The sequence below is a fragment of the Vidua chalybeata genome, chromosome 1 (genome assembly GCF_026979565.1).
Source record: "Vidua chalybeata isolate OUT-0048 chromosome 1, bVidCha1 merged haplotype, whole genome shotgun sequence".
Taxonomy (NCBI): domain Eukaryota; kingdom Metazoa; phylum Chordata; class Aves; order Passeriformes; family Viduidae; genus Vidua; species Vidua chalybeata.
This window is the reverse complement of record NC_071530.1, coordinates 115,596,689-115,885,046: the sequence shown is the minus strand read 5'-3', so window position 1 is coordinate 115,885,046 and position 288,358 is coordinate 115,596,689. Positions and strand designations below refer to the sequence as shown.

The window sequence follows — 288,358 nt, the reverse complement described above, 5'->3', positions numbered from 1 at the left end:
TATTTTTAGTGCTTTCAGAAGTGGCGTGAAATGCCTTCCCTGGTTAATATCCCTGCTCTGACTATATGAGCAGTCAGTTAATATGTTAACATATTACACTTGCCAAAATAAAACTCCTAAACCACACCCACTGACATTAATGATAGGCTGTGGAAAGGTTATTAATAATCTGAGTTCAAGTTTTGCTACCAACTGTCATATAAAGTGTTATGCTACTGAATTCATAATACAACACTGGAGTAAGGGAATTCTCTAAATTTAAAAGATTTATTATTGTAACTATATTAGTTTTCCTTTGTGTATTTTATGTCAAACAGCAAAAAGTTCTATTTTCATTTGTACTATTATTTACTGTTCTATCTATTATCCCTGGAAGAAAAAAAAAAAAAGGACTATGAACAACATCTAGTTAATCTTTTGGCTTTAACACTTCATTATGTAAGGAATTTTTTTTTTCCTAGTGTCCTCAATTGACATGACCATTTTTCAAGCAGTAGCATGTTTAGACATGTTTTCTTTTTTCTTGTGTGTCTTCATAACAAAGTTTGCCCCTTTACTCCCAAATAAAACTGGCTGCAATTTGGCTTGGTGTTTTTTTGTTTGTTTGTTTTGTTTCGTTCATGGTGGTGGTGGTGGTGTTTTTTTAATGAATGGTATCTAGCTGGAAAATGTGCTTTTATGCAAAATGAAGCACTAGTGGTGAAATGCACCAGTTACCAAACATTTAGTTGGGAACTTCTGCAATGGAATGCTTGGCTTCTTAGCTTGGTCACTGATACATGAATTTGAATTTTCCATCTGCACCACCAGTCATCAGATATTAGCTTGTTTTTAAGCTGATACTTAATTCTTGCCCAGTACTCCTCCACTCTGGAGGCCACAGACCAAAGTGATTGTCATTACAATTCAGGAGTCACTATGGCACTAAAAGTTGGACTTCATAGTTTGGTTTTCAACACACCAACTCTTCCATCTTTGGGTTTAAGCACACAACCACTATCCTGTTTGGAACTGTTTATCCTTTTGACTATCTGACAGGGTCAGTAAATGGTTTTATTTCTAGTTAGCAAAAGGGCTTAAGTATTCTTATGATTTTCTATACTCCTCTGGGAATAAAGCATGAGGTTTAGAGAAAGAACGAGCCATTTTTCAAGTTAGAGGAAGAGTACAGAAAGTATTTAAGACTCTTTCTGTTGCATCAAAAACTTGCTTACTGTATTTTTTCTTGTTTTATGGAAGTTGCAGTTAATTAATTGAGTAAAAGCGTCCTCTTTGTTTTTCTCTGCAATTTACAGCTTTTGACTCTGAGAAACTCCTTTGAGGAAATGACAGTAGACCCTTGTTGCAACTGTAGATACTGAGGTAATTCCAAAACATTTTTCTTATAAATACTAATGGAAAATCCACCACTACATGATTCCAACACTGTCTTGGGTTTATTTCTTACACAAAACAAAACCAAGCTCCCTACCCCATCTCCACAGCACCTGGGGGCCTGTCAGCTAAAAGAAGTCTGTGGAGATATTTGTAAATCAGAAAAAAAAATTAACAGAACATTAGCTAGAACAATGAGGATTCAAAGTATTTCAATTTTACAAAATTTGTCACTACTAAGTCACCTTCAGTAGTGCAGGAGAAATTTCTGCAGGGAAATGTCAAGGTTGGAATTGCAGAGGACGACCATCATTTAAAAATCTGCCACAGCATTCCTCACCTACTGCACTATAGACGTGGTTAGTACTTGTGGATATTGGCAATTGTTATATGCAATTACTCATATTACTTTATAAAGTGCTCTGTAACTGCACTGTAGTGATTCTGACAGTGTTTTTGTGTCCTTTGGCTGTTTCAGTGTCTTATTGTATAACCTCATGCTGTTGTTTTTGGACCAAGCTGTATAACTGCAAAATGCAGAAATGTTCATGTACTTAAGGTGACTCTGATGAATTTGTTTAACTTTCAACACATCCCTTTGAATACAAAACTCAGGTCTCAGTGCTGAATACTCATCCACAGCTGTAATAAATTTATTTACTCTCCTGATGATGGTCAAGGCTGCAAATTAAAACATCAGAGAAACAAGTTATTTAATAATTTTTAAGCTGCATTTAACCCCTCATTGTCATTTTAGTTTGATAATTATAAAAACATGGGATAGAACATATACAACTTTGTAACATTCGAGAGCAGAGCATTGGCATTAAAAGGCCAAAAATTATACCATTGGTAATAAATAAACATATTGTTAATATAGAACAAGTACTGCTTTCACACCTTTGAAAGGTTATAAACATAAAATGTGGATTTAAACAAATGGGCAATAAAACACTTCTGGAAAAATGCATTTATAGGCTACATTTATTGCATATGATGAAGAGATGAGAGCACTTTGGCGGATGAAAATGTCCAGGTGTTTCCTAATTCTCCAAGTGGGCATTTTCTGAGCTTAAGAATTTCACACTTGACAGATGCAACTTCCTGAACCTTCTGGTAACACTGTAGATATACTAGGGAACCCCAAGAGGCAGCGCTGGCTTTTTTTTTCTCTGCACTCCATGCAGGGTCCTTCAGGTCAGCTGCCTGCTAAGTGCCTCCTCCAGACAGCCTACCAGGTCCGATGTTGTGTACACACAAAATGCAAAAGCTATCTGGGGGTGGAAAACACTGTGTAAAATCGTAAAAGATTATTATAGTTTCATAGACACCAACTATGAGTGCCAGGCTTTTGGTACAAAATACTGATTAGCTTCATGTCAGCGGCTGCTGACAATTGGTACCTAATTAAAACAGCATTATCATAATTTTTTGCTGTGCTATGAACATGCACTTTTCTGGAGATTTGATGTTCCAAGAATGGGTCTCTTTGTAAACCTTAGTAAGTGAAAATAAGGATCATCACTGATATACAGTCCACCTAGTAGAAGCTCTTGTAAGCTCTTCTTTACTCCACCAAGGCTGCTATTCTTTCCTCCTAATAGAAATAGATCATTTATAGAAAATAAATCTCTTAATTTTTTTGGACTTCAGTTGTACTGGTACAGCAAAAAGACATACATCTTTATGCTTATATTAAGATTTATTTTGCTCGCAAATTTGCCCCTCAGGGGCACAGACATCAGGAAATCAACAGGAGAGTAATTTTTCTGTACTCTTAGCTTAGACAGTTTATGGTCCCTAATAACACATAAGCAGAGCCCCTACTCTCCTACTCTCCTTGGCCTGTGAAGCCAAGATGAGCATGCATTCCAGATTTGTCACTTTGGAACATTATTTCACCTATTTTTTTCCAACTTTGTCATCTTCTCCTTTGCTTGTATGGATCCATGTCCTCTCCTCCAGTCAGTCATTTCCCTTGGTTGGTTTGCTTTTTTTCTGGGGGGTGGGTTGTTGGTCAGAATTAACTTAGTTTTTTCAGCCATAAAGACATAATGTTGCCAAATCTGTGCTTGGGGATATTGAATTTGCTCAGATTCTGTAGGAGCTATAGCAAGCAGAGGGCAGCATTTTTGTGATTGTCACCCTAATTTCATCCTAGCAATAGCTCAAACCCAGAAAACTGCTGCCTGAGTACACCAAAAATAAAACTCCCTTATACTACCGCACACTGTTAATAATTTAAATAGAAACAGTGGCAGAATAATAAAACTTGATGGCATACCCTCTTCATGTCTGAAAGTTTTACACATGGCAGCTGCATTAGAAAATCAGGGAGTATGCAGTAAGATATCTACCCTTTTTAATGTATATATCTTTTTAAAGAAAGGTGTGATTACATTCTGAATAGGTCAGTCTCTGCATCTGGCATTTCTTCTCTTTTTCCTATGACCTTTTACTAAACAAGTGGGATATTTGCAATCTTTTTGGAACTGTCCATCCATTTGAGGCAGTGAATACAAGAGGCACAGTTTGACTATATCAGAATTATTGCAGTGGGTTATTACAAGGGCAGAAACCACCTACTGAGGGTGGAAATGTTTCTTCCATAACAGCATGTTTCCAATTCAGGTTTAACTTTACTTTGTCTTCTGTTTCTTCATCCACATTTCTAAAGATTTAAATAAATGTGCAGTCACATTTGTTCATGGAAAGTAGCAAATGAATAAAACTGCACTGGACAGATTTGAGTTTCACAATGTATGCTGAAACAGATGTCTTCTTTTCAATGGCTCTGGAAAGAATTATTAATATGGACCTTCCTTGGTTATGAAAGAGACAATTAGGAGCTTTAATCCAATCTCTAATAGTTCAAAAATGTTATTTTTTATTAGATTTCAGCAGCAAAGAATATCATTTAGATAGATCACCAGAGTAATAAGCAACATGATGCTGGGTTCCACCCCATCTGTGATATTTTAAAAATACAGTCTACTGGTGCCAAACTTCAGATTTCCCATGGGAACATCTATAAGAATACAAAGCTCAATAGGCAGCACTGATGTTGTATTAAGGATTTGTGTCGTTTCCACTACAGAATAAACATGTGCTATAAAGGGGCATGTAGGATTTTATTAGTAGAGAACTGAAGTTTGATTTACATGAAGGATTTGATTCTGTTCAGTGCAGCACAGAGCTATCACATTTTCAGAATTTTTTCTGCTGTACCAAAACAAGGGCATGGCGAACATTTAAATCTTTTGTTAATGAACCCGATTTTAACCCATTGAGAAATAGTTTTAAATATGGTTTATAATCTGTTCAATGAATATGTTAGCTTGAGCTTGGTCCCTACTGGATACTTTTCCTTATTTCAAAACCCACTCTGCTTCCCAAATTTGGCACAGTAGCAATTTTTGGTGATACAAAGCCAAGAACTGAAATTCTAGGGTGTTGGAGATTGGGTTTACGGACTATTGGAGAAGCTGTGAAGAGGAGAATATACAAGGTCTGTCACAGCCATCTGTCCCCACCCAAACAATTTAAGGAACAGAAATGCTAAGTGATTTGCTCAAAATGAGCAGGCCTATTCAGGTTGCCATAGGGGGATTCCAGAACTAATCCTGATCTGAGAATGTGCACTCATATAATCCAGTGTAGGACCACACTTAAAGCATCATTATTCCAGATACACAAGGTTTAATGCTCATTCTTTCATCAATAAGGCCAAATGCTTAAACAGTCAGTTCTTCATGGACATGTATCAAACAGCTACAGTTAAGCCAAGGTTAGGGAGAGTTGGGCTCTTCAAGAGTTAGATTGAAATTGTAATCCTCAAAGCCACAACTCTAACTGCCAGCAGAGTGAAACACTTAAATTCTGTGTCTCCTTTGGATCAACGAGTATTAAAAAATCCTACAGCTCGGTCTATGGTGAAGAGAGTGCCAAATACAATGTGGTGTGTGGACAAATCCTAAGAAATCTTCATTTCTAGAATAAGTGCTGCTCCTGATGGGAAATATCAGTACCTATCAATACCTTTGGCTTGCTCATGGGACTAGGATGCAATGACAAGGGTTTGACAGAGCAGAGATTACAGCCACTTGGTTGAATCACAGTGACAAAAATGGGCCTTAACTAAATTCTAGCTCTTAACAGCTGGCTCCAGCTCTCATCCTAGTTTCTTGTCTCCTGAATGCAAGGAAATAAATCTCTTGTTTTCTTGAAAGGTGAACCTAGCACAACTACAGACAATGATCCATACATAACTCTCATTTGGCCACAGGTCATGAGCAAGGGCCCCCTATCAGTCGGGTTTCATGTTCAGAATATCAGACATCAGTAACTTTGGATGACTTGTGGATGGATGGTCTGAGACTGGGGCCATGGTTAGTTTTCCGACGACAAGAGATGAAAGATCTGGATCTGCCATTAGGTTTTTAAAATACCAAAAGCTTGAATGCAGACAAGAATCACTTGACAAAAAGGTTTCTTGATGAGAGCTTTGAGAGATGTGGCTTTGCCCAGTTAAGTAGTTACATTAAGTGAGGGATTTTGGCAATTTGGATAGAAAAATTGACTTTATAGTTTGACTCTTTTAATAGAGCTACAAATATTTTTGATGAGGACTGAGGAAATTATATTCCTGCAATACCTGCAGCAGGGAGGATTGTTGAGATCAAAGTAGAATTTGATTAGGACACCCAAAAAATTGAAATTCTTTGTTTTTCTAGGTTTTTCTAGATTGCTTGTTGACTAGGAAGCAGGCTGAGCTTAGTAAGGCTGAATAGCATCTAAAACAGAGCAAGTGTCATGCAGTATAAGACTAGGAGTAGGCTGGGGGTCAGGCAGGTGCCAAATAGTTTTGAAATATGTCACTGGATCTTGAAAACAAGCTATATTTAAGGTGGTTATTCTTAACAGACAATAAAGATCATTAATTCTAAGAGGCATTTAGATCACAGGGCTACACTTTTACTTAGGACAAGTTGATATCAGGATGTGTGTTTGGGATACCATGTGAGAAGAACTATATTTATTGATAGAAATGGATGTGAAATATGTAAAAATTCACTCAGAAGGAAATGCTTACAAAGAGGTATAAAATATAATTTTCCTAGATCACTGATAATGCACCTTTGTCTTAACTACCCAATTTGGTATCACAAGTGCTCTAAACTTGCCACAGCTGGTCAGAACTGCCCTTCTCCTTTGCTACTTGTATTGATTGGTCACTGCTACCTCCATATATGTAGACAAAGAAATTTGCCAGTATTGACAGTACCTTCCTGGAACAGAAACAATAGCATATTACACCATATAATCTAGAAAAATATCCCCATGGGTTAGATTGGGTCTGTCCTTCCCTCCTCAAATGACATAAGGTTATACCTTTCACCCTTAAAAGCTTTACCTCATTAAGGTTGCAACAAAATTATATAAGGTTAAGAAAAGTAATCTGCCACCATGCACCATTATGTAGATAAAAACTTCTCACATGTATCTGACCTGCTATATTAGACAAGTTTCCATTGCCAGAAATCCCATATCTGCAAGCTTTTTTTCTCAATGCACAGTAGAAAACTGGCTGTATGTGCTGGGCTCATAAAGCAATTTTCTGTGTATTTAGGACAACTGTATTTTAAGTCTGACTGCCTGTTGCTTCTCTTCTTGTTTCTATTTAGTCTACAGCCAGATTTACTGTTTTTCTTCACATGAAAATTACAGTGCTTTCTGTGCACTGCTGAATGTGTAATGTCCTACAGGTTGGCAGGCACAGTAAAAGCATTTCCCTGGAACAGGTCTGACAAAACAGCTGGGGATATTTGTAATGGGGAAGGGTTTAAAGGCCATGGCCAGAACCATGGTGGGTTTGGCTCTCTGCAACTGTACCGTATCCCACACTGAACACAAAGGGAGCCAAACTCTCTTTCCTAAAGTCCATTTAAGTATTTGTGGAAAATATTAGACACAGGAGAATTAGTAGAGTTGAAAAACCTCCAAAATGTGAATTTTTGTCAGGACTGATCTGTGGCAATGTTCATCAGTCCTCTTGACCCTACCAGTCACTTGCCAAAGCTCACAAATGTACTAGAGTCATGTGATGTATTTAAAATATCTCAAAAGTCAAGAGAAGAGCGGGAACTAGTACCAGCCTCAGGCTGCCCTGTGCAGGGGAAAATTTTGCTGCACAGACACCTCTACACAAGGAGGTCTGCATCATGTGCATAATACACAGTTTAAGTCTGGGAAATGCACTTGGACTGGGTCACATGCACTTCACAAAAAGTGACCACAGCTACTAGGGCAGAACAGTGTACAACAGTGCTTGCTAGGAAAAAGAAACTAGAGGTTAGAATGAAACTATTTCTCTTTTAAATCTCATTTTACCAAGGGTCTGGCTCCCCTGAGCATGGTGAACTATGTGTGACTGTGTGCACTGATGAACAAAAAACACATTGAGAAACACACAAGAATCACTTGTAACTGCCAAGACGCACTTAAAATTAAACACATGCAGTGGATCAGTAACATTAGATTAAGGTTTTTCTCTGTCCTCCATTTCAAACCATATACACAGTATATGGTTTAGGAATACAGAGTATAAGCAGTTTCTTTTATGTATTTTGCAGGTACTAAATGGTTCCAAGAACAAAATTGATTTATATTGGAATACTAGATGCAGCTCCTGCTGAAGCTTATACATATAATCTGCTAGTGAAATATTAATTTTATATATATATATATAATTAATCTTTATATATGTGTATATATTAAACTTCTTGGATTTGTGTCTAAAAGTTTTGCAGAAGAGTACATTATACCCAAGACTTTACACCAAACCTTTAATGTGAAAACAAATTCATTGCTTTCAAAAGTAAAGTAGGCCTCATGAACATCTTTTTAACAGTTGAAAGTTGCTTCTTGAAAAATTCTGGACTATGTAACTAATTTTTCTCCTAATCATCATTTACCCTTCACTGATGCTTGACTCAGAAGGGATTTGTGAATGTTTGGTGTTCCAGGAAAGAGCAACTGACAGGCTCTTGACTTTCGTAGCAAGAAAATAAATTGAATGAACTATTTTGAAGTACCTGAATGCTTTTAAAGTGCCAATCTGTAGGAAAAAATCCCAGATATATTACAGAATGAGTGTTGTGTTTATTTCAATGCTATGTATACATTTTGGATGACCTTAATAATCTACCAGCAATGTAAGTTCTTCGGAGTGACTCTCTTTTTCAGAGTCAGGCTACTCAAACTTTTCAAAGCAGGCCCAGTAAAGCAAACAAAGCAGAAGAATTAAGTATTAAAGTATTAAAGGATATCATTCAAACTTATGTTGAAGCGATTTCCTGAATAGAGTTAACCTGAAGACATGCTCGAGGTCTTTCTTGAAAAAGGGCTTACATAACACTATGCAATCATGGAATCATAGTAAAAGGATAGAGATACGCAAAGAGAGACAGATAAATTTCTACATTATTTATATTAATGTAATAGCCATATCGGTGCTTTAGAAGTATTGAACATCTCACCAAGTTTCAGACTTTCAGTCCATGAGTTTCATTTCTAAGCATATAATTGCATTTCTTACTGAATGCCCATCACCTTATAAAAATTCAATGCCTTTATGAATTTAAAAAAGAAAGTAATGCACTGAAAGGAAGAAGAAATATGCTAAATTCCATACTGAACCTTATGTATTTTCTACAATAAAACAAAAGCTTTATGGTAAACTGAAAGGAAAAGAAAGTGAATATAGTGGGGAACATATAGGTGTTCCCAATGTGAAGAGTGGAGCAAACCAGGGATGATAAGGAGATCACCAGACAGATCCACAGGGCTGAGGCAGGTCCACAGTGGAGCCAGGAAGTCATTGGCAGTAGATTCTGGGTTCAGAGATCTGTGGCCAGGCAGAGGCATGGCCACAGCACAGCTCAGGTGAGTACCATGGTCTGGGACCCGAGCTAAAATGCAGTTGAAATGCAGTTCCTGAGCAAAGCAGGGGAGGGCCTGAGGAGGTTTTTGAAGGCTGCTTCACAGCAGGCTGATGCCAGTCACAAGTCCAGGAGTGGGAGGTGGTCCTCACACTGGCAAGCCAGAACTCCTGCCTGCAGAACAGGCTGCTGAGCTTGTGGTGAATTCAAGTTGCTTCCTGGATAGATAAGGATGGTTTAGTGCCAAGGGATGGGATTCACCTCCTTACCCCAGATGCCTCATGTCATCAAAAGGAAATGCCAGTGACTAGATGAGTGAGTCTGAAATCTTGCAGAGTAGGCATCTCTCAGAAATTCTGAACTAAGCCTCATGTATAAAATTGAAACTCATAGTGAGCCCCACACCTTATTTTCCTGGAAGGACTCACTTATGTAACTTCATAGCATGGTGGCAATGGTGCAGTCTCTCTCATATCAAATTCTGCAGCACATGCTGATATTTCTTACTTCATCTGCTTAAAATGTACACTATATCCCAATGATGCCTTTACTGCTGGTTTAGCAGCACATTCCCACTGCAGTCTAACTGGATTCTCAGATCTTGAAATTCCTCACAAAACTCCTCAATTTTGGTTGTAAAGTCTTCCATTTGGACTGAAGACGGATAGTAAACCATTTTTTCACCTCTACTGCCTTCTTGATGGCCCAGGAAATAGCGTAAGTTTTGAATTCTGCAGGACAACTTTCCAAGGGAGGGGCAAGGATAAATAAACTCCATCATCTCCCTTTCTAAAGCAAGGACTGGAAGCACAAAGCAGCTGTGTAAAAGGTAGTCACCACTGACCCAGTGGCTTCCCTTCAAGCACAAATCTGTCACATAACTTTTAGACTTTATTTCTTTGTAAGAAGAGTGAAAAAGAAAACTCTTCATGTTACAAACTCCTAGGACAAAAAAAAAAAAAAACACACCAAAAAGTGTTTGATAATAAATGATTCATGACAAAGCCAATCTAATAAATGTGTGAGTGCATGGAAAAGAAACTAGGACACTGACAGAAAGGCTTTGGTAGACCATGTAAAATGAAAGACAATACATTTCTGAATGCAGGAGTTCACTGGAGACCATCTGAGATGGGCAAAACTACTGCTTGTCAAAAAAAGCAGAACGAAAGGAGTCAGGCACAGCTGGTGGAAATACACAGTAAAATTTCTTGAGGATAATTTTTAATTATATTATGACTGTCACAAGAGAGAGGCTGAACTCCTGTCCTGATGGAAATTGATTACCCTCCAAAAGGTGTCCCTAAGAGAGCCTCCAAACAGAGCCAATGTTTCAAAAGACAGTCTGGCTTCTAGTCATAGCAGGTTAGCAATGTCCTGTCCTTCTAGCAGTGTAAAAGCCAATCTAATCAGGTGTGAAGCATTTGATGTATGGAAAAATTAACCAGCATCTAGAGAGAGAATCTGGCACAAGATGAAGAAACCTGGCAGCTGAGACAATAGACCTGGCAAAATCTACAGGAGTTTCATTCCAGTTTTGTTGAAGTTAATTCTTTTCTGCTTTCTATTCTATGTAGATTTTCTTTCATTTTCATTCTAGGCTGTAAATCCAAATAAGTAAGCAAGCTATTCTGCTGTGTGCCAAGACACCATTCTGCAGAAAAGCACAAAAAGAACTTTCCATTTATTTATCTCTAAACTCTTTGTTTCAAAACATGGCTCTAAAATGAATTTTACAAGCATCTTTTTATGGAGTGCAAATAATATGAGTTAGAATATCTGAAGATATATTAATAATAAAGTAAAAGCAAAGTAAAGTCTTACTGAATTCAGTAAATGTTCTCACAAGCCAATGTAAAATAGTGTTAATTTTTAATAAGCACTTAGCTAAAATCAGTGTCTTGCATATTGGAGAATTGCTAAGGAAGTCAGGCAGCTCTTTCATATAATTATTTGTCTACCCAAAGAATATGTGCAATATTTTGTTTCAAACAAAACCAAAACCAAGTGCCCACACTTCAGATTATCTAGTGTTTTACCCAAAGATTCTCTCTTTAGTTCTTTTTGAAGATCACCTCTTTCTGTCTGTCCTTGGATTTCTTCCACCTTCTTCTTTGAAATGTCTGGGGTTTTTTGTTGTTCGTTTTTTTTTTTTTTTTTTTCCCTCTATGCACAATACTCCTTCAGAAAAAAGAAAAGAAATTACACCCATATCTTTCATCCCAAACTCTCCTCATATATTTCACCTTCCTGAGCATAGCCAGAGTTTTGGGAAAGGGTTTCCATTGTATTGTCTACTTCCCACTCCCAAAAAAAATTAATTGCATTTTTCCTGACTGACAAGTCGCTCTACCATAGCTTGGCCTTACTGGGATATTCATATAAATAAGAAGATATATTTATATACTTATTTATATTTATTCATATAAATAAGAAGACATATTTAGAAAAAATAACACTTTCTTCATTGCAAAGCTTACCTCGACCAAAGTGCTCAGTGAAAAGTAGTTTAGTTTTAGTGTTTTCCTCCTAAAACAATGACCAACTTGCACTGGTAATTAACATCTTTAACAGGATGATTAGAGCATCATTTTTCACACTCTGCTCTAGAAGAAGCTGATGTCCTTTCTACAAAAGCAATAATATAAACTCCAAACTTACTTTTCTCAGATACTGCTCTCACCAAAAGATAACTGTGTTGTACTGTATTGATCCTACACTAGCAGTAATTACAGGAGCTGGCACAGCTGGTCCTGCACATGGTAGATGTGCATCCACGTGTGCACCTCATCATCTTCTGTTACAGAGGAAGTGTGCTGCGGTATTTACTTACATCTATTGAGGATACAGAGTCAGGGGCTTCTCCCTGGGGGTGTTCCTGAGTATTCCACTATCATTGGACACCTGTATAAGAATGCCACAGCCTGGATCCATCTTGGAGCAAAAGTGCATGGGAGCAGACAAATAGGTGGAAAATGCTGAGAAATCTGAGTATATTGCAATCTTTGCTTTTTCTCTATTCATATGCTAAGAGAAGGTTGTGGCAGGACAATTAAAAGCATGATGATATCATAATATCATTTTGACTAATAAACAGTAATAGGAAATGCTTCCAAAACTGCTGTGAGACAATTTTAATGAAGTTGTGTGAACAGCTGCCTCTGACCCTCTGCCATACAGGCACATGAATACTCGAGAATATGTCCACCTACTCACAAGCTAGGGACTGCTGATACCTGAAAGCAAGCTCTTCCAAATCACTACAAGGCGGCAGCTGACAAATTCTATACTGACAATGAAACTGTCAATACTGAGATAACAGAAGCTAGAAGATAGAAGACAATTGTTGATGTGATTTAATTTTGAATGCTGACTTTAGCTTACTTTCTCCAAATTAAAAAAAAAAAATAAATAAAAAGAAAGCAACCATCCCATTTCTGCCTGAGGCCCTCCCACCATTGCTCACGGTAGGTTCAAGGCAGAAAATAAGAATTATGTACATTTCCTTTAATTATGTACATTTCCTTTAATGAATCCAGTCATAGGCATGAAGATGTGTGATGTTACAAAGGGGCAAAATGATGCTTTGCTGTTTTACCATTAGACTATGTGTCTGAAATTATTTGCAGAAGAAGCTCTTTTAAATGTACAGGTTTTCAATGACATCATGGAATTATAGACTGGTTTGGATAGATTATTTAGTTCCAACCCCCCTGTCGTGGACAAGGAGACTTTTCACCAGACCAGGTTGCTCAAAGCCCCTTCCAATCTGGCCTTGAAAACTTCAAAGCATTTCTTCTTAATATCTAACCTAAACTTGCCCTCTGTCACTTTAAAGCCATTGTCCCTTGTCCTGTCATTACATGTCCTTGTAAAAATTCCCTCTCCAGCTTTCCTGTAGCCCCTTTAGGTACTGGAAAATTCTCAAAAGTCTCCCTAGAGACTTCTCTTTTCCAGGCTAAATAACCCAAATCCTCTCATCCTGTCTTCATAGGAGAGGTGCTCCATCCCTTTGTGTCCTCCTCTGGACTTTGTCCAACAGACTCATGTCCTCCTTATGTTGGGGAATCGTAGATGTGATTGCAGTACTCTGGCTGGAGACCCAAGAGGAATAGAGGGGGGACAAGCCTTTTCTTCTGTTTTTTCTGCTGCTCACTCTGGTACATAGATCTATGGTGGGAACTTCATTCAAGTCACAGAATATTTTTGTGACTCTTTCATTTCTTTCTGTGTGGATTGCTATTGCTTTACATTATAGGCTGGGACAGAATGTCCTACTAAAGGTACAGTCATTTCTTCCACAGAAGAAAAAATTCCCTCCCTGACATCTTGACAAAGGCTGACGTTGATACTTTTTGCATTTCGTGTGCCTCTATTTCATCCCTTACAACTTCTCAGATACTACTCTTACAAGCATGGTAGATGCAATTAATTTAAAAGAGGCTGGGACCTGCTGCATTTGGGGGCAATGGATATCAGGACAATGAGCCTCACTGTGTTCCACTGGTTATATTTAGTTATTTCAGGCTTGAGATGCTCCTTGAAATGTTACATAAGCTGGAGAACCTTGGGCAGGTCAGGCAGCAGTTTCCAAGGCCTTCAATTATACAGACACTCTGTGAATGAACAACTGGAAAAAAACAGCTCTAGGAACAGTGGTAGGGAGTCAGCAAGAATCTCTGAAATCTAGAATCTAACCTGTAGAAAAATCCTGAGATTTGACAGCCAGGAGAACAGATATTTTGTGGTGAAAAGAAATACGGTATCGAACCAGCACAGGGAAGTTGTGGATAATAATGCCTTCTCTGTTGCTTGGGCTCCATATCCTGGACAATGTCATGAAATACAGTTATTGTGCTACCAACAGAAAGTGCCAAGAGGCCCTAGAGGGGCCTTTTCACTTGATACTACCACTGGGATTTATAAGTCAAACCCTTATCCCACCTGCACAGGCAAACCCAAATTCCAAGCACAGATAACCCCAGTTTTAGGAGCTTGTGGCTGACAGGTACAATCTAAGGAAGATTCCAAAAGACACATGAAAGTAAGTTATAACTGAACAAAACTTCCTTTCTTTCAAATTTCAACTTGGAATACACTTTTTAAACTTGTATTTTCCTTGCTTAACCGTTTCTCTGCTTGTATTGTCCTTTCTGTTCCTTCTTCTCCTAAGACTAGCTGGGAAACCAGAGCACAGCTCAACAAAAGACAGTAAAATTAGATCATACTTAAGCTTGGTATGAAAGTTTTAAAACTCTATGCACATCTATGGGAATACTTAATTAAAATAAATTATACTTTATTGCTTATTACAATATCTATAAAAATGTCGTAACAATAAGGTTGTGATATCTTCACAACTGCATTTATGTGAAGATTATTATTAGGTATACTACACACAGTGAAGCTTACCAACAAGGGAGAGAAGTATCAGAAGGGAGAGAAGTATCAGTCAATATCTTTCATGTAAGAAGTAAAAAGAAGCAAATTCAAAGATAAAGGATTATGTTTTGTTTTATTTTACTTAATTTTTCTGGGAAGTCAGTTTCAGGGTGAAAACTGGCATTCAAAGATTCACTTTCAGAACATTGGAAGTGTTATTGAGGTAAAATGAAATTTTACAGCTCCATGAAGGCCTAAATGTGTCTGTCTGTAAACTGAGCATTGCTATGTCCTTGATGGGGAGGACTGCTGAATAGCACATCCACTCCCCAGTGCTTTGGGTGCTGTGTACAGCTATGTGGGCAGGGCATGGAAAGAAGAATGTGCTGTTCCCTTTCTTTGTTTTTCACCCAGATTGTTTAGATTTGAAGATGTCCTTTGAGCATATGACATGCTCAATCTTTTTTCAGACAGACACAGTTCTTTCAGACACTTGCAGAGGCCCAGAATAGACCTGGATCAATTCAGAGCCCCCATATTTGCCACACTCCTTCAACAAGGGTACACCAGGGTGGGCCAAAGAGAAGCATGCAGCCCCACAGAGCTGAAGAATTATGTGTAAGGAAGCTTGGGCTTGCATTGGGTTTATGTTCTTCAGTCTCCTGCTGTGTGAGCTCCAGAGTGATTTTTAAGGGCTGCTTCATGGGAATTGTGTTGTCATGGCTGGAGTCAAGGTATGCAGCACTCATCCGTTTGAAGAAACAATGAGGGAGAAATCTCTAGTAGATGAAGCCCTTGAGAGAGTTTCTTTTGACACTTTCTAGGCTTTTTAGAACTGAGAAATCAACCTTAATTGGAATTTAAAGACATGATATGCTAGGAATGACCGATGACACTTGATAGTTGAACCAGAATCAAACAAATATTTATAGGAAATATTTCAAAACAGGGTACTTCAATATGTTTAAATATTTTCTCTTAACCCCTCAGCTTTTTAGATCATTATTCATAGTTCATAAATAATAGTTTTATGCCCACTAAAATACATATCACAAAATGTGCTTTCCCATGGGGCTGCAAAACCTAATGTATTTTTACATCTAGGTATATTGCTAGAGTAAATCAAATGTTGTAAAATGCCATTTAGTTTAATTGCACGTATAAACATACAGATCAAAAGAGAAAACAACTGAGTTTACTCATTATCTTTATCATGACAGCTATGGGCAAAAAGTTCATACTAGTCTAAGGGTAGTCTTTCTTGATCCTTACTAGTTTAATTTTACATGTCAAAACTAACTTTTAAACTACAAAAAAGTAACTTAGTAATAATAACTATACTCTTTTTAAAAAAAATCTATTTTTGTTTTAAGCCAGCTAGTCAATTTCTGACAGGTGGTATAAACAGAGAAAACTGTTTTGTAAACTGAGAAATAGCCACCCTAATAGAGTACAGTCATCATCTACAACTTGTATCAGACTACATCTGGCAAAACTCACTTTCAAAAGACTTAAGCAATCATTATAACCTCGATGAGGTACTGACAACAAGGTAAATAAAAACACAAAAAAATACTTCCACTGCGGATTACTTTATAAATTCTGTCAGTCCACTATGTATTGTATGTTCTTCAGAGATTATGACTGATCCATGACATTTCTGAGACAGCCCATTGCAGTTGCAGTATTATGGCTTTAAATGTAATATCGGACATCACCATGAGAAAAGAATACCCCCAGGAGTCGAGGACAGAAGGTAATACAGTGGCTCTTTCAGTGGTGTGGGAGACATGGCAAACTGCTGCATAGCTGAACAGTTCCCCTTTGTTCTCTGTTCAGCTATGGATCCAATTTCTCTGAATTGGGCTTATTACAATAAATATAGATGCACAACATGATTATTTATGGGAAGAAAACAGACAAAAGAGGTTGAGTTGCTGGTACCTAAAACCTCATTTTCTGAGCTTCTCCCCTTGAGGCCCTTTTCATTTGTTGCACCATTGTATTCTCGTTGTTGCTCAATGATACAAGCCTAAGCTGTTCATCAATTTACCCACTCCCCCAGTCTCTTTCTCTCTCATGTGTGCTTCCTCTCTCTTCCCATGTTAATAGTTCCCCTGAAATCCTATCACTTTGCTGGAGGATTGATGTAAGTCTCCAGCAATTAACATAATTACAAGCCTGATTATCTTCTAATTGCATTATGAGTATTTGGTTATTCACTACACAAATTAGAGAAAATTAAAGAGGAGCAAGATCCTGTGGTGTGGGCGGTATGCTTTCCAAACTGTTGTGATCATCTGAATGCTGTGAGATAAGAAGAAGGTGAACACGTCTTATATTCCTATTGGCTCACAGTTCTTGTCATTGTGTAATTTCTTCTTCTTCTTTCAACTGTATTTCCTGGCACTGAAAGATGCAGTCCTACTTCATTTGTTCGGGAGAGTTTACTGACAACATACAGTAAACTACAGTAAATGCCATGGTTTTTTTCTATATATATTTGGCAGAATAAAATGATAGAAATTCAAATAAAAGGCACTCAGATGATATGGCTCTCTGCAACTGAGAAGCATCAATAATTCAGATACATAATTAAGGGATACTCTTTGTGGTGACAGGGGAATATAAAAATAAAAACCATCAAGAATTGCACATTCTTGTGTGTCTCTTCTTGAGTTTTTGAGGTTATGGACTTATTAGTTAAATAATCAGGGATAAATTCAAATAGTGAGTAATTGCTAGAGGGCAGTTTTAAGCCTGAATTAGAATTTGATGCAGCATAACCAATATAGGACAAAAGTCACTTTACTGTCAGCAAGGCCAGCAATGAAAAGTGTTCTTGAAATAAACAGAATGGAATTTCATGGAGGGAAGATTAAGTAACTGGATATATTTTAAAAAGAAAATAATTGGAGTTTGACCAAAATACAGAGACAAAAACTTATGACAGGGAAAGGGAGCAGACTTCCAGAAAACATTGTCACTTTTGCTGTTGTTTGGGTTGAAGTCTGTGAATGCTGCTGGAAAAACAGCCATTTCATGTCTCATGCAGGACTAACCACCCTGTTGCACACAAAAAACCCAGTGATGTAGGATCTAAACCAGCTGAACTCCCCTGAGCAGTGCTTTGAGCATCATGTGCTGACTTCCACCCTAAGTAACTGCCAACTCTTCTTGTGTTTTGGGATAACTCGGTACCTGTCTGGTTATGAGCCAAATCCTGCTAATGTTCTTCATTTACAGATGTGTTGTCAATATAAATTAACTTGGCAGTGATCAAAACTGGTGTCCCTGAATGAATTTACAGGATAATTTACATATTAGTGATCTAATATCAGGGAATATAACTTTGTCTTCTGTATCAAGGTGACGTGGACCAAGGGACCTGTAGTTCACAACAATCCCAGATGCAAATGGCAGCCAGACACAAGAGAATAAATTGATGGCATTTGCTTATTTCAAAAGGGTCAGCACACAGTCTTTGGTCAGTAATTTTGCCTTCTCATCTGAGAACCACATAGCGTGGAATTCAAATGTATGACCTAAGGCTTTGTAGCTGTGAAGTGTTCACTATGAAAACATATTTCTATTCACATATTTTCCTTGAATGTACCTAGTGCATTCAACTGCATTCCCCTCTGGGTTTGGCTGGAGAGTTAGGACCTAATGAACATAACTTTCTCAGCCAAGCAAAATGTATACTGCAAAACTCACTCCTATTTGCATGCAAACGGGGAATTTTAGCTTTGATCTCTTCCCTGTATCTCCTTACATATCACCATGTGATTTGCTGTCCAGACTATTCACAAAGACCTTCCATCAAAAAAATTACTAATAACACTCCCTGTCTGCAAACATCACCTATTGCTTAGACAGAAGTTGCAAAACTAGAAGTGTGGATCCGCACACTAAATAGGGCCGCAACCCTGCAAGCAGGTCTCACTGACTTATTTGATCTGTCTTATTCTAACTTCTCCATTCATACCTCCTTAGGATGGGCAGGAAAAGAATGCCATTTTTCCACATCCTTTAGGACATAAAAATATGTCTTTCTTTGTAGTCCTTAATATGTCTTTCTTAAAGTCCTTAACTTTTGGACATTTACTGATGAAAGAAGCTCGCCATTATTATAACATCAATCTAAGACAAATTTAAAGGAGAAAAGAGAACAATCTTAATTATCTATAACTCTATGATGGTCATTAAAAAATCTCACAACAACAGAAGAATTTTTGTATAAACAGATGTATGCATATTGTCATGTGATGCTGCCAAGTGTATACAGACAACTCTGGCAACCAATCACCATGTGTTTCATCTGATCCATCCAGACAGAAAATAAAGAGAGAAGCCACACACCATATGAATCCTTAACAGGATAATTTAAAAGTATTTTTCAAGTTGGTTTAAAATAGATTCAACATTATACTGAATTTTTTCAAGTACATTAAATTTCATGTAACTTTTTAAATCTCTATAACTTTAATAGCTGTAGACAGTGGGCCAAATTCAGCTTTAATGTAAAACACGCTGAATTTAATGAAAAGCTTCATTGAATTTACTGGCAATTTGCCCAGTTGCCACAGAATTCAGTTTTGCACAGTCTTTCACATTCCTCCCACTGCTTCTCAAAGCTGTCATATGTATGTAGTCTAGAAGTTTTCAGAAGTCCAGGACTGGTAGTGAAAGTGGATTTAATAGTCTAATATCAAAGGGCCCATGGAGAAAAGCCACCCTGCAATTTTGCCAGGGAAAGTAAACAACAGATCACCATTTTCACTGTTACCTTTATAAAAGGCCATTTTAAAAATTCTACAAATACTTTGCTCTGAATGGCATCCCTGAAATTTAAACTGAAGCCTGGACTCCCAAGTGAAACAATGAATTAGAAGGAAATAAATGAGGATTTTTTTTTTCCTTTTGCACTTGACAGTCCCACTTTTACAAGAAGTTCTGAGCATCTGATTATGGACAGAAGACACAAGCATTTCCTTGAAGAAATCCTGACTAGTACATATAAAAAATTTCCACAACAGAGTGAAACTGAGACCCTAATAAATTGTCCATATGTGTTTTTTACATATGATGCAAGCACTTTCTAGGAGGCAATACTCATGACAGGATAGTCTACAGCCATTTCAGATTTTTTTAAAACAGAAAGCAAGACTTAGAAGGCAGATGGTAATACCACGCCACAGCTATCCTCAAATTTGAAGTGTTATCTTCCTTTTTGATGTAAAACTCCTCAACCACAGTGAAAAGAAAACAAAATATTGTTTCCTTGCTTCATTACTTTAGTAAGAAGAATTGACGACATGCTTAGCTGGCAGGAAAAAATAATTTATTTCACTGTCACCTTATTTGTTCACCTGCTGAAAGGTAAATAAAAGCTAAGTCACTTTTTATTTATTTAGCTTTTGCAAGACACCCATACTGAAATAGCTGGCATTATCTATTATATACAACCATTCTATTATACTGATCACAGAAAATAAAAACAGTGTGAGACCATCTGTAACTCTTAACTTCACTCTTAATACTTGGTGAATGCCTTTTTTTTTTTCACTCACCACTTTTCCAATTTATAACGTGTTTTAAAAATAACAGCAATTTCACTTTATTTCATGTTTAAAATGTTCCAGGAAAGTAAATGGTCCACATGTAGCACTTTCCAGTGTCTGGCTTTTATCTGTTATCACAGACCTATTGGTATTTAGTAAAATCTCTTTGTCATAACACTACAAAAAAAATTTACCAATAAATATATTTGAAAATGCATTAAGAGCCAATTCCCATGTTAATTTCTCAGAGAAATTTCCCACTAGGGCGTGGCTGAAAGCAGAGAAAGTGAGTTGGGATTGTACAGAGATTACTATGCATTAGCGTAAAGAGTATCTTTTCCTGTGAAGTGAAGAATGGTATAAGCTTCGCACTCAAAATGAGAGTATAAATTTGACTCAACAAAGCAGCCTGCTTGCTGGAACTTGCTTCACTCTCTCATTTCATAGCACAAATAAAATGCTTTTTTATCCTGCCTTTGCAAATAGAGTCAAACATTTTAAATAAAGTAAAATATTCTATCAAGGGGACAAGCAAATAAATTGTTTCAGGAGATTGCCTGATACTGAAAAAAAAGCAGAGCAAAAAGGTAATATGGCAAATTCATACAAGGCCACAGAAGTAAATACATTTTTTTCTCTTTCATATTGTCTTCAGACCATGCAGCCCTGAACTTTTCATTGTCACTTTGGTGGATTAGCAATTGGCTTCGACCTTGCAATTGGCATGGGTGGACCTGCCAGAGCTGGCATAGTGGTGTGTGCTTTTCCAGAAGTTTGTAGAAAGAATTTCATTCATACACTTCTTAGCCATAACAAGAAGTTATCACTGTCTCCAAAGATTACAAACATGGGCAACATTTCTCCCTCTGCCATGCAAATTCTGGTATGCACTGCTACTTCCTTTACAGTAAATAACAAGGTTGCTTACTGTTGCAGTGTTTACCTATTGAAATACTGCTATTTCAAGAATGCATGAATGTCTTTCAAATTTCCTTTTTTTTTTTTTTTTTTTTTTACTTTCAAATCCTTGTTACTTTCGAATTTGTCAGAACTCAGATTTTGGAAATATGCAAAAGTTTTCTGAGAACATGAACATCATTTCCTCCCCTTGAGTTCCCCTGTTGCTATGCTAGAACAGGTCTGAGGCTCCACCTTTCAAATGGTCACATATTTAAAATTATGGGAGCACATTTGGTGGGGGAAACTGAAACTACCAGCAAGAGGGAGGGCATTCACCTAAGTGGAAAATCCAGGTTCAATCCTCTTACATAAAAAAGACAGAAGAACAAACTGACCTTTATTCCCTCTTGGTTCACAGACATCTATTGGCTGGTTGTCTGTGTTAGGTTTTATTCAAGCTTAACCAGAAAATCCTTTTTGAAACTGAAGTTTTGCTGCAATTGGTATATTTCTGGTAAAAGAAAAAAGCATTCTCATTTCAGCTAAGCAACATTTTCACTGAGAGAGTCTGACACAGTTCTCATGCTAAAAAGGTATTTTTAAATTTTTATTATGATTCAGTAGTGCTATATTTATGTACAGTACATTACATTCTGTGTTTACTTAATCTCAGAAGATATAACAGTAATATATGGAACAGTTATGCACACTGGGAAGACTTGATGTATACATTTGATACATTAATCTGCTATTGTTGTGTGTTTATGGAACAGCAGTGTAAAAATATAAACTACTATAACACTTGATCTTTGATGGCATTATTATGCTTATAGATCACATTTTTTGTCTTCTGAAGAGATTTTTCCTTTCCACTGTAAAAAATCACCACCTCCCATTATTTTTTCAATATTGTTTTATACGCATTTACCAATAGCAAATTCTTCATTTTCCATAAAATTCTGGGGCCAAAAAGGCAAGATATGTTCTGTGGCAGACTTGACATCATCCTAGACTAGTGTGCACTGTGAAAAAATATAAGCATCCTCAGCTTCTACCAGCCATTTTTGAATGCTGGTTTTGCTATATTTTGCAGCTCTGGACCAGCAACCATGACTTTGGTCTATGCTCTCAAGCTAAACCAAAAACATAGAAAGCTGTCTCCAATGTTTCTATTGGATAATTATGTAAGCTTGTTTTCAATAGTTTTTAAGAAACATTGGATTTTATTATACCATAGTTCTGGACTTGCTGTGGTCTTTCGGGCTAACAGTAAAGGACAAAAATAGACAAATTAAAGAGCTAGTTGAAAATAATTTGGCAGGAGTTCCTTGCACAGGAGACCAGGGACTAAAAGCGAGAATTTGATGTTTTTCATACATTCATAATGTCTTTTTTTGTCAACAGCTGAAAATCTGGTTAGTTGTCTCCAGAGCAGCTCTCTTGGAGCACATTTACAGAAACCACCAATGAGCTAATAACAGCTGGGAAATAATATCCTGGCACCCACATTTTATCTCAGGACTGCAGCAGGTGGCAGTCACTGTTGTGCCATAATTTTCTTCTGTTTTCTAGAAAGGTTGTTTCTCCAGCAATCTGTAAAGAATTCAACTTTAGCATCAGTAGTTCTGAGTTGAAATTAATTTTTCTCTGTTCACTGCTATTACCAAGAAATTTCCTATAGACTCAAAAATGCGTCTTGTATTAATGTTTATTCTAACCACTTCAGGCTTCTTATTTGTCTGCATTTTCCTCATCTCCAGCATCTGGTTGAAGTGCAAGAGAAAGCCTGGGCAAAGAACTAAGAACACCTCTATTTTTTTTTTTTTTTTAATTTTAGTTATTTTAACATAAAGGATGGCTGCAACTTTTTTTCATAAGTTTATTTTTTCTGCCTTTGTTTGTTTTCATGCTGCTTACAGTCTCTTTTTGGGTACTTTTGTTGATTTTTGTCACCTTAGTTGAGGATGTTTAGAGCTGGTGAAACCCTGCAGGAAAGGCTTATGTAACCATGGTTGACTCTTTACAGCTTGGTGAAGGAAGCATAAATATTTCTCACTTGTGAGAATGTGTGTTTCCATTCCACCACTTCAGTGGACAAACTTTCTTGCTGTGACACACTTATACATGTTGCAAGAGATTAGATGAGGCTCATGGAGACTAGGTCTACGAGAAGCAACTGCCAAACGTATGTGGGCATATCAAATGAAAGACCATGCTGTACTCACACTGTTTGCTGGAATCTACCTCTACCCTCCATGGGTTATTTTCAGAGACAAGGGGAAGTGTGCTTCAGTACAGGAATTCTTAAAAACTAAATTTAATATCCAGAAATTTCTTTTCTGTATTTTGAAATTAGCCATCAAACTTTCTGTCTTAGTAACTAGACCAGTATTTTTCTAAATGGCATCAGTTTGCTTCACTTTCAAATTTACTTATGGAGAATTACCTAGTGCAACTGCTCCAGTACATTTAGGTCCCTGTTCACTATATTTTCTTTCAAGTTATTTTGATAAATGGACATACTGGTGTTTCCCAATCACAGTAGATGATTTTACAGAACATCTTTGAGGTACAGACCAACAATTTTCACATATGCTAAAGTTCAAGTGAAAAACACTGCATATAATTCATTTATCCTTTGGAGAACACAATTTAGTGGAACTCTGGGCTATAAAAATACAATTTTATTTGGAAAAACAAGTCACTAGCCCAACTTTACTCCACTGTGGTAAAACAAATCCTTCTAACAAGAACAAAAACATCATGCATTTAGGATTACTGACAAAAGCCAGTGATAATGACTTCCATGTATTTCTTTTTTTTTTCCCTCTAAATCTCAAGACAATTTTAAAACTGTATTGCTGCTTTCTTCTAGATACTGAGTCCTAAGGGAAACTTTAATAATATAATTGAAAAAAAAAAATAGAAAGGTGAAATGTACCCTCCACCATCATTTTTTATGTCTTTCCTCCTGCTTTAAGTCAATTTTCATCATACTGACGAAATTCACTTGAGTCCATATTTCACTCAGATATCTTTAGAGCATCTCTCTTTTCTCCTCTCCCCCAAAATTCAGTTTGTCACTATAATGTTTGTCACAGGTCTTTATTTTTAAACCCCATCATTTACCATAGTAATATGCCTGAAAAGAATCACACTAATATTTTAATAATTATCAATAAATTAATCATATTATTATACTATCACTGCTGATCATCCACTTTAACTTGTCTGAAAAAGAACTGCTGTAATGAAATAGTGACTAAGAACAAAGCTTTATGACATGGCATAGTCACTAATTTGTCCAGAATAAGTGGCATTGGACGGCATCTTGTGTCTTTCCCATTTCATTTGAAATAACCATGATGATTTTGTTAACACAAGACCTTAGAGTCCTTAAATGGCTGCTGGTCCATTACATTTGGAAGCACTTCCCTAAATATTATATATTCTTTTTTTACAGAGACATTAATGGGGAGCAAACAATGACAGCTGAACTTAATGCTACATTTAAATTTAGCTGAGGAATTTCTGTCCTAAATTCAGAAAATATCTTCTTAAAGATAAACACTGAAATATATTGAAGATGCATATTATACATGAACTATTTTATTATTAACTTTGTCTGACATCTAGTAAATACTTCAGGAAAGCTCTTTTGGTCCCTACTTCATTGATTTTAATGGAAACCAGAGACCTATTCTATAAAGTACATATAGAAGGCCATATACCACAATGCAAGTAATTTGGCATACATCCATAAGTCTTGAAAGGAGAGGCACTTAGAAGTGTGAATGTGAATTGCTTTGCAATCTGCAGTGTGGTAATATAGCTGTCAACCATATTTCATGTTGTGCAGGACTATGGATAGAAAGCATCTCTGAAAGACATGATTTTTAACTAGCAGAGACTCAATGACTGACATCCAAATGCTTTTTTTTTTTCCTACTGGTGTCTAAAAAGCTCTGTGAAGAAGTGCCATAAAGAAGACTACCTTTCACAGAATGTGAGGAACTTACCTAAAATTTGGTTGAAATATGAAAAAATTCTTCTATGGAGTGTGCATACAATATTAAAGAAAAAGAAGATCAATGTACTTGCATACAGCCAGAAATGTGAAAGTTGGTGGTTTTGGAATGGGGGGTCTGTGACTCCCTAAAAGGTTTCAATTCCTTCTGAGTTTGCACACTTGATTTTTACTTTGGGTTATGCGGTGAAAAAAATTATACTCAAAACAATACCTATCAAGCTACTAAGATGCTCCTTTCTTCAAGATGAAATCATTAACAACCACCAAGTCTTGGCACCATTTCTACCTGAAATTATCTGTTCTATAAGATTCTCTTGCTATTTGGCTTCACTGAAAAGTCTACACATTTTGGCACATCTCATCTGAGTTCTACATTTTTACCAGATCATGAACACATGAAAATCTCTACTTGCTTCTGCTTTCATTATGAAAGTTTCCCCACTATTTATACATGACCATCTACATCAGACTGTAGTGCTGAATTAATGCATTACAGTAATCTGTAATGTGTTAATTCATTTGTAATGTACCTACATTCATCTAAAAAAGACAAATTTGACTTCTGTAGCAAAATAACATGATTTATGTTAAAACCTTTATTCTCTTGTACAACTGGTTATCTCACTTTCAAGTACTCTTTGATGTGTTACATGTTCTGAGCAAGCCATCAGATTTCTCTACGGTGCAGTTTCTTCCTATTCTGGAATATCAGGATAGCATTTACTTACCTCTGTAAAGATGCACAGACAATTTAGAACAAATTACTTAAATACAATTATAACTTTGTTCTAACCACTGTATAAACCATATATAGGAAAAAGGGTACAGCATTCACAAACAGGCATTTTAAAATGAAACAGGTTTTAAGCATTCAAATTCTGAAATGAGGGGAGGTTTTGAGTTATATACACAGTAATATTGCACTGTATGCAATATTGCTGCATAGATGGAAGTAATCTTTCAAAGACCTCTTCACCTCTAGAAGCCTTAGAATTTCATAACCAGTTCAAATTAGACAAATTTAGGATGTAATCCAAATAATTTTCCTGAAGAAATGATAAAGAACATACTCCTGCATGTTTGGTGTCCTGTAGCTTCTACCACACACTCAGTATATGTTTCATTTTATACCTCCCCGCTTTTCAGAACTCAATTATAATTAAAAAAAAAAAAAGTTTCAAATTGCTCAGAAGAACCCAATGCATTTGATAGTGGATAAATCCAGGGTCAGTGTCTGATTCACTGGCGCTTTCCCAGGCACGAGACATGTTTTCCCCTGGGGTCATCAGGTCCAGGCAAGCTGCATTCTTTCTGCCAGGCACTTTGTAATGTGCAATGAACAGTGTCATTTATTTTCATTTCCTCATACTTAATTGCATGCTTCTTGCTTCCAATATTAAGTCAGAAGGCAGGTGGTTGAAGCAGTAAACTAAACTACTACTAGCTGTCAGAGTTACAGACCATGCTACTCTCCTTTTGAAACAACCTGATTGTTTACAATTCAGCAGAAACTGCTGAACTGGAAAAAAATTTGCTTCCATTGCACATTCAATAGAGATTTTTTCTTTTATTCTGAAAAAATGAAACAAAAAAAATGCTCAGAAAACACACACTACTTAAATTTATCAACACTTTATCACAGTAGTAGGAAAAATATATAAAGTTAGTGTTTTTTGTAAATGTATCAAAAATATTTTTAAGGTGTAGATGGATGCCTGCTTTAGCCAAGTAACATGTCAGTAATGACACTTCTGGAATTAATCAATTCAGTAGTAAGCTAGTAAAAAATTTAATGATCATGTCTGAATATAGAAAGAAGACATTAATTAGGTATGCAAAATTTACAGCTATTGTATTTGGAATTAAATTATTTAATTCATTGCAGAAGCTAGCATTTATTTAATTTTCACTTCTTAAAATTAACAAAATAAAGTTTTATCAAAGACCTCACTACAGTACTTAACTTCACCTTCATGATGCACCTGGACTTTATTTCTGATGTATTTTACAGATTTCACCTAAATTTAGGGTGATTTAGATCAAGTCAGATATATGGGCATATTTATGTCACTTATTGCATTCATAAGTAGCACTATATAAGGTACAAGAACTTTCTCAAGTAGTAACTTCTGCAATAGATTTGTGTTATTGTTGAAATATTCTGCTGAAACAGATACTGAAATCACTCCATATTGCTGTTAAAAATGACATAGGGGAAAAACTAGAGTAACAATAAATATATGTATGAGCCTTAAAAATTATATTATTATTTTTATTTGTTATTATTTATATTTATTTTATTTATTAATTATATTATTTATTATACTCAAAATCCTTTTAAAAATGTATCACTCCAGTGACTACACTAGTGTTTTATAAGAAAGGAGGTGCCAGCTACTCCTTCAGAAATTTTCTAATAATGCTAAATCATAAATACAAGATTTCCACAAATATTTGCTTATTTGCATAATAATCCAAGTGGTAGTAACATAACCAGAAAAAATGCACTATATCAGAACATGCTCTCCATTTTAGTTTATAAGTTTTTTATTTACATGTCCTTCTATGTTAATTAATAACTCCAACAGTATACCATTTCCTGTTTATCATAAACATAATGCTGTTCACTTTCTGTAATACCCTACTAAGATATTACTGATGCTGTTATCACAGGATAGCATATTTCAGCTGCAACAAATACAAATACAGCCAAGTTCAGGCTCAACCCTGCTAAATTTTTCATGCAAGGTTCTACATGGAAGAGTTTACACCTTGGCATTATACCCTCTTGAAGTCAGCGGAGCTCTGAACTAATGAAGGATTGCCTTGCTTGGCCAATAAAATGGAATTGTGGAGCTTCATATCACGAAGAATGAGATATCCCATTTAGAAATAGCAGCAACATCACAGCAGGCACACTTTATTAAAGCAAAATCAATTCCTAATCTCTCGCATCTGAAAAAAAAGATATAAGCAGGTGAGCAAAAATTAAGTTACATTTTTAACTTTTCCCACTACCAACAAATCTTGACTGAATTTGTTTATTTTTATAAAAAATCTTTTTCTTCATAGAATCTTAGGTGCATCCAGACCATCCTAAACAAACTGAAGATCCAATTAACTAGGAAATGAGTGGGCAAAAGTTTAATATTTTGAAAGCTACTGAACTGTCTAAAACATCAAATTTTGATTTTCTTGTATGATGTAGCTTTTAATATATTTAATTTTATTTCTTTTCAGTGAAACTCAGGTTTGAAGACATAGTTTCTCAAGGTACTCAGGAACCTCATTAGGTTCCAAAGTATCCATATAGTCCCATTTGAAATCAGTGGAAGTTAAATGTCTTCTGAAAATCCTAATCAGACTTTTTTCTTTCCAGTCTTTAGCATTAAAACCTCATAGGAAATATGATCTTTAAGGACCAAGTTTTAACCTTATTAAAATACCTATTTCCTAAGTGGCAAGTTAATTTGTTCTGCCTTACAATCAGTGGTGAAGGACAGAGAAAACTTGTGGTGGGGTGAGCAATTTGGAGTTGACCACCACTTTCCATATCCAATTGGAAAAATTCAGGGTGACCCCCTTTTTGCCCCTTACCAGAGGCACCTGAAATTAGGTGAAATTAATCAGACCTTACAGACCAAAAATAATTTCTTTTGGATGCACCTTAAAAAAATGGAAGATCTTTTCCCCATCACTCTGGCCAATGTTTTTTGCTCTACCTCCCAGCTCCTCTCTTGTGATCCACACTTTAAGACAAATTAAAGACAAAACCAGAAAAAAAAAAAAAAAAAAAAGGGGGAATCCCAACTGAATATAAGGAAAGCTTTTAAATTCTGAAGAAAAAGGGTTTAAGATGTTTCTCTGCCGTCAGGATTCTCTATTGCCAAGTTCTTGATAACAGTAGTTTTGAACAATTTTGCATTACCAAAGTCCACCCACATATTGAAGAATGAGCATAAGTAGCAATTTCAGTCTTTCCCTACTCCAGTAATGCACTATATAATAATAACTTTTAGAATATAAAACCATTCCTTTTTTTAGTGGGGGGTGGGGTGGGCAGGGAGCGAGGGAAAGGGGAGGAGAAGGGACAGGACAATTTACCACTTAATAGAATTCCAGTCATCCAGTTTAGCTAGCAAAATTTCTTAACAAGTCCTGGGGAGACCTAGGAATGGCACACGACAGAAATGACCTAGGAAAGTCTGTGCACTCAGGAGAAACTGGAAATATCAAAGGGAAGGGACTATTAAAAGTCTTTAATCTACACAGTTATGTTGCATTTAGCATGCATAGGGGAACAGACCTCTGTCCACTAGAGGATCACAACATATGGTCTTATTATAAGCACTGTTTTCATAATCCAAAGGGGAATGAGTCTTTCCTCACACCTCACACTTCACACAGTCTTTCCTCCCAAAGACAGCCAGATGCAGAAGTATTTTCCAGCTCTTGTCCTGCCAAAAAATTTCATTAGGAAAGATGGAGAATGTAAGATGGTAGCAAGATGAGTAATGTGGATTACAACCTGCAGCAGGAGAGACCCGGGAGTGATTTTTTTAATCACTCGATTAAAAAAATAAAAAAGTAAATTTTCAAAATTTGCATTATACCCAAAAGACAACTAAGCCTCCCTTTCTTTAAGAGAAGGCCATAGTTACTAAGCCCTTAGTAGTCCCTTATCCCTGCATACTCAGGAAACCATTAGTTTCTGAAGTGGGAATGCTGGAGAGCAAAATTTCCACACATATAATTGATAGACCACTAACAGCTACCAGTTAAGTTATATAGGTTAGTTGGGGAAAAGAATGCTTACTTTGAGAATTCCAGTAGGGCTTGAATGTAAAAGACTATGCTGCTCTGCATGGTTAATGCATGGTTAATGCATTTGCATTTCTCCTGGTACTATCCAAAAAAGACATGTCTCTGTACTGCAGACATTGATAACTCAGGATGAAAATGCTCCTGGCCTTATCCTGCAGCTGATCTAGGGTATTTTGAAATTAAGCAAGATAAGTACTCACAGTACTAAGCATAAAAGTCTGTCTTTTTTGACATGTTTTTGGAAATTAAGGGTCTTTCCCAAAAGACTACACTGTTTGTATTTTTAAAGTCAATCAAAAGCATTGATTTTTGCAGACTCAAGACCAAAGTCCTCACTGAAAAAATCATACCATTTAGAAAAATTATGATCCTCCAAAGATATACGTATTGGACTTCAGCCATGAAGACTGCTGAACATAACTACGACACTAGCAGTGACAAGTTGGCCTGCCTGCAACACAGATTATTAGGGCTAATAGAACCAAACAATTAAAAAAAAATCAAAAGTGCAAAATCCACTTCCTATACTTTTGTGGACTCACTCCACATTTTTTGACTGCCATTGCAATACTGCATTTGGAAGCATCCAGAAGCGTTTGAGGGCTGGCTGTAACTAAAAGTATCTCAAACTTTAAAAGAGACATTAATGCACAGAAATACCTTTCATGTTTCCATTTAAAGAACATTCAGTTTGTAATCTTGCAGATCACTCATTCACAGGTCATGTATATGTATCTACAAATTTCCAAACTGCAGTGTTTGTTTTTCGTCTATCCAGATGAATACCCCAAAAAATACCACTTACCCTTTGACATGATAAATGACTCTGTGGGGATTTTATTGCTGAGATGCAAAACTCTGGAGAGTCATGCAATCATGCAATCTAATTAGTCTTTTAAATGGTGAAACATCATTCAGGGAAGAGATACTTTACAAATAATATTATCAGGATTGTCTTTTCCCTACCTCTTCTCTAAATTGTCTCCACAGACCTAGATGTACACAAATACACTATCCAAATGACTGTCCTGGATAAGATCATTTCTGCTTAGACAGACCATTGTTTTTTGCTGAATTTCATTTAGAAAGGCTTTTTGAATTGCAGACAGAATCTTCACATAGTACATTGATGAGTACATGTTGAAAATGCAGTGAAAAATATTTTTAAGTTCTGTCATTCCCTATACTCCATTTCAATTTCATTTTTTATGAAGACATTTGAAAGCAGTGGAGAATCTAATTTGAACCTTTATTTTTATTTTAGTTTTCTCATGTCTAAATTAGAAAAGGCAGATCCCAATTCTTTGGGTACCGCAATTTAATTTACCTCCAAAGATGCATTTTTTTTCTACATTTTGCTGTATAGCTGCTCACGGCTGAAATTGTTAAGTCATAATGAAAACACACTTACTGCATCCCAAATGCTCACACAAGTATGCATTTGGGGAATAGTTTCCTTTTATTTAAAGTTATCTGCAAGGTAAAATATTGGTAAAATATACCATTCTTGAGAGAGTTTTCAGAAAAAGTTAAGCAGAGTTTAAGAAAATATATTCCAGGTGACTATTCTATTGAACTCAAATTTGTGTAACTCCAGTGTAATGCTGATGTCTAATTTTTCTATCATTTCTGCTCAGGATGTCCCCCTCCTCTCTTATGGAAGCTTACAAGAGTACCATGAAGCTTCATAAGAGGGCTGGATATGTTAACTCATCCCTAAATTTCTTACCCTTGCCCCTAGCAAAAGGATTGCAAATTAGATAAAGTAACTACTTTTTTCAGACTGTGATACAGAATATGTTTCAAGCCATTCACTTATTAGAAAAGAGTACAACTTTCTTGAGCTGCATTATCAGAGCCAAATGTTTCATAAACTACAAAATAACATGTTTATTCTGTTTGGGTACTTAATTCTTAAATTTGCTCATTCATTCATGCCTAGCAGAAAAACTAGGTTATTGCCTGCTCAGAAGAAAAATAATTACACTATAGCAAAGGCACAAAATTCTTAAACCTTGATGCACCTTCCAAAAAGTTACCATGAATTTCTCAATTTTATTTTTTCTTTATCCCCTCTAAACCCTTTTCTCAGTATTGAAAGTTCATTTACTAGCAAAATATGTGTGCTGAATAGAAGCAACCACTTATTCTTTATCAACACCTTTGCAGCTAAATTATACTGAGGATAAGTATACTTATTAAAACACATCTATTGAATGTGGTAAGTACATTTCTGAACAAAATTTGGATTAAGTACTTTTCTGTAATCTTTAAAGTTATATAACTACAAAAGATAATGTTAGCAAATGAAACATATACTTGGCTAATTAATGCATGCAATTAAAAGTATATAATTGTCTTTTCATTCCTATTTAGGTTCCTATTCAAAAAAGCACTTAAGAATATACTGCTCTTTAATGTGCCTACCATACTCCTTTAGGCATATGACAAACCAAAAATTTAAGGATGCACTTAGGCATGTGTTTAAGAGGTCTGCTGCAACCAGATGTTAGTGCAGAAGAGCATGCAAAAGAGAGCACTCATCCCCCTTGGATTGAAGAAACTATTAAAAATGCTTCTGAATAAAAAAGAAGCACAGTAAAACACAGTAAATGTTCATCCCAACTGAAAGGAAAAGCAGGAAATGCTCTCAGAGGCTGACAAAACATGCTGTTTCTATCACCAAGTCCAAAGAAGTAAATCAAAGTAAGGAGCAAATACAGAAATTCACAGCATTTGCTGTACAACCCTCTTCAGAGTTTTTTGAAATCAGTGATTAAGATCTTCCTAAGTGAAGAGGACAGAAAAAGCTGTCATTACACTAGCTGGTATCACAACTAACCTCTACATAATTAAAGCCTTTTTTCATATTCACTTTGTTACTTATAAGACTGTCTGCTTAGTAAACTCATAATGTAGCATAGACTGTTTGTTCATAGTTTTGCTTTTATCACTACCACAACACCATAGCAACCCAAACACCAAATATTTATTTTCTTTCTCAAACACTGCAAGTTATTTTATGAAAAATTTTATGTAAATTGGGCAATACTTGACGCATTCTGTTTGTCTCTCTTGCATGTAGCTCTAAGGCATCTATCACCATGGTGCCTAAATGCTGTGGCACCATAGTATTTGCCAGCCTTCTTCTATCTTGTATCATAAGTGGCATCATCATTTTTGTCCACTTTCATATAGCCTTTTTATATAAACTCTAAGAAAGTATAATCTAGGACAGAACAGTCATGGATTAAATGCAAAGAGATGCTTTCTGTAGCAATAAACAGAAATCAGTAGTAAAATTAATCATCCTATTTCCTTCAGTCTTCATTTACCCTGAAAATACAGTCACTACTAGTAGGAGGTGCTCTTTTAATAAAAGCTTCTCTGATTTCAAAAATCCTGGACTCTACTTAATATCACTTGCATTCCACCTCCAAACCAGCTCTTATAACCCACTGCTGCCCACACAACACTACACTGTCCTAACAATTTTTGTAGTATTTATTTCCCTCCTTAGAACTCATTCAGAGTGCATCATCCCCTAAAAACATACTGTAATAATTTTAGCTCCAGACCAATGTCATCCTATAAACAAGTTATGCTATTGTGAGACCCAGGCTGTGTAGACAACCCTGCAGAGCTTCCATGCTACTGCAAAACAGATGAGGGATGAGAAATAGTGACAGTTGAAAAGATACACCTTCTGCTGATGGCAAAAGTTAAGACTTTTTTCCCCTCCTCCTCCTTTAATAGCAATGAAATGGAGAGCACAGGAAACTGCAAATAAACTTTATATTTGAAAAAAAACTAACATGGACCAAAACATTGTGATGGTGTATTTGGCTCAACTTAAAATAGAATGATTTTTCTCCCAAAATATTAAATGGAAAAAGTATAACAAGAAATAAGTGAAATGGAAAATTGCTAAAGCTGAAGAACATTACGCAGAAAAAAAAAGCAGCATTTTTTCTAACAGCTCTGAGATTATATGAGAAAGAGAGAAAGGATGCAGAGGAGGGGGAGAGGGATGGAGAGGTAAGACAAGGGAACATGAAGCAGACTGAAAACAGAATAGAAATAACTGTTATGGAAACTGTTATGGAACTGTTATTAAGAGAGAGCACAAAATCAACAGAGGCACATTCGAGACTTTAAATATTCTGTCGAGTAGGTTTTCCATAAAAAACTTAAATGTAATTGGACTGTTTGTCATTTATAAAACTGGATTTTTTGTAGTTCATCTTGCCACAGGCAAGACTGCTTCCACTTCTCTTACCTACAGCATGTTTTACTCTGCTGAGTTTATCTTATTCTCTGCAATTCTACATCATAAGATATAATTTTTTAGCCAATGTTTTAATTTAAAACCTTTTTTTTTTAAACTATTGATAAGATAGGGTTATTACTGGAAGGCAAGCCTTCCAAACAGAAAAATGCCTCACTTTTTATTTGTTCTCAAGGATGGCAACAAAGTTTGACAGCTGACATTTGGGGAAGCAAAAAGAGCTTGAAATACTACACTAATAAAGCATATTTTGTCTTTCTTAATGGAATATATACAGGGACATTGTAAAAATAAAATACTCTTCTCTAACTTTAATATTCAGATTCTTCATTGATCATGATGCTTTATCACCAATGAAATGTACTGCATTTTTAGCACATCCAAACTCATATGAAAGTGATGATTTATAGATATATACAGCACCTTACATCTTCAAAGAGTTTGTAAATAGCAACACCTTCATTCTCATCCTATTTAACTAATACAAAATGTAAGACTTGACATCAGAAATATGTAAAACAAGAAAATTTAGATTTTTTCAAAGTCCAACTGATATTAGAGAGATCTAAAATTTCCACTGATATATGAGAAACTCTGCCTAGATAAAAACTAGGTCTCTGTGAATTTCCACTCTGTGGAGGTGGGCTCAGGCATGAAACCTCTTCCTTTGCAGAAAACAAATGAACACCACCATTTCTTTTTAGTATTACAAAATTTTTTGTTGACTGAATGTTCACAACCTCTGCCTTCCAAGGTATCAAATAATATCACTGATGAGATTTAAATGAATCAGTCAAACCTGTTCAGCTTATAACCAACCCTTTTCCTATGTTCTAGAAAAAGTGGTTTTATTTCTGTATAGCCCATGGCTGTACATATTGCCATATTGCTAAGGCATTGCTTAAAATCCTGCCACATCATATAGTTTTATATGACTGCATATGCTATATTTCAATACATTTTTGATATTACTTAAATTTATGTATCTTCTTGCAGTTGGCGTTCTGAATTTCAAGATTAGCTAGCACAGCCAGTTGCTATCAGAGTTCAACCTTTTTTTACAAATGACTGATAACTCTGTGACTGCTGTTAAATTCCTGGACAGATTAAACGAAGCTCACCTCCCCCTAGATCTGAAATCTCTTCAAGTTGCTTTTTTAAAGCCACATAACAAATGTTTTGTCCTTACATTACCGTTCTACTTTTTCTTCCCTGTCTTAAAGGAACTTTTTTTCTTCTATTGCTCATGGGAAATTGTGTTAAAATTCAGAAACCTGACCTTAGGTTGCATTGAATATTCCCATTGACTTCAGACCATAAAAAAGGAAAACTGTGAAAAAGAGTTATATTCTGTCAGGAAGAATATGGCTTCAAATGTTGGAATCATCCTGACAGCTCTATTTCAGAAGTTAGCCAAGGAGAAAGAAGAGGCCAGATATCTTGAAAATTACATACACATACCTCACACACGTGTATACACATACAAAGCATAAAGAAGAATAGAAAAGAGAACCTGGGAAGAAACCCTGCCAATTTATCAAGTGGCAGATGAATTATCCCCAAGACTTTCATAGAAGCAACAGCCACCCTGTTTTAAGGTGAAATTTTATTTCAATCTTAGCTGAAGGATAATCTCAGATCCATCCATCCATCCATCCATGTTTCCCCCACTCCCCCTCCTTTCCCCTCACAGTCCTCCTGCTCCTTTCCCAACTCACATGTTGAGTAACTTTGAGGCATCATTTCCTCTCCAGTACCACAGTTTTCATGGGCCTGTCTAGGTAGGAATTGCAGGAAGAAGAATTGGATTGATTAAAGAAAAAAACAATTTAGTAACAAATTTACTTCAATAAGTAAGGTGCTTATGAATTGTGTGTACCTTTTTGATAATTTTTGGTGTGTTTCAGAGTATTTTCAACATTCTCCCCACAAAAGAACATTCCAGGGAAAACTAGTGGAGTTATATGGAAAAAAATTGGAAAACTGGATCTATGTGAAGTGTCTAGCTCTTACTATTGTTTCCACTCAATATCTACTATTTATTTTTCCTGCATGATGGCTCTGCTTCAAGCTCTCTGGAAATTACACTACACAGAAAGTTAAAGAAAAAAAAGCATTGGAATTTTCCAGTGTTTGGTCTTCCCTAATACCAGAAGCACATTTCACCTCTGAATTTAGCAAGTAGACTCTTAGGTGCTGTTTCATTATTGGCTTAAGCCACCCTAAGTATGGAGTGTACCAAGAGGCAGGCCCACTCACCACCCTCCTCCCCCTCCTCTCCTCAGACCTAGGTAAATACTCTTCTCCTTTCATCATCAGTTCTCATGCTGCCTCAGAGTCAGCCAGATCAAAAATACCAAAATTATCCACCTGAGATCTCAGCCACACACTAATTTTCAGATGGTTCCTGACACAGCTGACCTTGAAGCCAGAAGTATGCTCATTCTCCCTAGGGAGACAGCAGAATATACATCTGGAGCAGGAAGGAAAAGAGAGCTGTACCACCATCTTCAGCAGCAGCATAGATTTAAACTTGCTGAAGCCTACTGCAAAACCACAGCTTTGTTATGTTAGGAACAACTCCCAGATGAACCAAACTGTACAAAAGAAAAAAGCAGACCTTGACCCTTGATTTTAGTCTTCAAGGAAGACAAAAAAATACAGATATTCTCCTGAATCAGAAATGCCAGATGGCAGAGAGGCACACGAGTATGTTTCCAAAGCAGAGCCTGTAATAACACCCTACACCTGGATGCTGTGCCTGCACTAACTCCTGACTTACAAGCAGTGCTAGTAACTGTGGGAGCACATCCCTTAAGCTGTGTGTGAAAACCTGTGTACCTCAACAAATTTCTTTCCAATAGGTTAAGGGAGAAATTGCCTGGCCTTTTCGGGTATACATGGAGAGCACTTTGAGAAGCTGCTGGAAGACACATGGGCTGTAGTCCCAGTTTACAGCTGTAGTGATCCCATGAGACTGATTGTATTAACACTGCTGGTTTATACTTTTTGATGCCCAGTCAGCTTAAGTTTACTGCACTCCAGTGTTTGAGTTGGAATGTTAGGAAACTGCCTCTATTAACAATTTGAATAACCACCGCAGCACATTGAAATGTAAGAAATGCCTTTATACCAGCTAAGACAGGCAAAAGGCTAGGGAAGCAGGGCAAACACAAGTCTGGTCCAGCCTGATTTTGTTGCCTTAAATGGTGCCAGTGGGCTGTTTTGCTTCTGGGGCAGGACAAAAGCAGTTAACTGCCCTTGTGCAATTCAATGCCACAAGAATACCTTAGTTTGATGCACAACTATCCAGAGAACCTGAAATGCTGCAGAAATACTTCCATTTTTAACAGCTGACAGCAGCAACTCTAAGTATTCCATTTATATTTCTGCTATGATACTTCAGAAGATCTTATTCTGGAACACTTGTGTCGGGTGACTAATTACATAAAAATTGTTCATTTTTGTCCTTTCTACCACAGGAGTATGTTCACAAAGTTAGTCCTTTCTCTGTGACGCACTTCTGAAAGAGAAAAACAAAAAAAGACAGAGAGGTCTGGGGATTTGATTAGTTTCTTCCAAGATATTTAGTAGCTATTAGAGCCAGAAATATGTAATACACTATAATACAATTTTCTTTTTGAGAGTAAAACTTGGGTTAAATACTAGCACAAATTCCACATGATAGCAAAGTAATCTCAGGAGTTTTAAAAAACAGAACATGGCAAGCTAGACTTCCACTGGTTATTTGTGGTTCGCATTATAAATTTTGGGCACAGAATCAAACTTTAACATTCTACATAGAAAGCCAGAATCTTTCTAAAAAATCTTTTACAAATCAGCAAGACTGGAAACAATTTGATAGAAGACTTACTGTGCATGCTCTTTCAGCCATTTCACTAAAAACTTATTTTAGCTTTCTCTGAGGTAGAGATAAACCACAGCTAAGAGACAGTTATTAAATCTACTTTATACATTCTGTATGAAATGCATTAAACTACAAAAATACTATATTCAAATAAGGTTAAGGGTCTGACTTAAGCCCACAAAGACATGGAAATTCAGAAATATTGTGTCTTCCTACCCTTTACTCTCTTCAGTGTGGTTATACATTGTAGCAAAAATGACTTGTGCTCAGGTTCCTTAAACCTCTTCTTTATGGTACATTTCTCCTTAAAGGTACTTTCTATTTTAAGGTTATTTTAAGGTTCTATTTTAAGGTTATTTCAGTTTGCATACTCTTTGTGGGTTGAATTCTGCCCTGGACAGTCTGAGGGGTTTTATTGTTTGTTTGTTTTATTTTTTTTAATATTTTCATTTTTTAAAATGATTATAGAAACATGGAAGTGAAAAATGAAGCAAAAGTATGTATGTATTAGTCTTGGCAACAAGATATTCTTACTTTTATTTTTCAACGCTTATAAGAGACAAGCAGGCAGATGTAGGACATGCATGACTCTCAGCAAGTGCAAGCACATGCTTCAGCTCTCTCCCTGCCCCCTGTGCAGCTCCACTTAAACATATGTAAATACCTATTACATATTTCTCCAGTGAACAAAATAGGAACTTTGCGTTGACACTGCAGGACTTTGTGCCACAAAATACCTTGGGGCCTTCTTCCATGATGGACTTTTTCCCCCTTTTCCTGAATACAACAACGACCAGTGGAGGTCACACTTTATTCAAAAGAAAGTAAGATGCTTGCAGATCCTCCTTCCAGGGGGCTGTCAGCCTTGAAACCACTTCCTACATTGTGGCACAGTAGTTTGGACCTGCTAACCTCTTGGGCAAATTGCAAATTGTGTCTTCTCAAGATAACTTCAAAGCAGGGAAATTCCACTGCGAGAAGGGGAAGGGTATGTTAGGAGGATGGTGGGGTTTTTTTTCCTAGATTCTACAACTGTAAATGAGTCTGAGTGTCTTTTCATTCTCTTTTATTTCAAATTATTCTTTGTTTTTACTTAATTGTTATCAGTGTATTATGCAATCAGGCAACTGTGTCCACACAGATATTATAAACCTATATGCATTCAACAAATTGCTAGAAACTTCATAATTTCAAATGTGGCCTGGGAGTTCCCCTCCATGTGTTTCATAGCATCTGATAAAAATGTATATTTAATTCTGTTATACTTACACATGCTATTGAAGAGTCCATTTTTAAAGACGAACAGCTAACACAGACTATTCATTCCCTCCAACTGGTACTTCTGCCAACTGCTAAAAAAATAGGACAATGGCCATTCCAACAAGAAAACAGTGTTGATTACTCTGGGTGCCAGAGTAAAGGGAGATGATTTGGAGGACATCCACAAACATTAATCTTTGCAGCTTGACTGTGATAAAAGTAAACCATTCAAAATCCTCAAACAAATAATCCTCAACAAAATAGTGTAAGACTGTAAAATAATACCAGTGATGTAGATTTATCTTAAGATACTGTAGAACAAGACAGAGGGGATTGAGAGAAATTCCTTAAACAGATAATACTTGACAGTAGTAGACAATCTCTGTTAAAGAGTAAGAGAAACAGAAAGCAGTAGCCTTGACCCAGAAAAGGTATTTCTGCTTTATACAGCACAAAAGACAGACATTCAAGAAAAGCTCATCCATGAGAAATGGTGATCTCCTGTTGCTGCCAAGGTCAGTCAGACCTGTTGTGATATGTTCTGTAAATGCTGACTCTATCACTTACAGTTTTCCAAGGACTTCCTTAACACCCAGAGCTTTTTTATTTTTATTGTGGAACAAAGTTATGACATGAAACTGTCAAAGTAGAAAGCCCAGAAAAGGAAGACAGAGAGTTTTTTATTAGACTTGAAAGTGACAGCTCTATTGAGAAAAAAAAAAAAACAAAACAAAACCCATAACAGTTATAAGGAAGGGGATCTGAAGTTCCTAGAGTTCCACCAGAAAAATGCCAAAATCTCAGCAAGGAAGGAAATTTTGCTCTTAAGTCAGCAGTCCCAACAGTTTATCATGCCCCTTAAAAACTGTGTATCTATTTCAGCCTATCAGGTGTGAATGGGATGGGATTTATTTGCTACCACAGGAAGCTCTAATGGAAACTCCTAACATACTTTTACTATACCTCAGTCACAACCTTTTGCACTTGAAATGACAACTGTGCCCATTGTGTGGTGCTTTTCTGACAGCAATCATAAATCCCAAAGGGATTTTACTTTCATTTTACTTTCTCTAGTTAAAAAATAAAATGAGATAATAGATAAACTGTAATACCTTCTAGCCCTAAAAATATTTTTTTTACTCTGTGAACTTTACTACACTTAAATGTATTCAGAGAGAATAGAGTTTGGACCTCTCTCTCTATTAACATTTATAATTCTGACCTTGAAGTACTCATTAAACTCATGTAAAAGAATGTACTTAGACTACATTTTTACCCCACTGCTTTGGGGTGGGAGCCTCCTGTTGAAACACCTACCTTGCTTGGAGATTTAAGGAACATCCCTCTCTTCACAGAGACCTTGTGAATATAAACGAAAATGAAAATTTTCTCTAACAAAAGACATCTGAAACAGAAAAGAAGAGGTTTTAAGTAAGCTTGTAATGATCCCCTCATGTCAGGAGAGCTCATGCAGGGGCAATTCAGCTCTGTTTGGGGGTTTATCAAATAGGACAATAATGACATCATTGTTCTGAATTGAAAACTGATTGATCACCTGCTTGGCATCTGTCTTGCAGATGAGAATTCCCTGTTGAATGCTATGCATAAACTGGTGATACAGACTATTCCTTCCTCTGCTTGTGACCAGTCCTCTGTTCAGTCTTTTCTTTCTCCTGACTATTCAGCTGACATATTCATATGTACATTTGCAAAATACCTGCAAATACAGATGGGTATTTTTAATGGTATCAACTATTAATACAGATTTGTTCTCAAGACATCTGTATATGATGCAGTCTCCAGATAACATTTATACAACTTATATGAATCCTCAATTGGAGAAGAAATCAAAATGCCTTTAGACAGCTTTTTAAACTGTAAAATAAATTGTTGAAAACATAAGTTTCCTTTAAAAAAATCTAAGTTTCTGAAGTCCCAGTAGAGGCCTCCAGTACACTTCAGAAAAAAACAGCATGAAACCAAAAATTCCTGATTCCTTATACTTCTGGATGTTTCATGATTGATTTAACAAGATAAGTGGAAGAGTGGAAAATTGGCAACCTTAGCAGTTGAGTATATCTTGCAATTGAGAACTAGCATACATCACACTGTGATGTATTTTTGAGCCTTTCTTCATACCATGTGGACAGTGTAGCTCACATAAAAACCTTGATAGGATAGAAAATTCAGGAAGAGAATAAAAGGAACTTCATGTTTCCCTCTGTTTCTCTGACCATGAGAAATAATCTAAAGCCCAGTAAAATGTTTTCTTTTGAGACTGGCCTACCTTCCCCATGTCTGCAAGGCCACATTTAATTTGGTAACTTGAACTGAACCAGCTGGCAGTGTCTTTGAAACATATGGGAATGGATCAAAGCTGCAAATATGCAAGGTGAATTTTACATTTTTATATTTCTTTCATGGTAATTTAAGTTCTTGATTCTCTGAGATATTTTGTGCTTAATTCCTACTGTGGGCAATGGCAGATGAGTTGTAAGAATCTTTTCTGAGATGCAAAACACAGTTCAGCTTCAATCCATGTGTCAATTCCTCTGCTAGTGTTAAATTGGCTGTGTATCATTTTTTTTTTGTCTACGAAGATATGGCAATACTCAGGTTTTCTCTCTGCTTTGTAGCAAAGGGAAGTCAGGGGCTTTCTTTAACTTTTAGAAGTGATTTGTACTTCCTTATAGAGAACAATTTATTTTCATACAAGCATCATAATTTTAGGCCCATCATTTTCACCACAAACAAATTAAATAGGACAGGAGCAATAGTTAAAATAATAAAATAGCTTGCTCTTTCATTACACATTTGATAACACTTTGTTTGACATACTATCAGGTAGCCTTACAAATGGTTTAAATACTATGAAATATATATTACACCTATTAAGTTTTTATACTGTATTGAGGATCTCTTTTTTTCACATTGATTTATGCTCACTTATAAATTCACACACAGAATGTTGACACTTAAAATGAATCAATTTCTTAAAGGATTTGAAATCATTCTGATGAAACAACCAGATTAATTACATTGTTTAAAATATTCTGCAATCTTAATATCATTATCATTTGCATCTTCCCAAATCCAAGTGTATATTCAGTTTAAGAACATGAAACAGGACATTCACACAAAAGCAACAGACCCTTCGTCCTGTTATTATTTAATTAACTGCTATCTAGAAATGGATGAGCTCTGACCTTTGTTATGAAAGGCAAAGAGTCCTGTGAGTTAGTTAGTAAATCAAAAATTTCAACAGGAGAGATTTTCCTAGCAAAATCTCATTGGCTCCCTTTTAGCTTATCTCTTCCTCCTGGCTACCAAAGTACAGCACACAAAGCAAGAAGCAAAATGATTTTCCAACCAAACTCTTTTTAGAGATATGAAGGAGAAAACTTTTCTTTAAAGAAGAGCTAGCCTCATGAAGAGATTCTTGTGGTGCCTAGCCTATGTATAATAAATACTAAGCCATCATCACAGTCTCAAATTTCCTACTTTCTAGGAAAATCAGGAAGTCTGCTCCTTGTAATAGAGGATCAGATATCTAGTGCTCCCAAATAAAACTGTGTATATATGTGTGAGATTTAAACAAAAAGATGTTGGACTATTCTTTTGTAAACTAAAATAATTTATTTCTCTTTGACTGAGAACATGAGTTAAGTCTGCTGATGGTCCCCTGACATACTAGACAGACCAGCTCAGTCAGACAATAGGATACACAAGAAAATAACCTGTCATATCAGACACAGTTACTTGTTCCATTTAATTCTGTTTACCTGACCACTGCAGAGAGAATGAGAATGTGCCAATGGCCGGACTGGTTCAGAACCACGGTGTGCCCTACCAGTACTCTGCCTCCAATGATGGCTCTCGACGTGACAGCCCGAACTGAGGGCAAACGTGTCCAATACTTACATGCTGCCATTCCCTACTCCCATGTCTCTACCTCCAGCTATTTTCAGCCCAGAGGAGCTACTGATCCATTTATGGTTTGTCTATCTAATGACCTTCTTAGGTCTCCAGTCTGCTGTGTAAACCTCTTGCATCACAGTGCTGTTTGGCAAGGAATGCCATAAGAGTTCTCTGTTGCATGGAGAGTATTTACACAGTCTAACTCCAGCAGACAGCATTTAAAAGAATAACTTTTTTACTATTGGCAGATAAAGATCATGTTCCTCAAGGCATTTGTTCCTATTTATACGAGAAAGGCAATAACACTCTTCTCATATGCTAGTATAGCAACCTCTTTCAAGACTATTTTGGAGACATTCACTTGAATGTTGAATGGCTTTAAAAACTCAGTGCCCTTCTGAACAAATGTTCCTTCCTTTTGAGCTTCTAAAAATTGATTCATTCTTTTAAATCCGTTTCAACTTTGTGAACTTGTGTGGCCAAGTTTGATATGAATTATCCTGCAAAGGCCCTTGCTTTCTCAGTCCATAGAGGCAAAACCTACAATATTATTAACAATTTCAGTTCTGGTCTCCACAAACACATTATTCTGAAAACCCCAGAGACCATGTTCCCTATAAAACAAAAGAATGTTTAGCAGATTAATATATATAGCTCTTTAATTTTTACCAACTGTACAGATAACTGCTACAAATCTCAGGTGTTTTAACATCTTGGTGATTAAATCATCTCTGTAAGTAGCAGCAAAAATTTTATAACTCTCAGGGCCTGCATCATTAAGTACTGAAAATAACTTGAAGTGCTGTGCAAAGCAAACGGTACAGTTGTAAACTCTTACAGACTCTGAGGAACCCAAAGCCCTTCCTAAGGCAGTAGTCAGTAATATTTCACATAAATAAAAAGCCAATTCTCTGCTTTTTATTATTAGACATTCCAGTCATTCTGGTATTGACATCTCTAGCTCTGCATTAGCATTTCTGTACCTGCATACACTTGTATGCACCTGCACACACTGGTTGCCTAGAACGGCTCATCTCGAATTGCTGCATCTCTACCACCTCTCTCCACAACAGGCTGAAAACTAATCCACTGTCCATGAATAACAAGTTTCTCAACAGCAGCTTTTCAATACGGAGCTTGCAATCTGTCTCCCATTCACTTTGTCAAATTATGGTCCACATATCAGCCATTTGCAGCAGTGATATATCTGTCAGGCGTCAAGTACATCTTTTGCAAAGGAAAATCTTTTTTAGGATTTTTTAACTTTCAAAATGTCTAATCCCAAACATGTAAAATAATGAGTCAGATGCCAAAAAAATCATGAGGATTTGGGTTTTTTTGTGTTTTTTTTTTTTTTTTTTAATATGTTAATGTTTTTTCCTTTGCTTTCTGGAGCTTTTTCTAGGTCATGCTTTCAAGCTTTTCTCCAATGCCAGAAGGGTTTTAAACATTATTAAAAAGAAAGCAACTGAGATCCTTTTGTAATTGCATGTTTAAGAAAAACATTTATTGCCATCAAACTTAAATTCTGTTGAACTGACAACCAAGTATCTTCAGAGATGTTTTTGATCAAATAATCCTGAAATAGGAATATTGCTTCAAACCTGTTTTCTCTAGAGTTTCATTTGCATTACTTACGTATTTTTTTCAGATAATTAAGCTTTAATGAAAACAAGTTGTTAGACATAGAAGAAAGTCATAACAACACTATCTTGAAGGACTCTATAATATCAAAATATCTGAGGTGCAGATTATATATCTCTGTGTATATATATATATATATATATATATATCCTCACACAAACTGATTTCTTCACCTGAAATTTGTGATTTGCTCCCCCTCAATACTGAGTCCCATTGAAATCTTTATAGTGGATTTTTTTTCTGTGATGAGAAAACAGTTTTGTGTGACAACATGCATTACAAATCTTCTTAGATTCTAACTGGTTTGTGATGGAAATGTTCATGAGTATTGATAAATGCAACCACTCCTGTTAACCATCATCATCTCAGCTTGTGTGTGTGGCACTCAGTAATTTGTTTTTATTTAAAGAGGGAAAAGCATTAATTTCTTTTTATAACACAATTCCTCTGTTGGGCATTATCTAAGCTCAGCATATAGTGTCCTTCCTGTATTCTTTCTCTTCCATCCTTTCTGCCTTGATTAAGACTACTGGAGACTCAGCAGGAAACCCAGTGGGATTGCTTATGGTATCTTGAAGTCACCTTTTCTTTCATTGTTTTTGCCTGTTAAACCCTGTTATGCTCATCAATCCCTCTCCTCCATCTCCTCCACTGGATTCCAAACTTTCCTTTGTCAGCACCCTTGCTTGCTCCTAATTGAGCTCCTCTTAATTTCCCCTACCCATTCGCTTGTCCTTCCTTCCTTCCTTCCTTCCTTCCTTCCTTCCTTCCTTCCTTCCTTCCTCCGCTCACAGTTAGGCCATCTCCTCAAGTGTCCCTCCTGTGCCTGTGCGGCCAGGCCAGAGCATCACGGTTAATGGGGTAGACCGCAGATGACGAGGGATTTCAGGGGTGCGCTTTACTTTCAACTTGTTTCCTGTTTTCTGGGACATGCGCATGGATCACAGCGTATGTGTGCCACCACCAAACTCTGGGCGATAGCTTCCACTCTGCCGGGACTGGAGACGACGGGCTCTGCTGACAGCTCGACCCACACCAGCCTCAGAGGGCTGCCAGGGCAGAGGGGTCGCCCGACCCTAACTTTGCCAAAGGTCCACGGAAATGGGTCCGAGGGTCTCACAGAATCATCTCAAGAGACCAGCCCGCGGCCACACCGGCAGCCGGAGCCCGACCCACCCCAGCCAGCGGACCGAGCCTCCCTCTCTGCCGCCCCTGCCACCTCTCCCGGCGGCCCGCCCCGGCCCCGCGGCGCGGAGGGGGTGCCATAGTAACGGGCGGGGGCCGGGCGGCGCCGGGGGCCGGGCGGAGGGCGCTGCGAGAGGGCGGAGACAGCGGCGGGATGGCGGGCGCGGGAGCGCCCCCTTTCCGCGGCTCCCGGCCCCGGCGGCCGCAAATGGCTCTTCCCTCGCCGGCCCCTTTGTGTGAGGCACACTCGGAGCCGCGGCTCCGCGGAGGAGCGTGGTGCGTCCCCTACCGCCGCCAGCCCAACCCAGCCCGGCCGGGCCGGGCCGAGCCGAGCCGAACAGAGCCGAGGCCAGAGAGCCGAGTGACTCGGGGCAGCCATTCCAGCGCCTGGGCGCCCCGCTCCCCCCGGGGGTGCGCGGGGGGCCCGGCTGCTGTCGCCACCTCCCCCTCAGCCCCCCCCAAGGCCCTCGCTGTGGTGGGCGACCAAAATACAACTCCACCAAACCAAAGCAAATAAGTAATAACAATATTAATAATAAAAAAAAAAAAAAAAAGAGAGAAGAAAAAAAGAAAAGGAAAGAAAGAAAGAACGGGAAAAGAACAGAGAGAGCGAGCGAGAGGGAGGGAGGGAGAAGCGAACCAACTCTGAGACTCCCATAAAGAGCGGCACGCACGGAGCGAGCGCCCCGGTGCCGATGCGTGGGGGAAACAATAAGTACTCGAAGTTACCTGCCCTGCCGTAGAAGAAGGAGGGTTCGTGGGTTCTCTTGCAGACATCTGCAGACCGGTGCTTTTTTGGAAGAGATTTTTTTTTTTCCTCTCCTCTCTCTCTCTTTACAAACCACAAACGGATGTGAGGCAGGGAAGGTGTTTGACTACTGAAGTCAGGCACCTCTTTTTTTATTCTTCTCGGTCTTGTGTGTCCCCCCCCCTTCCCTCTCTCACACACACACACACGCACACACACACACACACACACACACTCTCACCCCCCTTTTTTGCACCTACATTAACGACCAAAAGAAAAGGAAAGGAGTTTGCTTGATGTTTTAGTGAAATGGACGTAAGATTTTATTCACCACCTCCTCAGCCTGCAGCCGCTCCTGATACGCCTTGTTTGGGACCTTCCCCCTGCCTGGACCCCTACTATTGCAACAAGGTGACTCGTGTTTTGTGTCGTCCGAGGTGTTTTATCTGTGCTGTCGGTGTGTGCTGTTGTCGCGGCGCGTTGCATGAGCGGGCGCTGCGCTCTGGCGAGCCGCGCACCAAGTTCCCCGGCGAGGCGGAGGGAGGGCAGCGGCACTTGCCGGGGTTTGGGGTTTGGGGAGCGCAGTGCCGCCCGCCGCGGAGCGGTGCCGCCGGGACACACACCGGCTCCCCCTCAGGCACCCCAAATTAAACCCCCGGAGTAGTCTGGGGGCGGGCGGCTGGAGCGGGGGGGGGTGGGTGGGGGAGGCATTTTCCATAACATCTTTTCGGAGAAACGGCGTGGTCGGGGATGTTGGTGCGGGGGACTTGAATTTCCAGGGCTCTTGTTAATGAGAAAGATCGCGTCCGCCACAAACCGGCAGAAACTCTGCCCCGCAGTTCATGTGTCAAAGAGCTGAAAAGCACGTTTGTGTGTGTGTATGACATGTGTGTGTGTATATATACACACACACACAGACATACACACAGACACACGCATACACATCTCTCTGTGTGCATAATAAGTCTGCATAGTGTTTACAAGTCGGTTCAGAACATCGGCTCCACTTTGTCCCGGCTGTGCAACTGCCTTACCAATTTCTCTGTAACTTGATTAAACCTCTGCAAATAGGGTCAGTACCTGAGGACAGCTAAGTTTTAGGTCCCCGAGCCTTAGGGAAGGAGGAACCGCAGAGGATACATGCGCTAGCCCAAATCCTGAGTCCGGTTCCGAGAGTTTGATGATGCCATCCCGGAGCACTTTGCATGACTTTTGCTGCCGAGGAAGGGGGCTGGGGTTCCTGCATTGTTACTGCCGCTGTAGCCTGAGCCAGCTGGTGCTTTATGTATGAGCTGCACTTTCTCTGCTGTTACGGAATGGGCTTTGCACGTGAATAAAACGCTGGCCGTAGGAAATGATCGGGAAATGCCAGTTACCCAGAGCACAGCCCGGCCAAGGGGAGCAAGCCGGGAGAGAGCGATGTGTTCAAAGCTGCGCGCTCGGGCGCTTGTTTAGAAGCCCGCCGTGGCAGCCCGTGGCGGGCTGCAGCAGCAGATGGCTTTTCGCAGCGCAAACCCCGCCGTGCGCAGGCTCCGCAGGGCCGGCGGCGGGTGCGGAGGGCGGCGGCGGGGCGCGGTGGCCGGTGGGGCTCTGCCGCGGAGGAGCAGCCCCTGGCCCGGCCCGGCCCGGCCCGGCTATTGTCGTGACGGTCTCACGTGTCAGAGAGACGTTCCGAGCCGTCCCTTTCATCCCGGGCAGCTGCCTCGATTCAGAGATAAACAGCAAAATAGAGTGTGCTTGTGCTGAGGTGCGGAGGCTGCGGCGCCCGGGTGAAGCCCTCTCAGTTTTCAGGAAAGGTTTCCCACATGGTCGCATCTACCAATCACAACAGAAAGGACCAAATTCATCCTGGCTGCATTTCACATATACTCAATGGAGTTATAGAATCCAGGGATAAATCGGGCCCTTTGTGGTGGATGCCCCAGGATATTTCAAGAGAGATCCCAGAGGTATGACTGTTAGCGTTGTTTTAAGTAACTATTTTGCAGCATCTGGCAAACGTGCGCTATATCTTGGAAGTTTGTGCCAGGAGTGAACTTGGTTCAGCAGGAAGAGTTCAAATGCAAAGGAGCATTTATGTGTCCATTAATTTTCTCTTAGTGCTCTGAGTAATCATGAGGCTAGTGCTACTTTTCATCTGTGGTTTGCTGTTATTTTCTCTATTGTCAGTTTTGTAAATTGTAACAGTGAAATGTTGCCACGTGAAAAGCTTGGGCTGATATTAATGCCATAAGAACCAAAGTGTTTGAAGTCCTGTTTGGCAGTGAAACTGGACAAACGTTATTAAACCTATCAATGATTTAAAGCTTCAGAAAGAAGGTAATGACTTGAATACACATTTCACTCATCATTCTTGAGATAGTGGCCAGATTTAATTTAAAAGTTAAATGCTTTGGAAAATCAGGAATTACTTTAATATATTAAATCATTTTCCAATTAAGTTCCTTAAATAATTTTTGGTGTGTTGCACTCCAAATCGAATAAATTAATTTAGAAAGTCGTTTTCAGAATTTCTTTACTAGCTGGTTGAAGCTTCTTTCAAGTCATGCCATGTATGAGGGAGCAAACTGTTCTTTTCAAATGCAAATGAGACACTCATTCTGTAGACAAGTTGCAACTTTTCTATTTCACTTTGCCTGAACTGATAATGTGCTTAAAAGTGCACAGTCATAAGACATATGTTTTATGCTTGGAAAAGACTTACCAGGAATGTTTCAATATAAGATATTGAGTACAGAACAATTGTCTTTCTCAGATGTCTTTACCACTGACCATTGATAACATTAAATGGACAGAGTAGATTTGCCAGGCCCCTTGGAGGCATACATTTAGTGAACATTTCATTTTTCACCCCTTCACTCTCTCCCTTTGCCCAGCATGATTAACATTGCTGTGAAAACTTATCTGACTTGTTCTAAACATGTCATCATGTTACAGTATTGCTCTGTCACTCATTTTCAGGCTGTGTGTATTTAGGGAGTTTGAAGGGCAGGAGGCCTGCAGAATTTTCTGTTCAGTATGTTTGTTGAGTGTTTGCTTTTAAACTCTCCCAGGAAAGGAGATGATGGCTGGAGTGTGATGGATCCTTGTTCTGGGCCAAAATGATGGTCTTCATTAGGAGTTTACCTGCAAAACTCATTCAAGATCCTCTGGGTTCTTGTTTCTTGTAAAGTTAGTTAAAACTTGCGTTTGGCACTTACTAGTGGATTTGGCCCTATTTTTCATATCTAGGTTTTGGTGGTGGTTTTCCTTTTACAAATTTGCCAGACTTTGATTCTTTACATTTGAAGTCTGCTTGAGCTGCTGGTAATTTAGAATGTATTCCACAAATACTTAGGCTTTTAAGTTTTCTAATTGTTCTGTTAATATTAGTTGTTTTCCCTGATCAGATGGTTGTTTGTAGCATGCAAGTTCCCAGGCACATGCATGGGAGGTATTGACTGTGCATTTTTCTGTAGCCAGAGGAAAATAATGTAGATTCAATCACCTCTTATCTTACAATTTTCAGTTGGCAGGCTTTGTTTCAGAAGACTGCTTAGATCTTTATTTTATAAATCTAAAATAGCATTCTAAGCATCTTAGCCAAATATTTCTCTATCTGCTGTGAAAGCTCATTATGCTCTGCATATATTGTTATGCAGGCTTTTCCTTGTTTCTCTTGCATTACCCATAGAGAGAGAAAAGTGAAGGAACAATGCAAACAATGTTGGTTATGACAACTGTGAGAGGTATCTCTTATACAAACAGACAGAATGGATGGTATGCTTTGGTATATAGGTCAGCTTTTGAAATAACATAGTGGAGCTCTCATGCTGGACAGATTTAGGGTTGGAGTTGTACTGTTCGCCCCTTGTAACTTGAAGCATAATTGCAGTTCAGATATGTTCAGGCTAATGTGAGTAGTCTGTTCAGTTGAAGTTTATTTTAGGAAATGTCATGTTCTGTAATCGAGTTGAATTATATAAAAGAAATAACTTTGATAATCCAAGTGTCTTAATTTGATAGGATATGGCCAGTGATTTCAAGCTGCCCGAAGAAGTCGGATGATAAGTTTAAATGTTTTAGTAGAGAGAAATAAATAACAGCTTTGTGGCTTTCCCTGTTGAAGTGTCACCTGCAAAGACTACTTTGATCAGTACTGTAAGAAGGATAGGTATATTTTAATTTTCATATTTGCAACTTTACAGTGTTTTCTGATATCTGCTCACATAAAGTGCAGTTATATAATTGTAGTTTGACACAGCTAATGACAGGGATGCTGACCTCTGCCATCAGTAGGCAGAAAATAATGGTCTTTACTGCTCCCAATGGTTAGCCTTGCAGAATTATACACTGCATTCTTCTATGGTTTGCTACCTTGTTCAAAAATACAGGAGCCTACAACTCATCTTTCTTGTATTCACTGGTAGTTGTCAGTGCAGTGGAAAAATACAGCCAGACAGCAGAGGTAAAATGATAGACTGTAGTTGTTTTTAAAAAGAGGAATAAGGAGGAGAAAGGAGGGAGAGGGAAGCAAAACCTTTCAAATGAAAAAAAGCAGAGTGACATTGGGTAGAAGTGGATAAGGTGATATAATACAATGCTTTGTAAGCAGGTAACAATCCCGCTTGTAATCAGAATTCCATGGAGCAAAAGTGCATTTATTTATACTCAGCATTTAGAGTAATTTATTGTGTAAACTTAACCCTACCATAGAGACTATTCTAAATAAAACATTCCATGGCTGTTTACAAAGTGTACATTATTTCCAGGGGTTTGTTTCCATGCAGTCTCTATCTCAAACTCAGAACTGTGGCAAGCAGGCTCTCTGAAGGACAGCTCTAAAGCTGAAATACTATGTTACTGTTTTGACAGTGTTTTAGATTATGCTCATATTGTTTATCCTAAACATATCCCCCCCCCTCTTAAAAGCTACCTTGTCCTCTACTGCATTAGAATCATACTTGAAATTTGTTACTGTTTCATAAGGGAAAGATTAAACAGTTGCATTAGGATGACTATTGATTTTCAAGCGTTAAGTCTCTTCGTTTCAAAAATACTACATATGAAGAACGGAAATGGTCTTTTCTTTCATACCTTAATATGTAGACTCAGATTTGTGGGCAAGTCTCAAGTGTGCCTCCTTAAATTCCAGTGTTTCAGAAAAGAAGTGGTCCCAATTTTAGTGGAACATAGAAAATGATTTATGTATGTGCTTTTGAGAAATCTTTCTCAAAGATTTCTATAAACCAAAGCATTTGCAGTAATTTATTTTTTTCTTTCTGCCAAATATCAGTACCTTGAGAGGAATTATGTTTTATTCTCATACCAGAACGATGTGTTTCATCTCTAGAGCATTACCCTCAATCAGCCTATCATGAGGTCTTACGAAAGAGAAGTGAAACCAGTAAATTATTAAGAATGCTGAATTAACTAAACACTACAGCACATGCAGTACCTTTGGTGTTTACATTAAACCAAAGAGGAGCTGGAGCTGATTTTGAGGAGCTGATACTGTGAAAGACTGGGCAGTTCCAGCTTCTGTTGAGTTTGTGATGTGTTGGGCATGATCACACTTTACCGTGAAGAACTGAACACCCTTTGGCCCTCAGATTTCACATTAGCAGGACTTTCATGTCTTGCTAAAAATGTACAGTAGCATTCAAAAAATAGACTCTGTCTAAAACACAATTTATATATAAGCAGAGAATTGTCCTAATCATGGTAGGATTTAGATTAATGTGCTTGGATATTTAAATCCCATATTGATGGTAGATATAAAAAAGCTTAGATGTTGGAAGTAAAAAGCTTCCTTTGACTGCACTCTCAGCACTGCTCAAGAATGACCTGAAAGCACCACTTCGCGTGGTGAGAGGGTAGTCTCTGGATCAGTGCAGACCTTGGCTTCTGGTACTGACAGCAGAGGCAATTAGTGGCAGCTTTGTTTATCTTTTTGAAGAGGACACATGCTCTTTGAATGTCTAGCATGGACTGCATACAATAAAGTACTTATTTTAAATATAACCTAAATTTAAATGTTTTGTTGTTGCTGTTGGACTGTGTGATTGTTGTAGATCCCTTCCAATTAAAATAGTCTATTCTGCTGTTTTAGCTACGCAACTACATACCAATTTTCTGCCCAAAGAATGATTTCTCATTAAAAACGTTGAGTTATAAACTGCTTCAAAACATGGTTCATAGCAGATTCACCAAATGACTCTTAATTATAGCAATGCTTCCAAAATACTTTCAGGCATGGAATTCACATCAGCCCAAATGAGATTTTCTTGATCATAATGCTTTTTCCTACAGCGTTCAGTTGGAATATGGCAGCGTTACATTATTCTATGGTTAGGCACAGATCATGTAGCCGTAGCAGCAGCAGCAACAAATTCTGCCCATCCAAAGTGGTGAGTGCACGTAAGGAACTCTTGTCCCTGCTTCTAATGGAGTATCTGCCATTTATGTTCATTGGTAGCAATCAGTTTTCAGTTAGCAAGTCATCAAATAAAACATTTAGCTCTTAATCTAGACCTTCAAACTTAAAATTGTTTTTCAGCAGGCATCTTGGTGCAACCCACATTTGTAATGTCTGTGGTTTTGTTTTGCTTCTTATGTTTGCAGCAATTTATTTTTAGCATTTGAATTTCATATGGCTCTAATAATATTTATATCTTATCTTTCAATTGCACATATGCTAACACTGTTCTTGAACTGTTCATTTAGTATTTCTCACTGGGCTGCAATTTGATTTGCTACAGACCCTTGTTGAATGGTTTCCTCCCAAGGAACATGCTGCTTTCTAAGTTGCAAAACACACTTGAATTACATGAGCATCTGACAAATCCAGGTTAGTGGAAATGTCAGAATGTTTTAGCATTCACATTCTTGACTGTTAAACCACTCTCTACCAATCAAAAGTGGCACGAGTGGGTTTTTTCAAAGGTACTGCTGGCTAAGCATGGAAATTGAGCTGCTGTGGTAGTACTTTTGTCTCCTGCTATTGTTGTTGATGATTATATGGTCTTAAATGTTAAATAGAAGTTACTGTAGCTGGTATGTATTTTTGTTATATTAAGAAAATCTGCAGTGAGTTCCAGTTCTTATTCTATATGCAAGAATTCAGAACTCTGAAATCAGACAGTGATAACCTGTACTTAGGGAAATGGGTCAGTAAAGGAAGTATGAAGCCTGCAGTGTGAAGTAAGAGATTTATCTAGACAGTTCCTGCTAGAAGAGAAGATTATGTGAACATATTAATTTCTGTTGTATCTATGCTCTTCTGTAGGTATATACACACACATGTAGATTTCTGCTTCATTATATATATTGCTGACTTTGAAAGAAGTGAACTTACTCTGAGAATGCATAATTTCTATCCTGTACTATAAGTAATTGGCTTTGAAGTCATATTCTGGTCACAGTTGCCAAAAGTGGGTAGATTTGTGTTCACGAATAAGAGAAAACATTTGTTTCTCATATGATCATCATGTTTGCATCAATCTGAAATAATAATAAATAGTAAAAGGAAAAATAGTGGTGAAAAGGGATGATAACCTTTCAAAAACATATAATTGATCATTTGACAGACAAAGTTGTGAACATTAGTCATAGAAACCTGCAGAAAGTAGAGGCTTAATATCAAAGCTAATGATTTATTTTATGTTAATGACTTTCTGCTAGGGCATAAAAGACTGCTCATAATGGACTCTCAGTGCTGTGTTCAGTTGTGAAGGCTAATGGGATAATCTTACCCAAAACTAAGCTTTTTGAAGTAAATCATGGTGTTATTTTTTTCAAGTTAACTTTTAAAATTGTATTATCAACTGATTCTTTGAGAACTGCTTGTAGTCGTTATAGGAAAATATACGGCAAGTTCTTTTTTCTTCACCAGCAGTTTTCTTAATTGTGTTGGAAATGTCTGTGGTTTTTTTACAGTTCTGAAAAATAATATTCAAGATATGGAAGTCATTCAGTCACTTCAGTGTTTTTATCATAGGGCAATAGGTTTTTGTGAGGCACAGTTGCTTTTACAGGTTGAACAAAGGAAAAGAAGTATTATTTTTTAGGTGGCTTAGCCACTTATTAGCTAAATGGCAGTAAAACTCTTAGTTTTGCATTGAGAAGTTTTTTAAATCATGTTTACAATTAGTTATAACCAACATTATATTTCAATAAGAGATAATTTGCCTACTAAAGTTCACATAATGTGCTAATCATGTGTAGTGGTTAATAAAGGCCTCCTATCTCACTCCCCTGATGGCTATAAAAGGCTATTATGTTCATGGCAGCAGTTCAGGTACAGCTGCTGTGTGTTAATAATGCATCATTGTCCCACTAATAAACACAGCAAAGGTCAGCAACCCTGAGCACCTAAAACACCCATTCTCTTTCCAAAATATTTATTAACACCTTAATGGTGTATCTATTCATTTTGGTTAGGATTATATCAGTTAATGACCCTCACAGAATACTGTGTGCTCAGGTTTTGCAAACTACATGCTGTTGTGGGCTGCTGCACTCATCTTTCCTCCTAAACACTTTTCATCACAACTATGTGTTGCTTTTTGAAGACTAGCGTGAAGACTAACACTTCATGCTCACCTTATGATTAACTTGCTTTGTTACTTAGTTTGGCAGTTATCATTTTTTTTCCTCAGCTAATTTAAGATTCTGTATAGAGGCAGAATTTTCACGACTTAAGACACTTTGTAGAAATTCTGTGTGCTAAAAAACTATGTGACTTTGTAACAGACATTGACGCATGCACAGAGACATGCATGTATACATGTGTGTACATGAGCACTAGTTCCTCTAGGTTCCATGCATAATTTTATACTAGTTACTTATGTTTTCCTTTTTAGCATAGATTGCTGTATTCATAAAGGTTTTAAAAATGCATTTTCTACAGACAAAGAACATACTCACATGGGATTTCCATTTTGCCAGGGAAACATGCAAATCAATAGGCCAGCACTTATCTACATTAAAATTAGGTACACTGTAATTTATGGGTGTAGTGATATTGTATTTGTCTTGCATAGCCTCAGATATTCTTTAATGTAGCCTGATTCTGTGTCTGTAGAGAAAAGCAAAAGTGTTAATTGAACAAAATCTCATTTTCTCATCTTGTAGTATTGTCTTTTGTTATCTGTTACTCATTTTGAAAACCGAATTTTTTTTTTTCTTGTGCTGTGTGATTTACAAACAAATGTTTACAGGGCAGAAAATACTAATACATTTCCATCAAGAGCAATGAAAAAGCTTAACTAGCTGAAGGGTTTCTTTTTGGTGTAGCACATAGCTTCAATGACACATTTGTCATGCTTTAAATATATAATACATACAATAAAATATGTACAGGCACAGTTGTGATATATGTAGTGTCTGGCTCCATTGCTATTGTTTGTAGTCTCCACGGTTGTCATACATTGTTCTTTGCACATCATACCATTACAGCAGAATTTGACACAATTTCTAGCTTTCAGTCCTGCACCATTTTCATTGCACAATATACATGAGTTTGACAGGGTGTGTTGAGGACAACTCTGGCAAGCAATTGATATTTTGAAGTGGCAAGCGTTTCAGCAGCTGCCTGCTTGTGAAAAAGGAATGATAAGGTATACTGTATTGTTAGTTTCAGGCAAAGCATTAAGGTTTAAGCTCTGTAAAAATGTACACATTATTCGTCAGTGGTGAAGCAAGCCTTTTATGTTTTTTAGAGCTTAGCTCTCTGGCTGATGTGAACTAGAATGACATTGGTTTAATGGTCAGTAAATGAATAGGAGTACTTTGAATTTGAACCGCTGCCAATTTTGCACCGACAAAGAGACTGACAAAAGAAAGATTTTATGTGAAAGCAAAGCACAAGCAATGTTTGGGAAGGTGGGGAGAGGGGCAGAGGAACCCAACAGAAATATTCTCTAACGCGGCCTTGTAATGATTCTAAAATTGTTAAAACACATCCATTTTGCATGGCTCATCGGCTACGAACCTAAGCTGTTTCATCTAATGTTCTTTAAAACCTGTTGTATACACATAGTCTTTTAGAATATATTCATATGGAATTTACAGTGTATTTTTCTAAATACCACACTGTGCCCTGAAGGCCTGCTGGCAGAACATCAGAGTTGTCCACTGCTGGAGTTCCCAAGTCTCTCTCTATCTGGTAGTGGGAAATTGTAGTTTAATCAGTTATGGCACTTTCAGTGTGTAACATTCATTAGTAAGGCAATTTGTCATGACTGTTAATAGTCAGGATGCATCTGCTCTCTCTTCAGTTATGGAGTGTGATAAGCAAGAGGGCAAATATTTCAGTATTTAATAATATTAGCATGTTTGAAAACTGTAATTCAAGGTTAGTACTCAAAACAGAAACATCAGATTATTGACAATCTACGTATTTTTACTGGTTTTACCTTTACAGATTGGATTTGAAAGTACCCTAATGCTCTTATGAGTTGTGCGTTACGTGACTGGGTATTAGAAAGTAAATGTTAGCATCTTCAATGTTTATCAAAGACTTTTCCTTTGTTTTCCTCTGTAAATTGAAAGGTGGGATATTTTCACGGAGTTGCAAATACCTATAATTATTTTGCAGTGTATCAGTAGTAAATAGTTCACAGTATCATTTTTGGCAGTAGCAAACCTTTTCCAGTGTTAGTTTTGTGTCTGGACAGCTTATAATGTCATGTTATAACAGATATTCGAAGCCTACCAAATAGGCAACATGCAATTAGAATAATGTTCTCTTCTCACTAAAAAACAGCTTGTAATCATTGTTCATTGTTCTAAATATGAAAGGATAAATTGTTTCCTACAGCCAAGAAAGGCTAGAGAGGGTTTTTTTTTCACATATATCTGATAACCCTCGTGTATTACATAATATGATAGCTTCACACACAATAGCTTTGTGACACATTTTAATTTTTAATGAAAAGCCCCCAAAATTTTAACATAATTATTTCTTTAGAAACCGAGCCCAATCTTGGTAAAATCCGTTCTTGCTAGTAACAAAAGCTGTTACTGTTTAAGTTCCTGTTCAGCAGTTAGTTGGTACGCTTCACTGGATGTTGTCAAAAAGGCTTTTCTCTTGATTGACAACCCTGTAGGAATGTGAATGGAGATTTTAATTGCATATCATGTGTGCATATCAGAGTGAGTGGATTCACTGACTCTGCTTAGCTCTGTATCTCTACAGGTCAGCCATGCCAAAACACTTCTTTTTTTAATAAGCAATTGATATATTTTCCAATGGGAGAGAAAAAGGGCATGCAAGTGAAGAAGGCACTGTAAAACAAAAGGTTCCTGTAAATTTTGGAAGACAGATGTATGCAATAATTTTTTAACACAATTAAGAGGTGTTTTGATGATGTAAATTCATTTCAAGTCTACACTGACCTAGGACTGCTGGAAGTATGTTTATCTTTTTCTCTTTTTTTTTTTTTTTTTAATTTTCAAGAGTATTTTGAACAAAATCAGTTAAAAAAAAAAAAAGTAAAGTGAGTGGAAAAATTTACTGAGGCAAGCTGCCCTTGAATCTTGCCCCCTTATAGAGACAAGGGGAAATGATGGAAGTTTTTCTGTATATTGAGAGCTAGTGGGGTTTCTTTTCCATACTGTATTTGATGCACACTTTTTGGGGCAACACTGTTAATTTAGGGGGAGAGTTATCTCAATAAGGACCTCAGTTTTAAGTCTGATACTAAAATCAAGTTCTGATATCAACTGTAATGCAACTTTAATATTTTTTTCCTTAAGAACAGTAAATGATACATCACTACAAAATAACTCTGATTATTAAACAGACCCCATTATTTTCCATAACCAAGAACATAAAAATATCAAAGCCAAATATTTGTTATTAAGAATAATAATTATATGTCGATATCTTAAATTAGATTCCAAGTTTCATTTTGCATCAAAAAACACAGCATTGATTGTATTCTTTTTAAAGCTCATAAAGCATCAGCAACTGAAATCATAGCTACAAGAAAGTTGTGAGGAACATTCAGCTGAGTTTGTGTTTTGTTCCGGTACAGGGACATTAAAATCTAAAGGAGGATGACAGTTGCATTTTTCTGTGAGGACCCCTGGGAAGGAATGGTTACTTAGTAGCAAAGTTTCTTTCCTCTTTTCTCCTGGTTTGTTTTGAATGAAAAGCAATTTTTGCTCTTTCACCCTTTGTGTTAGGCTAACTCTGACTTTCAGGTTATATTTGTGTAAAAAGTGTAGGAGGAAAGGATGCTCACCACTTGTTGAAGGCACATCAAATGGTCTGACAACATGCTGGCACCTTTATGGAGCCTGTTTGTTCCTGTGCTGGATTAAAGTGTATCTCACCCAACTGCATCTTGAACATCAGTAAACCCTCAAGAGTACTTAAAGAAGTGAATACCTTAAGAAGAAAACCAATGAGATTTACTTTTATGAAGCAGATCACTTCTGACTTAATGTATGACATGGATGTATGGTTGATCTACTAGAATCTGACACTGCTATGGGTTGTCAAGATTTGTGAGTAAAAAATAGAGCACCAGGTCCACAAGACTCAAGGGACAATTCCAGATTTTGAAATTTTAAACATGTATGAAATGAAGAATTTTAATTTTTTTTATCAATGTTGAGGAAAAATCTACTTAGATTTTGCAACATGAAATACCAGAGCCATTTTTGTAAATCACCATAGTAGCTTTTGAAATAAAGTTGAAAATTTGCAGCATTGATGTCATGAAGACTTCATTTTTCAGGACTTGGTTAGGTTACAAAGTCAGACACTTTAAGCTGGGAATGGCAGATTTAAGGATGTCTTGATTTTGCTTTTTAGTATGTTATTATCAGCAGGAATTCGAGTGAAACAGAGGATGTGGAATGAATGATCATGCCATTGCAACCTTATCATTAATGCTGTTGCAAATTGCACCAGAGTAACACTTTTGGGCAGCCTCAGATTTTTTACATTTTTAACCTAAATTATATTGTTTCAAAAATAATTTTTTTGTGTGTGTTTTGCTGATTCATTTGATCGTATCCATGTCATTCATTGCTGTTGTCTCTTAGGAGTGTCTGAGTTTTTCATCATTGCCACACAGATTTTTATGTTGCGGAGTTAACTCCTTTTTAGTAGCAGGGAGAATTTTGTCATGGTGAGTCAAGTGAGAGCCAAGTCTTGGTGTGGCTAGGAAGATCTTGGGCTCCCACTTACCAATCTTTTCCTTCTTATGCTTTGGTGCAGGCTGTCATGACTCATGCATTACATTCTATGGGTTTTGGACTGAACATGAGAATAATTGTTTTATTATTTTGTCAGGATGCCCCCATTTTGGGCTGAGGAACTCGAACATAAGTTAAGGCCTTAGTATTTTCTAAACTTTATCTCTGAACAAAAGGCACTTCTCTATCTCCATATCTTTTCTTCTCCTGAATTTGAAAGATGTCCTGCAGATAATGGAGCTGGTTGAGTTTCTTTAAGGCTAAAAATTCTCCAACTCTAAATACAGATATTGTGACCAAAATTGCAGTCATTTACTGTAGTTAAACCTACAATTGTAAGTAAGACTAAGCCTATTGTGAATGTATTTATTATCATATATAGTTACTGTGCTTATAGAACTAATTAAAGAGGTATCTGTTAAATATATGCTTATACTAAACTTTCTAAATTTGTATAAATTATTTCAGTTCTAGTAAAACCAGGGGATTTAGTTTAAAAATCCTTAGGGCTCATCCTATAACATTCTTCTTTGGAGCTAGAGAGGAGTTCATGTATGTAATAATAAAAGCTCAGAGAAAAAATATTTTTGAAAGGAAAAACATGTTACTCAGCAGAATCCATTGCCCTTTTAAGAATGCTTCCTCAGACAGAGGACTTTCTCAAGCAGAACACTACAGTAGAAATACTAAAGTAGCATTCTCAAACTTGGCTGTGGTTTTATTAACTCTTTTCAGAAATTCAAAATTTAAATGTTAATATTTACTGCAGAGTAAAATAGTTCTGAATTTAGGAGGAATTTGAAGGTTTTGGTTAGAGCAGAGGACTGCAGACTTTCTAGGAGCAAGTTTATTACAACTGAGCTCTTAACCTGCTGCTTCCTACATGGTTGCCTGGGATTCTAGCAATGCTGGAAGCTCTTTGTTAGAGGTGTAAGTATATACTGGAGCAATGGGGCACACTGATGTACCAGCCCTGGAAGTTAATTTTGTACCATATTCCACTCATCAGAATCTTTCCTTATTACTACTACTGAGCTTTTAATGGACCTGTACAAAGCTTAGTAGTTAAAAAAAAAAAAAAAAAAAAAAAAAAAAAAAAAAAAAAAACAAAACAGAATCACAGGATATTCTGAATTGCAGAGTGTCATAATCTTCAGATCCTACTATCCTGGGTAAGGATGAAATGTTTTGAGGAAATATGAGCTTTTCACACACATTGGTAGTGAGTGTTCAGTCATGTGTGGGAGAGAAAAGCAGGGAAGGGGAGCACTGAGTGTTTAAGGAACTCATGTAAGCAAAAGAGATGGGTCTGTGGTCCTTCATGCTGGTTCAAGAATGTGTTTGTATTTCGCCATCACTGAATACCAGTTTCTGTTCTGCCAGGACCCTCCTTTCTCCCTTTATGTTTCAAGTATTCACCCTACAGAGAGGCTGAACCTTGAAAAGACAGGCAAATTGCAACTTTAGCTTATCTGTCACTCAGAGATTTAGGAATTTATACTAAAACAGAAGAAAATATGGAGATATTCTGTAGAAAGAAGATTTTCTGACTGGTCTTGGATAAAGCTGGATACCATTTCCACCAGTATGGACACCTAAACTATCTCCAGGGCAAAGCTGACCAGCTGACTCTTAGATGAGTAGAGACATCACCAGAAGGTCCTGAAGTACCTATACTGGCAGTGGAGAAGGGGTGTGTGGAGTGTGCCCCACTCAGACTAATTTTCACTCTGAGTTCTTTGGGGTGAATCAAAAATCTCAGGTTCGCAGACCTAGTGTGACAACATGCCTGCTTTAAGGAAAACAGCCAAATTCAGATTTAAATGACAGCAGAGCTATTAGGATCAGGACAGATCAACTGAAGTAGTGCTGTATGATGTTAAAAGTCATGTGAATGTGGGTTTGCAGAAGCCTTTGTGGTACGGATATTGCTTTTTCTGTGAACTTGCATGACTCTAGGCAATGTTTGCTGCCTCATGGGATAAACTCCCCATGCTGTAGGAGTTTCTTTGTGAAGTGCTTTTTGTCTTCGTCCATGAAACATCATGTTAGCTATTCCATTCCTGCATTCATCTGCTACTTTCCTCACTCATGTTTTGTAGAAAGTCCTGAAGTCCTGCAATAGAGATTGATTTACCATTTCCTACCCAGAACTTTCTTTTAAGAAGATAAAATCCAAAAAATCAGGAAATCCTTTTTTTTGACCATTATATAGATGAGATCTCGTAAGAGAAATGGGGAAATGTAGTATAACCAAAAATAGATCATGGTGAGAGAAAGTGCAGAAAGAGCAGCCTCCAAAAATGGATGTAGAGATTCTTCAACAGAAATTAAATTGTGGAGTAGAGCTAGAGAAACACTGTGAGATGCTATGTCATCTCCTTTCCCAGTCCCCGCACCCCTTCCTCCTCCATTTCTGAAAAAAATCACTCTTCTCCACATCACAATTTGTTATCTCGTAACTTGGATGAGAACCTTGTTCTTCCTCCACAGCAGATCTTATTTCAGTCCTTATCTGGTGGTTCAATAACTTATGCCTCTAGCCCTTAAAAAAAAAAAAAAAAAAATTCTGATGAGTTTGAAGTACAAGGAGCAGACTACTCAGATATGTGAATTCTTTTTCCTTCAAGGCCACTCCAAAGAACTCCATAAAGATAATTATAATATTTGGGTTTTAGTTTTACCTCTTCTTGGGGTTGACTGTTTATCTGAGAAACTGGCAAAAAAATTCCGCTACACAGAAATAGTTAAAAAGAATTAGCCTAAAATTATTAACCACACAAGTGCTGAAGGGCTTGAAAGGACTTGCTTATACCCATAAAAGTAGGGGAGAGAAAGGTAAAAATTAGAGCTGGAATTCCATATTTAGTTTGAAATTTCTAGTGATGGCAAAATAATTTGTATATAGGATTATTACTTTTTGGCAAGCCCTGCTACATTTAAACACTTTTGGGTGGGCTAAGGATGAAGTTTCATTTTTACTCTTAACGTAAAGAATTTCCTTGCTTTGTGGTTTTAGACTTAGATTATATTAACATTTCATGCGCATCAATTTTTATGGTGCAGTTCCTTTGTAGAAGATACTGTTTTTACACAGAAGTAGTGCTAAGTCTGTTGCAGTAGATTTTACAAGGTAAACTTCATTATATTTGTCCTGGCAAAGATTTGTATCATCTAGGATACAGAACTGTGACAAGATGTTTGTGAAAGAATTAAACAAATTGTATTTTCTTACCATTTTTTTCCTATTATCCTAGGAAGTGATGCCACCACGTGAAAAACTTTACCCTCTTGGTGCTTTATTATATGGGCTGAAATACACTCATGCATATCTCATTACATTCTGTGTGCACCACTTATATGGGACTGCCAGTGTCTGTCACCAGTCCTGCCTTAATACAGTTTCCCATTCTTAGTATCTTATGTTTAGACTCAGTGCAGCACAAGTACAAAGCTGCTGTCTTTTTAGTGTTGAATTTTTAATATGTTTCAGACTTTTTAATGATTTTGTTACTGAACAGAATTGGACTTTATTTTTGCAGATACCGCTGTATTTGAAAAGTCCCTATTCTTTCCTCCCTTGAAGTGTTTATAGTACATTGTGTACTTCTCTATATATCCAAGTCTCCAAATTAGTTCTCTGTGTATCTGAGTCTCCAAATTAGTTTGCATCACCTCTGTTATAAAACTCCTTTTCTTCCACCACTACTCTGAAATTGCCTTTCATACTCAGTGTAACCTATGAATTGGTCCTGCAAGGGAGTCATTCCAAGGTTGTTATTCTTCCCTTATAACTATATTTAATAGAAAATACTGTGCTCTATGTTATGTCCATCTTGTTCAGATAGAACACTCTGCTGAGCTGGAAAAGGAGAATGCAATATCAGAATACATTTAAATGTAATAACATCTCTGGAAAATTTCTTTTTATGGTACAGAAATAACAGCTCTTCTGTCATTATCACTGTTTTGGCTTTTAGAGCTTTGTGGTACCAGAGTATTACAGTGACTGGCTTGGCCTTGCAGCTTTTAACCTAGGAAAAATGCCACTGATGTCCAGAGGAGTTATGCATTTTCCAAGGACTGTGATTTGGCCTCTGGTGGGCTATATAACCCTGTCTTAGGAACCTTTTTTCCCTGCATAAAACATTAAATAAAATTTAGTGGTTTATCTATCCTGCACATTTCTTCTATTAACAAAATAATACACCTGGGGTTAATTTTCAAGATTATTGCATTTTATACTTATTGACCCTAAAGAAATCTTACTGAGAACATTAAATTCATTTTCTACTGAATGTTGTTTTTACTATAGGTATGTTAACCCAGTATTAGCTATCACGCTTACAACATCACATTTTATCTGGCCCTCCTACAGTTGCAAAATTGTGAATGAAGTTCATCTGAGTTACTCTTTCCTCAAAAAGTAATCAGTTGTTTTCCCTGTGTAGTGGGTCAATTCAAAGGGAATTTCATTAGTAAGACAGAGGCCCACACAAGCTGTGCATCTGGGGTAAGAAGCAAATGCACAAACCCACAAATCTGCTGCCTCTCTGCAATGGTCTCTATAGGATTTCCTCCAGGTCCTTTTCCTGTTAAGTAGGATAAAGAGTGTTGGTAGTTTTAAGGGAACTTGCACTTAACTTCAGCTGCAGAAAACTCATGCCAGAAATCTTGTTTTTGTTGTAAAATAATTACACATCTTTCCATCCACATGTTCTCACCGGATCTTTTGGAAACATGTGACTCACACGAAGCTCTCACAGCGTGATTCAGGCTGCTGCCTGCCTGGGACATCTCGAAGACCAACTGTTACTACTTGTAAAAATTTCCTTTTAATGTTTCCTTTAAATCCCTATTTCAAAATACAAAATCCTTGCATAAGTAGATACATGTAATTAAAGAATCAGTGTATTTTCCTGATACTGGGAATTTGTTCACTGCTCCTTTGATCTCTTTCTTGACCTAGTTCTATGTTACAGTTTTGTTGGTGTGGTCTACAACAGACTGTGGGTATGGTTGAGTGCTGGGTAATGTGAATTTATGCTACTCTGCCTGTTGTAGAGTAGCATTCCATGCAGATACTTCCATGCCCACACAGGATGCCTTTGTGGAATGATACTCTGCTTTGAAAACAAACGGACATTACAGCTTTCTAATCTTTCTTACTAAGTTCTTGTTGTAACTGGTGATCTGCTCTGGTTTGTCATGTGTCTGCAGGAAAAGTACCAAGCAAAGAGGGGACAGAATTCACATTTAGTTACAATTTTAAATGGATTTTAGCCAGTTCTGAAACTGCACCCTAAAGTTACATGGGGATTTTTCAAAATGGAGGATGTGCTTCAAATTCATATGGGTGCTAATATGTTTGTGTGTACAAATCCCATGTATATGCGTACCTTAGGTATATTTTGAAAATAACCTATAAATGCACTATTAATGCAAATAATTAAAGAATGAAACATCCTAAAATTCACCAGTGGATGTGATTCCAATGACAAGCAGTTCTACTTAAAAAGTGAGATTGAATATGGTTCAGCGTTGGCAGGCTTGGCTAACTGGCGTGTAAAGCAACCATTCTAGTTTGCAGTAGTTCTAAGTCTGGCTTTAAAAGTGTTTCAGGAATCATTTTGAAGTAGGTATCTGAGAATATGAGATACACAGAAGGAAATGTTTCTGTCTGTCATGAAAAATCTGTATCTAGCTAGAGGCTGCAATGATTGTGAAGAATGATAGTATCTAAGATATGCAGTATGCATTTTTGACTGTCAAAATTTGCATGTATTTAATGCATTGAACTGTTTTAAAAACACTATTCTTAGAATAGTTGTCAAAATATTTTCTATAATGGATGAATTTAAATCTAATTAACATATTCATGTTTTAAACTTATTGGCATTTTTTGTCCAAAGAAATGCATAATTTATACTCATATATAAATAACTTATACATACTATATTCAGAGGTAGTATATAGCTCAGGTTTAAATTGAACTTGGATGATGTTCAGTCATAATACATCTTACTCATCGATACAACTTTCTATAGTTGTTCATCAATGTTCTCTGAAAGAAGAGGATAAATGTTTTATACCTACAACCTATCTCTTATAGTTGGGGTTTTTAATGGCGGAATAAAAAAATTGAGGTAAAGCTGCCTCAGATACTTGTTTTGTGCAAAACTTGTTTTGTGTGTGCAACACTTAAAGGTGCAAGAGCAAATAGTTTAGATGTCAGGTAAGATGACATCTGTATAAGTTCTCTGCTGAGTTCTGAGTAATCTTTTGTTAGTTTCCCCAATAACTCAATCTAATCTAATACAGGGATGTAAGCGATATCATGTAATAGGTTTTTGGAATCAATAAATATGCCAAGGTTTTGAATTACTAGCAGTGTAGATGTGGCTGATAAGCTCAATTGTTGGAAAAGTGATCCCATAAAAGTGAAAAGTGAGATCTTTAAAAGAAAAAAAATCAGATGAAAGCCAAATCTTTATGAAAGAGAAATAAAATGTGGCCAAATTTTACTTTGCACAAATTTGGGCAAATAACTGATGATATGATATAAAGAAATAGGCAAGTTTATCAGTGATATTGTTCAGGATCCAGGTTGTTAACAATGGATAAGCAAGAATTCTGGGTAAAAGACATGAGATATCAGTTTTCTCAATCTTCGGAACATCTTCAAAAAACTGCCTTGGTGTTAATATTTGAATTAGAGACTTAGATGTGATTGTGCCAAAGGTCTGTTTTCTAAAGCTTAAATACAGGCAAAGCTTTGGGATAGGAATCTTCCATAAAACTGGCATGGATGGTTTAGCAGTAGAGATAAGTAACATATGTTTCCTCAAAGTATCCTTTTCTTTGTTCATCTAGCTTGCCAGTGTGCCTTTAGTTTGTGACTGCCAAGCATCTAAAATTAATGTAATATCTTATTAAAAAGAGGTCAAGTTTATGCATGGTATGCTAAGCTTGTGCATAACCACTGGTACATAAATTCCATGTTGAAGGCACCTATGTGTAGCAAAGATTTTTCTAATGTTGAACACCTGGGATTTCTGGTGTGTGCTACTGGTCTTCCTTGGCTGAGGTTCCTGGTTGTAACATCCCGTTCTTTACTGGATATGGATTGAACTGTGGGGCTTTTGCCCCACTGTTCACAAATGAATTCACCATGTGTTCCATGGGTGCTGGTATTTCTGTGTTGGTGATTTTATTTGTACCAGTGCATGATGTGGAGGCTGACTGAGAGGGGAGCTGTTGGGATTGAGTGTGTTGTCAGTCCATTTGTTGTGGAGAATGGGTAACAGTTCCTCCATGGTATATATTTTACTGGAAATTCTGTGTATAGTGGCATTTGTAGCACTGAGACATATTTAATGAAGATAATATATTTTGTAACTTTGGCCATTTTGGTTCGGTACTCATAATTTATTTATATGCTGGTAGCGTCCATATTTAGTGTTGTATAAATTAATAACATTATATTTAGTAAATATGAACTATAATCATTGTGCTATTTAATTTGGGTCTAATAAGTACTTGCCAGAATAATGTGTAGTCATGTAGTTGGGCAGATGTACAAAAATGTCATTAACTTGTTTTGATTTGCGGACAGTGATGTATGTGGCAATGTCTGTGAATACTCCTGCTTTTCTTACACCACAGCTACCTCATTTGCCAAATATGGCTATGATCCTTTGTCCATGTTAATTGAGAATGGCATCCTTATTCATCATGTGCAGGGTTTTTTTCAGCCATTAAAATGCTGTCCAAAGACTACTCAACTGAGGAAAACTACAGAATAATACAGAGTGCTTGTTTATCTGTTGTTGTAAGCCTTCTGTTTTATCCCATTGTAATGAATGAGAAAAGGAACTCTCACATGTGAATTCAATGCTGTTGCTAAAGAGCACAAATTCCTTTTGGAACATCAGCATTAATAATTGGACTGGGACTTGCCTGAAATATTTTCATCAGCCATGTGTCTGTTCAGTGTTTCTTCTTCTTTTCTTTGACCTTCTGAAAAATAAGTGAAAAATGGATTAAGAAAATTTACATTAGTTGTCAAAAACTGTGTTTATTTCTTTGATAACAAAGGTTTCCGTTCCTTGATTAAATTTATGTTTATATTTGACATTTTCCAGGGATGCATAAATTCATATGACAGTTGAAGTCTGCATACTCACAGTACCTAGTGCCAGGTTGAGTTGAATTTGGACACTTCACATAAATAAAAGTGGTTTTATGTTTCACCTTCATCTGGTAGGTGAGCACTCCACCTTTTCTTGTGAAACATAATCGGTTTTGACATGGCAAAATTAGATCCTGGCTATTTATTATCTGCTGAAATCAAAAACCATAACTGGGAAAGCATGTGGTAAGTCCATTGGAACAGCTTGCATGCAGAGAAGAAAAGAGGAGGCATTCCAATTTTATAAGCTCAAGGTGATTTTCTCTAACACCTAAACCGTTTTAATTAATTACCCTGAAAGATTGAGTAAATTATTATTTGAATACTTTATGGCATTACATGTTAACATTTCAAGGACAAAGTGCTGTACTTTGCTTTTCAACAATGCTTCATCTGTCAGAATATATCTTCTGAATTTATGTAGTATACTGCAGTGTAAAGGGTAGTCAGAATTTGAGTACTATGAAATATTACAAGGAAATGAAATGGGAACCCTAATATTTATGGAGACCTGATAGGGACCTACAAATTGAGAAAACCAAGACTTAAGATTTTAAAAAATATTTTCCCTACTTTTTTTTTTAATGTGAAAGTAATAACGGAACACTATTAAAATGTTGATAGTATTGTGGGTGTAGGCTTTGCTGCTAAGGGCATGTCCATGAAGTACAGCCCTGCATATTTGCTGTACTTGTCCTGCTTACACAATATGCAGAGCATCTATGTTTTCTCTTCCTTTATGACTTCCACTTTTGACACTTTTGCTTTAGAAAGAAGGTTTATCATATGAAACCAGTACCTTTGTGGTGGATATACCTACATGTTTGATACAACCTTTTTGAATCAGTGGAGTGTGTGAAATGTGATAGGTTGTTTAAATGGTGTTTGTAACCAAAACATCAGCTGTACTCCACAAATATAATCCTTCTTCCACTGTAAGAGCATACAACCTTTTAGTAACTTCAGCCTAGCATCAGTAGATTAGATCAAATCCCCATTTACTGCATTATATTAATATTTTCAATGGCACACTAATCCAAGAAATAAATGTGTCAGTTTCTATGGCTACCCTGTAATGGCCATGGCCATAAGACTGTGCCTTAAGGCCACATAAAAGACTTAATGTACAGATTGAATAGAAGCACATTATTTATTACTAAGCTATCAAGCTGAGAAAATTTAGTGATCTCATTTTTTAGATTTGCTCATTTGACCTGGGCCAATTTGCTTGGATGATAATACTGAGTATTTAAAACCACAATGTTTTCTCAGTTTTAAGGATAAAGTGATTCATACTAATCTTTCAGAACAATTTTGTGGAATTAATGATTTTTATGTTCCTATGATACTTACTGATCAAATCCTTGCATTTTTTGTGGTTTGAAAATTAGGCAAGACTCTTTCAGACTTTGAATGAATGCATTGGAATTCAAGTGTACTGCTATACAAAGTAAGGCAGATGCTTCTCCTCTCACATCTTCCCCCCAGTGCCATGATATGTTGACACATTTGAGCTTTAAATAACTTGAAGTAAGATGGGGTGACCAGCAAGAGTCACAGGGCTTCCCCTGACCCTAGAGAGTCTTTGCTCCTTCAAAGATGGAGCACTGGAACTGCAATGTGCCAGTGTATTTCCCTGCTTGGGGACCCACACATGCAGTTTAACTCCCTGAGATGTGTGATGCAAATCTTATCCCCCTCTGCCTGGGATGACTTTAATACATTGCTCATACAGTAAAAAAACCCAGTCACCTTTGGTGTACATTAATTCCCACCACAACTTGGCTTCCAGAAGCAGTGATGGTGTGCACAAGTGAAGAGTGAAGGTGCAGTCCAGGGCATTTCTGTGCTCATTCATACTAGTAGGATCAGAGTCCTTAGAGATGGATTACAGGACTAAAACACTCAGGAGACTCTTTGGCTGCAAATGAATATAAAATGGCCGGAGGGACTGTTATTAGAGAAGGTCTGGGGTCAGAACCCTCAAATACTTACCTAGCAGATGGGAGATGGTGGGAGAAAGGAGGCAGAGTATTGTGATAACAGTTTCCTTCTCAGAGTGTTACTCCCCCTAGCAATACTTTGGGAAGTGGTGATTGTATCTACTTGAATGCAGACTACTGAGTCACCAAATAATATAACTTTGCTAAAAAATTGTTTCTTAAATATGATTTGAGGAATCTACAGTTTATTTTCTTTCCTGTGCAGAATTTGTGGTTATCACATCATTTCCAAAAGGTTTGTTGAAAGACAAAATTGTTCTTATAAAATACTCTTTTACACTTCCTAAGAGAACTACTAATAACACTTTTAGACTGTGACACTTGCCAAGACCTGACATTTTCAGAATTTCAAATGTCAATAAAACTGCTTAAGACCTTGTAAGGAGGCTGAGTGAAGACAAGAGAGACTTAGCAGATCATATTAGTGGTTTTAGCACGTGTCTGCTTAAGCCTTAAAATTTATGTTCTGAAAAGGCCCATTTCTAGCAAGTCACAATAACCTTCACGACAGGTTTCATCAATATAAATGCTAAAGATGAGTGACAGATATGTATAGCATATAGTTTACAAGGAATGTAAATAAAAGCTTTAACCCATTGCAAAAAAACCAATAATATGTTCATGAAGTAATATAGACCTAGAAAAGCAGAAGGTAACATTTTTGCCACCTCATAATGACTAGCATTTACAAGGGCTTTTTGGTGCATGTTTGCCATTACAAACACTACATTTTCTCTAAGGTATGTTTGTCCATTCAGGCACACCTAGCATAACTAACAAATGGTTATTACAAAGTCTCACTTGAGGTTAGAATATCTGATAGGAAAATATGTGGATCTATTTACACTGTAAATGTTAGAGGAGAGAAGAGATTCTGGGCCTGTATGCGTTGAGCAAAAACCTAGTAATGTTGGTAGTTTGTGTTATAAAACAGCCCCTGCACTGTGTGAGATGTAGTGCTTCCAAACACTAAATTTACTAGAGACAAATGTTTTGTCCCTTCCATGCAGCACCTTTATGCAGTGTCTTCTCCACATGAAAAGCACCTGGTGTGCTGAGTAGGTCATTATGTTAGGGACAAAGGCTTATGCAGCAATGCAGTTTAAACTGCTGTCGTTTCTCAAATTTTGTTTGTTGTCTCAAGAGAAAAAAATATTCAAGATTTCATCAGCTGCCTGTAAAGAACTAGCCTTTACATTCAGTCCCAGTAAAGTGCTATTATCAGGGCAGCCTTTCTAAAAGAGTTCAGGGTACAGTACCAATCTTTGGTCACAGCCATTTTGGCAGTGCTTTTCACAATTAGTTCAAATGCTGTCTTGTACTTTCTAGTTTAGCAATGTTGGTAGAGAAATGAATGGCAAAGGAAACAATTCCAGTTTGAAATAAATGTAATGCTGCTAGGAACAAAATTATTTACCATGTGGACTAAGTCATCTTGTATTAGTGTATTCTGTAAAATACTGTGTATAGCATTATTGTAAGCAAACGAGTCTTTCCAAGTAACAAGTGCCCTCTGATTAAACAAACAATTTTCTATGCAAAGGTTAAACCCTGAGATATTTTTCTTGTTCGAGTCATGCTCATGACTTTGGAAAGTCACCAAGCAAGTATGCTTAAAAAAGAAAATGTGAATGGAAAATTCTGAAGCATTTTGCCCTTTTGGTTCCTAAGAGTGAGCTATCATTTCTCTCCATGGTGGTCATTAATAATGACAGATGTATGTGGTGCAGAGTTCACCTACATTATTGTCAGTAACAGGGATAGAGTGGGAATATTTATTACAGCAGAAGGAGGGAGGGGAAAGACATGATGTTGAACCAGAAGACAAGAGCAGAGTTCAGTGTTTTTCGTTTGGGTGGGGAAGAGGGTTACCAGAGAGCATGCGCAAAGGTTTCTTACAGACTGACACAGCTCTTATTAAAATCAGCTGAAATACTGCTACAGGCTGCTGTGAGAGGTGGATTGATTGAATCTTTAACATGTTGTGCTTTACAGTACTTCAGTAATACAGATTTATTTCACCTCAGCAAAAGCTGAGGTGAAATAAAATTGCTTTGGGTTTACAAACAAGTATGGCAGCAACATATTATTTATTTATTTATTTATTTCTGTTAAACTGGTCAAGCATTAAATTGTGATCATAAACTGATAAAAGGACACTCTCAGCTTGACATCTATTAATTTTGAAAATATAAGGAAGTATAGTTTTGGGTTGTGCACCTGTTTTGTAGCACAACTTGCAAATTTTTTTTGATTGTTATTACATTAACCTTTAAAGGAGGAAAAAAAAAAAAAAAGATAATTTCTCTCTTATTTTGCTATGTGAAAAACAAACATGGCATCACCCAGACTGGTGGGGAGACTCATGAGCTGACAATATGTGTGCATCATTATATGCCCATTGGCCTACGTTTCATGCCACCTGTCTTTTGTCATTCTTGTGTCTTCAAGAATACTTGGAAGTCAAGGAAGAGAGGTTGCATCTCCAAAGTGATAATTTAAATATTAGGAGCTTGAGTTGGTAACTGAACTTGGCTTGCAGGTTGGCATACAGTTTAAAAATGCATTGAGGAGACAGGCAATAAGTCCAAAAGTTCATTTGGTAGCAAATGATGTCTGGATAGAAAGTTTGAGAATATGAAAGCATGGTGTAATTTATTTATCACCTGAAAAATTATGTTCTACTTTAATTAAGCACAGATGAACTTAATGTAGCATGAAAGACAAATAGATGAAACTGGGATGTCTGACTTCTTGTAGAAGATTGGACCATTGTATCTCACCCTTTAAGGGATTTATAAATTGCCACTTTAAATACAGCCTTCAACTAGTCACTGTATCACAGAATTTTCTTATAGTAAGTAGTAATATTAAGTTACATCAGGTCTGGTATTGTTTTAATATGCAGAAATAGAGTTTTGGACCCATGAAGGGGAAAAAAAATCCTTAGGACCCATTTTCCTGATGGTAAGCTGTTACTCAATGTGTGAAAGTTTGAAGAGACCCACAGGGATGATGGAAGGCCAACTCCTGGGCCTTCATGAGACTACTCCAAGAATCACACCATGTGCATGAGAGCATTGTCCAAACACTTCCTGAGCTCTGGCAGGATGGTTCTGTGACCACTTCCCTGGGAGGCTTTCTAGATGAAAAATCTTTAACAAATGCTGAATCTAGATTACCCCAGCACAGCTTCATGCCATTCGCTCAGGTCCTGTCAATGGTCACCAGAGAGATGAGGTCAGTGCCTGCCCCTCTTTTCCTCTTATGAGGAAGTTGTAGATTGCAGTGAGTTCTCCCCTCAGTGTCTTCTTCTCCAGGCTGAACAAGCCGAGGGATCTCAGCCACTTTTGATATGGCTTCCTGTCTGTGCCCTTCACCATCTTCAAATCCCTCCTTTGGATGTTTTCTAATACCTTTACATCCTTCTTGTATTGTAGCATCCAAAACTGCACACAGGACTCAAGGGGAAGTCTCACCAGTGCAGAGTTAAGCAGGACAATCACCTCCCTCAACCAGTGGGCAGTGAGGTGCTTCAAGCACCCCAAGACATGTCTGACCCTCTTCTTAAACAACTTGTATTCAGGACTGGAAGGGATACTATGCAAGTTTGCAGAGGATACAAAACTGGAAGGAGCTGCTGATTCCCTCAGATCTTGAGAAACCCTACAGAAAGACCTTGACAAATTAGAGGGCTGGACAATCACCAGCTGTATGAAATTTAATAAGGACAAGTGTCAGAGACTGCACTGGAAATGGGACAACTCTTGATGTATGCACAGACTGAGAATAAGAGGCTGGAAAGCAGCACTGGGGGATTGGACCTGAGGGTCCTGGTCGATGGCAAGTTGAATGAGTCAGCAGTGCCCTGGCAGTCAGGAGGCCAGGTATTTAAACTATAACTTCTCAATCTTGTAAACAGGAGTCTGAGATCTACTTCAGACTACTTTTTCACTTTCTCTAGGAAAATAACTTCTATCCTAATGGCACTTTCCAATGCGAGACTGATGGTTGAGGTGAATTCTATGAATCAGTTCTCATTAATACAAGTACTTCACTTTGAGTATTTTTCAGACTATAGTAATACATAATTCCTGACAAAATGAATGAGTTTTGAATTTTCTAGTGACTATTTAATAGAGAATAACACAAGAAAAGAAAATGAAATAATTATAGTGCTTCATCTTTTATTAATGACAGTGTAAACAACATTATAATTGAAAACATTCAGAATAAATACTAGAAAGAGGCTGCATGAAAAAAAAAAGTAGGTCTGTTATGTAAGAATTCTCTAAAAGAATTTTGAACAATCATGAAATATTTCGTATACTTCATGCATTTGAAAGAACTGTGAGTAGTTCTAGAAGTTGAAGAAGAGCAAGAATCGAGACATGCACTTCAAAAATTGAATTGTACTCTGGTTTGTAAGGAAGCAGTAAGAGTAGATCTTGCCTATAATACAGATGACAATAGTTGGAGAGCTTGCATTAACCAGGGTAGATAGTTGAACACATCCTAAAACCTGGCCCTGACACTGCTGTAGACCTTCTCGTGAATATTCTTACTAAAAACAAGACTGGTGAGTGTGTGGGCTGGCAGACGGATTTGTCTTTTCATATCCTAACAGGGCCCCCATCAGGTCTGAGTAGTAAATGTGGCTCTGCTTCTCTCTGTTTCTATTTGACCTATGGCTCAAGAAGGGACTTCTGAATTCAGTTCTCAACTTGGTGCCATATCAGCTCTATCTTCAGGTACCAGGGCAGCAATGGATCCCTGTCTCCTTTTATCCCTTTTAGCTTGTGTTCAATGTGTGGTTGAGTCCACTTACTTTCATTTATCTCAGTCATGTTTTGCAGTTCAAAATGTTTGCTTTTCTCTGCTGATGCTTGACAATCAAAGATTATTTCCTAAGCTGACTGAATTATGAAATACTGAGTTGAGAGTTATGGTGATGATACGAAAAAAGTTAGCAGATCTACAGTCATTACAGAATCAGCTTTGATATACTAAGCTTTTCATTTACATAGTTCTGATAAATCTGGAAACACATGAATCGTAATTTATTTTAATTTTGGAGAAAGATCTAATGTAAAGATGTTATCTTCTTTATATTAAAAAGGCAGTACAGAGGTCAAAGTAATTCTTCATCTCCATGGAGTGCGTACACGTTCTCACATTTTTCTGAAGTAAAAAGGCATTGTTTTCTTTCACTGTTAAGTGAAAACCTTCTCTAAGTTGTCCTGCTACGCTGTACTAACTTTGCTGGTAGTTCTAAAAGCCTATCATCACAGGGTTTTGCCAAGAATGGGCATAGTATGCATAGGGCAGAGCCAAATGACTAAGCAGATCTTGTTTTCAGGAATTTAGAAGATCAGAATAGATACAGAAGAGAAGGGAAGAGTTATCTGACCTTTTTTATGGTTTCTTGGTTAAATTTGTGTACTGACATATATTTACACTGCATTCAATGGGAAGCATCTCCAAAGTAATTTAATATACAGAAACTCATATAAACTGTAACCAAACAGTGTGTTACATTATGTCTAGAAGGGAAAGGTAGTGAGTTCCAATTCTGGAGGAGTCACCTTCTATTAGGGTTTCTTTCTATCCTTATTCTGTATGTCAGATGGATCGCTACATTTAATTAAGCAGTAACAATTGAGGTGCAGATTATTTCCTGGGGATTAATGACCAGCTGGACAGAGTTGATAGCCCAAGGTATTGGATAGATTATGCTGCATAGCCTCATGGATTAAGTATGAGCTCTGTATTGTAGATGTAGTCATTTTGAACAGTGTAGGAGAAAGCATCACATTGAAGATAAAGTCTATATTTTTTAACTTTTATTCTTTCAGCACCAAGTAGACATATCCAGTTCTTGATTGTGCTTTTTTTTCTGAAATAACCTGTGTTTAAAATGACTCTTTTCAGCAATATAAACTACTGTTTTAGTTTCACATTGTCCTGTTGTGGCTAGAAGTGACTAAGGAAGTGACATAGAGGCTTGAAGAGAGAGATTCCATCCTTTTTCAAAACATCCGACAAGCTTTTTGGTGCAGAAGTGATTTTCCAAGTTTATTCCAGTTTGCAGGTGGTTTAGGAATAATTTTATCCTTGTTTTGCACTACAGAATAAATTTAAATTAAGTTTTGTAGATGTTATTTCAATAATTTTTTCTGTACATTTTGACATGGCTGTTATTTTCGTAAGAATGTTGCAACTTGACTGAAACTATACACATCTAGATGTCCTTTAATGGCCACCAGTGTTTGAGGGTGAAAATTTACACTGCGTCCTTCCATTTTTGTTTGTGTTTTTAGTTTGCCTGGAGTTTGCGAGAGGGGTCATTCCGATCATATAAGCTGGAGAGCCAGTGGTAAAATCACTACAAGCTGTTTTGTGCCTCCACATGCTAAAGAAAAGAGAGCACATCTAAAGATGGCCCACAAAGACCTGGTTCATACTTTAGGGACCTGATGGAAGATCCACTCCACTCTTTTCTGTAGATTTCCCTATGGGTTCATTCCATGAGCTCAGAGTTGGAGACACTCATCTGACTTTCTATCTTGAAGTCAGGACACGTTTGAGAGCCTGCGCTGAGATGCACACTGGAACACACTTTTGGATTTTGTTGTACCCAGCAAAAATTGGCCTTCTGCTATTTGCAGTCGTACCCCAGATTAAACTGATCAGATCTGGGAGTTTCTTCTGGACTGTTTGTTCTCCATGATGGGCTCATTCATCATCACTTCTCTTGAACCATACTTTCTTACTTATGTCCATAGTTAGGTATTTATTGTTGCTGTAGAGAGGTAGTTGAGTTGACAGGGTCACACATACCATAGTGCATGTAATTTTGTGTCTGCTTCCTTGGTACAATTAACAGAAATGGGCGATATAATAAAATGTCAGAATGTTGATAAAAGCAATTTTTCCATGAATACTTCCCTCTCATTCCTTTCATATTGCCATTGTACTGTCAGTATGATGTCTAGGCTCAAAATGCAATATGTAAGAGAACCACATCAGCTGCTGTCTGTAAATTAATGATTTTCTTCACTCATTCCTTGATAGAAAATGAAAAATTAATAATGTCCTAAATATGCCATAAAATATTCGCAGCACTTTTTCTGACTTGAAAAAAGGAATATGGTTATGTAGTAGTTCTTGTCAGCTGGTGTCTGTCCTGATATCATTTATGTTATAGTGGTAGCAACGGTGTAGAGGCCTTAGATGGTCCAAGGCAGGATCAGTGGCTCCAGATCTGCCTCTTGCAATATGCCTGGGACACTTCACATCCAGGGGGCTCTGGAGTCACTGCTGTGGCCTTCTGCCAGCACATTGCCATGGAACAGGGAGTGCCTCATGCCCCATGATTCTCAGTCTCTGAGCACCCAAGAGCAGTTGAGACTACCCATTCTCAGGGCATAAGGCCGTTTATCTTTTATTGTGCTTTCTGTAAAAAAGCACACTTGAGCCTATGTTATATCTGAGTAATTGGCTGCAAAGTGCAGGCTTCTGAATTGGGCAAACAGGAGAGCCTCCATCTTGCCAGGGATTGAATTGCAGACTGCCAGACCTGAAAACAAAATACTGCTGGAGTGAATCAGTCAGGATCTGAGGATCTGATACCAAATACAGGCCAATGTTCAGAAAAAAAAAGTTCATTAAAGAAAATACTTAAAAAAATGAAAGGAAAAGGTTTTATGTGCTTTAATGATTTTCCCCTGTGCTGTTTTTTTTTTTTTTTCACATACAGTATATGAGCCACTTACTTTTTTCTTTAATACATGGTAATTTAATTAGCCAAAGTCTTCATTTTAGTTTGCTAAGTGCACACCTGTTAGGGAAAACCACATTTTAAAAATTATTTCTGGTTGCTATATTAAATAAACATTGGACATTGCATTATTTACTTTAATATAGTGATAATTCAAATAAATAAATTAAGTGATTGAGTGCATTATTTCTCTGGATAGAAATGGAAGACAACTTGCTGTACAGAGAATCTGAAGTATGCTCATTCAGGCATTAAGAGACCTTATGTAATCATATTTCATTCTCTATGTGAATATGTGTAATTTGATTTTCTTTGTAGTTTATATGTACATTTTAATATCCAAAACACATCAGACAAATATCAGATGGATATATTGGCTAATTAAAACATTCCTCTGTCTGAACATTTGAATTTTCAGGCATGTTATAGTTTAGCAGTGAATAAATTAAACATAGCATTCTGAAAAGTAAGGTCCAAAGGAATGAAAACTCCTAATTGTAAAACCTGTGAAAGAAAAGAGATGAGGAATGAAAGTGCATGGCAGTTCAGATGAGGATGTGAAGGTGTGATGAAAAAGAAAAAGGGAGAGAGTTAAGTTGCATGAGCATCCCCAGGTCTGCACATGTCTAATGGGCAAAAGTATCTGGAGGGACCCGATTTTCTGTCTGCAAAGAATGACCCCCCTAGCAAAGCAGAGGAAGAAATCTAATAATGGGGAAGAAATAAAACTAAGATAGGGACTTGGTGTACTGGAAATAAAGAAGAGAAATGAACAGTCAAAAGATAGCTGCTCTGCAGCAATTTTTTGATATACTATCTCTAGAAAGCAAGACTGAGATAATAGAGGGGCTGGGAGCCAGAAACAGCTAGAAATTGCACAAGATAGGAAACTGTAAGCTACAGACTGCTAGATGATCTCCACCAGCATCTGAGAAAGGCATAACATGCAGTCGGATGTTCCTTCTTGAAAAGAATCAATGATTTTGGCACCAGAGGAGCTAAAAACAATCTACAGACTAGGGTTCATTTTGAGACAGGTAATGCTGTCGTCTGCCATAGATCCGTGCCATGGTCTATGGAAAAAACTCAGAGAAGACAACATTTCAGTGGAACAGCAGTACTGACTGGATGATCATGGAGAGTCAAATTTAATTGAGAGATCAGAGAAAGAACACTTTTTTTCTTAAAGAAACTTTGGAAAACCCAGTGAACTAATGAAATTTTGCTGCAGAATGAGATTAACTACAAAGAAATGGCCTATTTTTGTGTATAAATAGTCTTCTGTATGTACACATGCATACACCTTATGTACTTCTGTACACTTATTTTCAATTCTTATTCCTGGATTTACTTTTTCCAATTTGGAAATGGGAAGATTGATAAGAAAAGAAATCAAACCATGGTTAGAGAACAATTGCAGCCAGGAGTAATAAGGAAAATCCAGAGAAGCAGAAAGCAAAGCTGTATGTTGAACAGTTATAAGCTGGTAAATTGGATTGCTTGGCTTTTTTTTCCTAAAGAAATAAATACTGTGTTGTTACAAGGATGTATTTGAATAAGAGAAGTATGTGTAGACAGGAGTTCTCATTTCCCATTTTGATAGGAGAAAGATAATATTTTGTAGTGTCTTTAAAACACATCTCAAAATAAAGAGCTGTGAATTGAAAAATTAAATTAAACAGAAACTGGGACATTTTTGCAGTCAAAGATGCAGACATTGAGCTTTATTTCTAAAGCAGAATCTAAAAAAAAACAGTTTTTAAATTCTGAGAAGTCTGGGCCTGATGGAGGAATCATAGAATCACAGAATATCCTGAGTTGGAAGGCACCTATAGGGATTGTCAAGTCCAACTCCTGGACCTGCACAGAACCATCCCCAAGATGGCACCATGTGTCTGAGAGCATTGTCCAAATGCTTCTTGAACTCTGTCAGGCTTGGGGTTGCAACCACTTCCCTGGGGAACCTGTTCTCGTGCCCAGCCACCCTCTGGATAAAGAACCTTTTCCTGATGTACAGCCTAAACCTTCCCTGACACAATTTCAGGCCCTGTCACTGGCCATCACAGAGGAGAGATCAGTGTCTGCCCCTCCTCTTCCCCTCACAAGGAAGCTGTAGACTGCTATGAGGTCTCGCCTCAGTCTTCTCCAGACTGAACAGGACAAGTGACCTCAGCCACTCCTTTTATGGCTTTCATTCTAGGCCCTTCCCAAATAATCCCAAAAATGCCACTAGGAGAAGTAATAAGGATTGAAGTGTTGTTAGGGAGGAGAAAATGGTTAAAAAATAAAACATATTAGACTTTGCAAATGATATGAAGACCAAGAGTCAAGGCTTTTCAACTTTATAAATGAAAACAGAACAAAGAAAGAAGTATAGCAGCTGTGCAGTGCGGATAGGTAGAGAGTAGAAATTGTTTATAATCATCTCAACACTTGAATAGAACATATTATATTCAGTTGAGAAAAATAATGTTGACTAATTAGGTAGAGGAGTATGGAAATACAGTGCTGTGCATAATAATCTTAAAGAGAGGTTAGGGTATCACAGTCAAGTCAATAGGATTCTGAAAGGACTGGTGAAAGAAATCACAGCACCTGTTGGATTGATTTTGAGATCTTATTTATTATTTTCTTATTGAATTCTATGATTTGTCATACAAATAAGAGTGCCTTAATTTTGCTAATAACCAGAAATGGAGAGGCAGCATTGCTACAAAAGTCACAGCATACCAAGAAGAGGTGTGCAGCCCTAAAGGTTGGAGTGTCGGGGGTGCTGTGAAGAGTGGGTCCACAGAGTCGCTTGCACCCAGCTGAACAGCAGAGCTGGCTGCAGGGAGCGGGGAGAAGAGCGGGCCACCTGCTGAACAACATGAGCCATGACAATAATTACAGCAAATGTACACAGGTTTGTCTGGGGGAAGATTTCTGGTGGAGATGGGTAAGGTGCTACCCTAGACACTGGTGTGATCACCTGTATCTCATCACCTGTATTTAAGTGAGACAAGGTTTGAATTAAACAAGTGTAGGGAAGGTCTGTTAGGATGATCACGAGAAGGAGCAGGGAGCAAACAATGTCTTTTTTTATGCTGACAGCCATGTCTAACAAGGGTGCTTGTTAGACTATGGACTTGGCTATCCAACTATGGACATAAATAATCCAATCCCCAAGAGCAGGGGACATGTCGTGGTTCCTGAGCAAGGCAGGAACCTTGCATAGAAAGTGGCTGAGGTGCTACCACATCTAGCACCTCAGCCTGACACTTGAGCTCATAGGGCATGCAGGAAACATCTCTGTTTAGTCTGCTGAAAAAGAAGGATGAGGGAGGAGTTTATTTCACTCATAACTATCTGAGGGAGAAAAACTCTAGAGAGGGAAAAGAGCAATTTAAGTGAAAGAGCAATATTGGTGTAGGGGCAAATGCTTATCAACTGCTGGTGAATTAATTTCCAGTCATCAGAACAAGAATACCTGACCAGCTTGCCTCAGCAGCCAGAGTAATGGTGAGCAAATTATCTAGGTCTTTACAGATGAAACTGAAGACACAGGCTTCTGTGCCTCTGTTTCCTGAAGTTTTGCCATGCCTTCTCTCCCTTTCTGCAAGCAGTGAACTAGTTAAATTGCTGAGTAACTCTAGAAACAGTGCAAACAAGCAGCAGCTGCACTATTGTTTTCAAATAAATGTATATTTGAATGACCTGGTGAAGGATGAGATTGAAATGATAAAGCAGTTGGATGGTGAACATGTAAAATAGAAAGTGTTACTGTAGACTGTGTAATTTTTTCCATTCCAAAGGTTTCTTAATAAGTATTAAAACTAATCAATGACACATGCCTAAAACTGATCTGATATATTTTATCCCCATGATGAGGACCTCAGGAATGTAGGCATAGGTTTTAAACGAAGGTCGCTTGCCAGCACATGGATTTAATGATCATGACCATTTAATGGAAGGATAATTAGCTTTTTGTTCTGTTCTGTTTTTAGCTGCTTCTCTTATTTTAAATGTATGTCGTCACCCTCATGTTGACATGAAACCACTTCCCTGTTTCTGACCTCATTGCTACACAAAGTGCTAAGAGAAAAACTTCATAGACAGTCTTTGATTTCTGTGATGTAGTGGCCAGTGACAGGGGTCTTACGAGAAAGTGTCTTTCCCTTCATTCTCTTTACACTTTGGAGAGCAGAATGAAGTAATTTAAATCTTCTTTTCTTAAGTATAGCCCAGCACTTTTGTTGTTAGGTGGACATAAAGAAAAAGCATGCGTGATAGGAGCAAGAAATTTTATTTAGTAGAAAAAGATGCATCCAATACAACAAGAGTTGTAAACTGTGTACAAGTTACAATGATTTCCAAACAGAAGTTAATTTCTTTGAGTTACTGTGGCTGCACTGCATAGGCTTGCCCAGCATAAAAAACAGACTATCATTTTTCCCTGACTCATGTCCCATGTTAGTCAGACAGATTTATTCACACAATTACATGTTTTCTCCATATATTTTAGCTTGCTGTGCTTTTCATAGGTCTTTAAAATGAATTGGTTATTTTTTCTTAATTATGAAAATGTTATTGCACTAAATACAATTTAATTAAAATAAGAATTTCTGCCAAAATGTTTAAATAAATACAGTATTCTTTTACAAGTATGAAAGGAGTTACTATTTGCTGTTTCATTTCCTCACTAATATGCTGGCATGTTTGGTTTGAACCTGAGCTTGTGGAAGTTTATTCTTAACCAAAGCAGTTCCTTTTTCATGTAAGTAGGTTAAATGTGAGTTGTAGAGCCCTAGGGCTCTTTTTGTTCAGTTTTAAAGCCCCTTCAAGAGGGCCTCTTTTAGAAACCTGGAATCATATGTTTGTAAGGTTGATCCAAATTACCATTAGAATAGCTCTTTTCAACTTTTTATTTATACAAAGAATCGTAAAAAATGCACCAAACTGACAAGGTATTAAATCAAACTGAATGAAGACAGTTAATTTTCTTTTTGCTCAACAACTTTTTTTTTTTTTTTTGTCTTTTAATGGAAACTCTCAAGTTGAAAAAATTGTCTGTACAGTATGTTAAGGTGCCATGCAGTATAATAAATTGCTATTACTGTCAAAAAGGTACATGATAAAGTGCATTTGCACAAAAGGCACATATTAACGTCAATCATTTTTGTGTGATTTATATACTAACTGCAGTGTTTTAAGAAGATCAATATTCTTTGTTTTGACAACATTTCAGAGCCTTGTACTTTCCTGACAGTATTAATATTTCTACCGTAGTATAACAGAATAATTTCAGTAGTTAGTGAGTGGTCAGTTTCGTGAAAGGTACACAGTAAAAGTGCATTTGAATATAACCAGGTAAAAAGCATAATACATTTTTGAGTAAGATAAACATGGTAATAATTCTAATTTTTAGTGGAATGTAATGTCATGTAACCAGTAAAACTTCCTAAAGTGGTGATATTTTCCCATTCCCTTAAATACATCTTCTGTTTATGTAGAATAATAACTCCCATTGCAATAGTATCAGTTGACATGTAATTTTCTGATATAGTTCTCAGGGCTCAGAAATACTTCTAATGTTTTTCTTTATTTTCTTTCTTTTCCTCCTTTTCAGCTTCTATGTTTTCCTCTTTTTATGTTTGTTTAACCCTCTTGTTTGTCATCCACGTTTTCCTTAAAGTTCTTTTTTTTTTTTTTTTTTTTTTTTTTAAGTAGAGTGGCTAAACAAAAAAATATGCTCTTTCTTATCTCCTCTTGTGAAAAATTATTATCTTTCCCTTATACTTTTAAAAACCCATCACTCATTCTTACTTGTTTAAGAAGGTCCACAGCTCCTGGAGTGCTCTCAGAAAGTTGCCTCCACAAAAGAAGAACTCCTGAAGGTATTTTTAAAGACTTATGAAGAGGTACTGAAGAATTGTGCTTTTACTACAATCTGCTTTCACCATTACTTACCTGTAAGGGCCTGGTTCAGCTGTCTTTCATATCATATACTCCTAATTTATGCAGGATGCTCCGTATCTGTACCACTAAGGCACTAACTTCAAAAATTGATAGCAGTAATTTTCAAGACTTTTCAAGACTTTTAGTCCTACTCTATTTTAAAAATAACTTGAGACACCATTTGGTAAGCATCTCCTGTACTACAGTTATTTTCTTATCTAAATAACTGAGGTAGAAGTGTAGCAGATAAGTGCTGTCCAATGATTTGGTCTTCATGATAACAGCTGTAACAGCTTTGGAAAAGGCAGGTCTGTGTTCTGTATGGCATAACCTAACATTCATTCATAACATTCTGGATATTTTGTAAATTTTTAGTAATAATACTAAAAATATTTCTAGTAATAAAACTCGTTGTAAATTATAACAAAGGCTATGGAGTTAATTACACTGAGCAATTATGTGTTTCTCCCTCAAACATTTCCTCCTATTACAAATAATTGCAAAGTGGGTGTTATAAATTACAAAATGTACATACACAGGCTTTCATCACAGCCTTGATGGCCAGGCTTGGGTTGCCTGCCCGATGTGATGTGTCCTGATTCCTGAAGGACAGACTAACTCTTCTGTAGTTTGCAGTTGTATGGCAGCACATTAACAGGGAGACTGACAGCTGCATTTTAGGGCTTATATTCAGCATGCAAGTTCCCCCTAGGCTGGGTCAGAGTGGGTCTCAGTGCCTGTGCTGCAGCAACTGGGCCACAGTGCAAAACAGGGGGAGAAGAACCAGAGAGAGCAAAGGGTGTCTGTGTATTTGGGGAAGAAATGATCCTCTGTGTGCACAACATAAGTTCATGCTCCGCAGCAATTTGTGTATTCATCAGTGATTTGTGAAAGCAGCTTCTGCCTGTGGTGGAATCTTCATAGGTGGAGAATTCATAGAGAAGAGTAACCACTCATAACATTTTAAATGTGAGCAAGGTTGTCTTTAAAGCCCTGAGAACATAGCACAGCATTTGTTAAGTGTGATGAATACTGTAGATTCCTATGATGAGCCACTGTGTTAGGATGAGGACAACAAAGGCAGCAGAGTTTGTCTGGAGCATGATGCTGCATAGGAATTCCCATTGGTTGTACAATGTGTACCTAAATTGTGGTTGTGCTTAACAGCCTGATCTCACTCTACCATGTTTTATTGTTTTCTAAGGTTTTATTTCTCATCTTGGAGTAAGCAAAGTTGTAGGATAATCTCTTCATTTTTCATAGTGAGTTGTATAGTGCTCTATGCAATATGATGAACCGGTGATGGTAATTCAGGCTTTTAGAATGATTGGAGAAAAAAGAGAAAACATTAATTCCTTCAATTGGCAGCTAATGCCCTTTCTCAAATAATTGGCTTTTATGTTACAAAACTGGAAAAATATCATGAACCATTAAACAACTACATGCCTTTATAATTTTCCTTAAAATTCTGCTCATCAGCTTTCATATGCCTGTGAACAAATGAAAGTTGATGAGGGTATAAAACTAAGTTTACTGGATAATATTCTTTTAAAACATTTTATCTGATAAGCAAAAATTCACTACATGGTAAAAGTCAATCACTGTAAATATGTCTTGTTAAAGTTAAAATCTCTATCTTACATTTAGTTCATTTATTTAGCTAAAGAAGATTAAAGGTTAAGTTTTAGACATTTTTATGACTGCATTCATGGAAGTTTTTCTTCTTTCTGTTTGCATTCTGGCAAACAGAGCACTTCTTCAAAGGTACTTTTCACAACCATGCACGTGTTCATTTGTATGATTAGGAAAAAAAGCTTAAATTAGCATTGAACTCTTTGGGAAGGTGTTTTCTTCCTAATTTAAGATTGTTGTCCTACATGTAGCAGTCGTATCACTTAAATTTTCATATCAGTTATAGTTGGCAAATTATTTTTCAGGGTTATCTGCTACTGTCTAGTACTGCCTATACCAGCCTATTCAGTAATTCCAGAAAAGACTGTGATTTTATTGGATTCTGTAAAAAAAGCTTCCTGATCTCATTAGGATTGCTGGGAGCTAGAGCACATCCCGACCTTTCTAGTTAAGCTTGTATCTTCTGTGCTTGAGAAGTTCTCTTTAAGTCCTTTGCTAGAAATTGACTTTGTTGTGGTTTTTTTCTTCTAATAGAGGTATAGCTACAGTATTATCTATCTATCTATCTATCTATCTATCTATCTATCTATCTATCTAATTTTTATTTGGGTTGCAAGTCTTGGCTCTTTTCCTGTAAGGCTGATCATGATTTTATTCTGCAGTAAAGCCAGTGCTGATTGCTTGGTTAGCTCGGCTGATAAGATCAGCTGCAATGAAGACAAAACTCACATGTTCTAGGGTACAATACAGTCTAAAACAACATTTTAAGTTCAGGCTTATGTGGGGAGCAAAACAGTTCTGGAAATTACCTGTTGGAATCATTGCACTACCCTTGAAATGTAGTTGTATTTTGTATGAGGTTGGTATTGTATAATAATCTCACCTAAAGACACAGATGCAGTCATGCACATTTAAAGCCAACAGTTTGCAGTACCAAAGCTGAAATTTGTCTGCAGTAGTATGGACTGATTGCTTCACTAATATTATTCACACGAAGGAATCTGATTTAGCCCCTGGATTATGAGCTTTGTTAAGTCATACTTTGACGATATCAGTTTAACAGCGATGTTTCAGTGGTTTTCTTTGTTGAGCAGAAAATCATATCACAATGTCCTGGTGAATTTAGAAAAATGTATTCTGTCTTTCTAAAATGAACAAATGTCTTCAAGTGCAGATGAAATTCTTTTTCATATTCATATTTATGAAATTCATAGTCATATAAAAATTCATATGCATTCACATAATTCAAGCTCGACAAAACATGTAGAAGTCCAAGGATCTGCTGTAAGACTTGAAAAGCAGCTTCCCCAGATAACATCAAGCCCCCAGCTCCATTTTATCTGCAGTTTACTTCATTTGCAGAAGCACTAGTTAGAACAATATTTGAAACCTGCTTGCAGAAGAGGTTGCAAGATTGAGGCCCCAAACAAATCACCTTCAGCTGTTAAAACTTATCACCAACTCAAGCAGCAGGGTCTTCATAATCCGCTACCCTGCCACCAGGGCAACCATCAATAAAGGACAATGCCTTGAACACAAATGAAAACTCACAACTTGAATCATTATTTCATGGAGCTCTGGCATTTTCCAGATTTTGCAAATTACAAAGGCTTGATTAGTCTGTATAATTTGAAAGTTAATGCTGGAAACAGTAAATGCACTGGTTGGTTTCAAATTACTTGTTCATACTAGACTTTTTTTAAGAGTAAACTTTATCAGAAACTAGCTGCCTGAAGAGATATGCAGGCACAGAAAAAATAAGTCATCAAAGACAAATGCCAGTCTGAAGCTGACCAGACCCAAGTCTCCATTATCAGGTTTAAAAGAGGCAGCAGACAATTAGAGAAAAAGTCCTTTGAAATGGAGCCCAGGTTTAGCCCATCCAGGACCACATTTAGATTTCCTGCATTTTCTTAAGCGCTCTAATTTGACATACACTTGGAGATGACATGAGGGCATGATTATGTGTAATTCAGCTTCTGTTTTCTCCCTCTGCTTAAGTTTCTAAAAATTTCTCACACTAATTTAATTCTATGTATCCTAAATAGATCCTCACATATTTAGGTAATTAGTGAGTAGTTCCTATGTTTAATTTAATTTGAGGTGTTCTGTTTACATTTGTTGTTTTTTTCCTGCTTTTTTGTTTACGTGATACTTCACTTTGGGATAGTTTACAGAGTGAAGGAGGATGTTTTTTGCTTGGGAGCAAATTGGGTTTGCTGCCAAGAAGAAAGAAATGCAGAGAATTCCCTCCCCTTTCTTGGCATGAGTGTTTATCCATTGCACAAGGTTGTATGTGAAAGCCATTGAAGTATGTGAAAGCAAGCTTCCAGGAGCCATTGTTTTTCCCCATCCTGTTGGAAGAAACTGGGGCTGCCCCATTGTGGGGAAGGAGAGCATAGAAAGTTCCAAGTCTGCCTCTCACTGATTTCTGTCCCACTCTTAAACTGTGGGAGAGGCAGAAAGGAGCTGCAATTCTTGAGTAAGCATTTATTTCCTGGGCATCTCACAGCTATGCACTACACTTCACACACAGAAAGGGGCTGAGGTAATTTCTAGCCTTAATTTGAATTCAGTAATCATAAATAGGAGCAAATGTTAAATTCATAAAACATACTCAGTGAACCTGAAGAAAAATAATGTCTCTAGTGTGTATTCACATTTTGTAATGAACAGGGGTGTGTAATGTCTGTAGGTCTATTAATTCCTCTTACTAAAATAATTATAGATATTTTTAAAAGAGACTTTTTTTTTTTTCCTTCCACTAAATACATACTAAATTCCTTAAGGTGCTAGATCTCTTATGTATGGAATCACTAAATCTGGAAGGCTGGAGAAGACAATTATATAGGTGAAGTGTCATCAGTGCTTTGAAGTCTATGTAAAGACTCCTGACAAGTTCAGAATCCTATGCTTGGATTTTATAAGAGCACCTCTCCAGCCTTCTGTGCCAGCAAGTTGCCTGCTGCCAGTGGATAGAGATGGGTTAGTTGTTTTTTTTTAGATACCACAGCTGGTAACAGTAAAATTTTCATGCTCATACTTAATATATAATATTGTACGTAACTCTTGTCATAGAAAGCAATGTCATGGATGTTATTGGTTTTTGAAATTTAAAGCCATTTATAGTGTTCAATACTAACAGAAAACATGAATTCCATATGTTTTTAGAACAAAATACAGTGTGAGTGAACAGTTTTTATAATGCCTTTCATTTGCTGTGCACTGTCCAATATTGCTCTTTTTTTTGTGCTGCCATTTTTTAAAAACTATATTTGGTCTTGTGGTCATGATGTTTCTTCCACTTTTAACTTGCTTCTCATACCACTTTTTTTTTAACTTCTTTGTTTTTTAGAAATTATTCTCTTCCTTCCCTCCCCGTCCTGAAAATATTACTGAGGTCTTTTACTGAAACTATAAGTCTTGTGGTGTCCTCCACTTAGCATGAAAGAGTTAATTAACTTTAGTTTTAGGCAATAAAACTTTGTAATAAATATGTTGATCTTATACTTGCCTGAGTTGCACTATGTAAACCAGAGAAACTTTGAAGTCAACAGAAATATTATCTGAGAAAGTTGTAGCTGGGCTTTTGGAGATAATTTGAGACTGAAAATAGCTCATAGTATATCAAAGCAGGAATTATATGAGCTATAACGATAAGATTGCTAGTTGGGAAGACTAAGTAAAATAGAATAGAATCATTGTATTGGCTTTCATGAATTCTGGATGATATTGTGCATTTTGGTTTCAGAAGTTAAAAGTCTTGTTTGAGTGTATTTATAGACCAAAATTTGTAGTGGTTTTTATATGCTAATGAATTTCAATCTTTTATATGTTCAAAAGAAATGTTTATAATTGAGTTCATTACATCTGAGATAATTTATTGCTATTATAATACAGCTATTCAATTAATTATTATAATAAGCTTTTTTAATAGTCACTTTAAAATAATACTGGCATATCTGTAGAAGTATTTTTGTCTACTTGTTTTTACACTTTTTTCAATACTTTGATCTGTAATCATGATATTACAAATATTCTAATAACCCAATGACTCTGGAAGTAGAGTTATCATTTTGTATAGTCCCATTTCAGAGGTTAAAGAAATAACATCTAAAGTAGGAGATAGAAGAATTAAATATTGGACTTGTCCTTTCAGGGTCCTCTGTGTAACTCTCATTAACTCTTAGAAAATGCTCAAAAGCAGTGATTGTTGGCTTATATCTCAGCCCCAGAACATTTATTACTCCATCTTTGTAAACATCCAGAAGTTCAGACTTGCAGAATTGCTTGTAGTACACGTGAGAGAAGAAGGCTGTATGTTTGGAACCTACATCGTGCTATTAAAGGCTTGAGTTAGAGACGTCTCAGAGCAAACTTGATTAGGTGACGTTGTATTGTTACAGATTTTATCCTTCATGTAAACCATCATGCTGGGATTTTCTTTCAGTTGGTGCTTGTTGAGTTCCATATCTGAAAACTCCAAAGGTTAATCCACAACTACAAGCAATCATGTTCTTCTCTTATTACTACCTACAGATTGATCCTTGTGCTTCATATCATACTGCAGAAATGCTTGTTTGAACACAGTAATTCATTCTGTAACGCTGTTTGAGATACATGACAGTTAAAGAAAAATGGTCAAAAAATGCCAGTACAAACCAAACTATGTTATAAAGGCCGCATTGCCAGATATAAGCAAACTGAGTTATTGGTCAGTATAAAAGGAATGAAAACAACAGCTAAAATTATGGTTTATATTTTTTTCTAGTCAGGACAGGCCAATATATTTCCTTAGACAAACCTGCTGAAATTCTCCAGCCAGTGCAGTAAGGCTGAGAGAATGATTATTTTAGAGTGCATGCAAACCTATACCAAGTTCATAATTTTTTTTGTCCTTTTTGTTAGCCTAATGACGAGAACTTTCAGAAAAAAGATTCCTTGTTATCTTTATTAATCAAACATAGTAAGAAATGAGAAGGAACAGGCAATTGCCCCAGTTTACACAGACATTATGTGACTTAATATTATGGTGTCTATATTTCAGCAGAACTAAAGTTACTCAGTGTGAGAGCATTATGTGTTTTAATTTAAACACCGGATAAATCCTCTTCAGTCTACAAAGCATTTTTCTTCAAGGCTTTTCTGGGTTGTTATTTTTCGGTTTTGGTTTTTTTTTTTTTTCCTTACCATCAATAGCAGCTATGTGTATGCAGCAAGAGCAAAACTTGTAGTATTAAAGTCCTGTTTGGTCTTTATGCAGAAAAATACTGATATTTATATAGAAATTCTGTATTTGTGCATCCAAATAGATTTATACATGTTCCTTACACATACATTTGTGCAGAAATATCTTACATAATACTCAGAGGAGGAAGCACTAGTAAAATATTCAATACAGTTAATTGAAAAGAAAAATGTTGGTTTTCACGGTGTTGTGTTTTATATGTATTTATGGGATATAAAACATATAAAAGAGTTCAGATCATATAGCAAAGATAGTAAGAAACATTTTAAGTCCTAGAGTTTCTCTGAAACTTTTTCTAGAGCTGTCCTTTTCTATTTCAGTGTAATCATGTAAAACCAAAATTTTATTTTCTGTTATGAGGAAATAAAAAGCCAACCAAGATAGAATATCAGTTGTTATGAGCTATATAGCATTTCATTTTAGATTTAAAGAGCTGATATATATTTTATTTTGGAAGGTTGACATCATTCTTGGAACAGGCTATGGAATGCTCACATCATACCAAAAAAAATATATAACCTTCAGATTCACTGAGGACTCCCTTTTACCTATATAATATTTTTTGTTATGACTGTATGCAGCGGAACTTGGGAAAGTTACAGTAAGTATCACTGCAAGTATGGGAAATTCTGAATACTGCTTTGGATTTTGTAAATATTTTCACAATTTATTAGTGAAAGAGGGGTAATTATTGCAAAGCAAACCAATTCTAAAATATTTTTAAATAAGTGTAAGGTTTAGATTATGTAATATAAGTTTCTTGATTTAATGAGCTACATCTCATTTTATAGTCAATTTAGTACACTTTTATGTGTGTGGTCTTGTGTGTGCATGTATGTGTAAAATTGAGGCAGTACAACACATTAATGACATGTTCATGACTAGGCAGATCAGTTGAGAATTTATGACAGGACATGAGGGTAAATGGAAATCATATTAGAAATACTTTTGGAATTCTTTTTAAGACTTGTTGTACATTACAGAAATGTACATCAGAAATGCTTTAACGTGATCTCTACAGTACTGTATAGTTTAAAGATGCTGATAAGTGGGTATGTTCCATTGCCTTGTTTGTTTTTTTTTTGTTTGGTTTTTTTTCCTGTGTGTGCGTGTTTGTGGGTTGGTTTTGTTTTGGTTTTTTGGGTGTTTTTTTTTTGTTGTTTGTTTGTTTTTTGTTTGTTTGTTTGTTTGTTTGTTTTTTTCCCCAGTTGGCACCAGAATTGCTTGAATACCAGTCTGCTTTGATCACTTTAGACAGATTTTATCTATGCTAGGGTATAATGCCTAATAGAGGGGTTTGGTTTTAAGTCTAAACTGTACACATTGTCAAAGTCATGGAGTCCTCTATGAGGACTATAAGAGAAAGGAAAAATACATTCTTGAGCAGTACACTGAAGAGAAAATAGTTTTCAGTGAAGAAAACTCACTTTCAAAGAAGAGTTTTCACTTGTTATGTTTAGTTTTCCAAATGGACTGGTATTTTGGAGCTTTGTACACATTGAAAAGGTGCTTACATTGATCAACTACTTAATTACCATTGATTCTCAGTGTGAGTACATAATCTCATGGCACAGCCTGAGTAACAATTGTTAACATTTGACTAATCAATTAATTATTTCAGTGTTCATGAAGGCAACAGATAAGACTGATTCTCTGTTGAAAGCTAGCACTGCAGGAGAAATGCAAGTTTTCATAATTTAGTAGTAAGCATTTAATTTTCTTTAGCTGAAATACAAGACATTTGGATTTTCTGTGTTCTGTATATAACCATATCAAATACTCTAATCCTCACAGGGAGTCTATGGTTCAGAGGAAATGTTAAACAGCACCATGTGCTTAGTGTCATCTTTCCACACTTGTAATATCTTCATTATTACACCCCCTGTTCAAATATTGCAAATGTTCAGCATTTCTGATGAGGTGCATTTAAGGGCTGTAGAAATACTTGGTTGACCAAAACAGAAATTTAATCTCACTGCTTGGCTGCTAAGTGTGCGACCATGGGCAAACCTAGACAAGAACATCAACACACTTCTTCCAGTGGTGTGTGTAGCTTAGGTGCAGTAGGCTATAAGTAATTTCCTTGGCCAGCTGCTCCTTGACATGCATTTACAGCAGATGACAGATGATGCTCAAGAGTGTTTTGGTCACTTTGGTGTCTGCCTCTGCACAGACCTTTTCTGGACATTTCACACATCTGTTTCTACCCAGTGGAATGGAAAAAAAGGCTGTTTGAGGTCTACCTTGAGATGCTACAGTGATCCTGCTGGGTGGTCTGGTTCCACATTAACGGTGTGAGCCCAAGTGCTGGCTTTGATATGAGAGCTCATGCTGGCCAGTGCTAATGGGGGCAAAAGCCTCTTACTCCCCTGTCAATTCACAGTACAACTTCCCTTTCATCTGTTAGCCTTTCAGTACTAGTGACCTGGAGATGGCCATGCCTGCCATTTCTTACCGGGTTCTTTGTTCATTTAGTTTTTCTTGTTAACAAGTTCTGTACTCATGCATTGTGAAAATACTGCAGTAACATTGCCTGTGATGAAAGAGTTGCTGGGAAATAGGATTTCAGTGAATTACTGAAAAATATTTTTCTGTTTAACATAACAATACCTTCACTTTGTAGTAGAGTGGAGATGTGGGGGAATTATCAGTGCATACAATTTTATCAGCTTACATACAGCTTGTTTTCCTGGATATGTTTTAAGAAGCTTTGCATTTCTGAAGTTAAAACTTCAACTGTTGTTTAGATTGCCTTGTATCCCCCAGAGTTACCTTTCTTTTAAACAGTTAACTTAAAACAAATCCAAACTAACATGCAACCAACAACACTACTGGAGAGAATCAGAATTCAATTTTTTTTTCCTGAGCCGAATAAAATGTATTTTGTTGTTTTCACTGGCTAACTGCTCATTAATTTTCTTGATAAATACTGCACATAATGAGTTCATCTTCAATTTAATACTTAATTTAGTATGTTAAAGTTTATGGTCACATAAACATTTTCATATCAAATAGTGCCTGTGTGACTGAAGTCACTAAAACAAGGGTCCAGAGCTCCTTCACCATTTTGTAAATCAGGGGAATTTTGTTCAGGTCAGTGGAATTAAAGTTGCATGAGATCGCAGTGAAGTCCAAGGATACTACTAGTGATCATTATGCTGAATATAGGCTGCAGAACTGGATCCATCTGTGCACAAAAGAGCCATATGCTGAGACTAATACTTGGAAGTGATGGATGGATTTTGCAGACTTTAACATGTAATAACTAGTACGTACTTAGATGTCAGTGGATGTAGCAGAATATGAGCGGGAGTGGCAGGCATAGCCAGCTGTTCCATATCCATGCTATATTTGGCCAAGTAGAATTATAATGCTTTCTTGTTCACTGGCATGTCTTCATTTACCTTCATCAAGTATGAGACACCTTGTTCCTGCTTTTACTCACTGGCTTCCTCTTCCTCCAAAAATGAAAATTTCCTGCAGGTGCCAAAATCCTTTCAAAGGTGATCTCATAGCTTGTGATAGGTGATCTCAAAGAAATAGCTTGTGAGGGTTGACATCCAAGCAAATCTAAGCATTTGCAAAAATTTTGCCCATCACAGTTTCTAATCCTAAACCAAATGGTTTTAATAGTATTGGAAGTTTTGAAATGTAACATCCACAATATATCGACTACTTTCCACCTTAAACAAGGTTCTTTTCTAAGTCATTAGGTAGTAATATAGTATAAATTGAAGCTTTTTTGTAAAATGAAAGCTATGTTGAAGAACCAGCAATGGAAAAAAATACCAGCTATGGAAAAACACTACCAACAAAATATAAGGTTTATTTTTTTTCCCAAGAATACTAAACCTGATCTTGAACCACATTTTATTGTAATTCAAAGATCAAGTTCCTGGAGATGTTGGAAAAAAATGTTCATTATTTTCTTTTTGTTCTTCCTGTAGTGGATTTATCATAAAAGCTTTTTTAACAAAATACTTTTAGGTCTCCATTTTACATTGTATTTTCTGAAACTTTATAGCTGAAAATACTTCTAATGCATGATCTTGTAAATTTATTATTTTTTAACTGCATAGCAAAAATTACTGGAATACTTGTATCAGGCAACATTTCTGAAAATTAGCTCAAACAAATTCCTACAGTAAGAATACACTTTGCCATAATACATGATTTTGAATTTGCTTTAGAGCTTAACCTGTTGGCAGTTCCTGAACTGGGCAAAGAAAAGGTGTCATCAATTTGTGTTATTTATTCAAAGTATTGCTGCAAGCACTTATATTTGTTTTCTCCATGCTGTCAAGCTGTGATTTCTTTTAGCAATGACACTTTTATCTGTTTATTTTGGAATGCTCAGGCTCGAAGTTACTAGTTCTTCAAAATTCTCAGTTTCACATTTTAAAATAATTTCTGTATCAATGTAGCTGCAGATGCAAAGCAAGTGTTTTTCCCATTCAGATTGTAAATCTGGGTCTCCAGCAATTCTTTCTAGGCATTATTGTTGTCCAGCAATGCAATATTTGTAAATATGAAGTAGAAAAAGGTTGTTATTTTGGGTGATTCAGCTACTATAAATAGAAATGAGAGTATGGTGAAAAAATAGAGTGGTACCTTTCATTTCTTCTTGTGTAGTGCATTTGGATGAGGAGTGGGACATGGATGCAAAATGCTGCAAATGGCTCCAGCCAGGAGTTGTTCTGGTCTCATTCCCAGGGATGTGATAATGGGTCTCTTGCTGGCAGCTCTGTGCAATGGACTGGCAAATCCAGAACTGAGAAGCATATCCCAGGGTTGAACAGGGCAGTGTCTTCAATCTCTATTTTTTCAGTGGAAGCTAAGCCTTTGTAGAACTCACCCCCATCCCTCTGGTAATGAAGCATACATTTTTTTCAGTCAGCTTTTATCCTTCTGCTTCTGGAGACAAAATAATTTGCTTTCTGATTCAATGTCTCTCTTCTGTAATTCAGAAATGAAGCTACAGGCTCAAGATAATGGAATTTGGTAGTTACCTCCACTTCATGTTTTTATTTGAGCTTTTGAGGTGGCACATGTTTCTTTCAAATGTTTTCAAATTGAGACAATGCCTAAATGGAGACTTGGCTACCCTTTGCATGGGTAGATTGATGAAGTATTGGTTAGGCTCCATTCACTGAGAAGTAGTGAGCTTCCAAATATTTAGTTAAGGGAATTGTCTATATTTTTGTTTCCCAAAAGGGAAGGTTCTCACTTGTGGTGCAGATCCCCTCCAATGTGGTGACAGCAGTATCAATGTAATTAAGGGAAGGAAGGGAGATGGTATAACAAGCTCTCCTGGTTTTGGCTGAGATAATTTTCTTCCTAGTAGCTGGTTTAGTGCTGTGTTTTGGATGTAGAGTGAGTATAATGTTAATAACATGCTGATGATTTTGTTGTTGCTGAGCAGTGCTTACCCTGAGTCAAAGACTTTTCAGCTTCTCCTACTGTTCCACCAGCAAGGAGGCCAGGGGGACACAGGAAGCTGCAAGGAAATGCAGCTGGGATAGCTGACCCCACTGAGTAGTGGCATTGTGCATAAATTTTTTTACATACACGATTCTATTCTCATATTTTTTTTCCACATCTATTTCTGTCCTATTAAACTATCTTTATCTCAACCCATTTTATGTGTTTTTTTCCCCAATTCTCTCCCCATCTCTCTGGGGGAGAGGAGTGAGTGAGCAGCTCTGTTGTGTGTAGCTGCCTGCCAGTTAGTCTTACAAAACTTTTAACAGGAATGTACATTATCCTGCTGCTCATATGGATGCCCTGACCTGCCCTTCATCCATGATATTAGCAGAGTTTAAAACTGATTTTTCTGGCCAAAATGGAACACTGAGTGAGGATGTAGTAGCCAGGTAACACATGCAACTGCCAAATATGTGGCTGCCACCTTTGCCAAATGTGTGCGATTGGCATAAGCTACTTATATTTTCAAATCTGTTAATTATTGACACTTCTGGCAGTGTTGATGGCTGCAGTCCATGTTTTTGATGAGCCTTATGTAAAAAGAGTGGATGTTTGCTTTCTGTACTCTAAGACTGTGCCATGGTATTTTTAATATGTTCAACTCACTATTTTTCATATAATCCCTTTGAAATTTGCACCAAAATAGTTAGAGCTGTTTTATTTTCCCAACATGCTACTTATATATTTCCTTATGGTATAATTTTTTTTTTTGCTAGTGCTGTGTTGTGAGCAATTGAGTCATAGAAAACAGAAAAAGAAAGAAAAACTCTTCCCTCTTGTAAGAGGCAGTTTTTACTTACAAGATTTATGTGGAGTCAGGAAACAAAGGAGGAAGAAGAAGTATAATACACTCCCAAAACAACGTTGTGTTGTGTATACTATGGCTTACTCCAGCAGGTGTTAGATCCCATGTTTAGCACAGGAGAAAGGAGGTAGGAATACAGGACTAAGGGCTGGAAATAACACATTGCTCTTCAAAAATTCACACAATTTCCAGCATGGGCATTTTGGTAAATGTAAAATGAGCACTCTTGAATTTTAAGCTTGCTCTAATAATTAAAATAATTGCATTTATTCCTGTTTTAGATTTTGTTCTAATGTTACAGAGGGTTTTTTTTCCTGTTTTTTTTTAATAATATATTTATTTTTCCATTTTAAATGTATTAGCATACATGTAAACCACAGTTCATACTTGAAAATAGAAATATGTTTAAAATTAAGTCAAACATACTCCACTTTTGACTGGCCCTACTGTTTTGTTACAGGTGTTTTATTGAATCTAAAATAAATGCAGACCTCTTTCTGCACATCCAGTTTTACTATTCCTTGAGATGTCTCAGCTAAAAAGTGAAAGTGGAGTTGGGTCAGTTGTAGGAATTGGGTGGTAAAAGCTCTGTCCTATTACTGAACAAGTTCCAGATGGAGCTTCTGGAGCAGCCATTAAGTCTGGAACTGGAGATGTTATAGCCACTGTAATAAAAGATTTTAAAATTATCTGGGTAATAATTCTGATAAGTGGGCATATATACTCACAGGATAGTAAGGTTTCCTCTTGAGTTATCTCAGTCAGTTCTTCAGTCTTTCAGTTGAATGCATTCACCTTAGCTATATCATTCAAGGGTGCAATTCATTGATCTGCTTTTATGATTTCTTTACAAAGTGAGAATTTTCTCATTATTCCTTCTGAAATATAGATCTATGATGATGAAGTTTCATGGACCCAGCAAAATTCTTGAGTGTCCAGTGCTAGCAATAAATCTCACCCAAGCACAGACTCACCCCATGGACTATCTGATTAAACACTACAGTCTTCATTCCTCACAGCAGTGGCTGCCTGTCACCTCCTTTTTCTGAATGCCTCTATAGACAGGGATGAGTTGTGCCAGATGAAGCATGAAGGCAGAAAACAGCCAACTGAATGACACAAGACACACTTGGATGTCAACTACTAGGAGCCCAAGAAGCTCTTTTATGAGTCTGTTACATCTTTGATGTAACCCAGAAATCCTTTACTCTTTACAAGAGAAGCCACAGAATAGTCAGTGATAATGTATCTTAAAAAGTTTTATGCAGGATAATTCCAAAGTAGAGAACTGGAATTATCTTAGCTGTAGGCTGCATCCAGGATAATTTTTTGATAAAACTTCACATTTTAGAACTCTTTTTTGACTAGTTCTGGTTAGACTATGGGAAAGGCACTAGCTATACAAAGTGGGGACTTAGTCATGTTCATGTTAAAGAGTTGATAGTCATTCTACCTAAGGAGCTTTCAGCTCTGAGAGAAATATATTATTTCCTGGCTGTCTACCACACATGGTTGCTGTAGATCACAAATTGGCTTTGCCATCTCCTTTCAGAGAGATCTAGAATTATGAGAATTCACAACTACAAGTTATAATTCTACTGCCAAGTATTTTCTGACTGCCAAGTATTTTCTGATTCTTTAACAGTGACGAAAACAAACTGCAATTGTCCAGCATATCCAGTAATGCCTAGATAATGTGATCTGCAAGAGTCTCTTACCCTTTTGGATCAGATGTCCTTCTTAAGAAGGTATTACTGATATTACTGAGTCCAACATCAGAATTTGTTGTTGTTTATTTTTTTTAATTTATATTAAAAAAATAGAAACTGATTTGAGAAGAAGGTTGCCAAAGTTCAGCCAGATAAAGGCAGTGGTGAATGAAAAGATAACTTTCAAGAATCTGCATAATTCTAGATTACTGGGAAATGGTTCCCCAGCTGAGAAGCTTCCTTACATAGTCTATAAAGTTAAATGCCTTGAAGTACTCAGATCCACACATCTAATTCAAGCAAATTGTGACCTGGATTACTGAAAAGTTGCTAAAATTAACTCCAAAAGAGAGTATAGAATGGAAGTAAATGTCTCATGATTTTTGCAAATAAACATCCTTCCTATGCTTGGACATAGTGTTTATTTAGGTTTAGTCAACCTTCCCATTCAGGCCAAGGTTATATTCGACATACTTCCATATTTCTACCTTTACTTATTCATGAGTTCATAAAGAATATCACGTCTATCAACAGCAGACCTCAGGTAGGCTTTAACACATCTGTGGCCTTAAAAAAAAAAAATAGAAAGAAACAAATGTATCACAGAAAAATCAATTCTGTAGTGTGCTTTCCAGGTAGGGAAAGTTTGATCATAGGCACATGAAAGTTGGTTAAAATACCTTTGTTTCTGTGTATCCACACTGGAGAGTTACCTGGCTTAAGGTCAGTCCCCAGGGATGGCTATGATTCAATTTACATACAATACAAGTTTGTTTTGGCTCAACAGGGGCTCTAGAGATGGCACTACTTAGAAAAAGATTGCTAGAAAGCTGACTATTCTTCCTTTGCTGCCTTTAGGTTATATTCGTGTCCTCCCAGATGTCCCCTCTAGCCTTGGGTGGGTAGAAAACCACCAGCAACAACACTTTGTTCATGCTTCTTTTTTGGGCAGTTTTTAGCAATGCTACTATACTTTATGGAGGCCCAATGAGCAAAGTTGTGGTTTTGATCCATTCTGAATTATGCATGGCTTTTAATTTTTCAAGTTGTCTGTCAGCCTAACAGTCTTTCCCAATAAGACTTAGTCTGTTCCAAACATAATGAAATCTCAAAATCATTAACTTACTACAAAGTTTTGTGAAAGTATACAGTGCTTTTGTGAAGAGGTTTGTTGGTAAATCTGCAGCTACTAAAAAATGCACTGATGAGGGCACAAATATACTTTTAGGTGCCTGAGAATCCACACAGAGCTGAGCTGCCAGAAATCATGTTTCAGAAGTTCAGAATTGCCGTAACTAAATTTTTTGGGTTTGTACCATGTACTTTTATAGTAAATTGTTGACATTTACAGAGTGATGACATTTCCTTTTTCATAGTCACATATTCAGGAGAGTATATTTACACAAGAAAAGCAAAATACCGAATCTTTAACAGGTCGCATGTACTAATATTTTTGACTTTAGAAAGAGCAAGTTTTACAGCTCAGTCAATAATTAATCATGAACTTTTAAAATTTACAGGGGAGCAAAAATTAAGTAAGGGGTCTGTGTTTCACTGTTGTTTTTTCATACTAAGGACTTTTCTTTCATGATGAAGTCAGGATCTGATATCTCAGTCACATGGGTTTTGACTACAGGTTACCTAGGAACAGTAGAGCAATTCTAAACATAAGAAAGATGAACTTCGACCTTCTTTGTAGCAGATGGAACATTTTGTGAGCAACTGGTCATGTGTAAATGTTAACTTGTTTGCCTTTCTTAGTAACCAACAAATGAACAACATATGCCTTTATTTTGCAAAGGCTACAGCTCTTTTTTTTTTCCTTTTTTCTTTTTTTTTTTTGGGGGGGGGGGTGGTTTGTTGTGTTTTGAGCAGAAAATATTATGTTCCTTAGAACAGAGTAAAGTCTGACTGCTTCTGTATCAAATGCACAGCATGTTTGGAAAATTAACATTAACAAACATTACTTATATCTGAGTTTGTCAACGTTTAATTAAGAGGGCTGTCTACATTTTAGGAAGATATTGTTTGCATATATATTATAAAAGGTTCACATTTAAATACTGTACAATTAGTTTCTATGAAAAAAAAATGACTTTTGCAGACCCCTACAATGGACAGTTTAAAGAAATAGCTATTCTGTGTTTAAATTGTGCTCCTTAGTATTTTAAACAGATGGCAATGGCTTTCCTCTTGATTATAACTTTGAGGCATGCTTTACTAAATGGAATCAGCGGGGTTCATTAAGGTCCCATTTGATGTATCAGTATTATAAAAATACCATGTTAATTATCCTCAAACGTTGCAAGTTACCTCCATTTTCCTGCAATCAGAAGATGAGAGAAACCCTGTGAAGCAAATTAGTCCTAATTGAAAGAGGACTGATTAATATTTAAATAAGGCATTGTGTGAGGGATTCTGCCATGAGAAAAATAGGCTGAACATCTGAATTAATTGCATAGCAGGTTAAATTAAATTTCATATAATGGGTTGGAAGATGAGTTGGCACAGTGCTTTAGCAGGGAGCACAATGGCTGAAATACCAGTCTTTTCTTTCACTCTTGGCTGGATTCCACTGAGGTCCTTGTAGCCCTTACCTCTTTGTTGTCTTTCTTTCAATACAAACAAAGGTACTAACAGAAAATTGCAACTACATTTTAAAAATTGTTAATCCTTTTTGGGAGACAGCACCTGTCTACATTCGCTCAATTTTTCTTCCACCTTGGCTGCAAAATTGGGAAACATTAGTATCTTTTTCCTTGCCAGATTTAATGAGAATTGATGTCATAAAATGCTAATGGCTGGAATATAGTTAGAACTGTGCTATTAGTGGGTTATCACTGTCTGACATTTTCACTGCACAGGAGCATACATGTGGAGCCTGTTTAAAGTGATTGGGTTACTTAAGGGTCCCTGTTAGGGATATTTAATCCAACATAAATTACTTATGCACTTTGTTAGTGTTCAAAGGAAGAGTGTCACGTTGTACATGTTGGCAGTTTTCCAGTCAAGAGCTGTTAATTACTGTACAGCTAGTGAATACATTTTGTGGCAATGGAAGCCAAAGGGGGAAAAAAACTATATCTATATTCCATCTAAGTGAAAATGAATAGATGGGAGTGCAGGGGGAAAAGTAGACTGAAGTAATTTTCACCCTTAGGAATTACAGTGCCATTTGTTTTCATTTTGAAAATAAAAACAAATGACAGTATGATTCCCTGAGGGGGAAGTACTTTAGCTATAAAAAATCCCTGCCAAAACCAAGCTATTATCTATTTGTATGCTGATAAGAAAAAAGCATGTTCTTCAAAGCTCTAATTCATCTACATCTCTGCAGAGTTCAAGGTTCACTAAGATACTCTTTGCTTATCATATTGAATGCATGTGATAACTAGGAAAATGGCTGATAACTATAGTACTCATTTCTTTTTGACATGCAGTTTAGTATAGTCAAATTACTTTATATTCCCACTCTTATATTAACAACTGCTGTTCTTGCCAAGGCTGGTGGGGTTTTAGTGGTGGAGAGACACAGTAAATAACAAGTATCTTTTGATATTATCATGTGGTTCAACTTTGGGAACTAGCCATAAGAAATAACTTTGAAGAGCTAAACGCATTTTTTATTTGGAAGCTCGTGGATCATGTAACTGTGCTAGAGGAAAAATGCATAGTTCAGTTAGTAAAGTTATGTATGGTCTACAAATAAAGAGCCTGTTATACCATTGATCTCTACAAATGGAAATAAGGTTTGAATATGGCCTAAAGTGCTATCTTTATTTCATTTTATTATCTAACTGCAGTGCTACTTATGAAGTTGTCCATATGAAGTTCATAACGAAGATAACTCCATTTTCTGTCTATATTATTGAAATTGCTAAAGGCACAATATATGCATGATTGTAGTTATGTAAACATTCCATTTCTCAAATACATCATTTATGAAGCTACAGGGGGAAAACAGAATATCTTGCTTTTGCATAATAATACATCCTACCAAACTTTTTTTTTTTTTAAAGCTAAACGCTAAACCCAAAAGTTTTGCTTTCATATCTTCTGCTAACATTTTCAATATAAGCATTATGCATTTGACTAAACGTCTCTCTCCTCCTTGGACATCAATAGATCCTGAGTTTGTGAGCCCTATGTAGGTACTTAAATACTCCAATAACCTTGACTCTCACATTTTCCAGGTGAGGGCTGATACTCAGTGGTAGATCTGGAGACTGAAGTGTGTTTTGGGTTTGAGAAAATGCTCAAATCTCAAATTTTGCTCAAAAGAAAAAATATTGCTTTTTGTATGTTGGCCCTAAATGGTTTGTACGTATTTGATGCAGGTTATTATCACAATAAATCCTAGTTATGTACAAATAAGAACACATCATTATATATGCAGATAGTTTATGTAACAAATGGTTGTCACTAGTGCCCTTTGCTCTCCATCAACTCTTTTGATATTTTGCAACACCCACACTTGGTAGTTGGTTTTCATTGACAGTGCAGATTGTCAGGCCCAAGACTTTCTTCATTGTTTGCACCAGACCTCTAATAACTGAACTGCTTTGGCTTACTGGTAGGGGTTACTCAAGTAAAAATGCTAGATTATATGTTTTGTACCATGCTTGTCCTACAGTCATGCAGAGACTTAAGTAACTACATTTTTCATGAGGAATCCCTGAATTGCCACCCAGACACTTTGCATCTTTAGCATCTGAAAATGCACAGAGAGATGCTCCATCTTGTCCTATTTGTAGCCATAAGAGCAACTATTTCTGTGAAGAAAATCACATTGTTCCTACTTAAGATTGCTCAGCATTTGCAACCAAGCCATATTTTACCCATTAATTCAATTTTAAAGATGGCAAACATATTCCTGGCTGAAGGGACAGAGTCCAAGACTCTCTCCTGGTTAACAGCTGTAACCATTAGGAAACAGAACAGAAACTTTTGCATTCAGAATTATAATTTTGGGTGTCATATCCTGTTTTGCTTTGTACATCATGACTTCTGTTTTGGAAAGCGTTACTGTAGGGTATGATATAAAAAGCTGGCATAGCCATTAGTTTAAAAATACTCAGAAGAAAAAAATGGATGCCTGGCCACAGGTGCGACTTCTAAACTGTAGACAGGACTTCAAAATTTTTAATTTCTGCTTAATCTATCAACATGATGTTTTTTTTCCTATATTTTATCCTTGCATTCCTGACTTTCATAATTTTGGGGGCTGAATAGGCTCAGTTGAAACTTCAAGTTATACTGTAGGACCTTGTCTTGGGTTTGGCTGGGATAGAGTTCATTTTCTTCCTGGTAGCTGGTACAGTGCTGTGTTTTGGATTCAGTGTGTGAATAATGTTGTTAACACACGGATTCAGGTCTTGCTAAATCAGTGCTTACTCTAAGTCAAGGATTTTTCAGATTCCCATGCTCTGCCACTGAGCAGGTGCACAAGAAGGGAGGGAGCTCATCCAGGACAGCCAACCCAAACTGGCCAAAGAGATGTTCCATACCGCAGAATTTAATCCCCTGTTTATAAACTGGGAGATGTTGGTCAGAAAGGGCAGTGGGTTGGGCATTTGGCAGCAGATGGTGAGCACCATTTATTTTTTTTGAGTTTTATCCATCTCTTTTATTATCTCTCTTTTCATTAAAATTACTGTTATTATTAGTAGTAGTATTATATTTTACTTTGTTTCAATTATTGAACTGTTCTTATCTCAACCCACAGGTTCTACCATTTCCAACTCTCCTCACCATTCTACTGTGGGGGGAAGGGGGAGCGAACAAGTAGCTGGGTGACACTTAGGTGCCAGCTGGAGTTAAACTACAACAGACCTGTATACCCATCTTTTTCAATGCTCACATTTCCTAAGCATAAATTTGAGAAGATTAAAGCTTAAAATAGATGCATTTAAAAATTAATAATTAGATGATGCATTTTTATTAGAAGCAGATTTTTTTGTTATATAGTTCTAATTTGCTTATTAAATTCAATCTTTGTAAACAAAATAAAATAATCTAATTAAATAAACATGACAATGTTCAATATCTGTACTAGTTAAAAAAAAATAATATGAATCACTCTTCCAAATCATTGATACAGATTATTTTCCTGGCTGTGAAAATTGAATAATGTTTTATACTCATGCCATTATTTAATTTGATTATCAAAATATTTCCCAAACAAAGAACTGGAACACTAGTCTTGCTTCTTTAAATACAAAATTAATAGTAATTGTTATTATCTCAGAATCAAATACTTATTTTACAGGATTTATTGATATCTTTCTCAAATCAATAGTTACAAAGAAGCAAATTATGTACTTTGGTTTTATAGTTCTTTCAAGTGATCTTTTATTTCAGGTGAAGATTTTTGGTACAGTGAAATGCTTAAAGTGAATAGCAGTTTTTCCTTACAGCCTGTCTTGCTGGCAAATGCAGTCCTGTGCCTAATAATTTTCAGTTTAAGGAATTGTGTTAGTAGTTCAGTTTTGCTTTTCCAGGGCCTCTGTCTTATGTACATTTTCACGTGGCTCTCAGGGCTGTCTCTGGCAAGGAGGAAGCATTATGCATGGTGGTAGCCAGGTTGCTTTTGGACCTTGGATGTGAATAAGCTGTTTGAAACTTCGGCAAGACCCAGCCGAACCTGAACGGATGAAGGGTTCTGCAGCTTTCTTTATTGTACTGTTCATGCAACAGGGATATATAGGTAGATTAGACAGAACCTGTGATATCCAGTGAAGTGTTTTGCTATTTAGGCTACTTCTGTTCTTTCAGAATGTGAGAGCAAGAATGAACTTGAGCCCAAATGACATGACAGGATGTTTTTAATTGTTGGTTGTGTGTAACTGACTCGTGTAGTAAGCTCAGCTCTCTTGTCTAATAAAAATGGCCATTAATGACTGTGTGCTACTAAACAAATAAGGAATGGCAACTTAGCAGTGTTTTTTTCTCATACAAAAATAATGTTTGGCTTAATCCAGAAAAAAGTGAAGTGATGCAACATATTAAGCAGAGGAACTTATTGATTGTTCACTTTTTAGAATAACACATGAATTATCAGATAAGCTGCTCTCTTTATGAAACTTAAGAACCTCTGTTTGTATTCAAAGATGGAGTAATACACAACTGGGTATTATCAGAAAATAAATAGATGCCTAAACTCTCATTGTTAGACATGAACTGAGTAGACATTTTCTCAATGGCATCACTGTTTTAAAACTTATGTAAGTATCATTTTAGATACTTGACTCATGATGTTCCAGCTCTTTGAACATTTTTTCTCAGATTTTTTAAGCAGCAAAGTGGAGACCTAGTCAAGGAAAATCTGAGAGGAAAGACCATACAATATCAAGATGAGGGTGAGGGTCTACGTGTGTGTTTTAGTATGTGGAAATTAATAAATCATTATGTCTCAGAAGGAATCTTTAGAAAGAAGTGCAGCTTTGACTGGGAGCAGCTGGACTATGTTTCTTTAGAATTAAACAATGCTTTTTAAATTACCCCCAAATTTCAAGGTTAAATAAAGCTAAGAGTCAAAGCAAATGTTTCCTGCTGGACTTACGTGAGCTGCATGATCCTTGACATGTTTTTCCTGCCAACAAAATAAACCCAAGGTGCATGTAGCACAGTCCTTAACTATGGTCGGGCTATTGATCCTCAAAATCTCATTTCTCACTATATTTTTTTTCCACAGTTGACAATTACATCATTAAAATAGTATCTGAAGTTGATTTAAGGATAGCATGTCAGTTAGACAATGCAATGTTAATATCTCATATTTCAAGAATATATATAGGACTCTTTTTGCCAAGGATGCTTGGATCTCCTGATGGCATTCAATCTTTTTCATGGATGATAGCACATCAAATTATAAAAAGGTTTTATATCTGCATTTTTAATCCCTGAAAACATGAAATCAGCTAAATATGTATGTTACATGAATCCTAAAAGAGTATTTACATTGTTGTGATTAGTGCATTTTAGAAGTGTTACTATGCAGTTTAAAATAAATTAACAATCTGCTCCAAAAAATTTTGTTATGTAGATCAGATGCTTCAATCTGTCATTCATATTGTATCTATACCCATATATACACACATATATTTACATATTGGCTTACATACCTTCAGCAACTTTTTGTTTTTGGAATTTGGGCTATAATTTGTCAAATTGTTTCTACTTTTTTTTTTTTTTTAATTTCATAGTATCTTTTTATAGTGCTTTAATACTAGCACTCTCTTTACAAACTTCAGTTTTGAAGGCTCTTCTGCCAAATGTGTGAATCTCTCTCTCTGCAGGTTGTCCATATTTGTTTCTGAGAAGCTCCAAATTGAATCAACTTGAAAGTGTATAGTAGCTGTCAAATCCTCAGAACAGGGTGCACATGATCTTATAACTGATTTAGCTTGCACTGGGAGCCAGAGTAATACAACATAATTGGTTGTTCCACCCATTCATGTTTGATGGCTGGGAATCTGATCCTCAAAGACAGCGTCTCAACTGGAAGAGTCTAAACACTTCTGACTGACTCCCAGAGCTGCTTGTGTGCAGGGACTGGTCCCACCTCCATCTCAGAGCAAGTCTGGGGAGCTCAACCTTTTGTCTGGCACACTGCAGTCACACAGGAAGGGTAAGTGCACAGTCCAGCTAAGTGACTGGCCTGAAAATTTGGTAAGCAAGGCAACAGTCTGAGATGAAGTGAACATCTGGGTTTCAGTTGCTGATTCTTGGCCTTACCTAGCTTGCCCTAAATATGCATGAGGTGCATGAGCTCTCTAGGATTAAGATTCGTCCATACAACCACTGTCTTCTTCCCCATCCTGGTTCAGCAAGTGAGGGAGAGAAGGACTACTCACAGAGATCACTGGGCTGCCCTGGAGAAGATCCCTGGAGAAGAGGTGACTGCAGACACGTCACTGCACGCTGCCTTAGTGAAGGAAAGCTGAATCTGTCTCTTAATGAGCTCCATCTAGGCTGTATGGCATGTGACAGTCCTCCAGCCTAATTCTAGGCTCTGCTAAAACCAGTGAAGTTACATGTGGAGGTTCAGGCTTCACCTACACTTTTCATGATGAGTAGCTGTGTCCTGATTATATTTGCTCTTGCAAACAGAATGTTAAATGGTAAAAGGAAGCTAGACAGTTCATAGACAAATCAGGAAAACCTTACTAATTCTTGTCTGCTGTTGTGGTTTAACCCCAGCTATCAACCAAACCCCACACAGCCACTTGCTCACTTCCCCACCAGCAGGATTGGAGAAAGAATCAGAATGGTAAAAACTAGAAAACTTGTGGGTTGAGATGAAGACAGTTTAATAGGGAAAGCAAAGGCCATACATACAAGCAAAGCAAAAGAAGGAATTAACTCACTGCTTCCCATGGGCAGGCAGGTGTTCAGCCATCTCCGGGGGAGCAGGGCCCCATCACATGTAACAGTTACTTAGGAAAAATGCCATCATCCCAAGCATGCCCCTTCTTTCTTCTTCCCTCAGCTTTAAATCCTGAATATGATGCCTTATAGTGTGGAATATCCCTTTGGTCAGTTGGGGTCGCCTGTCCCAGCTGTGTCTCCTCCCACCCTCCCAGGCACCTCCTGCCCCCTCACCAGCGTGGCAGCACAAAAAGCAGGAAAGGCCTTGGCTCTGTGTAAACCCTGCTCAGTGATAGCAAAAACATCTCTGTATTATCAACTCTGTGTTCAGCACAAGACACTGTGGAGAAACCCACACCAGACACTGTGGAGAAAATTAACTCTATTCCAGTCAGAACCAGTTGTCTCTTAGTTTTGGGTGATGAATTATGAGCTGTGATAATTTTCTGAGGCATCAAAAAAATCAAACATTATCCATAATGAGTCTCAGCCTCTACTGGAACAAAGTAGTACTCTATAGCAATTTATTTTGGTTTCTGATGCATCTGAGGCTCTCCTATCTAAAGAGGCATGTGGTTTGGGTAAGCAGGAGATGGTCTAACTGAAACTTAGTAAACTGTGGATGATTCATTGTGTGACAATGACTGTAGGCACACTGAGGCTTGCATCCTGCAAAGTGCAGGAAAAGGAAAGCGTAGAGAGGACCAAGGACCCAGCACACTGTCCTTTGTGGTGTGTTGACAGGTGGATGGTGCAGCCTGCAGTAAGCAGCTGTGTCTGGAGAAGGAGTATGGTATGGGAACCAGGTGTGAGTTCATTCCATGCTTTTGTGGAGCATACACCACAAAAGCATGGAATATAAAGATAAAATCCTTTTCCCTGGCAGGTGTTTGGCCTCATCAGGTTTGAACAGAACATCCCTGACTAGAGTAAGCTAAGTCTTTATTAACATGTAAATATTTGCCTCGTTGTTAATACATATCTGAAGACTGGACTGTCTTCCAAATAAAAACAATGTAGGAGCAGAGCAGAAATTCTGCTACTCTTGTACACTACAGAGGAATGTCTAAAACATTCAGCAAAGCATTTTCTTTGTTAAATCAAAGTGCACAGTGTTGACCCTTTGTAAGAACACTGTTATGCATTTTTAATGGGAATATTGTGAGGAGTTGAGAAGCTGCATAATGAATTTCATGCATTTCACTACGTGTTTGTTCTAGTTTGTGCCCTCACAGTCAAAAGTGGAGAATCACATACCTTGAAAATAATGTTCATAAGTAGTAAGAAGCTCCAGTATGCATACTGTATTCTAATTATACCTTGTATATTACAATTTAATTTCTGCTAAAGGGCTCACTCAGAATGAACCACAGAATTTTATGCTGAAAACTTGTTCTGACCACTAACATAAATTTAAACATCTCTGCAGAGAACATTAAGATTTTCAATATCACAATAAATAAAGATAATTTTGAGTTGTCATGTAGCTAGGTTAAATATAATGTTCATTTCCCATTCAGCATTTTTGTATCCTCTCCAAATAAGTAACTTATGCTACTTTTTTTTTTTTTTTTTTGGCATTTCACAATAAATAGCAAACCACTCTCCCTCTCTTTTTCCTGCCAAGATGCAATGTGATTTTGTTACCTCTGGTATTTTCCTACTGGGACGGGCAGTTTATACCATGGCAGAAGCAAAATATGAACAGGCAGACTGTTGGGTGCATACCTTCCTTGGAATGCTGCTGCACAGCCAGTGCAGGCTGAAAGAGCCACAGCAGAATTGACATACCTGACCAGAAATTGCATAAGGACAAGAGAAGTTGTTATGGCTCTGGTGGCTAACAAATACAGCATTTCCTGAAACAGCAGGATACGGGCTGCTAGAGCACTAACCTTGCTCATAATGATCTTAAAAACCACTTCTTTTTTGGTAGAAAATAGCAGATTTTAATCTCTAGAAAACAGTAAGTGTTATCATTGAAACCTGTAATATATAGAAGTAGTTGAAATTATTTTGAAAAGTACTTTCCATATTCAAAAAATTCACTGAAGTTTAAATGCTAAAACATATTGAACCAAGCAGGCTGGACTTTGAAACTGTCATTTGGCATAGACATAAACCCCCATAAGGAACTGCAGCTTTACTTACTGTGCAGAGAAACAATAAAAAATATCTCTGGCATGTTTGTTATCTCAACCTAGTAGAATTAGGAGAGCCTAATGAAGCCATTCCCTTTGCAAACTTATGTCACAATTAAAATTTCTTAATTCCAGCTATGACAATAATGTGACATACTTTTTCTCTCCAGGAAAAGCAAAGGGAATGGCAGCTGTCCTGAAAATATTTCTTTGTCTCCTTTTATATGTGAGATTGTTAGTATTTCCTCTCAACTGGAGGGAAAAGAAGGGAATGGATACCGCTATGCATGAAATGTGGAAGTTGTAAATAAAAGCTTGTAGTGTTTCTGAAGTGTTTTTACAATTGCATTATGCTGTGAAGTGTTCTGTCTAATTTAGCCTTTCCCTCACAACAGCATTTACTCTCCCTATCTGTTGGAAAGATATTTCTATTATAATGACATCTAGAAGTCTGAGTTTTCTATACTGGGAGTTGCTTTCAATAGCTTTCAGCATCAGCCCACAATGCACAGTGTGGTTTGAGGCATAATTTACCTTTATCTCATTCACTTTTGTAAAAGACATTTTACAGATTTCCTTGTGGGGGTGAAGAAGGCTCACCATAGGTTTATGTCAAAGCATTGTTGAGGTTGTTTGATTAAAAAAAAAGCCAAACTAATTTTAGCCCATATAAGGGAAGACAGGAAAGGGGAAATATCTAGTTTATTTTAGGGTTGCATACTATCTTGTTTTTCCTGGAAGAAAGGAAGCATGAGGAACGTGGCTTCCTGTTCTGTAGACCAAAATCTCATTGTGTATTTTGCAGCATGTGGCAAGTAATTTGTACAAATCCTCCACATCCCCTCCATATTCAAGTACCCACAACAAGCTGTCTGAAGCTGTAACCACTACAGCTTCATCTAAATCAGCTCTACAGGAATCATAGACTGCTTTGGGTTGGAAGAGGTCTTTAAAAATTCTCTCATTCCAACTTCCTTGTCATCGGCAGGGAGCCTTCCACTAAACCATGCTGCTTGGAGCTCCATCCAGCCTGGCCTTGAACACTGCCAAGGATGAGGCATTAACAGCTTCTCTGGGCAACCTGTTTCAGTGCCTCACTGCCCCCATAGTGAAGAGTCACTTCCTTATAACCAGTCCAAAGCTACCCTTCCTCCGTTCAAAACTGTTGCCCCTTTTAGCACCAGAAGTCCTGATAAAAACTCTCTCCATCGCTTTTATAAGCCCCCCCCTTATCACAGAATCACATAGAATCAATTAGGTTAGAAAAGACCTCAAGGCCAACCTATGGCCTAACACTACCATGTTCAACTAGACCACGACACTGCCACACATCCAGTCTTCCATTAAACACCTCCAGGGATGGTGACTCCCCCACCTCAGTGGGTAACCCATTCCAAAGACTCATCACTTCTTCTGGGAAGAAATGCTTCCTAATGTCCAACCTAAATTTCCCCTTCCACAGCTGAAGACTATGTTCTCTTGTCCTGTTGCTGGTTGCGTGGGGAGAGAGGCTGAACCCCACCTGACTGCAACTTCCTTTCAGGGAGTTGTAGAGAGTGACAAGATTTCCCCTGAAACTCCTTTTCCCCAGGCTGAGCAACCCCAGCTGCCTCAGCCACTCCTCAAAAGAGCTGTGCTCCAGACCCTTCAGCAGCGTCATTGCCCTTCTCTGGATATGCACCATCACCTAAAAGTCCTTCTTGAATTGATGTGCCCAGAACTGGACACAGACTCGAGGTACAGCCTCACCAGTGCCAAGTACAGGAGGACAATCACTGTCCTGGTCTTGCTGGCTGATACTGTTTCTGATCTAAGCCAGGATGGCCTTCTTGGCCACTTGAGCACACATTGGCTTCTGTCCATCTGGATATTGATCAATACTCCCAGGTTCTTTTCCACTCAGCCCTTTTCCAGGCACTCTGCCCCTGGCCTGTAGTGCTGCAGGGGTTATTGTTGCCAAAGTGTAGGACCCAGCACTTGGTCTTGTCAAAGCTCATGTAACTGGCCTTGGCCCATCTATCTAGCCTGTCCAGATCCCTCTACAGAGTCTTCCTACCCTCTAGCAGATTTGCACTCCAACCCAATTTGGTGTCTTCTGCTAATTTGCTGATGGGAGCCTTAATCCCCTCAATCTAGGTCATCAATAAAGATATTAAAGTTTTAATTAAACAATCTATTATTATATTGAAAGGCTGAAAAATGTCTCCTCAGAGCCTGCTTGTCTCCAGCCTGAATAACCTCAGATCTCTCAGTCCATCCCAGGGTAGAGAAGTCACATTCTGCCTTCCAATCTACAGCAGCATTGTCCTTATTGCTTTGGCTTGTGACGAAGTTCCTCATTAAGTTTTGTACTCAAAACCAAACAAATTGTAAAGGAAATTCAAAAGTTAAGCTTGCTACAGGTTTGCCAACTTGGTCCTATACTTCTGCATGCTGTAGTTAGCTGCATAGCTGGTCTTTTGCTCTCAGTGTGATATTTGAATATAGCTATGTGTTTTCATCTGATAACATTTTGAAAACTTCATTAATGTGTGGTTTAAATCGCTACTGAATATACTGTGGGCAAGATACAAAGTAGTTAAATGGCAAGATTCTTCTGATTTTAAGTGGGTATTTTCAAATAGATTTATTATTGACTTTTCAATGTTACAGGTTTGGTTTTTTTTAAGTGACAATTAGGCAATAGAAATAAATAAAAAAAATATTTACTTCTCAGGAATGTGGATTTTCATGTTAATTTTATCCCACAGATTCCTAAAGTTTAGTAATATAAAAGAGATTTTGACTGTTTTTTGGTCAGTAATCATTTTTGTGTTGTCTTCTACTTCTGACAGTGGTTTGTATTCACTAAGTAAAAGGTAGGATGAATGGCCTATTTCTGTCTGTTTTCATTACTGTTCTCTTTCTATGTGCTCCATCTTATTCTCTGTATATGCCTACTGGGACATTAAAGATTCTGTAATTATTTCAATAAGATCAGGGGTATAGATTTTTTGTTCCACTTAGTTTTGTTCCATTAGTTGTTTGCTAATAAACCTGCCTCTGTGCTGAAGGCTAACAAATTTCTTATTTAATACTGTACTTTTTTTTACATGATATATTAGAGAACATTTTAAAAGGTCAAGATTGTGCAATTTACTCTTTTCCCTTGCTGTTGTAACAGTCTCAAGGTAGCTCCTTAACTGAAAATTTCAAAGTCATCATCATTCTTTTGAAAACATAAATATTAAAGCTGTTTTGTTTCTTATTTCAGAATCTCAAGGAAATTGAAATAGTTTGAGATATCACAGTGCTTAAACCCTAGAATGATTTTTGCTCTAGCAGGAAGTTTGTTTGTAGTCTCACAAATAAGAATATGTTAAGGGAGCAACAGAAACTGGATAAATTGGAGCAGTGCAATAATACATCCTTCAGGTAAGTGCACAGGGGCTTCCCTCTTATCAAGTTCTTTGACATCTGTGGTGTAAACCAACACCTTTTACCCTTTTCACCACATGGTTTCAGCCTGGAGTAGGATGGAGGTCTGCACAGGATGAGTGCTGCACATACTCTTCCCTAACACTGCAGACCTGTGCCTGAAGCTGGGACCCAGCTTGACACTGCTGCCATTTTCAAATTTTTCCACATACTGTGGAAAATTAGTTACCTGGTGCCTAAAGTGATACTTATTCTTATATTCAGAAGGGCTCAGTTTTTACTAGTGTGGAGTAAATCATCGTCTTTCTCAGGCCTAAGTACTGTGAAATCATTCTTGGAAGAGAGCACCTTTTCCTGGTGCCACTGGTATTTTGAAGAAGGATCTCAGATACTGAATTCAGCTCTAGATTTATCAGAGGTGTTGATTGTCGTGATTTTTCTGCAGTTGTGCAGCACTTATGTTAGGAGGCAATTGAAAGCTACTCAGTTTGTGCAAGTCTGATTTATTATTTATTTATTGCCTGCACAAAGCAAAACAATTAACATTAAATCTGTCAGTTGTACAGGGCTAAACCCTTTGTTTCTCAGGCTCTCTAACTGGACATTTTCTCTGACATTTTCGCCTGCTCACAGTGACAGCATAGCAATTACCTTCTTAAAAGATTTTTATCCTGTGTACCTATGTAAAAACTGTTCTCAATACTGGCCTTATAATTTTCCTGTGTGTATTTTTTACTTAAAGTTTGAATGAACAGAGGACCTTGTGAACTGGCCTTGTCAAACCTTTGGGAGATTTGTGGTGAGTTTAGCATGTATCGTATGCTTTATAGTGTAAGCTGTTATTAGTTCTGCTCAACAGCTGAAGCAATTTAGCCAACTGCTCTACAGATAAATTGCTTCTTTGCACTCTGGTCTTTTCTGAGACCAGACGGAATTCTGGGACTTGACCTCGAAAGGAATATTTTTGCTACTTCTTGAGACCAGACTTCACATACCCTCGATCTTCAAATTATTAAGTGTCCAGTGCCAAGAGACTTCAGTAAATGTTAAGTTTCTTTTGAGGATTCGAGAATCCACATTTCTGTAATTCTTTAGGTATTTCCCATCAAAAACTGTGCAACTGTAGTTAGCAACTGTAGTTAGTACTGGAGTATAGGGAAGGATGAAGACAAATTTGACACAGTCCAGGAAAAAAAAGCAAGAATGAAAGATCTAGATTATTAACTCATGAAGATGAGAGTTAATAACCACTCTCATCTTGTAAAAAGGATGACGATAAAATGCTGGAATAGGATACTTAGAAATATTGTGATAACTCCATCATTATGGGGCATTTTCTTTCAGAATAGGTTTGATGGTAATTAGTGGAGAACCATGTACTTAGCTCTGCTTCAGTGAAAGAGGTTGGAGATCATTTGAGACATGGATTGCCATTACTTCTAAGCAAACAATTAAAGTACTTTGTCATTGGTCATATATTTATCTACCCTGTGATGACATAGGTGTTTAAATCAGGCACTCACCAGACACACTGAATTCACCCCTACACATGTCACAGGGAAAAGGCAGATGTTAGAACTTTTTATGATCCATTGCTAAATAATAGCAGGGCTTTTATGTGCAGTCTCAAAGGATGCAAATTGCAACTTTTAACACTTGGCTTTCTAACCTTGGCTAAGGTTCTGTCTACCTGACAAAACTCTTGTCATCTTGAATTTGTTACGCTCAGCAGTACAGATGAGCTGCTACATATCACGCTGGATAATAGATCAGCTTTTGTTGGTAACTCTAATCTGTGGTTTAGGCATAGACTTTTAGAATTATAAGGTGCTGTTCTCATACATGGGCTGACCTCAAGCTCACACTGAGGCCAAGAAAACAACCACAATGGGAAACTTCTGCATCAGAACTTCTGCTTTGTACGTATAGTCTGAATTTAGAGGTTCTATTTATGGAAAATATTTCACTTTCCTAGATAAGTTTCTTCTGTGAGGTGTTATTCTCAATCAAATATGTGTGTTTTCTCTTTGGCATGAATTACCTGTTCCAAACATTCAAGTGTTTATCTTCCTCTGTTGATCGATAAAGAAATCAGTAGCACAGATTTCTTGAGTTGATATTTGCAGTTTGTATTGAAAGCATCTCATAATCTTATTTTAAGGTAAATTATTGAAAATTAGATTCATATAGTCTGACACTGCATTATTCTTTCGGCTCCCAATTGTTTCTTAATGCTTTTGGATATTATTTGAAGCATAGACATGTCAGAATTGGACATGGGATTCCCGTACTGGTCTTACTGGTAACTTGTTGCTGAGCTGCTAGCATTCTTTACTCCCTTTCTTACAGTAGACTATTTAATTGCTCTTGACTGCTTGGCTCTTACCTAAATTACTCTGGCAGTTCATGTGAAGGTGACTTTACATGTTAATAATTTTCCAGTCTGCCGTTGTTCATTTATGAGTGCAACATGTACAAAACTGTGTTCAAATGCAGTTCAAATGAGTGCACTGCTCAGATGCTTTTCTGTGGCTCATCTTCCCCATTTGGTATCTGTGACTTCATCAGCTCTTTACATTTCCTCCAGATTTTACTGGGTGAGAGATAGAGATAGTTCAGAGCATCAGGTTGAGAACTTCATGCCTTGAAGCATTTCTCACAATGATATTTCCACAACTGCAGTTATTTTTAGTGGTCTGTCAGTTAGCAGGGTTTTGCTGTATATTGTGGGTTATACTGAGTTTGTACACTATTTAAAAAAATGTGGACTGAAATCCAAATGATACAAGAAATACAACTACATTATGTCAATTTGGTCCTTTCTAGTCAGGCTTGTGGTGTAATAAATAATGGATTTTCTGGGAAGACCCTTTTTCTGTAAAATAAAATTCAATGCCATTTTTTCACTTGCCATTTTACTATTTATTGTTGTATTGTTTAATAGGGTCTAATGATTCCAGATTCAGGCTAACATGCATGTTATCTTATTTATGCTTCTGAAATGTTGGTGTATTATGGTTTGTGTCCCGAGTCCACTGGAACTTCTCCAGTGTTTCAAAATCTAGTCAAAAAATAAGTCAAGGGTGGGCTCAAAATCTCTTGAGCTGATCCTTTCTAAACCCTTGGGTGTAAGGTCTCTGATCCACTGTCGTTATATATATTACTTCACTTTACTTTAGTGTTTAGTATCCTACATAGTTAGAAAGGAAATCACAATTGTTTGGTTGTCACTGCAAATGACAAATGTATCACTTTTTGAAACATGTGCTACATTCACTTATCTTCTGTACCACAACAGTTAATCTCATTATCAACTTTTGGGACCAGAGCTGTGCTATTGCCCAGATTTCATTGGTTAATGACACTATTTGACCATACCAGAAATTACTTTTCTTCAGACTTCTGGCTTCCATTATTCATATTCTGTGTTTGTAAACTGATGATTTTCATTTACTTCTGTAAGATTTTACATTTTCACTTTTGCCTGTATATGAAAGAAAAAAATTGCTCTAACTGCTTTTCCTCTCAGCTGACATAGGTATTCAGAAAAAAAATTCCTACTTTCACCATTCAGAATTGCAAAGTTTTTATATTTTGATTTTTAGATTTTTATACAGTATAACAACTACATTGCTCAGTTTAATTTGTAAATTTCTTTTAAATTATTTGGGAATACTGAGAAAGAAACCTATGTCATAATTCCTGCGTGTTGTAGTTGAAATTCATTTGTGAATGTTCTAACACAGGCAATTGCCATTTATAGACAATGATCATGTTATTTTTATCTATCACTCTGAGATCTAGCACAAAATGATTTTAAGTTGTCTGATTTGCTTTTTATGTTTGAAATAGATGTATAATTTTTAGATATTTCAAAAATGCTTTATCAGTAGCTTCAAAAATATATCTTCAGAAACCTTTGTGAATTTCTACATATTAAATGCACTCAGAAGTACTTTTTAGAGGCTTGCTCCTTCTAGCTTGTCATCTGTGTTGGCAGCTAGAAACAACACGATATTTTTGTCAATCACATAGAGCTATCCTGAATTAGCCTGTAGTTTTTAAGCATGTAAATAACACTTTTATTGTGGAGTCCCACATTCCTGCTCCTCCCTGCTGTCTTTCCTATTAGGTTTTACTGATAAGTTTCTGTCATGTGAATTGTCATACCAGGTTTCAGTCCTACCAAATCATGTCAAATTTTATTTCACAAACATGTAACTGTAGGTTCTAATTTCTCTTTGTTTCTCACAGAGCAATAGATCTCCTTACTTTAATTTGTTTACAGTGTTTTTCAATTAGGTCTCCATCTTATGGCCATGTATTAAGGGGCCCTTTAGCATGTATTTTAGATGGTAATTTTAAGTCCTTAAGTCTCTTGTTCTGAGGTGGAATTAGTTAGAAAAATTACAACTGTAGGAGTTCAATCCTGAAAACAAAACAGTATTTTATGATGTTGGTTTTTTTTTGTTTTGTTTTGTTTTGTTTTGTAGCTTGTGGTTGTTATGTAATAAAGAATATATACAGGCTCTTTTTGCTGAAAACAGATCAAGGTAAACAGTTGAAGCAGAAGGAAACTAACTGTTTTTCCATTCATCTTACTATTGAGCTGTGGTTGAAAGAACTTCCTTTTTGTTACTATCAAAAAGATCTCGCCTATAGCTTCAGTTGAACATGGAGAAGAAATAGATGCTTTCAGGGATGGGAAAATACATAGAGACACTTGCCTTTACCTAATGAAGTCTGAAAATTAACATGTTAGTTGTGATTTGATAGTTTTTCTGAATTACATTTTGGCATGGCAGAAGACAGAAATGTTTCTTTTTGTTCCTTAGCTTGATTTAATGTTGAAACTTTGAGCATACAAAATATTTTACATCATTGGTTATCACAGTTTGCAATTTTAGCAATAGTAGTTTAAAATAGAAATACTAAAGGAACTGAAAACTGGGTATTTTAGAAACATAAAGTGTGAAGCCCTGCCCTGTTCTAGTTTGAGAACAAAACTTCTGCTTACTTTATGAAGGCAAAAATTTTGCACAAACTGTACAACAAAATAAGAAAGTACAGCCAGCTGAGTCTTTTTGAGTGGCTGTAGCATGTTTTGGGAAGAATTATAAGGCATGAAACTAAAGGAGGCAATAATTTAACCACCTGAGAAATGCAATAATCACCCAGGGGTGGGAGGAGGGCAAAGCTGAGTTCAAATAAAAACCTGATTTTTTCACCCTAAAACAAATATCCATTTACTGACAAATGTGAAGAGAAAAAAGCATCACATAAATCCTAGATTTTGGCTGGTGCTTGGAGTTCCTGGGTTGTTCCAGAGTACAAGAGACACTGAATAAAGTGAATTAAGAGGCGGGAGACTGGGACCTGGGCCCCAATGAGATGCAGAGTTACCCTTTGGCAATCCATCTACGGCCTTATTTATCTTGGGGACTTTTTCTTTTTCTTTTTTCTTTTTTTTTTTTATACAGCTTAAGCAGTGAGGGAGGAAAGTCCCTTGTCCTTTCTTCCCTTTTCCTGCCTTCATCCCCAGGAGCTAAGTAACAATTTCAGATGTCAGCTGCAAATTATTTCATGCTATCAATCGTGCCTTTTTTCACACATTTATTCAGACAGTAAGGTTAGGAGCTGAGGTGTCCTGGTCCCCTTTTTCTTGGTGGATAAAGACATACCATTTGTAGAGGAGCTGGTGTGGAGCCAGTAGTGCAAGGGAGGCCAGATATCTAATGTTCGTTATAACAAAAATAGGCTTAAAACACCCACTTTCAATCTGACTGCAAAAGTTCACTTGTATAGAGAGCTGCCAGTATCAACGGGCTTTGGGGTGTGTGGAGAGCACGCAGTTAATCTGAGTTGGAGCATCCAAATGTAGTCATGGTTGCGTAATTTTCTTGTCAGGTTCAAGTGTTACATTTGTAGAACATCTTCAGCAACCACTCACTTCATCATAAGGTTTTAAGAACCATATTCTCCATTATACTTTAAAATGTGAATAATCCTTTCATTATTGAGAAAAAAAAATGCCACATTGGTTCAGAAATAAGGGAAATAAGATGCTTAATTTTTGAGATGTGCTTGATTTAACATTACTCAGGAAAGCCTTACATAATATATGTAATATGCAGTGGTTAATATCCATAAGTACTTTCTTAAATAGAGGTGCTTACTTATTTCTTAACAATAACCACCTGCTTACACCTTTAGAAGTGTTTCATACATATATACATATTTACTCTATTTTTGTTCTGTGAATACTCTTGAGGGGTACATAAAGCTGTTTATAGGTTTAAAATCAAGCACATGCCTATGGAATTTTAGGTTTAGGGTTTAATTTGAAATATATAAATTTAAGTCTAAATTAAATAAAAGAAATGTATTCACACCATCTTAAGTGATTGGTATGTCTTTACTACTAAGAATGTATCTGAAGCTGTAATTATAGTATTTTACACAAGCTTTTATCAACAATGATGCTAGCATGTTCATTTGCCACTTGGTGACCGCTGGTCAAAAAATGGTGCAAAAAATATGACAAAAGTAAAATCCAATGCATATTTTTAAGATATTCTCTACAAAAGAGGTTTTTTCATTAATATTATTTTATATTCATTTGGGTTTTAGCATAGAAAGAAAACAGCTTTTCTGTTTACCAAAGAGCAGCCCAACTCCTGCATGTTTGATTGTTATGGTTATATTGTGTAAACTAAAACTATTCATAGAACTGGCTCAGTATTTCCATACAGATACCCTCTAATTTCTACTTTCCCTGTCATAGATAGTCATCTTGAGAAATTACCACTAACAAATCCCAAAATATATTTGCCTGGAATATTTGAGAACGATGGCTGGTAAGTCCCAAGATGAAATGACACAAATTTGTCAACAGCTTCCACAAAACCCAGCATGGTTACTATATTATGGATATGGATGTAATTAATTAGTAGGTCATCAAAATGAAATGGTTTGGAAAAGACTATTGTAATTTTTGAAAAAAGCTATCACCAAGCTGAGAAATTGCAATTCTCAGCTGTAATCAGCATTTTTGGTATTGTCCTTAGCAGTAGCATTGAGCGTGTGGGGGCTGGTTAGAAGTTAAATGACTAAGCCCTTTAACCTCACCCTAGTTTTGGTCATGTTTCTGGTTTCTGGTAATTGTCTTAGATCATACATTTTCTGCTCAGGTTACATTTTCAGATTATTTCATTTTAGGTGCCTCCCCAGTTTTTATGTTTCTACACATTCTCTACAATGCATTTTTATAATGTCTGTTTTTATTTAAGAGTTAGTTGTCCGTTTTCTTCATTAGTAAAGGGCAAGTGAAAGCTGTGGGTATAAAGCTGCCTTTCTTAAATCTATGCCGTTTGTTATCATTTTTTTTTCTTTAGAGTGATACATTTACATTTCATAATCATAAACATGAAATTGAAGAGGAAATCAGTTCTCTAAAGATTAATTCAGTCCTACTCACAGCTGCGAAGACTGTGGAAATAAATATCATTTTGCAGTAACATATTCCTGACAAAGGGCATAACAAAAGACTGATTTCTATTCAGAGATAGTGGGTATATTTATTTTGCATGTTGGGGGGAGGGGCTGCGGTTGACTGCTTGCAACCCTGACCTAGTTTTGTAGCTGCTTATTATTCAGCTATATGTTTGAGAAATCTCTGTAATTTAATTTGGCAACCTCTTCTGCATGTCTGCACGTAGCAGTAGGTGCTGTTAATATTAGTCGTGCCCCATGCTGAATCATATTTATTTAGAAAAAGGAAAATCCTAATGCACTCATAACTCAGAAAGAAACTGTTAATTGTTAGCAGAGAACTGCCTGATTACAGACTGGATGTCTCGTCCAGGGCCCTGCCATAATTAGTAACCACTGTTGACATTTAGATTTAAATTGAATTTTCTTCTAATTAAACCCAGAGGGGGTTGATCCTCTCAGATGTACAGGTTAATAAAATTAGTCAGAAACTGTTAAACAGTAAACTGAATTCTCCAAGAGAGCTTTCCCAGTGTATTGTTAGGAATTCTGTAATTAATATTCAAAGGATTCATTAGATTTGGAGTTGTCCTTTTTTGTTTTGGGTTGCATCTGGTTTTGTTACAGTTATTTCTTTAATTAGGTCTGTTTGTGTTTGATATCTACAGTAATACTAATTTCCATCATGTTTGTGCATGTGTAATTTTAAGTGCTGTAGCACCATTCATCCATACAGTGCAACTGTTACGTGTAATAACAAGCTGCCTTTTTCTGGTCATATTCAGCGAAAAGTAAGCCCAAAAACTAAAAGCAGTGTAAAATAAATTTTAGGAATATAGCCTAGATTAACTGGTGTCTATTTCTCATCATCATACAAATGTTATATCTGACACAAGGTCATTTACTTTTTTATTCACTGCTGGTTTTTGCTGATCCTTACCAAGCTTTTTGTTTAAACAGGATTATTTTTCTGATGAAATCAAGATGTTTGTATTTTTCCTATTGCTTTTTCAAGTACCATCAGTTGGATTGAGATCTCAGCCTACTTGAAATTAATCAGTGGTTTTGCTTTCTTGTCCTGCTCAAAGATTAAGAAGTTAAGAGTAGGAAAACTATTAAATATGTGTGCCAAGAAATCTCAAGAGTATCAGTGATATAAGAAAAAGAAGAGTCAGAAGTAACACAAGGAGATTTTTAAACATTAAACTTTGAGAATATCACAAATTTTGCAGAAGTGCTCGGTGGGAGTAAAGTTTCTCTAACAAATATTTCATAGCTGGACTCACTTGGGTTTTTTTTATAGGTTATATACAGAGGAAATCCTATAAAATATTGGTGGGCTCTGAGAACAATTTAGTACCTGTACTAAAAACTTAGTATCAGTTTTACAAACAAGAGTGAAGAATGTATTTTACCATTTAATGACCCCCGTGAAAGTTATGGGTTTGACTTAAATCAATTTCTGCCCCCATGTAACTTAAAAAAAAGAAAGAGAGTTTAGAGAAACACAAAATGATAAATGAAAATGTGTAAAGAATGCTTTCCTGGAAGATACCTTGAAAGCATAGAAGTTGTTCAATACTATTGAATTGAATTTACTCCCAAAAGGAATATAATTTCTATTCCTTTCTCCTTAATCATGTAAGCCAAACAAACACAAAAAATCTAGATGACTTCATTTTTTTTGCTTAGTCTGACTAAATAAATTGGATTAGGTGAAGAATGCTTCTTACTCAGAATTGGCTTCAGATGGTATAAAAACACTAAAAATGCATGGAACAATTCATTGCACTGGTGCACGGGTAAATTCCTTTCTCCTGCAGGTTTATTTTGTAGAAATCACAAGACAGATCAAACCGAAGTGGCTGATACTGTCAGGTCAAGAGTAAGAAATTTTATCCCATTTAAAAGTGTTGTTATCTAAATGAGTCTTTAATAGGAAAAGTTTGTATGGATAACAGCTTCCGGATTCCAGTACAGTTCTCGAACATCTGAAATAATCTGAGTAAGAACAGTGAAACAGAAAACAAACTTCTTTAGCCTGCAGTCCAGACCTTATACTGAAAAGCGACTTAATATTGCTATTGATTTTACACAAAAGACGTCTACTATGATGATGGGCAGCAGTTCTGCTGAAATCAATAGGTAATTAAACCCCCAATGAGAATGCAGTCTTAAACTGAATTAAACTAAACTTTTGCAGGGGCCAAATCACATTACCCTGAAAATATACTCCAAAGTCTCAAAAATTATCTGTAATCCCATTAAGAGCCAGAAACTCAATCCTAAATTTGGCAATATAATTACCTTATTACATGGAATCCAAGCGTTCATGTACAGATGAGAATATGCTGACCATGATCCTTTTATGAGACTGGGAATGTCGTTGAGACCCCCTAGTAAGTGACCTTAGATTTTTCCTCAGAATCATGTACAAGGCTAATCACTGGCTATTAATGTAATATAGATAAGAAACTTAAATTTGTTTCTTGTATGATTTTTAGATAATGAATTACGAAGAGCAGGTTTCTGATGTCTTGACAGCTAGGCAGAACTGTTACAGCAAGTGAAAGCAGATGTGTTATCACCGTGCTTTTATTAAACTACATGCACCTCATTGGTGCCAGCAGGATGCCAACAGAGAAAGGAGAGAAAACAGCAGTTGCCAAAGAAGCCAACAGTGTGCCCATGTAATTTGGCGTGAAATACTTCAGGTCAACCATCAGTAGTCAGGAAATGTAAAAATGTCCATGTTCCTTACTTTACAGATGGATGGAGCAAAATGCAGACTTGATAAAGAGCAGAAGGTTTGGACTGTGTTAAAGACTTCTGCCACTGAGCAGGAAAGCTCCTTGCCCAGAAGCCTGGAACAGGCATCTTGTTTGGGGCACTACAAGCTGGCCTAGCTCAGTGTCTGACAGCCCTTTCAGAAATAGCTACAAGAGGAGCCAAGGGAAGTTTAACTGGGCTGGATGGTAAAAAAGCCTAGGTCTTTGCACACGCAGTCACAGAACATGGCAGATTTCAAGGAGAGAAATACTCTATGTGCATGGCCATGTGTGATTTCATGAGGAGATGTGGTGAGACGATGCCAAGGCTTTTTGGAGTAAAATGGGCTAGAAATTGCGCAGGACAAATAGCTGAGGTTCTTTCAGGAGAGTCTGTCGCTGGAAACCATCATCTCCTATTGCTGCCGGGACATGTAAATTTTTGAGCCTCTTGCAGGAATATAAAGAACAAAGAAACACTTTTCTTACTGTTATTTGTTCTTAGTGTTCACAATATAACTTTTTACTTCTTTCACTTTTCCACGTGGTTTTGACAGTGGATTAAGTATTCAGTGCTTAAACCTGTTAGGTGTAGGATGTAAGATTTTCTTTTTTCTTCAAGATATTTAGGACACTTAATTTCTGAAGGAGGAAGTATATTTCTGGAAAGCACACAACTACTGCCACATAAACATAAACTCCAAACCTTCTTCAGTTTATCTGTTTCAGTCAAAACCCCACATTCCAAGCCCCCTTGCCAAGCATTTTTATTGTGAAAAAATAACCAGTACCGACAGTATTCTGTATTATCCAAAAAAAGGGGTGAAGTCACAGAAACCCATTTTTAAATTGCGAATTATACATTCATAATGTTTCTTTTTGTACATAGTGCCTATGTTAATGCCTGTGTTGTGAATAGAAAAAAGAATAGTCATTATTTTGCATACCAACTCTTGTATTTTAGATGTGAGTTGTCTGTTCCCCCAATGCTCCCAGTCAGCTATTTCCTATGTTAGGTAAAATATTTCCTCAGCTGCAGATTTTTGCGTACAAACTGAGAAATGCATTCTCTACTTACTCTTTGTGTAAAGCTTTCATTTGTGTCAGTGGGAGTTCAGTGTATAGCATTAGGATTATATAACTCCACGTACTTGTAAAGAAATCTCTCCCTTTATACACTAATAGATTTGTCACTAATAATTTTTCCAGTTATATGCTAGTTCTACCAATTCAGCAAGAAAATGAAAATAATAAAGATAGCATGTAATGCTGGATAAATTACATTGATATACCTTTTGCTTTTTATTGTCAATTTCCCATCACCTGTATGTGATGGCTCGCTCTTCAGCCTTTATTTTGTCATCGAACAAATCACTTGTGCAGGTAAGCCCGTTGGCCACAGTGACACAGTTTTTGTGGATAGGAGAGGGCTGCCCCGTGGGCCTTTTGTCACAAGGCGCCAAGTTCTGCTAATGAAGGTGGCAGGGAGGTTTTCCTCGATAATTGAGCTCCAAGAGTTCATGCAGGAGAAAAATTAGTGAGTCTGCTCATTCAGTATTTCTCCGTCACAATTGTCCCCTATCCTGCAAGTAAGTTTTTGTTGAAACTAGCTGCAAATAGAACAGCATATGGAAGAATTTCTCTTCCACTTTATGGGCAGGAGGATTTGCCTTGGAAGTTTGCAAGTGATGAGGGACTTGATAATGAAAGTACCTTTGCCTTACACTGTGAATGCAGTAATTTTTAGAATAGAGATAATTTTTAGCATTGCATATTAGGAAGCAACTATGGAAGCCAGTAACGTTACAGGATTTATTTTTGTAGCCTAAGTAGGTGAATTCTTTGATGCTTTTGCATGTTCACAGAACCACTGTTAGGTGAAGATTTCCAAAATCACTGAGACGTCTCAAGGACTGGTGTTTCTAAATTCATGCAGCCCCTATCAAAGATATATACCAGCCTTTTACAGCTTGAAGCAGCTAAATTTTGGGAACTCCTGGATATTTTTGGCAATTGGTGAAGCAGACATATAAACTTTTTCAAAACTCATCTATCTAGGAAAACTTATTGGAACTACAAAATTGAAAAAATATAGAGGCTTTACTTTGAAATGCCATTGGGACTGTCCCTCATGAGAGAGGGTTATTAATATGCATCACTGCCATCCAGTCAAATATAGAAACAAACATTCAAATATACAGTAATTTTTTCCAATGAAAGCAAAAGAAGTTTTACAATACTCCTACTAGTTCTGATAATGTTAAAGTTAACATTTTAATGTTTTTGAATATCCAGTTACAAATTATAAGACATCTCTTTATTCTTAGCATAGAGCATGGTGTGCATGGGGGGATAATTTATGGTTTTGGAATGGATTACATAATTAGATTAGCTTTCAAAAAACAGACTATTCATCAGGTTAATAAATATTTTCAGGTGCAGACCTATCCAGTTCCACAACCATAAATTATACTGCTCTTTATCTTCCATGCAGTTATACATGCGTCTGCGCCTCAGATATTTTGAAACTGTTGAGTGTCCCCATAGTTTTACTGAGTTTCAGTGAGAACTGAGAACACTTTGCATGTCGTCAAGTAGCATTCAGCTGAGGAACAGTTGGAAAGAAAAGAGACATTTCAGTGGATAGAGATAAGGTCTGCTTATCTGCTTTAATGTGTGTGCGTGTGCACACACACACGCCTTCATTTCCTCTACGTGTATGTGCTCACGCACATGACAAATCAAGATTTTACGTGGAAATGTGTGAAAAAATGTTGCCGTTCTAATCTTGCTATGAGCTAGACCATATGACTATGTTAGAGAGTTGGAAAGAACCACTGGTGCAAATGTCTGAAATCTGATTTAGCTTTCTAGGCTTCTTGGCTGACAGCAGACTATATTTTGGGAATGTGCAAGCAAGTATTTAGTAAGAACAAAACAGTAAATGGGATAAGTTCTGGACACCACTGCAGCCAAATCTCTGGAATCTGGTTTTGGAAGCTGGAATTTACAAAACCAATGTGCAATGGCTGTAGAATTTATAGACAGGTTAGGGAGACAAAATCAGCAGATGGTGTGTATGTGCATGATAGCACATGCATGTAGTAGTGCATATACGTTTACTATCAGGTTTCGATCACTAATGCAGTATAATATACCTTATAGACACCAGTGTATGGTTTGTAGGATAGATAGTACATTTAGCCAGAAAACACAATAAGTTTCCCTGGGGTTAATTGCAGACTGAGTGAACAAAACGGGTTAGCCCTGACAACAGGTCGAGGCAGGCAGTGCTGCTCACACTGTACTGGCTTTTGGGTGTTTTTTCAGGAGCACTCCTGAAGGAAACTGTTGAGGGCTGTGGTTCTGCAAGTTCACAGATGTGTGTATCTGACTTGTAATTATTAAATTTGAAACTTGGGGATGGCTTCCCCACTTTATTCATGTATACCTGTGTGGTGAATTAAGTGAGAAGTTATGCTAACATCTAAAAAAGAACTTATGGAATCAAAGTTCAAGAAACAGTGCATTACACAGGAAAGGAAGATGATAAAATTCTCATAGTTTTCATACTTAAATTCACAACACATTTAGACTGTTTAAGAAGTAGTTGTACTACCTGTCAATGGAAAACTGTTCACTTACTAGTAAACTAATTTTTGCATTAATGTTGTTGTTTGGGTGAAATTCTGTGTGAGAAGGATTCTTTGATACTTTGTGTGAGTGCATGCTTGTAGAAATAGATTCTGGGGGAGTGGCTGCCTGGTAGTTTAAAGGTGAGATTCTGGACATTGATCTTCTAAGAAGGCTCATGTCCTTCCCAGAAAAGGAGGTGTGCCCAGAAAGCTAAGTCTCTAAGTACAATAAAATTGAAAGGAATGTGATTTTGTCTTTGTGTATGTTAGGAAGATTTTACAACCTGGAAATGGAAAAAGCTATTTCTGGCTCATCCTGGACTTTGGCTCTTTAATGTGCTGCTCTGTTGCTTTCTGCTTGCTGGCAGTTACCCATGTGTGGTGTATTGCAAGATCACTGTGTCACTAGTTGTGGTGATGGGTCTATTCTTTACATTTTCATTAGCCATATAAATGTTTTATTTCTGCTGTAAACACTAAGACTAAATACTTGTGGTTAAAGTAATTCACCTCCTTGGGCTTTCTCTTGTTCAAGAAATATTTGAATCCTAAATGCGTGTTGTGATCTCTTAGGTGCTAATAATAACAAAATATGCCACTTGCAATAGTCATGTTCTCACTTCATAATTAAATGAAGTAAATCACTGAAGGTTTGAAAAAGCTGTTTTAGTACTTTACGCAAATTGCATATTGGTTTGAATAATAATTAGGTTGACAGAGCAGCTATAGGAAGCAATTTAGCATTTCTTTCAGGGAAGGATCAAGAAACTTGATACTGTTTTATTTGGTGAGGAATGGTGCATGTTGGAAGTAGCTTGTACTGTGATCCCCGCTATCGGTGTTGAAAAATGCATACATACATGCTTCATTAGTGTGAACACAGATTGATGGAACACAAAAAGGATTTTACAAGTATTTGGAAACCTTTAAGTATAAGTTATGCATTTTTCTTGCACTTTTACACTTTAAAATGATGATTTTAAGTCCTCAGAGGCTCCACAAAACACTGCATGCAAAAGGGTGGATTTGGGAGATCACTTAAAGTCAGTGCAGTGAGGGGTAAAAAAGATAAAGCTGGAGAAAATTGCTGTTGACTGGAATCAAACTACACTAGTTGCTTACAATTGATTGTGTGTTGTTCAACCAGAAAGATAAATCAGAACATAGAATACTGCAGTAGAAAAGTGGTTTAGATGTCATAGAGACAGTATGACTATTTTTATCTCAGTTGTAAACCATAGCTTACAGTGGCTGAAATGACATTGAACTGTTTTTCTCTTTGATGATTTACAGCCTGTGTAGTGAGTTTGTAGGAGCAGATGTCACGTTTTATGCATTTGAAAGTGTCAACACGATGACTTATGTCTGAAGATTCTGTGCATGAATCAATAGAATGTAGTGATTTCCATTTCTTAAAAGAGTTTTTTCCGACATAATAAAAAACACATAGTGAATTTTGGTCATAATGCTACTCTTGAACTCTCATTGCTTTTCCCTGTATTTTACACTACCGGGAGATCATTATTTTGCAAAATCCACTTTCCTTCCCACCCCATAAGCACAAAAATCTACAAGTAAACCATCTTCTTTTTTACTTAACCTGGAAGGTATACAATGCATTTCATTTTCTTTTCAAAAATGAATGATAAAAAACTTGGGTGAATTGATAAGAGAAAATACACCAACATTATCTTACTAAGAATTATACCAAGCAAATCTAAACAGATCTCATACTGCCAACTTTCTCCCATATTTCAGAATGCTACTGAAAAATTTTGGAATGAGTACTTATTCCATTAAAACCAAAAGTCAAATTTACATTTAAATGGAAAATCTATCAAAAATTTAGTATCTACAAACCTGTAATTTTTATTTTATTATTAAAAAAGTCCACATAGATTTTAGCTTGCATATTTGCAATATGTGTATATGTGGAGGGATTCCTTTATGAAGTCACGCAGTCATAAAAGCATGTTGGAAAATATTAGCCTCCTTTAACATTTTTAATTCTCTGTGTGGAATGTCTATCTGTATAAATAAGATTTGGTGTGTAAACAAAGGATAGAAAAATGCTTTTTAGAATTTTAATAATACTTCTGTATTAAAACAGTGACACAGATTTGAGATGTGCAGGTGCTGTACAATCAAAATTTTGATTGGAAAATATACTTTTAAAATGACCTTTTTATACATCTTCCTAATTCCATATATCCCATCTAGAAAAGCCTAAGCTGAAGAGCAACAAAGCCTGAGATCTTAAAAGATCCTTGACTTTCTGCAGTAGGATTCTCAGTTTGCACATCACGTACTTCCATCCGAGCAATGTCTTCACACTGAGTGTAAGTTTCTTACTTCATACATGTGAGAAGGGCTATTATGGGCTTCAAGCTTTGGCTTTGACTGCTTTTGCTCAGCCAGTCCACTCTGCTGCCACATATGGGTTTGGAGAGCTCTAATGGATGATTCTGGAAAAGGCAGTATGCTTCTCCTCGTTGTATACACAGAATGAAAGTCTGAATATAAATGATGCATTTCATGCCTAGATCTCATCTGGGGACTCCTATCTATATTAGTCCATCAAAGAATTGTCTTGCATGAGGAAGAAATGGAGCAGGGAATTGTGATTTCAGTTAGAAGTGAAGGTGGTTAAATTGCACAACAAAAGATCTTGTGCTTTTAATTTTGGGAGCAAATGTTTTTGCTTTTCAGTCATAATATGCATGGAAGCTAAAAGTTTTCCTGGTGGGTGATTCCGTATGATGTCACATGTTAATTGTGTGAACATATTTTTTCATTCTTGACAGCAGCGGGGCCATAGATTATTGGTGTCAGAAGTGCTGCCTAGCACTGCAGGAGATCAGAAAAACTGATAGAGCATTTCCTCACATTCCCCAAACCTCTCTACTGAATTCAGTATAACATTATTATACTGACAGCCTTACAGAAATAAGAGGGTAAGGCTACTGAAACAGCTATGCCACAGTGTATTTAACAGCAATGGTAATTATTAGCTCAGAGCTCCTGTGTTGTGCTAAGTGTTTAACAGGCTCCTGCCCTGAGGAACTTGCAGCCTTCATGGTGCTCATGACAGACGGGCAGAAATGTGATTCAGCTTTACACTGAAAAGTGTCAAACCCCTACAAGCACAACATATAAATTGTTTCCTCTGCTATGCTAGGCCTTCCCCAGTCTGCCTAAGGTGTCTGTCATTAGCTGGGGCTTGATGCTGGCCAAGCTGAGCTTACACAGCAGCAAGCCCTGAAATAAGACCTAGCTGAAAATTTTTCTTCTGATTCCAGGTTTCAGCTGGGATGGAGTTAATTTTCTTCCTAACAGCTGATACATTGCTTTGTTTTCGATTTAGTAAGAGAATGGTGTTGATAACACTGAGGTTTTAGTTGTTGCTCAGTAGTGCTTACTGTAAAGCAGTGAATTTTTGGTTTCCCATGCACTGCCAGTGTGCAGGTGCATAAGAAGCTTGGGAGGGTAGGGTAACATGGACAGGGCACGTGATCCAAACTAGGCAAAATCATATTCCAAACCATAGAACATTGTGCCCAGTGTGTGAACTGAGGGGAGCTGGCCAGAAGGGGCTGATCACTGCTTGGGGATGGGCTGGGCACCAGTCTTTGGGTGGTGAGCAACTGTACTGGGCATCACTTATCTGTCTTGGGATTTGTTCCTCTCTTCTTTCCATTACAACAACAACAACAGCAACAACAACAGCAACAACAACAGAACCAATGATAGCTATTGTTAGAATATTTTATTTTGCTTCAATTGTTAAAGAGTTCTTATGTCAAACCACAAGGTTTAATTTTTCTTTTCCAATTGTCCCTACCCAGGAGGATGAGTGAGAAGCTGTTTGGTATTTAGTTGCCAGGTGGGGTTAAACCGTGACAGTGCCATAACACAGGAGGTCTTTCATGGTTTTATATTAGCCTTTATAAACATAACTAACTATGTATTCACATAATTTTCTTCAGCAAAAGCTTGTCCTATCTTATCAAAAATGTGTGCAAAAGAACTGAATGCCTGGAAACTCTAATATGGTGCTCTAGTGATATTTGAAAGTTAAAATTAATGACCTTTGAATCCGTCTTTTAATTTTTGCATTTGTCTTAGAATTCTGGAATCCAGAGTTATCATCATACACTTTCTGTTGTGTACCAACCTTGGCTCATATTGGAAGATGTCTTTCAGCTAAGATTGTCAGTTCTGTACCAGAGTTGCGAAACAGTATCTCTGGCAATTACTGTAGTGATTTTTTCAGTTTGCAATTTTTTCCTTTTTTTTTTTTTTTTTGATAGTGGTTCAAGTTTTTTAAAGGGAGAGGTCATAGGTCGGTCTGCAAGACAGCAGCCTCTGGCAAAACCTGGGGTACACCTGTCTCAAATGGGGGAAAGAGTCTTTGCACAGGAATTAGCAGGGCTCATTGAGAGAGTTTCAAACTAGATTGGAAGGGTGAAAGGGCTTAAACTTGTCTCACTAAAGCTAAATCTGGGGGCAATATGCCAAAGTTTGACAGACAGAGGGCTAGTGAGATCCTTTGGTCTGCTGTCTGGAGGTAGGGAATGGAAATCCACATGGCAGCAAAGAGGCAAGGATTACCTTATCACTCTAGAGCTACCTGAAAGGACATTGTAGTTAGGTGAGGGTCGGTCTCTTCTCCCAAGAAACAAGCAACAGGCCAAGAGGAAATAGCATCAAGTGGCACCAGGGGAGGTTTAGATTGTATATTAGGATAAATTTCATCACTGACAGTGTAGCCAAGCATTGGAACTGGCTGCCCAGGGAAATGGTGGATTCACCATGCCTGGAGGTACTCCAAAGATGTCTTAATGGAGCATTTGCAGACACAATTTAGTGGTGGACTTGGCAGTGTTCAGTTAATGACTGGACTTGGTCTTGAAGGTCTTTTCCAACCTAAACAAGTCCATGAGTCTATGATTCTATTGCTATTAAAAAAAATAGGCATTTTGGACAATTAATTATTTTCCCTAAGTATGTCTATGAAAAAATCTCACATGGTTTCACACAACCCCCAATAAAACCACTCAAAATATGATTAAAATATTTGAAAATAATTGTTTAATGAAGGGAGTGTTTAAGACTGAGTGGGACATGATTTTCTCTGATCCTGAATATTTATTTTCTACTGATCAGGCTCCATCCTTAGGAAGCTGTTCCATATGGCAATTAAGCTGAAAGGGTACCATTTAGTCACAGACCAGACTATGCCAGAACTATAGCTTCACATTCAAACTTTGTGTGCTCTCTTCTTTTCCAAGGAGAAGGGAGACCTTCCAATGACTCCTGCTAACAAAGCTGAGCATTTTATGAGGTTTATTATTGCTGTAGAAAACAGAAAACTGTAAACTCAGCAGATGAATGTATGAGATAACTCAGTATTTGTGCAAACTGATTTTTCGCAGAGCTGTGACTGCAATTCATCCACTTAAGCACAGAATACTTGCAAAGCTTTGATTAATGTGATCAAACTAAATTTAAGACTCACCACTTCCCACAAATTCTTGTCTTCATCCTTTGGTGGATAGTTATATAAAGTATTAAAATATATATTTCACTTCCCTTTACAGGTTGATCAGCATATAAAATAAGAACTATTAATTTTTGCAAGATAAAGGTTCACTTGGCTTTACTGTGTATTTCAAATTTCTATTATGGTGAGAATGCTGGTTCTAGATTCAGACAAAGCTCTTTTACCATTAGAGCTTAAAGATGGCTATGAATAATTTCCTGTTCTTTGCCTTATTTTGTTCATTAATGTATCATAACTAAGTAACTGAGTATTATTTTTCTGCCTTGCACAATGATGAGCTGTTCAATGAACACAACAAAAATGCTGAAGTTCATTAAATGATGGTAGTTCTATATCTTCTCTCAGGATCTGCTAGAACATGCCCAACGTGTGTCCTAACAAGACCACAGAGTACAAAAGGGGATCATCATGGGTATAATTTCCAGTAACATTTGTCTTCTTCTCAGAGCTTGTCAATGACATTATTCTCATACAATTTAAACAAGTATTGTGATACCAGCTTTTAAATCAGCTGTAGCATGCTGATTAACATCACCATCATTTATTTATTTTCCTCCTTGGCAAAACTTTGGATTTTTTTCTTGGTTGTGAGTCTAAACCAATAAATTATTTGCTAGCAGTTGCAAAGGCTCTTTAGAAGTGAGGATCAGACATTTACAGGGGTCACATTCAGAGCAGCTGTAGCAGCAAGCTCCTGTATTAAATTGGGGGATTGCATAGGTCTTTCTACCTGATTCTAACTAGAATGCAAATGTGTGGCACTGGCAAAAGTACAAAGATACTGCTGTATGTGAGCTGATGATAGAATGAGCATGTTGAATTTAGCCAAACTGTAATTTAGTCCTGACAGTCCATTTTGTTTAGCATCCAGTTTCCACTTGCAGTGAAAAGTTTCTTCATGGTAAGAAAATACTATCTTTTCAACATTGTACTTGCATATTCTTTTCATTTCACACATTATTTATTAAAAAAAAAAAAACCCCAAACATTTGACATTCTGCCAGAAAAATAGAGCTGCAAAACTAGTATCTATATGTTTTGTAGTACATAACCAGTTAATTTCAATTTAAATTAAAAATGTATTAAAAGTGATGAAGTTAATTGCATACTTTTCAAATTGAATAAATAGATTTTTTCTGAACAAAAAAAAGGAACTGAAAATGTTGTAGTAGTCAATGCAAATTTAGAAATCCATACAATTTGCCAAGAGTATGTCCATAGGATGTTATTGCTATGGAATTCCTATTTCATAAGAATAATTATTTGAAAAGTTTAAAACTTTTTTTAATTTGGGATTGAAGATATAGTGTCAAATCCAAGACTTATTTTATATTATTGAGTCCTAACATCTCAAATTCATGCAATCTTTGGGATGTGTAGTGAGCTGATTTGTAGGGTTCTGTATTTTATTAAATTGTATGTGTACTATTGTGTATTTAGGAGTGACCAATTGTCATATTGTTATTTCTGAAACTTAACAGGAAAGCCTGTAGTTTCATTATGAAAACAAAAAAAAAAAAAAAAAAGAGGTGGTATTTTAAAACAAATTTTAATATTTTCATCCTTAGCAAGACTGCATTTCAGAACAATGAAAGTGTCCATTTTCATTGCCCAAAATGCAGTTTAACAAAGAATATTAAGTAAAAAGCAGGTTCAGGCTTTTTGAGATCAGAAAATGTACTTCAAAAACTTCATTTTTAAAGTGAATAATTGCATGAGAGGCATATTTCCTGGGCATAATCTTGAACAGTGAGATGGTTTAAGGGAAAAATCCATATTTCTGTGGTACCCTATGACTTCAGAATCATCAGGAGTGGCAATAGAGTGCCTTAACTTTACTGTTCTTAGTCTAGAGTGGTAGATTAAGCTATGAGAGCTTAAAAAAACCCTGCAGCAGCAGGTTAACAGGTCTGTGGAATTAAACAGATGGTGCTCAGGACCAGGCATGAGCTTGCTGCATTTTGTTGTTGCATTTGTTTTTTGGAGATGTGTGACTTTGTATCAGCTCAAATTTTGGCTGGTCCAAGGGATCTAACACTTTTTAACAGTTGCAGTACATCTGGCAGTTTTGTTTCTTCCAAGAGTAATCTGTTTGTGTACTTCTCAATACCTTTATGCTGAGAAATGCTATGAAAATACACTTCTCATCAGAGTTAAACAACGAAGTAAACAAATCCAGTGCCAACTTGTGGAGAGGGCAATGAAGATGAAGTAGAAGCTAAGGAGAATGGCATAATTAATGTTCAGCTTCTTTCTTTGCACTGAAAAGGTTTGGGAGCTGTTCCTGATGCTTTTGGTGGAATTGCTGCAGACTGCCTTTGTAACCTGCTGCTTAACATCAAATCGTGCCTCTGTGTTCCCCTGTACAACCATTGCATGAGTGGGTGTATTGATCAACTATAAGACTTGCAGTGTTGCATTTGCAAGGGAGATTTGTTGGAGAACTTGCTTCTGTTGAAGAGTAATTCTTCCATCTGTCATTTATTTCAATTGTTGCAGTCTTTTTGTGTTTAAGGGTTTGAGTTTTATAAGAGAAAAACAGTAATACAAGTTTTGATTCAAGAGTTTTATGATAAGCCTCTTGGAACTATCTGAACTTTAGTCATTGAATTTCAAAATGAATATGTTATTGATTCTTAATGCCTCCTAGAATATCTCTGGCATTTGGTAGATACTTTTAGGAGCTTATACTGCAAATCTCAAGAGAGATGTTAGAAGTGAGGTGTTGAAAAAAATTTAGCACACCTAAAGTGGCAGAGTGACAGCGAGAAGAGCTTCTGTCATTGTAAGAACAATTTAAAAAAAACCAAGAAAAATATGGGGATGCTGCCGAATCCTGATTGTGAAAGTGGATAGTGAAAGTGGCACGAGAAAGTGGAAGATAAACCTGTGGTCAACACTTTACTTCAGTGTCCACTGACAAAATCTCATGGTCCTTTGAGGCTGGAGACGGGATTCAAGGAAAAGAGGATTTACCAGCAGTAGGAGAGGATCAAGTCAGGGATCTCTTGAGAAATGTTGACCCATACAAGTCCATAGGACTGGATGGGGAGCAGCTAGGACACAGAGAACTGGCTGAAAGGCCATTCTCCTTTGTTGTTGAGGGGCTGGAAGAGATTCCTAATGATTGGAGACAGGAAATGTTGCACCCATCTTCAAAAAGGACAAGAAAGATCACCTAAGGCACTACAGGCTGGTTAAAGCTGTCTTGATTCCTGAGAGAAACATTGAATGTGCCCTCTCAGAAGCTGTTTCTGTAAACATGAAGGAGAATAAGGTGCTTAGAAATAGCAGCATGGATCTCCTGAGGACTAATCATGCCCAGTGACCTCTCTGCCATCTGTGGTGAAATGACTGAATTTGGAGGTGAAAGGAGAATAGTGGATCTTTGATATTGACTTCATGAAGGCTTTGACATGATCTCCCTCAGCATCCTTGTACTTGAGTTGGAACAGTACAGTTTAGATGGGTGGAATGATAGATGTGTGAGGAGCTGGATGGCTCATCAGATTCCACGTGTAGCAGTTAATGGTCCATATACTGCCTTGAGTTTCATTAAAAGCAGAGGTCTTTACGGAACTCTTCTGGGACCTAGTCTGTTCAACATCTTTTTCAAAGAGCTGGAGGGGTTCATTGACACAATCTTGTCAGGTATGGAAACGACACAGAATTGAAAAGGCCAGTTGAAATGCTTGGGGGCAGCATCACCACTCAGAGACACCTGCACAGGTTGGAGCAATCATCCAACAAGAACCTCAGGAATTCAACAAAAGCAAAAAGTCTTGCACTTGGGCTGAACCAGCCCCTGCATTGGTACAGGCCAGGGACTCATCAGCAAGGATCTGGTTGATTGGGATGCTGTTGAAAATGATCTGTGGGTCCTGATGGGGACAGTGGGCTGAACACTAGCCAGCAATGTGCTGTAGAAGTGGGAGAGGCTAACAGGTTACTGGCCTGCACCAACAAGTCTGTTGCCAATAGATCAAAGTGTGTCACTATTCCTTTTTCTTCATAATCATTAGAGCACAGCATAATTTAATAACTTGTCCAGGTTTGGGCTCATCAGTATAGAAACACTTTGTAAACTGGAACAATTTTAATGAAAAGGCACCAAGGTTGTCAGAGAGAGATCTAGATACCAAGATTTTTTTAACCCAAATAAGAGGTAGATTTGAGGTACCTAAGAGCAGTGCCACCCCAGAATCCACAAAGAATTTCTGAAAAGACACAAGAATGTTCTTAGTGAGGTGCACAGTGGGTTGACAGGGCGTTTATAAATTGAAACACGGGATGTTCCTATTGGATAGACAGAAAAGAAAATTCTCTGTGGAGATAATCAAGGCCATGCAACCAGTTACTTGGAGATACTGTGGAATCTTGATTGCTGTAGGTTTTCAAGACTAAGCTGATCAAAGTTCTGAGCAACTTCATCTGGGTAGTGTTGACCCTACCTTGGACAGGAGGCTGGACAAGTGCCATTCTGGGGTCCCTTCCAACCTGAATGTGTCTGTGATGTGAACAGACAAGTCTGTACAGGTTCTGGGAGCTTTCCACTCATATTTTATATTGCCAGCACTTCATGAATCTTATGTTTTCTTCAATGGTTTGTAATTAAATATAGTCATGAGAATTTCAAAGGACCAGTGTGGACATTCTTGGGAGTAGTGACAACAAAATACAGTGGATTTGGGTGTCTTTACAGATATGTTGCTTCAGTCAAGTAGTTAGTAGATTTTCTACTGAGTGTCAGCTACAAATCCAAAGATCCCTTGCACACTTTTAAATGTGATCATTACTAAAAGAAGCTATTGCAGCGTTATTCAGTATATGACATGAGTAAATTGTTGACTAAACAATTGCTGTGAACAGTCTTCAAATAAAACTTATGCCTGGATGAATAATTTATTTAGTAACTTAATGCTGTTTAACTTGGGTTTTAAAGTATGGCTTTTTATTTAAAAAATGTTTAATTTTACTATTCTTTCTTCAAATAATTTCCTGTTCTTTATAACTGTTAGAGCTGATTAGTGTAGGTACCTTTGCTAAAGCATTATATGAAATGGACATGTTTCAGGTATGCAGTTGGAGTCAAAAATGTTATGTGAAAGAGAATCTGACATATCTGTCTTGGAGGTGGAGAATGGCCTGTTCAGGCAGCAAGCAAGGTCTCTGCTTCTAACTAGTCCTTCATATGCCTGCCATGCTTGTCACTGTTGTTGTGTGCATTGTAGAAGAAGGTGGTAGGATGGGAAGCAAAGTTCCTCTTAATCCAGGTGGAGTTGAAGAGGAACTGCAGTGAAGTTAATGTGAACACTGCAGTCTATTTGCACTGCTGCCAAATAGCATTTATTACTTACTACCCATTGTTCTTGCAGGCGTAAGAAACCTAAGAAATGGCTTAGACTTTCAGCACTACACTTTCTTGTTTGTTTTGGTTCTCATTCTATTTTGAACATTGTTATTTCTCTTTTGAAAAAGAAAATTATATAGAATGATTGTCATTAGCAGTGATGCAGGAAGACAAAAGACAGTTTTCTTTACACGGACTTTGCTAACCCTACAGGCTCGAAATTGTAGAGATGCTGTTTTGATTGGTAAATTGAGTAAATGTGACATGGGAGTGAGAACAGAAAACTGCATATAACTTTTACAGTGGCTATTTGTGTGTGTGTGTAGTTTTATATCTATATGTATGCACACATACAAGTTACAAATAATGTATGAATTAGCTCTTTGTGGACAATACTCTTAAAAGCCAAACATTTTTTGGTTTATGCCAAGTTGACTGATCAACAGAATCTCTGTAAGATTTTGATTGAGTTAATTGCACTCTGTGGCTGAAGTGAGTGGTGGTAAAATCCTGTCTGAATTTGACAATGTTGAAATCTGTAATTTGAAGCCAAATGTTATAAGCAGAACTCACTGGAAGAGTAAATTTATATTGATTTCTTAGTTTTTATGAGTTAGAAGTTAGCAAAACATTTTCAATTTTTTGTATCCTTTTAATGATAATTTTCCAGTGAATTTACTTTCCCTGCACTTCACAACTATAAATTCTCACTGTTTAGTTTCTTATGCCATCCTTTTCATCTGAACAAATTGTTGAGAGTCCATTCTTCATAAGTATTAGTTTAATTTTGTTTCCCTGCAATTCTGGTTAACCCCTTTAACATTCAAGACTTTATGTTAAGTCCATAGAAGTAAACGTGGGAGTCTTTCCAATCATTTAGCATATGTACAAGATGCAGAGATATTTTCTTCTCACTGCTGTAGCATTGAACAGATTCATGATCTAAGAGTACCCTGGTAGCATTTGGCAGCAGATTTGAACACTTCTTTCTAAAAAAAGGTTAAAATATTTTTGTAGATTGGGTGATCCAGATCTCAGGGGCCTTATCTGCAGTCATGCCAACAAAGTTAAGCTTGACAAAGTTGGAGATGACTATTCCTCGATATCATCAAATGTTACATCTTCAAACACAGGATGTAAAAGAGCACTTTCTAGCTATGATCTGTAGAATAAATTATTGGTAAGTGCAGACAAACAGAGAGGCTCAGGGGCCATTTTGGAATCTGTCAAAGGGTATGATGCCAACTACTTTGCAGGAGCCATTGTTATTCCTTTTTTCAGTAAACAGTCCTTGACATTGTTAAGCCTCTCCAATCTTTATTCTGATCTTAATGTTACCTTTTGTAGAGAGTGTAGTCTATCTGGCTGTGTTTAACTTTGGAAACATTAGTCTTACAAACCCAAAGTGAAGCTAGCCTTAATCTCAGTGTTGTATGAGTGCATATGTGGGGTGATGGAGGCCTCTTCTTCTTCTGTTATGAAAAATGCTCATGGAATTTTATATGTAATAGCCAACTACTGTCACAGCCCCTGGCTGTGCTACAGTCATGACTGGTCCTTGCTTGAGTGAATCCATTGCTTGTTTGCCTCCTCTGTACCATAGAGGGAAGACACCCATTTGAGAAAAGGCCCGAGTTTCACCTTTTGAGTCACTTCCCTCTGAGGGTGATACTTGCTTTTCTTTTTATGCTGTTGTAGTTTTACTGCTTTGTCTTTTAGAATATGTCTTTCACTCCCTCAATGAATGTTTTCTTCGCCATTTAAAATTGAATTTGTCCAGCTTTAATTAGCCAAGCTGGATCCTCAAACATTACCTCCAGTGCACTCACCTGTAATGCTTTACAGATGTTGCTAAATACTAGCAGAATATATAAATACACCCAGTTTAGACAGTGCTAACACCAAAGGAAAACTAGTAACAGGGTATTTTTTGGCATTTATTTGGCTTCTTTTCTGACAGCTTGGCACTTGAGATCAAAAAACTTTCAAAAGACATTTAAAAATACGTCTTCCACAAAGCACTCAAAATAGGGATTGATGTTGTATTTTTATATTATTTTGCTGACATTGGCATAAAGAAATATTTAACCTAAGTTCACACTGGGAAATCAAAAACAGGACCAAGAATGGAATTTCCAAATTTTCACTGGCTGTCCGGTGGCAATATTTATATCTTTAGAAAGAAGGAGCTGAGGTGCCTTTTAAAGCAACCATAACCAGGTGTACAGCAGTGTAACTCAGCAGATCAACAGTGTTTCCACTGAGATATTTAGATTTCTGATATATGCCATAATTTTTCCATAAAACATTTGACAGCTTGTAATTTATTCTTAAATTTGAAGTGCATTTACATTTATAGCAGAATATCTAAACTGCATTAGAGGTATATTATGGCAGGGGTCCAAACCAAAATTGACCATATAAAACTATGGCTTTTATATAATCTCTCAGTGAACAACAAAGGAAAAAAATATTATTTTCTCATGATTTTATTCTGAAAGAAGTTTTTTATAGTTCTTGTTTTGTATCAGAACTTTGTTTCTTTTGACGTCTTTTTCCAATTCACACACTTAGTAGATCAGAAAATACTTATTCACTTCTGCTGTATTGTGAACAATAACAGCTTATTAAATAGTAATAAATAGACATTATATATATATTGTGCAAATGAAGGTTGTAGGGTCCATTTTGTATTTTGAATCTGTTGTACGTATGCATATAGATCATGTGTTTCATACTTGGATACTTTTTGGCTGTTATTCTTCCAGAAGTGTTTTAAAGGAAATGCAAAGCTAATGATCTGTTATTGTGGGGAACTCTCCTACTACATTGGAAATCTGCTCTTACAAAATCAAGCATATGGTAGCATTGCACCATATGCTGACTTTTATATTTAGTAAACGCATAAATATGATATAACCTTTATAAATTTCATTTTATTTTGACTGATAGTGCTTCATTTTCAAATGGAATTGAATGCACTCCTTCCCAAATGTATCATATTGTTGTACTTGCCAAAAAAATCTATGAGTTATTAGTACAATGTGAAAAATATTTTGTGTAATTTGTGTGTATGTACATGCACCTCCTAAGCTTACACAGTGATGAAAAGAGGGACAAATGCATCAGATCTAACAGCCACTGAAATGTATACCCCTAGAAGGTGTCTTTTTCTAACTGTAGAATCTTAATGACTGTATGGCAGAGATTTACATGAGATGTGCGATATGTGAAAGATCAATTTGAATGTCTGGTCTCCTTTTTTGCTGTATTTTTCTTAGTGAACTTCTGAACCCATTACATTATATCATAAAAATAATTTGCCTTACTGTTACCCTTATTATTAACCTTCCACCCTACTCATAAACTTTATTTGGGTTTTTTCTCATGTCTCTGTAGAACTTATGGAGACACTTTGTTCATGTTTACTAGTTCATTTTCAGTGTTATGTTAAGACTTGAAGGCCTAAATATAACTCAGTGTATATTCAGTTTTAAGTCCTTATCTGAATGTGTTCTTGTGGAAATTAGTTTTCCCAGAAAATGCAAAGAGTTACATGCCTTCCACTGAGGAATGAAAAATCAAGATAAGTCAAGGAAAAATTTATTAAAAACAATGGCTTAGATGTGTCAAGCAAAATAATTCTCAGTTCCCACCATAAAACCACACCGTGATTCCTTACTCATTTACTTTACTTAGGGTGTGTAATGGTTCACACAAGGATGAACCCTGTAGCAGATAGCACAATTCCTATTGTGCAAATTCCAAACATAAGTACTCCCTGTGGCTTTCTTCAGAAAACGTTAACCAGATTAGAAGAGGAAGAATTTCACCTCCTCTCTAACAAGCCTTTATCCCATCTTTCAGAATGTGTTGCTTAAAATCATAAGATGCATATTATCTTTTTTAGTAACTGTCTTTGCAACCATTTCTAAGTTATCTTCTACTTTGGACTTTCTTCTACCTAAAGTGCTTGCACTGCGTGATTTCTGATTTATCTGCATATCGGAGCATGTATGGAAGATAAAAATATGTTGCTGAAGAATGCAAAGGATCTAATGGGTAGTGAAATGACCAAAAGACACATAAAACCTTTACGGCAGCCTTTAGATTTGGTTAAAGAGTAACAGATATACTACAGAACAGTTAAATATTAATACAGTGCTTCCTTATAGTTAGACTAAAATTTTTTAATCACTTAGATTAGCATAATTCACTGACTTCAAGGTCATTAATAGGAGTTTGCTATTTGTTCGATTCGAAATAATGTAATTTCCAAGTGAACCTTTCTTATGAACAGTATCTTTCAACATCTTGTTGCAGCTTTTCACAGCAATATTATTTTCGTACATAAGTAATTCTGCATTTTCTGGAGCAACAGGGAAAAATAAGTTCTCCAGCCTCACGTGACTTTCTGGAGATATACCTTTTCTGTTTGCATGGTTTTTCATGTGTTTTATGGGCTCAGTATGTCAGCTGGCATAGGCATGTAGCACTAGCTTCAGGTAAGCTAGTCAGGATGTGAATGTGTATCTGCTTCACCTATATTGCAATTTGGGGAAGCAGTGGTTTGTGATTGCAGAAGTTGTCCCGAAAATACAAACTGCCTGGACAGGTTTCATTTTTTTTCCTAGTAGCGATGGGAAATAGATGACCTCTGTGAAATACTTACATTTTTTTAGATGAAATTTTCAAATAAAGGAACTCCATCAGTCATTAGATACAGTAGATACAGCATGGTTAGAGTGGTAGTCTTCATCTGTAGGTACTGAGTGATAGGAGGCAGCAACTTATCAATTGACTGTAATCTCTATTTAATTGTAGTGATCTGAGAGACTGAATTTTTTATTCTTAGGTTTTGGTAGCATAATATGAGGTAATCCATAGTTGTCAAATTTTGTTTTAATTCCATTTTACTTCTGTGAAAAAAATACTATTCCTACATGTCTTTGGTGAGCTATATCCACTAACTTGAGCATCAGAGATGGATAGCCTGAGGTTGTTCTGCAAGTTTTCATTTTATCATTGCACAGGCACAGCATGGTATGCCAGGCACAACCAAGTGTAAGGAGGATTCCAGCATCTCCATCATATGGTAAGCTCCTGTTAGCAAAAGGTCTTCTGAAGTGATACGCTGCTTAAATTTGACAAAGAACATAGATTGTGTAAATCACACTGTTTTCATTTATTAGAGTCTGAGAGTGCATTAACCTTCCTTGAGGCTCCAGAAATAACTTTCATAAATGTGAATAGTACAAGAAAATGTTTAGTGAAGCTTTTAATGGATTAGCTCTTTGTTAGAGGATAAAGCATCTTTACATATACAGATATGAAAGCAATAGTTCAACATGGAAACTTTTTTTTTGCCTCCACTGAGCATTTGTTTGCTATAACCCACTGAAGGATAATTTTCATTTACATTTTACAGGGATATAGGAACAAGAAACTTTGAAAGATATCTTGTGTTATGCCAGCTATTAATTAAAGCAGTATTCTGACTGGGGTGAATTTTCTGTGTAGAAAAAAGAAGTCCAAGTTTAGAATTTGAAAGTGATTCCCACAATTACTTTAGGCTTATCACTGTTGGGGTCTAAAGAAATATCTTTACAATTTAAGGGATTTTAGAACTGGTTTTGTTCACTTTTAATGTGTATCTTCTGATTAGTAGTTGGACCTCTGTGTTTTAACATTATTGTGAAAGTTTTTTCCCCATGAAAAATGAGACTCCCTTTCTGCTTGAGGAAATACATGATTTAGTTTGGTTTTGAGCTTCAGGGCCAGTGCCTAATTTTCTTTTTATCGCATTCTTAGTTCCATAGTAAGCAATTTCCTTTGGCTTCGCTGAACTGAAATTCTTTGGATATCGTAATTATAAACTATACGTTATGACTTCCTACATTAATTTTTAAAAGGAGAGATTATAGCATGTAGTTTTAGACTGCTTTTATTTTATTGTCTGTGAGTTTATTAATGTTTGTGTATGTAGAGTCTTCAGCTGATAGACTATCAATTGAAAAAGAGCCAAACTTTATATATACTGGAATTCAAAGGCACAGCATAAAGTTGCCAAAATAAAATTGCTAGCACACCTTAATCACATTTTTATTGCCTCATACTTCACTCTAAGAAACATATTTTCAACCAAGTTTTATATGAAACAGATCAAAGCATCTCATAGCTGTGCAAAAACTCATAAATTGGGTGCAAATTATCCTATAGCAATTCAGAAGTCCATTTTACTTCTAAGCGTTGTGCTAAGTTGTTTCTTCTTTCACTAACAGTCTGAACTAATAAATAATGGGTTGTGTTTGCAGGCAGAGTTGCAATATTTTCATGCTGCAGTATCATTGACCTGTCCATAGATTGACTGCAACTATGAAAATTTTTCACTTCATTACTTCTCTTTTGAGTTTGAGTCTGCTGGTAGTGCTGCAAAAAATGCCTGCATGCATATCCCACAATCTGACCCACTCTTTATTATTTCCTACTCTTGGGAAAAGTGGCACATGCACAAAACTGTCACCCTCAGACAAGGGAATCCTTTAATACAGCAGGCAAAACCGTCCCATGGATTCTTCATAATCCCTAGCCCTAATCTCCAGAATAAGCAAAAAAACTGGATTCTGATGTGGTTTCACAATGCCATTTCACAGTGATGCCATTTCAGCTCCTTGGGGATGGAGGGCACAGAGGTCACCTGGTTCCAGAGACAGTTAATGCACACTTTACACCATCCCATTCACTTTGTCATGTGCACTCTTTGGGGTTTGGCTTACAACTTTTACACCTCTAAAGTTTGATACATTTGCCCTAGAGTCCTTTTATACGTAGCAGAAGAAAAATATGCAAATCATATAGACAGTTCAGCTGGTCTGTCATGGAAACCTGCTTCCAGAGATGGAAAATCAGCTCTATTGCCTCTTTTCATCTTTTGTTTCACTCCCCAGGAAAGATGTGGCCTTTCCTACCCAGGTGTTCATCCTTCTTTAGTCCAGCTTGCATGCCAGTCTTTCTGCAGGCGCTGTGATTGCATTAGCTGTCATCTGCCTACTTTGGGGAGGCCCAGCATGAACACAGGAGGGGGTTCAGGAACCCACAGGGGTGATGTTCTGGGTCTGAGAACTAGTTTACCGTGTAAGTAGGAGGGGAACATTATTCTTCAGGCTCTGCCCGTCTTTATACAAGATATAAAAGTGCATTTTCAAAGGTACTCAGATGCAAAATGGAAGGATTCTTCACTCAAATGAGTCTATAGTAAAATGACAGTGAGTATAATTAGAATTGTCCATGTTGTTTAACTCAGGCACAATAACCATGAAGTGGCAGATTTCTTCAGTTCATCCACATTACTTTTCCATCTGGCAAGGATATTTATAAATTCCTGAATTTATACTGCTCTGGAGGGTATTCTGGGTAATGTCCCCTTTTCGCTACAGAAGTGGTTGTGTTTCACTGATAATTTACATTTCCATTACCAAAGCACCTTAGGCCTTAACTCATCTTTTCCATATACCCCTCAAAATGGCTACTGGAGTCAAGGGGTGCTGAACACAGAAAAAAAGGCAGAATTTAGTCAATATTTGCAAAGCACTTTGGAGTACTTGAGCATGAAAAACATCATATTGGGTAAATATTTGTTTCATTCTGAGTTAAATCCTGAAGTCTGTACTTCAAATGTTCATGATTTCTGAGCCGAGGCAGATATATGCATATGAAAAGATTTTATTTGGACTAAGTTTGCTTGATTACTTGTTGATCCTAAATGAAAAGATGACTTTTTATTTGTTTATTTTGCTTGGCTGAGGGGAAAAAAAAGCAGCAGTCTTTTCTATCTCTGGTTTTCATGTTTTCTGTCTGAAAAGTACAGGGCAGCACAGAAAAGAAAATCTAATTTGAGCTTGTTGATAGTGAAGAAGGACCAAATGTCCTATATTTTGATATTTAACACCATGGATTTGCCTTTTAAGACCTGTTGGTGTTGTTGTATAAACTGTGTAAGCCTGACTGCTTTCATCTACCCTTTTCTAGGAACTGATACATCTAAGTAGTAGGACTGTATCATAGCGATGCCCAGTGGTGACATCCCACTGAGGATGACTGTATTTATGTAATGTTTATTATGTAAAACTTGCAGATTAAGTTGAAGTTGAGGCATAGTAGCCATCACTGGAAAAGTGATATATATTTTTCCTTAGACCACTGATTAAAGAGCAAAGGAATATATTTGTGTTTAGCTATCAGAAAAACCCCAAGTGATTCCTGGTAGTGAAGTGTTGCTGAACCACCTTTCTCTAGACATCATAGTTCTCAGCTTGAAATGGAGAGTTAGAGAGAATTATCAAGTCCAGAAACACACTGAGAAGTACAGTACCTTCCTGTCCCTTTTCAGGTCTTTCCTATCTTTGCATATCTCCCCTTTTTACGCTGTCTGCAGTGAGTATATCATTTATCGGTTAATAAGTTGTCTGACAAGATAGCTACTTTGTACCTAATTGTTCAGTTTATTTATGTATTATTGATGAGCCTAGACTTGAACTCTGCTTTCCTTAGAGACTGCTTGATAAATCTGTTGGCTAATCCTATCTAAGGAACTGAATTACCTGCTGTAGCATAATACATGACATTGCTTTTGCTGTGTATTCTTAAAAAGGAGCTGGTTATACATTTCCAACATTTACTGTGTTTAACAGTAAGAAATAAAATCACATACATAATTCACATTGCTGTCTGTGTTAACAAAAGATCTTCAGTGATGCCCTGTAATGCTTAAAATACTTCCCCAGCTTTTAAATCAATGTTCTTACTATTTTAGCTTGTAAGGTTCTGGCTCATGTAGCTAAAAGAATTTCTGAGCTGCAAAATCTTGATTATGAGTACAACTATTAGGCATGTCAAAACACTTGTGTATTGCTAATATGATCTGAAAATATTGGAAATTAATCACCTTATACTTTTCAAGGCAGTAGTTACTATTTCAAACAAATGAATAAAACACCAAATTAATTTTCTATCAAACCATGAATCTAATGACAGCACATATCTGTACTCTGTTATTATTTCTGAACTTTTGACTTGTAGGCACTGACATAAGGGAAATTGGGGAGTATTACATTATCTCTAAAGCACAGGAAGAAGCAGTGATACAGTATGGCTAGCAATTTATGAATACAGCTATTAAGACTCAGGAGTTTCTGCAAAACCCTGAAGTCTCTTAATACTTCTAGAAGAACATCACAAAACAGATTGTTGCTGACACCAAAAAAGGCTGTGTGCTGAATGCATGAGCCCATGTAATGGCTTTCCTAAAAATGAGAAAAAAAGAAAACTGCATGTCAATAAGAGTTAAATTTTCTGAGACTGATCAGTTTCAGTCTTGAAAGCAATTGGATTATACCAATATAGACCCAGACCAGTGTCCTGGTACCGGCACCATCTGTGAAAAGGTGTTTAATTCTGAATTGCATTCAAATCAAGGACATTTTGCTCCATCAGGAAATGCATGATCATTTCAACTGGTGCTGTGTTTGCCTTTTAATGTGGGAAGGAAGGAGCCAAATATGGGTTTGGAAATATTTATGCAGCTGTTGTGTTTCTGCTGGAGTTGTATATCTGCAAATCTGAGTACAATTTGCCCATTTGATTTTCTTTGTTCCCTCTTTATGGGTTTGGCTTGGAGGATTTTTTACCTAATAAACACAGAATTAAGTTCTTCTAGATTGGGAAAGTTTAGTTTGGAAATGAGTTTGACTGTGTCAAGAAAGCTTATTCTGTGTATGTACAGCAGAGACATAATCATAGGCATGACCATTGAAGATGTAATTTTTAGTAGGTTCCTCCATAAATTTAAAACTTTCAACGTGCATTTCAGTCTTCCAAATGAAAAGAACACATTTAAACAGAAATTATTGAAGCCATTTATTTCAAGTTTGATGTGCACTAATTTAATGGTCTTTAGGCATGAAACATTATGATAATTTTCATCACACATTTTATCAAATCCCAAGGACAGTATATTAATACTTCAGTAGCTTGTAGAGAAAGGTGAGAGACTATAATATGGAACACTAAAATGATAAGGCATATTTTCCATGGCTTTACTGTTACAGAGTATTTTCATTGATTAATCAAACGGCTAGAGTCTGACTAGGCTATGAGTTTGCTGAATTTAAACAACAATTATTGTACAATTGGGTAAAACAGAAGCAGATATTGTGATGCTGTGGGGAAAATGAAACATCAAAAGCTAATAAGAAACCATTTTTATATCATAAAAGCATAAGAACAGCTCCATCAAGCTTTAATCACATTGTTACAATACATACTTTTAAAAAATATGTTAGCTCATTAGCAGGGGTTATGCCATAGATTGTTATAATTAGAGTAGGATTAACAAATACCAAATTCTGCTTCTATTTCAGTGCACTGAAGCACAGGCTGTGCTGTGTGAATCATAGGATTATCTGTATTTCAAGAGGTTTGTTTTTACATTGGTATCATGGTCCAGTTCAAAACTGCTGGCACGCACTTTGCAAGGGCTGGCTAGTTTAATTTCAACCAAAATGAGGGAAGCCTGTGTCCACCTTGTCCATAACTCCTCTTCTAGCCATGGGGTTTGGAGTACCTGTGTCTCTCCGGGCAGCTGCAGGTGGAGAATCACTGCCAGTGAATCAGAGCCCTGGCTGGCCAGCAGCAAGCCCAGCCTGGTGCTCCCTTCATGGTAAGTGGTAAAAATGAAGCACTTCCCTCGTGTCTCTGCATGGCCAGTGTAACAGAACTCAGATTGTTTCACTGCATTCAGGGACTTCTGAAATAAATCATACTGCAAATGTTGAAGTGACAGAGCCTTGCCGATATTAATTTGACAAGATGATAATTGCCAATTTTTTTCTGTTGTTAAGAGGAATTTCTAAGGGCTTGAAATTATTTCTGCTCAAAGCTAGAAAGACTGATACCAGTAAATATTGTCCTGTGACTGAGAACACTGCACTAGATGTGAGAGAGAAGAATTCAAGTCTTCGTCAACAGATATTTTTAGGAAGTTGACAGCCACATAAGTGATATGGGAAGACCCAGCCTATGGCCTTGATGTGCAGGTGATGTGTGAGGGAGTGGCAGAGTAGGGCTGAAACAAGGTTTCTCACAGTGCTACTGTGTGCTTGAACTGCCACATTCTTCTGGTGAAAGTGGCTTTTTCATTTCTCATATAAATGTTTAAAAGTCACCTTCATTATAAGATTCGTCTTGAAAATGCTTTATTTGAAAAATCCATAGAGGTCTGACTTAGGCCAAGATCCATGGAGCTTAGGTCTTCACCATTTGTCATAGATCATGCTATGTACCCTAACTATCTGGCAACTTTCCATACTACTGTAGAAATCAGGATAAGCTTTCAAAGATTTCATTTATTAAGGGCTGGCAAAAAGCAAAGCATTTTCTAAATAATAATGCATTTTCTAAATAATACAGGAAGAAAGAGGTTGCTGAATACCCAAGGTCTAGATGAAGCCTGGGAATAAAGAATCTGTTCAGGATTATCCATGTCTAACTGGAGCACTACATTCATTTTGGACAGCATATGAGATGGTGAAATGGGCATCAGTAAAGGGAAGCACTTAAGCGATTACAAATGAAGAAATTCTTGGAAAAAAGCATGTTGCCAGAGAAGGTTAAAGGAATTTAAATTGGCTTTCTGGAGAGGAGGAAAGAGTATCTATCTTTGTGTCCACAAAGGTTAGTAAAAGGTAGAAGCCATTAGGCTCAGCAGACTGGAGGGATGGAAAAAGGCCGTAAGATAAAACAGTAAAATGGCTGAAAAGTTTGAACCAAAAGAGGAAAATGCATAAAAGTGCCATTGCTGGAGTTGTAAGGCAGGAATTAGCAATACGTTTCTGTGGGTGCTCTGTGAAACTTATTCTGCTTTTATTCAGGGGATGGCTTTGCCTGCTCAAGGAGCTTTGTCCCAGCACTGCTATGACTGTCTCATGCTGATAGGCATGGCCTCTTAGAAAGACAACAGCCATGGTGCTGGTAATGCCAGGTTTGAGTAACTTTTGCTATCTGATTTGCTGTGAGGAGTGTTCAACAGTAATAGATTCATAGTGTATTGATGGGAAAAGCAGCAGCCAGTGTTGAGAGTGGCACCTGTTCTTCAAGCAGGAGGGAGGAGGAGGTGGGACATTTTTTATCTTTAGACAAAGAAGAGGGCCATTCTCTTAAATGGAAGGTACAACTGTAGCTTTATATTTTAACTCTTTACCTTCAAAACTTAGAAAAAATTGAAATACATTTCCATGGACTTGTCTTTTTTTCTGTTAAAAAATATATCAATTGTATAAAGGAAACACTGCTGCAGACTCTTTAAAAAAGCTATTATGAGTGCAACTTGGCAAAATACAAAGAAAAGATTAAAACAGTCATGGAATAATTTAGTCATAAAGTGAACTTGAAGGTCAAGTTTTATCTTAAAAGGTGTAGAGAACACTTAGAAATTTTGAGAACAGATAAGTGATCTCACATCAAGGACATGTCTTCACTGAAGTTGGTAAGAAAAAAAGTAAAACAACTTTTCCTCTTCTGCTTTTGAGTAATATTTTGAACATTTCTAACCACATCTACTCCCAAATGACCTATTTTAGGATAGAATACTGTTAAGTTCTCTACATTGCTCTGACAGAGTATCTCAGTTTGATCTGTAGACAATCTTAGCAAAGGAGATACAAGCCTTGTCAAGGTTCTGAATCTGTTGCAACTCTAAGTGTAAAAATCCATGTTGGTTCAGATTCTTCTTATGAACATTCATGGTGTTCCCTCTTCTTATTTGATGCAGACAGAGAAATAAACATGTGTGACATTCTTGATGAAAATAATCCTGTTGAAATTAAGGAAGTACCAGAGTAACTGTGGATGGAAGTAGGATTCTCCACATGGCTGCCACAGTATCTGTTTTGGTAAACTGTGCTTGTATATCAGCCCTACAACACTCTTGTCATTTAACAGATGTCCATGTTTTCCTAAGTCCTTGCAATTAGTCATTTCTGTTATCACTCTCTCCAGGTCTGAATTAGTTCTATCTAATGAGATCCTATCAGACTGTGCTAAATAATTTGGTTTATCAGAAATTTAAGATGATTTTTTCCATCTGAGTTAGGTACATACCTAAATATTTACCTAAGTATTTTTGCATTGTCATTCCTTTCAACAGGATAATTTTAATACATGTTGTACATGTGATCCAAATGACCTGCTGCATTAATCTAGAGCACTTAAGGTCTTAGGCGATACTATTTAAAATTGGATTTTTAAATATGGCATAGGTAAAAAAAATATTTTTACATATGCCATGTGTTTTTTCCCACGTGCTCTTTCAAACCTAACTCATTCAGGCAAGGTTGTTTATTGTTGTCACCTTTATTTGCTTCTCAAGATCCTCTTTCGTGGGATTTTCAGAATAGTAGTAGAATTTTGCTTGTGCTTTTTGGGTTGATGTTGTTCTGCCCCTTTTGTGAAACTCAAAGATCCCTATTTCCTTACCAGTCTCTGGTTCCTGATCCAACTGGCACAATTCCCTTCACCTTCTATGATGCAGGATGAGACCTTGCAATGAAATTGACCAGGTGCGTTGGTGTTGGAAAATGTTACCAGCCTACGAGGTTAAACAAATTTCCTCAGCTGCTGTGGGCAGAAAAAGAAGGGTCTTATCTTAGTTGTTCAAACCTCTCCACCTTATCACCCAATTTTCCCAGTGGGTGTCTACATCTATAATTTAGTGTGAATTGAGTAAAATAATAACAAAAGCACTTGCTACTTTGATCTTGGTATGTTTATTTAATGAGTGTTCAATATGCAAAAAATAGCTGAGCATAGGAGTCCGGACCACAGTGTGCTGGGTTTATTTTATTTTACCTTATTTTATTTCTTTTTAGTTTATTATTATTATTTTATTATATTTTATTTTATTTACAGAGCCAAGGTTAAAAGGAGCAGGATCCCAGCTGAGAGAGTTCAGAGTTCATCTCTGCATGTTCACTGTCTTCCATTTAAATGTACACAAAGGACTAATACAGTACCCGCTCTCCCCTGGGCTGTCTTTGATACACTCTGCTGTGCCTGGACTTTGCCACTCCTCCTATCAGTCTGATCCTACTTCTTTTAGCCCGCTGTGCTCAGCACTGTAACCTCATTCAGCTAGTGCTCTGCATGCAGGCTAACAACTTCAAGGCTCTGTCAGGCATTGACACATGCAGGCTCCAAGCGGGAAGCTAAACACTCCCCTTCACCTTTCCTGCAGTTTCACATTAACCTCTATTAAGTGCAGGAAAAACACAAATGCTGTAGTGCCATTATTCAGGTTTTAACTACCAGTGTATATTTAGATATTCAGCCAGCTCTCCACCTATGAGAGCATACTCAGCAAACATTCTGTCTCCTCCCTTTTTCCCAGTGAGAGAGGTAGATAGTGAGTAGGCTTGAGGAATGAATGGTGGATTGGGCATTTATGATGCAGACATGAAAATCAGAGAGAAAACTTTGACAGCACTGTCTGTACTTTTTTGAGGCAATAGCAGGTGTTATAAATGAAAAACAAGAAAAAAAATGGTCTAATTTGAGGAGAATCAAGCAATGTATTTACAAAACATTTTGTCTTTGAAAGCCAGGTGGTAGAAAAGGCAATGCTAGTCTGCATGCCCTATCACACTTGGATACAAGTGCCAAATGGGTCCAAGTCTGTTGGGTGCTGTGGGCAAAGAGAGTTTCATGGCTGTTTCTGGCTTTTTCTAAGACAGGAAATGTCTGACAGCGTTTCCTTGCGAAGCAGCACCCTCGCTTCCTGCTCTGAGGCTGCTGCCAGTGCTCTCACACACCTTGTGCCTGCCCTTAAGACTGGGGCAGATCCCTTCCCAACTCCAATCTGGCCAGTCCACACATCACTGTACTTGGATCTCATAAAGAGAACGTACCCCATATTCCAGGTTCAGATTCTTCAGCAATATGAAGATGAAAGGACCGGAGACATAAAGGATTTTCCTGATACTTTGTTCCTGAAAACTAGTAGCAGAATTAAAATTAATAATAATAATAACAACAACAATAATAGTCTTCAGACATGCCATCTCCACTCTATTGCTTGACTCATCAAACTTTCAGTATCCTGGAGGGCTCCTAGTGTTCCAGATGGGACAGGACTCCTCCAGGTCCTGCCAGTCTGCACTAATCATCTCCCTTTGGCCACAGAGGGACATCCAGCTCTGCAAAGAATTTGACTTCTTTTTGCCATTTAGGCATTTTCACCCAATCTCGTGGGTTTTCAGTACACTCCTCTGCTGATAAACAAGGTTTATGGAAGGAGGGAGGGAAGACGGCAGAATAATCAAAGTTGATAGTACTAGCTTGTTTTTTGACAATTTTCCTGTGATAGTCCTTCAGTGAGGTGTCAAGCTTCTTTCCTGGGAAGGAAGGGTGCCTGTCTGGAATGCATTACTGTAACCTGTCTTGGGCAAATTTAAACGTGTTCAAGTACAGCATACAAAATGGAGTTTAGGAGACAAAATGGAGTTTCAATTTCATACAAATGTGCCGCTTTGCCAAACTGTGTCAAGAAAGGGATTTTCCACCGTGCATGATGTTTACAGAGCATCTCTGGTTTTATCTTTAATGGTTGACATAATAAGATCAACTGTTTCTTTAGCATAGCAATTTGATGATTTATGTTGTATCCCATTATTATTTTAGTGTCATTTCAGCAGCTCTGAGTAAAACAAAATATCACTCTTTGTCATCAAGCAACATGAGACAATATCCACTCTTGGCATTTGGTTTAAAATAAACAAAATTACCTGGCTTTAAAGATTTTTCAGGATTAGTGGCTTTTTAGATCATATAAGTTACAAATGATATATATAACCTGTAAGCAGTAAAATCACTATATCACTAGAAATAAATAATCGTTTTACACAATGCTATTGCAACTTCTTAAAATGAAACATAACAAATTGTGCTGGGGCACCATCAGAGTAAGGTAAACTATAGTTTAATGATATAACTAAAGTTTATATTTAAACCTAAATCTATCTTCCAGTTCAAATCTAAGATGGGAGAAATTTGTATTTAGATTATGTGATTAATAACACATGCTTTGAAGATCTGTAAGATCCTTTGAAGAAATAAGAATGTCAAGTCCAGTGGCTTTACTCAGAAGATGGACTTATTAAACATAGCACCTTTCACCAGTATCATCTCTCCCCTTGCTTCTCCTCCTTTAATCTTTACATTTTAGGATATCACTTTTGGGATACATTTGTGCACAGAACATTGTCCAAAGCTGCTCCCCCTCCACACCCCTGTCCCAAGTGTGTTTTGGCATCAAAAGCCATTTGGGCTCATATTCCTTGTGCTTCCCTGCCCACACTGCAGCTGGATGACATGCAGTACTGGCACATTGTGCTGCTCTTTGGTATGAATGGGAAAAAACGCAAACATTCATGTGCTTGATTTTTTTTCTTTCACATAGCTCATATAACTGTGCCTGAAGAACTTAGGGCACACATATATATATGCATAGAAAGAGAGAGCAATTATGCAGTACCCTCAGAAATCAAAAACTGGATGAAAAAAGGAGCAAAAGAAACCCTCATTTCACAACAGCAGCAAAGAAATGTTACGAGGCAAGAAGAGAGATGTAGAGGGGAGAAATGTCATTCTCCCTATAATCCAGATAGCACAGGTGATCCTGGCAATGAAAACAGAGTGAGTTGGTATAGAGGAAGGTAGCTTAAGTAGAGGGGAGAACTCGAAGCTAAGCTGAAAACTTGTTTAATATGTGTCTCTATGCGGTAGCTGTCATCTGAACAAGCTACATGAAGCTAATGCAGATATTCATCTGCATTTATAATAACTGTATGCACACATAGAGTTACCAGTATATAAATATATTTTACTTCCAGTTAACTTCTTTGGTTCTCAAGCCCTTCCATCTTTTTCTGCCACCTTGCACCCTCCTTTTTGTATTCCAAAGTTTTCTGTCTAGTTAGGTGATCAAATAAACATTCTCTACATTGGTGTCACCATGAGAAATGTTTTTGTCTGTTCAACCTGTTTATAGCATCTTCGTGACATAGTCCATTAAGGGTGCTTTTAATTTAAAGCACATTAAAAACAAATAAAAAATACTATTCTTGCAAGCTTTGCTAAATTATAATATACTGTTATAAATGATGCTAAAGTTTGCCGCAATTTAAATGGGAAGATGAAAACAGGTTCCTGGCCATACATTGTGTGACTCTGGTATGATGCCACATTATTGGAAGGCAGAAGCCAACCATGGATCCCTTAAAACACCTTTACCACTCTGGGCATTTGCTAAACTCTGTCATACCTCTTGTATCAGTTATAGTGTTTATGTAATTACATCCCTAACTTCTATGAGTAAATTATATTTAATGACAGCAGTTGTGCATATTGGTTGCTGAACATTGCAACTTGTCTTACAAAGGGTCATTCTGAGGGGGCTTCTTACTGGCCATGCCATAGTGTTGCCTGTATGTTTTATTTATAATAATAATTTAAATAAAGAATATTATACAATCCTGAATTTATATTAGAACTAGCTCTCAGTTATATTTCTTTTCATATTACAATGCAGTCATATTCTTCATTTGCTCTCACCCAAACTTCTCATGCAGTTACACTTTAATGTGAAAAGAAATGTTGTCAAGAGTAGTTATTATCACACACCAGAACATTGTATTAGCATTCACATTTAATAGATTAAAATGAAAGATTTTGAAATCTGTTCTTAATGATACTGAGGGATCTTGCAGACACATTGGGAAAGCTTTATATGAAATGTCACGTGATATATATACATCATACATAGGTTCATAAAAGACAGTTCATTTAACTGCCTGCCTTTGTGTTTCTTCTGTTCCGTTGGGATGAATCATCCATGGGTTAAGTGATGCTTGTGCAGTTTCTTTGCTTGAAATCAAGCACAGTGAGTGGCAGGAAAGCTTAGGGAATACTGAGAAGCTTAGGGAAGCTGAGATTGCCAACCTGAGAATGATGACTACACTAAGACAATTTTGGAGGCATAGAGTATAACCTGGAAGAACACTCTGGTAGTTGAAAACATCTTTGAGCCATATGTGCTCATCTTTAGGCTCACTCTGCTCCAGATAGGTTGCTTGAACTGTTGTATACACTTTACTTGTAAAGCTGAATTACAGCTGGATATAGCATGAATTAAAGGGTCCAGAGAGAGACTTGTTGAAAGGTGCCATGTGGCAGAGCCTGCACATTACAAAGCAATCTATTAAAGGTGAAATGATTCAATATTCATTTCTGGGCTCTAGGAGCATATTTTGGAAGCTTCTAAACAGATGGGAAAAATATGAATAGAAATTTCCAGTTGATCCAATTGTTGGCATTTTTTCCTCAGTTTATTGTTTTGATGTGGGATCATCATATTTGGGCAAGGTGAGCATTGTATCTGTGCTGCAACAGTTTTTCTGAACTTTTTGTTGTTGAAGGCCTGTGTACCCTTTTTTTTTGGCTGGGGTGGGATGTACAGGTCATCTCTATTTCACACTGCTTTAGTAGTTGGGAAAGGGGATGATGAATAACAAACCAGCATTGCGGTAAATATTTTGTTTTGTTCTGGTATGCAAAGATCATATTTTCACTCTTTTATAAACATTTTAGTAAACATTGAGAACGTGAAGGAGGTATCTCCTGGCAATACCTGCTGTACAAAATGCATGTGTATATGCCTCATCCATTGAGTTTATGGGTGTTTTTCAGGCTCATATCCAAAGTCTTAGGAACTGCCAAGTAGCCATGCACCACACTGCACTGGACTGAGGGCAGATAATAATTTAAAAAGCAGTGCATGTAGTACAAACACTAACATGGCAAGAGTGTTATTGTCAGCTGATGCAGTCCACAATCTGAATATATAAACATTACAAAAAATACACATCCCATCAAATTTTGCTGACCTATATAACCTATTACACAACACCTTGCACATACTTCTGACAAGCAGATGCTAAATACTGCAGTGACTAAATTCCATGCTTGAATATTGAATAAGTAACAAATCAAAGAGCTGTTGGATATTTTTAGATGTTAACAGGTCACTCAGATTTTACAAACATTATGCATATATATTTTTCTGAAAATTTATCCTAACAAATTAATCCAAAATGTTGCAGGAGGTAATTTCTCATATAAGCATCAATCCCCTTACATTTCTCATATAAGGTCAAAAGGCCACGAAGTTTAAATTTACACATTTTTTTTCTGTTTTTGTTTCTCTGAGACATGCTCACATAAAGCCCACAGACCATGGCAGAAATAAAAAAATATTTCAGAGCTAAATAGAGGGCCACAAGCAACAAACAGGAGAGGCTGAGATCCAATATCCTACCATGCCAGGGGAACCACTAATAGCAAGGCACTGATTAGGTTGGCAGATCATCCAAGAACAACACACAGAATTATAAAAATTTCAGTATTCATGGAAAAATACCTTGGGGAAATTATTCAAAGAATGCAGATTTGGTGATTGTAAGCTTGGGAGCAAGGACAGATGACCAAACATTCAAAAGAGGGAATTATATGAAAGACTAGTTTACTTCATAAAGATTCTTAAATCATAGTCTCATGCATTATGGAAGGCAAAATAAATTGAAATAATTCTTGACTGTATCTAGCCAGTAGGCAGAAAAGAAAATAAATTTCTTCATATTCACTGCAACTAAACCCATGCAACATGGTATTTGAATTACAGCAAAGCTTGCAATGTATCACAACAAATGTATGAAGATAATGAGGGAAATTCAAAAGAGGAGACTCAAGGAATGATGGTTTCCAGGGCAGATAGGACTCCCATAACCAGCAAGTGTAACTATCCTGTCCATGGGATTTCTTATAAATATGGTACGGATTGCATCTGTTCCAAAAAAGATATCAAACCTCATTCTAAAATGTCTGGGAAATGATGAGTTTGCTGTTGACATAATGCTTAATTACCTCCTAAAGCAGGAACTTGTATCTTATTTCAGGGCTGAATTTCTGTAACTTCCATTTCTCAACACTAGATCTCATTATATCACTGTCAGGAAGGCTGACATCTTGCTATCAGACATCTTTCCAGGGTGTAAGTACCAATCACAGTGATCAAGGCACCTTTCAGCCTTTTGTCTGACAAGCTGAATAAGTTGAGCTCCTGTAGGCCTTGCACTGGAGTGCTTGCTTTCCAACTACTGGCTGTGAAATCTCTCTTCAGAATTTCACTTGTCCATCTGAGTAGAAGAAACAATGCATTTTTTTCCAATCCAGATACTAAAATTATTTCTCCAGAACTTAACTTTGAATGCTTATAAATAAGAACATTATTGAATGAGAAAGCTAAAAGAAATGGTCCATGTCAACAAGAAACAAAAAAGGAATAAGCATCAACCTCTATATTATGATCTAATCTAACTATCTCTATTCTGTCAAAATTTGGAAATACTCTATTCCCTATGGCAGATCTATGTCTGTGGCATAATCCTTTCCCTCCAATGAAACTAAGACTTCTGACAGATAGTCTGTGACTATTAAATAGCTCTGGCCAGGAAGGGCAGACCATCAGCTGCTGTGCCAGGAGCTGGCACTTGTTCATGTTACTGCTGCTGTTACAAGCCTTGTAGCCTCTGGCAGAGAGGATGAACAGCTGGAAGCAGAAACCCTTTCAGCCACCTCAGCAAAAATTGGTAGAGCTATCTGCCAAAGACACAGTTTGACTTTGCCACCTCAGGCTAGTTGAATATGATGTACCTTGCAGGTAGAATATCCCCAGAAGCTCAACACTGATCAAGAAATGTCCATGGGATATTTCACAGGCACCTTCTGTGGGAGCAGAGCAGTCTCAGTAGTAGGGACTTCTTAAAAAAGCTGCCGTGTCATGCAAAACAATGGCTGATGTCCAAAATATGTCACTCTAAGCATTCACACAAGGGGTCAAGTGCAAGTTATTTCTAATAGACCTCGTAACAGCTGGAAATTTGTGGTTGATGACTGGAGATAGGAATTCCTGCTGTTGTTCATTTCTGTTTAAAAGGTTTGAAAAGATTTTCCCTAGCTCCTGAGCAGACATTGCGACTATCATTGCCCTGTTGGTACTGCCACTTGAGTAGGTGTGACGAGACTTCTGTGGGGACATTTTCCAGACTATGTAAGAAATCAGTAGTTTTACACTTCTTTGCGCTCTACAGGATGAGGCTTCAAATCTGACAGTTTTTCTCCATCTAGACTTTCAGATTTTAATCAACTCCTTTCTATGACATTTCCGTTACTTCTTAACTGCAGTGGAGAGGAGGAAAAAAAAATAAAGGGAAAGGAGAAAAGGAAAGAAGCTTTTTCATATATTATGTATATTTCCAGGAATGGTATTTATCATTTACAGATGGTTATTTTTGCAGATCTGATTATGAATGTTTACTTTATTCACACATCAAGCAAACTATCCCCTTACACCATACGGACGGGAGGTATACTCTTTCATACATTCAGATGTCTGAAAGCTGTCTGGAAATGTATTTCCTACTTTCTGACATGGGGACATTTCAGTTGGAGGGGATTTAATTTGTTTTGAAATTTCAACTCTTGTTCTGCTCAGAAGCTAAAGTTGGAATCCATTAAGATGCATTTTAGTGCAGATTCTATTCTCGTCTTTCTTTTCTCAGTAAGTGTGCAATACACTTAGTACTTCATTGCAACCAACAGCAATATGTATACATGGTGCACAAAATGAGGCATTTTGTTTTAAAACAGATTGCAGATGAAAGGAAACCATTCATTTCTTCCTTGCTAGTTGTAATTACTAGAGCGCTAATTACTCCAAATCACTGACATCCAGGGTCAATAACAGGAACATCAAAGACAAGATGCACACATGCGATTACAAGTCTCTAAAACCAGGCTATAATATTATTTTATAGCAACTGTTTTTTTCAGTCAGTGCTAAGAAATTGAATTTGCTGAATGTTTACTATTATTTCCTTTGCAGTTTGACGGTGAGAACATGTATATGAGTATGACAGAACCAAGCCAGGACTACGTGCCAGCCAGCCAGGTGGGTTAATTAATCTTCTCTGCCTTGTTTCAAATTGTAATTAAAAAAATTCAAAGAGTTGCATTGCAAATGAGTGGCACTATCAGTAACTGCTGCAATCAGGAATAATCATAATTTATAAACAAAGCATTTAAGCCTTGTTTCCAGTTAATGAGATAGAGCTGATAAAACACCAGACTTGGCGTTTGTTGAAAGATACTACCTTGTTTCCTCTCCAGAATGCAAGCAGCTGTTTTGCCAGCATGATCTTTCCTAAACAGTTGTTTTACCTTCAGGAAATAAAGTCTTTACAGGTGCAGGTTATTTGTTCATCTGACTGCAGACAAGTTAATCATTATAAGCTATACATGTCACAAATATCTTTAATTATCACTCATAGAACAGTTGAAGAATTGCATTTTTAGCACTAATCCAGTGTCTGAGGAATGTTGCTATGTTTACACAATTAGCAGTGGGGTTAAGGCAATGACTTAGCCTTCTGTAGCCCACAGGCCAAAAGGCTTAATGTGATGTGCATTCTTTAAAGGTATTTTTGAGCCCTTTTCCTTTTGGGGAACCATACACACTAAATTTTGATAATGGATGTATATTAAAAAATCTTCCACCTTTCCACTTGACCTCAAAGATCCTATAGATTTCTAAGAATTACAATTTTAATTACTCCTTAAAAAGCAAAAATAATTTTGAAAGTTTTGGGTTGTTTACCTGTTGCTACGTCTATATGCAGGGGGGAATTTTTCATTTACATCACGTTTCAGTTTAACTTTGCACCAGTAAGTGGTGGGAATAGTGCTGCTGATCAGTTAGATTGTGTCAGAAATTGCCATGAATAACCACACTTGGTCTGTGTCATGCAATATTTCAGGCCAGTGGTGTCTGGCCTGACAGAACCAGGAGGCTTATGTGTAAAACTCAAATTAGGTAGGAAATAAGTTTGAATTAATAGTAATTATATTCAGGTAAGCTGAACATAACTTAGGAACTTAGGAATCAACAGCTTTGGAAAGTGTGCATTGAAAACTAAATGTCTTCACGAAGTAATGTTCTTCAGGTACACAGGTTCCTTGGGGGCAGAGAAGCAGGAGGCTGTGTGAGATGAGTACATGGTTCAATCAAAAAGACCATCTTTAAAGTGTTCCACCATGTTGCTTCCCAGCTTTCTGTTGAAGTCACTCTGAAATACCTTTAGAGACCAATAGTACTTTGCATTTAGGAGTTGTGCATGATTGAACTTATTCAGCTAAGAACCCTCCAAGATCCAAAGGTAGTTTAGAATAGAACTGTTTGATTAAAAAATGAAAAATTATATTATTAATTTTTCTCTAACCATTAATCCAAAAACTGTACTGACAAGTTTTAGTATTACTATTAGATTAAAGCAGCCTAGTATCATCTCATTCTTGCCTTAAGGGTTTTGAAGTGCAAGGGCTAATTGAATTTGTTTGAAACAGTAGAAATACAAACTCTGTGAATGATTGCTGTTATCAGGCAGCTGCTACCTTTCAGAGAATCATTATGTCTGTCTTAAATAGTTTTGAATAAAGAATTGCAAATCCACATTATACATCAGGATTATTTTTCTTCTGTTGATATTTTTGTACTGTGTATGCATGTAGTTTAAATAATTTAAATGGCATATTGAAAAATTAAGAGTATAAGTTTTAATCTTTTATGTGGTTTCTACATGTGCTAACAAGGCCCAGATTCTCAGATATATTTATGCATCTAACACTCACTCGTTGAAGTGAAAGTAAGGTTCTTAAAGTACCCTTAAAGACCCAGGCCTAGGTATTTTAAATGCAAATTACTTTGTCTTCAAGGAAAAAAAAAATCTATCAAATGTGACATTTCCAAATTCAAAGATGTCAGAAAACCCTGAATTCTTACTAAGGGCTGGAATCAAGAAAAGGCTTACAGACTTAAAGTCTGACCATGGCAAAGCTGAACTCTGGCGTGTCTGGCTCCCAGGTAGAGTTCAAAACCCAAAGGCAACCTCTCTGTCTTTTGCTGGGGGACCCATGTGGCAAGAAGCAGCTCAGTTGCCACGCAGAGTGTTTTGAGTTGTTACCAACTGTGCACCAGTCAACCAGCCTTCCGTGCCGGGTTGAGAATATCTGTCAGCCTTGGGCTGCCACAACCTCCTTTCCCTTGCTGGGATTTTCTCCTGATGCTTACACTGTTGCAGTGGTTTTAAGTGAATACACAGAATCATAGAATGGACTGAGTTGGAATGGACCCTAAAGATCATCTAGTTCCTTTCCCCACGTCATGGGCAGGGAACCTTCCACTAGCCCTGGTTACTCAGAGTCCCACCCCGCCTGGCCTTTAAAACTTCCAGTTATGGGAGCACAACCTCTCTGGGCAACCTGTGCCAGTGCCTCACCACCCTTACAGCAAAGAACTTCTTCCCGATGTCTAATCTAAACCTATTCTCCTGCAGCTTAAGGCCATTCCTCCTTAACCTATCACTGCAGTCTGTGGTAAAAAGTCCCTCTCCAGCTTTCTTGTTGGCTCCCTTTAGGTACCGGAAAGCTGCTCTAAGATCTCCTTGGAGCCTTCTCTTTTTCAAGCTAAACAACACCAGCATTTTTATCCTGCCTTCTTGCCTTCGCAGAAGAGGTGTTCCAGCTCTGTGTGGGCTAGAGCATATGTGAAAGCCTGTACTGTAATAATAACAGTATTAAAAAAAAAAAAAAAAAAAAAAAAAGGAGAGAGAGAGAGAGACAAAACAACTTCACTGAGAACACGAATATGTGGTGTGATGGAAACCTGTCTCTCATGTTTCATCAAGAACCTGCGACTGTGAGAGGAGCCTTCCCAAACCTGTTCCTAACACAGACAGCTGCGAGTCGTTCCTCAAAGGAACTAAACAACTCTTCATTGGTAGTATCTTTGAGGTCTTCACTGACTGTACTGAGGTGGTGTTCCTTTCTTGGGCATAAGCATTTGGTGGTCAGCCAAAACAGGTGAACTGGCTACCATTTCAAGATCCAGTTTTGTGGTTAAAACTGGGAAAAAAATACAGTATTTCCTGTTCTGAAAACAAAGCACGAAAGACTGGGTAACTTACAGGCTAGGGAGAGGAACAGTAAAGGATGCAATTATATTTTCTGACTGTGGTTTTAGGACTGTTTGTTCATTTACCTGTCATTGTTACTGGATGTAAAACACACAATGCCATAAAAAGAGAGGAGGAAATGTTCTCTCAGATGACAGCATAGTTGGTCTAATCATAATTTTGTCCTATGCCTATTTTGCACCTGTGCTCATGAGTCTTGCCATTGCATGACCTCAGTGAGAGGAATGCAGGCTCTTTCCCACCCTTAATAACTTGTCTGTTCCCTCACAAGATTGGAGATAGGAGTTGAATCCTGTCAGAATGAGAAGTAATTACTCTGCTTTTCTTGATGCATTCACATCTGGTACTAAAATATGAGTCTCACATGTAAGAAGATACATAGTCCTATCAGAAACTTTTATTGAAGCTCCAGTCATGCTGACTGAGTCAGACATGAGCATCATTTTCTAATTTCAGAGTCTGACATAGCTTATTTGGGAAGTGGGTTGGCAGACTGAGTCATGGTATGTAACACCAAGGACCAAGGGGTTTCCACTTGGCTGTCTTTAGGATTAGGTGATCACAGAGGCAGGATTCCTGGGGTCCTAATATATGCTGACAAGCACCTCAGTTCTTCTTAAAGTGTTCATATCCAGAAAAACATCACCTTATATTATTTTACAGTTTTTAATCATTTTATCCCCTTTAGGCTAACATAAATAAAAGCTCAGGCATTGGACAGGAAAAATATAGTTTTGTTCCTTTCGCTGTACAACATCAAACATCTGCATAGTTTGGTAATCCAAGACAAGTTGCCTCACAGCATCCCTCAACAATAATTATAATTTCTGTTCAATTTTCAAATCAGTACATGCTTTGGGACTTACAGACCAAGTTGCTAAGTAGCAACATATGGCTCACTACTGTTCCTGTGATGTTGCTGCAAGCAAATAGCACAATTCTATACTTGAAATTATTTTTACAGAAAGCCAGTGCTGGAACTGAGCCAGAAGAGTAAGTATACAGTAAAAATTAATGATATTCTTTTAAAGCGTCCCAAAAGGCTGTTTGGCAATGTTGTCTCTGTGTACATTTTATATATATGTGTAAGTACTGCACTTTTGGTTACAATATATGTAGTACAGGACTCTACACTGAAGGCATCTCCTAAATTAGTTATGCCAGCCATATTAACAAATATACACAGTAAAACTGTGACATTTTCTCTACTAATTGCACTTGGATCTGAAAGTATTTATCATTTTAAAATGAAACTATGCCAACTGATCTGCATTTGAGAGTCCCACCAATTATTGTTTTTTCCCCATACCTATAATTGAAACCTTGGACATGAATTACTCTTTATGTTATTCCTCCGCCTGTAATTTGTGGGCCACACATAGAACAGTCAGTATAAAATTATATTGCTTATTTTGCATTTTTTCCTAGTCACAATATGGAATGTAATTCAGGACTCTCTTGCACAAAGCTTTAATACATTTGTAGCCTTCCTGAGGCCTGATAAATGTTAAGGTTAATGAGTGCAGCTGCCAAATTCCCTGCAAGGTCCAAAGGGAAGGGATGAGAACAGGCCTGGAGCTGATGATTTGGGGCAGTACCCCTATTGTCCCACTGGAAAGAAAAGATCTGAGGCAGAGGAAGGAATACTGATTGCTCAGAGGTGGTATTTTCCTGCTTCCCAGAGCTATGCCAGGGACATCTATCTAAAATATATATCTGCATGCTCTTTGATGGAGGGGGCACCATGGGTATCAAAACTGCTTTGTCCTGTACAGCTACAGGGTGAAATAGGATGGATGGACATCCAAAAGATAGATTTTTCATATTAATGTTGCCTTATGCACATGGTCCTACATATAGCCCTCATGTATTTTTACATTTTTATACCATAATTTCTTGGATTATTAATGGCATAGCTATTGCTCATGTGAAGTAGGGATGGATAAATGCTACCTAATAGCTTCCCTCTCTTGCTCTGTATTGGTCCTTCCCTGTAGGTAGGCTAGAATTCCAGGGTACTGCCAGAAGACACAGCTCTTCAACATTGTTGCCTGGAGCAGTCTCCATCAGCAGAGCGGGGTAGGAGTTAGTTGCCTTGGAAAGGATTGAGAAAAAGCAGCATTCTCAGAAGGAGAATCATTACATGGTCCAATGTAGTCCCGTGGGTAGATACTACCCTGATCTGAAGTCTAGCACAATCCTGCCCAGAAGTTGGAAAGCTTTTGCTTTGGAAAACTCATTATTTGAGAGGCTGCTCCACAGTGAAAAGGCAATGCCTCCTGGGCAGTCTGTTGTCTGGCTACAGTCCAGGGCTGTTTTGAACCATGTACCAGCTCCCTCTTCCTGATCCACTATTTTTTAATTTCAAAAATAGGTTATCAACAGAAGGGAGTCTACTTCTTGGTCGTCCATTTCTCTGAAGTAGTCTATAAATGCTACATTAAAAAAAATAAAGAAAAAAAAAAAGAAGAAAGGGACATAGGTTAAAATGGCCTCAGGGAAATAAAAATACTAGGCAGGCCTTTCAGATCCCGAATGAGCAGTTAAAGGTAGATGTAATTTTTTACCCTGCCTTTCACTTTTGAGTAAAACATAGCCTTTTAATATTATCTTAACATCAGACAGAGTCTGGAAAGAAGAGTCCCTGATAAAAATACATCAACAGTTGCATTAACAAGGTTATCTATATATATTTATAGAGATACATCTTTAGAATCATAGAATGGTTTGAATTGGAAGGCATCTTTGAAGATCATCTAGTCCAGTTCCCTGCCATGAGCAGTTGCATCTTTCACTAAATCAGATTGCTCCAAGCCTCATCCAACATGACCTTGAAAACTTCCAGTGATGGGGCACACACAAATTCTCTGCACAATCTCTTACAGTGTCTCAACACCCTCACAGTAAAGATTTTTTTCCTGTGTCCAGTCTAAATCTGTCCTCTCCGTTTAAACCTGTTGCTGCTTGTCCTGACACTACAGGCCTTGGTAAAAGGTCTTTCTCCATCTTTCTTATAAGCCTCATTATATATTAAAAGGTGTTATAAGGTCTCCTCTAGACCCAAATCGACAAGTTCATGTTTTCCTGTGCTGAAGACCCCAAAGCTGGGTGCAGCACTCTAGGTAGAGTCTCCCAAAAGCAGGATAGAGGGGCAGAATCCCCTCCCTCATTCTGCTGGCCATGCTGCTTTTGATGCAACCCAGAACATGGTTGGCTTTCTGGGCTGCAAGCGCGTTGCCAGCTTATATCCAACTTGTCATCCATCAGTGTCCCCAAGCCCTTCTCCATAGGGCTGTGTTATAGAAGTATGTATGAATGTCTTTAGCTTTAATGCAAAGTGTATGAACATGTACTGTGTATATATTCAAGGGTATTTTATTTTTTTTGTAATCAAATGCCTCAGATTTTATAAAAGTATAAGTCAGAATTAGGACTGGAATTGGGAGTCAGAATTAGGACTGGAAGTCAGAATTAGGACTGTTGGCTGGAATTAAAGAGCTTTTACAAATTTCACTTTAAAGATGTAACTCAGGTGAAATACCTTTACCCTTTTTTACTCAAATTCATTTTAGTCAGTTATGTTCAGTAGATGTGGAACTTGTACTCTGACCAGAAGAAGAAATCTATATGACCTACTTATCCCTGAAAAATGAGTTACTTAAATATGCCTTAACTTAATGCATCTTTCATTTAATGCCTATTCTATAGCACATGCTATAAAAACACCAGAGGTCAAAATCTAGTCCCTAAGGATACTAAGCAAACATCCCCATAATTACAGTTGTATAAACAAAAGTGTCCCTCTCCAACCTTCAAAAATCATTAGCGTGGATCTGTAAAATTGAGATCATATCAGAAACCTCAGCAAGTATAACAAATTTTTCAGCATTCTATTTGTCTTCTGGCTGTGAAATCTTGCACTTATATTTTCTTTGCAGCCATGTGGGCAGAAAACTTTTTAATGAAACAGGCTTGGAGGGTAATTGCCTAGCTACAGAATTTTGGGCTTTAGAAGTAAATGTGAGATACTTCTAGAGTAATGCTAAAATTTTGAACTTGGCCCTGTTGAATACACAATGATTCTGCACATCAATTAAAAGTATTTTTCTTAAGAGTTGCAGATGAGAGGGAAGTTAAGTAAGCAATGCATCTTGTCATAGCTGTGGCATCAGGATGACAGCAACTTCAGTGATAGGCCCACAATAAATCAATAAAGTAAAAACAACAAAAGCTATTATTTTACCATGAAAAAGGTAAACAGAAAATCAATCATCAAATGATGAATTCTCTGTCCAAAAGCCAGAGGTATTTTTTCACATATCACAAGAGAAAAGGCACTGCCTTTTGCTGTGCATGTCATCAGACAACTTTCTGTTTAATGAGCAGCCAGTATAAAATATCTTTCAAAATATTTCCCTCTGCTCCTTCATGTACAACTTTTTTAACATGTAAAAACAGATTACAGACATCATATATTTTAGTTATGTAGTTTCCTTTCCAGGAAACTCTACAGGTCAGCAGTGTGAAAGAATTATGGGATGTAACTATGGGAAATGTTAAAGGCAGTATTTTTCATCTGAGCTTCACATAAAATGAACCTTTCTCGGTCCATAAAATGTCTGGAAGAATTACGTGAATTTGAACTACAAATTAGACCAATTACTATTATACTGTCCCTTTTGGCAAAGGCTGCCACAGTAGAGTCAGTTTGACCTGCTGACCCCTGACCAAATTAACCGATGAGATGCCAGTCTTTGATTAATCTAGTTAGTTTTACAAAATCTGGCATCTCAACAAGCCCAAACTAGTAACTCAAACCAGTCTTCAATGTAACATTCAAATGATCACTCCGTGGAGTCCCAGAGGTATTCATTACAGACAAAATTGCTCTTGTTGCCTCGCATGCAAGCTGAGTTTTCAATGGGAAATGAAAGGCTGCCTGAAAAAATAGGCCACCTAATTAAGTTAAACTACTCTAGCATTTGGCTTGACATCTTCATTACTCAAAATTAAAAAGATACTTCACTTGAGCACACAAGTTACTATTGTTTATGTTGTTTTCTCTTAAATTGGCTTCTTACACAGAAGTGTGTTTTTCAGAATTATATCTTGTAATAGCTTGCATATTTCTTGCAGTTTATAAAGATGTCTTAATAGGTACTACGCTGCTGATAGTTTGTAAGACATCAGTACGATTGAACTTATTACTGGGGTCCCAGCAGTCCCAATGCTTACATGACACTTTATTAAGAGAGGGCCAGATCCTGCCACTTTTACTTGCTTAAATAATCTGTACTTGTTCATATACTGAGCACTTCCTTGGCCTTTTTACTGTAAAGTGCTGGATCCAAAATCTAGGTGTTAAAGCCAGGAGGACCACTGGTAGGAATTGGGAGCTTTGATCTGCCTCAGCTTTCAGTTTTTCCTGTGATTGGCACAGGACTAAACAAAAGTTCCACCATAATTGCAAAGAATAGCCATGCCTCTGTTTTGATCCTCCTTTTCTCAAGTGGTGACATTTTACATTAAATCAGATTTTTTTCTGGCAATTTCATCAGTCATTCAGGAGAAGTGTAGCACAGGTAGGACCCAGTGTCCTTTTGAATAGTGAGAAGCAATCCATTGTTTCTGAGCTTTTCTAAGGAAAGAAAGGAGAAAGAAGGAGAAAAAAAATCCGAACAAAAAATAAAAGGATCCTTTGTCCTTCATCACTGTGTGCCCTGAGTACAATATTGTTTCATCTTTTGGTGTCTTTCTCAGAAGGGATATGGAAATTTAGACAGAATATTTGCCCCCTAAACATACATACTTAAATGTAAATCTATACTACTGCTATTTTAAGAGCATTTAAAAATGTAAACATGTGAAGAGCATACTGTCTTGATTGCTGGTTTAGAGTCTATGCTATGATGCTAATGAGGCTTCTGACAAGTTAAATGTGGTGTATCATCTGTATTTTCAAGCAGCAGGATTTGTGAAGATGCGACTTCTATTTTTTTTTCAGTTCAATTCTGCTTATTAAATATGTATATTGCTAGTTTTATTACCCAGCGTTTTGTACTGAGCACAATTTAGGTATGTTTTGCAGAGAGGGTCTCTTGAAAAGTTTTCTATTTCTAATATGCTTTTTATTTCTAGTTGAAAAAGAATATTTAGCACATGTAGTAACTGGTTTATGGAAGTATGTCTTGTAGTGCTGAACTCAAGATTATACCATACATGATGCTGCCTGTGTTATAGTACAGACCAAAGCCTGTTGAATAGGACCCCAAGTTACCTTAAGAATTTTAGCTTTCATTAAAATGTAGTAGTAGTAGTAGTAGCAGCAGGAACAGTAGTAATAGTAGAAGTATAGTAGTAATAGTAGTATTAATAAGAACAAAAATAATAACAAACATAATAATGATAGTCGTAGCAATAGTAGTAGCAGTAGTAGTAGACATTGTGAGAGAGAAAATACCTTTATTTTCAGGAGAGAAGAGTGACAAGGGTGTTGGACAATGACCACAATTGGATCCCCACTGGGGACATACTAAGGAAGGTTGTCACAGGTTAGAGGGATAAGACTCCACCTCGGGGGCTAAGGATGCTCCATTTGTGCCTAAAGCTCTTGTATATTCCTAAAGAACTGCTCTGGTCAGTTGGTCAGCAATTCATAAAAGACTTGCACTTCTCTTTTAATTTTATTCAAATGTTCTAAATAAGAATAGTGCACAGCTGTATTTTTGTCTGAAGGGACGTTTAACTGCTTCAATAATAGTATCAGTGTTTGCAGGCCCCAGATCCTTTAGCCTCTTATAATATTTGTGCTCCTACTTATTGTAATCTTTAAACTGTGTTTCAATTTAAAGCCTCCACTGAAAACACATTTCCCAGCAAACTGCTACACTATATGCATTAAATTAATGTAATTAATGAACAGACTCTCAAGAGTGAAATCTTAAAAAGTCTGTTGTTTTACATAGTTCTGTACACTTTGAAAATTATGATTGTTTAAAATTAATAATATAATTGTCAGCACATTCTCTTTCTTGAAAACAGAATTCATCTGGTACAGGAAAATTAATGTTTTGCTTGGGGCTTTGGCCTTTAACTAATGCAAATTAGAGAAATTGATTAACACAATACAAAAAAATTATACCTTCCCCTGTAATACATTTTTGATAGCTGTGGCTTGATAAATTAGTATATTGTGTGTTTTTAAATGAATATGATTTATTGCTGTTGTCTACCATATGAAGAAACACAAAAAAATTGTTTTCAGGATCATTGACTTGAACATATCAATGGCACTGTTGGACAATTCTTGCTGAGTGTTAAGATGATTTATGTAACAGACCGAAGGTTTCCACAGTAATGCATTATAGTCTCAAGCTATCAAGCCTTGTTCATGCAGAGACAAAAGCAGCTAAAAAACTCTTGCTTCTGAAGCTCCTCCATTTAGAAATCAGAGATAAGGCCGATCCTGTTAAAACTCCTGGAAATATCCACTGTCAAATATATTATCCTAACTTTCAAATTTGTATAAGGTACGTGGATGTTTTTCCCCTTCTAATGAGCTCATTGTTTTTACATTACTCTCGATTCATAAGTATTTCAGTTATGTAACAACGTGTTCAATAATAGAAGAGGAGACAGCCTGAAGCATCTATCTTTTAAAAACTGGCATCTTTCCACAGGTCAGATGCAGAAGCCTTGGTGCAAATGAAAAATTAAGACATGCTCTACATAGTTGGCAGAACCATTCATATCATTTAAATTACATATCTATAGGCAAATTCCCAATTTTTAAGGAACTGTTGCTAATACGAGATTCTGTTGAGTAAATGCATGATGACTGATGTAACCAGTGAGCACACGAATTGGACTTACTTAGTGAATGTTGTCTTCTGTGCTGTCATATATGAACAATTCTGCTCTTTCCAGAGGGATTTACACTGGATGTTTGAAAGCTTGCTGCCTCCTGTGGTCAGTCTGTTTGAGCCTCCTCCTTTGATTTGCCTTCTCTGATCACTTTTTAAAATTCTATTAAAATTATTTTGAAATATAAGTAAGTTTTGCTGGCCAGTATGCAGTTATCACTGTCAAGTACTTAAGGAAAGGGGCTGTATTTGTATTTCCTGCCAGCATTTCCCTTAATATTCTGATGAGTAACCTCAAAAGTAAATACTAGATTTTTGTGTGTGTGTGTTTGTGTTATCAGCACAGCTGGATGCAGAGCTGTAATTTGAGTTATTTGTTGCCAAAGTAAAGAACTGACTCCTGACATGCACTTCCTCTCAGTGCCCCAGTTTTGCCCCTCCTTCCGTAGCTTGTTGCTGGATTTGAAAAGGCTAAGTGGCTTTAAAGGTAAATTGAAGAGGACCAATGGGATCTTGTTTAGAAAAAAAAAGCTTGGGTTTGGGTTGGACAGTGAGTTAGGGTTCAGTTCAATAATGTTCATATCATTTTATTGTGGCAAGCTTTTATTTTTATATTTATTTTATTTTATATTTTCTTTTTTTTTCATTTTATATTTTCATATAAAATGATATGCCACGGTAGCATATAGATAATGAAGCCTCTTGATTTCAGAGTGGGCATCTCAATCATCTGTTTTATGAAGTTTACATAATTTCAAGCAGAAATGTCACTAATATTTAGCTAGAAACATAAAATATAGTCCTCTAAATTTGGGAAGACATTCTTAATTCAAAAATCTTCCATAACATTGTGTCTATAGATAGCTCAAATTTAAGGAAAATCAGTTCTGAAGTTCCCACTGTGTAGATTCCATCTGAACTAGACTGAAATCTGTTTATAATAAACACAGGTGTAATGAAAATGCTCTTTAAAACAAAGAAAATTTTAAGCCTGTGTCTGTTCAGTGCTGTGCAGTTGGTTTAATGGTGTTAATTTGCAGAGGGCTTTCTCTCTGGAATGTAATAAAGGCCTAGGAAACTCCCCTAAACTGAAGACCTGACTAACACCTCTTTCACTCCTATAGTCATGAGTTGAAAGTGAAACCACTGGCAAAGTTTCTAGTATCTCTGTGGTAAAGAAAATAAATAATTTCTGCTACTTTTGTTTGTTTGTTTGTTTTGGGGTTTTGGGGTTGCTTTTTTTCTGCTATTCAAAAGTGAAAAGGTGAGCTTGCTGAGGTTTCTGTGACCAGTAGACTAAAAAGGAGCTATTCCATGTCTTTCTGAATAGAGCAAGTCCTGCTGATAGGAAAACCAGCTATGAAGGAAAAACCCTTGGAGTGGAGGGGAAAGACCCTAACCTTCCCCATCCCCAAAAAATCCTAACAGATCTGAAACTACAGACCACCATTTATTATGAATACATATGAGCTGTACTTATGACTTGTAGTTGTATACAAGGAGTACAGCCTTCCCTGATGCTCTGGATGCTAGATAACTTCTTTAATTAGAAATTCCAGAGAAACAGCTTGTGTTGGAAGAAATGGTGCTCTAAGGAAGCCCAGAGGCTGGGGCAGGATGATGACTGGACTGGGAGTAGAAATTCTTATTGCAGGGTTAAGCTCAAGACTGCCTTTTTGGTAAATTTCCCTAAAATTTCTCTTTACAGAAGAAGGTGACAATACAACTTTACAGGAGAGCCCATTGCCAGCAGCGGATCACTTGCATCAAGGGGACCCCAGATGGTTACTAAAATAGGTTTTCCAACAGCAAGGAGAGAGGTGGCAGGAAAGTAGGAGTGGGTGTTTGAAGCTTGTAGCTGTTATTCACAGGACAAGCACATGTCCCATTCCTCGTGCCTTTCCTCCAGGCACAGTTGCAATAGCCTTGTTCCTGTGATATGTTGGCTTTGCTGCAGATGTATCTAGGAATTTTGGGTTTGATATGCCTGTGTGCTAAGTCATTACAAGCATCTGAACCAAGATCCTGGACGAATAAATGAATACCAGCAAATCACTGTTGAAGTAACTTTCCTGAGGACGTTATGTCTATATGCCTTACATGCATACAATACTGAGTATATTGGCTGAAAATGTAAGGTAAATAGGGTGCTCTGCAGATGCTTTCGAATATCTGTCCATACCATTAGCATATAACTTGGATTCTGCCTAGCTTTACTGAAATAGTACAATAGTTTATGTCTTAAGAAAAAAATTAAAAATAGAGAAACATAGGAGATACTATAATTTGAATTATGTTATTTGGTGAGTCATTACAGCCTTTGCTGTTCTAATCCTATGTTTAAGTGTAGTGAACAGTGATATTGTAGGTGATGTGGGATCAAATACACTCTTCAATGGTTCACAAGCAACAACCATTGTGTGATTATTTAGTATTTAATCAGACAACAACCTGATATATTATATATATCATATTATATGGGTTAAAATTCTTAACCCATATAATATATATAACATTATTACATAACTACACATGACACACCTTGGATTGTGGAGCCTGCTAGTGCTTTATACTTCCTTCTTAATAAGTGAAGATAATGTCTTACTGGCAGTTAATTGATTCCACTATTTTTGAAGTATTGCTAGTTAATGACACATGAAAAACAAAGAATCAAAAATAAAGCCATCCATATGGGACATGCTAAAAGAGGTGTACAAATAAGCAGATATGCTAAGTGCCTCCAATATCCTGTCAATATTTGGTTTAGGAATATTTGCTTTTACTAGCAAACTCTCTTAAACTCTCACAGGACAGTATGAAAAAGAGAAAATAGATGTTAATACTTTCTACCTGCAAAATCTGAGGAGAGAAAACTCTTTTGAGGCCATAAGTCTTTTGGGACATTAGAAAATACACTGTTGAACATAAATGTCATCTTTTCACAGCTAATGAATCCCTCCTGGAAGCTGTAGGCTACATGGATCCAAGTTCACAGGATTACTGTTACTAGCAGGGTAGTGTACCAGCAGGGATAGTGCTGGTCCAGGAGAGCATTGTGGATGTTATCCCTTCCCTCATTTCTCTTCTTTGCTGTTTAGTTATTGTGGTATTAGATCTTAAACTCATTTTAGACACCTTTTTCTTCATCATGGATTTTATATAATAGTAATTGGCAACTAGCTAGTGTATGCATTGTCCCTAATATTTTTATTTGGTTTTGCAAAATTTATACATCGTTGTTTACGATATTCTCTTTGCCATGTTTAAACCTTCTCTCCATTTAGTGAGGGTCTATTTCACTGTATTTCCTCTTGGAGAAATGGCTGCATCATGGCTTGTAAAAGTAGGGGCAAATGCAACTTACAGAGGTCAGTAGACTTGCACCAGTTTGCCATTAAGAAGTAAGCAGGGGCAAAGGGAGAGCAAACTCCTGTGCTGGAAGTGAGAAACACAGCTGGAATGCATGGGTAGAATCAAAGTCCTCACACATAACAGTGATGATATCACTGTCAAACCCTGTTCTGTTTTCATATTTGGGGATTTTACTTTGGCCTTCCCAGTCTAGACTTCCTGTTCTATTTTATACTAAGATATTTGGTAAAGAGATTACAAATTTTTGGGGAAAAAACAAAGCAGCCAAAACCATGGCAATGTGCATTAGAGGAGGTTTTTCTGTGTTCACCAGCTCACTGAAAACATTTAATACTTTTTGGTTTTTACTGATTTAAGTTTATGTATACATGCTCGTACAGAGAGTAACCTCAGGCATCAGGAGGACATTATTACTATGATGATTAATGAAAAATCCCGTTGTTTATAACTGGCCATTGATTCTCCCCTTGTCCTTCTGCATGAATTCATACACCGTATTATCCTCCATTTGGAAACTCATATTGGGGAAAACATTTTCTTCCAATAGCTGCTCCTTGAAATTGCGCCCTCATATTCATCCTTTCTGGTGATACTTTTCAGAAGCAGAATGTATTTAAATCCTTGCATTTCCAGAATTAACAAAAGCATCACTCAGAGCAGGACTGCTGTGCTGAAGAGGGGCAGGAAGGGTGGGAGTAGTCTCTGTGCTATAAATCTCCTGACTGTGGGCATGGGATGTGCAAAGACTGATCACTTTGTGAAGGAGTTGGCTGTTCTCAGAAAAGCAGAGCAGGCTTTCAGGCTGAGCCATTGCAACTGATCTCTTTAACCCTTAATTAGGCTCACCTTTTCCTTTTTAGAAATATGCACATACCCACCCTATCCCACAAATGAGCCTACCTGCTGTACAAAAAATAATAGCAATTATCCACCTTGGTGCATTATTCTGACTTTGCCTGTGGCTTTTTCTTGGATCAGATTGAGTTGGATGACTTAATGGCAGCAGACAACAAAAGACTAACAGTTGTTTGGTGGAGTTACTAATTCAGATAACTGACAAAATGTATGTATAATTCAGTTTATAAATTAAGAAAAAAAAATTGATTTAAAAAAAAAATTCAAATGCACTTTTATAAACACAAAGTATACTCATGCTGAGTACATACTGTTTCTTTTTCTTTCTAGCTGAGTAAATGCATGGCACTCCCCTAAGCATAAAAGTGGTATCTTTCTTCACTATGTAATTCTTGGTCTGAGTAGCAGGGAGTAAAATGAACCATTTTGTGCCAATATTAATTTTATAAATTGCATTCCCTTTCCACAATTCCCATGAAAAAGGTATTCAGCTAGATGAACACTCTTGGAAAATTTTAATAGGACCCTTGAAATCTGTTTGAGTTCACTTTCTCTTAAAAAAAAATATTTCTAAGGGAAAAGTATCATAGATTCTTATGCCTTAGAGGCATTTTTTTCCTCAATACATAATGGTGAGACTTCACTTGTATAATATATGGGTCTTGAATATACTCTCTATTAAATTGTAGGTTGTGCTTAGAAGTATGTGAGTTTGGCTCTTCTTGTTTGTTTTGTATGATTTTTATTGTTATTACTGACCAGTGCTCATCTGATTTTCATAGCACTTTCCGTTTGTTGTTTTTTTTTTTTTTTTTTCCAGTCTTTTCCTGGCCCAAGTCTTGAAAGTGAAGATTTTAACATACCTCCTATAACTCCTCCATCCCTGCCTGACCACTCCCTGGTGCACTTGAATGAGATAGAATCTGGGTACCACTCTCTGTGTCATCCCATGAACCACAATGGCCTCCTTCCATTCCACCCTCAAAACATGGATCTACCTGAAATTACAGTTTCCAACATGCTTGGCCAAGACGGGACGCTGCTTTCCAATTCCCTCTCTGTGGTAAGCACTTTTAGTCTTTCCCTTCTGTTTTAAGTGCAAAATCATGGAAATACAGACCTGTTTGAAATCCTTCAAGGGGGCCAACAGCTGCCCCACTCAAATTTTGGAGTGCCCTGGTCTGACTCTGGGTATTACATTGTATTGCCTGTGTCAAATCCTCCCCCCTGGTGGAGGTGAGGGCAAATTTTCAGCTGAGTTCCTCAAAGCCAGAGTGTTACCTTCCACCACCTTGGGTAGAAGGTTGTCCTTTACAGGGATGTAAATAATGTCAGAAAGAGGCTCAAGGCTCTGACTTCTGCTGGAGCAGGGTTTGGATCCAGATGGCCGTTGTTCTGTATTTGTCTGATGAGGCTCTTTCCATTCTCATTTGCATGTGCTGAGAGATGTACAAAAATTTAATATCTCCTTTCTTGTTTACCGCACGTTTGGAAAACAGCAAATGTTATTTCTGATTCTAGGCCAAATCTTACAGCCTTTTTACAGTTTCCAGTCCTTAGCCAGCCAGAATCCAATTGAAATGACTGGACAACTTGCTTATAAAGTCTGTCAGATAGTCATTATGGTCATAATCTTGTGAAGCCTGATATTATAAATCACTTATTTGAATGTTAAATTGCTTGCAACAACTGCAGAGCTACTTTACATGTTACATTTTCAAGTGGGCTCTACAGTTAATTATTATACTTCTTGCATAGCAGCTCCAGACAAGATTATTTCACATTGATGTACAATTCTAGTCCAAAGAGTTAAAAATCCCATGAAAGAGGATGAAGCCTGACATTGTGTGTATCCCATGGCACTTAAAGCTCTAGGTGGGTGAAATGGGCTGCCCAGGAGCTGCAGATCCCAACAGTCAAAGATAAGACTCTATTGTTCCTAGAGATAAAGAGTCTGGACTTCTCACCAAAAGTTCTGCACTTCTGGACTGAGGCTGTTTAGGCTTCCCAGCTTGCTAGCTCCCCACCACATTATCTAAAAAACATAAATCAGTCCTGGGAACCTGAGAGCTGACACAATACATGGAGGTTTGGGTATTGAGGAATCTAGGTTCAGCTTCCATCAGCCCCTTGGACTAACAGTCCCAGAGCCAGGGGCAATGGTGACTGGAAAAGACTTAGTTTACGACAAAAATCTGCTTTGTCACATAGCTTCATTGCAACTTAATTAAAATAAAGCTACCTTGATTTTGAGGAGCTGTTCATTCCCTCCGACGATGTCCAAAAAGCAGATGGCATAAGTATTGGCTTCTTATATGTTGCACAATTGTTATTGATTTACGAGGATGTTGCACACTTTGTGTTTGAGGTCAGAATCTGACCTCAGGGTTATGTTCAATAATGGGAGGAGTGGAGGAGAGGCAGATTTATATAGAGAAATAGAAATATGCGCTGTGGAAAGAGCCTATATTTTCCTTGCTTGTCTACAAAGCTGATGGCATGCATTAAAGAGCTTGAGTGAAATCTTGTGTGGGGTTCTGAGAATCAGAGCTATGAAAGGACTTGAAAAAGTAAGAGAAACGCTTGACACTCTAGTCAAGACAGGCAGTATTTCATTGAATTGACCTCTTTTGAGCCATGGTTATGTCTCAGAACTATGCATTCTTTTAAGTGTGATGTTTCACATTAACCTTTTGCAACAAGCTCTGAACAAAGGGCCTTGAGAGTGTGTAGATTATCACAGTGAATAATCACATTGAGGGAAAATACAAAAAGTTGAATAATATAACTAGGCAATTTTGCTGTTAGTGAAGATCAGAAGAGATGAAAATCAGATGTCAAGAAAATATGTGCTGTGTTTTGACAATAATTTCTGAGAATTTGTTCAATAAATAAAGCATGATCCTTGAAGTGTCATGTGCTAAGTCAGCTGTTATCCCTAACTTGCATGCCCTTTTTGCACAAGAGCACCTCTTACCTAGCAATAGTTGGAACTCAAGCTGGCTTGTCTGTGCAGGGGATGAAGCTACAGCTCATGTAAGTACGACTGGTACGATGCTAACACCTCGATTTCATACAGTTCAAACACTGTTTGGCAGTATAGCTCCTCTGATTTGAATTTGATAACTTGAGAGAAATTAATTTGAGGGAAATAATTTATTTAACTCTTCAGTTAATTCAGTGGCTTCTTCAGTTAATAGAATGACCCCATTGTTCTTTTGGCTTTGCACTGATGAAGAAAAACAGGGGATTTTGTAGAGTTAACATTCTTTACTTAGTTTTGAATCTTTATAATCCAGAACATCTAACTCTTTCTTTTCAATATGACTCTTTTCTTGTGGTATTACTCATCTCCAAGTTTCCTTTTTACTATTTCATTAAACTCTGATCCATTTAACATGTTCTTGTCTAAATCACTCCTATATTGCCTCATATAGAACATAATTTATAAGTTTCTCCAATCTATCTAAACCCTTGGTTCCATATAATTTCTAGTATATCAAGTACCGTTTAGTGTACTTGGAAAACATGTGTCTCACTACATTTTTCAGGGCACTAATGAATATTTTTAGAAAAAATATTCTTAGAAACAAATCTGTTGGCTGTTCTTTAACCCTAATTAATTTCATATCTTCAGCAAATTTTACTTGCATTGGGACAAATTCAGCTGCATTGCAATGTGCTTTTGAATTTGGTGATTTTTTTCTTTACTTTAAACATCCTTCTTTTTAGCTAGCTTTTAACCCATGTTGGTATTTTAGCAGTAATACCTTCTATTTTATCTGTGTTAGAACTAGTGAGTGTTTTTCAGTTTGTTTTTATAGACAAAATATTACTTAATGCTAGGCAAATGTGAGAAAGGAATATCAGTGAGCTCAGAAACAGTTGGAAAATAGTTCATACACTAAGTATAGTGGTTTTCTTCCATCTGAACTACCAGGTGTTTTCAGATGAGGATTTCTGTGATTTTGGACAGATTGAAAATTGAGGATGTACCCTTCCTAAAACCCCTTCAAATCTCCCCCCATCAGAAGTCCCTGTTTCATACTGTGCAGTACTCTCTCCAAGCTGCAGATAAAATCCCTTTCAGTAACGATGGCAGGATTTACCCCAGTCTCTCTAAGAATTCTCCTCTGCAGAAGTGCTTAAATACACACAAGAGCCCACTACCAGCTCAGTGAATTCATACTAGGGATTGGCTTCTTACAGATTCTTACACTGTGGGAATTCTTTCTAAAAAAAATTTCCAGTGCTGGGAGATGAAAATTTCTCATTGCCATTGACAGTGTCTTAAATTTGGAATTAACCTTCTTTGAAGTTTTTTTGATTGATTGGACTTTCATACTGCATGCCGACTATTTAAAAAAAAAGAAATCCAACAACTAAACCACTAAAATTTTTCCCTCTCATTATTCTGCTGTCAGTTCACATATTTACCTCTATGTTTGTAAATTTCTGTATTCTTAGTTGACATACAGAATATACACAAGCACGTTAATTTCTATAATGCTGTCACATACAGATTTCTTTAGGCGTTCATTATATCTGGGTATTAGAGCTTCAGAAATCTACAAAATTTGTGCAGAATGTGAGTCACGGTGGTCTTAACCCACAGTCCAGCCCCATCATGGGAGCCCTCTAAAATCCTCCTCCAAAATGCATATGATTTCTATTTCTGCTTCTTAATTGGATGCAATTTGATATAGATAGAAGTGTTTGTTTAATGAAAATGTATTTATGCTCCTGTAAACACGTTTGCTTCTATATAGTGGAATAGGGATCCCTTCCTGGTTTCCTACCAGTTGAAGTCTCTGGGGGTTTGGTTAGATCCCAGGTGGGGCTTGACTTGCCAGCCTTTTTCTGCTGGTGTGAGTTTTCCTGAAATATCCCAAAGGATATTTTCAAGGACCACAAGAGTTACCCTTCTAACATTTGCAAAAAATGCATGTTGTATGAGAATATGTATTTATCTGTAAAAATGCTTTTGGATGTGCTCTTTCTATATATCTATCAGTTGTTCTGTGTATCAATAGACATTCTAGCTTCTTTAATGTATCCTATAGACAGTTGGTTTTTCTACAAGAAACCAGGGTTAAAAATCACAGCGCTGTTTTTACATAGTTGGAAAAAAACCCCAACCTATTTCTGGAATGCTTTAATTTGTAATCTTGTGCTGATCTTTTTGAAAAATGTGGCTCATGATGATATACCATAGAAAATTTGCAAGAAAGAGATAGAAGATTTCAATTTCTTGAAATGCTTCAAATTTCTGGGTTTTAAGTTTAAAGTGGAAAAGATGGTTAAGACATTAAAATCAGGGTTTGATTTCCCAAATGCTCCACTTGTGCTGGCAACAAAAGCCAGCATAATGTATATGCTTAGGTTTATTGTCATTTTTAGTATACAGTCAAGGAACACTTTGAATTCAAAGGCTACTGTACAACTGTTTTGACAACCACCACATCAGTAGGTAATGTGCAGGACATATGAAACTGAAGCAAAAATGTTTCTTTAGGTCTATAGGGAGTGCAGTACATCAAGAAATTCAGACATATTAGAGCAGCATGAATTTCTAATATGTTGCTCTTATGGAAAAGACCACTGGCATATTGAATAATGCTGCTTTCAAAGCAGAGCAGAAAATGTGATTACAGACAATTTCAATGCTGTTTTTAAAATAAATATTTTTGAAATCTTGAGGTGTTTTATTTCATGTAATGCATAAAATATGTAACAGTGTGCTAGAGCTAAAGATCTTCTAGGCCACGGAAGAGTAGATGATGTCAGCTATAATTATTCAAATGTGGAATAATAGAAGCATTAGTTTAAAATAAAATGCATGTCACAAAGGCCCATGTCCTTATATTAAAAAAAGCAATAAAAAGCTGCTTTTTTTTTTTGCACACTTAGACAGAAGAATAAAGGCAATTAATAATTTTTTAACATTATGCCCCAATTCATCAAAGCCTGAACAATTACATTATACTTTTTCATGAATTATATTTTTAGATATGCAACCTGTGAGAGATTAATATCTTAAACAAAATGTGGCATTGTATAACAGGGAAGAAAGCAGACAGCTACTTTTTTTTTTTCTTGCCATTTTTAATCTCAGGTAGAATGAGGTTAGTATTTCTTATTCACAGTACAGTTGCTAATGAATACAATAAAGAAGACTGTTGTATCTGAGATGAATTTAAGAGATTTTGTTTTACTGGTTTCATACATGTTAATCTAAATTCAGTATTCATGATTCATCTTGAGGCTGACCTATACAGCTGATTCTTTTTCCTTGCACCTTTAAGTGTTAGTGGAAACTACTGAGTCAAATAGATATTCATTATTTCTGATAAACAAGATGAATGACTTTCATAACAAAAAAAAAAAAAAAAAAATATTTGTGTCTCTTAACCTAAGTGTTGAGATTTGAATCATGTTTGGATACTTTTTTCTAGCTTGTATTGCATGCCAGTGGTAGCAGATATGTTTTGTCTCTGGTGAATACTTCGCTTTTGTGCCTCATTACTAGTGTCTGGTCTTCAGTTTACATCAAAATTTACTGTTATGCTACACAGACCTGCTGCTACCCCAAATTTTATTGCAGTGAATTATTGCTATCAGAACCACCAAATCATAAAGCTAAGGTCATGGAACATCTTGTGTTAAAGTTGTTTTTTTTTTTTCTTATTAAGCAATTTTGTATTCTTCTTTTCCCTTAAAAAGAAAAATGACAAAAAAACAACACCATTTTTCCCAATCAGGTTTCTTTTCTTCACTGAAATAAGCCTTGCATGGAAAATGATTACAATAGGTAATGTATGTTTTGTCAAACACCCTGACCAGCTCATGTCCATCAGCATAACCTTATTGTCTCTACTAGAATTATGATTACTTATTCCATCAAGAGTTCTAAGACATAATTTTTATCTTTCTTTTCTTCTGATGTCTGCTCCACTCTTTTTTCATCAGAAAGATAACAGAAAGGATATGTAGAAGAGCTGATTAAGATGTTATTTGCTCAACATTTCATAAATACCTGAATATTGCTACTGCCTAAAAAGCCTGCTACTAGAAGGCTCTTTACTGTGCTACAAAAAACTTATGATATCAGAAATTACACCTGTACAAAATCAGAGTGGAAACAAAGTGTGCATTTTTAACAGTGATAGAGATAAGCCATTTATCTGTAGCGTACTGTGGCAGGTCGTTGTTTCTCTGTGCCTCAGGATTAAATTCAAATGGGACATCTCTCAAAAAAGATATGCTCTATCAAGGACTGGACTTAGAGACCCCACACTACAGCAGCAGGACTAGAGCCTTCCCATGGGTCACCTTGTCCCTGGGGCCTTCTCAGCAGGAAACGTCGGTCCATGCGTTCATGGAAGGGGTAACATTGCTGGTACCACCTCAGCTGACAGCATTTCTACAGCTTTTCTCTGCCAAGAGAACATCAGCAGAGTAAAAGAGAGCCCTCTGTGGATGCAGGCCACTGATGGGCCCCACCTTCTTCAGGTCAACTAGGACAAGAATTCCTGTGAAGCTATTTGTGGAGCATTTTTTTCTGGTCCTTAAGTAGTATCTGGTAAAGTTATACTCTCAGTCTCTAAGTACTAAGAGCTTGCCTTAAAGATAGATCAAGTAAATATTTGCACATAACTGTAGGAAAATATTTGTACACCAATGACCAGGACTCCTTTTAGAATAATTCCAGGTCTCATTTTTAAAATTGAAAATGAAGCTGTTGATTTACTGTCAGTTGGGAAATACAGCATCCTGCTTATTTGAGTGTGGTTTTTGAGAATCCATGTGGCTCACATATTTCACAAACTCAGTCAGAAAACAACTTCAGTATAAATTAAAGAAGAAATGACAAGGTGGCATGTATCTTAGTTTTGAAAAATAGCCTTCTATAGAGAATACTTTGGTGACCCTTTTCATAGTGGTTTCCCATTGTCTGGTAGGAATTTATTTGCTACATATAAAAAGTAAGAAAAATAAATAACTTTAGTTGTAATAATTTTTTTCTTGGACTTTAACCAGATAGACACAGGCTAAGACAAGATGAATGTGGTGCAGAGAGAAAGACTTCAGTTGTGGGTGGTAGATTATACAACACCTCACATGTGAAGTACTCACAGGAGTGATTAATGCATAAGCAGCATCATAGCTGCAAGTGTCAAACAAAACACATAATAGACTATGCAAATAGAGGAAACATAACTCTCAGAAAATGTCAGAAATTCAGGGGCTTCAGCAGCAGAGATTGTTGACTTTAATCTGCTGTTTTTAACATTGCATGTAGTTGTCGAGAACAGCATGATAATGAAATGTTTCTGAAGACTCACACTTTGGCAAAAAAAACTTAGTGATCTTAAGTCCTGTATATGGAATAGAAGTGAAATGTCTTTCTTAAAAACTGTGAACATACTTCTATGAAGACAAACAGGAAGGAGAAGCCCACAGTGCAGATGAAAGGTAGGGCTTTGTGCATCAAGTGGAGTAGCCTCTATTTCCACCTGTTTCATCATTTAAATGCATGAATTTGCATTCTTTGAAACTCAAAAGCAGCTGAGAAGACTGCACATCCCTTCATTCACCATTACATCCCATTTTTTTCAGTACTAGAAAGGTGTGTGGACAAAAGCAGCTTCACTACAGAATGTTCTGTCTTAACTCTACGTGCCATGTGTACGCTGGAAATTCAGCTGTCACCTGCTAGAGTGTGAATTCTCCTCCTTAAATCTTGCATATGTAGAGTCATAGATGTTTAGCAGAATTTTTTCTTTATTTTGAGCATATTAGTGCTTTCATTTGAAAGCACATTAGTGGTTTTCCAAGTTGAAGGAATTTAAATGGTTCAATTAATAATCTCACAGGGTTTTTGTCTGTTTTAGTGGTTTTTACACAGTTTTAAGTATCGTTGTTTGAGTTTACCAGTGACTTTTTGCATGAGGAATGGAAGAAAAATATTCTACATGTTTGTGTTTTGAGATTTGAAGAAATAATCAGAAGTAAAAAATAACTCATTTGGTTTTTTATGCCTTTTTCTTTCACAAGGCAATTAAGAAATGCTAAAAGTGTAAGGATGTCTACTCTTCCCTAATCTTTTTAATAACATAAAGATTAATTTTAGATTGATGTTTGCCCCTCTGTTCCCCGTTCCACCTCCTCTTCATTTGTACAAAGCCTGTTCTATCTAAATGCCACGTTGGGATTGCCTGTGGGCAGCGTGTAAAATCTTTAACCTCCACTGCTCCTGTGATGCTGTACTTCAGCCACATGCGTGTGACCCAGGATCTCTGTAGCCTCACTCACACACCTTTGAACTGCACTTTTGGCACACTGTACATGCTGTTGCCTCTATATTTGTACACTAAAGATACAAAAATGAATTTCCTTAATTCATTTTTTGTGCATATCATGGATAGATGCAGTCAGAAAAAAGGACTTAAGGTATAGAGTGGCAACAAGAAGCATTATGGAGTGAGGAACACCTCTAAGGCATGCTTGTGCATATCTTTTTCAGCTACAAAATCCCCAGAATGAATGCTTTTCATCTAAAGTGAACAGAGGAATTTCACTTTATCTTACATATTATCAGGATGTATCCAAAATTCCTCTTTCAACCAACATGCAGGGACATAAAAGAGTTGAAGGAGATGTTATAGGTGGCGATGGGCACTCTGTGTGCCTGCCCTGACCCAGAGCTGAAATGAACTGCAGTTCTCAGAGTACATACACACATATACATGGATACACATATATACATATATATGAATACTTATATGTCTGTGTATGTATCTATAAGTATGTACCACGCTGTTAATCACTGAAGCCCTCTGCTGGAGTGTTACAGACAGGATGTAGCATCTGCAACATCCCCCTTCTCCCCACATTGTGGATCCATGCTGTTGCTAAACAGAGACTGAAACTAGAACCAAATTATTGAAGTAGATGCAATGGATTTAATTAATGTACTGCACATGGCTGCATTATGCAATATTTTTTACCAAGTCCATGAGTTATAAGTGAGGCTACAGTGTCTGACAGTAGCTTTGATAATGGGTACTTTTGCTAATTGAGTTAATGAACTAGCCTAGTTGCTGAAGTGAGACATGGGATACCTAATGGATAACAAGATCAAACAACTTCATTTCACACCTTCAAAATTCTGTTTCCTGACAGTAACAATATTGGGGTATAGGTACCTTCACTTCATCCTTACAAGAATCATGTAAACTGAAAAAAAAACTTTTAAAACTAGATATTACAGTCCCTTAACCAAAAAAGGCCTGCTCATGGAGTATTTACAGGATCAGGCCCTGGATGAAAATGCAATGTTTTTTTATTTGGAGATGCGACTTCCTTCTAATACATTTTAAGATTACCTTCATTCACACATAAAGAATTTCAGAGATTAACTCAGTAACTAAGCTTTAGTTTCCAAGACATGCCTTAATACTCACGTGGGGGATCTCAGTTTAATGAATTTTATGACACTCCCCTTTCTTATGTAGTAGCATAAAAACTGTTTAGTGCAACAGGCTTAGTCCTTATCTGGTTATTAAGTGCAGCTTAAGTTACCTGACAGAAAGTATACAGTGTAAAATAACCACTGGCAAAACTTTTAAAAGTTATTTTTTGTACACAAAACAACTGACAGCATTTGAAAAATAATGCCTTTGTCACTCTGTTCTTCTGAAGCACCTTCTTTGTGCCTTGAAGTGCTCTGCAGTCACTAATTAGCTGAGAAGGTAGTTTACTCGTAACAGTGCAAGTAGATGTTCACAATATCAGTCCCTCCTATCTGTCAGGTACTGTCCTCAGAGAAAAACATTTATTTTAGCAGAGAAGGAGAGAAAAACATTTGCTTTATTAAAAAGCTAGCAAAATTTAATTCACAATAAACAAAGACAAATAAATCTCAAGTTGAAAAAGAAATGTCTTACAGGAGGAGGATGAAAATGACTGCGTAGGGGGACCTGTAATAATGAAAGTGTTATCAGGAGCTAACTTCATGTTTGATGCTCAGTAACACAAAAGTGGTTAGCAGTGTGGTGAGAGTCAGCTTTCAGTATTAGAACTAGCAGATGTCCTCACATGTAATACAAGCAGGACTCAACTGCCATGTGCAACACAATATAAAGTTTTTACAGTGACTGTATAATATGGTAGCTGAGACTTTTAAGCTCTCAAACAACCTGGAAGTGATACAACAACCTTATTTAAGAGACATTAAAAAGATGCAGGCATTGCTTTGCTTGTCCTTGAAATGCAGTCAGCTCTGGGGAGAAGTGAAGTATCTGTTTAACCACAGAGTGTGATGTTCTACTGCCCCAGATTTCCAGTCCAAGACCTTACAGGCTGGTTCCATAGCACATGTGTTTCTTCTCACTTGTCATCAGCTTTGTGAATGCAGGGAGAGAAAAACTCACAACAGGGAAGTTCTCTGCCCAGGGCCTGGCCTATGTAATTTCAATTGTGGCTAGCATTGTGGCACTGATTTCATCATTTGTGGCCTCTGCCTCTGAAGTGCATTTTAGGAGCTCTGTGACTTGACTCAAAACCTCAGTGGAATTTTCAGAAATATTCTGGCTTAATGTTGATCCTGTCCTACTCCAGCTATCCCAGAGTTTCAAAAGAAACAGAATTAGCTCTATAACAGATGCTTTCATTTGATCATAAATTGTGAGAATTTAGATTTTAGATTATATAAAATTAAAGGTGTGTCAACAAAATTGTTTGTCAATAATGATCCACACTCATAATGCCATCATAATTCTGAAATGTTTTTCTTTGTAACATTTGGAAAATCAGTGCAAGCTCTAACAAGACTGAAGAGAAAAAATATGATCTAATGTCCTGTTTGGAAACAATTTTTATTGTTTTGATTATTATATAATTAAAGACAATATAGGAAAGCTGTGCAAGAGAAAAAAGTCACATGAATAACCTGACCTCTTAGATCCTGGCTCAGTGCAGCCATAATGTTGTGTTACTTACCAAATCACAGAAATTGGTCCAGAGGGAACTATAATGTCCCACATTTAATGTAGTCAAAGATAGGATTTTAAAAGGTCATCTCACTGAAAGCAGGATACTCCATAAGTTTGTCATTTCTGACAGATCTAACTTATTTTTAAAATTGGAATTCATCTAGACTCCTTATGCAAGCTCTGGATAGAGGTTCTTACCCTTAAAAAATCACCATACATAACATCCAGCAGGCATTGGAGGTTAATGAAGATCATTTAATATTTTAAATATTCTGTTATTTATTTTTAAGGTGTGCTTTTATATATATATATATATATATATATATATATATAGTGTATATTGATCTAAGATTGTATGATAGGTAATAGATGTTGATGGAACAACTAGGAAGTAAATAACCAAGAAGATGTGTATTAACTCAGACTGTTTTGGTTCATAGCTGACTCGACCATTTAAGAAACAGTAGGAAAATAATCAGCTTTCCCCAAATCTTATTAGCGTATAATCATGATCCAGACTGTATTAGCCCATAAACTACGCTGAGCAAAATAACTCTTCTTGAAGGTTCAGCTATAGTGTTATTTTATGAAATTGTTTATGTGCACATTTAAAATATTTTATTTATTTATCATCATCCATTACTTAGAAAGTTAGGCTGAAGGAATGGATGTTTATGATACCTAAGGAATGTCACTGCAAGTAATGGGATAAAAATAGGCAATGGTTGAAGGTTGGGAAAAAAACCCTTTTAATAATCTGCCAGGTAGTGTTAAAGCACTGGAACATGTACATATGGGAAAATCCTGCACTGGCTGAGAGATGGGTTGGATGATTTAATAGACCTTTCTTTGAGATGTAATTTCTGTAACTGGTTGATACATACACTAGTGTTCAGATGTTTGGACTTGTTTCTTGTTTGTCTGGCAAATTGTTTCTTGTGAAAGGTTATAAATTACAATAAATAGACTTTGCAGAAGATGAGCTACATGATATTCTTGGAAAGAATTTTTCAGCTGATATCCAGACGTTAATGCCAAAGCAGAAAAAACCCAATAGAGTCCTAATCCCATGGCTTTGCTTGAGCACAGTGCTAGGATGGTGCACTGCCATAAATAATATTTACATTGAATAGAGTTTTCTGTGTTCTAACAGCAATTTAGGATAGAAAGGACAAAACAGAGAAACAAGCGTTATTTGCTTAGAAGATTTTTTTCCTTCTGATTTTGCAACAAAGAATTCACTGCTAGGGATGGAGAGAAGGACAGGGAAAGAATGGAAAGCAAGCATTTATAAAAATGTTGATGTAGTTATAATTAGATCCATTTTAGAACCAAAAGTTTTATGCAGAAACTGACAGAAGGATACGCAATAATTATAGTTTGCTGACAAGCTGAATAGAGTTTCCTTTTTTTATCTTATGGTTTTAGGAAACCAAACTGTAAATAAATATGCAGTTTGACAGATTGTAATTGCAATCAGCAAGGCGTCTTTTCATTTAATCAGATAGTGTTATTAAAATGGGGTTACAATTAAACATTTTATAGTGTGACGTAGAACTCTATTAAAATTCTCCAGCAAACAGTAATTATCATTTGATGCTTCTGCAACCAATTTCCATTTGCAGAAACATTATTGGTTGTGACCTTCCAGTAGTTAGGTCTCAGTTTGCTGTTCTCTTCCTACTTTGATACATGATATTAAGTATTCTCTTTTTTTACCTCACTGTGAAGCCTAAAACATTAATTTAGTATTATTTTATTATATATATTACTTTTTACCACTGTTAAAACTGCATGATACTGGCCTAAGCAGGTTTGCACCAGAGAAAATGCGGAATTACCTAAGCATGAATATTCTTAACTTTAGGAACTGTAATTTTGCTCAACTCTAAATGTGTGGAAAGCCAGTATTTGTTCCCATAGTTTTGATAAACTACATAGAAAAATATGAAGTCACAAATGGTTCAGCCTCTTAAGAATTTTCAGGCTGTAACTTCTCTTTGATATCACCACTGGCTAAGAATTAGAAAGAGCAAGAAGAATCATTAGGAGATGCATTTTTTGGGACATTCTTCAGGTGCATGTAAACCCACTAATGAAACTCTACACAGAAAATATTTGGAATGAAGGGAAGGAGTGATTTGAATTAGCAAAGAGTGAAAGTCTTTGAAAATGAGTCAGCAAAGCTACTGCTCCTTTTACTCTGGGGGACATTTTTGGAGGAAACATCAGTGGTTTGAGGAAAGTCAACATTTTCTTTATTGAAAAATAATCAGGCAGTGGTATAAAACGTATCGTGTTGGCTCTTTTCACTAGTAGTTGACAAAGATAAAATAAGAAGAAAAAAGAGTAAGAAAAAAGAGTAAGAAAAGACAAGTATTTTCTATAAATCCATTTCCCACAAAGTATGCTTTCTTTTGGTGAAAAGTGAAGTCTTATGAATACTTGAGTGAAGGAGAAAAAGAAAGAAATAATTTGTTCTAACATACTATGCATTTGTTTTAACTTTGCATTGTCTTTGACTTGGAACCTCTTTACTCTATCTTACTTTTCCTGTTACGACTGTGTGTTGGTTTCCTCTTGTGCTTTTCAACAAGTACAATCACTGCAGAGTAGGCTGATGCAGAGCCTCTGACTTCTTACTGCATGCCCAACAATTCTCCTCTCTTCATTTGTGTGCATATATGCTTTTTCCTCCAAATCATTTTCCTGATGAACAGCTTTCAAAAGGTTTGTCAGAGACAGAGGTCATCCACCTTCACGCCATGTGGCTAAAGAATTGTATTGCCAAAACACTCAGAAATTCAGTGGTCACATAAAAAGAGATGAGATTAACAAAGAAATTTTAAATTGCACTTCAACCACTTCTGATAGGTTAAGCAAAAGGGTTGACTTTTCTTTTTCCAACATCAATACAAACAGGGCTATAAGAGTTCCCTGACTCCCTGTCCTCTCTGGACAACACAGGATTACTGCCTGTGCAGCTACAACATGAGTTTGAGGTCACCATCCTCTGCTAGGTTATAAATGATCAAGGAAGAGAACTTAAATTACTGCTTGTCGCTGAGCTTTTACAATGACAAACCCACACATGTAAATAGGGTTGTGACATTAAAAAGTGCATACAAAAAAAAAAGTAACCAGATTCTCCCCAAGTCTGATTGTATTTTTTTCTAACATAAGGATAACATAAAGTATATCTGAATCTAATGTTCAAAACAAGGAAAAAATAATCCACATCTGACCTGTATATAGTGGCTTTTTTAAGAGCATGTCACATGGTGTATATAGGTGTGAAGGAGAAGATAATCAGTATAAGAAATGCAGGTTGAACTCAAAGAAACAGATCCATCTTAGGGTTTTGTGGTGCTATACATCATTGGCACTATCTGAGCATTCTATCTTACCTTATAATGTCTTCACTATGTATTTGAAAAATACAGGTCTAATTGTGAAATGGTACAAGGGCCCCTTTGGCAGGTATAATGAAGTATTTCTCAAAAGGAGGAAAGGCCCGAAACAACAAGGTGGCAAATGTACATAATATTGGACATTTGCAGTTGGCAGAAACCTGAGGTTTGCTTTAATAATGCAGAGAGAGATGCCTGGTCTACCACACTTGTCTGTCTTTGAATGTCATATGTCTTAAAAATATGGAAGTTGCACAGGATATATGATTTCTTCATTGGTTTTTTTTGCATTTTCAGTTGTGTACTAAATATTCACATATCTCTTTCTGTTACAATCAAGCCTGTTTGATTACTTTCAATTTTTGCCATAAGATTTTGTCACTCTTGCTGAAAAATTTAAGACATTTTCCTCCAGACTCATTCTTTTCCCCCCCCCCCAGATTTATTTACTACCTTTAGAAGTAGAAAAGTCCAATTTCAATCATGTTAGAAATAGCTCATTTTAGACAAGTACGTGCTGCTCTGCTTACAAAACATATATGAGTGGAATATGCAATTACCACAACTCAGTTTCCTGCCACAGAAACATTTCAGCATTATAGCATTACAGAAATAGAATGACATGCATAATGAAAGATTTCAAGATTCACCCAAGGCATTTATTCTCTTCACCTTAATGTTCTCAGCAGTAGCAGAGTATCCATTAAAAGGTACGATGAATTATGGTTGCTTAGCAACCACAGGGAGCTTGTAACAGCACCAAAGAATGAAATGGCTGGTTGATAAAATGAATTTTCTCTGAGCATTAGCCTGTTGAAACTGCCTTTTCTTGTGGAACATAAAGTGCATTTATTTGTCTCATGCATTTTTTATTAGAAAATTATTTGAGTTCCAGAGACTTGAATCGTTTTGCTACAGGAGATATTTGATTTTAATGTGTTGTACTAAAATAAGTAATAAAAGACATTTTCTTCAAAGTAAAGACACCAAGGAAACCTAGGTAGCTCCTTTTGAAGTTGGGAATAAAATCTTATATAAGGTATGTCATTACTCATTTCTAATTAAGAAAGATATTAGCTAGGACTTAAAACTTCAATTTTACCTTTAAGGGAAAGTTTGAGACAGTTAGCCAATATGCAGTGACAAAAAGGAGAGGTTTGGAATTGATCTCATGGGTTCATCATGAGTGAAGTAAGTTTTCTTCCCTCTTCCCAGACAGTATGGTAGTCATGTCTCAGAGAGGGTCAGAAGTGGTTGCACATTCATATCTAGCATTCACTACTTATTTCTGTGCTAAAAATGTGCTCATCACAGGCTTCCATCCAACAGTGAAGAGATGCTTCCCTTTCCCCTGAGACTCTCTGGGGATTCAACAGCAGAGTTGGATGAGCATTTTTGGCAGAAAAGGGTTTTTTGGAAAATGCCGGAACAGTGAAACCAGAGTTGAGGCAAGGGGAAAGTATCAGTTGCATTTAATCTTTTACTGTTATTATTTTCTGAGAATCAGGTCTGCATGGTCAGGACATGAGACAAGGGAGATCAAAAGACAGTGAGACCTGCCCATTCAAAAATACCCAGAACATCTGACTGGATATATGATACCAAATCTTGGGCTTCTACACAGCATTATTTAGATGAAGAGCTTAACCTTTTGGTTTTGTACTCCGTAAGTATGCCCAAATGGTTAGTTATTATCAGTTAATAGTTTAGTCTTTCATGTGAGACTCGAGACAATGCCATAATTGCTCTTACACAATCTAATAAAGGTCTTTCAAAAGGCTTCAGACTTATTTTACTGTTGAAAAGAGTTGTGTTGAACACCTGAGTGCAAAGAGATCATAACCCTGCTCCTGCATGGTGAATCAATAGATTGTGTCCTGTTGAGAGTGTCCTGAGCTCTCTGTGAGTCCTTGGTGCAAGCTGGACTCACTGTTGACTTTTCTGGCAACTCAAACGAGGTTGTGTGGGTGGAGATTGCGTGGTGAGTCCAGGTGGCAGCTGAGAAGAATATCTGGGAAGCCAGGGCTGTGGAGAAGGCCTTCTTGTCTTAGAAGTGTATCTTTAATTCTGGACTGAGGCTAGAGTAAGAAAGCAAATCTAAGAATCAGGATGAGATGACTCATTTATGTCTTACCTACCTGTCAGGAAAGAATCAGTGTGAGACAGCATTGAAAAAATTGAAGAGTCTTGCAGCGAGCTGCCTTGTCATGGAAATTTTCAACCTGTATTTCTGTCTCCATATGGATTCTGGTGATGCTGCTGAGAGTACTGTTATCGACTGCTCTTGGGAAAGGATGGAACTGTTGCAGTTAACATGATAGCAAATGTTGGCAGCCTAACAAAAAACAGATTTTAGTTATGTTGACAACATGGCAACATTTTTTTACAGAGCATTTTTTACTGCAAATTAAATGTCCTGGGAGATACATAACTACAGACAGTGATAACCTTTTTGGACTAAAATATAATTCCACTCAAGTGAAAATGAAAGGAAACTGATATTAAGCAGTAAGATCTTGCCTCTTTAAAGTACATGCTAATAATCAAACATTAAAAGTGAAACTCCGGTCATCTACAAAGGTGCAAATTAAAATTCCAGAGAGAGCTTGACTGATTTGTTTAACAAAGAGTTTAATACAGCAGAATCCCACTTGAACATAAAACTATTACACTCACAATAATCCTGTCTAGCTGTTGGGAGATCCAAATTAAAACTCTCACTGATATTTGCTTAAATCTCATAAATTGCATAGAATTAGAGCATATTGAAGTTGTGTATTTACTGTGATCTTACTGTCTAATAGGTTTATAACAATTTAAAAAGATGACTGAAAATAAGTATTTTCTCCTCAGATGATTCAAGTAGTGTATATTTTATTCCTGTATTCTAATTTAATACCCACTTGTTTATTAACTTACTAGTGTCAACATGACAAGGCTGTATTGAATGCAGACTAAATGTTCCATTTAAACAGATAATTTATTTTCTTATTAGTATTAAGGTGTTATGAGGAGATTATTCAGTTGAGGTTGGTGGATTAATACTATTTCTCAAGGAGATATTTTCATGCTCATTTACTATGTTCCATTGTTTCCATTCATATGTATAGAAGAACAGATGTTTGTTTCTTTTCCACTTGTGATTCCAGTGATTTAGTAGCAATATTACTTACCATGTTCTGTTCCACTCCTCAGTACCCTCTGGAGGATTTAATTTATGGATTTTTTTTTTTTTATGAAAGTCTCAAAATTGTATGAACACATGAAATTCATAGCAGTTTGGGAAAGGAATTGCAGTCCTACTGAACATCTCAAATGACTGGCAAGTATTACAAAATTAGAATTGATGACCTCTTTTCTCCAGCCCAGCTGCACTGACATATTCAAGTCTTTTAAGTCAGATGGGCAAGTAGAGGTTTTAAATTTGTTCCTGTCAGTAAGATTCCCTACATTTTAGTTAGGACACATTGCAGATATTGACTTAGAAAAAAAAAGAGAATAAATCGGGAGTGATAAAGGTAAAATGTGATAAATTAGTAGCCTCAGATAGACACTGCTTTTTTCAGGTTTTGATAGTATGGTAAAAATAATCTTGGCATTCACAGTGCAGTCCTTCTTTTGTGAGACTGATCTAATAAAACAGGAATGCGCTCACACCCACCTAAGAAGTAATCATTATTCATGCTTTGTGGAAAAAGGTAGAGTTCCAGGTCTACAGTTCTTGCTCACAGCTACATTATATAAGGAATTTTATTAGTGTAATTTATGAAAATGTACAGTTGTGCCAGCTGGAGAACATAGAGTCAATCCTGTCTGATGTTGCACATCAGCAAGAATTATTGAACAAGGAACTAACCACTGTTGCAGTAAAGCAGTGAACAAAGTTAAAGGAGTGGAGAAGGCTTATTTTATGAAATGCCCAGACATAAACAACACCAAAATAGGACTCAAAGTATATATTTGTGTGTGAATATAGCTGTAACCACAAAACTGTTGTCGTGCTTTGGCTGTGGCCCTCTTCCAAAAGAACTTGTTATATCAGAGCAGCATGCCTAATGCATTTTTTGCATGAATATAATAAAATCAGGATGTGATTTGACCAAATGCACTGACATAACCACTGCGTACATTTTTGTGAATCCATCAAATATGAACCATGTTGCATAAGAGCACTCTATTTCTTACAGCTCCCTGAATAAATAATGTACATAAGCCTCCTCAGAAACAAAGTCAAGAGCAAGCTGTCTGGTTACATGTACTTTAGTATGACTTCTGGTTAACTCAAAAGCCCCAGATATGAGATACAGAGAACTGGAATATGGTGTGAGTTTGAGATGCTCTCTGGGGAACCTTTATCTTCATATAGGGTCTTTTTTAATATGTGACAGTTTTATATCAAGGATAATGATCTTTATATAATAAGTAATCTAAATACAGTCAAGCACATCATGAGTGAACATGGTTTATTTGGTAGAACTGTTTCATAGATCAAATTTTAGATACCTTTTCAGTGGCTATATTAAAAGGGATATTTTTGCTGTTTTCTGGCATGTAATGTATCTGTCGCTTAAAGTGGAAGGCATGTCACTCTGGTTTTTCTGTTGACACATGCTGCAGTCTGTTGGGAGTGTCATAGCCAAGAAAACCACCTTGTCATATTCTTCTCACTTTGCACAAACATGCCAAGAAATGCTGCCTTGCTGCATTACCAACCAGAAAACATTGGCAAATTCTGGGCGGTGACCAGAGAGGCAGCTAATACATTCTTACTGTCCTCACTAGTAAACGATGAATCCTTCTATTCAGTGCAATTCTCGAAAACATATATGCTGATTCAGGTCTTAATGCCTCCCGTTTTAATCAAAGACAGCTTTCTCCTATCATCTCTACAATTGCTATTTAGGTTTATGCCAAGTCCTTTAAAATATTGGCTAAAAAGACTAGCCTGTTTAGCCCTCAGAAGGAGATATACGATAAAATAAAATGTCAAGCTTGGTTCAGAGCATGTGTCAAAAACTGACATACTGGCCAGCAGCAGAGGGGTGGGGGGAAAGGCAAAGGAACAGCCCATGTCAGGTTTTGAAAAGAAGCTATTCCAAAGCACAGGAAGTAGTTGTGTATGGCATAATATCCGTTTACCTAGGGAGATATTTAATTTCCTTCTAAAATAGGACTGTGCTTTCATTTTTCAGCTTAGGATCAGTCTGTATATGTTGTGTGCACACAGTAACAATTTTTCTGCATAAGTTTCTTAGTTGCCCTAACAGTTAAACATATCATTTCGGGTAGTTCAATGGACATCCAGCTACTAGGAAATGTATTAATCAGTATGTATATAATGTGTTAATCAGTACTTATTCATGTACATGCAGAGTAGGAGAGTATCACAGTCAAATATGAATTTACAAGTTTAATGATGGATGTAAATTTTGCCTTCATACTGACATTACAGTCAACGATAATGTGTGTACATATCTGAAAGGAGAGATGATTCCTTGGGTGTTAGTGTAGAAGATCAAGTAAAAATCTGTCAGTTCCAGTTAAAGATGGAAAAAATAATGAAGTGTTAATATGAAAGAAGGAATTAGGTCTTTCATGCCTGATTTCCCAGCCCTGAACCTTCGGGGTTCCAAGCATATGCAATTGGAAAGCTACCTTTAGCTGAAAAATCATGTTAAGGTCTATTCAGAACAGGTGTTTATCTCCATCTTTAGCTTTACTGGCTACTGCACTAAGTGCAGAATAGAGACATGATTTCTCTGGTGAACTGCTGAAAGATCCTTCACAGAAGTTCTCACGCTTCCATTGCATTTCTTGATGCCTTGTGGAGGCTGACCTAGAACAGAGGATAGATGGAGCTAAAGAATAAAGTAGGTATTTATTAGAAGGCCTCAATGGATACACCTTGGCCAGAACAAGAGCCCAGCCAGGGCTACACCCAAGATGAACCCAAAATGGTCACAAAATAGATGACAGGTCACGTGTTCTCACACTTTTATAAGTACTGGTCCATTAGTATATTGAAGTTAATTGTCCAATTTAGGTTATTAAACTTGAGATTATGAAATCCCATCCTTCTTGTTTGTCTCTCTTCATTCCACCTTTGTTTATGCCCTTGGGCCTGAGATTTGGATTGGTTGCCCAGAGTCCCCAGCTAGAAAAAGAATTGTTTTGTCTACCTACTCTGTGAAGAGAGCCTACTATCCCTTAATATGAATCTCAGAACTTACACACTAAAGCAGTACAAAATCCGAAAAATATAAAAGCTAAAACCTGAGGCATCGTTCTGTGCAATTCACATAGTTCCTCTGACAGGATCACAGTCCACACTACAGACAGGTAAAAGTGAGCAAAGGAAGAAGAGATCAGATTGAGGACTTAATGACTGACAGAAAAGGCTTCTCCTATGTCTTCTGGGTCATGCTTCAAATCCCATAAAAATATTTGGAAAGGCTTGAAATGCTTCTGATGGACTTAGAGTTAAACCTTTGTTATGCATAGAAGTGCTCTTATCTTGGTTTTTACTTTTGCTGGAGAAATTTCTGTCTGTACCTCTGTTTCTCTGTCTGAAATGGGGGAAAAGATGTTATCTGCATTACCAGCACATAGTGTTTGGAGGGTGCAGTAAAATAGAGTGGTGGGATTCAAAATGTTGTATGTAAAAAGTCTTTTGTACTTAAAAATCCTGTATTATGGATCCCTTGTACAAATAAATTATCTGCTTTACATTTCTCATTGTGAAGTTAATGCATTTCCTTAATCTTAAACCTGTTTGTTTTGTTAGAGAAAGCAGAAGCTATTCTGCTTCTGTATTCTTCCTCAAAGCAGAATTTGAGTTGAAGGATTACATTTATTGTATCTGAGTATGGGAAAAAAACCACACCACCAAACAATACAGATATTATAAAAAAACTCATAAATTTGTGTCAGTCTCTGCTTCCCAGGTCTTAATCGAGTATTTCTCATCTTCATTCATTGTCAGTTTTTCCAGAACAGATTGAGATAAATGTCTTTTATCACCCAACAATTGCAGGTGCACATTCCACTTGGAGGAGACGGTGGTAATTGTTTGTATTAGATAGACAGAGTATAAAGGGCCAAAATTTTCCCCTATGGAGAGAATGGGCTATAAAAGCAAGCAAGAATTTATGCTGTGTCTTTGTGTATCCGTGCATAAGTTGTGTCCTGATGTATGCCTATGCACTTCTGCTCGTGGGCCATCCCTACTTTCCTTAGACTGAATGTGATATCCAGAGAATCCTCCTCAAGAGGTGTGTTAGGTTAGGACAGCATAAACAAAATCCTCCTGGTTACTGGCATGGTTCAAGAAATGGGGCTACAGGTCTATGATGGCAGCAGTAAGGAGCACATGGTGGTTAAAAATGCCTGGGAAATGTGGAGATCCTTCAAACTGCTTCATGAAGGAGTAGTATAGTGGTGGCCTGCAGGGGAGCACTCTGAGCAGCTGGAGGGCTTTCCAGAATCTATCCTGTAATTCTCAGACTCATTCCTGATGCCAGGAGATGTTGTCTCGTGGTGTCTTTTCACTTAGCTCTTCATACATATGTTAGCTGGAGGAAGTAAACAGTACTCAGATCTAGGGAAATCATTTTCATTTCATTAGTTCTGGAGTCCATAATTTTAGATTTTATCCTGATGGTATCATTTCCCTGGACCCCAGAAAACTGCAATAAGTAGCATGCATTGAATGTTGTCCTTCTTTGATTTAGCTTTATTAAAATGGTCATAGCACAAGTTTTACATGGATGAGAATGGAGAGGCATTTAATGTCTTTGTTTCCTTTTAGTTCAACTGAAGAGTTTTCAACCTCAGTCCATAGCAGAACTTTAACTTTGGCATGAGAATAATTTATTTATTGTCTTGGTTTTTGCAGGGCATTTGTGCAGTGAGCCAGACTGTTGTCTGTTTTGCCACTGGGATTTTTTCTGGCATGAATAAAGATGCTTTTGTGAAGATTTTATAACTCTCATGGTGAGACCTGTACCCGTTCTTCAGTCCCTGTATGTTTTTACAAGCCCACTAAACCATCCACTCCTGGCTGGAGGAGCAGTCTAATAGCAGGAATTAAGAAGGGCCACAGACTCATTTGCAAAGACTGGACATAAGCAGAGTGCCAATAGGAAAGTTTGTTTTGGTAGAATTGTATCTGGATGTAGCAGCAGCACAGACTTAGGCAAATTTTGGCTAGTGTTCCTGCCAGATAGAGACTGGTGTGATTTGCACTACTTTAATCATTCTAAAGGAAACCTGACTAGCAAGTTATGTGCCATGTCTTGAATGGGTGAAAATTCTCATTATGTGCTATTGAGCTTGTGTTGGCCACTAGTAGTTGTTCTGTTCTATGCCAATTTATGCTTATCAAGTATTAAAGTACTGCCTTGACTTGGGATACTTCAAGGAGTCTTTGTGAGATGTAATTTCAGAACCATGTAAAAGACCTGGGGTTTATTCCAAAACATACACATCAACTGCATCCAACTATAACCAGCTAAACATTTTCTACTGGCATTTCTAAAGGAGATAGTCTCATTTTTAGAAGTTTTTAAGGATATTTTCATGACTTTTTGAAGACTTCTGTGCTGGTTACTTAGTTGGTGATTTCTTTGTAAGCATGTGCAAGTGTTCATTTATACTTTTGGCATCCTCATTTTACCATTTGCCTCTGTGGAGGAAAAGCTTTTTAAAATACACCAGTGAAATGTTAACTAAGAGTAAAATGATCATATTTTAAGGTTATATTTTCTGGTTCTCACTGAGTGCTTACTTGGGATGAAATTGTCAGTGGGATGTTTTAATTCTACCCATCCCTGTTGGCTGGTCTGAGAGCTCCATTTTGTGCTAAATGGCATTTTTAATTTGCAATTAAAAAACCCCCCAACCTTCTGTAAGTTTGACTACATGCCCACCCCTGTCTTTCTGCATTCAGAGAAACCTGCCATCCTCCTGTGGGGGATTTCTTACAAATTAAAGAAAGGAGAATTGGCCTTTAGAGATTCCACTGTAAGTACAGGAAGAGAAATTATCTTAGAACATTAGTGCTGTTAACTATACTAGTCAAAGCTATTCAGATCACCTTGTTCTTTTCTTTGCAGGCATTCTTATTTCCAAAGTACTTCTATGCCTAATGATACCTTAAGAGAGCCAGATTAGTAAGATAGAAGCACAACTCCTCCCACTTCAGACTGCAAACACAAAATTGAGCTTGTAAACATACAGATTTGGCCTTTTGAATATCTGGTCCTAAATGTTTCATGGCCCTTATGCAATGCACCCTTATAATTGAATTACAGAGAGAGGATAACTTGTTATTGTGTTGTCTTCTGTAGGGTTTGTAATAATTCTTATCATGTATTTCCAGAAGACATTATTTTATTTTATTCTTGGCATTACAGACAAGCCTTTAATGTATTTATTCTGGAAGGGCTCCTTGTGTAAGAGCTACTTGCTCAAGCAAAGACTGTTCAAATGGGTAAAGACAAATCACTTGGGGCTTATTTCTGACACTTAGGCACAATACAGTGCAAGAAGAAGGAAGTGGAAATAGCTCTTCATGGAAACTCAGAGCCATGGTGGCATTTGTGTCTGTCCAAGTGCTGTCTTTACTCACCAGCACGTGGGTCAAAGGAGCAGCATGACCACCTGTGTCTCTCCCAAGCTATCTTTGTCATCCTGGGCATGGTCCCAGAGGGAAATAGGGTGATGCCTTTTGTGGCAAGCACATTTCTCTCTCTCTCAGGATTTTTTATTGAGGTGCACAGAGAGAAATGAAAGAGAAAACAATTTCTATTTCTGCTCCATGTTTTTCTCTTGTGGAATGTGTTTGGAGAATTGTTTACCTGGAGTGAGCTCTTGGTTGGATCATGGTGGATTGTTTGGGCCTGAGAGCCAATCGGATCCACCTGTGTCTGGGCTCTGGAGAACAGGGTCACGAGTTGTGAGTTAGTTAGATATGATAGTTAGAGAAAGTAGCATGTAGTATTTAGTATCCTCTTTTATATAGCATATTAATGTATTATAACATGATTATAATAAAGCAATCATTTAGCCTTCTGAAATGGAGTTAGACATCATCATTCTTCCCATTGGGTTTGCCGACATCAACAACAGCCTTTGTCTCTCCAAATGGCGGGGCTGTGATCCTGCCTTGTCCTGTGTGGTAGTGGGTCTTCCCACACACCTCCCACGCTGTGTGGCCGTGCAATGCTCATGGCAGGCAGCAACAAAAAAGAACACGAGGTGCCAGGCCTGCACAGCCCCTTGTGAACAAGGCAGTGTGTGGTAGCCAAGGAGGGGACTGGTCACGTACCCTGTTTAACACAGGGAACCTTTAGCATGGCTGCAGTAACGGTGCAGAGGAACCTGTGAGACTCTGTGTTGGACTTAACGTGGAGTTTGCTGAATACCATGAATAAATTGTTCAGTGTTCAATGGGTATTAATTAAAAGCACGTGTGAAAGTAAAAAAATTTGGAGTTGCATATTGATAGTCTGAGCTGTAGTTAAGCTACTTAAATAGCAGCTAGAAGTAGTGTATGTGATATAGTAAAAGATTTGCATAACATAAACATTGTGAGTATCAAGTTGTGGCCCATATACTTCCTGTGATATTATCATTGCTAATCTTATGGCTTAGAGCTGCATGCCTGACAAGCTACTTATACATTATAATAAACTGTTATTACACAGACACCCGTGCAGAGTAACCATAGTTACACACACAGTACCTTTCTTTTGGTTAAAGTAAACACAAATAGAATCACTGGGGTAAGTACTGGAGCTTTGTAGGTTAAGAGCTTGCTGCCAGCAGTGAATAAAAGGAATGTATCCAGCAGTTCAAAGTAAAATTCACTCACCCTTTTATTAAGATTGAAACATGCTATTAAAGTAAATCATTACAGTGATTTGTTTTATTTTTGTCTTTGTGATATGATTACTTTGAGTCATCACCATTTTTGTTAGAGAACCTGAAAAAAAAATCTTTAGTACCAGCCTCATCATCTCAGTAGAGTAATTTGACAGTTCATTCTAATGCATTTTAACCAACTTATAAATCATTTTCTGGAGGCTAATGATTTATTACTGCTGTAATGAACTTCACAGGCATCAATACATTAGTATCCACTGTGAAAAAAAGCCATTGTCAAGTCCTATTGGAATGATGATCAGTTTACTATTGTTATTAATGACCCTGATCAACTCTTTGAATCTATGGATAACCCTGTTAGATGACAGAGGTCTTCTGTTTGGGCAAAAATCAATGCATATGTAAAATAAAATTATGTGGCTTTCTGGACCTTTTATCAGTGCCTATATTCCCATTGTCTGCAAAGATTCAGAACTACTTGTAATTTCACCAAAGCTGGAGTGGTTCAGGAATAGGAATCCCTCAGAATACTTTTAGTCAAAGTTAGGCAGTGTCACAGTTCTAGGAGAGACTGCTTGTTGCTTTTTTTTCCCTAAACACTTTCCAGGTGTGGATATGCACTGGCTACTTAATAGACATGTGATGTCTCAAATGGAATTCTCATTGCTGTATCCTGTATTTTACTCCTATAATGGAAGGAGTCTGTACTACAAGGAAGTTAAATGTTACAGACTGTATGTTCCAAGTGCTGGTTCTCAGGTTTCTGAAGTATAGTGCTTTTTCCCTTTCTTTTTGAAATAGAAAATAGACCTCAGTGGCTTGATCAAAATAGTAATTACCATGTTAGGGCTTTTTTTCAGTGTTCAGAGATGTCAGAAATTTGACCTCTGAGGCTTTTAAATCTGACCTTGTTGCTTCTTTCCATTCATTAAGCTACAACCTTTGCTCTCTTGTCATAAAAGATAAATGAAGATTCACACAATCTTTATTTAAGAGAAGATTTATTGTTTACATTAATGTAGATTAAGTAGGAGCAAACCAATTATTTATTGTGCCAATCATGTCTTCTTGAACTTTAAGTTAGTTATCACAGTTCTATAATTACCATTTCCAAATGTTCATTGCAAACTGAAAGCATTAATAGATTTTGTAAATGTCTTTGAAGGTGTTATTTTGTATGAATAAGTGGAAAATTATATCTAACCTCTCATGTAATGATCTAGAGAAAGAAATTCAATTTCAAAATTCAGTAGCCTTCATACACATTACATTGTCTTAAAATTATTCTTTTGCTCAGTATCTCCTGCTCTGGAAGCAAAAAATATAATTTTCTGTTGCCAAAGTACATTTGTTGACAAATTAAAAGCTAGGGAAATTGTATCAACTTAGGAGTTATTCAAATTCATCTTTTTGCTTATATAACTCTTGATTAAGAAATGGATAGGCAAGACCATACTGGTGAGAATTTGTACACTGAGGTAGAAACCTGGGTTTTGTTACTGCGTTTGGTTTCATTTTCACTTTTGTGAATATATCCATCTGAAAGGAATTTGTTTGAAATTGTACATTTAATGCTAAATTATAACTAACTTTATTCACAAAGCGACAGGAAGAGGCAAGAATAACCTCCAGCATGTGTGCTAGCACATCCCCTGAGGTCTGGCTGAATCCAGTGTAAATGTTTTTTCAGACATCTCAAGGGAAGTATACCTTGCACCCCCAGGAGTGATCACCTCCCTCCTTGCTTCAGGCATGATAGTGCCAGAGGCAGACATGATACCTCTGGAAATGTGGGAAGAATCTTCCTTTTCCACCGTTCACGTGCACCATGACCTGTAGTTGCTCACTTTCACTGCAAAGCTTAGTGGTCACCAGATGATGATTTCACTTCTAGCATCTCATGTGTGCTGTAATGTGTGAAATGTATTGAAACACAATCTTCGAAAGAGGCAGGAAAATCAGCTTGGGGGAAAAAAACAAAAAAAAAATCCCCAAAAAACCCCATAATCTTTGTAAAAGATGGTGAGTATACTGCTACTTTTAAACAGAATTCTGGAGATGGGCACCAGTGGTAGCAGCTTGGAGTCCAAAACACAAGGGTTCATTTTGCAGAATATTTTAGAATAATATTAAAGCTAAGCAAAACCCTATACAACAGTGGCAATCAATGTGTACATTTAAATGTGAGTTTTTTTGGGGGATCATCCTGATATGTTGTAGCATAGCAGTTCATACATTTCTGATCCTGACTTTTTGAGGCCTTGGGAACCAAAGTATAGCTTAGCTCCTTGATTCATATGCAGTTCAGTGAGGCTTTTCTTCTTAAGCATGCCGGATGAGATCAAGCTTTGCAAATGCTCACAAGTCAACTAGCCAGACCTGCCATCTCACAGCTACACTGGAAAATAACCCAAAGCCGTGTGTCCTGTATCCACACGTCTGAGAAGGACACATGCATAGATTGTTCAGTGCAGTTTGGGAGGAACAAATTAGGTAACAGTGGGATAGCAATTAGGAATAGCTGCTTCATTCAGCAGTTTTTAGAAGACTAAGTAGAATGGCACTCATTTCAGTGAACATCTGCTACATAAATTAAATAGTTTCCAGGAGTTATCAAAGAAATTAAAAGCTGTGTTCTAATTCCACCTACTGTATTTTACTGTTATTCCTAGTTTAAGTGGGAGCTGAACTATACAAAATTCTCTCTTTAAAATGTAAGCCTATATCATACTTCCTGAATTCTTTGTTAAAGTCAAGGTTTAATTTAGTTATTAAGCATTTTATTAAACTATTTTTTCCTTACATTTAGAATGGGATATAGTTGAATCATCTCTCATCTTGCTATCAGTATATATTATTCTATTCATAACATTTTTAAATACTCTCTTGTATTGATGATCTCCCTAATTTAATTGCATTAAATACTGAAACATATTGATTTCTCTCATGAGAAAACACTGTAACTTTATTGTTACAAGAACTGGATTCAGAGAATGTAGATTTACAGTTCTTGTTCTGCTTCTTTAAAAAAAAATCATTTATTTCTCTGTGTGGGAGAGCGCTTTGCATTTCACCAATATCGTTAGGAAAACAAGATGTCCACAAGATAGTGTGCAAATAACTCATTAATATTGGTATTTCTAAATATATAAGAAACTATAGCCCTGGTTTATATCCCATCAGTGTCAAAAGAAAGAAAAAAATGCTGGGTTTTTTCTGTCCCTGGATCACAATCTCCATGCTAAAAACCATCATAAACTACTCTAAAGAACCATTCTTAGATGCACAGCTACCTGATTTCATCTTTTTTTGCAGATTCTGTAAGTTCCTTCCAGGAGAAGGAGAGGATTTCCTGTTGTACTTTCTACAGTATTAATTACAACATCTGGATTTGCTAGAGGCAGTAACAGAAAGATGTGCCTTGTTAAATTGTTGACAGTAAAACTGAACATTTTCTTTAAAGTCAGTAAAGATTTTTGCAGTAGTTGCCAGCTACAATGGTCCAGTCAGAATTTAAAGATTATCACAACTGACAACCATTGAATAAGTGTAGAAAATGCAAATAACTCTGCAATAAAGGGATGCTCTGATGATTCAGAATTTTGATCTACATATTCTAAAATTTCAGTCTTAGAATGCTGCCATAATATCAGTGTTAGTAAATAGCATGGAATGAGGTGTAAATGAAAAAATAATTAAAGCAAAATAATTAGAAAATGAGATAAAGCTGAAAAGCATGGCTTGTATGTGGGCACAACTATTAACCTATAGTTCAGCTGGGGAAATGAAAATTATCCAATGAATTTTAACACTTTGTAGAGTTCTTGTTTGCCTTTTGAACATGTTTATTTTTGCTAGTCCCGAAATTACAAAATTAATTTCAAGCTGAAAAATTTGAGCATCACATTGATACCATTCAAAAGTACGTCTAGTGTGTTTAGTCTACCAACATTGTTTGCAAACATATCAAGATTAATCGGTCACAAATCTGCTATCTTTTTCTAAAATTAAGGAAAGCATTTTGGATGCAAGGACAGCTTGTCAGACTCCAGACTGCAACAGATACAGAGGATGTTAGGCCTCAGTGTAGAAAGATGAAGACACTACTTCTTTGTTCCTTTTAATAATGTTGGTTTTTTTTTTCTTTTTGTTGTACTTCCTAACTAGCGGTGGCAGTTACTTACATGCAAAATATTTTTCATTCAAACATAAGATTTAGCATCTGTTATGTTAAACACTGCAATGTGTAGTTATTTTTCAGAATATTATAATACCACTGATACAGAATGATATAAAGCAATGCTTATCATTTTTCAGTACTTTAAAAACTAAGTTATTTTAGCAATACTTTGAAGAGATAGAAGTATTATTTGTTTATGAGCAAGGATTTGACGGTTTGTTTGTTTGTTTGCTTGTATATGTCAACCCTTATCTCTTTTTTGTGCTGGAATAGGATTGGTTTAGGTGGCAGAGAAATTATTTAAGAATTCAGTTTACCATTTCTTAGCAAAATAGAGCTCCGCTCACTATCCTGTGGTTTTGTTGACTCTACAGTGCTGGCAGGAGTAAAATTTAATAAGCTAAAAAGATTAATTGGAGTTATCATGGGGAGCAAGTATTCTACATATGATCATATCTGAACAATCTCTCTTAAAAACCCACACTTCTTATGGCAGATGTTGTTTGCTCAACTTTGAGAATAAAAGTGGTATTTTCAGGAGCCATAACTGCCAACCATAAAGCATTCATGTGCACTGGGTAAAAGCTGTTTAGAATTTTCAAAATAAATCTCTAAATTCTCTACGTTTAAATATAATTTTTTAAAGTTTTCAATGTTTTTTCCTAAATATTGTAGACATAGGAATTTAAATTCTTAAAAATTGGCTTTATGAAAGATTAGGAGTAATTAAATGCATGGGCTTGATTTTAAGGTTTCCATAATGGGATGTAGTTTTTACACAGTGTTACAGAAGGCACTTTAGGCTCCATACTTTTCTCTAACATGCATATTTTATATTTATTTTGGTACAGCTCTCCTTGAAATCCTAGAATGTAAATGTAATGCCAATGCAATGTAAATGTAATGCTAACAGAAGCATCTAGGTATGATCTTCTTTTATTTGCTTGTCTTCCGAAAAAGCAAAACAAGATTTTCATTATTAATATGGTTCTAAGTGTAGCAACAGATATATAATTTGTTGAAATGCCTCTCAGTCAAACGCAGTATGTTTCCTTTATTCTTAAGAGAAGTAGGACACTTGTAAACTCATTCAATTGCTTTATCTGTAAACACCACTGGGACCCCATTTTGGCCTTACATTCATGAGGAGCACATCTGCCTTTCTCAGATGAAGAGTTAGACACTTAAAATGACAATTTCACTTACTGTAAATTACACTATGTATGTAGCTTGTCTGTCTGAAAATCATTTGGCTTCTTGACTACCAGAAAGGGTATGTTGCATATTGAAAATAGGAGAAGGATAATTGAAGGAACTTGACCTCTCTAGTTGCATTACTCATATCCTTCTCTTTCAAAATAAAATGTACAAAAAGGCAAATGTATATACTTGAATTTTTTCCCTTTTTTTCCATATGCTTCTGATGTACTTATTTCACTAGTTGCTCATGCATCCTTCATCATTCCTGCGTTAGTTATAAGTTATTAGTATTCATTAGTCCCGAGATCTATGTACTAAACCTGGGAAAGTAATTATGAAAATTGCCCATGCAAATTGGGTAAAGGCACACATAAATTACCAGTTAGAGACTTAGCTAGTAGTCTGCTTGCATATTTACCCGAATTGCATTCATAATTGCAGCAATTATGTGAACAGACATGGATGCAGTTTTGCACACACGGCAATTACATTTTAAAATTTCTTCATGAAGTGACTAAAATCATTACTGTGCTGAGAAAAGTATGAGAAGATAAGGTAGTTACAAAACTCATGATTACTAGTAGAGGATGACCCTATTCTAGGTTATTAATGAAACTTAAAAGAGGTGGACTAACATCACTGGTTGAATGGTAGAGTGGCGTGAATAGCTCAGCTAATATGAAGGCAGCCAGTGGCATGAGAACAAGACAAAAGAGTGCAGGTATGCCTTTGTGTTACTTGGGATGTTCCTCTGTCATGTCATTTTAAGATTATGTGAATGCTAAGCTTTCAAATTGTTAACTATTCTCTTCCATAGCATGCGAGTACTTGCCTGGTCAGAGAGGTTTCCAGGGTTACCTTCTGTCACATAGAACCCATCTCAAATTTGAGTTAATTTTATCCAATTACACTAATCTGGATTGGACGTGTTAATTCTTTGACAATTAGAACCAAAGCCTCTGTCAACAAATCTGATTTATGGGCAGCAGAAGAATTTGGGGATTTCAGAACAAGCTTGGTGTGCTCACAGCCTGGGAAATCAGAGCTAAGAAGCTCTGTTTTGTGCTGTATGAATGTTATCAGGTATCATCATGTTTCATTCCAGATAACAGTAGGTTAGATGGTCCAAACAGAAGTATAATATGACTATAGACCATCATCCAAGAAGAAAAGGAAAGGTGAAATGCATCCTAGAGGTCTTCAGATTTTCTATAAAATGAAGCCACTAGTAATACAGACTAAAGCATTTCAACACTGATGAGCTTGTGAGGCTACGCTGAGGAAACATCGGGGCCATTTCTTTGAAATGTTGTCATCTCTGTGGACAACAGGACTCTGAACACACAGTGGTTACAGCCTTCTCTAGCTTGAGGAATTCTTTCTAAAGTCCAACTTTGTAGGATCTAGGTAATCTATCATGTTATCATTGTACCCATCACTTTCTTCACCATGAAGTCATCATTTCCAAAGCTTGAAAGTTCTTATATTTCAGTGTGGCTTTTTTTAATGTCCTGAGCTCATGTTCTATAAATTTCTTTATTCACTATTTTCTCCCTTGCAGACAGCAATTGATTCCTCCCTAATTTTCACTATGAGACCTTTCTGTATTGTAGTGGGTTTCATACAAAACAGGTGATTTTCTTTGATTTTTTTTTTTCTATTGTCTGTGTTAGGATATGCAGAACAAGTATTATATCACAACACGTTCTTAACAAACACTCCACTGTGCTTCCTTGGCATTCAGGAATGGAGTTGCTGTATCACATATTGGTTTCCCAGGTGCTGGTGGCTGCTCAGCAACCAGTTGAAAGCACAAATTTGTAAGATGAAGGAAAAAGAGGGAGTTTTCTCAGCCAAACCAAGGTTGTTGCTTTATTCTAAAGATTAATGGGACAATAAGAGCTTCAAAATCAAAAAGAATAGACTGAATAATGGGTTTAAAAGGAAATAAGAAGTTGTGATTGCCCAAAGTATTCCTTTTCAAGAAGTTATGGGTTTTGCTTTTTTCTCTAAACTTGTTTTGGTAAGTTGATCAGGCTTCATTAAGTAAGATGTCCACATTTAGAAGTATCAAACCAGCAAAATAAAGATATATTCTTAATTAAAAATATGGTTCCCTGGATTATCCTCAGTCACATGCCAATATAATGGACATTAAGCAAAATAAATTTACTAATTTTCAGCTTTTGAGACTGTTGGATATCTGTTCATCTTCTACATAGTTGAAAATAAAATAATTGAGATTTTTCCTGTTTCAGAATTATAATATTGGACTTGGCAAGATGCAGATGGATAATTACACTGGAGATGTTAAATAGGTTCTAGAGACAAAATTGTAAATAATACAATACAGAAGAATTATGGACTTATTAGCATATCATTAAATTGCTTTTTCACTGAGAGCCAAGCATATTTTTCATAGCTTACAAAAAGTGTCTTGCCCAGCAGTAACACATGTGCTTAGCATTTGCAAAACCCACAATATTTGACAATGGCATTAAGTTTATATTGCAGAGGAAATTATGACAATACAGCTACAAAAATCAGTAAGTTTATCACTTGATAACAAGATCATATGTATGAAAAGCAATCTTTTCTGAGTTAAACATTTTGCAGTCCTTTTGTTTCAACTTCCATTAGTTCTATCACTCATGCTGAGAATTTACAGGGCTGCAACATAGCAGCAGAACTATTTGTTAAAAGAGTCTTTCACTAATGTAATTTAAACCATTCAACTCATTTTTATTAGTCTAAATTACTTTTTTTAAAGATTTTGTACTCAGTGAAAAGTGGGATATGGTGTGGTTTTTCAGAGCTACTGGTATCAGCCAGAAAATATCTTTCTCAAGGAAAATTAATTTAGTCCAGAAACTCACAAAATGCACAAACAAAACCTGGATGACTGTGGATTTCAGGTGAATGATGAATAATGTGCACTCATAATTCTATGCAGCTTAGTATCAGGGTGGCAGGGAGGTTCCTCAGTTTCATGCAACTGCTGCATATGGGTATGCAAGAACAAGCACAGCACCATGGACCCTACCCAGGACCGAAATGGCTGGCAAAACAGTTTGCTTAGACAAAGGTGGAATTTATCAATGGGCCTTCAGGGCACTGACCTGACTCTTCCTTTAGCCAGCCATGCCTAAAGTTACTCACGTTCAGACTTTGCTTAATGATTAATTCTGTAGGAGGCTTTGTTGCAGTCACAATGCCTTTTGTAAGTCACAGCCCCAGACAGGACCCTATGGCTCCAGGAAATAATTTCAAGATGTTCCACATCACAGTGCCCAAGAGGAAGAATATAGAACATGGCAGACTAGATCTGCCTGTGTGACTTTGGGTTCAAAAATCCAGCTTCATATCCCATTGGAGTGGAAACAAGATCCATGAAAAGTTTGTGCAGAATGGCAGAAATTCTCATAAAAACTTAATGATGGGGGTAGTGAGAGGACTAGAGCACATAGAAGACTCTGGTTTTAGTCCTTTCTCTGCCTTCTGTGTGACAGAAATTTTCATTTGAGGTTCCTTCTGCCCTATATTCCTGTTCAGTGCCTAAACAGAAGGATGACTCTGAAAAGACAGCCATTCCTCCCTTGCAAAAACTTTTTCGGAGAAGTAGCAAACTTAGATTAAATCTCATCGACAGTATTTTAAAAATTCATTGTTCTAGTTGATGTGCTGGTCCTTTGGGAAGGAATTGGCATTTTTTGTGACTGAGATGAGAGATCAGTTTAGATAATTTAGGGTTTTCCTGTAGAGATCGGAGACACAAGACACCCCAGTATTGTAGCAACCTTTCATCTGTCACAGCTGGTTTAGTGTGATTTTCTAACCAGAAGGATTTTTTTTACTCTTCCCACGTGGACATCACTATACATTGCTATACATTACCTGGGATGCACCCAATACAAATTCCTTTAGTTGGTGATAGGGAGTTGGGTGGTGTGGTCAGGGTACCTTTGTATGTTAAAGCAGATACAGCAAACAACATGTGACAGGTAATAGTCACACTGCCCAACTCACTGCAGGAAGAGAGTTTGTCACTGCTGTGCTGAACACCATAGAAAAAAACCCAGAACAGAACAGAATAGAATGGGACACAACAGAACAGAAGCCAACGAAGGTTACAGCAGCCTCACGCTGGTGACTCTGTTGTTGTTGATCAGTCACAGGAGCAAAGCATTGCAAAGGCAACAGTAGCTGCCTGCATTCCCTTTTCTCTCCTGCCCTACACCAAGCACACTGTTAACAGTATTTCCAAAGATATAGTTTGTATTCCTAGACTTAATCATTTCATGTATGCCTCTATTTTTATTATATAAAAGAAGGGGAGACAATATTATGTCTCGCAGGCATCTTTCTGACTTCATTTCTTTTGATGAAAGGCTGTTGATTCAGGTGTGTTTGAGTGAATCTGTGAATATACTGCTTACTCAGGAGCTCTTTAGCATCACTAAAATAAATATGAAATGCATGATTGTTTTCCTTATGCAAATAACTGCTGAAATAGAAAATTGTTCTTTTGTCATTTGAAAAAAAAACAAACACAAAAAAAAAAAAACCACCAGAAAAACAAACAAGCCAACAAAACGAGTTTAGTGATAATACTGTTATCAGGAGTTGTGTGGTCGAATATTTGCCTTGTACCTCCTAGATTCCATTTGTCTGCTGCCAACCTATACCTGCTGTTAAGCATTAGACACTTAAAAAAGAGAAAAAGATAACACAAATTATTCAGCATTAATTCTTTAAAATGAGTCACTATTAAAAGCTTAATTGTTTGCTGAGAGGGTCCAAATTAGTGGACTTTGCAAGATCAAACAAAATTGAAGATATTTGTCCAAATTAAAATGGAAACATGCATCCAGAATATACCAAATGAACATGGATGCTCCTGTAATAATAATTTTATTATCTTCAGCTTCCAGGCCAGACTTTTAATTATGACCCTTTATATCAGTGAAAACCATGTACTCAGGATTAAAAACCTATTTCTTTAACTAGTCTAGTTAAAGACTGTGGTTTGATATATTCTATGCTACAACTTTTATAAAAACCAGAGAACACTTCTAATAACACTTTTCTAATTTCATGGTTCAGTGCACAGTCAGTAAAGATTTAAATAATTCAGAAAGAAAGCCTATTCTGTTTCTTTATTAGAAGTTTGAGTCAGGCAAATTCTTTGACATTTAATAGGTTTTTAACCCTTTTAATAACTTCTTATAATGAAATTTATTGGAAGTTGTTTTAAATAAAGGGTTATTATATTAGAGTGAATAGCAGTCGGTAGTTTTTTTATGATTAGTTTTGAGACCTTGGCCCTGTGTGGCTCAAAGGATATTAAAACATAAAGTAGAAAAAGAATGTTAATAGTCACCAAATTAACTGTGTACCAAGAATTATAGAAGCTGTATATGACTGCATTTTTGTCATTATGTGATCATGCTATAAAGTTTTGCAGTCAAATTTTGAGTATATAATAGCTTAAAGGGGCTTAAGATCACTTACAGATTCAATACTATATAAAACAACCTGTTTAATTTTTCACAGAATGATTTTGAAAAGATTAGTGTAGTAGATTTAATAGGGGTGCGGGGTTTTATTATTTTTTGTTCAAGGTTCTCTTTACATGTGAGGTTTCTGCTGTTTAATTTTAAGACTGTTTTCCTAATCAACAGAAGTTTTGAATGATCCTTTCAATTTATTCTAAAAATGCAGTGGGTGTAGTATATAAAATACTCCTGTGTATAGCACTAGAATATTCCCCAAATACCCACTTACTTTAAAACTTAGTCTTTCATTATACAGTTAGCTGATACAGAAGAGAATTATAAAAATGAGATGATGAAAACACACCTCCCCTCCCTCTGTTAGGCGGTGCTTTGAGTTATTCCTTTTAATGTGTTTTGAATGGTTCTCTGTGGTCATTTCACAGTAACCTTGGATCTCATAAAAAATCTTTCTTTAGCACTTAATCATTTATAGGTGTGCTAAAACAAGACTTGATTGGAAATATGATTTCTCCTTTAACTTAGTGGAAGCAAAGACCTGATAAATTGTGAATCTTTGGGTTTGATCACTCTTTGTTTCGTGACAGGACATGCATACCAAGTACCAGTTTTAGTCACTCTAACCAGTAAACTCAAACTTCTTGTTAGATATCAGACCTCCAAATATTTGAGTCACTTTTTTGTTGTTCTCTGGTGTATAAATGCAGATGTTCAAGTCATCTCAAGTTTTAAGTTCTCTTGTGAAAGAGCATTGCCACAGTGGAAAACAACAAATAAAACTGCTTGATTTTCTTTTGATTCCCTTGCCATTAATCTGGGATCCTGACCATCAATGTGCATTGAACAGCCAAAGGTACCACTACTTGATCACCTGTACGATCACCAGTTGAATGAACGGTGTCTAAAATTGACATTTCTGTGGTTTTAGACACTCTTAAGTTTGAATGTATGGTTGTACAGAACTATAGAATATCCCGTGTTGAAAGAGACCCACAAGGATCATTTAGTCCAAGTCCTTGTCCTGCACGAAACATCCCCAAGAGCCACACCATGTGTCTGAGAGCATTGTCCAAACACTTTTTGAACTCTGTCAGGTTTGGTGCTTTGACCACTTCCCTGGGGAGCCTGTTCATCATTTGTATGATGACTATTGCTTGCATTTTGTAGCACTAAACAAATAAATAAATAAATAAATAAATAATTATTAGGTCTTTTTGGTTTATCAATTGTCTTGATATGAAATTGTATAATTTCCCAAACACAATCCTTTCTCAGTATGCCTGTTCTCACAAACGTGGATGGCAACTTTAATGCTATCTTTTCTTCTCTTTTGAAACCTTCACTTACAGAATCAAGTGATTATGTAGGAATTACTTTTTTTCCTCTCTTTTTTAATGAGCATCTCTGCATCCCTGGAAAACATCTTGCAGATGTGCATTGGCTTATGGTAGAATACAATTAAAATGCCTGAAATAAAAGCAGTAGCATTTCTAAGCACATTTCACGGCTTCTCAGGGGGTTGGCACAACCAGGGCTAATATTTCATTTAATGTAGTGTTATTTGGGAACAGAGAAACATTCAGATTTAATACAGCTCAGGTAGTAGCACAAGTTTCCTGTGAATATAAATGGAAATACTGCTATTAACAGAGACCCCCTCTGCCTACCAAAGAATGTCCAAGACACCTGATGACTCAGGTGGGTCATGCCAGTGAAGAAAGAAGGACACTGTGGTTATCTTCATAGATAACACTTAAGATCCCCTGGGGTTTTCTCCTTCTTTTTTTAATTAGTTGATTGAACCATAGTTTTGTATAGTCTGAAAAATTGTTACTCTCTGACTTACCTTGACCACTCAGACAAGAAGCAAAGAATTGTCAGCCCCTTCTGCAGTGTCCATCAAAAATATTCACGAGAGCATTCAACTTGTAGAAAACTATGCCAAATAATTTCAAGAACTGATGGTGGTAACAGTAATAATGTCTGTCATTCCTTGATATGAATTTTCTCAGAGTAGTGAGATATATGAACTTTACTTGCTTCAGTGAATAAGCCCTGTGTATTTCTCCTTATGTTTTAATGTTTTCATTTCCAGTGAATTATCCCTAGTGTTTCTTGCATGTACCTAGACCTGTTGTATTTACTTTGATCTGTTAAAGCAACTTGTTTTTCTTCTTTCATTTAGTGATGACATCTATTATAAATGAATCTAAACAGGGAGGGACAATTGGGACTTCTGCAGCTTTTCAGAGAGATGTTGCCTCACGGTTATTAATTATAGCTAGAAAAATAATGTGAATTATTTTGCTAACAGCACATTCCCTTTGAAACTGCCTGTGTGATGCTTCTCAGAAAAAAAAAATTATTTGCTTCCTAAAGCTACATTCTGGGACATTAGTTAAGAGTTCTGCAATTTGACTCTTTCTGCATCTTGCGTGTGTTAACCAGCTTCTATCAAAAAGGTTGATAATTCATTTTGGAGTTTTTTATTGCTATGTGTTGCCTTCTGTGATAGATGAAGGATTCTATCTGAATGCTGTGTCAAACGAAAAAAAATCTGTGTTTTGTAGACTTCAGAGCACAGTCTTTCAAGAAATATGAAGGTTATTGGATATATTCCAGAGGATTGCAGAAAGAATGATAAGAGGTGTAGAAACCACAACATACGAGCAAAGTCTTTCAATCTTCAGGTTTAGTTGTTTAGTCTAAAGAAGAAAAAACTGAAAGAAAATTCATAATAGCCTTCTAATGTGTGCAACTTTCTGTAAAGAAGGAGAAAAACATTCCTCATGTCCATTGGGAGCAAAGCAAAAAGTAGTAGGTTTAAATTACAACAAAGGAGATTTAGGTGAGACATTATGGAAAAAAGCCCTTTCCACTGTAAGGATAGTTAAGCACAAGAATTGCCTAGGGAGGTTATGAAGAGGTTAGACAAACATATGTCAGAAATGATTTAGGTATAGCTAATCCTGCTGTGAGATAATGTTGGACTGAATAACCTCTTGAGGTCCCTTCTAGCACTATTTTCTGTGATTCTGTGATTAGGATACTGTACTCACATCATCCTGCCGTGAGATGTTTCCTTACAGGGATGATATCACTGTATTCTGCACTGTATGCTTTGCTTTGTTTTCACTGTAAGCTGATGGCATGAACAATAGTCTGATGTCTAAAGCTCTTTAAACTTATTCTTAGTACCTCAGGAGCTTTCAGCAGGGCATTAGGGGCTCATCTTGAACCAGACAGCCCTGTTCTGGTTTTGCACTACCCATGTGTCAACAAGGGGCTTTGGTAGGCACCTTAGATTTAGGGACTTGTACTGTCTTTTAACTTGCAGTCAAACACCTGTATGGCTAAATGCTCAATTTATGCTTATAAGCAAAATGCAAACAGAAAAAAAAATAGCCATGAAAAGAAATGTATCATAGCTTCCCCATTAGTAAAACCAAAATAAAACCAGGCATGTTCTAAAGCTGAATATAACTCAAGTTGTGAAACATCCTGGAACTGACAGATGGAGAATGATATTAAAGTGCCAGATATTATCATTATTACCTCATCACAGAGACCGTTGAAGACGTCAGTTTAAGACTGTCCTTATCCTCTGTAACACTCAAAACTCTTTAACTTTGTTCTTCCATTTGGCATTCTGCCATCCGTCAGGATTTCGGTTCAGCTTTGCATTCGGCAGGAATGTGTTTGCAATATTGCCTCTGCATACTGAATATGGCTCCAGCACAGCCACACAGCGGTGGGCTTTGTAAAACTCCATCTGGAGGAGCAAGGAATATGAGGTTTCAGATTTTGAAGCAGTTTGGAAGAAATTGGTCATACATTTTGACAGACTGTGTGTCTGATTAGTGTTACTCTTCTGCAGAGATGAGGTTGTCACAGCATCTGTGACAGGGACATGCCATTATGCCACAGCACTGACCCCAGTGTGTAATTTTCATGGCTGATGTGTTCTTGAACCTACAGAGGAGGTGGAACAGTTCTTGATTTTGTTCATTCTTTAGGAACATGAAAGTTCATGTTTTCCACAGTGTGATCTCACAATTTTTTACATTTATGTTATTAGTTGCCCATTCTTTCTTGAGGCATGAGCAGTTTCCATTTTCTTATACAATCCCAGTTTTTCACCAGGTAGAGGCAGGATGGGAGAAAGCAGGCTCTGCAGTGTATGGTAAAGAGGTGAGCCAGAAGCCTTATCAGCAGATGTGAATCACGTCTGTGGATCCTGAGTGCCACAGCTCTGTGAGATGGACTTAGACTGGCTTGTCCTCTGCAGGCAGGTCCCTTAGGTGGGGGTTTCTGGCTTACATCTGAAAGAGAAAATGTACTGTTAAACAAGCTTATTTGCTGCTTACACCTGGTTTTCTGAAGCTAGCCTGAAATTCATCTGATTTTAAAATTCAGGAGAGAAGCTGAATTTATGTGAAAAGAAAAATACTGGCGTTTTTTTTACTCCACCACTTCATTTTCAGTCCTCAGAATTTCCCTAGTGAAGGGTTCTCTTGCAAATATATATACACATGTATTTTGTATGGCGATACATTCAGTACTGTTCAGTTGTTGTTATCTGAAAACACAGCCTATATTCAGTACTGGAGCTAAAATTGTATCACAGACTGTTTACAAGTATAGGTTGTTTAAAGAAGACAAACACAGAATATTCTGTATTATCTATCTGATATTTGAAGCTCTTAAAGGAGAGATCTTTTTGAATAATAGCAGAATCAGAGAATCACAGAATGGTTCATGTCGGAAGGGACCACAGTGGGTCATCTGGTTCAAGCTTCCTGCTAAGGCAGGGTCATCCCAGAGCACATGGCACAGGATTCCATCCAGTTGGTTCTTGAGTATCTGCAGTGAGGGCAACTCCACAACCTCTCTGGGCAATCTGCTCCAGTGCACAGTCACCCACTCCCTCACACAATAAAGAAGTTCTTCCACATATTCAGGTAGAGCTTCCTGTACATCAATTAAAGCAATTGTATCATATTTTATTTGAGGGAAAGTAATTTAAATGGTAGCTCCTGCTCTGCTTTTAGAGATAGATAATTTTTGAACTTCATTCAGAATAAGAGTTAGGAGTTTAATGTAGTGGTTGCTGCATTTCTAGAGTTCATTAAATCATTAGGATGCCTACTCTTCCTAAAAAGCAGTCAAGCCTTTCCAGACTTTCCTAGAAGGGTTTATTCTGCACCACGATATGCTGCCCCATGAAAACCCGAGGGCTCAGCCCCTGCAGGGTGAAGGGTGCCTGGGGGGGGGGGGACACACCTGCACTGAGTGCTGCAGACAGGCTGAAGGGAGGGCTTTGGGGAGGGCTTTGCCTCCCTGTGTCCCACACATGAGGGACTGTGTGGGTTCCCATCCCCTTACTGTTTGTCCCATGCTGGCCAAGAGGACCTGGAGACCCTCCAGTGCTGCTCCACTTTCCCCAGCTGCTGCCCAGCTCAACAGCTGGATCCAGAGCAAAGTGTCTGAGCAGCAGTTACAGCTTCATGGGCACAACTGTCTTGATACCGGCTGTCTGCTGGAGGCAGAGATAATGATAGCTTTCAAGGCTAATATGCTTGGCAAGGAGGGAGATGATACTGGAGGGAAGGGACCAAGAAACCAGTAGTACTTTAAAAATATAAATGTCCACCAGGATTCAAATTTCAGCCTTCAATTGATTTCATCCACTGTGCTCTGTGTGCTCATCTCCTCCGGTGCTTTAGTAGTCATTAAATGAACTTGGAAAACAAGTTTGTATTGATAACTCTTTCTTACCAAAAGCTATTAATTTCTAAAATAACATAAATACAGGTATAATTGTGATGTCACATTGTCAGAAGCCAATTCAAATGCCTTTCAGAGACATAAGTACATGTAAAGTGGTAAGTATGCCATAACTAATGGTATTATTAACTTGATTTACTGCCAACCAGTCACCTTTATGAAAATCAATCCCCAAGCTCATAAAATAACTCCCAAAAATTGATACATTTTTACACTGTAAATAATAAGAGATAAGGTGAAGTTATGGAATTATCTTTACTTTTTCCTATGTGTTACTGGTTGAAAGGTTGAAAGGTATCTTCCAGATTGCTGTGATATGTGGGAGTGTGTATATGAGCAAGAGATAGGTTATAGAAGTCATGAGCTATAAAAAGATTTCAAAAAAATAAAATACAGTGATCTTTAGACAATTCAGATGACATGTCTAACAAAGACTGTCAGTAGAATAAATGTGGCTATGTTAATATATTGAACCACTAACACATGTCCTTGTCATAATGGAACTTACACAATGGTAGCTTCTGTCAGATTCTACTTTATACATACACACATGTTTGTCTGATGCACAGAAAGACAACTGTATCTATTTCATTTCAGCTATGAATTGATACTTCCATTTTAAATCCCCCACAGAAACATCTCAGCTTAAATCTGAGCTTCTCTCTGATACTCTTTGCTATTTGTCGTGTTTCTGTATGAGTATACTGAAAAGAGGTTACAGGCAATCTGCTGAGGTCTGTGTGCATGGTGCATTTGACCTCTGGACAAGAAAGGAGCTTCATCCTCCAGTGCTTTTAATTCTTATCCTTGCAGAGGCTGAATCTGTTGCTTGCATTCAAATAGATATGTCTCGTTAATGCTAAGAAGCAGTGACCCACATAGCACAATGGATTCATTTGTCAATCCTGCGATTTCTGATCTTTCCATTCATATATGTTGTAGCAGAAAATCGACTCAGAAATCATTTAATCAGTCTATCAATGCATCCTTCTTGTCAGTGGTCTGAGTTCTGAAAGGTCCAGTTTCTCATTGGGCAGTGCCAGGTAAAATAGATTTGGACCTAATACTAGATATTCAGACTCTGAAAATTCCCTGCAGCTCCAAAATCACAACTCCAAACCACCCAAATCCTAAGTTAAAAAAGCAGGATCTGGAAATTATCTTGAATTTTGAGGATGTTCATGTTCTGGTCTAGGTCTGAACTTCAGAGTGCAAAGCTGTCCCTGTTTATTAGCATTTCAGAAATACTCTACACGCAGTTACAGAAAGCAGTGCCGTTTTGTTCCCCCCATGAAAAAACCTGAGCTTTCATTGCTTTTTTTTTTTTTACTATTTCCAAGGGCTGAGGCTAGAGCCTGAATTCTTTATAACAGTCAGTGTTATGAAAATGTCAATCATATCCTTACTATGTTTATTTTCAGTATTTACATGTTTATTTAAGTACTTGCCATTTCCTTTAAGCCTTACATAGCCAATCAGGCCAACCAAGGTCTAAAGGAACAGAACACTTTATTAGTGATATGCTTAATACAGTTTTTTTCCTCTTGTAGATGCAAGATTTACGGAATACAGAAGGAGCCCAGTATAGTTCCCATCCTCAGATGGCAACCATGAGGCCAAGGGTTCAACCTGCAGATATTAGGCAGCCAGGAATGATGCAGCACGGGCAGCTGACTACTATTAACCAGTCCCAGCTCAGTGCACAGCTTGGTTTGAATATGGGTGGAAACAGTGTTCCTCACAACTCGCCCTCTCCACCTGGAAGCAAATCTGCAACTCCTTCACCATCCAGTTCAGTCCATGAAGATGAAGGAGAAGATAGCTCTAAGGTAGGCTTAGATGCTAGGATTACTATGTGAATGGTGGATATTTGTAGGACCTGCTAAATGAATGATATGGCCACAATTATTAAGCTGATACTTTATACATGATTGGTGGTTCACTGAAGTGAATAAAGAGTTATGAATACAGAATTTACAATATCCAGATAATTCTTCAGGCAGCTTGAGTAAGTTGCATCATTCCTCTTTGTGAGAGCAAAATGGAATACTGTTGAACATTGAAAGGATAGTCATTCCCTTAGGACTTTAATATAAGGGTTGAGTTTTCTCGCTTGCATAGCAGGGATGTTTGTTCCCAGTTAAAGATCAAGTTACTGCTATAAAAAGTATGAACAGTCTGTGCAATATGCTAGTCTTTGCTACTTGGTCACAGGATGAGCAAACAGAACATCATAGCAACCAGAACAGAAAGATCCTATGAACTTTAAAAACCTTACCTTGAAAATCTGGAAGACCCTGTATGCATTCATACTTTTGAGAGGTGCTGACACTTCATCATGACATGTTTAAGCTTCATTTTCATGTCAGTGCAGGAATGAAGTGATGAGAGAAATTTACATAATAAATTTCTTTAAAGGATAAATGTCAATCTACCTAGTAGGTTTTGCAAGCAAAAATCTCCCAAATCTCCCAAAATCCTGAAAACGTCCCAGAAATACACAAATCTATTATCTTAATTTTGCAGCCAGAAAAGCTGAAACATGGGAAGATAGAGACTTTGTACTAAGTCATCCCTTAAACCAGGAGTATAGCATGTTGAAGCTGGGAACCTCCTTAGCTCTGTTTTGTGGTCACTAGAAAAAAGCAGTCCTGTTAGAGCACTCCTGCAGTGCAGTGTGTGCCACGTGCAGTGCAGTGTGTGCCACAGACATGTCTGGTGGGGAAAAGTTGCAGACTTCCAGCGAATGTGAAGAAAACATATTGTGAGTCACTGAGGAGGTATAATCCAGTCAAGAAATGTGAGTCTGATTTGTTTTAACATTATATTGTTTTTCATGCCTCAAGCTATAAAATAATCATGTAATTGGAGACATATGTTTTACTACATTTTGAATAAATTCTGATTCAAAAGTTTTATTTCAGGACATTCTCCTGATTTCACAAACTTTAGGTTTTAAAAATTACTGAATAATTCATACATTTTAAATGAGCACTTCCTTACTGAGGGAGACTTTAGAATACAGCTATGTAAAAATAATTCCAGTCAGCCTTTACTTTTTCAGAATAATTCATTTGCTACTCCTGTTGCATTGCTAATACTTTTACATTTCTGGGAGTGTGCAAAATGCCCTAAACTTCTGGAGAAAATATCCAAATAATTTGGACTTCCTTTCTACTTCTATTAAGTATTTCAGTTATTTAACCTATATTTTTCACATACTTTTTCACTGTAACACTTTGTGCTAACAAAAGTGTAGGGTTGTAGTTTATAAGCGAACAGTAGTTATCTGAAGCTAATGTTTTTAATAGAGAAATACAAAGCACTGCAGACTAAGTGAAATTGGTATTTTCTTTGTGAAAACCAGTTTATACAGCGTTCCTTTTAATAAGGATGTTATTTTGGAAAACTCTCTTTAAAATTCTCTCATGCTCAGTCTAAGCAGAAAATGACAAATGGCACAATGCATGACACAAAATTAAATCTAGTATGCTAAAGTAGATATATTATCTTAAAATTATATTTATAACTGCTAAGAGAAAAGTTTAAAAGGATATTACATTTGGTTAATATTGACAGAGGGCTTAAAGTCTTCTCCATCAAGTATGGTTTAAGCAGCAAGCCTGATGGAGAGCAGATAACGCTATATATGTCTTCTCTGGGATTTCTTAGGGCTTTGTGAACCACCTGAGGCTTGCCACCAATGGAAAACAGTCAATGGGCGGGCACACCTGATCCCATGCAATGGTTCTGTAGTTCCCTCTGTAAAAGATAAGAGGGGTCGAATAGTCAGCCTGAGGAATTAAGTATCTTGTTGTACTTCAAGATTTAAAGCTCTCCACTGTGTATCTTTTTGTCACATTGCTCTTCCTGGAAGCTGCTGGTGAGTGGATAAGAATACTCAAAATAAACCAGTTGGCTGTGGAGATCTTTCTCCCCAGATACAAAAGATATCCCCATTTTAATTTTATCCCCAGATAAAATTGCATTCTATGAGAGTTGATTTGGAGGGGCCTGTGAAAGTTGTCACACCAGAAATCCTCTTCCAAGAGAAAGAAGGCAGTGGGTGGGGACAGGAACAGGTAGACCGACTGTTCTGTCTCCTGTGAGAACATCTATATTTTAACTGAATGTAACTTGGCAAAATTTGGATTTTTATTTTTGATTTATAAAATATCATGCAGATGTGTGGTATTATTTAATAGATCAGGGCCAGAGCTCATTAGCCAGTCCTTTGGTAGCAATGCACATGTTGCAGTCATGGGGTGGCTGTTGGAGCTCATTTTGTGCACTTAGAGACGTTTCTAGCTACCATGAACACTGTGTAAAAACCAACTCCCCCTGAACTCACCATGTCATTAATAGAAATAGTGACATTCTCCCTATTTAAGCAGTGGGACAAGATGTTTGACTGTGTACCCACATTGATCAAAAAGACAAAGTGCATTTCCAAATGGAAAATCACCTCACTATCAGATGACCTCTCTCAGTTTATGCCAACTGAAATGTGTGAAAGAGAAGCTACTGGTCTTTTCATAGCATATTTGGTAAAGAGGTCCCTAAAAATGATACCTATTTCTATCTAGACAACAAACTTACAGAAATCTCAATATCCTTTTCATATTTATTTGAATTTATAGAAAGAGCGTGATGGAAGGCGTAAAAAAATAAATACTTTGTGTGCGCATTTGGACTAAAAGTATAATTGTTGCCCTATGAACCACTGATTTCCATGAATGAAGGAGGTGACCATTTCAGCTCAATATATATATTCCAAATTCCAGTATTAATCTTTACAAACTGATGTAATTGTTCGTGTACTGCGTGTACTGAGCTTTGTGGATGTTCATTCCATGATAAATATTCAAATTGTTGTAAGCCTTATCCAACATACGCAACTAATGGCAGCAGCTGCTAAATGTTATTTGGCAATACTCATTCTCATAAAGATTTTTTCATATAGGCTGTTCAGACTTCAACTGTCCTGCGTTCCCTTGCTCAAAGAAAGGGAAAGGAGCCGTGTTGTAGAGGGCTCCGTTTCCCTTCATGCTATTACTCTAAAAGCAGGAGAGCCGAGGTTGCTTGACCATGAGATCAGTGACAACTGTAGCATAGTTGTAAGGATGGATATACATTCAGAGAGCTGCTGAGACCATGGAACTGTGAAATGTAGCCTCAGATTAAGGGTATTGTCTCTGCAAAGGGTGAACATCACTAAGGCTCCTTAATGCTTATAAATCTCGTATGTGAGGCTATAGTTAGAAGCAGAAAAAAGGGAGAACTTAAAAATTAGTAGTTGTAAGTAACTATAAAAACATTCTAAACAAAGTGGGCACTTAGCATATGCTTTTTCTGACCACCTCAGCATTAGAATATTACATTTATGTAATTCTTGCCATAATTCACACTGGTGAATTGTTAAACTTGTACTTCATTACTGCCAAGCATAATTTTGAGCTGCTGGAAGCATTACTGGTTTGTAAATAAGTATTTCTTCATAGGTGGATAACAGGGTCTTCTTCCATGTTCATTTGCATATCACTTATGACAGAAATTCAAATCATGTATTTTAGAGGAAAGATAGCAAGAGGTCTGCAAGTAGCAAGAATTAAATAACAGAAACACAATTACTAAATAACTGCTGCAGCATATTCTCCTTATGTGGCAGAGGTTTTACAATATTTACTTTATATGATAGGAGTTATAAGTGGAATTCTGTGTTGTCTGTTCAGCCTATTATGCAGATGGTGCTTGATTAAAATCTATTTTAAACTACAGCGATTACTGCAAGATAGTGTGCATAAAACAGCTCTCCTAGCTCCATTAAAGGCTTTGGTACTATTGCAGTTTATTTTAAATATGCTTATAGACATTTTCCAGGTTCTCAAGGGACATTTAGATATCAACGATGTGCCTTACTTGATAGTTTTAAATCCTACTCTAGATATTCTTGTGATCTATTACATGTGCAACATGGTTAATGTACACTTTTTTAAAGTGAAAGATTATTGCTTTCTTGTGATAAATAAGTTAAATACATCACCATAATTAAGCAATAAGCCATGACAGGAGGTGGATTACCATGAGCTAACTACACCTCCAGGGATTTTCAGGCACAAGTCTATGCCTAGCAGAATATATATGGTTTTTATTTTATTTTCCATCTGTCTCTGCTTTGGTGGTTAGAAGTGGAGTCTATGAAGCTGATAGACTGATGGGAGCATAAGGTAGGCCATCATCTCAGCCATTTACAAGGTTATTAGTAGTGGAATTCTGGTATTCTTTTTATTTCGTTATTTTCATATAAGACAAACTGAATTTCCCCTGTGAGTACTCTGTTTTTAACAGTGGGTTTTTGAAGTCTCTTGATCATTAAGGTTGGAGAATAAGTTTTTAGAGCTGTTCATAGAACAGCTTACCAGAAGGCATTTACACAAGTTTCTGTAGTATATCACCTAGTTTAAGGGTAGTTGAAGTAATGTGGTATCCTAACATACAGAGAACTTTTAAATCACATTGGTTCAAAAATAAACTGAAAGGAGAAAAATGTTAGTGAATCACACGGGTAAAATTTTAACTGTAGAACTAATTATTTCGAAGACTTTTTGCTCATGGAGTTCCAGTTGCACTGGACTTCTGAAAAGTTTAGACTGATGTTCTCAAATTAGAGCCTTAGTTACTTATACTTTAACTGCTGGTTTTGTGTATACTGTAGAATTAAAAAATAGCAAGAGACAAAAAGCTGAATAACTTAATAAAGGGTAGCACCATTTTGTTTTTCCATATTTTCCAAATGCTGACAGTAGGCTGTATGTCTATTAACTTTATATTAAAGTTGCAGCTATTGGAACATAATGCTCAGAAAACAAGCAACTTCATTTTCAAGTTGTGGTCATCACTTTGTTGCTGTTTTTAGTAAGCCACAGAGATTCAGATTGTTCACTGTAGTCACTTGGGTTCTGTTGGACACCACATATCAAGGCATATAGGAAAATTAAAGAGTTATTTTTCTCAAAATGAGGATTTCCAGCTATTTTCCTCATGCAGTTCCAATGATTTGAACACCTGTATCCTCCTGTGCCACTTGATACGATTATTAAAAAATAATAATAGAAAGAAGTGAAAGAAGTCATGCCTAGTAGATCCTTAGCCTAGAGCATACCATTTATGCTCTTGATCTTCTCTTCTCTTAAAAAAGCTTATGATGCACAGTGCTTTGGTCATGCCGACAAAAGAAAAAAGCCTTTGAACCCACTTGTAAGATCACACACCATTTCTACAGTTGCAGTAAATTAAATGATCATATCAAGAAAAGCTACTTTGCCACGGAGCTCCAATGTGTTGAAGAATCAGGTTATTGTCCCTTTATGTGCTTGTAAGTCACAGAATCCTAGAATAATTTAAGTTGGTAAAGACCTTTAAGATCATGGAGTCCAATTGTTAACCTCACACTTCCAAGCTCGCCACTAAACCATGTGCCCTGGAGCCCACATCTAGATACGTTTTAGATATCTCCAGGGAGAGTGACTCCACCATTTCCCTGGGCAGACTGCTCCAGTGCTTGACAATCTTTTTGGTGAAGAATTTTTTCCTAATAGCCAATCTAAACTTCCCCAGGGAGGAAGGGGAATTTGAGACCATTTCTTCTCATTCTGTGGCTTGTAACTTGGGTCAAGAGACCAGCACTCACCTTGCTATAACCTTCTTTCAAGCAGTTGTAGAGAGTGATAAGATCTCTCCTGAGCTTTCTTTTCTCCAGGCTAAACAACCTGTTTCCTCAGCTCTCCTCACAAGGCTTGAGCTCCAGACCCTTCACCAGCTTCACTAGGAAAATAGGGTGCTTTGGTGTTTGCACAAATGCTCATGTGCAGGGCTTTTTTCAGGTGGTGAATAAATAAGGCACATGAGCTTTCCTCCACACACCATTTCTCTTTCACTCCTTTCCTCAAAACATTTGCTTTTCATAGCAGATATAAAAACTACTCAGCCAAATCCAGATAGGTCAAAACTGATCCTTTAAAGGGCTCTAAACTGTCTATACTCATAAAGGTTTGTTTCTTCAGATTTTTATTAGAAAGTTTGCAGGGCAATGTCTGTAACTGGAATTGCTTGGTTCACAACCAGATTTTCTTCAAAGTCCCTGGAAGATGTGCCACCAGATGCAGAAGAAATTGATTTGAACAGTAGACTGGGGTCATTCTGGGAAAGCATGAGAATAAGCAAAAGGTAGAAATCATAGTGTTCCTGCTGTCTGCAGATGGTTCATGTTGTTGAACTGATACTCAGGCTATGGAGAAACTAATTTCATTTAAATTTTCTCATTATTTTCTTGTTATAGCCACTAGCAATAAAACTTAGAAAAGGTGAAAAGATGACCAGACAGAGATTATAGCAATTATATGAAAGAGAAATAGAAAGTATTTAAAGGAAAAAATAGCATTATCCAAAATACTTACAGAGATTTTTATACATGCACTAATGCAGATAGTGTCAACATTTGGATTATCAAAGATAACAACAAAAATTCCATTTCTGCATGCAAAATTCAAAGTTTTTTCATCACAGAGGCTGTAACAGTGGTCGGAGTGAATTAAACTGGCTTATTTTAATAGTACTTTCTTAATTTTATGTTACAGGTCAACGGTGGTGAGAAGAGACCTGCTTCAGATATAGGAAAGAAACCCAAAACTCCCAAAAAGAAGAAGAAGAAGGACCCTAATGAGCCACAGAAGCCTGTGTCTGCCTATGCATTATTCTTTCGAGACACTCAAGCAGCCATCAAGGGCCAAAACCCCAATGCTACTTTTGGTGAAGTCTCTAAAATTGTAGCTTCAATGTGGGACGGCTTAGGAGAAGAACAAAAACAGGTACAATATGTGCTGTAGCTCAGGGGCTTTGTTTCAGGAAAGTGTTATCAGGGTCATCTGAGCACTGTAGGCAGCTTCTTTTGCTTTTTGCAGGATGAAACTTGAATATGGGCCATCTCAGGAATATGATTTAAAGAGACTGAGATAAGGAGAGTATTGTTTTATTTTATCTGTATGAAACCACTAAAAGAGTTTACCTTGTTTTGGGATGTGGCACAACTTTTAGGATTATATTTAGGAATGTTTTATGCTGAAATCTGTGGGCCTAGGATTTTACAATGTCATTGCCTGTATGTGAAACTGCTGTGTAAGGGGACCTTGCTGCCAAAGCTTAGATCTGTGCAGTGGGAGCTGACATATATCTGAGCTCCCACTTGCAGATGTTTCCCTTCCCCATGATCCCATGAGTCCAGGAGTGAAGCTGGGCTCACATTTGCTCCCAAACCTCCTGGCTTTTATGAAAGAAGTTAGTGATGTGTTGACCCAAAGAGTCCTAGAGTGGGTGCTGGCAAGGGGCATCCTATAGCATATATGTGGGCTGTGGAAATCACTTCCCAAGATTACTTCCATCTTCCATGGAAGGCCTTGGTTCTGCAACGAGGCCAGCAGAGCTGGACCTGAAACTTTGCAGAAATCCTTCCAAGTCAGTCAAAACTGTGTAAAAATGGGCAACACTGGAAACTCAAAACATTAAAGGGGTGACAGCTGGCAAATGCCATGGATTCTCACTGTAGCCTACCATTGCTCTTCTTGGTTGCATTTTTACTAACTGCCAACAAAATGGATTGGATTGATAAAGGAATGAGAACTTTAAGAAGGCAACAGATATGGAAGGAAAGGATGCGCTGGGTGAGAGTTATATTGGCTACAGGAGACCCGGACTGGAGTTGATGTTGGTGCAGAGAGTGAAAAAGTACTGGGAATAAACTGAATCTCCTTCATTCATACACTGTTATTATAAAATCACAGTTAAAAAGCTAAGAATTAATGAAAACTTTTTAATGATTTATTGGTATGTAAAATTATTTGGGCTTGGAGAAGAAAAACAAAAAAAAGAAGGGTTACTTTGCTAATAACTGGGTGGTGTAGGTACATTTAGATCCTTGCTAAATATACCAGTGTAAAAAGATTCAAGATTTGGCACTCACTGAATAACTGAAAAAAAAAAAAAAAACAAACCAAAAAAACCCAAACTATTGTTGTCTAGTATCCACCAATGAATAAGGCCAGCATTTGGAGGGTTTAGCTGGAGGAAAGGTAACTTTCTGAACACAGGGATCAGAAAAGTCACTTTGACTGGCACATTAGCATTATTTTCTTGTGCTGTGTCTTTCTTTTCCCTTTTTTAATATGCCCAGCAAAGACCAACCTAAAAGACTGTAAAATACACATTTCCTTCAAGCTTGTCATGTGAGTACTACCACCAAAATATTAAAGCTTTTCTGTAGAAATGTGTAAGAAAAGTGCATGAAACCCTAAATTTCCAGCTTAACTTCAATTTCCTATTCATGGTTGAGAGCAAAATTTGAATAAGTCCTTTGCTGTAAGAACAGAACAAAATTTATTTTCCTTGTCTCTGTTGTTGTTAAGTTGAAACACAGATGAATGATGCATTATGGAATCCATATGACACATGCATGTAAAAATGGCTGCAACTATGTTTTTTAAGCCAGTTCTTTAAAGAGTTTGGGTTAGCATGTCTTCGTTGCTTTTTGACTCATTTTGCCTATTCATTATTATGCACATTTTTAAAATTCCAGGCCCAAGCCCTTTCTAATCTAGCACTGTACAAAAATAATAAAAGATACTCCCCATTTAAAAAAATAAAATTGGCAATCCCATTTTATACAATAAATTTAAACTATTTTTTTTTCCATTAGGGATCTAATAGTACAAAGTAATGATTACAAGACATCTTAACTGACTAGATAGTCTGTATTTTAAAGGCCTAATTTTTCAGATCAAGAGTGTTAGTAACTGCTATGACATCTATGTCTCTGGTAGGAAAATTGGTCTCTAAAAATACAAATGATTAATGTAGCATTTGGTATTTGGCATTGAAGAAGCTTCAGAAATTCAAAAATAGTTAAATAAAGAAACAGTAACATCATTAGAGGATAACTTTATTGATTAATTATACTTGCTGAAAAGGATTCAATTATCATAAAGCTTCTGGCTTATGTTTTGGAAGCTAATGCTTATTCTGGAATTTAAATAGAAATATATTTTCAAATTATGTTTCCTGAATTGGAACTCCTTTTCCTATTTAAATAGGAAATATAAATGAATCAGAAAGTAGAACATAATGCAGCTATTGAGAAAGAAGAATAGCCTCATGTTTTCATGCTAAAATGAAATCTTCTTTGTTCCTGTGATCTGAGCCATTTTTTTCTGAAATGCATAGAATTCTTCTTGTTTATTCCTGAAGATTGACCACAGAATAAATAAAAGTATAGAAACTCAGTACAATAATGACCTAAGGGCAATATATGTATGTCCAAGACTTTGCAACAAAATTTTGATAACCTGGTATATTGAAAAGCTTTGTGCTTTGTGTGTCTTATTTGAGAAAATAAGATTTGAATGACAAAAAAGGAAATGCTGTTACAAACTAGCTGATGGTGGGTGCCTTACTGAAGGTAGGAAAGGCTTATGCTTAAAATGGATTGTACTCTGATACTCTTGCCATGAGAATAATGCAATTTATTAGACTAAAGCAGATACCAGTGTACTTCCCTCTTATTTTATCATATGAAGATATTTGAATTTTTGAATCATATGTTCCCATTAATTTCTATGTGTAAAAAGCCCATTTGCAAACAATGCTAGTGTGTGCCTGCATTCTGTTTGTCCAAATCTATCTACACAGAGTCTAGAAGTTAAAGGGAGTTTAGTGGTCATGGTGGACTTTGTCATGGACTTCTCAAATTCTGGATAGAGTACAATAATTACACATGATCAGAAGCAGGCACTGTGCATTTTCCTTCATTTTTCACTGCAAATGCTTTCTAAAATTGTTCAGATTAATAAATCTGTGAACAGTAGGCAGCTGTAGCAGTAGTTATGTTGAGGTACATTCTCCTCAGTGCTGTAGCCATAACACTGGGATATTTTTTCCAGTGACTTCCAGTTCCTCTCTTATGATCACAAACACTGTTTTCTCTTTAGTACTATATTTTTGTGCATCCCATTTCTATAGCTTATCTATGTACATCTTTGCCCTTTGCCACTTTTTTATTGCAAAGGGAAGATAAACAGCCCCTAGGAAAGAGGGATCAGCATGCTAAATGGTCGAGTCACTGGCTTTCAGACAGAACACTGGTTTAAACTGGGTAAAAAGGCTATTTAGGTCATTTTCTGTCCTCAGATGAAAAAGGAAAGTAATTTTAAATCAGTACCAGATGTGCATGTACTAAATGAACCTTAAGTTCCTAATTGGAGTCCTAGTAAAGCTGTAATAGATGTGGCAAATTACAAACAAAATGTTCTTGTTTACATTAGTGTAACTTTAAAACTTCAGCCAAAGACCTTAATAAATGTTCTGTTATTCTAAAAATGGAATTGAATGTCTATTCAACATTCAACAAAATTAATCTCTGGTGTTACTTCAGTGACTTAACTGGAATTCTAGTAGGAATTAATTTGGCCTCCTATGAACAGCTCAGTGTGCATATTTGTGTGTGTATGTATGTGTTCCTGTGTGTTTGCTTCAATGTTGCACTGGTCCTACAGCTGGGAGAAGGAGGGATTCACCTCCAGCACCCAAAACTTAGCAATCAGAAGAAGCAGGTGAAGTGACTGTTTGAGTGCTGTGACAGATGCTTTCTTTCAGGCTGCATAATTCATAGACAGTAATATTAGCTGCAACAGTTCAGCTCAGTAGCAACACCTCATTATTTTATCCCTCAGTATTTATTCCTATGGTTGACGCCTCATGAAATTACTGTTAATGTGTTTATATAAGGGCAGATCTGACACAAGTGGGAAGAATTTAATTTCCCACTCATTCTTTCCTGCTGATGTGTCCTCTTCCCCTGGTAGAAGTGGCAAGTGTAAATAGTTAATTTGCTTCAATTATGAGCCTGTCCTGCTAAATTAGAAGCAGCAGGAATATGAAGAGCCAGAATTATACATATGAGGCAGCTGACAAATCCTCCAAGCTCACAAAATCAAATCATTTACTCCTCATTGGCGCTCAAAGACCCACTAGATAAAAACTGCAGTTTGTTCTTTAATATCAGATGGAACTTGGACTGTATGTTACCAATACTTGTGTAAAACTAAGTCCCTGTGCATTAGTGTCAATGGTTTTGATGCTGTTATCGTTTTCACTATAACCCCCAAGTTTTCAGGGGCTTTTATTTTGTCTCTAAAAGAACCCAGACTGATTTGGGCATGAAAAATAACAAAGTGGGTTTTGTAAGTTTCTCTTTTGACCACAGGGATGTTTTAGACATAGAAGCACATTATCCACTGCTGGGATGAGCAGGTAGATCAGGAGGGGATTTACAAGTAATGCTGGCCAACACCTCATATCTCCACAGCTTTTGTCATGATGTGAGACGCCACAAGTCAGATCAAGGTGGATCCAAGATCAGTGTTTCAAGAAGTCTTGACTCTGCCTGTCCTTTGGGAGCATGCAACCTAGATCCTCCCTCCCAGGGTGTGATGGCATCCCATCCCTTGACATGACAAATGAGATCACCCCCCCCATGGCTGGAAGAGCCATCGTGTCCCCATTGCATTGCCATGCATGTGGGGTGCCCGGTGTCAGGATGTCAGACAGTTCAGGGGGCTGGCTGCTGAAAGAGCTTCAGAAGATGTGCAGACCATGAGGTCAAAGTAGTCAGTAGCATTTTTAAAACAAATGTTCAATTTCTTCCCTTATACATGCTGATGTACTCACACATACATTTGTTGATCTATCTCTTATTCTCCCTTTAAAAACCCTTACTTGTTCCGTGCTAATGAAGCAATCTCCAAGGAATAACTAACACAATTGTAAGAGGATGAGAATGTACTTCCAATTTAGTAGATAAACAACCACACAAGGTTTAGCTTTGTTTTATTTTTGTAAATTAGAATAGGAAGAGAAGACACATCTGTGTGTGCACACTGCCAAAGTGAATTGTAAGCAAAATGGATTCTAGAATAGGCACAACAGACAGCAACTTTACATCTCTCCTCCCAGCTACTTGCACCTATGTGCTTTCACCAGTGTTGCATCTTAGGAATGTTTTGGAGATGAACTGTTTTTCTGTACAAATTCCTATACTGAAACTGCATCTCTACCCTTTGAAGGTCTAGACTGGAGTGTCAAGATTTCAAAACAACGGATCCTCATCCTGGTGTATTCTCCTTCTCCCTTCCTCTGAAAGCATCTGGGCTTAATGAGCTGGAACACAAATGGGCCAATAATAGGCACATACTATGTGCAGATACAACTCATGTCTATTTACATATAAGTAAATTTGTATCTTCAGGTTTTTCTATAGCCCTGGCTTCTACATGGCCAGACCTTGAGCCCCTTAACTTCCATTGACTTCAGAGGGGAGAAGTATCAGGCCTTCTGTGAAGTCACAGGGAATATCAGCCACCCCCTGCCCTGGGTAGATTTCTAACATCCATTTCCAGCACACAACAAACTTGGCTCCTAGAGAAATATTACACAAGGCCCCTGAGTTATGAAATGTTGACATTAACTCCACTTTCTTATTGTACTTGGAAGCAACTGGGCCAAAAGGACCCTGGGTTTCAAATACTGCTGTATCAATGTGCATAAACAATAGCCTTAATTTTCAGCTTATTCTTCTTTCCCAGCTTTTATCTTTTCTTTTTTGATTTCAGTAGGGACATGACTTTTATGTTGCTTACATGCAAAACTGGATTTAGGCTCAATTATTATACCGCCATTCAGGCTCACATCCTTATTTTTTTTTTTTAAAGAATACTACCAGGTGGAAATAATCACCAGATAAATCATGTGTTTAATGTCACTTGTTTTGTACTCAACTTTCATCCAGCATACTTCTGATAAAGTGTGCAGTCCTGCTCCTGTAAGCTGAAAGCATCAAGACTATAAGGTCAAATTTAGGCCTGGCACAAATGGCTGCAATTTCCAGTGTTCTCCAGGAGTCTCATTGTTTGTGCTAGAGCTGAATTTGGCCTGTGATCTTTCCCCCACATGCCAGAAAGACAGAATTTTTTTCCCCTAAGCCTCTAATATATCATCAGTGTCTTTTCCGTGCTCTACAGTCAGACTACTGAGCCATATAGCTAGCCCTGGGTCTCTTTGTTACTGTATGTACTTAGACTGAAAATCAAATGGTAATATATTTCAATGTCCATTAAGCAGTTCTGAGGATTTTTCTTCTGACTGCTGTGGGAATATTTTTCTCCATATTTTAGATGAGTGTGTGCAGCTCTAGGTGCCTTTGCTGCAAAATCAGGAGATTAAAACTAGAGATATGTCTCCCACATGGAAAAAAATACAAGCTTTCTCTATGAGCCGACATATTTAGGGCCAGGAATGACAATCTGAATGTGGAATTTAATTCTGGATGGGAGCCTACTGTATTTTATCAGATGACATTCCTGTAACTGTAGTCCGTGAAAATGACACTCCCATGGGATATAACACTGCAGAGACCAAGAATACAGAATCAGTCATGTTGCTTTTTGATTTACTATTTTTGCATATACTGTTTTGTGGGGTTCCTGGAACACTTCCACCAAAACAAATGTGGGCACTTTTATATCATTTTAAAAAGACAAATATAACTTGCTTGCAAGTCTCAGCTCTAAGGAGATATCCACAAGATAAACAGAAAATTTCCCTTTCTTTGTCATCCTCATACTGTCTATTTAGGCAAAGCCAGGGAAGTAGCATGGTTCTTTGTAATTTGCTTTGTCATCTAGGAGACACAGAGCTTTTGCAAACTTCCATAAAACACAAATTCTGAAAGTCTCTTTTTCTCCTAAAATGATGAGTCAGTTTAGTTCACTGTCTCCAAGTCTAGTATCATCTCTAGTATCAAAGGGGACTGAAGTCACAAGCAATAATTTTCCATTATCATCTGATAGTCAAAACTGAGGATGTAGTTGCAGACATTTGAGTGCCTGTTTCAGCTCTTGTGATGACTGGGGGAAGGGAGACCTCTTCCCCTCAGGCAATAAGGGTGCAAGCCACAAGTGACAGGCTAGTAATCCCACTGCTTACTCTTGTTGTGACGTGTTGATAATCCTCCACAAGCAAGTTGGGAGGAAGTTCATTGTGAAAAAATGGCTAGCCAGAGCAAAATCCTGGCTTAAGACATTACAGGTATATTTCAACTATATATATATATATATCAGTAATAAACTTCATATTATAGAACACATAGAAAAGCACAGGAGACATAAAACCTGCCTCAAGGAATTTATGATCCAAAAAGACAAGAACTAAACAGCAGTTAATATATATAAAATAAAACATGACCAGAATCTGGCAGAATAAAGCAAAAATGCTTAAGTTCTACTGTGGTTTTAATTTGGTGAATGTAGTATCTGTGAGTGGTTGTCCTATAACTTGCCACCCCTCTATCTCCAAGTGGAATTTTGGTGCATTCAGTTTAGGAATTCGTATCACTGTTAATAAGAAGAGTTCAGTCCTTGTCCTTGCTGTAGGCTGCAGTAGCTCTGGTGGCCCACATGCATGGTTAGCCCAGGAAACCTGAGCTGAAGTTTGCTGGTGCAATGGCCTGGGGGCTGATACCAACCTGTGAGAGCCCAGGGCATTCGTTTTCCCTGGTGACCTAATTCAAATTATCTATCATATATTATCTATTATCATATATTATCTACTATCTACTATATATATTATATATTATATATTATATATTATATATTATATATTATATATTATATATTATATTTCATTTCTATTTTTATTTCTATTTGTATTTCTATTTCTACTTACATTTATATTTATATATAATTTGTCTATATTTATGTGCACAAAATAGGGTTTGTACTCACTCCTTTTTACGTGCTTTGCTATACAGTGTAAGGGAGCTTGAAGCTACCTTGGAAGTTCAATTAAATAAGGACCTGTGTATTATGCTGTCTGTATTTGCATGTGTGAAGCACAGTAGGAAAATAATGCAAGCAAGTTCCATTTATAGATAAATGTATGCAGTCTTGGTGTTTTGGGGTTTCTATAACATGCTGAAGAGAAAAAGATTAAATTAAACTGACCCACCCTGCATATATAAAATGACATCTTTTTCTGCCAACATTCATTTTTTTCCACAACTGGGACAATATAGAAAATAAAATACTGTGTAAGGACACAAATATGCTGCTGAATCAGTATGGGCCTTTGCTGCCTGAGTGACAATCAGTTGATGTTCAATTATCATGTTAATTGAATTAAAGTAAAATGGAAATTACTTAAATCCATAACTATATGTTCCTGTCAAGTTACTTATTTAATAATTGTTGCTTGCTTGACAGAGGACAAGAAAATGACCTTATAGGAGATTTCTAAGATGCTATAAATAAAATTAAATATTCCCACTATACAGTATAGATAAGCAAGAGAACAGAACCCTACTTTATGATACAGGGAAAATGTTAATTGTATTATTGGATATGATATGTTTGATAATTTGACACTGTCTTAAGTATGAACCTCAAAAGACCTTCAGCTGTTTGCTAGAGCACACTTGAATGATGACACAAGTCTTTTTCCTCTCCAAAAGTGCTGCAAGGATACAAGTCTTATACTTACAACAACACAAAACTATTTAAGCCTGAGGGCTAAAAAATTCTCACAGCTGCTGAAAAAAATTAAAAATAGTTTGAGAGAAGCAGCTGACTTGTTCATACCTGTTTGAGGTACTGCTGCAAATGCTGAAGATACTCCCCACTTGCCTTGCCTTTATAAGTTCACAGTGAAAGTCCATTCCAGCAGTGAATTGGTACCACTGCCAGGGCCACATTCATTTGCCTTCAGAGAAAAATATTGACAGCCAGACCAGACCTTGTTGCTATTTATGTTACCAAGTGTTTACTCCCCAGACAGGCAGAATTTACCCTGATTTTTAGTCTAGGCCATGACCAATCCATTTCCAAAAGCAGCATGAGGATCATCAGCCTACTTGTATGCTAACGTACGCAGTGGGCACCTTCAGAAGGACATAGTGAGAGCTCAACCTCTTGTCCTCCGAGGACACACCAGTGCTTTTCCAGGGACAAAGTGGGGTGAGCTGATCACCTTCCAGACCAGCCAGCCTGCAGGGGCCATTCTTGCCAATGCAAAAATCAAAGCAGGCTGGGGTAATCTAAAACTTTTTCCCACCCAGTAAGGACTTTTTTACTATAATGATCTCCTGTTAAATCAGTAAATTTTATCATGCCAGGGAAGATGTGGTCTTCATGTGATTATTATTCATTCACCAATAGATTCAAGATAAGAGGGCAAGGCAGTGTGTACACTGAACATGGTAGATGCATAGGTAGGACATAATTAAATAACAACGGTCTGATGATGTTTCTTTGAAGTAGTGATGTTTTAGATGGAGATTTGCAGAATTGTTGTTAGCTTCATATTATTGAGTTAACCTTGTGCAATATGACTATTTGTGAGAAAAGTCAGGTCCCAGAGGACTCTTTCAATTATGCTGTGACTGTAGGAGCACAGCAGGAGTGTCTATTTTTTGTATTTGTATAATGCAAAATAAAACCCAATGTGGAAGCAGTAGATACATGGTCTTTTGAAGAACATTGTTCTGTGTAAAATTTGTTGTTCAGCTCTGTTTTTTAAGTTGGCTATCGGTGATGCAGAGGCATTGCTATATACAAAGGAGTATAACTTAGTCTTTGTTCTGTAGGTCAAGCTGAATTAATTTTAGCAGCTAGGAACAGACTGCTGACTAATTTATTTGTTTTCAAAACAAATAGTAATTCCCCTAATAATCACAGATGATTATAACTTAAGAAGCAAATTGCTACCTTTTTTTTTTATTTGCAGAACAATAGGAGATCAACAATCACTACATATTTATCTTAATCTGGAGAAATTACAAGGGTGCAAAGATACAGTTGCACAGCTAAAACCAATCTTTTTCCCTCTCTGTCTTTATATTTACAATTTTAGAAGCCGAAGACTTCTCTGTTTCCATTATGATCTTTTGCTTCCCTGGGAAGCAAAATCTTTAATCCTTTTAGGCTGGCTCCAAGTTTTGCCAGCCCGTATCTGAGTTTTGTTCTGTGTCTGAAAGTAAAGCATTAGTGAAACAAAAAATTGTTTCACGAGTACATTCTTTATAAAAATGGTTTTGTACTGGATCCTTCCAGCCTGACATTACCACTCTCCCTTTGTTGTCTGCAACTGTATTGTCCTCTGTGTGTACACTCTGTGCTGCCAGGTCCTCTCCATTACAGGACTGCTGGTTTTACTGAAGCATTGGAAGATCAAAAGAGAACACTTTAAAGTTCTATAAAGTTTATCTTTCTAGGGAGGAGATGTTCATGTGTGCTTTTAGCTGTGGAATTCAGAAGAACACCCCAAAATTGTATTTCTAAATAGCTTTGCCTCTCTTTTAGCTTTGAATCAATAGCCCAGTTAACCAGGCAGTGAGGAATGGGAGGGGGAAGGTGGACAGTCTTTACTTTCCTCGTGGAGGCTTTCCACAGGTGCCCAGGTTGTGCATTTGGCTGGAGAAGTGGACAACAGATACACAAAGCTGCAGTTTGATTTTGTACCATATTATTAACCCCAAATGTCCGTCCACATGTGGATTAACCTTTGGCATGTGACTTAAAAATCATTAAATATAACATCAATAAAAAAGTAAATTTTCTTTCCCTTTTATTTTTCTCTCTCACTTTTAAACCTTTAGATGTTTTCTAAACTTCACCTTTCAACAAGAAACATGAGGAGTCAGTCCTGCTTAGTTACATGAAGCCCAGAGGCATGCATGACTCCTAAATCTACCCCTTCAGGAAAAAAACCCAAACCATGAAGTAATGAGAAACTCATGACAATATTTGCAAGCAAAAATGTTGAGTTGTTCCTAAATCTGTCACTGACATGGCTAACAGCAAGTCATTAGCTAGGCTGCATGGGTCAGAACCTGGTTCTCCTCCTGAGAGCTTTCAACCCTAAATATCTACACATGCTTTTGTAACATCATGTTACTGTAGTGCTATGAAGTCCTGCTTAACCCTGCAGATAGTCTTTGGTCTTGAAATTTGGGCAAAATTGAAGTGATTCTCCAAGGTCTTTAATCTATTATGAGATTGTGCACATGCCACATTTAAAATAATTTGGTGAGTTGAGAGAAATGTACAGAAATAGATCCATGCTTCTGAGAAGTTAATTAGACCGATATGGGATCAAGACTGGAATAATGACTAACATTTATTATCCTTAGCAGCTTCATGGGCTTCTTTTACTGCCCCCAACAGTTCACCCAGGGAAGAGAGGAAATCTCTTAGCTAATCTGTGGTGCTGTGATCTTGTCCTTCATCAAATATCTTTCTGCAAATTCTCGTCTTCCCCAGAGGGTTTTAATTGGTCTCACAGGTGGAAGCCAGTGGGGAGGGCCACACCCACCTTCCCCCATCCCCAAAGGTCCCATTTGAAAGTACACCACACACTTCACTTTGAGCATTTAAACCTGAAGTGCCATGAGGGATATTGTTTTTGCAGTACTGCTGGTTAGTTCAATGGTGTTTCACAGTTGGAATAATATTTTCTTTAAAATATTTGATGTTTATTATTTCACTCTTTAAGCAATAGGAGGAGGAAAAGCTGTTTACTTAGAAAGACATAGAGACACACCAGTGATATATAAAAACAAAACCAGATTAATTTACCAATGTGCCACTCTTTGTTTTTAGGTATACAAAAAGAAAACCGAAGCTGCCAAGAAGGAGTATCTGAAGCAGTTAGCTGCCTACAGAGCAAGCCTTGTATCCAAGGTAACACATGATGTATATACATACACACATATATATAGTGACATATTGCAAACCATTTTCAGCTGAGCACCACAGTATTTAGTGCAAATAGCCTTGTTTATTATCACCTTAAACTTGCGTTTAAGTTGCAAATGCTCAATAAACACAGTCATCTGGCCACATAAAGACATCCTTTCCCTCCTGGTCATCAAGACAGCGCTTCAGTTTGGGAGTAACATGCCAGTTCAACAGGGGAGGGAGGTAGTGGTAAACAGACTTCCATGTAACAAACATGCCAGGCAGCCACTGTGCTAGCAATAAGGGAAAAAAATATATATCACGCACAAATGCCTGTGTTTGGTTTTTGTGGGGTTTTCTTAGTACTACTTTTTACCTTGCAATCACAAAACAGAAATAGTCAAGCTCAGATGATATTGCAGATTTTCATAAGAAATGTGAATTTCCATTTTATGTCCAGCAAGCCATTGTGAGCACAGCAATGGTGGAACATTCTTTACTGGCACACACCAAATATACAGCCAGTAGCAATTTTCTAAATAGATTTATTCAAACATTTTCAGTGCCAATAATTTTGCAGTAGACTCTTTAGAATTAGTAATAGACTTTTAAATATGCAGGAGAATGTGAAATTACTGCACTGTGTCAATGTGAAAAACCCATTGAGCAACTTCAGAATCATACCAGTTAGAACTACTTGTTTTGGGTCTATCAAAACAAATTTTAATGTATTTTGTTCTTACTTAAATAAAATCATTTTTGGAGGTAAAGAGCACAGAATGAAGGACTGGCATATAGGACATGAAAAGAACTTCTTAGTTAGTTTCAAAATATTTTTGGGGCCCTGCACACAATACTACTCTGTATACTATATTAATTTTTCAGGGGGTTTTCTGTATGATTAGCCATGCTAGGACTTTTCATGCACGCTTCTGCATTATCTCTGTATTTGGTCAGTGTTTGTTCTGAATTTAAAAGTCTGAAATATGGCTGCCACCTAATTAATTTTTGAGGGTTGTGTCCTATAAATTTCCATCTTTAGCTGCCATTATAAATACTCCTACATTTATTTAAAGTAATTTACAGTGTACCTTTCATTTCTGTATTAGGACTGTTTGGTTCCAGAAATAATCATTGCCTTCAGAAAGAGTACCATATGAACACAAGCAGATCTTTTTGAAATAGCTTGCTTATTGACAAAAGATAGGTCTAGAAAGCTCAAAATATTCCAAGTTTTAAACCAGCTTTTCACTTGAGAAGATAACTTGGATATCATTATTCAGCACATCATGGACTATTTATGTAGCACTCTATGTGGCTTAATTTTGAAATGTACAATATAAAAAAATGTGGGTTTTTTTAACAATAAAAGAGTATATTATGGCATTTTATGAAATTTGTTTTTTAGAAAAAAATTTGGAAGACTCTTGATCAGTTCAGTGCATGAATCAATTAGTGCAAATATTCAAAATTGCTGTTAGTCAGAAAAGCACTGAAGCATATTCTTAACTTTTAAGCAATTATTTCAATTCTGCCCATAATGTAATGTTTTCCTCTAGTGTGGAAAGTATAAAAATGTAAACTTAATGAAGCTGAGTACTGATTGCTTATTCCCATGAACACACTCAATGAATCTAACAGAGCTGGCATGTAACTAAAGCAAGTCCATTTTGGAATAAGGATGTAAAATAAAGATTTGTAATATAATATCAGTGTATTCTACATTATCATTATTAAATATTTGTATGGCACCAGAAGAGTTGTAGTTTTTTTAGACAAGCCAGTAAGCATGAGAAAATATATATAATACATAATTAAGATTATTTGGAGTCAATGTGGTCTTTTATATCCATGTTGTTACATTACCATCCATAAAAACTACTTTTAGATGGTATTGAGATTCCAAGACCTCATTTTCAAAAGTTTAGACATGCCAAAAGTAACATACTTTCCCCAAAAATTCTATATTACCATATTAATGATTTGCTCACAGATATATTTTATACTTTGTACCTCACTCTATGGTACCCCACACTTATAATCAGGCATTCACCCTGGATCCTCCTGAGTTATATTTACTGCATGTTGTTTAACCTTGCCGTTTTATAGAATTTTCTGTGCTGCTCGTCCCAGAAGTGCTTTGGTGTAAAGAAATTCTCACTAATATTTGGGAGCAGGAAGTTTATATTGTCCATATTTTCAAGCACAATTGTGAAATGAGGTTCTCAGTAATTTTGTGTATTCTCCTTGGATCTTTTTTCAAAGTATTTGAACACTATTAAGCCCTTCATGTTCATAGCAGAGCTCCAATGACTTTGGGGTGGCAGCTCTGAGATACTCAGTTATGCTTCATATCCCATCAGCATATGCTTTGGCTATCCAAATGTGATCCAATTATCAAACTTCCTTTCATATCCCCTCCTAGAAGTCTCTGTCTGCAGGAAGAGGCAGGCACAAGTAGGCACAAGGGTTCTGCTCAGGTCCCCTCTGTCCAGGGGGGGACAGGGCACCTCAGCAGGTGCCTTACACCTCCCAGAGCAGCTGCTTTTCCTGTTTCCTGTCTTTTTGACACTGATTCTGCTTCCTTTTTCATTAAGTGTTACTGGTTTTTAAACTAGTGAGCATACGAGTCTGTGTGTGATTTTCTGCATTTATTTGCAGTCTTCTCTTTTGTGAAATGCAAGGACTGGACATATGCCATGTTCTACCTCAGTGGTCCAGACTTGGAACTGAATTCATGGCACCCATCTTGGCCATTTGAGATTCCAGAATAGTCAAAGATTACAGAGAAACAGGGTAGAACTCCTACTGCCAGGGCACTTCCTAGCCTCTGCCTGACAGCAGAATAATGAAATTCAGACACACTGGTGTTCATACCAAGACCTGGGGTGGAAGTGGAGCCTCAGGTGGAGAGAGTAGTCTTCTCCATGACATTCAGCTCCTTGTCCCTCTACTCTGCTTATTTTCCTCCCCTCCCAGTATGCATTAATTCCCATTCATTTCTATTTCCTGTATTTTCTCCTTTTTTATACTGGTTGAAATAAATGGGTGTGTTGTTGAGTTTGTTCATGTGTGTAGGAATTGATAGGCAAAGTAAAAACACATAACAAAGCATTATATCTTCTGCTATGCAGATTGCCATATTGCTTATAGTACTGACTAAGCCTTTGCATTGTAAACAAGTGTCTTTATATTTGCCCTTAGTTGCAACTTTTAGTACTATTCAGGTCCAGAAATGCAGTCTCTGGTATCTGGTAATTTGTACAGCATTACATAAAATGCTGTGAATTGCAATTTTACTTTTTTTCATAAAACAAGCACTTTTTCTAGCTTAACCAGCCTTTTTTTCTGGCTGACATTAGAGTTTTTGCTGCATCTTTCAAAAATATATATTTAATATAGATATATATGGGTAAATGTTAAATGCTTTCATATATTACATAGGTTCCTCTATGAATATTTATAAAAAAATATATACATGTTATGTATTCAACATGCATAATATATTTATGTGCACATAAGTGATACATATATGTTGTTAATTATAACAGTACAGCTGTATGTTTCAGTAGTACAAAAAAGATTTCTCGTCCCTTATTTTATTCTTTTTGACTAGATGAATCTTTAATTCTCTCTGTGTAATGACACAATTTCAAGTTTCATGAAGTGTCTGTTAGAACATAGACACTTCATATTAGTGTCTATGACTGAAGCTAAAACCTCTCAGCAAGAGGATATTATTCCAATTCAAAATACTCAGGCATATTTCAAAACTCTGATGCTGTATCTAAGTCAAAGTGGTGTCCTCACTTGAGTTTGAAAGGAACACATTGGACATATTTCAGTTTTGTGGACAGTGCAAACCCTTTGGACATGTAAAATTGCTTCTTGAAACATATGGCAGACGTTGCTTTTCCTAGTCCATCATCTTGCAATTGTGGTTCATAAGAAAACTAAAGGTCATGTCTGTAAGACTGACATTGCCTTAATGCCATTTGCCCAGCAATTTGTAACCAGAGAGTTCCAGGGACCCAAAGTATCTGTTACATTGCCCATGTTGTAATAAAAATGATCAGCCTAAGGAATTCAAGTCTCTTAAAAATGCAGTGGACATAAATGAAAACATTTGACCTACTTGTAAAAAGCAACATGGAGACCATGATTAGGAAAAAAAAAAAAAAAACCAAATACAAAAATCAACAAAACAAGCAAACAAAACCAAAACAAAAACAAAATCAAAACCCAAATATAACCCAAAACTAAAATTATAAAATTGGTATTAGTTTCCAATTTCATATGTGAGAGCAGAAACATATAAAAAAGCAATAAGATGTATTAGTTCTCCCTGATCATTCATTTCCCAACTCCTAAATAAATGTGTGTGTGCAGGTATGCTCTCTCCACAGTTTGTTTGCTGTAAATGCACAGCTTCATAGCAGCCAAGCTTCAGATGTAGGGGGGCACTGTATCCTGGCTCACTCCTTCCTGAAATAAGTACCTGGTGGGGCTTAGGACATTTCTTTTGGGAATAAAATTCTTAATGTCTCTTGACAAGAGTTAGTGACTGAACTGCCTTGTCTCCTGGTCAGTGCTTTAACAAGTTGGCTCTCACATGCAAAGAGAGCAGCATCCTTCTGCTGCTAGCAAAGAGGCACCTGCTTCTGAGAACAGCTTTTCCTACATTATATCTCACCCTAGACCATGCAGATGTTTTTGGAATTTCATAAACCAATTAGGCTGTTCTCAGTGAAGGCATAAGAGAAAGAATAAATAAAAAATACAGTTATGTTTGATGTATGACTTTTTGGTTTTGGTAGCTATTAAAGTGCTACAAGGCATACGGCAATATTTCGCTTAAAGCAAAACCAAAACAGTCCCAGAGTGATGACATACACATACAAGTTTTACCTTTTTCCATTAGAATTGCTAAATAGAAAACTGTAATTAAAAGCTTCCAAAGCAGGTACTTCATGCTTCTGTGATACCTCAATTATTTCTGGAATTGTTATCATGTAGTCAGAAATTTTCAAAGAATCGTGAATTAAATCCTTTATGTGCAAATATGTGATGTATCAGAGTATCTGCTAAGTAAATGTGTATTTATAAAACAATTGTCTAATCTCATCATAACACAAGTCCAAACATTTTTTTGTCTAGCAAGGAAACCAATGATCTACTGCAGCTGAAAATAAAGCGTAAACTATATTTAGGTTTGTGCCATGAATTTGATTTGAGGCTAAATCATGTGATGCTTTGCATTCAGCAGTGCAAAAACTGAGAGATGCTCTCACATAATTTCTGCCAAAAAGTGGCAGAAATGTCTTGATCTTGATAGAAGCCAGATTTTGATTTGAAGAGGAACTGTGTTTGTTTCTGAAGTGAGTTAATAAAACTAGATTTCACTATTAGCCTAGTGCTTCCATTTGGGGAATTAAAACACTTGTATCAAATTAAAGTTGCATATCCTTTATCACATGTACCCAGGTTACATTCATAAAACATCCATTTTTACTTACATATCCTAAATTAATCCATGGCAATCCCCTGTAGATGATGACAAAATGTATATTTAGATTTGAAGATGTTCTTCTGAGCCACCTTGACTAATTATAGATGACAACCCATGACTTACTCCTTTGTTTCTGAAACATCAAGAATGTGTCAAAAAGCTTTCTGAACTCTCTGGAGTCACAGATGTTGTTATTGCAATAGGTGACTGGAATTAACAAAATAGGAAATGTCATTTGATAAGATCCTCTTGTGACTTAGGTAGGAAGGCAGCTGCACTGCAAATATGCATATGAGTTATCTACTGGAGTGGATAGAGTTAAATCAAAGGGATCTCTGTAGGAGTTAGAGAGCTAAGCAGGAAGAGAAAGCAGTGCTGGCGAGAAGTCATTCTCTCATAAACAGCTTCACAGGGGTATTAATAAAATGGCTGAGCCTATGCAGGCTAGAAAAAGGGATTCTTCTCAAGGACAAACTTGGGGTTGGAAGTCACCTAAAATGTCAAAAACGTTACAAACAGACAGGATTATGTGAATACAGAAAAGCTGAGAGAAGGAATAAACAATTCAAGATGCTCTTTCCACCAAAGAGACAGCAAAGGCAGCAGATGCAAACTTAAGCTTAGGTAAGCTTTGTAGGAGCTGCATAAATATGCAGCCAATTTCCTTCTATCGGCCTCTTTAATGTCACAGTACTGAAGATAACTCATTTTTAAGCTGAGTCAGGCCTGCCTAAGTTTGATCACAGCCTGCACAGCCTGGACCATCCTGGTACCAGCTGACATAATCACTCCTGTTTCCTGAATGTAACCTTCATTCTGGTCACAGAGTCCAAAGATTGTTGAATTCCTCAGCATGGCTGAAGGACAGACACCAGTCACCATGCTCACCAGGTGTGAGCATGGCACCATCCTGGAAAGGGACAATGTGGCAACCACGGAGGTTTATGATACATATTCATGTAAAACCTGAATTAGGTTTAGCTCTTTTCCAGGCTTTGAAATCCTCACATAGTGCATGTTCTGGTCTGCAGAGAGAGGATGCCAGACCTCCATTTCTTATTTAAAGAGAAACACCTGTTTCTCATTTAAAACAGAGCTATGTCACACCATTATGGCTTTGTAAAAAAAAAAAAAAAAAAAATCTGAATTTGGAATATATTGTGTTTGCCCACAGGTAAAGCTGCTTACACTGTTTGCTGTTTGCATACTGGCCATAAGTCTCACTTTGCCCTTGAGGAGGTCTCTCAGCATATATTTAAAGGACACATAAGCACCCAGTAGTACCAAGAACATTTACTGAACTTTCTGAATGTATTTACTGAGTATTTTACTACAAAGGAGAGCTTAATTGGTGTTATTAATAAAGAAGCATTTTGATAATATCTCATCTGTAAACAACTGAAATTATATTGCTCCAGCTGAAAGGCTTTGATCATTAATTTTCTGAAATCAATAGAACAAGAAAAAAACCTTTTTTTCTCTGTAAATAGAACATCTCTGGTTTTTTTGGGACAACGCTGACTTTTTAGTTTTACATTGCAAGAAGCCGTATTAGTTGAGCACTGCATACTAGAGTGAAATTATTGTAAAAATCTATTTAATTCCCACATATTATTCTATAGTAGATAAGAATTCTGAATATGAAGCATGTATAAATTACATAAGTTGAAGATGTCTATATACATCATGTGTGAATACATCTATGCAGTCCTACTTGTTGGCAACATTTCTAACAAAAACTGCATTAACATGTTAACAATGGAAATAGGCACTTGTAGATTCTAGGCACGCTTCTTATGATTCAGAGGTCAAAAGTAGTGATCATCAACTGGGAATGATTCTCAGCCTCTATTAGTCAGATCCTACCTGGTTTTCATGAAAAATGAAATGGACATCCAGACATTAATACTTAAGTAACAGTAACAGTGTTGGGCTGTGATCCAAATTCTGTTTGAATTAATAATAGATTTTCCTTTAAATTCAGTAGTCTAAGGACCAGGCCCTTAGAGTACTGCCTTGTTAAAACATGTCCTTGCTTTACTTTCAACCACACGGATGTTTGTGTTCCAACAGTAGCCAGAAGGCAGACACAATTTAGAAAGAGAATCAATATCCATGTGTAGGTTTCAAGACCTGTTTGGTTACACGGATACATAGGTGAGAGTTTAAAATGTGAGTTTTCAAAGTGTTTCAAAGTTTTCAAATTATATCCCAAAGACATGGAGATGCCAAAATAGCATCATCTAGGCTTCTTTTTTCTTTTTTTTTTTTTTTTTCTAGAACACAGCTAAATTGAGCAGGATGTGTTTACCAAAAATAATGTCTCAACCACAGGAGTGAGTCAAATGGGATGAGGGAAATCCCAATGTCACTTTCCTCTAAGGAACAGACATACTCCCTCTGCCTGAATGCAGTGTGATAAGAATGACCACTAGTCCCAGAGCTGTTCCCTTCGGAAAAGAATAGCACAACTAAGTGAGCAATGCTTAACCCCTTATTCCTAATTTAATTCTTTAATTTGGCAATAAAGCATAAGGAGTTTTGGCACACAGTAGGGGAATAGAGGTGAATGGAAAGCTCTCTTTGCACTAAAATTGGAAGGAGAGTCATGAGTTTGGTGAAAATCATGGGGAAGAACTTGATTCAGCACTTTCCAAACTTTGTGCAAAAATATCCACCCTGAATGCTTTCTGTTAAGAACAGCACTCATCTGCATCATCACTCACTTCCTTGAAAATATTGGACAAATAAAATAATTTTGTGGACCAAGGGTCATGCACCACCAGTAATTTTAGTTAATACAATTATACTTGCTATCATCAGAATTACAGTAGTACTTATTTTATTCCTTTCTTTTTCCTATTTCTCTTCTACTTTCATTATCTTTCTGTTGGGATTTCAAACTGTTCTTCCCTGTTTTCTTCATGTTTCAGTAAAGCAACAGATTCTTTTGTGGGGAGGGGATGGGAAGGGGATTTGTGTTGTGCCTTAAAGGAAGACACACTTTCTCTGTACCATTCAATTGCCTTGGCCTACCTATCTTGTCTTCACCTTCTGATTTATTTTTTTATTTAATTTAGACAAGAGTATTAGGTGATGATGTTAGAAGGAGAGACAGCTCCAATCCTTCTCCTAGACCATGATTTATAGTAAGGCTTCAACTTGTTTTCCAGAACAAGTATAAGCCACTCAAAGAGCATAAAGGACTGTTGGGAAAAACTAATTTGTCACCCTAGTGTATGTTCATGTAAAATACCACCACCTGCCATTAACTAAATGTAATATTCTGTCACCCTCTAGTGGTGCGTCTACACCACCATTCTCCAGCTAGTTGTGATGGAAGATGTTCTTACTACAGGTCTAGTAGAAGACTTTTTAGCATTTAGGATTTACTAGGCCCCAGTGTTTGGTGGCCTGTGTGTGTGGATTTGTAATTTTGGTCTCTACTGCATATATCTGAATTTTGTCCTAGAAATTCATCTTTTATCACAATATATATTAGTGATGTAAGTTGTCTGTGTTGGTTTGGGGCAGATTAATTAGAGGTTTGGGAGAGCTTTTTAAATTATTTGTGTGCTCTTCTCCTTGGATAAGTCAAGAGAAAATTGGCTGAAATCCAACCTGCAAAGTAGGGAATGTAACTGTGCATTTGAAGCCCTTATTGGACAGTCAAATCCATTATTTCTTAATTCCAATTTTTACTCATAGTAAAAGTCCATGTCTAAGACTGTCTGATGCTGCATTGGACCAGTGCAATGCCTATTCTAGTCTCTGAAAGCAGCAATTGGGCCCAAAATCATAGTGTGACCTGTGTGTCATACATGCTTCTTGTTTTATTTCACAGCAAAGTGACATCACAAAACTGAAATACTTGACATCACCTATTTTATTAGCTCCAGCAATACTTACAAAATCTGTGTTTCTGACCCAGCTGCAGTAAAAATGCTGAAAGTGCAGTATGCTGGAGAATGGCATTTAATAGGTTAATTTATCAAGATTCCAGTAACTGATAATATTGATGTGTTTTACACTGATTTTGGAGAATTTGGTTTCACATCACATATGACTTATAGCATCCTAAGTTACAGCAAAATACTTGGTCTTAAACTGAAGTTTTGTGCTTTTTACTGGATCAAGAGGTGGTGAAACATAGAAAGCTGATTCACAGCTTGAGACAACTGAAACTGTCCCTTTTGATCACTTTGCAGAGCTCTTCTCAGAGTTGTAATAAGTGTTACATTCACCTCTGACCAGGGACTCTGCAATTCCTCTTAACATAATTCAGCATTTAATGCATCAAATTATACTATCTATATGTCTGTAATTTTATCAGTGTGGGCCATGCATCCACCACTTATGTGTGAACTCAGAATTGTCCAGTAATTAGATTGGTTCCCTGTATCTTTGTTAAAGGGATGTATGGCAGCATCTTTGTAGTTACAAATGAAATAGAAGTGTATATCAGTATGTCAGCAAAGGCTTTTTGCAGCACTCACCTCACCAGGAGGATTAGTTTAGCCAATCTGCCCTTAGACACTTCAGGAGCAATTATCCCTGCTTGGACCACAGAGAGCCTGCCAGCTACATCAAGGAAAGACAAGCTGTTTCCATGAGGGAACTATGCTCTCAGTAAAAGTTCCAAGTCTCTCAAGAAAGAACACAGCCTGTACCTCCTGTAATGTGTAATAAGCATGGGACACCCAAGAGGAGTCTCCTCACCATGCTGCTAATTAACAAACCTTCTGAATTGCTGAAATTTCAGCAAACCTGCCAGTCATTACTTCTACACTAAGGAGTGTTCTAAAAATACAACGGGGAAGAGGTGGGGAAAATTCCTCCCATGTTTTCATGAACATTAATTCAGTGTTTAAAAAATAATATCCAAATAATGACAGATTTTTCAGCTACTTTCAGGCTTTTATGTCTGCATCTGAATCTTGCAAACGTGAACATAATATATATTGCACACGTGTACACCCTCATGCAAGCAGAGCTAGGCAGATCCTCAGAGACAGAGATTTGCATTAATTTTTTCATATTCATTTAATTTTCCTTCATTTACTGGAGAAAACAAGGGGGTTTTTGCTAATGGAACTGCAGTTACACATAGGGAAAAGGAAGTTATCATTCTCATCTTCATCATCGCATATAATGAAGCAATTTCAGTAGCGCTCGTGTCAACAGATTGTTGGTGATGGTGCATCCTTCAGAAGGAATACAAATAGACTTCACTGACCCTGGAGTGCTGAGAATAACACGAAACTTACTCTGACTTGTAAACTGAGCAAACATGACACAGAGATCACAGATAAGGGAGTGTATTCGTCTTTCCGCCTTGTTTTGACAAAGTGACTTTCTCCAGAGGAACATTTCTGCCTTTTTTTTTTTCCAGCATGTTTCACCTTTCACTGACTATTAATCCCAGTATGTCTTAACTTCAAATTATAATTCCCACCTATAAGCATATGTGAGTTAGTTATTAATTTTTTTTCATCATTTATTTGAGCACACAGTTAGCACTCCGGATACCTAAGAAAATAAATGTATGAAAACTATTGAGCAAATTGAGTTTAACCAAATGTAGCAAATTATAAATATTAGAGCAAAAAGTATTATTAAAATTCATATTCATTAATGGAGAAGTTTTATTATTAGTAACTTTAGGAGATCTGGCCAGACCATAATATTTCTGAAAACTGCAGAATTTTCATATTTTCTCATATTCTATGTTGTATTCTTTTAGCTTTAGACTAACAATAACTTCCCTATATCTTGTGCAGGCTAACATTTATATAGCTATAGGTTTTAAACAGAATTTTCAGAGCCTTATGAATTGGCTTAATAAAGCACATTTTGCTAAAAGAGAAATTATTCAGAGTATTCCTATTTTTCTTAATGCATGGCCTATGTAATATGTTTGATGGCATGGATAGCATTCCAACACAAAATATATCAAAATAAAAGCATTGGCATGTATTTGTTCCATGCAGCAGAACAGCTGAGGATGGGGTCTAACCTCTTCATCATGTTAAGTAACTGATAAATAATAATTAGCAATATAAATGTATATGGTAAAAGACATTGAAAATCTTATTCATGGTTTGCAGATGGGAAAACAAGACATGTCAAAAATCACTACAGAGTTTTGCTGTAACCCACCCTCCTAATTCTCCTTTCAACTAGGCCATGAAATCTGAGGACAATAATAGTGGCTGCTTATGTGAAAAAAATGTGTCAGGCTTGGTTGCCTTGGTTGAGTAAGATATTAGATCAGTGATGGCAGTTCCAAGTTTGGATAAAGAAAACGCCAGGCTAGACCAGGAAACAAAGGATCTAATTTTTTTTTTTTTTTTTTTTTTTTTTACAATGTTGAAGGCAAAAGTGTAAGGTGAAAGGGATTAATTATTTTTCTAGAGTAATAACCAAACTCCATTTCAAGGAAAATTTGAAGGTCCAGATAAATGTTTGCCTATGGTGTGGCTCTTAAATAGACTTCATGGGGTAGAAGAGCCATATTTGGTAGTTTCTAAGTATTTTCTGATTTTTCTTTTCTCCAACAGAGCTACAGCGAACCTGTTGATGTTAAAGCCTCCCCACAACCTCAGATGATGAATTCAAAGCAGTCAGTGTTTCATGGGCCTGCCCAGGCTCACTCTGCACTGTACCTCAGTTCCCACTACCACCAACAACCAGGAATGAATCCTCACATCACCGCCATGCATGCCAATATCCCCAGGAACATAGCGCCCAAGCCCAACAACCAAATGCCAGTGACTGTTTCCATAGCAAACATGGCTGTGTCCCCTCCTCCACCGCTTCAGATTAGCCCTCCTCTGCACCAGCATCTCAACATCCAGCAGCACCAGCCAATCCCAATGCAGCAGTCCATTGGAAACCAGCTACCAATGCAGGTCCAGTCTGCTTTACACTCACCTACAATGCAGCAAGTAAGTGGGAGCTTTTCAGTTCTCTGGGGAATTATTTTATTTTTGGGGAGGGCGTGGGGAGGGGAGTCATCCAGAAGTTGGCACAGTGAGAGAGATTTAGATTAGTTTTAATTTTGCACGTTCCAAAATCATGGTAGTATAGGCTTAGTCTTTCAAGGCAAGAACAAATGAAGGAGTTTAACTAGATGATGGACAACTGCAGTAGAAGTGTTTGTACTAGCGACAATGTCCATCACTGTCCATAGATCCATCTGCAAATCTGTGACTACCCTGAAATAGTGAAATGCAAAGCTTTCAGGAGCCACACTTCACAAACAAAAGGCAGGCATGTCGAGAAAATATATGATTGTAGCTTATGCTGTTATCCTTGTGCTGACTGTGGTGTGGAACTGTAAGAGGAAACATAAAGCAACCCAAGTTGTGCTGAACATGTTAGATTAAGTGAACACAAGTGTCCACAAGTTACATTACTCCACATTCATAACTTCATTTTGCTAAATAGATATACCTTCTTTTTACTGGAAATAAATGGGCTGTGACCATCATCCCAATATGGGGCTTTTCTGTTTGTTTTTTTTTTTCCTACTCTGAATGTTTTAGATAGCTGATTCTCAATATATTTCCTACGAGTTCTGAGTTAATGCAGACCATCCATGGTATTATGCCTTCCAGTTTTACAGAGGAATATAAAGAGAGCAGATAAACCGTTGATTGTGTGAAGAAAACTTTCTTTTGTATTGTATGAGATTTGACTATCAACAGTAATATCTCGCTTTGCAAAGTGGCATTAAAATGAAAATTTTTTGAATGGAATTGAAAGAATCTACAAAATTTGTATACACAAAACTTGTCAGTACTGGCTGATAATACATAGTCATACAGTTGCTCCATGTTTTATATTTCTCTAAAAATTCACCTTTGCTAACAAGGCATTGGCATTTGCTTTCCAAGCCAGAAACATTTCATCTCAAGATTGGTCTTTAGAATTGGGAATACTTGAACACAAACCATAGCTTCTTGCTGGGAGAACAATTTAACGGGGGACAAAATTTTCCAAAGCAGAAAAAAAACCCCAAAAGTGTTGAAAGCAATTTGGACTGATAAACTTAGCTGTTCAGGAGATAAATCAAGATATGTTCAGGATGATTTGGATTTATTCTGAGACTTTGATTTTAGTCTCAGGAGTAATTTGGAGTAATCAGGAAGGAAAACTTGTAAAGTGTTCAAAACTTTTTCCTAGTTCAGTCAATTTTTCCCTATCAAAGAAAACAGGCTCAACAGACTTATGACCACACATATGTGGAGTCATGTATTTATGGAGGTTTTCCTGCAGTTAGTGTGAGTGTTCCAGGAGAGCCATGCTCAAGTCTCAGAGAAACTCAGGAGCTGACCCCAAGCCTGGGCAGCTGGAATTAGCTAGAGGAAGTCCTAGGCAGGTGAGCCAGGAGGGTCTGTCTGGAGATCCTAAGCCCAGAGGAATCCTGGCTGAACCTGAAGGCTCAGAGCAATGAGAGACAAAGCAATACTCTGGTTCATTTACCAAACATGAGAAATTACAGCTGTGACGGCCACCTGTTGAGATCCTGTAGTTATATTTCAACGAGTTTTTATTGCACAGGGATTCAGTCTTCCAAGTTCAGATTGTTTGCCAGCTTCAGTGTCACTTGTATATTAGTTGTCCAATGCAGAATTCCTTATGTCTTTTCCAGAATTGTTAGGCATAATTTACTGAATAGATTTGAAAATCTGTGTGTATTTAGTGAATTAATGGTAGAGTTGGGGCTAGCAAAAGATGTAATGCAGATATTAAATACTTACACATTTATACATAAACCATCATTTTTGTATGAATGAACACTTAGGCATTACTCTAAACTCTCTACCAAAGAAAATGTAATGTAGTATGAATCTGCTAATGTTTATTTTGACAAGTTGTAAGCTTGTAGCATAAGGTGTGTGCATCCATGGTTTGAAAGTACTTTCAGTCATCTGTGCTATATATAGCACACAGTTGACTTGTTTCTAGCTTAAGAAAAAACCTAAGTTTTCTACAACTTGGTTGTAGCTTAAGAAAAAACCTAAGTTTTCTACAACTTGGTTGTAGAAAACTGGTCTCTAGAAGTCAGAATGTACACCTTTATCATGATGAGTCATTTTTTTTAACTAATGACAATTATAGTTAAGTAAAAATGTTGTACCTCTGTGTTCCTGTTAAACTCACAAAATTTTAGGTCAAATGCTTTCTACCAACTCATATTACTTAGTCAGAAAGGCTGATGCTTTTAATGAGGATACTGTGGTGAGATATTTCTGTTTCACTCAAGGTGCTTGTTACTTGTTGAAATGCTTCACTGCTGTGCTTCACCTACATGTCTCTTCAATTACTGTGTAATATCTACAAGCCAATTTATATTTCTTACACTCCTGCTTTTGCTTTACAGTCATGCAGCTTTTAAGCTCTCGAAAATCTATGTCATTTCACTTTGGAATATTTGTTTGGGTGTTTTTTTAACATACAACAGCTTATAGAGTTTGTGAATTGAATTTAAATATAGCAAAATGTGAATTACATTATAGGGCTAGAGGTGTACTAACAATACCATGATTTGCCATGACAGAATAGAACAGAACAGTGGTATCCTGCTCAGTTTCTTAGGTATTACCCTTTTTAGTCAAGAAATCATAGAAAACAAAACACCAGGATTTCATATTGTGTTAGAACATAGAAGACTGGTTGGGCACCAGGAGGCAAATAGCAAAAAGTCAAGAGACTACAACCTAAAAGTAAGGGCCTTTCTGACTCAATTGTCAAAGGACTCTGCTCTCCCTTCTGGCTGAAGTAGAGCAAACACTCTGCTGGATCACAGAGTTTGTTAAAGAGGAAAAGATGTAGTGGGAGAAAAAATTGAGCTCTCCCAGCAGCTCAGAGTCAACAGCAGGAAGGAGAAAGAGGAGGCACCACACTGTCTGTTTGGTGTGTGGTAAGGAGGGAAGGGGAGGTCTGGATGTGATGTTCAGTCCCAAACAGCACTGTGTAGAACATTCTTCTGAATAAAAAGCCAAGAAGAATGGAAGAATATGAATTCTGAGAAAGCAGAGCAATAGTTGCTTTTAAACCAACTTTTTTTCACTTCCTCTTCCATGAGGTTGTTTTATTTCCTCCATGCTTAGGTATGGCCACCATAAACCTTTCCAAGGACTCCATGAAGGCAGCAAGAACAGAAGCTAGTTAACATACTGCTCCCTAGGGAGAGACTTGCAACAGGAGTAATTTTCCTCTTTGGAAGCCTCTGCACTATTCATACTAAATAGACTAATACACTCTAAGAAAAAAAAGAGGCAAATTTCGTCATGTCACACTGCAGCATGGAGCTTAATAGGCAAGAGAAGAGTAGGTCTGCCAACAGCTTCCCAGCAGAGCAGTTTTCTACTGCAGTTGTTGGCTCACCTGCCTGGGTGCCTTCATTGCAGACTGTGCTGGAGGCATGTTAGAAGCAGAAATCATCAACTGTGGGTTCACTTTTTTTTTTTCTTCTTCTTCTTTTTTTTTTTTTCTTTTTTTTTTTTTTTGTCCTTTTTTTCCAAACATCCCTCTTTGAAATAGTTCATGGCTCACTAGTGTGACACTCAACAGTAGCAGGCTCTGTGAATCCCCTGCTTGAACTCTGGCTCTGTGACATTTGGTCAGTCATTTTCTCCAGGAAAAGGAGGATAGCTTCATATCAAAGACCATCTTGTAGAATGTCTGAAGAACTGCCAATTCCAAGAAAAACCACAAAGACATCCAGATTTCAGTCCTGGCAGGCAGGAACACAGTTCTCCAAAAAACATTGTGTGTGAAATTCACAAACTCCTCTATGCAAACTTTGAGGAGGAACTGATAAGAAGTGCTGACCTGGGGAGAGAATTCTGTTCCCACTGCTTCCAGGACAATGAGCTGATCTTTATCAGCTCTACAGGGAATAACATGTCCTTCTCCATATCCAGCACTCCTTGCCTGCACGTGTGCAGCTGCCATATCAAGGGTGACTGCCAGCTGGAGAAGGGCAATCTCCTTTGAGGAGCCACAAAAACTACAGAACATCAAAAAAATTAGAAGTGTTGGTAGCCAAAAGTCCTCAGTGACTGCACAATTTCTGTTATTTTTAAAATCAATTAACTATGTGGAGTATGCAGCTGATGCAATGCATCCAAATTGTTCTGAAATGCAATGTAAAATTTTGGTATTAGCATTCTGGTCATATGCCTAGCATTAGTAATTATTTTTTAATTTCTTTTAAACAAACTTCTCTGAATTAACTAAATTGTTACTTCTTGGAAGTAGATTATTTTGCCTTTTTCCTCTTCTGTTCCAACAGTTAATGAATAAATTTTAAAAGGGTCATTACTGTAGACCTTTGGGGTACTTGTTTACAGTGACAATCCTTTAAACTATTAAAAAAAAAATTAGTTCTATTCTCATACTTAAAATTAAATCTTGATTTTTATTTTCTTTAACTTCTAATTCTGAAATTAATTATATTTTTCTTAACTTCATTAACAGGAGCTGTGTTAAAATTTTACTTTTCAAAGTCAAAATCGTAGTTTTTCTTTTATCCACCTTTAACATATAGGTAGACACACAGTAGAGTGATTTTTCTTTCATTAAATGCTCATATGAGCATCTTATCACTGTATAATTTTTTGACTGTTACAGAGTTGTTTCTCTCCAGTTTGTTTCTTAGGTTTGACATGATGTTTAATTTTTACTCAGTTGGCCTTAGATGATCTGATTATTAACCCTTGTCATTCAATTTCTCCAAAGTTCAGGCTGAAACAGCAGCTGAAGCTGCAGCCTGTTTTCACTTGTAAGGTCATTCTTTCCTTTCTCTACTCACACAGACATTTGTGCCTCTTTCTGAGCATGCACCTCTATCCAGCCTGTTCACTGTGCTCTTTGGTGTGAAGAGTGATGAGAATGAGGATTCACTTCCTCCTTAATACACCCAGATCTTGTTAAGGAGCCCTTTTAAGTAGCCCAACTGGAAGCATCACCTTCCCTGCTCAAATCCATCCCCCACACATTGCATGGGATTGTGAGTCCCATGTCCAACTCTGTCCCATTTCAGTTCACAGGTAAAGGAAGCAAAACTAGATTCTTCATGTCTAGTAGCCATGGCTGCAAGTACCTATGCATAATGAAGCACCAGAAGATTAATGTATGTCTTTTTTTTTTTTTTAAATAATAATTCATTTCAGTCTACTTTTAGGTATTTCTTTTCCTTTAGAAAATAAATGTATACAGAAAGATGATTGCATAGCCTGGCAAAAATAATAACCTCATTTTTTCTGGTATATATTTTATATACAGCAAACTCAGGAACTTGCTGTATTTGTCCAGATTTCTTCTTCTTTTTTGTTAAGCTTTGTCTTCGAATGAGGTCAAGAGAAAAAAAAAATCATTAATATCTGTCAACTTCCTTTATAACCTTAAGGAAAAATTTTTGTATGATATCACACAGACAGATTTTCAATTTCCTTGTGTAATAAACAGATGCTTTAGGATTTGGATGTAATTTAAAGGTTTAAAATATCACATTGAGATTGATGAATAAATCAGTTGTGAAGACAAAAACATTGATGCCTGTTGAAAATACCTCTCCAGACAGGCAGGAAATGAAATTAGTTCCTAGTAAAGTGTGGAGATGAGGATCACTCTTTAGTTCTGCTGCAGGCTTTTTAGGACCTGCTACAGTGGCACAACACAACTGCTAGGGCTACAGAAATCTAATTAAAGAGCAAATGTCCCTCCTGACATCAAATTAATCTTTATCAAGTTCCCTATTTTTATTTCAATCTGGGACAAGAAAATGAAATTTAAAATTCTAGGCATGTTGCAAAACAGTTGATGATTTTCTCCTGAGCATTACAATGCAAAAACATTCAGCATTGTTTAATTAGACCTCAAAGCACTCATTTTCTGAGCACTTTTTATTTCATCATTGTTTGTTAAGGGCTTACATAAATAATACCCAAATATTTACCACAAGCCTGGTACAAGGCTGTTTCTCTCTGTTCTACAGATCTTTATTTTCAGAGCTTTTTCTGTTGATGAAAAAGCTGAAGTAATTTTTGTTTGTATCTTAAACAGTACCATACCTTATCAGTCCTTCATACTGAGTTGAGGTTGCTTAAATGACTTGGCTTTAATGATGAGCATGCTTTCCATCACCCATGGTGCAGTTATTCTGGTGGCCCTCAACCCCCAGAGGGACCACTGAGACCCTTCTGGGACTGGAGCCTGGCTCAGATGCCCCTGCACCATGTTAGCATTTATCACCTGAGTGTGCCCTAAGAAACAAACCCCAGTCCCAGGCAGCCGTAAACTAAATAGACTTGTCAGGTACAAGATGAAAGCATTGTTACGCCTTATTTTGCAGGTAGGAGAATTAAATTTGGCTCTGCAGCCCCAACCTTAACATGAGAGGTACCAATTCAGTTCAAACACACGTGCACACATGTTTTGCTGGAAGAGAGCCAAACCAATTTGGCTGCGGTCACACAGAAAACCTGAAAAAATATGAGAATACATCCTCACCCAGTTCCTGAGTTAAAACCCAGGACCATTCTCTGACACCTAAGCTATTTATTTATCCTAAGTCCAGAAGAAATGGAATGGATATTGTACTGGTGGTCTCTTCCTCGAATTTGGAGGAACTGTCTCCTTGCTGCATAAGTGTTGTCCAGAGAGTTTGTGGAGTTTGTTTCCTCTCCCTGGAAGTGGAAGGCCAGATTGGATGGACCTATGAGCAACTGGTTTAGTGGAAGGTGTCTCTCCCCACCAGATGATCTTTAAGGTCCCTTCCAACCCAAACCGTTTTATGACTTTATGAGTACTTGAGTCTCTGTGCCTGCTCACTTGCACGCTTTGCTACTGGCAATTGTCCCTACATAGTGTTTTTCCTGTATATATGATAGGTCAGGGGATTTGCTACCAAAGGTAAATCTGAGTGCCTGGGTGTAGGATGTGTTTCTGTGGTTGGTCTCCTCTTACAGCTAAATTAAAAAGACCTTATGTTTGATGCTTTGTATAAAAATTATGTCAGTGGTATACAAACCCAAATTTTCTGCCTTCTAATTACACAAAACTCCAATTAAAGTCATTAGGAAATCGGCTCAATTACTGTTTCCTTTGGATCTGTTGCAGGTATGGGGGTTGTCTCTGCAGCTTGCTGCACAGGTTTAGAGCCTGGTGAAAAGGCAGTGTACAGAGCATGGGGGTTACCATCCCCATGGGTGTAAAACCCACCACGGGAAGGCTTTATTTAATCTCTTTATTGGGGCAGTATATAAATAGCATGGCAACTAGTTGCAGAATTCAGCTGTAAACTTGCTCACTACTAATAGTCTGTTTCTTGGAGTCAACAGGGATAAAGTGAGGTTTCCAAGAGTGTTTAAGGTACTGAAGTGTTACTCAGGGTATTCTCCGTATGGAAAAGATTAAGAAATAAAGTTGCAGTCATTTATGGCCTAGACTAAAACCCGTGATCAGGATGAGTGGAGTGAGGTGGCAGTGCACTTGAGAGGTGGGGCAAAACACCTGCAGGACCTCAGGGAACAGCCGAGGAAGAGAGATGAGAAGAAGGAAGTGACATTCCATTTGAAGAAAGGTAATTTCTGTGGATGAAGGGGGACAAGTGAAAGCTGAAAATATTTATTTATCTTGACAAAAGGTAGCATGGCTGCCTTCTTAAATCTGCAGGAAAAAAAAAATCTGTCCACAAAATTCCTGTCCTAATGAAGGCTGTGTAAGAAAAGCAATCACACACAATGCACTAACACTGAATCAACAAAAAGCTATGAGAGTTACTTCTATCTATTCTGTATATGGGCTTCGACTGGAAAGAATGAGTTTCCAAACTAGGCATCTTGGTGCAAGTTCCATTTCTGATTTAGTAGCTATGCATCCAGATAACTGCAGTGGGAATTGTATGCCCTTGCCCCAGGAAGGAGTTTGGTCTGGATTTTTTCAGTAGACATCGATTGCTTTCATACAACGTTCCCATGATTTTACTCAGTATAGATAGCTCTTCCTACTTTACAGGAGCACGATGTACAGGGTGAACCAGATACAGTAGCCTTGAAATTTCAAGTGTTCTCCTGGGTTTGAAACACAATATTTAAACATCAGAATATATCAAAAGAGCTAAAAATTATTATGGCTTTTCATATGACAGAAAATTCAGGGAGCTGGTTAGATGTCTCTTTGTAACTTCCACTTTTTTTGTTATCTCCTTGGTTTCAAAAGCAAGTTATTCTGTGCTACTTTCACTACATTAGTCCAACAACTGTTAAAAAGCTTTGGTTGAATTTCCGTTTAGTTGAGAGAGAAGTGCAAATAAAAGAAGCAGCAGATGGTCCCTTTGTGACTGAATGAAGAAAAAGGGTTTTGAGAACAATACGTGAATAGGTGTAGTCTAATAAAACAGTCAGCCACCTGCTGCCTACATCCTTCAAAAAGATTCTGTTGCATATTCTGGGAATTAGTGACTAGTGTGTATGCTTACGTTTAATCTAAATGGAAGCTCCAAGGAGCAAACAGACCTTTTTGTCCCAGTGCTGATTGAGTTGTTCTCTTGGTTTTGAATTGTTTCTGCTCTGTCTCCTTTAGTTCCATCCTGTGACTGTGTAACAGTGAACGCTTTGGCAGCGTTTCATTTCTCAAACCGAAGAAAGGTTTTAAAGCTTAGAAAGCAGCTACACATTTTTGCCTATTTTAGGTTTTATAATCAAAATCACACCTGGAAAAGAAGTATTCTCTACCATTGCGCAGTACAGTCTGCATTTTTACTTTTTTTAATGCACCCAACCTGTTACTCTTTTTCCATACTTTGTAATGTACTTGTTTTCTCCTCTAGGGATTTACTCTTCAGCCTGATTATCAGAATATCATCAATCCAACATCAACAGCTGCACAAGTTGTTACCCAAGCAATGGAGTATGTTCGTTCAGGGTGCAGAAATCCTCCAGCACAGACTGTGGACTGGAATAATGACTACTGCAGTAATGGGTAAGCAGCCAGTGAATGCCACCTTGTGTTGAGCAACATTCATGACACAAGTATATGATAGAGAATTTGGGGACAGCATTGTTGCCCGTTTCCCTACAGTGTTTCTGGAGTGTATCTGTGAAGGCCCTGTACTTATTCAGCAGTTAGTCTGTTGTGGGAGAACAATTGTTCAATACATAAATTTATTAGACATTGTTGTCACCTTATCACAGCACATACATTTTCTAGGTCTCAGAGAACTTGCATTCCACAGAAGATCAGAACTGAAATCTTAGGGAGGAGTAAGAAAGAAGTTTCATAAACACTATGTCTCAATGAGAGGCAAATGACATGAACTGTTTTTTAGTCTGGGTCATGAAAATAACTAGCTTGGGTCATGAAAAACCACATCAGTGAGAAGCAGGGCTGATACATGGGATACAAGATACATGGAAGAGAATGGCATGAAGAACACATGATTGTAACCAGCAACAAAACACCATACCTGTAGGAGCCCTATGGCCTCAATATAAGGTTAGTAACCACTTCAAACCTTCAACTTCTGGCAGCATGGTTTTTGTGGAGCCATGTTACTGTGCCAGGAACTGCCTGGAAACATTTAAGACTGAACAGAAGGTATCTTTTCAGTTTTAAATTATAGATGTTGTGCCTTGTGAACATGGCCACCAGCCTGACCTCCCCTTGACTTAGCCTGAATCCCCAAGGCAATGACAGATAAAAGCTGTTGTGCCACATCTAGCCCAGACAAATGGACAGAAAGCAGAGCTAAAGACCAGTTTCATCCATTACATTTACTTAAACTGAGAATTTCACTTGCCTTACTGTTTTAAAGTGTTTCTGGAACTCAAACTAGAACTGAATAAAAATCTTTTTCTGGCTACTACTTCAGAATAACACCTTCGCTACACCATGCTGACACTGAAGCAGATTTTAACTAGCCTGAACAGCAGCATCACTCTTTCCCATACCTATCACTGTTGCCCCCTGACTTGCCCTCTTTTCAGCAGAACAGTTTCACTTCTGTGCTCTACCACTGTGTCTTGACATGTGCTGCAAGCCCTCGTTGAAGTCTACCCAGCCTGCAGGCTTTTACAACCACTTACACTGAGCTCTGAATAGACTGTCCTCTGTCCACACGAGCCACAGCCACCTGTGGATTTGATTCCTGGTCTGTTCTGGAGCAAAGCAACGTGCCATTGTTCCCAGAAGTGCTCTCCAGATGTGCAGTGGGTGTAACTTTCCATGCCCAGCAGCTTTCTCTGAGCAGATATGCCTGTAGATAGCGCACTCTGTGTAGATAAGCCTTTGTAAATCCATGTGTGTGACCTTAAACTATCTTTGCTAAGCTCCTGCTGTACCTTTGCAAGTGCTTACCTGAACCTGCCAATCCAACACATTTTGGCTATATCTGTACTAGTAAATCAAATATGCCAGAGGCTCAGTAAGTGATTGACACCCACATTCATGCAACGAAGCTCTCCTGCCTCTAAGGAAAGTGGCTGCTTCTTATAGGGTACTTATGGAGCATCATTCTTATGGAGCATCATTCCAAGGCCTGTTCTAAATCCAGAGCTCCAAGCAGTTTTTGATAGTCAGTGCTACCAGCCCACTAGTGCAGGTTACCCCAAACCAGTGCTCAAACCCATGTCCCAGTCCTGTGCAGTTTTCACGACAGATGTGGTCTCCAGATTGCTATAAGTCACTATGACTTTTTCTTATTATTACCATGGCAATGCAGCTGTACTTCAGTGTTATGCTTGGAATTAATGACATGCAGTGGGGTTGTGGGCTGATCTTTTTTTTTTTTTCTTGAAGAATAGAACTAAAATTTTTTCAAGTATTAAAAAAAAAAAGTCACATTTGTTCTTTTTCTCTTTGAACAGGGGCATGCAGAGGGACAAAGCACTCTACCTTACCTGAAAATCTGAAACACCTCTCCTTTCCTTTCACTGAGGAATGCAGGGAAGTCTTTTCATCATGGATTGCTTTATGCAGTCAAGGCAGTTCTGCATTTTATTAGAAAACACAAGTTGCTAAGCACTTAGGACTATTTGAGCTTGTGGGTCACCCACTCTGGAAAAAATAGTCTTGCTTCTTTCCTTTTCTTTGTTTTTTTTTTCCCCATTTTTTCTCTTTCTTTCTCCTTTCCACCCCTTCCCTGAGATCCTATAACGGACATTGCTTTTCTTCTTCCCTGAAGGAAACTTGGACCATTCAGATTTTATGTTGGTTTTTGCTGTGAAGTGCTGCGGTAGTAACTGCCTTAGCAACTGTAGATGTCTCGGATAAAAGTCCTGGATTTTCCATTGGTTTTTCATAATGGGTGTTTATATGAAACTACTAAAGACTTTTTAAATGGCTTGATGTAGCAGTCATAGCAAGTTTGTAAATAGCATCTATGTTACACTCTCCTAGAGTATAAAATGTGAATGTTTTTGTAGCTAATTGTAATTGAAACTGGCTCATTCCAGTTTATTGATTTCACAATAAGGGTAAAATTGGCAAACATTCATATTTTTACTTCATTTTTAAACAACTGACTGATAGTCTATATTTTCAAAGTATTTGGAGAAAAAAAGTAAAGTAGTCCCAAATTATATTAATTAAAAATATTGGCTTTGTCTCATTAAATAAATACAAAAAACTTAGGAGAAAAATCTAATGTTGATAAAGAGCAAACACATTTATTTTGTACTGCCTAAAAAAATGCTTTTTTTTTAAAGAAAATCACTTTATGTGTACTGGTTAGTAAACGTCATTTAAGTCCTTTTATGTATAAAACTGCCAAATGCTTACCTGATATTTTATTAGATGCAGAAACAGATTGGAGACAGCTAAATTATAACCTCTACATATGGCTATGTATTATTGTTTCTTCATACTGTGTCTGTATTTAATCTTTTTTATGGAACCTGTTGCGCCTATTTATGAAATAATAAATATAGGTGTTTGTAAGTAAATTTGTTAGCATTTTAAAGAGGTTTCTTTGACGCTTTAACTTTTGCTGGCACAAATTGTTCACAACTGATGATGTGAATACTTTATTTAGTTTTTACAGTGACAAATATAACAACAAACCTGCTTTAATGGCAGAAAATGAAGGTAACCAAGAACTATTTCTCTATTTCTTTGGTTGTTATGGAAAATAAAGAAAGGTATTTTAAGTATTCCCTTTTAAAGCATTGTAGCAGGAAGTTGCCCAAAACTAAGACTTGAACCAACAGAACTAACTGAATAAAACTGCATAACACTGCTTCTTGAAACTTCATCATGTTTTGTTAATTTGTCAAGTGGAATAAACATATTACCAAAAGAAATATTACCAAATATGCTTCAGCCATGTTATTGTATATGCAAAAGTCCTACAGAATTTTAGGGAGTATATCAGAAATAAATCCTAAAATGAAAGGTAAGTTCAACAGCCACAGGGAAAGGGATAAAAATATCCAAAAGAAGGTATTTTGTCAACATTTGGGATCAGGGCTAGCTCTGAAAATATATTTCTGGATTATTTTTTCCCAGATGCCTGTCCCATTAATGGACACGACCACTGACTTGTATTTTCTGTGTGAAATAAAGGAAGCAATTCGGATAGAATACACATTTGGCAATGCCATTGTTTTTTCTTTATAAAATAAAACAGAAACAAAGGCGTGCTTGCTTCTGAATGATTTCAGGCAATGTACAATCGGAATCACTTGGCATGTAATAACTAATAAATAATGCAGATCAGATGTGATTACTCAAATAATTGTAGCTGAGAGCTCTAATTTTCCTGTCTTGAAACTGTATGAGAACTTGTGATTAAATTCACAGTTTATTGTTTGTATGTTTAGTACTTCAGAAATACACCAGCACTACTAATTACCCAATGTCTTCTATTTATTATATTACAGTAAACTACATTTTCCACTCATATTAATTCTAAAGAGAAAGATAATTGCTGGGAATGAGAAAAATCAACTTTGATTTTGACAGGCAGTTTTCTTTTTTCTTTTATGGAAAAGAACTGTGTTATCTTCATTTCTTTTAGAGCAGGTGCGCATTCACATAAAGTTGTTAATTTCGGTATCCAAGCAGAGTTCAAAATACAAGAAAACTTTAATGTAAATAAAAAAAAAATACATCATGAATAAAATACTTATTCTGTATGAACCTCTGGCTAGTTGGTGTCTCTCAGTCTGTCAGCACGGGAACCTGTGGTGTGTTTTCTGCGCAGCACTTTACCCATCCAGTGCTCTGAGTGTGGTTCTGTGTCCGGTCTCTGCTCTGTGCAGAAAGCACACAGTCTCTCCAACTGTGCAGGAAGAACCAGTTTTTGGCCATGGGTGTACTGAAGCCATTTTTTTCCCAAAAGAAAGATCCAACTTCAATCCATAGATGTCAATTCTTCATGTCTGACCTCAGAAAAATAAACGGTTGCCAGCCATGGGCAGTCTGCTGTTTGTTTTCGGCTGTGTATTGACAGATATAATTTGCCAATAGATGGTTGGGATCCTTCTGTAAGCAGGTGAAACTCCACTGGAGTTGAAGGGAGGATGTGCCCCATCCCTCACTGCAGCACTGTGCCTTAGGCACCACGGTAACACAGACACCCAGTCACTGGTTGTAAGTCACCATCTGGCCTAACCACGATAATGAGAAAGCACACAGGAACTAAACAACCTGCACATGGAAGCAACACAGTAACAGCAAGAAATTATAATAAAAACATCTGTCAGAGTGATAGAAACCAAAGGAAATTGTCTGCCATTCATTGAAAATAATACACTTTTAAATTATTTTTAAAACATGGTGGACAGAATGCAAAGTTGGCAACATACACACTCTGCACATTGTAAATCCCATCTGCTTGCACAAGGTAAGCAGAGGTTTTAAAAAGGAAAAGCTCTTTGATTTTACTGCTGCTCTCAGTGTGCCATGTTCTGGTGACAGGAGATATCCTGGTCTCTCTATCCCCAGACTCACATGTGTTCCAAGCAGAAATCTCATCCAGCTGCTGCCTCTGACCAAAGAAGCCAAATTCTAATTCAAATGGGTCTGCCATAGGATTTTCCCCTCACACTCATCCACAGGCAGCAAGTAATGTATTCATAGAGGGCCCCAGCCATTCACAGGGAAATGCAATGTATTCATGCCCACTGTTCTCTCTCTCACCAAATACCAGCTCCTGATTCCAGTGGTGTCTGCCAAATATTCCCTGAGAGGCTCCTCTGTAAACAGGAAAACCAACAAAAAAAGAGCTCATTACTGGAAGGTAAAACACACTCTTACTACCTTCTTTAGCCTTTTGAGACATCATCCCACCCTGAACTACCATCTTTAAGTCTGTGTTTGCCTTTCTCCCCAGTCCTGTAAACATGGCAGATCCACAGAGATATCTTTCTGTGCTCTGGGAAAATGGAGTAGGTAAAAATCTGTATTTTGCACATACTGTGAGAAGTAGCTAAAGAGATGTTATGTAGCCCATACAGGAGTTACTCCTCTGGGCTCCCATTGATAGGTAGGTATAGAGGCAGTTATAGTCACAGACAGAGGTATAGATATAGTCAAAAAGATAGATAGATAGATAGATAGATAGATAGATAGATAGATAGATAGATAGATAGGCAGGTAGACAGATAAACAGCCATTACCCTGTTAATTATTTTTTTCTGGTGTTTTCAAGCCCTTTTGCATTGAAATAAAATATTATTTTGTGGGTATAGCAGTTTGCTGGCAGTGCTGCAGGAGGTGCTGAGCACCTTGGAGAACACAAGGTGCTTTGTGTCAGGTCTCACAGACACCATTTGCTTTCCTTTGCAAACCCATGTATTTTATTATTACCCAGCAGCACATTAAATCACATCTCAAATGTAGCTCTTACTTCACCAACAAGAGGACAAGTGAGAACAATGACTTGTAACATTTCAGAGTCTGTCACAGTTACTGCCTAATTAGAGAAACCCACTAGCAAATGTGCATCTGCATGGATCCTGTGACTGTCATCATTTCACATTCTATTAAGGACTTGCTGTGATAGACACTTTACAAAGAAATTTTGTTCAGGCTAATACCAAGCTGGCAATCATATAATATGCCTGAAAATAAAACGAGAGAGGGGGAAAAAAAGGGAAAAAAAGAGAGAGGAAGAGGAAAAGAAAAGCAAGCCTACCTATCTGGAAAATAATCTGTGTGCAAAAATCCACAGTATACTGCAGAGAAGATCCTTACCCTCTGACAATTGTGTGTTTACAACGAGTCTGAGTATAATTGCTCTGATGGGCTGTCAAGGAAAAGATTAATTTGGCAAAGATTAGTATTGACTTGCTGTTTATTAAGGCTTTTAAACAGCTGTATCTGGCAACATTCCTGTAAGTGCTTGTCATGTCTGAAAATCAGGCTCACACCCGGGTGCTTGCCAGCTGTTGCTAAACAATCTTACCACTTAGAGTATCTTTCTCCAGGCCAAACAGCAAGAGCAAAGTATTGCCAAATCAGTCTCTTTCATCCTGTCACTTTTCAGGGGATCTGAGAGCTCAGCTATCAGTTGATGGCTGAACGGCTGAGCTGATAGCAGCTGCCAGGAGAAGCAGGGTAGTTAGAGAGGTGTTACACCATGCCTAGGGGAGGGCTGCTGCTCTTAGTCACCTCACCGACATGGAAAAGCACAGCTTGCAACTGGTGTTATGCGAAGGGGCTTTAAACCCCTTAACGTCTGGGATCCAAACTGGGTAGGAGGCAGAACTCCAGAGCACGCGGTTCATCCCCTCGGGCTCTGACAGATAAAGCCAACAGGATAGGAGGGTATAGTAGCCACCATTAATCTTTACAAAATGAACCAACATTTTCTTCTATGACTTTTTTTACCCAGACTGCTGATAAACAAAAGTCATAAAAGCCATGCACACAAAATACCCTGGGTCAGTGGAAACCTGTAAAAGGAAAGATGTCAGCTGTTATTTTTGTTACATTACTTAAAACATTTCAGCTGGCATTGTAGGCTTTAGTAGCAAGCTCAGAAACAAATAATACCAGTGGAAAGAAGGATAAACGGCTACAGCTAAATGCCAATACAAATAGCCATGTGTTACAATTAAAGTTGATTTGGCCTTTCAAATAGAAGTCTGATTTTCTGGGATTAATCTCGACCTTTTCAAGTTGCATCAGGCTGAAATAAGTTGTCAGAACAGATGTGAATTTTGTTTGCAGAGAACAATTGTAATCCAGTAACCCTTGGAACATCAGCATTTTCCAGACTGCCGGCCAGCTGAGCAGTGAGGATGTGAATGGCAGACACTGAGTACACACAGCAGGCAGAACCAGAGAACTCAGAGCCATGTCCAGAGGCTGGATGTTTAATTCAAACTCAAATCAAAATACTTTTCCTTTTAACTCTGCATTTACCAAACAGCAGGGTGTATACACAACTGCCTGGGGAAAAAAAAGGATTAAATTACATCAAGGATGGATGTCTCTGTTATCTTTATAAACCATGTTCTTTAGCTAAATCAAGCATACAAGTAGGTGATCTTCCATGCACCACTTTTTCACAGAAGGCTGGGCACACATTTTGCAATGCAGAAGTCTCTGAAGGCTCCAAGAATCACACATTTCAGATGCTGCTCTAAAGTGCTTTCTAGGAAGCTCTACCTTACAATCTGCCTGGTTCCAATACCTTCAAAAAATAAAATAGAAAGGAAGATGAAGAAAATTTCCACTGAACATTCAAGTTTCTCATACTTTGATACATGGAGTTGAAAATTTCCCAGCTTTATGCACAGCATATATGCTGACCTTGGTGCTCCCATAGTGCCAAGTTTCAGTGGAAAGTAAAAAAAGTGCAAAACCTTTGCAATATGGGCTGGGGGTGGGGGCACACAGCGTGCTAGCACAATACCTGTGGTAGCATAGACCCTCTGCAGACACAAAGCCTTTTGTAATTCCAGCTTTCTTCAGTGAAACGCCTGGATCCATGTTTATGCCATCAGTACAGTCATATTGTTAAATATTGAAGATGCAGGAAAGATTTTTCCTGCTGTCTATGTAGCACTGCTTAGATAGCAACATGAAGATCCAAAGTTCATTCAAAAACATGTCACCGCTTGAATAAATAAGGCTGATACCCTAATTAGCAGAGGAAGCCTTCATGTTTTGCTCAGAGTTCAAAATAATGAGCAGAGCCTCTCCTCTCCTCTGGCATACAAGCATGTGCTACATGGTTTTGTTAAAGAAATGAAAATGAAAGGAGGTAAGTGATGTGCCCAAGGACACAGAGTAATTTAGAGGAAAGGTAGTTGAGATCTGAGAGTTTTGAAAAACAGTCTTCTGCTTTAGTCATTGCTAAAGTTTGAAATCTGTGAAGTGGTGCTCAGAACCATGGGGGCAGCTTTAACTTAAGTGAGATTTTACAAATAATAAATAGGGGAAAGTTGCCAGGTTTTATTTGTCTTCAGCAGTTTTCCACTTTAAAGTCACATGTGGACAGCTGAGTCCTATTTTCAAACTTAACTCCTCTAAATTAATTTTTAAAAAGTAAAATAAAAAGAGAGAGACATCTGAGTAATCTCTGGTTCTAGGTTCCTGGAATCTTTGATTAAAATAGCAAAGCTCGTGAGACTGGAATTTTGACTATACCATTCATATCCCTGAAACTGATTTATTTCTCTGTCTTTTTTTTATTTTTCCCAGAATTTCTGCCTAGAAGCCAATGAAGATTTTTACCTACCTTTCTACATCAGACCTAACAGAGCACCATACACAAACATATATAAACTGATTAGACTCACCAGGAGAGAGCCACAACAGCTGAATGGGACTGTCCTGCATCTGCATCCACAGCAGAAACTGCCTTCTGCCAGCAGGCTGGAAGCAGCCACAGTGTGAGCTCCTGGCAGGAAGATCATGCCTTTGCAGTACATGGCTGATAGATTTTCAAAGCTGAGTATTTGTAAACTCTCAAGGGAGAATTTTTTGACGACAATTTGAAAAAAAAAAAAAAGTCATAAATAGGCTATCCTATCTTCTTGTACTGTTGTCACCTTCAGAGTAAGGAACATGACTCTAGAAGTGGGAACATTTCCAGAAGTGACCCCAGTACAAGGAAAACATTGACATACTGGAGTGAATCCAGAGGAAGCCACCATGATGGTCAGGAACTGGAAGACAGGGCTGAGGCAGAGGGCTGAGAATGCTGAATATGATTAGTCTCAAGGAGAGGAATTCCTTCTGCAGTCTGTAACTGCACAGTGGATCTTTATAGAGAAGACAAAACCCAAATCTTTCCGGAGGCATACATGAAGGGCAAGAGAAAATAGACACAAGCTGAAATAAGGGAAGTCCTGATTGCATACTATGGTAAAAATAAGCAACAGAGGAAGTTTGAAAACACTGAAATAGGAGCCCAAAGAGACTGTGGGATTTCCATACTTCAAAATATTCAAAAGTCAACAGGATAGCCCTGAAGATCCCTTTCTTAGTTGTACCAGCTTTGCCTCTGGACATAGAATAGACCAGAAAACCTGCAGAGATCCCTTCCGGTCCAGTCTGTAATTCAGTTTCACACAAAATCCCCTATAAATGGGATAAAAAGAAAGCCCAGCAGAACCTGGTTGTTTGGCCTCAAATTGTGGAAGAGAGTGAGAGTTGGTTGTTTCCTGTTACACATCTCATGCTACAATAAATTGTGCTATTTTTTAAACTGAAGTTTCGCAGTCTGGTTTTACATGTACAGAAAAAACAAAATGTCATTTGTATCTCAGTTTCCTGTAGAGGTTTGTTTAAGGGGCAAAAAAAAACCTCCCAAGCAAATCATAAATGCTAATCCACTGATCACTTTTCTAAAATGAATTTAGATTGCAATATTGGGAGCACAACTTTTCAGCAAAGACCAGAAGGAGTGCATTGGTTTTGCCAAAGCAAAACGAACTGGTTAAAGCTTGGACTCTGCAGAGCAAGGCTTCAGATAAATGAAGGAAAATATAGAGTTTTCCTTTTTTATATTTTTTGAACACATAGTATTCAGAATAAGTCTTTGTGGGCTTCAATATGTGGCTTTACATTTTAATGCTTTTCCTCCACCAGATGGTTTAGATAAAAACCTATTAGTTTCATTTGTGCAAATAGTTTCATACAAGAAATGTCTATTTTTAACATTTTTGTCTCAAGGCTTAGATGTAACTTTTTTTTTTTTTTTTACAAGTGGAGACGTTTTCACTGGTGTTGTCTAACATTTTCATCATCACATTCTTGCCATTACATAAGATTCATATCAGAAAGTGGTTGATGAGTCCTCTAAAATAATTTATGTCCAAAAATGTGCATTAAAATTACTTCATAATTTGATTTATGCATCTGTTCATTCAACCTTTATGTGTTTGCAATTTTCCATGAGCTTAGTTATGATTATTTCAATCTCTGCAAAAGTAGTGTATATGTTCTGTCAAACATAATGATGCAAACCCTTAATCTTCTTTTTTCTTTTTTTTTCTTTTTTTTTTTTTTTGTCTTGGTGTCATTACTTCAGAGAATACATTCAGTGTATGAAAACAGGAGGGGTTTCACTACTGGAAACTCTAATTGCCATTTCACACAAAATCCTTTCCAGTTTCTAGGGATAGGAAATTACCCTCAGCATTTAAATTAATATGGCTCTTCTTTACACTTGCTGGGGCGAGGGTTAGGAGAGCATGCCTGAGCAATTTTAAGTGTGTGAGGTCTTCCTATACCATTCAAATAAATCTTTTGGGACTGAATGGAGCAGAACATGGCAAACACCAGAATCTCTTCATGGTCATCATGGTTGGTCCAGACAAGACACTCCGTGCTGTTCTCTCTCATTTCAGCAGGGCTCTCCAGGTGCTTAGGGTTATCCACCACCCAGCCCATTGGTCCTGCAGAACAACAGAACCTAAGAGTAACACCTGATGGAGGCACACTCTTAGGAACCTGATCATGCCGGCCTCCTTTTGCAGCCTGAGGAGGAGAATCAGTACCTCAATGGGCCATATTATGTAGAAAAAAAATCCTTTGCCTAATTCTCTAAAACACGTGGAGATCTTAAATACCTATGTCTACACTGGGAAATAATTCTGCTGAATAGGAGTTGATCAGCTGGTTGGAGACATGTAGGAGATCAAAGGGCTGACAGCTCCTCTGCATGAAGTCCAGGCGTTTCACATAATACTAAATTTGCTGTCTTCCCCTGCACTGCACCTCATCACCTGTAAGTCAGCAATCCACACACCAATCCATCCACCAGTTAGGTGGATGAACTCACATTTAGACCCTGACAGATATTTACCTGACAGGTATTTAGGTATTTAGCAAGCTAAATGTTTTAACTGTTAACACAGACATTTAAAACAAACAAATAAACCTTCCATGTGTTTTTTTCTGGATTGGGCACTTCAGGTACTGTGCTAGAAGAAATGTTGACAAGTAGCTGTGGGAAGATGAAGGTAAGGGAGTCGAAAGCAATTAAAAAAAGGGGTAAAAGAAAGGAAATAAAATCCCCATCTGTCTTCAAGATGTGGGTTGGTGAAGTATCACGTTCTGTTGGACATTCAGAGAACCTGAGCATATGTAAATAGAAACCACTCAGGAGAACAAAACTCTCCATGCAATGAAGGGATTTCCAGCCATGAGTATACTGCTTGCAGGGTTTACACCACAGGGGCAATACATCGACAGGCCATGACTTCATATATTCTTATGACTTCACTGTATTATTATAGCTCTTCAGATGTTCAGGAGGTTGTAATTAGTGAGCATCAGGGTGTGTAAGCCCCCTGCATGGTGTTGCCAAGATTAATCCATGTCAGTGCCTACAGGCAATGGTAGAAAATAAAACATTTCAATGAACAGCACCAGGAAAATCCAAGCCAGGCCAAGACAGCCACAAGCCCCTGTGATATGAAACAAAAGCAAATGAAATAATCCATGGATCAGAAATAGCTGCTGATCCAAGACTGATTTTATGGTGTGGCTCCTGAATCAAGATAAAAAACTAGATAGGAAAATGGCAAATGGGAATGTTGTGGTGTTTATTTCCTCACAAAATAATCCAAACAGATATAAACACATCTCTTATACTGAGGTCTGGATGAGACACCTCCACCCCACAGAGATTTTTTACACCAAGAAAAGGTTACTGTCCCATCTGATGCTCCTTAATGCACTGTGAGATGTGGATCCATTTGCCAAGGTTAAAAGTTAGTGAATTCCTTTTGTCATTGATGACTCTCAGCTTTCCATTTGACAGCAGGTAAAGGTTTCAGGTTTTATTTTCTTTTGAGTCAGTCTCTCCCTTCCTTGGCATCCCTGCTCCACCATAATGCCTTGGCCCCACTGCCTGCCCTCCCAGACACCAGCCCCAGGAGTACAGCAGACAGACCATAGGAGACATCTCTCACAGGCTGGTAAGGAGTCTAATAAGTGCATTTTGGGGGACTTCCACACCTAAAATGCTGCATCAACACACCAATGCAGCAGCAGGTGGATGGGCAAAGCTACTGAGTTACATCTTAATTTATTATTCTCCTCTAGCATTTTTCTGATCTTATCTCTACTCCTCTCTCTGTGCTTTGAAGTCAAGTGGGTCATCAGCCTTTAAATTGGGTCATCAGCATTGCCAACTCTTTCAGTCACACCTGAAAAATTAACTATTGTGTGCCACTTAAAACTGAGGTGGGCTAAGTAAATAAATACCCCATGGCTGGTATTTTATAGAATTGTATTCCAATTATACAGAAAATTTTGAGCACATTCCTTTGGGTGAGCAGAACTTCCCTTCCTCCCTGTGCTCTAAGGGAACTCTCATCACAGCAGCAAATAATCATTACTGTGATTCTGTCATGATGAATGTTTATACCAGGGAAACAGATTCTAAAAGAATAATGTGTATCCAGTCAGAGAAAACGGATCTAAACCATGACCTGTGTGCCTTCAGAAGAGCTATGAGTTGAATTACAATGAATCATTCAGGAATGGGCTGCATATCCAGAAACAGCCAGTTCATCTCTTTAACACCAGGCTTATGGTACATATTTGCAAACAGAAAAACAATGTAACTCATCTTATGAACAATCTGTTGCAACTGATTTGCCTGCATTGGTTACCTTCCAAATGGCTCCTCTTTTCTTGTTTGGAAAAGAAATTGATCTTGAGATTTTCATGCCCTTTCCAAAATAAATCAGAAGGTGTCCTCTTGAGAGCCACATGCAAGTGAAGAAGCCTAAGAAGGTGTTCCTCAAGTAAGATCTCATTATCTATCATAAAAATTAAAGGGACTTTTAGCATTGTTTTGAGTACAACTGAATAAAAAAGTAGAAAACCATTATAGGCTGCAGAAATATATGAGTGAAACTAAGCACTGAACGGCGTTGAATGAATACCTTAATTCCATGGTATGCTGCTTTTTAAAAGGGAAACAGATAAAATAGGTAAAGGCATAGAAACAAATGCTTAAAATGAATGAAACTGTGTTTCAAGAGAGAGACAAAATTCCCTATTGTCCTCAAAATAGAGTCTTCCTTCCTTGTCCTCAGACAAGCCAGAGATTTAATTTGCCTCACACAAAGGAAGAGCTCCCAAAGGAATAAGCATCCAATTTACAATATGACATATGAATGTTTCACCTGCTTTGGGCCATGCAGAGAACCTTCTTCCTTCGCGAGGACACTGCTGCAGCAAGGTCTCCATGGAGATTTAAAAATTTACAGCCTGTGATGCTTTCTGGATATGAGTAAGTTTGGCCTGAACAGTGATAAAAAAACTCAAGTAAAAAAAAAAAATCTGTATTACATTTCAGCACATCTTTGGAATTTAAAAGGTATAACAGCACTGCCAAATAACTTATTTTACCAGTTCAGTCTTGGACCCTGATATCTGTGTTTCTTAAGTGGTTAAGTCCCTCTTCTCACTTGAGGGTTCGTTCTTGGAATCATAGAATCTTTGTACAGATTGCATTTTAAATGTCATCTAGTCCAACTGCCCTGCAGTGGGCAGGGACAATTTTTTTAGATCAGGTTGCTTCAGGCCCCATCCTGACCTAGTCTTTCTCAGGGCCCCATCAAGCCTGACCTTGAATGTTTCCAGGAATGGTGTGACCAGCAAATTCCTCATCCGTCTAACAGTCCATATATCAAATCCACATCTCTCCAATTTAGAGAGAAGGATGTTGTGGGGGACTCCATCAAAGGCCTTACAGAAGTCCAGGTAGATGACATCTGTAGGCCTTCCTTTGTCCACTGCTGTAGTCACCTATTATAGAAGGCCATTAGGTTGGTCAGATGGGACATGTCCTTAATGAAGTCCAGAAGTTTCTCTTTATTCCAGGCCTAAATATGGTTTTAAGCCCATTTCCCTACAGAAACCCCTTAGTTTTGTCATTGAGGATGAACAAGACTGCACCAACCCCAGCACTATCTGCACAATGACCATCACCCCTAAGGAACCTGTTCCCATTCCCACACACAGCCTATCTTTCCCGCCGTGTATTCTAACAGGCTACAAAATCCTCATCTTTTCATACAAACAGATCTGTGTGTTGTGGTACTGGGACAGGATGGGAACACTGGTGCCCCTGGCACTAGGGCTGTGAGGAGCCAGACTGCCTGAGGGTGGTGGGAGGGGGCTGGACTGGGTGGGAAGGGGCTGGACCACACCAAACTTAGGTCCAGGGTGGCTCCTTGTGCTGTGTGCCTTCAGCCAGGTAAATAGACACATCCATCACTTGCATGCTTCCTGTGCCCCACACAGGGACTCACTGGGACTAAATGGCCCAGCAAACACACTGGCCAGCACCACTAGCAAGGCATCAGCCTCACAGCAGTGCTGGGCTTTGCACACCATGCAGAAAAGAGACTGCTAAAATTATTCTTTCTCATCCAGCTATGCTTAGGTCCCTGCCTCTTCTGGAGTTGTATGCAGATATAAGGGTGAAGGAGTTTTAGTTTCAATTTTCAGTTTGCAAGCTATCTCTCTGAGATAGTAAAAATAATTTTGTAAATGCAATATCATTTTTTTTAATGTAGGTTCTGACAAACATAGCATGCAAACTGAAGGAAACTCCAGATGGACTAAAATAAAACAGCTAATGGGAGAACATAATATACAATAGCAAGGGTAAGTATTTGATAGTTTCTCTCTACTAAGTATTATTACCAGTAGCACTATATTCAGCCATGTGAATTATTATCCTGAGTCATGCTTCATCTTATAATATGAAAAAGGCCATGTCTGAAAACTCTGATCAACATAAATTATGCAGTTTATAAGCAATTTAAAATTTATGTTTTGTTTCATTTTGTGATTCGTGGCTGTAGTGATACCTCAATCCCAAAGCACTGAAGAGTCTGCTATATGCCAACCAGAAATGCATCAATTCTGCAAGCAGGAATTGGAGTGAGGTGGGCAGGGTGCACAGCCAGATCTGGAGCTGACTGGGAGGTGAAGAGGTTTGCTACTAAGTGAGATTCCGGTCATTATCCATAGGTGTTTGAATAAAAGCAGGAGAGTTCTTATCTTTGGAGATGCAGAAAGTTATCTGCCTAGGTAGGCATGGATGGAATGGTCTGAGAAGATGATCACTTGTGAGCAGTGACTGTTGCTCACTTTGGGGGTAAGCCCAGTGGCATAGATGTTGCTTGCACTTGAGGACCATAGGACATACAATCCTGAGTGATACTGCCCAGATGGTGCGGTTTTTTTCAGCCTCTATACCTGGGTCAGGTGGCCTTTTCTATCTCCAAGGCATGGAGTTTTAGCCCAAAGCCTAAGAGCAGTCTTTTCCAATACCGAATGAGACAGAGAAGCAGCTGCACAGATTGTCCCACTGTCACAGAGCAACACATTACCATAATAGCTGCCAGATGGCCAGGCTTTGCCTTTATTATTGGAATTACCATTCATATCACAGGAGTGCTGAGATTTCCCAGCCAAAACTGGCACTTGAGAGATGCATGATAAAATGCATCCTTCACCTACAGAGGTTCCCATCTAAAACATCAGGACAGACAAAAAGGAATAAAGAAGCAGGTGCACAGAGAAGTTAATGGTTGACCAGCAGTTCTAAGCAGGAGCAGTGGCAGACCCGGAGAGCTGGTGGGTGCTGTGCTGCCCTCCTGGCCACACTGACCACCCCACACCTGCAGGGGCTCACAGCTTCCAAGCCAGCTTGAGACCTGCACAGCCCCCAGTGCAAAAGCTCCCAATCACTTCCTAGGCATGTGCTGGGATTACTCCTGCTGTGCCATAGTAAATACTAGTGTGGCAATACCAGAGGGCAAAGTGAAGTTTTAACACGTTAATGACAGATTGTTCCTGGAAACCATCCTATCCTGGATTAAAAATGATGACAAATAAGTTTTTCCAGCATCTCCTTGATATGTTACTGATACAAACTGATAGATTTTATCTTTGTCCACTCCCATTAGGGGGAAAATATCTCGAGAGTGGTTAGTAAGAGTGCAGAGAAAGATCCACCATCAGATAGTACATGTGCACTGGCTTTGTCTATTGTAAACCCACAAGGAATCACATGCCTTTTTGGTTTTAATTTTGCTGAGATCAGAAAAATCAGTTTAACAGAAGCAATAAAAACTTACCCAGAAAGGTAAAAAAGTCCTGGGGTGAAAGTTAAACCATATGGGGGATTATCGAGATAGGTCACATTTTTCTCTCAAGTTGAGTAAACACCTCATACTGATAAAGTCTTGCAGCCACACTTCATTTGATATGAGAAAACATCTGTGGGAGGGAAGCATCTGTTCATTATCACTCATGGGTTTAATTGTAGAGTTCTTATCACCCAGTGGTGTTTTCACCACAGGCACTACTGTATGTCCAACCTCAACGAGAGAGAACATTGCAGTGATGGGTGGCTTGTTTCAAAATGGAAGATTGTTCCAAATAACCTGGTTTTCTTCTAAGAAAAAGGAAAGGGGCAAAATTTGGGCAGTGGTGTCTCCTATAGCAGTTAAACTGATACCTTGGAGAATAGCTGTTTTGAAAGACTGTTTTGAAAGATCATCCAGCTCCAATGAGTTAGCTATTACTCTGCCTAGCAGCCACTGGAGCTAATGTGATTCCTTTATCCCCAGAGTGGAAGACTTACCCTTTCCCCTAACTTTAAAATAAATACGTGAACCAAAACAATTTTTTTTTTTTTTTATAAAGCAACTTGGAGCTCAAAGGAATTCAGGGTGATGCAAAAAGCAGTAGGAATACAAAAAAGAAAGGGGAACATAGTGATATGAAGGGTGATGTTATTAGAGAGATTTTGTCCATGTCTTCTTGCAGTGATGGCCCTCAATGCTTGTCACCTCTCCCCTCATACTCTGCTCCCAGCCTGAGGTCTGTGCTTCCAGTTCTAGTTTCCAGTCAAAGCCTCCAACATCAGAAAATGAAAAAAAGGGTCACCAAATTATTTTCAAATCACTTTTCCTACTTTCCCATGAAAAAAGAAATAATCATTGCAGGGCTGAAATAGTCCTCTCAGTGTGAGTTTAATTAATTGAAGCAAGATAGTCCCCAGGAATCAAGTCATAATGCCCATCAAAAACACTGTAATAAGTAACCCCATAGCTATAGATGAGGGATTTTTTTCATTACTGTTTCAATCTCAACCCTTCAGAAATCCTTTTTGTATTTCATCCATGACTCAGCTGATTTAGGTACTTTAATTCCTCCTTTCTTCCTTCTTGCTTTCCATATTGTTCTGTATTCTCTAACAAGACGAACATAGGAGTCACACTGTGAAAGATGAGAGGTAATCTCTGATAGCTACTTGAAAGCTCAAGTTGAAAATAATCTTGTGACACAAAGGGCTGCCTTTCCTTGTTCTGTAGATTTATACTCAATACTGGTCACATGCCAAGGAGTTTACCAAGATGTTTATTTCCCCACATATGGCCATCTCAGCATGCCAGTCTATTGAACAACATTCAGGAGTAGCCATCCACTGCAATTACATGACATATTATATTAAAAAAAAAAAAAAAAAGCAAACAAATTATGATGAAATCTGAAGATTTCTTCTCCCTAATGCTCTAAGCTTAAGTTCCCAAAACTATTTGTTTATTCAAAACCTTGTTATCACAGACACTGAGATTTAGGTGCTTCAATTTCTCCTTTTTTTTCCCCTTTTTTTTTTTTTTTCATTTTTTCTCTTTTAACTGGAAATCCCTAGATTTGGCTGTGGTCAAGGCAGTAAAACAGAGTTTTGAATGTTCAGCTCCTTTTGGCTTGCAGCCCTTCTTGCACCCACAAACAGAGCAAGCTTTCTCTGTTGATCACTTTTTAAGCTGCTCTGACTGAAATTACTGCAAATCCTTTAGAATTTGAACCCAAGAAAGAAATTTCTCTAAAATCTACTGAGCATCCACTATACTCAACACTTTCTTGTTGAGGTACTGCCTTTCTTTTTCTCTTTTCTCTGTCCTTTGGGTAAAGCAGTATTAAGTGTCCTGCATATACTGACATTGGCTCTACCATAGAGCCCCAGACTGCAGCTGCGCCCCCTCCCCTCCCAGGCTGCCAACAAAAATTACTTGCTACTGGAACTAGCAAAATATCCTTTAGGATAGAGAAAACCCTTCATTCAGCTGGTGTCCCTGCCCCCAGTAGCACTTTTGAGCTCACAATTAATCTAAGTTCCCCAAATTAGGATTTTCAGATCTTGTGCTCCCTGACTTCTTCACATTTCCTTTGTCTGTAAACTAGATCATCACCACTCAGAGTGCTTTGTCACAATTCATCTGATTCTATGTCATTTTGGATCTTTATTAAATCCAAGCCGTTTTAGTAACATTGTGGCAGCTTTCCACCATTCATATTCAAATATAATTGAATTATGTTTCCTATAGCTATTGACCACGCAAAAACAGTACAGCATATCAAGATACCACTGGAAAAAGAGCACAAAGAAGAGTTTGTATATATCTTCTGTGGCCAAGGCATTGCTTCTGTAAGAAAAGTAATTTTCGTTCCTTTTGAGTTTTTAAGTTTTTCCTATGCAGATTTTGTAGGTTTGTATTTTATTTCCTGGTTTAGGTTGTATTTTTTAGAATAATAAAAAAAAAAAAGTGGAGTAATTTGATTTGAGAAAATTATTGATTCTTTGGGCATCAACTCCTAAGTTAAGGGGCATTTTTATGGTGCCCATACTTTCCTTACCTCATTAAAACACTGCCCTTGAAAAATAGAAAGCACTTTCTTCCAAGTTTTTTTTTATGTGTGGTCTGACATTTTCAGTCATAAACCCAGAATTTAAACTTAGAATGCATTTTTTCAGAGTGTTTTTTCTACCTTCTACTTTTTCTTGAACAGTGACTAAAGTGGTCCCTTGCTTACAGTTCTCAGTTCCCAAAGAAAGAGGGCAAAAGTTATACTAGGGAAACTTCTCCTGTACTTGCTTTCAAAGGGTAAATTCCCATTATCACCAACTGCTGGTCAGCTAAATGATGGATGTCATTTATATCAGGGACTGTGCAGTCTGGTGGGCAGTACCTTCACTCCCTCTGAAAACTTGTCTCCTGGCAGAGTAGAGACTTTCACTCCCCATTGCTAATGCTTGAGGAAAAATCCACAGATCTACCACACAGATCTGTTTCTTTGCATTCTTCCAAAATGTAATGCAAGTGAAAAACCAGTCCCCATCCCCAACAGCTACTTAAAAACACTGGAAGCACAGGGAAGCTGCTCTCCTACTGACATTTAAAGCCACTTTCAGCACTAGGAAAGCACAGCAGGGGTTTAGCTATTTACACCACTGTTACACAGTCAAGGTACCAATGCCCTCTCTCCTAAGATATTAATAATTATATTCCTCTGTATTAAAATAATAGAAAGAATTATCAAATCAAATCATAAAGGTAAACATGGAGCTAATCAGAAAGGAGATTTAGGAGTTACAGTATAATTCCCCCAAAGCCCCCAGCCTAATTAGTGAAGAAGATAAACTGGTTGACAGATTGCACAGCTAGAAAAAACATAAAGCAAAGAAGGTTATAATATTTATTATTACTGTATAACACAGTGATTAGACCCCCAACGTATGTACAGATCTAATCACCATCCTCTGGAAAGGATAATAGCAGCCCTGTGAGTCTAGTTTGACAAATTAATCCAAGCCTGATCCAAATAAAGAGATTTGTAGTTTTCAATGAAAAATTAACTCCCTGGCTGTGCAGTGGGAACATCACCACATGCACTAATGGCTTTGTTACCGAGAGACAGGGCTGCACCATGTCTGTGCTCAAGGGTCTGTCACACAGCACATGGTTTGGTGCTGCAGCAAGGGTAAAGAATTAATGTAAAAAAAAATATGTGTTTGTGAATCATTAGTCATCATAGGACTTAAAACCTAATCTTAGGAGATAGACAGTAGTCTAAAAAGTGTGAGCTGACAAAGCTGGTCATTATCTATTCCATGGCCTTCTCGAAGGACATCTATATAGTCCTGAAAGGTTACAGTAACAAAATTTATCACACTGAGTATCACTGAGTATCTACACCCACAGTGTAGAAAAAAAATCATCCAAAACAGACTTCATTACATATTTGTACTATGATGTGGAAATTTGCTAGCAACATGAGAAAGAAGCAACATGAGTAGTAGGTGAGATGTCATGTGGACACCTACATTTTGTCCATAAAAAGGAAGAGAGCATGGAGGTTGAAGAACTTAGGAAGCTTCAGAAAACTGCTGGAACAAAAAAGCAGAATTGGAGCAAAGAATCTACCCAGCTGAAAAAGAGTAGGGAAAGGGAAGGCCTGAATTTTTTTCCATGTAGTGAAGTAGGTTTGTTGGTTTGTGCTTTACAAGAGTTCTAAGTATTTCACACACTTACATATATTTGAGGAAATGACACAGCCATTTATTTTAGTGCTATGGTCATTCCCTTGCAGAATATGAACAAATGTTGTCCAGATTACAGGCTTCACTTTATTCACCTGAACAGTACAAAAACTACATGCATATATATCAAGCAAGCACAATTTCTGCTACAGTGCTTTTAATGAGATTAAGAGGAAGACTGAGAATACAAAGTTCAGCAGTTTGCCAAAGTAGGTTCCTACTTTTCATGTGTCTAGACTCCTGAAATGAAAGCCTCCATGTGGAGTTAGCAGTAAGCACTCAGTGCAATCACAGGGCAAGTTTTGTGTCTCAGAACAGCTTCCACAGCAGTCAGTAACCTGAGAGAGTTCAGGCAGTTACTGGGAGAAGCTGAGGACAGAGGTACATTTTCCCATCTCCTGCCCCATGGCACATGGTTCTGTGCTGCCAGGAGACACTCACTGACTTCCCTGGGTTTTCTCAAAAGCATTCAGGAGGGACCAATTCCTCTTCTCGGGTGACAGCAGCAGCAACAACCTTCTGTCCAGAGAGCAGAAAACTTGAGTTCATTTCCTCCTGTTTCCAAAGAGGACACCAAGCCATTGTTGCACAATGTCCCAAACACAGGACGGAAAGATTTCCTTCAGTGGAGATGATAATCCTGAAGGAAAGTTCTAAGAAATATCTGTAGTAAGGTGTGCAGGTACCTTTGGGATTAGAAAGCATTATCACAATATCTGTTTAAATTGGAATAACTTTAATATGTGTTTAACTTGGAAATTAGACTGGAGTGTGAATCTAACATAATTTTCTATCTACCTCTAATCTTCCTTCCCAAACTGTGCAAAATTCAGTGTAATCTTCCTTTTTGATTTTCAGTCTGAATGCTTTTTACAGTTTTGGCTAAAGAGCAGAACTTTTCAAGAGATCCCTTTCCAACCTTCTGAGATTACAGCCTTTACTAAAGCAATGAGGTGTGTTTGCCATCCTTTGTGGCTGTATCTGAGTGATTTAGAGAAGCAACATTATGTTATTGTCTAGTGTCTTTTGAACAGCTGGGCTTTAAACAGTACAGACAAATAGTTGAGGAGAATTCAGGCTTTTATAATATCAATATTCAGAGAATAGAATTTTTTTTTTAAATCTCCTTTTATTCCAACAGCTAAGTGTTTCCCTGAAATTCATATTTGATGAATTAGATAACTAGCAGCAATTCTTAATCTAAATGCCCAAAACACTATTACGCATGTGCTGTACAAAGATCATATGTGGTTATAACTGGACCCAGACACTGTGAGAGGAAAACTCACATAAAACAGTTTCTGGAACTAGTAAATGAAAAAAAAGAAACAAAAAAACAAAACAAAAAACAAACAAAAAAAAAAAACCAAACCAAAACAAAAAAAAAAAAAAAAAGCAGCGAAGGAATAAAGAAGAAGATTTAAAAGTTGGGTTTTTTTCTCAAAAAAAAACCCGAAAATCTGACTCTAAATAATCTCCCAAGATATGGTTAGGTTAGGGAAAAGTTATCAGAAAAAGTGTTTCTAAGTCACTAAGTCTAGCAAGGGCATCTAAGACCCACTGATGCACTCAAATAAATATGAAGCATTTTGTTGTGTGTAAGGTTATTTTGCTGTTAGACTGTTCAAATAAGGCTGCCTCTGGTGCTACTGACCTAATGGACCTTAACTTGCTATCCACAGTCCTGGGTTATACTAAAGAAAGCCACACAGTCTCATTTAACTAGACTGAAAGATGTAGGGAGAAGACACCACTATGACCACTTAACCCGCTTTCCCACCTGTGTGGTACAAGCCTGTTTGATCTACGCTCCAATGCAGGCACAGCCCTGAGTGCCAAGCCATGAGCAGATGGCACAGGAGATGACTCCAGGACTAATTGCTTATCCCATGCAAATATAACAGCTCCTGGCTCTGAGAGGCTCTCTGTGTGCAGGGGAAGGTACTGAAAAGTGTTCCTTTCCTACCAAACAGTGAAACAAATACGTTTGATTGGAAGAGTCTTGGGGTAGGATTTGACTCAGAGATCAGCATTCAGATATTGACCATTGGGCTTCACACAGCTGGTTCCTGCATGTAATGAAAAACACTTTAAAGAGCATGTGATCTCAACTTAGATATTTCTAAATTACTTCACCATGGATTTTGGTAAACAATTAAAGTTTCCAACTACCATGGAGTGTTTGTGTCCTCAGCTTCTCAAAGCTGGATATTTTCATGCATCTACATCCAAACCAAAGAATCCTCTATTCTCACCTATTTTTCTCCTGCAGTCAGCTGAGGACTGTGACCAAAGGCATCCTCCTAACTCCTCCTTGTTGAGCTAAACAGACAGAGCTTTTGCATTCCCTCCCTCTCTCTCTCTCTCTAATGTATGTTTACTTGTCCTTCTGTATCTGTCATGACTGTTCCCTGAATGCTCTCCAAATTGCAAACATTTTCCTCAGGCTGCAGAGAAAACATTAACACAGGATTGCAGTAACAGTTAGATTCATGCCAAATGAAGAGGGAATATATTTTTCCAGCTCTTAAGATCACTCTGTTTACAGTCCAAAGATCACATCAACACTACAGCCCACTGCCATACAATAAGCACTTCTATTGAATTGACCTATTTCTTACTACTTGGTGATTTCATTTGCACAAAGAGGGCTAACTTGAGAGACATTATATGTGACTATCTGAAAAATAAAATTTGTTTACAATGAGCAGCTTATCCCTTTCTCTTCAACATTCACCTTTTCCCACAGCGTCCCTTACTTCTGTACTTCTGCAAACCCAATCAGCAATGAGAAACACAGGAAAGGTTCCAGATCTGCTCCCAGAGGGAAGAAGTAACTCTGTCCAACATGTTCCCCACATTTGCAAGGACTAGTTAGGAAATTTTCTATTCAGTCATATATGCCATATTACTTTCTATCATCCCAACTTTCACCCCTGAGGTTGCTCTGAACTCTGTCAAAAACCTCTAAAATACATATGTGAGATATATGTGAAAATAATGTGTGAGAGGTGAGTATATTTGAAAGAATATAAATCTGAAAGCAGTTTTTGCATTCTGACTAGATATTTCTTAATCAGAATTAAGAATTCAGTGACATAACTTCTGAATAAAGCTGAATGCTTCTTCAGAACTGAAAATGATCTTCAGCAAAACTCAAAATAACTTACAACTCAGTACCAAGATTGTCTCTGGGAAGAGACAATACATGATCACACCATTAATGTCAAAAATTTGTTCACTGTAGAAAAGGCATTAAGATTATCAACATTTGCAGTGATCAATCCACAGAATATAGAAATGTAAAAGGAAGTACTTATGAGTGAGACAATATTGACATTGTACCAACAACATGATTAATAGCTCTTCTCATGTTGCTTATATGATTTTGTTTAGTCCCATTTTAATCACATAACCTGCATTTTTAGCTTATATACCTTTTTTTGCAATCTGCTTGACATCAAGAGAAGAAAGGTTATTTTTTTCCTTTGTGCTATTCAAAGCACAACAAAGAAATTTATTTCAAAGTTTATCTGGTTCAAAATTTGCAGCTTGGGCAGATGTTTGTGGTTTTTTCTGTGCTTTTTGTGTACAGGGCAACAATTTTAATTTTTTTTCTGATGAAAAGGAGAAAGCAGTAAAATTGGTTTTGACAATATTTTTCACATATACACAAAGCAAATCCCTTTTATATTCATATATGTGTATATATACATGCGTATGGATATGGATATGTGTATACATATATAAACACATGTACACACACATATGCAATTCTTATTCCTCTGTTACAACTTTACATGAAAACAAAATAAAAATAAGAAAATTCTTCTTCAAACAGAAGCTTCAAGATCTACAGCTGACACCATGGATTCCACAACCATTTACAAACATTTTATCACATTAAAAACAACAATAAATCATCATAAATGTAATCTGTGCTAGCATATTTTATCTGTTGCATTGATTATTAGATTTTGCATCCAGATGCCTCATAGACTATCAACTTATGAATGGGATCTCTCTTTCTAGAAGATAGGAGAGCTGGGCAGAGAGAAGACATTTAAAACCCATCTGGGCATGATCTTAGGCAGCTAACTGTTCAAGTTCTAGTCCACACTACTTGAACATGGGAGTTTAGCCTAGACAGTCTTCAGAAGTGCACTCAGAACCCTGCCTCACTGGAGGAGATGACAAGGATTCTGCTTGCTGACATATACAAATGCAGGAAAGAGGAGGCAAGGTAATGTAATTATTACGAGTGGAGAGCAAGGATAGCACTAAAAGGCTGCAAAAACAATGATCTCAGGACACCATGTAGACTTCCCTGCTCTGCTTGGTGCAGGTCCCTGTACTGTTAATTAAAGAGACCCTATAGTGGGCGTTATGGTAAGGATCAGATTTCTGAAGTGAAAAAATGTCATGATTTCAATGACCTGTGGGGATGAACCAGATTTGTGTGGTGACAGCAGTGGTGTCATGGAGCCATGGGGGAGAAGGAAGGGCAACACTGTTATCTGCAATGGTGCAAGAGGGGGACTGTCCAGAAATGAGACATTAAAATGAAGGACTGAGTAAAAATGTCCCATCACCTTGTGATTATGATAGTCTGGAGTCTTGGGGTCTGCGAGACCACCTGACAGTTTCAACTATGCAGGACTTCTCTATAGTGCCTTTTGCAGAACACGCTTGTAAAACAGTCCTAAAGTCTGGACTCATCTCTTCAGTACTCACCTACACACTTCAGCTTTGGGCTGATTGCAGACCTGACATATTTTTGAACAGGAATGCTTGTATGATGATTTAAGGTAGTGGTTGTAACAGAGCTCATAAAGCTTGTTATTTTCTGTTATTGTCATCATCTTATTCACTAGGTTTTATGTATTCTTTTATGGTTTTAACTTATAAAACAAGCACTGAAATGTAGTGTTATTAATATAAAACTACGATAAGCACCCAGTCTTTCTCTGTTCCAAAGTATGAGAAGATGTTATATGATGTAATTAATGGCAGTTAAATGAAGAACGAATTAAGGGAAATATTATTTCATGAAAAGCATGGGATTTACAGCCCCAAGAGACTTTTCAAGTGAAATAGTGAGTTGAGTGATTGGATTTTAAAAAGATCTAGATAATTATGTGACCATTAGCATTTATAATTATGCTAAGATAATTAAGTGTAATGAAACATCATGCTTCTTGATATAAACACATTACTTATATAAGTCAGGAAGGAATATGTTTTAGGAAATCAGCATTTCACAACTGACCAGGTATATATTTTGGTTTTGTTGTGCAGACCTTTTTTTTACACTTTTACAATCAGACAATGAACACATGTAGGCAGAATGATAGATTGAATGGAGTAGCCATCTATTTTACTCTAGAATACTCTATCTCCTCAGCAGTTGAAGATAATGAAGTTTCACTGTCTATTTATGAAACTCCTTATAAATGTTCGAAATTGACTATTCAGAATTGCCACAGAGGAAATCCTATTTGGAGATATGTCAGTAACCTTACCTGCTATATCACCTCCTTGTTGCTGTTTCATAACCAGGAATTTCATTGATGGACGTTGTAGTCTCAGAAGCCAGATGCTTTGCAAAGGAAATGTCATTGATCTAATAGAGGGCAGGCTTTTGGCAGAAGACAAAAAGTTGCTGCATGCATAGTTTTAACATTGACAAGATTCAAAAGGGTTTTTTTTTTCTTTATAAAAAAAGTGCAAATCAGAGGTATGTCACTGCTGGTTTTGAGGTTGAAAATCTGTGTTATTTTATTGACCAGTCTGGTTCTTTTTATTAATTCATTTTAAATATGACAGTTGCTACATTTTGCTGGTGAATATCTTTGCTTTCAAGTTGCAGGCCTGATTTATATAACCCTGCACATTGCATAGATATTCAGAGTACACAAGGTAAATGTGGTTTGACTGAAATACCATTCTATTTTAGATGTGTGTGGCATTTGCTTTCACATCATATCATCACGAAGAACAAATCTGATATACAGCCAACTATTTCTTGCCCATTAGGTGACGAGCAGTACTATTTTGCACAGACTGAAGTACAAAGCTATAGTGTCTTGTTGCTCTGAAAGAAGCTGTACTTAAACTACTGAAGAGAAATGTAAAAATTAGCTGGTAGTCAACAGACATGGTATATACACCTGGTTCAAACAAAGATTCTCTGCGTTGGCAAGTTATGCAATACTTCAGTATGTTGCTTTGCCTGGCTGTAATGTGATAACAGCACTTATTTCAACCACTCTGAAGCTGCAAAGATTTACAA

The 288,358-nt window shown here is 37.2% G+C and overlaps 1 protein-coding gene across 1 annotated transcript; it reads left to right on the top strand.

The window, feature by feature from the left end:
- The first annotated feature begins 47,138 nt into the window (after positions 1 to 47,138).
- TOX (thymocyte selection associated high mobility group box) lies at positions 47,139 to 265,463 on the top strand. The gene is made up of 9 exons (XM_053933107.1): positions 47,139 to 47,336; positions 160,688 to 160,753; positions 176,742 to 176,984; positions 220,442 to 220,720; positions 227,528 to 227,758; positions 239,645 to 239,725; positions 251,792 to 252,178; positions 261,076 to 261,227; positions 263,111 to 265,463. Exons 1-9 carry the CDS (start codon positions 47,235 to 47,237, stop codon positions 263,145 to 263,147), a joined length of 1,578 nt encoding a protein of 525 aa, XP_053789082.1. The 5' UTR covers positions 47,139 to 47,234; the 3' UTR covers positions 263,148 to 265,463.
- Positions 265,464 to 288,358: the final 22,895 nt, after the last annotated feature.

Coding starts and splice junctions, on each gene's coding strand:
- TOX (XM_053933107.1), top strand. CDS start 47,235: ATGGACGTAAGATTTTATTCACCACCTCCTCAGCCTGCAGCCGCTCCT. Junction 160,754..176,741: donor ACTACGTGCCAGCCAGCCAG/GTGGGTTAATTA, acceptor TTTTTTTTCCAG/TCTTTTCCTGGCCCAAGTCT. Junction 227,759..239,644: donor TAGGAGAAGAACAAAAACAG/GTACAATATGTG, acceptor CTTTGTTTTTAG/GTATACAAAAAGAAAACCGA.